Source organism: Carcharhinus amblyrhynchos, chromosome 10 (assembly GCF_965287045.1).
Source record: "Carcharhinus amblyrhynchos chromosome 10, sCarAmb.v2.hapA, whole genome shotgun sequence".
Lineage (NCBI taxonomy): Eukaryota > Metazoa > Chordata > Chondrichthyes > Carcharhiniformes > Carcharhinidae > Carcharhinus > Carcharhinus amblyrhynchos.
Window position 1 is genome coordinate 43,433,700 of NC_137333.1, and position 238,011 is coordinate 43,671,710.

General features: G+C 42.5%; 2 protein-coding genes across 8 annotated transcripts; both read left to right on the forward strand.

The window, feature by feature from the left end:
- The first annotated feature begins 12,760 nt into the window (after nucleotides 1-12,760).
- angptl5 (angiopoietin-like 5) lies at nucleotides 12,761-45,182 on the forward strand. 2 transcript variants are annotated; one of them, XM_080197877.1, is made up of 8 exons: nucleotides 12,761-12,866; nucleotides 13,591-13,798; nucleotides 28,578-28,681; nucleotides 29,226-29,319; nucleotides 32,246-32,346; nucleotides 37,667-37,787; nucleotides 39,981-40,166; nucleotides 44,391-45,182. In XM_080197877.1, the coding sequence occupies exons 1-8, from the start codon at nucleotides 12,768-12,770 to the stop codon at nucleotides 44,702-44,704; spliced, it is 1,227 nt and encodes a 408-aa protein (XP_080054003.1). In that variant the 5' UTR covers nucleotides 12,761-12,767; the 3' UTR covers nucleotides 44,705-45,182. The 2 variants fall into 2 exon arrangements, with proteins under 2 accessions (XP_080054003.1, XP_080054005.1); XM_080197879.1 differs by having other exon boundaries at nucleotides 13,609-13,798.
- A 45,405-nt stretch (nucleotides 45,183-90,587) lies between these two features.
- Nucleotides 90,588-216,315, forward strand: LOC145348896 (phospholipid scramblase 1-like). 6 transcript variants are annotated; one of them, XM_080196946.1, is made up of 11 exons: nucleotides 90,588-90,684; nucleotides 121,787-121,885; nucleotides 146,526-146,574; nucleotides 147,899-148,018; nucleotides 151,411-151,571; nucleotides 153,884-153,926; nucleotides 156,641-156,861; nucleotides 165,218-165,379; nucleotides 173,360-173,521; nucleotides 177,055-177,149; nucleotides 182,543-182,959. In XM_080196946.1, exons 3-10 carry the CDS (start codon nucleotides 146,562-146,564, stop codon nucleotides 177,112-177,114), a joined length of 942 nt encoding a protein of 313 aa, XP_080053072.1. In that variant the 5' UTR covers nucleotides 90,588-90,684; nucleotides 121,787-121,885; nucleotides 146,526-146,561; the 3' UTR covers nucleotides 177,115-177,149; nucleotides 182,543-182,959. The 6 variants fall into 6 exon arrangements, with proteins under 6 accessions (XP_080053072.1, XP_080053071.1, XP_080053070.1 ...); XM_080196947.1 differs by having other exon boundaries at nucleotides 90,606-90,652; XM_080196948.1 differs by having other exon boundaries at nucleotides 90,634-90,684; nucleotides 121,791-121,885.
- Nucleotides 216,316-238,011: the final 21,696 nt, after the last annotated feature.

The window sequence follows — 238,011 nt, forward strand, 5'->3', positions numbered from 1 at the left end:
GTGTCTAAAAATCTTTGGCAAATTACTATAGTGCATCTTGTAGACAGTACACACTGCTGCGACTGAGCATCGGTGGTGAAGATAGTGGATGTTTGTGGATGTGGTGTCAATCAAGCAGGCTGCTTTGTCTTGCATGGTGTCAAGCGTCTTGCGTGTTGTTAAAGCTGTGCCCATCCAGGCAAGTGGGGAGTATTCCATCACACTCTTGACTTGTGCCTTGTGAGTTATTCATCATAGTATTCCTAGCCTCTGACCTGCTGTTGTAGCCATTGTGTTTATGTGGCGAGTCTAGTTGAGTTTCTGGTCAGTGGTAACCCTAAGGATGTTGACAGTAGGGGATTCAATGATGGTAACAACGTTGAATGTCAAGGGGCGGTGGTTAGACTGTCTCTTATTGGTGATGGTCATTGCCTGGCATTTATGTGGCATGAATGTTATTTGCCACTAATCAGCCCAAACCACGATTTGTCCAGATCTTATTGCATTTGAACATGGACTGTTTCAATGTCTGAGGAGTCACGAATGGTGCTGAACATTGTGCAATCATCGGCAAGCATCCCCACTTCTGACCTCGTGATGGAGGGTAGATTGTTGATGAAGCAACTGAAGATTGTTGGGCCTACGACACTACTCTGAGGATCTCCTCCAGATATCCTGGAGCTGAGATGACTGACCCTCTACAACCACAACCATCTTCCTATGTATCAGGTATGACTCCAACCAGCGGAAAGTTAGCTTTCTGGTACCTATTGCTTCCAGTTTTGCTGTGGCTCCTTGATGGCATACTCGGTCGAATGTGGTCTTGATGTCAGGGGCTGTCACTTTGACCTCACCTCTGGAATTCAGCTCTTTTGTTTATGTTTGAACCAAAGCTGTAATGAAGTCAGGAGCTGAGTAACCCTGGTGAAACTCAAACAGGGCATTGCTGAGCAGGTGCTGCTTGATAGCACCGTTGATAACCCCGTCCATCACTTTACTGATGATCGAGAGTAGACTGGGTGGTAATTGGTCAGGTTAGATTTGTCCTGTTTTCATATACAGGGCATACCTGGGCAATTTTCCGCATTGTTTGGTAGATGCCAGTATTGTAACTATACTGGAAGAATTTGGCAAGGGAAGTGGCAAGTTCTGGAGCACAAGTCTTCAGTACTATTGCTGGAATATTATCAGGGCCCATTGCCTTTGGAGTATCAAGTACCTTCAACCATTTCTTGTTATCACGTGGAATGAATTGAATTGGATGGGCATTGGCACCTGAAATGCGGGAATCACTGGAGGAAGCTGAGTTGGATCATCCACTCATCACTTCTGGCTGAAGATTGCTGTGAATGCTCCAGCCTTATCTTTTGCATTGATGTGCTGGACTCCTCCAACATTGAGGGTGGGGATATTTGTGGAGCCTCCAGTGAGTTGTTTAACTGTCCACCACATTCACCACAGGATGTGGCAGGACTGCAGAGCTTAGATCTGATTCATTGGTTATTGGATTGATTGACTCTGTCTATCGCTTGCTGTGTTAGCCTGGAAAGAGACAAACTAGCTTTAGCAAAAATATATTTGGATCAGAAGACGCGAGAGTTAGAATTCCAGGATAAGGAAAGAGAGAAGAAAGAAAAACAGAGAGATAGAAAAGAAAAGAAGAGGTGGAGAGAGGAAAAAAAAAGAGAGGCAGGAACAAAAGGAAGAAGGATAATTTCAATTCAAACATCTTGAACTAAGAGGGACAATTTTCTCTGGACCAGGGAAGATACCAATAGGGAGGGACCTTCCCCAACACAGGATCGGATGCAGAGCTGTTTAAATTTACCCAATCAATCCCAAAGTTGAGGAGAGGGACATTCAGGCATTTTTCATTTCATTTGAGAAAATAATAAAGCAAATGAAATAATCTGCATAAAGCTGGAACTACTAATGCAAAGAAGGTTAACAGGCAAAGCGCTGAAGGTTAATGCCATATTTTCTGAGGAGACCTCAGATTTAATATGGCAAAGAAGATGATCCTCAGTGCTTTGCTTACAGACTGACATTCTGACATCTCAAAAAAAAACCCAAACAAACTTACATAGTGTTTAAGAGGGTCAAGCAATTTTCCTTTGACCGCTGAATGCAGCAATTTAAATCAGAAGCCATGTACAAAAGCCTCAGAGAGGTAATTCTTGAAGAATTTAAAAACACACTCCCTACATCTGTAAGAACACACATGGACAACCAAATGGTTTCAAAAATTAGACCAGTAGCCAAGGTGAATGATGATTATGGGCTTGCCCCAAGCCCTTATTCCAAATGAAATCCTTTTTCCATCACCACCACAAGCCCAAGAAGGATGGAAGGTGGGAGGATGAAAAGAAGTCAACCAGCCATGACTGAGAAGGGAAAACTGGGAACACAAGAGGTTTCTCTCAGGCCAAAAAAGAGTAAGAGTGATGCCCAGAAGTCTTTGTGCTCACATTGAAAGAAGATAGGACACTGATTGGAAGTGAAAAACAAGCGCATAGGATTTGTTGGGGTAAATCAAGAAGCCTCGCAACACTAGGTTAAAGTCCAACAGAATTACAATCTTTTGGAGCGCTACTCCATCATCAGGTGAGTGGCCACTCACCTGATGAAGGAGCAGTGCTCAGAAAGCTCATGATTCCATATAAACCTGTTGGTCTTTAACCTGGTGTTGTAAAATTTACTGTCCCACCCCAGTCCAATGCCAGCATCTCCACATCTGGGGTAAATCAAGTGAGTGCAGGAAAAGGGATTCTAACCGAGAGAACAGTAGACAAAGCTATGGTTCTGCCCATGGCAGTAAGTCCTACGAAATACACCGCTGTTGGTGAAGTGAACAAGATCCTTGGAGGTTACCAGGATTTCTTGTCTAAAAAAGCGAGACAGGTAAATCACAGACATACTTAGCAGTACAGGGACCAGCCTCTAAAGAAAGACATGACCTTGCTAAAGAGCATAGCTATATCAGTTAGACTTAGAGAATGAAAGGGTGTGCATCTTATTTTTAATATATTTTTGTGTAATCATAGAACACTTTGTATTCATAGAATCATACAGTGCAGAAGTCCATTTTGCTCATTGAGTCTGCACCAACCACAGTCCCACACCAACCCTTTCCCATAACCCCATATATTTGCCATAGTTTGTCTCCCTGACACTAAACGCAACTTAGCATGGACAATCAATTTAACTCGCATATCATTGGAGAGTGGTAGGAAACCAGAGTACCCAGCTGATATCCACGCAGACAGAGAATGTGCAAACTCCACACAGACAGTGATCTGAGGCTGGAATTGAACCCGGATCCCTGGTGTTGTGATGCAACAGTGCTAACCACTGTGCTACTGTGACCATTGTTTCATTCTCTGTGAGGTGGAGATGTTTTGAAGGTGTGATATGTAGAATATCAGTTTACAATGTCATCAGCAAAAGATATAGAACTTTTTTTCAAAACAGGCCCTATTGCTAAATAAAGGACACTAGTCTACGACAGCTATTGTTTCATTTGTGAAGGAAACAAGCTTTATGCAGACAGAGGCCGTAACCTTCCACTCTAGAGTCTAATTTTGGTGGCAGGTGTGGAAGTGAGAGTGTTTTCCACTGGTGGTGGTGGTAGTGGTGAGGTAAAGGCAGGCAGGAAGTTGCCATTCCCACTGTTATCTCATAGGGTTGAAGGTCTGGGTGCCATATTTAAAGAGTATCCGGACAGCCATTGACTCACAGCAAACCAGGAGCTTTGAATTTTACATTAAGCGCAATGTCACAAAGCAAATAATAGTTTGGCGAAGCTTCCCTGAAGATTTTTCTCCAGGCCATCCGGGGACGGCAGGTGGAGGCCTTCCTATTTGACCACCATGGCCTGAGTGGTACTTGCAGCAGAGTTTAATGTCCGTAGGGCTCACAAAAGAACTGGCCAGCAGTGCAGGAAGGGCTGAATACCAGGGTAAGTGGCACCATTTACTCACTGCAAAGTGATGCTCATAAGGTTATCAGGAAGTCTGAACAAATGAGTGCACAGGATTGTCAGATAGGAATTTGGGTTTTAGGAATCATTAGCAGATGGGACACGTGAAATGAATATGTGCCAGCTACTTTATGTTCTCCAATGTTCTATCAGTTGGAGGACAATCTGCTTGTTAATCACTGAGGAGGACTCAGAGCTGGCAAAGGCATGCATGCTCCTAAATGCTCATACACCCATTAGGATGACACTCAGTCCTTCTGCCTTTTTGCGGGACAAAAACTTGCACAACAGGAAGGAGCGGCCAGGACTGAAGGCAGGCCCTCAGAATCCTTACCTCTTTTGAAGAGGAGGCTGTCGGAGGAACAGCTCAGTGCCTGCTCTGAAGTTGGGACAGGGTTTCCCAGCAAGCCAATGAGAATGCTTCCATTCTGCAGTTATCAAGTGCAAAAGACTGAGTGAGACATTCACCCAGGAGCCTGCTTAGGTATCCATTAAATCTTTCTTTACTTTATTCTTGGGGATCAGGAAAAAAGACAAGAGTCCTATAGCAGAGATCAGCCACAGAACCAGCCCCAACGCCACCTCTGAGGATGTTGCCTCAGGCACCTCAGAGGATGCGCTATCACAGCATTCACCTGCACCCTCCACTAGTGCAGGTACTTCAACCTTGCTGGGTGCAGATTCTAGAATAGGCTTAGGGTCACAATTTGGTGAACACATCACGGACACAGGTCCACCACTGGCAGAGAAAGTAACAGCTGAGGTCTCTGACACTCAGAGGACTGCTGGAGACTTGGCCTCTGCTTAGCCCCATGCCCCAGATGATGAGCCTTGGTACTCAACCATGAGAGATGCAGAGATGGCAGGGGGACATCAGGCAGAAATGCCAGAGGTCATGCACATACAGGACTGAAGTTTAGAGGCATTAGTGTATGTTCTGTCTGCTGTTGTAGCTCCACCATGCAAGCACTTGGCTGCCTCCATGGAGAGGCTAACAGTCTCCTTGGAGACCCAGGTCCAGCACAGTTCACAATGGCTATGGATTTGCACTCAGATCTAGACTCCATCGCTATAGCCATGGGTGCAGTGCAGCATGGTTAGGCAAGAGAGGAATGGTTATCTCAACCTCCTTCCAGATGCCTCTTATCCTTAAGGAGTCAGAGTTGTCATTGGACAACCACAGGGAGGAGGAGTGCCAGCCAAACACCCTGTGGGCCTCAGCCCAGGATAGTACAATGGTCTCCTGCTGTTCCATCTCCTCTCTGCCAATGACTTTATCTCATCCAACAGGACAGAACAAACAAAGAACAAAGAAAATTACAGCACAGGAACAAGCCCTTTGGCTCTCCAAGCCTGCACCGACCATGCTGCCTGACTTAACTAAAACCCCCTATGCTTCCGGGGACCATATCCCTCTATTCTCATCTCATTCATGTACTTGTCAAGATGCCCCTTAAAAGTCACCACCTTCCACTACCTCGCCCAGCAACAGGTTCCAGGCACCCACCACTCTCTGTGTAAAAAATCTGCCTTGTATGTCTCTTTTAAAACTTGCCCCTTGCACCTTAAACCTGTGCCCCCTAGTAAATGACTCTTCCACCCTGGGAAAAAGCTTCTGACTATCCACTCTGTCCATGCCTGTCATAATCTTGTAGACTTCTATCAGGTCCCCCCTCAACCTCCGTCGCTCCAGTGATAACAACCAAGTTTCTCCAATTTCTCCTCATAGCTAATGCCCTCCATACCAGGCAACATCCTGGTAAATCTTTTTTGTACTGTCTCCAAAGCTTCCACATCCTTCTGGTAGTGTGGTGACCAGAATTGAACACTGTATTCTAAGTGCGACCTCACTAAGGTTTTATAAAGCGTCAACATAACTTGCCAATTTTTAAACTCAGTACCCCGGCCGATGAAGGCAAGCATGCCGTATGCCTTCTTGACTTCCTTCTCCACCTGCATTGCCTCTTTCAGTGACCTATGTACCTGTGCACCCAGATCGCTTTGCCTATCAATGCGCCTAAGGATTCTGTCATTTACTGTATATTTCCTATCTGTAATAGACCTTCCAAAATGCATTACCTCACATTTGTCTGAATTAAACTCCATCTGCCATTTCTCCACCCAAGCCTCCAACTGGTCTATATCCTGCTGTATCCTCTGATGGTCCTCATCGTTATCCGCAAATCCACCAACCTTTGTGTCGTCCGCAAACTTACTAATCAATCCAGTTACATTTTCCTCCAAATCATTTATATATATTACAAATAGCAAAGGTCCCAGCACTGATCCTGAGGAACACCACTTATCACAGCCCTCCATTCAGAAATGCACCCTTCCACTGCTGCCCTCTGTCTTCTTTGACCAAGCCAGTTTTGTATCCACCTTGCCAGCTCACCTCTGATCCCATGCGACTTCACCTTTTGCACCAGTCTACCATAAGGGGCCTTGTCAAGGGCCTTACTGAAGTCCATGTAGACAACTTTCACTGCCCTTCCCTCATCAATCATCTTTGCCACTTCCTCAAAAAACTCGATCAAGTTCGTGAGACACCACTTCCCCTTCACCATGTTGCCTGTCACTAATACGTCCACTTATTTCCAAGTGGGAATAAATCCTGTCTTGAAGAATCCTCTCCAATAATTTCCCTGATGTAAGGCTCACCGGCCTGTAATTACCTGGATTATTCTTGCTACCCTTCTTAAACAAAGGAACAACATTAGCTATTCTCCAATCCTCTGGGGCCTCCCCTGTAGTCACGATGTAGAGATGCTGGCGTTGGACTGGGGTGAACACAGTAAGAAGTCTCACAGAACCAGGTTAGAGTCCAACCAGTTTATTTGATAGTAATCTTACAAGCTTTTGGAAACGGTGTTCCTTCGTCAGGTGCGTGGAAGGTTCTGATCAGAGAAGGGCATATAAAGTCACACGCAGTTTACAGAATACTGATTAGAATGCAAGTCTTTACAGCTAACCTGCTATTCAAGTCTTAAAGGTGCAGACAATGACCACTTCAGCAGTCATGGGCATTCGGTCCCTGATCTTCGGGTAAGCATTCTCCAAGACGGCCTTCACGACACACGACAGCGCAGAGTTGCTGAGCAGAGACTGATAGCCAAGTTCTGCACATGAGCACGGCCTCAACCGGGATCTTGGGTTCATGTCGCACTATCTGTAACCCCCATGACTTGCCCGGGCTTGTAAAATCTCACTTACTGTCCTGTCTGGAGACAATACACATCTCTTTAACCTATGTTAATGCTATCTCCACTCACATTGTCTGCATCTTTGAGACTTGAATAGCAGGTTAGCTGTAAAGACTTGCATTCTAATCAGTATTCTGTAAACTGTGTGTGACTTTATATGCCCTTCTCTGATCAGAACCTTCCACACACCTGACGAAGGAACACCGTTTCTGAAAGCTTGTAAGATTACTATCAAATAGACCGGTTGGACTCTAACCTGGTGTTGTGAGACTTCTTACTGTGTTTACCTCCCCTGTAGCCAGTGAGAATACAAAGATTTCCCTCAAGGCCCCAGCATTTTCTTCTCTTGCCCCTCTCAATATTCTGGGGTATATCCCACCAGGCCCTGGAGACTTGTTTTCCTTGATGTTTCTCAAGAACCCCAATACCTCTTTTTTGATCTCAACATGACTCAAACTATCTACATATCCTTTCCCAGACTCATCATCCACCAAGTCGTTCTCTTTGGTGAATACTGAGGCAAAGTACTTGTTTAATACCTTGCCCATTTCCTCTGGCTCCACATATATATTCCCTCCCTTGTCCTTGAGTGGGCCAACCCTCTCCCTGGCTACTGTTTTGCTCTGGAAGTGTATCAACCTACACTTGAAAGCCTCCTACATGCCAGATGTTGATTTGCCCTCAAACATCTGTCCCCAGTCTGCATTCTTCAGTTCCTGCCTAATATTGTTGTAATTAGCTTTCCCCCAATTTAGCACCTTAAGTTGAGGACTTCACTTATTTTTATCCTTCAGTACCTTAAAGCTTACTGAATTGTGGTCACTGTTCCTGAACTACTCCCCTACTGAAACATCAACCACCTGGCTGGGCTCATTCCCCAATACCAGGTCCAGAATGGCCCCTTCCCTATTTGGACTATCTACATACTGTTTCAGGAAGCCCTCCTGGATGCTCCTTACAAACTCTGCCCCATCCACGCCCCTAGCACAAAGTGAGTCCCAGTCAATACAGGGGAAATTAAAATCTCCCACTACAACAACCCTGTTACTTTTTTACACCTTGCCAAAATCTGCCTACATATCTGTCAGCCTGAGGAAGGTCCGCCTGCATCTGAGCAGAATATTGGGGCCAATGGCCTGAACAGCTAGGCCAGATACAGAATTGGACAATCTAAATTAAATCTAAATTAAGCAACAACCAACAACTTGAGCAGCCAGGCCTGATGAGAATTTCGATAGGTCAAATTTAAACACAAACACAGGTCAGAGACGAACAAAGGTAGACCTGGACTTGTCCCGGAAGCTGCGACCTGAGATTCTTGACCCTGACCAAATAGGACATTATTTTGTATATTTACCAGTATCTGCTAGACTCACCAGCACCTCAGTTACCATATATGGAAAAGGCTGCGTGCACATTGTGCACCTGAGGATTCCTGACATCTTCCAGATATGGAATCGGCAACCCTGTTTAGTGCTATGACCCCAGGCCGGCAACCTCATTGGCTGGAAGCCAGAGAACCTTCCAGAAGGGCATGAAGAGGGGGATAAGAAGAGGTCCCTGAAGGCCATCCCAGCAAAGATTCTACCACTTGCAAAGATATGGCAATGATGGAAGAGGGCGTGTGAGACCAACCTTCATGAAGAAGACTGAGTTCAGAAGCAAGATCATTGGAATCAGCAGAGGTCAGTGAAAATGACGAGTCATACCTGACGGAGCAGCCTGGCCATGTTCAACTACATGCGTAGAATCCAATTCCCAGATAGATGGTACAGTGGGTGGGATTTTACAGCCTCACTTGTCCCAAAACCATAAAATCCTGTCTGGTCAACAGATCTTTCAATTGTCCGCCCCTCTTCTATTCTGATTCCTGTGGCAAGCGGGATGGCAAAGTTTTGGCCAGTGTGTTAAAATGTTCTGTTAAGGGTGGGGTTTTTTTTAAATAAAATTTTGATGATAAGATTCTTTAATGAAATTGGGTTCAACCCCGAATTGACTTTTGTCCTTTGTTTGTCTTTGGAGTAAAAGCACAATTGACTCTTGTCCTTTGTTTGTCTTTGGAGTAAGAGCACATGGGTAAATGAGTTTTAGTATAAACTGATCTTCTAACGTTACAGACAGCATTGGCATCCTTGAGTGGACTTTCAATATGTGACCAAAAGTTGCTCCAAAGTTGAACCCACCAGCCTTATATTCTCGGATATTCAGCCTGAGCCTGAATTAAGAGGGCAGTCGCCCCACATGACAGCCAGGATCCAAATAGATGAATGGGGATAGAGGCAACCAAACAGTAATTGCACCATAAACCAGGTGTCTGTAAAGTGAGATTAACAAAAAATAGGATTTGAAGCTAGGCTAGTCAAGGAGTAAGGATAAAATCTGCAAGTCAGCCCTGACAGGTGCTGGGCATACCTCTTGTCCATTGGCTTGGAAGGACTGGGACTGGGAGGGAATTTAGCACAAGCCGGACCCTTACCCCGATTACTTCCCGTAGTCCTTGGATGAACCTGTGAAGAGGATAAATCAGAGTCGAATCATAGCATGTTGCCAAGAATGGGAGGAAGCTCTGCGGAAATACTTGAGTAAGAAGTGATCCAAGTCAAGTACTGTACTAAGTGAATATCGGGTCAGGGATTCTAAGGACAGAAATGTTGGGAAGAGATGCACAAAGAGTTGGGTAAGCGCATTTCCAAATTGCATAAGACTATAGTGATAGCCAGTTGCGTGGAACAAATAAGAGGAAAAGAAGCAGAGAACTTATAGTTCAAGGAGAAATTAGAATAAGAGAAGATATAGAGAAAATGAAGACAGAAACGATAGAGCAGGAACAGAGGAGCCAAGCAAACTTGTTGCACATGGGACAATTCCTACCCCAGCGTGATAAAGCACACCAATAGGAACAGCATGTAATCTGGGATTGTGACGCAGCTCAGAAAATTGTGGCTGAGCTTGTGTAAAGTGTAGTAATCTTCAAGCGATGGTCAACATCCCGCACCAGGCAAGTAAAGAGAATAGGGCCTGTGCTGTAGATCACTTGAAGTGCCAACAAGAGATTGATTAACTCAAATCCCAACTTCCTATTCAAAAAGGGATAACTTATGCCTTGTAGAGACTTGTGCTGCCTGCTTCCTTCCTTTTCTTTCTCCCTCATTTTTTTTTTGGTCATCCTTTGCTGAGCCTTAAAAGTTGACCAATGTCCTGACCACTTGCACATTGTTTCTTTCAATTTGAAACTATGCTATACTTTATTCAGCTATGGATGGTGCATGTTGTGTGAATTAATTTAGCTATCATAATCAAGATACATTAGAACAAAGTATAATGTCAGTTACCAAAGAGTAACTGGAGCTTGTCAGTAGGTAGAGGATAGAAAATCAAATAGAAAAGGAAATGTCTCCGCAATTTATTCTGCTTAGACTCCATTTGGTCTCAAATTGTCCCTGCTGCTTCATACTTGTGCTGGCCTCTACATATGCCTTCATGACATCCTTGCCCTCATCATCACCATCCTCATTATCAGAGGACACATCTCAGTCCTTAGTCCCAGCCAAGACATTTGCACTTTGTACAGTGAGGTTTTGTAGGCCCAGCAGACAACAATGATCCCAGACACACTCTGAGGAATCATTAAAGATTCCTGCTTGAGCGGTCCAAACATCTGAAGCTTGGGTGGGATTCTTTGGCTGTGCTCACCTTAAAACTGGAGAATCCGCCCGAGATTAATGGACCATTGCATGGTACCCCCCCCCACCCCCAGTCTGCTACAATTCCTGTGGCAGGTGGGACAGGAGATTCCGGCCCTTATCTTTCAGTGGGCTATCATCTGCTCAATTGTAGACCTTGTGAGACATGTGTGACCTTGTACCAGTCCTCAGCAGCACTCTGCAGATGGGGAAGTGGCATTATCATCCAAGTCTTCTGGGGGTTTTCCTTGTCCCAATCGCCAAGGAACTTCAAATATTTGTGGCACCTGGGAGTGACTCAGAATATCAGCATAACAGCTCCCTGGGAACCAAGCACAAACAGGAGTTTCCTTCTGTGATCACATTTGAATATCTGCCATTGATGAAAATGACCATCTGTTGTCAGGGAGTGCCAAGGACCCAGGTTCAATACCAGCCTTGGATGACTGTGTGGCGTTTACACTTCTCCCCGTGCCTGTGTGGGTTACCTCTGGGTGCTCCAGTTTGCTCTCACAGTCCAGAGATGTGAAGGTTAGGTGGATTGATCATGCTAAATTGCTCCTTGGCATCCCGAGATATGTAACAGGGATAGAATGAAGTGAGTAGCTGTTGATTTGAGCTTTTGGGTATAACACAAAAATGTCAGCCTCTTGATTGAGATCTGGTGCTGATAGGTCAAGCTGTGTGAAAGCTGGACACGGGAGACTAGGCCAGCAGGAAAGGGACAATTTTCGATGTTCAAATGGAAAGAACAGGAAAGAATAAGTTTAAATAAACACCCTAAGAGTGATTTTACCATTTTTTATCAAAGTGCTGGATGAACTTGAAACTGAGAAAGTTTCAGATCTTTCTTTTGGACGTGTTTTCAGGCCGCCCCCCACCCCGCCCACCCCATACGCACTCTGCCTGCAGAATTCTGAGCGCACCTGATGCTCACTGCAAAGTCTGTGGGCGGGGCTTAATGCATCCGAAACGACGCAGAGGGAGATAGTACACATGTGTAGGCCTCTGATGCTGCACATGTGGGCATGACTGGTGGGCATTGCCCAAGTGCCTAACTAGCACTGTCCAAGGGGCACCGCCCTTCTTGCCCTCGGCCTTCCTTGGGGGGACTCAATGGCCTCTGGTTCCACTGACGAGGCCAAGTCGACTGCTCCCCATTCTTAGGGAGTGTGTTTTTTCCTCGCTGGCAAGAACCTTTCCCAGCAAGGTCATTAAGTTGGGGGGGGGGGGGGGGGGGGGGCGGTGTCGTGCAAACCTGAACAATTGAACACGGGCTTGCTAAGCAGATGTTAAGCAGCATTTAAATAAATCTAAATGCATTAACCTGCCTCTCGCCTATTTCTGGCGAGAGGCTGACTGCGCTGTAAAATGGCACCAGTCGCAAAACCCGGTGTCAATTCTTCCAATCACTTTACGCCCCACTGTATCACCGTGCAGTGCCCATTCTGCAATCGCCCCACCCCACCCCACCCCCCCCACCTGGTTGATTCATTCTAACTCTAATAAGGTCCAGTCACCATCTGTGTGCGATACCTTTTCACCAAAAAATTATAATCTTTTTTGTATTTCAAGGTTTTGAATTAATCTGTGTTTTGTATTGCTCATTTTCAAGTTTGAAAACAGATGATCGCGATGGGTGTGATTAAAATTAAGTAAACTCTTGGCTAATATTTAATTAATTAATAATATTTAATTAATAATAATTAATAATAATATTAATAATAATATTTAATTAATTAATTTTTTACCTAGTTTGAAAGTAATGCAATTCAAATACTTCCCTTATTACAACCAGATGCATATCTACTATTGGCCACATTCCCTCCTTCTCAGATGCCAAAAGACTATTTCATCAGAAAAAATGTGCGTCAACAAAAATCTCTACTGTTGTAGGAAGTTAATCGTTGTGTTAAAATCAAAATGAGGCCATCGGGCATAACAGTGAGTGTACATGTCCTTATTTGTTTCATCTCAGAAGTATCATCGATGGGAAACAACGCACTATCAGCTAATTCCATGGTAACAAGTACTTTAATCTGTTATTTGCCATTTCTTGAATTTTATATTCTTTAGTCCTTGGCTTTTTACCAGATGTTATGAAATGTAACTTTCACAATGCATATTTCAGATTAAGTAGAGACATATATGTAAGTTTTTAACATTTGTTTTGGAGTGCACCCTTACACTTGTTAATAAAAATGTCAGACTAGCCTACTTTTAGAAATCTCTTATCAAAAGCAGACATTCTTTCCTTTATATCGTTCTGTTTCTGATGATCTTCTGCACTTCAGATAAATCATAATTTCTACTAATCTCAGTTTTTTCTTTCATTCTTTTACTGGATGATACTGCTTTTGTCTTTGATTTAGAGTTAATCTCTTTTTAGTTAAATGTCTTGGCTCAACTGTTAGTACTCTTGCTCCTGACGCAGAAGTTTGGGAGTTTAAGCAGCAGTCTGAGAGTTAGTCCGCAAATCTATGCTGCAATAATGGCTGAATGCTGTTTCGTTTAAGAAACTGCTTGCAAACACCCACAATCTTTAGGGTGCTTCTGCGATGCCAATAAGGTGACTGCTACAACAATATTGTACTATAAATGTATGTATTAAAATTTAATATTTGCCATCTAATATAACACAATAGTTTAAGTTAACTGTGTTTACTTTTATAATTTCAAATTTGCTAGAAAAATTATTATTAAGGTAGCAAATCAAATATTGTGCAGATACCAGTAAGAATTTAAGTATTTCTTTACTAAACAGGACACTGGAGAAGAAATGCCATGTTCAAATAGTTCTGTAGCAAACTTCAGTCAACCAAGTAGAAATGAAGCTGATTTTAAAGCCGGCAGCCACCAAATTACTTCAAGTATTCAAAAGAAAAACATGGATTGCAGCATGCTATGTGAGATACGAAAAAGAACATCAAAAAAAGAAAAGAATTATATGTGCAGTATGTAATATTCTATATACAATGTGTGGATATACAGTAATAGTAAAAATAAATGCAAAATACTGTAGATGCTGGACTCTGAAACAAAAACAGAAAATGCTGGAAAATTTCAGCAGGTCTGACAGCATTTGTGGGGAGAGAATAGAGCCAACATTTCAAGTCTAGCTGACCCTTCGTCAGAGCTGAGAGCAAAGAGAATCAGAGATTTGCGCTATGAGAGTGGGAGGTGGGGGGGGGGGAGCGGCGGGGGTTGGTGTGGAATGGGACAAAGGAAATGTAAGTGAGGATGCAGAAGGCTGAGAAGGTGCTAAAATTGTCCATTCAGTGATCAGAATGTGTGAACGGCAGAACAGAGATACAGATTATTAAAGGACTGCCTGAGGAATATGGCAGTTGCCCTGAAAGGGGTGGGGGGGGGGGGGCGCAAGAAGGAGAGCTGGAATGGAGAAGTGGAAAAATAGAAGGAAAAAGAAGGATGATAAAATGGATGAGTGAGATGAAACGAAATGAAATAAAATAAATGGAAGTGGGGTGAAAGTGGAGAAGCGAGTTCAAGCTCTGAAGTTGTTGAACTCGATGTTCAATCCAGAAGGCTATAAAGTGCCCAATCAAAAGATGAGGTGCTGTTCCTCCAGTTTGCATTGGGGTTCGCTAGAACATTGCAAAAGGCCAAGGATGGACACATGGGCAGGAGAGCAGGATAGTATGTTGAAGTCACAAACGACAGGAAGGTCTGGGTTACCCAGTCTGCATTTCGTCTCTCCGATATAAAGTGGACTGAGTAAAGTAATAGCTAACTCCTTTATTTTTGGTGAGTGCAAACTGTTTATATTCATTAAACTACAATGAGCAACTGTAGTACACAAGAAAATTAAAGCAATGTGATGTGAACATTGCTAACAGATTGAACTAACAGAGGTTAGGTTGGTAAGACCTCATTGAGTGTATTTAGAGATGTTTTCAGTTCTTCTTCAACAACAATGAAGTGACCTTGGGTTGGATTTTTATCTGTCTATCCACATTGGAATGGAGGATGGTAAGCAAATAATATGGTGGGCAGATCATGATTCTGGGATTCCCACTTCCATTCCCACTGTCAGCAATGTTTACTGGTGTATTAAAAAGGGTGTGGATAGTGAGTCCACATGCAGCAGTCCTGACGTTACTGGCTCCAATGGGACAGCGGGCAGTTCACACTCATCGTAATTGTGATGTAGTCACTCCAGCTCCCGAAGGCCTTGTAGCTCGTACCAGCTCAGAGCCTCATAAACTATTCAGGAAGCCTAGTGTGGAGTTGGGAATCTTTTGACAGGTTAAGTTCAAATGTTTCTCCATTTGCTCCTAAAAGGTAAGTGAACTTTCAATTGCCCAGCATTGTGAAAATGGAAGAGCCTTCATATATATGAGAGTACATTATGTCCATTGGATAAAGTGCCCTTTTGCATTGAACAATGTTAATATGCAGAGTTGATTGCATCGCTTGTTCCCTCTGAGTTAAGCTTTCTATTGATTGATAGCTCAGGCATCTGTTTCTCTATGTTAATGCTTGAACAGATAGTTGATCTCCTCCAATACCTTCAAAAGTTTTAATGTATTCAGCTCTGAAAGGTTATTGACCCAATTATGTCATGGAATCTTATTATGAATGCTTGGCTGAATTTTAAGTTATACCAATGGATTCAACTCAACAGAATTTTGATATGGCTGTCAAGGGGTCTATGAGTTTGTTTAACTTGACAGTGTTATGACTATTAAATAGGATTTTTTAAAAAATGGTTTTTGAAAGTCTGCTTACCTTAACTATTTTATGACCATTTGATAGGATTATGTTTTTTTAAAATAAATTTTGAATGACTGTTTAGCTTGACAGTTTTATTAGTATCTCAAAGACTTCGGAATGTTGCCGTAGGGTTCAGGATTTCTCATTAACTCCAGTTTTACTGGGGCTCCTTGTTACCACATTTGGTCAAATGTTGCTTTGATGTCAAGAACAGCCACCTTCACCTCACTCTTGAATTCAACCTTTTTGTCCATGTTTGAATCAAGGCTGTACTGAGGTCAGAGGCTGAATGATCCTAGCAGAAATAAAATTAAGCATCAGTGAACAGTTTATTGCTAAAGAAATACCATTTGATAACACTGTTGTTGACCCCTTCCACAACTTTACGACGATCGAGAATAGACTGATGGAGCGATAATTGGCCGGGTTGGATTTGTCATACTTTTTGCATAGAGGACATACCTGGGCAATTTTCCACATTGGCAAATGTATGCTAGTTTTGTAGCTGTACTAGAACAGCTTGGCTAGGGGTGTGACGAGTTCTGGAGCACAAGTCTTTTTTTGCCGGAATATTGTCAGGGCCCATATCTTTTGCACTATCCTGTGCCTTCAGCTATTCCTTGGCATCACATGGAGTGAACAGAATTGGCTGAAAACCTCTGGAGAAGGCTGAGATGGATCATCTACATGCCACTTCTGGCTAAGAATTGTGGCAAGTGCTTCAGCCGTATCTTTTACACTGATGTTCTGGGATCCCCCATCATTGAGGATGGGTATATTTGTAGCTCCTTTTCCTCCAGTGAGTTGTTTAATTGTCCACCGTCATTTACGACTGGAAGTGGCAGGATTAGAGTTTATATCTGATTGTGGATTCACTTAGCTTTGTCTATCACATGCTGCTGATATTGTTTGGTATGTAAGTAGTCCCGAGTTAGAACTTCACCAGGTTGAGACTTCAGTTTTTAGTATGCCAGCTGCTACTCCTGGCATGTCTGCCTGCATTCTTCATTGAACTGATGTTGATCCCCTGACTTAATCATAATTATAACATCTTTGATAATGGACTCTAGAATGGAAAGTCGATACTGAGGAAAGTTCTAGAGTCCATTATCGAAGATTTTATAGCAGAGCACTTGATAAATTTAGTAGAAGTGGTAGAATCAGGCAGAGTCAGCATTATGAAAGTGGCAATAAGTCACATTTTACAATTTTATAACTTTGCTTCGCTATTCTAACTACTTTTGGGAAAACATTTTTATAATATGTGGTAAACTGAGGTTGGAACTGGAGACAGCTATTATAGAGTCATAGAGGTTTACACCATGGAAACAGGCCCTTCGACCCAACTTGTCCATGCCGCCCTTTCTTTTAAATCCCTAAGAGCTAATTCCAATTGGCCGCATTTGGCCCATATCCCTCTATAACCATCTTACCCATGTAATTGTCTAAATGCTTTTTAAAAGACAAAATTGTACCTGCTTCTATTACTACCTCTGGCAGCTTATTCCAGACACTGTTTGGAAAAAATTGCCTCTCTGGACACTTTTGTGTCTCTCCCCTCTCACTTTAAACCTATGCCTTCTAGTTTTAGACTCCCTACCTTTAGAAAAGATATTGACTACCTAGCTGATTGTGCCTCCCATTATTTTGTAGACTTCTATGGGATCACCCCTCAGCCTCCTACGCTCCAGAGAGAAAAGTCCCAGTCTATCCAGCCTCTCCTTATAACTCAAACCATCCAGTCCTGGTAGCATCCTAATAAATCTTTTCTGCACTCTTTCTAATTTAATAATATCCTTTCTATAATAGGGTGACCAGAACTGTACTCAATATTCCTAGTGTGGCCTTACCAATGTCTTGTACAACTTCAGCAAAACGTCCCAACTCCTGTATTCAATGTTCTGACCAATGAAACCAAGCGTGTTGAATGCTTTCTTCACCACTCTGTCCACCTGTGACTCCACTTTCAAGGAGATTATAAAGGGCAGGTATGTCACAGAATGGACTCTGGTGGTTGCTCAGCACACAGAAACTTGGGGAAATTGCACCAGGATATCAGAATGCAGCATACAGATTTTGCATAATTTAACATGCCTTTCAAAAATCCTATGTTAGCAAATGACAGTTTAAATTTCTGCTTGTAGTAAAATACCAGGTAACAAAATTATCTGAAAAAGAATTGCAAAGATAGAATTGTCAAATGGATCCATTGTTATGACCACCTGAGGGAGGGTGAAATGACTCCACTGTATCACCATTCTAGGTTTGAGTGAAACAGTGATTTTCTTTGTGAATTTAGAGTAGATGTGTTTTGCTAATGCTGCAGGAATTTCATTATTTGTGCTTTCAGATTGTAAAGAATTAGCAAGGGTTTCTTAGGTTAAACAGAAATCAAGATACATTTATTGAAATTAGTTTTTGTTTTTAAAAGGAGGTAACACACATTCATCTGGATCCATACAAACACAAGCAAAGATGACAGAGATTAAGAATGTTTTTCAGTTTGTGAAGAAGACAGTTCATTTTATCAGTGTCACAAGTAGACTTACATTAAAACTGCAATGAAGTTACTGTGAAAATCCCCTAGTCGCTATACTCTGGTGCCTGTTCAAGTACACTGAATACAATTTAGCATGGCTAATGAACCTAACCAGTACATCTTTCTGACTGGAAGGAAACCAGAGCACCCAGAGGAAACCCACACAGACACAGGGAAAATGTGCAGACTCCACATAAACAGTGACCAAAGCCAGGAATATGAACCTGGGTCCCTGGTGCTGTGAAGCAGAAGTGCTAACCACTGTGCCATCATGCTTCCCCAGATAAAGTACAGGACTAATGGTTAGCTGTTAGCTGTTCTTTGGCCGGCCTCAATGTGGGTATTACACGTTGCGGCCATTTTGTTCAGTTGTTTTCCTGGGTGTGGTTGTAAGGAGCAGATTTCCATTGTTTTCAAAAGATCTCAGTTTGCAGTAGCATCTTTTCAGGATGGTTACTTTGCAAAGAATATTGCAGACTGTCTCCAGTATTGCATTTTGATCACTCGTCTCTCTCCTGCTTGGTAATAGCCCCTTAAAGTACTCTGCTGATTGTATATTCCAGAGAAATTTTATTAGAACACGTCTGCTGCAGTCATTTTAGAACAAACAATTGAATTTTGATGTTCTTCTCAGGCACGATTTCTCTAACAGGAGAAGGTCTTTCACACTCCAGAGAAAGTTGAGTGTCTTTTATTTGAACATAAGAACATAAGAACATAAGAAATAGGAGCAGGAGTAGGCCATCTAGCCCCTTGAGCCTGCCCCGCCATTCAATAAGATCATGGCTGATCTGTCATGGCTCAGTTCCACATTCCCGCCCTCTCCCCATAACCCTTAATCCCCTCTCTTATCAAAAACCCATCAACCCGCGTCTTAAAAATATTTAGCGAGGTAGCCTCCACCACTTCAACGGGCAGAGAATTCCAGAGATTCACCACCCTTTGAGTGAAGAAATTCTTCCTCAACTCCGTTCTAAACCGCCCCCCCTTTATCTTGAGGCTGTGCCCCCTAGTCCTACTGTCCTTTCTGAGCGGGAAGAGTCTCTCCACCTCTATCCTATCCATCCCATTCATCATCTTATACGTCTCAATGAGATCTCCCCTCATTCTTCTAAACTCTAACGAGTACAAGCCTAATTTATTCAGCCTCTCCTCATAGCTCAACCCCCTCAACTCCGGCATCAGCCTAGTAAACCTCCTCTGCACTCCCTCCAAGGCCAAAATATCCTTGCCTAAGTACGGCGCCCAAAACTGCACACAGTACTCCAGCTGCGGCCTCACCAATGCCCTATGCAGCCGCAGCAAGACCTCCCTACTTTTATATTCAATCCCCCTCGCTATGAAGGCCAGCATCCCATTCGCCTTCCTGACCACCTGCTGCACCTGCAAGCTGGGTTTTTGCGACTCATGCACAAGGACCCCGAGGTCCCTCTGCACCGTCGCCTGCTGCAGTTTTTCGCCACGTAAGTAATAATCCTTCCTACCATTATTCCTACCAAAGTGGACGACCTCGCACTTGCCAACATTAAATTCCATTTGCCATTTCCTGGCCCATTCGCCCAGCCTATCTAGATCCTTCTGTAGACCCTCCACACCCTCCGCACAATTTGCCGTTCCACCAATCTTGGTGTCCACCAATTTGCATCTCATAAGGTTTATAGTTTTCTAAGAGTCTCCATTGTCTATTAGAGAGTTTCTTTTTTTTAATCAGCCAGAAAAGAGTAATTAGAAATTGTGGATGGAATTTTCCCAATATTTGGCAGAGTGTGGTAGTGCACGGGAATGGAGCGAGGTTGCGGGGGACGGGGATGGAAGCAGTTTTCGTGCCAATTTATTCACCACCCTTGAAAAAATAAATTCTCCTCTATCTGAATGCCCCTGCTGTGCATTAGTGAAATCTCCCTTCTCTTACAGGCGCATAATAGGAGCAAGTTGAGGGCCTCCACCAAGCAGGTCCAAGAGTCTACTTCCAAACTCAGCACAGATGACTTCTCGGAAATAGAGATGGAAGAGCTGCCATAGCTTTCACCCACACTCTCCACCAATGCAGAGTCACATACCTTGGTGGGACTTGGTATTAGAAAGTCTCAGGGTCACAAACTGCTAAGCATCTCACTTCTCTGATGAATAGCAGGCAGAGGCAGGGATGTCTCATGGTACCATTACTCAGAAGTTTGCTGGAGGCCAGGAATTTGCAGAGGCCCAATCAGATGATGTGCTTCTGGACTTGGTTATGCTTTAGCTGCTGGAGTTGCAAAGACAAAGCAAGAACATCATAAAGGGATGTCAGCTACATGCCTCAGATTGAAAGACAGAAGTGAAGAGTCTTATCATCTTCTGTCAGAGGAGATAGTACTGACAATTCAAGGCAACCAGGTCAACAAAGCGAGGGTGAGGACTGCAATAAAGAGCTTGGTGAAAGATTTCTGACCTGCACTGGTGCAGGCATTTATGGGCAACCATGAGTGCCAATGCCAGAAGATGGTAGGCTTCTTGAGCTTATTCCAGTTGTCCCCCTATTCTAAGGAGAAAGCCAAAGGTCCTTGGGTGCTCATAAGGAGGAGAAGAAGGTGGTGCAAAGCCTGAGGTCATCCACCTCAGTGACTCCAAGCATATCCAACCCATCCAAATCCCCTTTCTGTGAGCACTTAAATTCCAGCCCCACAAGCTGCGAAGGGTGTCACTGCAAGAGAGCAGCACTCCAAATGCAGGTCGAGGCCCTCCAGATCTCAGCTATCTAGAGAATGCCTACCAAGGCCATCACAGATAATAGAATGTGACAGACAGCAAGCAGGCTGTCTCCACTTTTGTGGATCCTGCGGATACACTAAGATGTAGCCGCATGGTTAGAAAGGTAAAGATCTAGTAACACAGGTTGGGCACAGGTGTCAGGCATTTGTAGATACCAGTCACCACTGTAAGTAAGCACTCAACTCTCATTGAGTCATAGAATCCTACAGTGCAGGAGGAGGGCATTCAGCCCATTGAGTCTACACTGACCACAATCCCATCCAGGCCCTTTTCACATAACCCCATACATCTACCCTAGCTAGTGCCCCTGACACTATCAAGCAATTTAGCATTGCCAATCCACTTAACCCGCACATCTTTGGACTGTGGGAGGAAACTGGAGCACCCGGAGGAAACCCACACAGACACGGGAAGAATGTGCAAACTCCACAAAGACAGTGACCCAAGCTGGGAATTGAACCTGGGTCCCTGGCACTATGAGGCAGCATGCTAACCACTGCATCACTGTGCTGCCCCATAAATTCTTACTTATTGCAACCTCTCTATAGCTCTTTATTCTAGTGAAATGTCTTCTTGTAATGCTTCTCAGACAACTGCATTCCTGTTCCACAGAAAGGCTGGATACTCAGTCCAGAAGTTCCTTCATCTGCTAAGTCCAGAGCCTCCTCCATCTGCTTGACTGCAAGGTTGACAACACATTGGTGGCATTTTCTCACAGTGGCAGAACACATGGTGTCTCACTGACAATGAGGATAATGCCTACAATGTTCAGGGCAACTGTCATTCAACCCATTCATTGTAATCTGTGCTCTGATATGTTGCCCAGCAGCTAGACTCAATTGGCTTGAGAGCCTCTCACTAAACTTCAAGGCCACAGATCACTATCACTATTCATCAGGAGAGATGAAACTGTCCATGTGACACTGACATGATATGCCCCTGGTTGTTGAGGGTAGCTAGCTGCCATCAGCCAAACAAGAGTCAGTCATTCGCAGACATTGGGGAACAGTGCATTGCAATGTCCCAATTGCAAGCTGTCCCGCAATATAGGGACTATAGGAAGCTGCTCCCTCCCTATGGCACAAGCCTTATTAGTCAGAGTGTGCGCTCCCAGCAGTCAGATGGGAGAGCAGTGTTCATGGAAGCAACTTCAGGATAATGGGATGTGATCATTATCCCTAGTCATCACGATCCATGAACTCGGTGGCTTCGAGCATGTCCTGAGCTCTTTTGCCCCTCCCAGCCATCGCCACTGCCTCGTAGCTAACATCCTCATCCTCCTCATCTGAAGAAATTTGCCGCTCCTCCATCTTCTCTTCAGGCAATTCCTTCCCCAGTTGAAGTACCAGGTTGTGAAGGGTGCAGCAATCACGATATGCGGCACACTCAGCAGGCTGCACTACAGTGCTTCTTCTCACTGGTTCAGGCACTGAAATCACATTTTCAGCATCCGTATGACCTACTCCATCAAAGTGCAAGTAGTGACATAAGCCTTGTTGTATCTGGTCTCAGCTGCAGTCTGTGTCTTCCGCAAATGTGACAACAACCATGTCCTCAGTGGATATCCTTTGTCCCAGGAGCCAGTCCTGTAGCCACTGTGGACCCTTGAAAAGATCAGTGAGTGGCTCAGGATGTAGCAGTCATGCATACTCCCCACAAGTCTAGCATGCACTTGGAGGATGCGATTTGTGTGGTTGAAGATCAGATGAACATTTAGGGAGTGAAAGATCTTGCAATTGATGAACTGCATGGAGATTGGATAGCCATGTGAGTGCAGTCAATGGCACTTTACACCTGCAAAAAACCAGAAATCTCAACAAATTCCCTGGTTATTGCAACCTGGCAATCCTGATCCAGTTGAAATGGATGTAGTTGTGAGCCGTTGTGAAGAGTTCATCCACGATCTCGTTGATGAACTTATGACTGGAGGCTTGTGAGATGCCACAAAGGTCACCTGTGGTACACTGGAAGGAGCCAGTCACGTAAAGGCGTGGGGCAGCTGTAACTTCCAAAGCCACAGAGAGTGGTGGCCCTCTAAGCTCCTGCATTGCCAACTCCTACAGAGGTTGTATAAGTGAGCCACCATGTCCCTGAGCAGGTGAAGTCTTCCCTGACAGTATTGTCACTCATCTGCATGAGGATCAGCAGCTGTCTTTAGATCCTGGGTCATGGAAGTCACCTCCGACAAGCCGCTTCCTGAGGCCCCTCCAGTGGCAGCATAACAGGCCTTGTCACCACTTCCTTCTGAAGGTTCTGCTCCTGCCTCTCGATGCTCCAGAAAATGATATCCTGTTTCACAAGCTGCATCTGTTACTCACACTAATCATTTTTAAGGAAAAGAGAGAGAGTTCACAATGAACTTTTGCCTCCAAGGGCTTACCTTTGGTAGTTGTGTCTTGATGGCCAGTGACTACTATGCTGAACACCACCTTGAGGACCGGTCCCTCAATGGCTCCCAGCATGTACAAGACTGCACATCACCCTTTTCTCACTCAGCTTGACCAAGTAGCCTTGGCTATGGTGACCCTACAGCCTCCTGAGCTCTCGTGTAAGGCACAGGCGTTTATCCTAAATTTCACTCAAAGTCCCTGCATATAACTCAGTCAATGGGGGCAGCTGTAACGACATTGCATTACACACACATCTGATGGATCTGGGTGATCTTGTTAGCCTGTGTGCCCTAGCTCACTGTCAAGGTGGACGTATGTGCTTGTACACTCGATCAGTGGTGCAGAGAGACCATAGCAGTGATAGAATGAGAAAGCCATTTGTGCCAAAGATTAACTGCTGAGCAGCAATCAGTGGCATTACTGACACGCCTCTCTATTAGAGTTGGCATTGTCAGTAATGAATTTGCAGGCAATGCCCCTCCCCCAACACAACCTATAAATGGATCACTCAGTATGTGGTTTCTGGCCACCCACTCAATACACTAGACCGGGTTTTCCTACCTAGTGCCATATTCCGCCAAGAAGGCAGAGGCTCAGCAGCTGAAGAATGAAGTGTCAAAATGGATTAGTTTAAAACTTGGCTATCTTCCCCTTTGGACGCTGAGTCCTCTCACTTCTGGGCCAACTCTTCCCCTTTTCTGTCACCGAGGCTCTTACCCCTTTGGCCAGTTCCATTGCCCCTGCTGATACCGTGCCTTCAGTCCCCTGAGCCTTCAGCATTCAGGCCCACGCTAATGGCTGTTTTTGTAGCTGGTGCCAATGCAGTAGCACTGTCTGTCTGTTGCTTCTCTCAGCCCTATTACCCCCTCCTCCTCTTGCTCTCTGTCTCTGTGCCCTCCTCTTCCAATTTCCTCCCTCCCCACCCCCCCTTAGTCTGCCATAAAAAGGTTTTACTTGAAACTGTAGTTTTGAAACATGTGAAGAGCTCATTGCAGTAAAACTTTAACTTAACTTTTTAAACAAAATTTGCATGCGACTATTGTTTCATATTAAAGGAGTAGGGGGCACGAGAGAGGTTAGTAGCGTTTCTACAAATAAGGTCCGGATAAAGGCTGGTATAAAGACACTTTACCTGAATGCACGAAGCATTCGGAACAAAGTGAATGAGCTGAAGGTACAAATCAGCACAAATGGGTATGATCTAGTGGCCATTATGGAAACATGGTTGCAGGATGACAGGGACTGGGAACTGAATATCCAGGGGTATCAGGCGTTTAGGAAGGATAGACAGGAGGAAAAAGGAGGTGGGGTAGCTCTGTTAATGAAGGATAATATGAGGGTGATAGTAAGAGAAGATATAGGCTCCAAAGAGCAAAATGTGGCATCGTTGTGGGTGGACATAAGGAATAGTAAGGGGAGAAAGACACTGGTGGGTGTGGTCTATAGGCCCCCAAATAATAACTTTGAGGTAGGGCAGGCTATAAGCAAACAAATAATTGATGCGTGCAGAAATGGAACGGCGATAATTATGGCGGATTTTAATCTGCAATTTGATTGGATGACCCAAGTCGGATGCGGTGGGCTTGAGGAAGAATTCTTGGAATGCTGTCGGGATAGTTTCCTTGAACAGTATGTAACAGAACCTACGAGGGAGTGAGCTATCTTAGATCTGATACTGTGTAACGAGGCAGGTACAGTAAGGGATCTTCTTGTGAGGGATCCTCTTGGGACGAGTGACCATAGCATGGTTGAATTTCTGATGCAGATGGAGGATGAGAAAGTAGGGTCCCGAACCTGTGTACTCTGTTTGAGCAGAGGGGAGTATGATAAGATGAGGGCGGAATTGGTGAATGTAGATTGGGGGCGCAGATTGGTTGGTAGGATGGCTGAGGAACAGTGGAGGATTTTTAAGATCTTTTCCGGTACTCAGAAATATATTCCGATGGTAAAGAAGGACTGTAGGAGAAGAGATAACCAGCCGTGGTTATTGAAGGAAATAAAGGAGAGTATTAAATTAAAAGCTGATGCGTTCAGAGTGGCTAAAAATAGTGGGGAATTAGAAGATTGGGAAAGATTTAAAAACAACAAAGAATGACTAAGAAAGCGATAAAGAAAGGAAAGATAAAGTATGAAGCTAAACTATCTCTAAATATAAAAAATGATAGTAAAAGTTTTTACAAATATATGAAGAAGAAGAGACAGGCTAGAGTGAATGTTGGACCCTTGGAGGACGAGAGGGGGGATTTAGCAGTGGGTGACGGGGAAACGGCTGAAGCTTTAAATAAGTTTTTTGCCTCTGTCTTCATGGGGGAGGACACAAATAGCTTGCCGAATATTAAAGATAGAAGGATGGTAGGAGATGAGGTCCTTAATGCAATTACTGTCACTAGAGAGGTAGTGCTTGATAGACTAACAGGACTGAAGGTAGACAAGTCCCCAGGACCGGAGGGAATGCATCCCAGGGTTCTGAAAGAAATGACAGAGGTGATAGCGGATGCCTTAGTAATTATTTGTCAAAATTCGCTGGACTCTGGGGAAGTGCCAGAAGATTGGAAAACAGCTAATGTTACGCCGCTGTTTAAAAAAAGTAGCAGACAAAAGGCAGGGAATTATAGGCCGGTTAGTTTAACGTCCGTAGTTGGAAAAATGCTAGAATCCGTCATCAAAGAAGAAATAGCGAAGCACCTAGAAAAGAATGGTTTGATCGAGCAGACGCAGCACGGATTCGTGAAGGGGAAGTTGTGTTTAACAAATTTATTGGATTTCTATGAGGATGTGACTAGTGCAGTAGTCAGAGGGGAACCAGTGGATGTGGTGTTTTTAGATTTCCAGAAGACGTATGATAAGGTGCCTCACAAGAGGTTGCTGCAAAAGGTTAGGGTGCACGGAGTTGGGGGTAAGGTGTTAGCGTGGATGGAGGATTGGTTGTCCAATAGGAAGCAGAGAGTTGGAATCAATGGGTGCTATTCTGATTGGCAGTTGGTGACTAGTGGAGTGCCGCAGGGATCAGTGCTGGAGCCTCAACTGTTTACCATTTACATAGATGATCTAGAGGAGGGGGCTGAGTGTAGGGTAACGAAATTTGCTGATGACACGAAGATGAGTGGAAAAGCAAATTGCGTGGAAGGCACGGAAAGTCTGCAGAGAGATCTGGATAGGCTGAGTGAGTGGGCAAGGTCCTGGCAGATGGAGTATAATGTTAGTAAATGTGAGGTTATCCACTTTGGTAGAAATAATAGTAGGACGGATTATTATTTAAAGGGTGAAAAGCTGCAGCATGCTATGGTGCAGAGGGACCTGGGGGTCCTTGTGCACAAATTGCAAAAACCTAGTCTGCAGGTGCAGCAGGTGATCAAGAAGGTGAATGGAATGTTCGCCTTTATAGCGAGGGGTATAGAGTATAAAAGCAAGGAGGTCTTGCTGCAACTGTACAGGGCACTGGTGAGGCTGCAACTGGATTACTGTGTGCAGTTTTGGTTGCCGCATTTGCGAAAGGATATATTGGCCTTGGAGGGAGGGCAGAGAAGGTTCACTAGGCTGATACCAGAGATGAGGGGGTTAGCCTATGAAGAGAGATTGAATAGACTGGGTCTGTACTCGTTAGAGTTTAGAAGGCTGAGGGGGGATCTTATAGAGGCATATAAGATAATGAAGGGGATAGATAGGGTAGAGGTAGAGAGATTCTTCCCACTTAGAAAGGATAGCAGGACTAGAGGGCACAGCCTCAAAATAAGGGCGGGGGGCAGTTTAGATTGGAGTTGAGGAGGAACTTCTTCACTCAAAGGGTGGTGAGTGTCTAGAATTCTCTGCCCGTTGAAGTGGTGGAGGCTGAATATATTTAAGTCATGGGTAGATAGGTTTCTGATAGACAAGGGAATTAAGGGTTATGGGGAGAAAGCGGGAAAGTGGAACTGATCCACTTCACATCAGCCATGATCTTGTTGAATGGTGGGGCAGGCTCGAAGGGCTAGATGGCCTACCCCTGCTCCTATTTCTTATGTTCTTATATACAAGAAATACCAAGGAACTGGAAGCCAGAGTGTGAACACTGAATAGGTTAAGTAGGTTGTTGAACAAGAGGAAATGTAGGATATAGGGTTATGGGAACAAAGCAATCGTGAGGTTGCTCATGGAGTTTAAATACCAATCCAGAACAGAAGGGTCAAACAGCTTTGAGCGAGATTATACTTTCTTTATATTTCCATCAAAATACACTGAAGCAAGGCCTATATTATGTCAGTGTCCAAACTTCAATTTAATGGGTGCGATTTTACCAGCTAGCTGCACTTCTCGATTAGTGCAGCGGACTGAGAAATTTAAGAGGGAGGGAGAAAACAGGATTCACAACCGGCTGTCCACATCTATTTTTTCTGGATGTAATCAGCCTTGTGCCGGGTAACAGCATGAGGCTGATTATAGTGTGCTAATAATGAGTAGCATCTATTTAGCGAGCCTTGAACTCAACTGTCCAGGTTCGCTAAAGTTTCTGCCTTCACTGGTGTGGATCACGCATGTTCTTTATCAACAGGCATCAGGCGTGATGGCCTCGCTGATGGGACCAGAGGCCATTGAGGCCCCATGGGAAATAGGGGGCAGGTGGGGTGCCCCTCTGGAAATACCAGTTTGGCATTGCCCACCAAGCACAGTGACACTGCCCAGCAGACACCAGGCAGTGGCAAAGGGTAGGGCCTGAGGGGGCAGGGGCAGGGCCAGACCGGGTTTGGGGGGAGATAGGAGGGGAGGGAATGGAGGTAACTCTGCACATGGAGGTGATGGGGGCTGCTAGTGGGACCAGGACTCGGAGGCCATCAGGGATTGGTGAGGGTAGGGGAATGGTTTGGAGGCTGGCCGTCGGGGGAGGGGGCAGTCAAGAACCAGAGGCCAGGGCCGGTGATCAAAGGTCGGGGCCAGCGATCAGGAGGCCGGTGACGTTGGAGGGGAGAGCCGTTTTCAACCAGTCTCCTCAGCGCATGCTCACTAGCCCCTAATGTAGGCCTTGCTTCAGTGTATTTTGATGGAAAGGTAAAGAAAGTATAATCTCGCTCAAAGCTGTTTGACCCTTCTGCTCTGTGTTGCTATTTAAACCCCATGAGCAACCTCACATGATTGCTTTGTTCCCGTAACCCCATATCCTACACTCCTTCTTTTGTTCAACAACCTACTTAACATATTCAGTGTTCACACTTTGGCAGTATATTTTGCAGCCTCACAATCTTTTGCATTAAAATTGGTCTTCCATAAAAAGGTTTTACTTGAAACAGTAGTTTTGAAACATGTGAAGAGATCATTGCAGTAAAACTTCAACTTAACTTTTTGAAGGAAATTTGCGTGCGACTATTGTTTCATATACAAGAAACACCAAGAAACTGATTCGAAATATGATAGAAAATCAGCAACAATCCTTGGATGACCTTGCAAACCAGGTAAAATCACTACCACTATTCAATTTAGAATGAAATAGTTCATTTTTTAGCTAGTAATACAGTCCCGCAGAAGAATTTCTGGGTACAGTAAAATTGTAGATGTGTTTAATAGAAGAATTGAAAAAATGTTGACACTTAACTCTCGCACCCAGGTAAATTGTGCAAGTTTTAAAAATAAATGGTCAATTCCCCCTCTCCTTACACCATTCTGAACACTGAAAATGTTGACTAAACTGTGATAATGTTTGAAATATGTTGGTCATGCCAAGATACCTGGCCCAGCTCCCATAAATTGAAGTCATCTGTTGAATAGAGGTCAGATTGGAGGCCTCTTTGCTTTGCATTGCTCAGTGCCTTTTAAGGATAGTTCTAGTCTAAATATTCTAAAGGATTGTTTAGCCTGTGAATATTAGAGTGTGCAGAATTACAGAATTTGAAATTGCAATAGCATTTTTTGTAAAAGTTCTTTAATTATTTCTGAGATGATATACAGGTAATACAATAGCTTTTAATGTTTGCAAAAAATGTATGAATCTTTTAACAGATGAGAGAACTGATGAGCAGAGTTCTTCTTTTAAATGCACACTTTCTGGCAACCAGTATTGAACAATTTCCTACCAGACCAGTGCAGTCACATGGTGAGTGACTGCTGTCAGTCAGTGCTAGAAATGCTTTGAAACAGTTACTGTACTCATGATGGAATATGAAAATTATTGTGTTATATGAGATTTCTTGTATTAGGGCCAACTCTTTGCTTGGTGAATTCCTGATTGTGGATGGATCTGTGTTCATGGGAGGGGGAGGCTGTCAATTTAATATTTAACTGAGTCTCCAGGATCTGCCCACTTCTAGAATATTCCATTGAGTATGAATACATCTGCTGAAATATGTGCATGTGTTCATGTGATACATCAATAATTGAAAATATCATATGATACAATAGCCAACATTGATGCCATATCAATGCTAAATGACCTGAAGTATCCCAACAGTTACTTGGTATTACAAAACTTGAATATTGCCAAAAAGAGAGACATGTTGTTGAAGCCTTTCATCTTGCATTCATCAGGACAAACGCAAGAATACCAAATTTCAAATTATTACAACAGTTTATGCTGATTGGTTGGCAAGTTGACTTTGATTGCCATGGAGAAATCAAGGCAATAACTATGGGCTTCTCAAGCTCCTGGGTAATTCAAGAAAGGCACGTAGCTTGAAAATGTTTCTTTTGTTTGCGGGGGGAGTCATCTCTATGTACGATTGTATATCACAAAGTATAGAAGAACCACGTTATGAGCTCAACTGATTACCTTGAATTAGTTGTTCATCTACCTATTAGCACACACAGGATTATTCAGAGAGTGTTGTGTAATCACAACTTGCACCTAATAGTAGATATTTTGTTTTGGGTTTTGCAAGCATGTTAAGTACAGGTGTGCATTCTATCTATTATGAACAACAGAAGGAGTATGCTGTTTGATCTGAACAGCTAATTGCTAGCCTATGTATCTGATAAAACACCAGGAATGAAATTCTCACAGCCGGGGGCGATTCTCCAATTGCAACCCCAAATTTTCTGGTGGGTTAGGTCAGGAGAATTGTACATCAACCATTTTGCTAGATTTGCTCATGCGTTCCTGACGCATGCACATCTCCCAGAGTCAGGGAACAGGCGCAGTCAAGACTGTGCTGGAAACTAGCAGCAAGAGAGGTAAGTGATTTAAATCTGTTTTAAATATATTTTAAATGTATTTTAAATGTCATTATCGGGCTTGGCAAGTTCCTACCCCGCCAGAAGTACTTCACTTTGGCAGGGTTTAGATTAGCTCCCCACATTCAAGGAGCTAGTGGGAGCCCATGCCGGAGTGAAGGGTGAGGCAATCAGGGGTCTCAGGGCATTGGGCGGCAGAGGAGTGGTGCCCCATGGGCATGGTACCCTGGCAGTGCCAGCCTGTGCTCGTGGCACTAGCCAAGCAGCAAAGTGTCTATGCCGAGAGGGCATCTTGGCACTGCCCAGAGGGCATGGAGCAGTGGCAAGGGGGTGGGGCCTATTGTGGGTGGGACCTAGAGGATGATTGGTCGGGGTAGGGGATCCCGCTGCCACTTTGCATGGAGATCACTCTGGGCTGGAGGATGGCCAGTGATTGGGGCGAGCTGTGGGGTCTGCCTCCCACCAGGGTGTCTGTTTGGGGGGGGTGGAGGTTAGTCTGTCGGGTGGGGTCTGCTGTGGTGGGGGAGGGGTGGGGGGGTTGCTACTGCTGTTGGGGATGGCCTGGACATTGGGGCGCTCTGGGACGGTAAGGGGAGGGGGAGGGCATGGGTCAGGGTTGGCTTAGGAATTGATTTAGCTGGCCAGCAAACGTGGAGACTGACAGACCGGGGCCACTGTGCATGCGCAGAATTCCGGAGCTGTCAGACTCTGGCACGAATAGGCCCCCCCCGCCCCCACCGAGTTTTTAATGATATTGATGACTGTGACTTCTGCAGTGCACAGAGTGGGGAGATCTGGGTCTGAAATTACACTGAAGAAACAGTCGTGATCTAGAACATTTTTATCGACAATATAGCGCTTTTGGGAGAATCGCCCTCAACATTGCTCAATTGCGTGGTAAACAGAACTTCTTCTTGGACTGACAGCATCCTGTTGGTGGGAAATATCACTTGCATAGCCACTGCATTGTAGCAGTGTTAACTGGCTGTTGTGAAATTGTAATAGTTTGAAGTTTTATATTCTTGAATTTATCCTGATGAGTACAAGATGAAAAGTCTTGGCAACATGTCTCTATTTTCAGCAATAGAAGGGTAGCCATGCATTTCTGATAGTCAGAATTACTACTATATATACGGGAGAATTTAAAATTCAAATTGATTCTGCTGGAAATTTTTAAAACTGAGAAAATGATTTTGTCTTTACATTGCTGGAGGATCTGAAATGCAGAGCAGCAATTTTCTGCTCCTTAATGTGTAAGCAAATAAGTTCCAGGCCTCGAAATGACTGGGCCTCATGGCAAGGACCTGTACTCCTCCTGCTATCCATCCAAAACTAAATAGTCCGCATATTAATGTGCACAAGTAGATAGTAACAGTAGCTGAATGTATTTTGCATTTTATTTTACATTAACAAACAGTGATTACGTATGTCTTAATTTTGATATATTGATATATCTCTGAAGAGCAATTAATATGCATTTTAATTATGCATATTATTTTTTCTTACTTTATCTGCCAGGGTGTACTCTTTAACATACTTTGTAGGGATAGGACATAAAACTTCAAAATCATTCAGTTGGATGCACCTTTTTCTGCAAAAAGATTATGAAGTTCAAAACCATATTATAAAAATTATAGAGCAATAATGACATAACTCAAGATTCTTTTAAAATTGTTATTACTGACCTAATAATTAATTTTGATTTGTGTGCCATTCTGTTTTGCAAAACCTAATATATTTAATAACAAAATAAATCGAGACTAAAAGAGAGATTATTTAGGAGTAACAAAACAGTTTTTGTCAGCTTTTTTACGTTAGCAACTGAAAATATTCTTTGTTAATAATTGTTGCAGGACTTGACTGCACTGATATTAAGGATACTATAGGCTCTTTATCTAGAACACCAAGTGGAATCTACATAATTCAACCAGAGGGAGCTGATTATCCATTTGAGGTACATATAAATCTCTGATACTATTACTTCTCGATTTCTTCATTTCTGGTTCTCTGCTTATGACGCTTTTAAAATCACTAAAGAAGCTAATGAACTACTTCAGCATTTTATTGTGCTCTCAATGTAAAAATAATACAAAAAACAATCAACATTGAATAGCACAGGTACATGTCACACAAATAAGAATCTGCTTACGAAGAACTTAACTTCAGAAATGTATAAGTAAGTTAAACAAAGGTACCATATATCAGGAATTAGATTTCTTCCTGAACAGCTTGTAATTAGAATGACAAAGATAATTTGAATCCCTTAACCCTTGAGTGAATGCAATGATGTACTATTGTTTTGGATAATTTTAGTTGATTTGATCCAGGTATACATTTGTGAAATTCAATGGCTATTTTCTTCTTTATTATTGGACATGATGGCATTAGATCATATTTCTGACTCCATCACCGGTGATCCAGATAATACGTCAGAAGACAGGCCTCAGACTTGGAAGTCCATCCGTGTTATTCAAATTTTACGAAATGGAGTAGCTAAACTTGTTAATTTCCCAATTGACTACAGAAATACATGAGGAGTGATCTTACCACCTATTCATGCCATAATTCTGCTGCAACAAGATTGGAGAATTTGGTGGCCAGTCAAATCTTCATTCAATGCAGCGGGATGGGAAAATCCTGCTGGGCATGAACAGTGGTAAGATTCTGGCTGTGGTGTGAGCAACAAATGCTTGCAGAGTGTTTATTTCCAGGTTTCTTGCCTTTCATTTTGATCAGCTTGTTAGGGCACTTTTGAATACTCCAGTCGAGCCCTAAGTTTAAATTAGCAGTTTAGGCTGTTGTGACTGCTGGCAGTGCTACATATAAGAAGTTGCATTTTAATTTCAAACTTCTCTTATTTAGAGGGCTTAATCATCCCGCAGAGTGGCCTGTTTTTGATCTCACCATCTCAGCCTTCTAGGCGAAACATGGGAATAATAATCTCTTGTGGGAGACACATCCTCCAATGAGGAAGAGAGAAGGTGGAGGAAAATGGGAAGAAGGGTCCAGAATGCTCATGAGGATGACAGAGATGTGCCAAGCCAAGAGTGTGATGATTCATGAATCCTCAATGGAAGCGAAGGAAGTACCTTTTAAACCCAATATGCAATGTCTCAGGTTCTCAAGAGCCACAGTCACATCACCCTGTGACATGCTGGCAGGGAAGATTTTGATCATCTGTGTTGGGGTCACTGTTTCACTTACTTTCTTTGCAACAGAATCCTTTTAAGCAGCATGTGCAGACCTCTGTTGTATTATGCACAGCCTGCTGCATGTCACTTTTTAAAAAATTAATTAAGGAATGTGAGTGTCACTGTGGGCCAGAATTCCTAATTGCCTAGTGTTTGGGCTGAGTCGCTTTTAGGCCATTTCAGAATCAGCTACATTGTTGTGGCTTTGAAGTCACTTGTAGGATAGGCCAGATCAGGTAAGGACGGCAGATAATGAACTAGATGGTTTTTTTTAATGACAATCGACAATAATGTCATATTCAGCATTAGACTTTTAATCCCAGATTTTCTTATGTTGACTTCAAATTTCACCATTTTTCATGGTAGGTTTTGAATGTAAGTCTCAGAGTATTATTGGTTTCAATGGTTTATCTGGCTTACAATACCACTGGTCCACCATCTTCCATTGCAGCAAGGTCTTCAGTGATGCTATGTCCAGAAAGGCAATCAATTATATTTCTTTCATAGTGGATCACCAGATTCAACTCAAAAAAGCGAGAGGGTTTGTGGCAGGGTTTCCCCATGGTCCAGGGAGTCACTGACTGCAATCACATCAGCACAAATGTGCCAGTTGGCTAGCCTTATACCTTTACTAAATGGAAGGGATTTCACATGTTGTAAATCCAGCTGGTCTGTAACCATACTCAACAGATAATGCAGGTATACACAAGGTACCCTGGCAGTAGCCTAGTACATTCTACTTAACTCTCAGATGCCAGACCTATCCAGCAGCCCTGATGCCTGGACAGTTGGCCTCTAGGTGACAAGGGTTATTCATTGAAGAGATTATTTATAACTCCAGTGAGGATCCTGGGATTAAATGCGGAGTGGAATGACAATGTCAGAAGCATCAGGACCATTGTAGACCAGAAAAGATGGTTGCTGAAATTGAGGTGTAGATGCCTTGACAGATCAGGAGATGCATTGCAGAATGCTCTATCACAAATGTCACTCATAGCTGTGGTATCTATACCATCCATAACCTCACCATTCAGAGGGGATGCCCTTGAAGAATAAGGATGCCAGATTGAAGTCAGCCATCTCAGGATGAGGGCAATGACAACGTTCAGGAAAACCCCAGTGTACAGGTACAAGGCCCTGGATATGATTGCGTAGATGGTTGTGACACAAGGGATGCCTTGATAATGCAGGGATTAAAATAGGTTGCGAAGTACCAGTTTGAGATGTGTGCACTGCATTTGTCCAAAAGTCATTTTTTGTGGAATGTGAGAATCATGCCACCATCTTGTCAACACATTTACCTTTTCTTTCGATGCACCCTGCCCAGCCATCAATTGTTAAAGCTCATGTTGAACCCTTAGATGGAATTCAACAGCTATGACATGAGTAACCTCTGCATGAGGGACTTTGAAGTTTGTTTACTTAGTAAGAAGTCTCACAACACCAGATTAAAGTCCAGTAGGTTTATTTGGAATCATGAACTTTTGGAATGCTGCTCCTTCATCAGGTGAGTGGAGGTGTCCACTGACCATGGAAGAAGCTTATCAGTCCGTAGAGTGGGTGATCACTGTGTACATTGTCTGATGGACACCTCCACAGCCTGGGCGAGAGCACGCAGCCCCTCTGTTTTATCTGCCAAATCGCCACGTGCTTCAAACTGGCAGCCAGCATCTTGCCCCTTATGGATGACTCCAGATGCTCATCATCTAACTCAGGATCAGTCTCTGGATCACTCCTGACAATCCTCTGACTTCCCAAGACCTGCTCCACCACACTCTCCAGCAGCTGCATATGAGACTGAAATGCCGTCACCAAATAATGCCTGCCCTTGTTGCAATGTGTTAATCCCTGCCATGGCGGCAGTATCTGCACTGGTGCTTGGGGCAGAGAGGGGATATGATGGAGCTTCCTCCAAGTGTTCTTCATCCTTGGAAGGAAATGATTAACACCTTGGTCCATGGAAGAGGCTTCACCTGCACAAGAGAGACAGGAAAGGCTGTTAATTGGCATTCCAAACCTTTCAACAGTTCTGCAAGATCACAATGTACAGTACAATTCCAGTCATGTGCAATATGAAATGTGACACTGTGAACACTGTACTCACGTGCAGCAACACTAGAAGCTCTCCTCTAGGAAGCATACATGGTTTTTAGTGAGAATTGAATCATGCCAAGCATCAATCCATCTCCCACTTGCCCTATCAACCTTTGTTCCAGTTTGAGCCATTTGCTCTCTCATCAGATCCATACCTTCCTTCAATCTCGATTTTGACTATCAGCCAAGAGGATTCAGATCAGGAGAGCAGTAAAACCTCCTTGTGTAGCATTAGAATCAGAAGCTCAGAGACAGTGCTTCAGTTCTGCCTCACTCCCTGGCAATGTGGCCATGCTTTTACTGAAAGTAAGTGTAAAATTGCATTGACTAACACTGTTAAGTTAATTGATGCAATTCATCTATGCCGGGATAACACAATGCTTGGTCGCTAAGACCTTCTTCAGCTGTACAGAATCCCCGCTCCTTCCTGATGAATGCTATTTTTACAATGGTGGTTACAGGATGTGAAAGTCCCACAATGCTCTCAGAAAACTAATTTAAATTTAAATACCACCCCAGGGCTGGAAAATAGCAGCTAATTGGAATTGGGAGCAATTGGCTCCAGTAGTACAGAGAATATAATTTGTAAGTAATTAGGGCTATCTCAGTGACATAGAAGGGATGAGGAGGGAAGAAAATTGATTGGAGAATTTCAAACAAGTACTTAGAGGAGTGAGGCACATGGCTTTAGGGGCTGACAGCACTTTCAAAAATCAAGAAAGGTAAGTGGGTAAAAAATGGCAAGACCAGAAGGGTATGAGGAGCAAAAGAAATAACTTACTAATGACTAATTGGACCTTTGGAATATGAAAACTGTTATTTCTAGTCTCTTACTTCTTGATTCTAAGTTCTTATTTTATCAATTGCATTCTTTTTTATCTTTCCATATTTTCTGAATTCCACTATGGTTAGCACTGCTCTAAACTTTCTTCTCCTTTTTCCCAAACTGTAGATATGCTGTCCTACAAGCTGTTACTACTCTTTTTATTGGCATGAAATCAAGATTCCTTGGCCCATAACTTCCTGGTTCTCCAGTATTGCATTTAGGGGGTAGCCCAATGATGTGTTGGTGAATCCCTCCAGGAAGTTCCCACGTAAGGGATTAGCCAGCAATTATCCAGAAGTGCTAACTTCCCATGGACAATCAGGCTTCGCTGGAAACCATCCAACAAAGGCAATGTAAACTGTTAACTTCAGATAGTTCTTCCAGTTTTACTCTGATAGTTACTCTGAATGAGTTAGAACAAAAAACTCCAGAGTAACAATGTAAACACCCACACTGAGCCTCGCGTTGGACACTCCGCTTATACATGACCTTACAATGGATCCCCCACACTACCCTGACCCAGCTCTCCTGCTCCCTGGTCCAACCTGAAACCACTTCCCCAAGACCTGACCCAACCCCCTCCCCCTACTTAGCTCTGAAATATACCTTTTTGTTTTAAATTATCCCTTCAAACATCTCCTTTATGGCAACTAGTGACATATAAATTGGAGGTCCTTTCTTCCCTGCGCCGCAGATACTCCCCACCGCTGCAGCTAGGGATGTGTTACGTTACTCTTATCTTACCCAGCCTGAATGAAGAAGGTTGGGTTGGACAGGGGTTTTAGAATTTCAGTGAGGATAAGTCCATCCAGAGTGGCAAATGGCCAGTAATGACCACTCTGAGGAAGTTAAGGGCCATTGTACAATCTCCCATTGTAATTTATTTTTTCAAAGCTTCATTGTGATGGAACTCCTTACCTAGCTTAGTCTTTACTCCAGGAGTTTAAAACTCAACTCATATTCAACTAATCACTACTTTCTAATTGACTATGATTTCTCTTTTGCTCTTTCCAATCTTCAGTCCTTCAAGCACAATGGCTTTTTGCAGTTCAACTGGATCTCTGAATCAAAACGTATTTGTGAGAACTTGCTTTGATGTTCTCCTTCTCAACGCAGATACCTTTAGTCCTAAAACCTAATTACAATGATATCTTATCTTATAGGTGTTCTGTGAGATGGACTACATGGGTGGTGGTTGGACTGTGTTTCAGAAACGGATTGATGGAATTATTGAATTTGAACGAACGTGGGCAGAGTACATGGATGGCTTTGGTGACCTTGGTGGTATATATTCAACAATATGATGAAGAAAAATGTTTTTATCCATTTCAAGTCTAATGCCACTAACTTGTAGCGTACAAAAATATTAGGAGTAACAGTCCAATGACTTACCAATTCATTCCAGTGGTAACCTTGATTGGAGTAGATTTGAAAAGTTGTAAATTAAGCTGGGACTTGGCTATGCTTAGACCCTGAACATTTTGTGTATTACCTGTGGGGATGAGAGTCTCTGTTGCCCCAAGTATTTCTATTGACAAAAGAACTAGAAGAAATGGGAATGCTTATAGGGAATGCCTAATAATACATCCATGTCTGCGAGCAACTGTTTTCTGCAGAAGTCTTGAAGTCAGAAAAATATTCTTCAGCACATCACTTTGTAGACTTTGGCAACTGGAAACATATAAAAAGCACCAAACACCTATTGAATCATAACCATAGCAAGAGTAAATCAACCTCATCTGGAAGTAATTGATGATCCCTTTAAATAGTTTGTGGGAGTCCTTCCTGTTGCTGTGCACATGTGTGCATCTGTATGAGGTTAACCGAAAGCATTGTTTGGATTTTTGAGTTCCAAAATGGCACCACTAGTGTCAAAGTACCATTAGCTTTTAATCAGTGTCATGATCTGCCTATTCCGCATACATTTGATAGATGTTCACTGTCCATTTGCTGATGTCTGTACCAGAACGGTTGGTCATGCATGTCTCATGCACCATTGACACCGACAGGTTGGGGGGGGGGGTGCGGGGTTCAATTCACCCAGCCTGCTTGCAGGCTGGGAGACATAGTGGAGACTGTTTAGAGGGCTCCCTACTGGGTACCATGGCCTCCATGTGTCTCTGAGCCCAGATTTCCGGTGGCGTCAGCTCTGCACCAGAAGTTGGTGCGAAGCTGATTTAAATATTTAAATGTTGATTCCAATTCCATTCGCCCAGGACTGAAATATCCCAGCCCACTAGCTTCTCCCCCCCATCACAAGTGCTGCACTGAGGCCGAATTTAGAACAGCTCTTCACCAAATGGGAGTTGGTGACCCAACCCCACTGGAGTGAAGGGTGGCTGTGGAGGCCTCTGAGGGGGTTGGGGATAATGGGGGGTGGTGGGGGGGGGGGGTGACCCCTTACCTTAGTTTTACAACTCAGGTGCTAAACTGCCTTTCCTTATTATAGATACTAGCAGACCCAGACTTTCTAGGGTGATTTTGAGCCCACACTCTCTGTCTGCTGGAAAGATAGTGTGTGCTTAAAATCCGGAGAGGTGATTCACTTTGGTGAGTTTCTGAGTTATGATCTCACTGACCGCTGACCAGTGGAGTTGCATAAGACATGCCACGGGACCGCAGAAATCCCTTTTTAATACATTAACATGTCATTAGCGAGCACGTTCTTTGGACTTGCCTCGTCAATGGATATTCAGCATGTGCCAACATTACATCATGGCGGCGCCATTTACAACAGCTTCATTTGGACATGGACCTCATATGGGGGTCTCCCCAGGATCATAAAAATAAGTATAGCCCCTGTGGGAAAGGCAACAATCCTGCCACTGCCCCTTAGTGCAGGTTGGCATCATGCCAACCTCACAGTGCCAACATGGCAGTGCCAACCTGTGCCAAGGGGTGGGATCCTCATTTGAGGGGGGGATTCATTTAGATATAGTGCTGGCCGAGAGTGGATGGAGGAACAGTGGATGCTGGCTCTGGTCATTTGCAGGGACATTGGTGGTGATAGATGCCAGCTCAGACTCTGGAACAGGAAGGAGAAGATGGGAATGTGCCGATGATTGGTTGGGTCGATCAGAGGTGAGGAGAGGAGGGCTGATGATCCAATTGGGAGTGGGCGGGGACCCCGAGATCTCTGTAGTGGGCTGTGGGAGAAGTTTACTCAGGTTCTGATTGGGCCGCCCTTTAAACATGGTGCCCTGATCTCTGTGCAGCTGAGTTTGCTGGCACGTTTAGGCCCCGCCCCCTACACGACGCCACGAAACATTCGCTGTGAATTTTTTTAGCCAGAGTATCGTAAGACCTTGAAAGAAAACTGATTGGTTTTGCTGGAGGAAAGTACATTGATTTTTTTCACCCAAAACAATACTCAGCCATATTTTGGTGAGATTTCACTTTCTGTTTTTATTTACAGTTTTAGGGTCAGGAGAAAAGTTTAGTATTTTATCACAAATTTACTTTCTAATTTTCAAACAGGTGAGTTCTGGCTGGGATTAAGAAATATCTTCCACATAGTGCATCAGAAGAACACCAAGTTCAGTCTTCGTGTTGCCTTGGAATCAGATGATGGAAATACAGCTTATGCATCTTATGAGGATTTTTATATTGATGATGAAAATGAACAATTCAAGATCCACATTGGACATTTTACTGGAACTGCTGGTATGATTAATTTGTAGATTCCTTTGCGGTTTCACCTAAACAACCTGTCAATTGATGCCATAAGTCATGAAATCAGATATTACAGCCTTCTTCTCTTTGACTTATATGTGGCGGTCTTACATAAGGATTGGTGAAACAATGTGGGTTCTTCATCTGAAGGTAAGACAATGCACAGATAATGTTCACTAGAAGGTTATGCACAGTACATCTGACTTCTATTACTGCTGCTTCAGACCAACTACGAGTTAAGGGACACGTGCATCATATCCTGTAGAAATAGGTGTGTTTGACAGTAGTTTAAAATATGGTCCTTTACAAGTGTGTGTCATCATATCACAAGAACTGAATCAGGAAATTTCTGGACTCAGCAGACCTGCCGCAACAAAAATGGTCCATTATGTTCAATTTTCACTTTAAAGGGATGTGAGGACATGATGAACAATAGCCTGCCTGAACCTGGAGGCAGATCAGAGGCAGAGTTGGGCTCTGATGATGAGGGCAGATCATGACTCAGGCCCAAAAAAGGCTACTTCTCACCAAAATATATGCAATTTTTGGCCAACTAGTTAATTGCACATTGTGGGCCTTCCATCAGAACTATAGATTTTAATGCTGCCTTGTTGACCTTGTTTGACGAAGGACCGTACAGCGGCAACTGAATGCCCACAGAGTTTCACAAGATCGAGCCATACAGATGATTGCATCTTGAGTGATTCAGCAGATCCTGATTCTTTGCAATAGCTGAGTTTATCATAATGCCTCAGGGGCTGAATTTTAGATGCTTCATGGAAAACATTTGCCCTTCCACTTACCCTTTCACTACTCATCCACCAGTGTGTGTGCACCCAAATACGCTTTGTCCATTATCCTCATAGTGGCCTAATTTCATCAAAGATGACTGACTTAAAGGGTGCAGGTCACTAGAAATATGTTTTGCTTGGAACCTACCAAGCCATGTAAATGTAAAAACAACAAATGCCAGGTCACCCAACTAGATAATTATGTTTCTACATGTTAACGGATGCAGGTTATGTGTTGCACTGCATAAAGCAAGAAACCTTACTTGTCTATGTGGTTTCTTCATTGTCATGCCTAAGTGATGCAGAGGACAGCTCCAGAAATGCGAGAGAGATGACACCCAGGTTCTGTGACCAGGACCTTAAGATTCTGGTCTGGAGGTCAATACAGGAGGAAAATCCTTTATTCTGTGGAAGGAAGAACGCTTCCAGAATTGCCAAGGGAATTAGACAGGATATAGTGCATCCACAATGAATGCAAAAGGGGCCATTAATCCAGTGCCAGGATTCCATGACCTCCTGCATTTTGCAAAGGTGAATTATTTGGCATAAGCTCACGTGTCCCTGTGATAGTTGATTGCTGAATGACACACCAGCTAGGGTACACTTGGCACATACACTTGGCATATTGTTGAATACTCATGTAGGTCCAAGCAGTCATTGGGTGACACAAGAATGCCCGTTTAGATCCTTCACCACACTGATGATCTTCATCTCTGGATGCAAGATAAAATGAGTATTTCAGCCTATCTGTCAGGATGTTTTCCACTGTAGCCCTCCACCTCAGTAGCATCTCCATCAGGTCGACAGGCTATTCCTTGCCCTCCTGTTTCTCCAACTCCTTGTCCAAGATTCAAGTCTTTTACCATCTCTGGCCCCTTGATATGAGTGGTCGTCCATATTGTAGTGCATACAGCAAATGACCACTATCCCAACCACACTTTCAGATGCCTACCCAAGTGATCAAGGCATCTGAACTGCATCTTTAACAGGCCAATAGCCAGCTCGACAGTTGTTCTTATCTGCAAATAGCTGTTACTATAGCAAATGGGGCCCTTTCCCCAGTTGTCTCAAGGAAGTGACATCTAGCTTCTTAATAGGTACCCTTTGTTCCCCAGAAGCCAACCTCAGACTTGAGATCTGGGCTGGAAAAGTTATGGTAGGCATGAATGATTCAGCATAAACAAGTCATGGCATGTGCCAGGGAAATGTGCTCGCATATGCAAGAAAGTTTTATTGTGGTGGAACACAACCTGCATAATGGTGGAGTGGGATGATATTCTGTTCGTAGATGTCTTAGGCCACTGTATTATACTGACGTAGATACACTATACCTCCACTGTTAACTTCCCACAAGTTCAAGGAGTGGTAGATTGTATCTATGTAACTTGAGGGAAGTTAACTGTGGAGGTATAGTCCATAGCTCTTTGCATTTGCGACACCACATCTGTGGGGAAGTTGATGCATTGTCTGATTAAGCAATGGCTGCATTTGTGATGGTGGTGATGTGCCAGTGGACAGCTAACCGAGAGATCAGAGATCTGTGGCGGTACCCTGGAAGAGGCAAGCCACATAGATATTGAAAGTCAGTCATCTTCAGTGTGAAATGCAGGACGAGGGGATTGGATTGTTTGTGTCACAAGAACTTCCTCCACCATGGCAGAGAAGTCTCTGACCATTTCTTTTAAAAGTTGGAGATTTAACCTACTATGCCTCTTGGTGATGTCAAGAAAACTGCTTCGGAAATGGTGCACCCTTCTCTGAGGGAGTATCTCCTCCTCCTCCTCGTACTTCTTCCTGCTGAGATCTGCGGTGGCCCTGTGAACTCCTGGATGGATTCTCTGACTCTGGCCACATGATTAGGTGCATTGACCCGAACAGGTGCCAGAGTGTGGCAACTAGGGGAATTTCACAGTAATTTCATTGCAATGTTAATGTAAACCTTACTTGTGACTAATAAATAAATTCTAATTTTACCTTAATATTGCTGCTGCTGCCCTTCCATTGCCCTTATATGGGAAGGTGCTGCACCAATTTTTTTCAACTTGCTTCCTTCACTACAGACTTCACCCAGTAGGCCTTGCAGTTCATCCCATCTCCCAGTTAGTTGCCTAAAACAAGGAATAATTTAAAGATGGTGGCAGGAATGCTGAGGTCCCGAGCATGCAGAGGTCTGTCGGAGGTAAGGAATCAGCTGGCCTCAAGCCATGTCCAGGGTCAGTGCAATTAGTTCTCCCTGTGCTACTGAAGAATCAGCAGCAGAATGAGGGAATGCAGGTGATGTTGTCAGGAATACTGCAATAACTGAGAGGCTGTTGGGAGGAGTCCCATAGACTGCAGGTAAAGGAGATATTGCCACATTTGTGTGTTATGCCCTGCCCAACATTGTAAATGTGGCATCCTCAGCAGAAAGTCTGGGGCAGGAAATGGTCGCCATGGATGACAGCGTCCAAAGCACAGCAGGTCATGGTCGAGACACAGCGCGTGATGCCTGAGGGGTTCAGAAGCATTCTCAAGACGCAGCGGATCATGGAATGCTGGCTTTGAGAGTATGCCCAGTCACAGCGGACTATCACTGAGGAGCTTCAAAGTTTGGCTCAGTCCCAGAGGGCTCTTGCTGTGGGCATTGAGAGCTTGGCCCAGAATCAGAGGACTGTCACCGAGAGCTTGCACGCCATGGGGTATACACAATTGGGTCTCCAATACTGGCAAGGCCAGTGACGCCAACGCTTCTGAAGCTCAGTTCAACTGCTCCGCCATTTTGTGGAATGACCTAGGGTCCATTGGCACCCCAAGGGAGGAGGATGAGCTGGAGCCCATACCGGGATCTTCCACCTGGAAGACTCTGCTGTTGCCAGGTCTTACAAATTTTCCTTATGTGAGATTTAAATTGTTCTTTGGGAATAGCTTTAGTTATTAGAAAGTTCTGTCATCAAACTTTTTATTGTGGTGTATTACTGATGGAATAGAAAATGAATGCATTTTAAAAGGATAGCGTTCTTTATCTGTTTTAAAATTTGTTTGGCACTGTGGTCTTGGTATATAATGTATCTACTTCAGAGAAATAATATCACAGAACGTAATAAAAGTGAAAAACTTGCATTTTATCTTTCTCTCTAAATTATTACCGGAATACATGTAGAATGATACCATGACAAAATGTTCCAAATCAACTCAGGATCATGTTGGCATTTTGACTGCATCTTTAAACAACTTCTTATTTTTAGTAATTAATGTGCAGTTGATGAATTTACTAAGTTAAAGTGAATAGTTGTAATTAGAATCCTATATAAGTGAGTCATTTAAAAAAAAAATTGAATTAGATTCTCTCTATGTTGCATTTGGATGATTACAATGTGAAGAGGCACGTTTTCACACAAAGTCTTCAGTTTCATAGGATTCTGATTGCATTTTTTTTTAATTCTAGGGGATGCTTTTCGAGGGTTTGGAACACAGGATGACCAGAATGGAATGCTGTTCAGTACTTTTGATCGTGATAATGATGGTTGCAAATCACAGTGTAATATACAAACAAGTTCTGTCGACAGCTGCAGTGTTTATCAGAATAAGACTGGCTGGTGGTACAATCAATGTGGCCTGGCCAACCTGAATGGAGCTTACCTCGTAACAAAAAATTCACCTACTTCCCATATTCGTTGGGAGACATGGAGAAAAAATGGGGTACCAATCACGATTAAGTCAGTTTCAATGAACCTCCTGCGATCCAATCCACATTTTTAGGACTCGCCATTGTCCAAGATTCTGAACTTTGAAGGTGATTATTGAATGTTGTTGTATTTGTATTAACACAAATTTAACAGCTCTAATTTTTCTTTTTGTTTTCATTTTACTTTTAGGAGTGGCTATTGTCCTATATATTTCACATTGTAAACCAATATACTGCTGACCAACAGCAATATTAATCACAATTATTCATCACACAATCAACTTTTTTATCCTTTCACATGTAGAAATTTTAAAAGCAATGTATTAACAACAATATGCTGCACAATAAATACATAATACTGATTAGGATTGCAAATCTATAAATTCTGCAACATTTATAAAACTTGAAAGGATTAAATATCTTGAGCTGTTTATGCCCATTGATGCAATGCAGTCCCCAGAATAGGTCACATTGATGTCTTATTTACAGTTGTGCATACTTAATGCATTATGGCACATATAAGATAAGTTTCCTGTCTGCAAATATTGGTGATGCCAGTGGAAATTGCTCATGGAGATTGGGAATTTTGTTAGTGGTTTTTGCATCCTGATATGTTTATAAACAATCCCATTTAACATTAACATTTTTTTAATGGTGTACGCCTATGTCATTACAACTCGTATCACACTCATGCTAAATGAATGATCAGGGCCCTTAGTAGTTCTGCTGAATCTCCCAATATTTGAGTGGAAGTATTATGAAAGGTAAGTTGCTTTGCTAAGTCAAACATGAAGGGGCACAAGTTTTTTTAGGGAAATTATTTGGATACATTTTCCCTATATGATTCTTGAAGTTATTTTGGATGCATTTTCTCACATGCTTCAGAATAAACTGCTATGTCTTGGGCCCCATACTTAAGGAAGGATGTGCTGGCCTCGGAGGGGATCCAGAAGGGAGTTACCAGAATACCAGGAATGAAAGATTTGTAATTTGAGGAGCGCTTCAGGAGCCTGGGTCTATACTCAATGGAGTTTAGGAGGATGAGGGGGGATCTAATCGAAACTTACAGAATACTGAGAGGCCTAGATAGAGTGGACATGGAGAGAATGTTTCAACTAGCAGGAGAGAATAGAACTCGAGGGCACAACCTCAGAATGAAGGGACGCTCCTTTAAAACTGAGATGAGGAGGAATTTCTTCAGCCAGAGAGTGGTTAATCTGTGGAACTGATTGCCACAGAAGACTGTGGAGGCCAGGTCATTAAATGTCTTTAAGACATAGATAGGTTCTTGATCAATAAGGAAATCAAGAGTTATACAGGGAGAAGGCGGGGCAATGGAGATGAGAATCATATCAACCATGCTTGAATAGGGGAGCAGACTCAATGGGCCGAATGGTTTGGTTTTGCTCCAATATCTTATGGTCTTATCTTCTACTCTTCATCTAAATTTGCTGGCTTCAATATCTTGAATAACTGTATGCCTTTGTGAATATCTTTTGCAACCTTAATATCAAAGTCAGCTTTTAACAATACTTCCAGGATAATTAACATTTAATTATTTTAACTATTGGAATTATGGCATGATGATAATTGCCTTTTCTGACTTCAGTTTTTCAGTGTAATGTAACTACAGGATATACTGATTGTTGTTGCACCTCATTTAAAACAAGCTAACAGCCTATGCACTCTCAACTTTTGCAAATTGTGGGTACAACCTCTGTCCCTGCCTCCTATGAAAGGGAGCTGGTTCAGTTATCAATGGTTATAGTGTAGGGCTTGGGGCCAAGACTAATGGGGCAGAATTGGTTGTGTGAGATCCACCTTGATTGGCTTAGCATCTTTCAGCTATAGAATGACCACCTTTGTGGAGTCCAGCTTAAATACCTTGAAGTTTTCCAGGAAAGTCTAGGAGACCTAGACTTATTAAAGGAGACAAGGAGACCTTAAATGTTGACAAAGAAGCAATTTCACAATTTTGCAAGGCCTGCCCAGTACCATTTGCCTTATGGGAGGAAGGTGAAGCAGGAATCCGAAGACTGGAATGTAAAGTGATCATCAAACCAATTCAATTTGTGGAATGGACATCACTGGTACCAATTTTGAAGCCAGATGGATCAGTCTACCTTTGTGGGAATTTTATACAAACGGCAAACCATATCCACGCAGCTGGATAAATAAACCGATTCCTTGGATTGAGGATTTATACCCAAAGTTGGCAGGTGGACATTTGTTTTTGAAACCTGATATGAGTCACGTTTACTTACAATTACAGCCAAACAAGAATTCCCAGAGATATCCAACAATTCATACTTATAAAAGCCTTTAACGATACACTAGGCTGCCCTCTGGGGTATTGACAGCCTGCTCAATATTCCAACGAACAATGGAGAACATTTTACAAGCTATACCTCAGGTTGCTATATATCTGGATGACATCCTTATAGCAGGAAAAACAAATAAGGAACACCTAGATAACATTGAGGAAGTTCTAAGTCAATTTTTCAAGGCAGACATATGCCTAAGAAGGGAAAAATGTATATTCCAGGATGCCAAGTGACCTATCTGGACTAGAGAGTAGACAAGTCTATACTGCACCCCTTGGAGGAAAGTTGCAGGCGATCAAAGGCACCCAGCTTTTATGTCCATCCAGAGTTAAGATTATTTCTAGGGTTGGTAACCTACTACGGGAAATTTATACCCAACCTTGCCTCCATCTTAGCTCCATTACACCAAGTCCTAAAAAAGAATCAGCGTTGTGAGTGGTCTTCCATTCAATCCTTGGCTTTTAATAAAGTAAAGCAACAGCTTTCCTCGTCAAACGATCTGCCGTATTGTGATCCCAGGAAAGGACAATTCCTGACCTGCGACACACCCCTGTATTAATTGAGGCGGCATTGGCACATAGGTGGCCAAACGGAAAGGAGCACCCAATTGCATACTCTTCCAGGACCTTGGCTATTGTGGAATGCAAATACACCCACATTGAAAAGGAAGGATTGGCAGTGATATTTGGTGTGAAAAATTCCACCACTACCATCATTATCATGGGCCATAAGCCACTACTGAGACTGCTAAGGGAAGGCAAGGTTATGCCACCCATAACATTGGCCCAAATCTAGTGGTGGGCTTCATTATTGGCTATCTACAATTATCAGTTGGAACAGTATCCTGGAACCTGAGATGCTAATGCAGATGCCTTGAGTCAGCCATTAGCAGACACCCCACAGACGGTACTGCCAATGGAAGAGACTGTAATGACAGTGAACTTTTTGGAGACTCTCCTGGTAGCAGCAAATAAAATTCGACTGTGGCCTCAAACAGACTCAGTTCTTGCTAAATTGAAACAGCTTGTGCTGACAGGGGAAACCAAAAGGCCATTACAGTCCGAATTCCACCCCTCTAGAAGTTGGAGAGAGCAACTGACCATAGAAGATGGCAAACCCTTATGGGGATCAAGAGTTGTTGTCACAAGCCAGGGCCACCATTCCAGCCTGGTTGAACTTGACCATAGCATCCAGGAGTGACCAAAATGAAGATGCTCAAAAGAAGTTATGTCTGGTGGGCAGCATGGATACAGATGTAGCCGCGCTTGTGGGTCAGTGTCAGCAATGTCAACAAGGGCTGAAATTACCACCATCAGTTCCTCTGTACCCTTTGGAATGGCCGACGTGGACTGGGCTACATGTCAATTATGCAGGTGCTTTCATGGGCTTGATGTTCCTCGTAATTATAGATGTCCACTCCAAATGGATGAACATACACAGGGCGCATTTGTTGAATAAGAAGACAATGGTAGAGAAACCGTGTGCATCCTTCATGGGATCCCAGTGGTGCTGATTTCTGACACTGGACCATTCTTTACCAGCTGGGAATTCATTTATTTTATGAAGTTGAATGGAATTCAACGCATTAAGACGGTGCTATGTTATTGATTGTCCAACAACCCTGCAGAAAGAGTGGTCCAGACCTTGAAAGCAGGCTTAAAGGAACAACCTGAAACCCCTTCGGACACCAACTTTTCAGATTACTGTTTGACTACAGAACAATCCACTCCCGCATGCAAATAGCAGAAAAGCCCCAGCCCAGTCGCTCATGGGCAGACAACTCTGCACCATGTTGAGGCTGGTCTTCTTGAACCTGTGGGGGAGGGTGGAAAGGCATCAAGAAGCCCAGTGCTGAGTTCACAACAACACCAGCTATGAGAGACACTTAAATGTGGGTGTTAAGGTACTGTTAAAGAATCATGGAAATGGTTCGGAGTGGTTGTAACAAGGTATGGTTGACTAAAGGTTAGGACCGTTTTCATACTAAGTCCATGTCAGGGATACCATCCTGAGAAAACACCTGGAGCATTTGAAAGCCTTAAATTCTCAGGAACAAACAATGCCCAGCATATCGGGAACCTCGGAAAGATTTCCAGGACCCATGAGCTCCCACTCTCCATCTCCAGTCGTTGCAACATCTGAGTTCGAAATGGTCACAGCAGACAGTGCCTGGAGGTTGAGAGGGTTCTGTATGGGGAGAAACTTTTTTTTTATCTTGGTATCCTTTAAAAAGAGTACTTCAATCTCTTAAAGGCCAACATCACAGGTGAAAGGCTCATTTAGAGCCCACTTTGCCATTGCAGCGCTGTGGGACCAGCTTCCAGGCTTTTTTTTTGACCAATTCTCAAAAGTATTGTGGGAAAAGTGAGCAGTGAAGGTAGTAGACCACTTTTTCCACTTGAGTTGATGCTTAGTCAAAAAAAACAGAAAAATTTGCCCTTTATCTTGTATACTTTGCTATCTACAATCTAATAGAGTCAAAGAGTCATAGAAGTTTACAGCATGGAAACAGGCCCAACTTGTCCATGCCGCCCTTTTTTTTGTAAACCCTTAAGATAATCCTAATTGCCTGCATTTGGCTCATATCTAATCTCTAGAGTATTATAAAAACAAAATATTGGCCCATAATCTCTGATCACCGGGGTGCTGTATCCTTGTGTTACCCCAGATATGTGCGAAGCAACCCTCATGGAAGTTCCCACGTAATGATTGCATGGCAATTGCCTGATATGTTTGAACTTTTGCTAGGCGATTACCCTACATTGGGAACCATTCTAATACTCCAATATGAATCGGAGACTTCGGATGGTATCGACTATCTTATCGGAATAGTTACCCAGAAAAAGTTAGAGGAGTTAAAACCACTTCTAACTTCTGAATAACTAGTACTGCACCACCCCCCCCCAGCTATTGACCACACAATGGACTGACATCTCTCCGACCACCCACGACTACCCTCCACTCCCCCAACTACTGCCAAGTCCCCTGACTGCCCTCTCAACCACCCGACACTCCTCAGCTCTCTGACTACACTCCCACCTCTCAATTACCCCACCACCTGACTACGTCCCTAACCTTCCTGCCCTCCTGACTATCTCCACCCCCCCAATTACACTCTTGTACACTCCCGATAACATTGTTACCCCCAGCCTCGCCCAAGCTCCCAACTGTCCTGCACTGGACTTGTAGTATAGGGTATTCAGCATTGTAAGCATTAATGTGAGATTAGGAATAGTACCACCTACATTACGATGAGAGTTACATGGTGGAACACCAAGCACAGTAGTAGTCTGGTAGAAGCCAGCTTGAGGATAGTGCCTAGTAAAGGTTGTACCTTGGAGATGTATATGGTTATGTATTAGTAATAAGCACTTAATGTTCAGTCACATAAACTTCTAGGCCTCTTAATGAGTCACTGAACAAACCTTTCAAATGTGCTGGCAGTGAATCAATAAACCATAATCTCAAAGAAGCTGAAGAATGATTGCAGAGAATGAAAAAGTAAGGAAACTGCGGTGTGCCTAAACCAAGAGCAATTGGAGATCACCTAAAAATGTTCCATTGCCAGACCTGATTGATAAAAACAAAGTCAGAGAAACTATCCATATCACAAAGGCTGAGCAAAATTAAAAAATAAAAAAAGAAGCGGAAAGGCAGAAAGGAAAAGATTTGTGGGTTTCAGCAGCAACCCTTTTATGGGTTTAAATGAGGATTGTTTACTTACTTAATGCTCTGGCACTCACAAGTCACACACACAAATCAAGGAAGTGCAGTTGAAGATAATAGTCCTTTCTTATAAGCAAAAATAATAGTTCACCATTCATGTGATTATTATTTCCTGGAAAGCACACTTGCGGGCCTGATGAAGTAGATGTCTGCATTCTTGAAGGATGTTTTAGGCAAATAGGATTCTCTCAACAGGACAGAATTTCTGTAGGTCACGCAATTATTTGCTTGTAGTCTGATTGCCAATAGAACATTTTCTGTTATGATGGACACAAAAGGAATAGGCTTGGAGATCCTGCAACGTTACAGTCTCCGGTTCTTTTACGACATAGACGTTATTGCCCTTTCTGCTGCTGCTGTGTCTTACTTTCTATAGCCAGCATTTAAAGTTTATAAGGGATTATATATGACTGTCTTATCATGTGACTCATACAGTCATAGAATCATCGATGTTTACAGTATGGAAACAGGCCCTTCTGCCCATCTTATCCTTGCCACCCTTTTTTTAAACACTTAAGCTAATCCCAATTGTCCGCATTTGCCCCATATCCCTCTATACCCATCTTATCCATGTAACTGTCTAAATCCTTTTTGAAAGACAAAATTGTATCTGTCTCTACTATTACCTCTGGGCAGCTTGTCCAAGACACTCAGCACCATCTGTGTGGAAAAATTGCCCCTTTGGACACTTCTGTATCCTTCCCCTCTCACCTTAAACTTTTGCCTTCCAGTTTTAGACTCCCCTGTTTTTGGGAAAAGAGATTGACTATCAAGTTGATCTGTGCCCCTTTTTATTTTATAGACCTCTTTAAGATCACCCCTCAGCCTTCTACACTCCAGAGGGAAAAGTCCCAGTCTATCCAGCCTCTTCTTATAACTTAAACCATCAAGTCCGGGTAGCATCCTACTAAATCTTTTCTGCACTCGTTCTAGTTTAATAATATCCTTTCTATAATAAGGTGACCAGAACTGTATTTCAAGTGTGGTCTTACCAGTGTCTTGTACAACTTCAACAAGATGTCCCAACTCCTGTATTTAGTGTTCTGACTAATGAAACCAAGCATGCTGAATGCCTTTTTCACCATTCTGTCCACCTGTGACTCTACTTTAAAGGGTCTGTGAATGTGTATGCCTAAATCCCTTTGTTCTGTAATTCTCTCCAACGCCCTACCATTAACTGAGTAAGTCCTGCCCTGGTTGAATCTACCAAAATGCAGCTTGAGGACATTCGTCTCATTAGAGAGAATGAGGAGATAATTGATAGGAACTATCGGCAAGTGGTCACACCAGGGCAACGGGAAGAAGGCACGTGGGTAACTATTAGGAAGGGGAAACCTCAGGTGATGGAGAGCACGCCGGTGGATGTCCCCCTTCAAAATAAGTACTCCTGCCTGAGTACCACTGGGGGGGACAGCTCATCTGGAGGAGGAAGCGGTGGCCAGCTCTCTGGAGCTGAGCCAGTACTTCAAAAAACTAAGAAAGAGAGCAGCAAGGCAGTACTAATAGGGGACTCCATAGTGAGGGGATCAGACAGGCGTTTTTGTGGACGCAGACTAGAGTCGCGGATGGTGGTTTGTCTCCCTGGAGCTGGGATCTGGGATGCCTCTGGACACGTCCCAGACATCCTGAAAGGGGAGGGTGAGGAACCGCAGGTTGTGGTTCATATAGGTACTGCTGACATAGGCAGGAAGAGGGAAGCAGTCATGAAAAGGGATTATAGGGAACTGGGTAGGCAGCTGAGAAAGAGGAATGCGAAGGTAGTAATCTCAGGATTGCTGCCTGCGCCGCGGGAGAATGAGAGCAGGAATGGAATGAGGTGGAGGGTGAATGCGTGGCTGAGGGATTGGAGCAAGGGGCAGGGATTCCAATTCCTGGATCATTGGGACCTCTTTAGGGGCAGGTGTGACCTGTACAGTAAAGACGGGTGGCACTTGAATCCCAGACGGACCAATATCTTGGTGGGAAGACTGGCTAGGGCTACTGGGGGGAGGGAACAGAGATGAGGAGACTGAGACCGAGGAGGTTAGCTCCCGGGTAGGGAAAGACTGTAGACAGTATGAGAGGGAGGTTAGACGGGTGGTGGAGAAGAGAAATGTCCAGACTGAGGGGCTGAGGTGTGTCTATTTTAACGCCAGGAGTGTAGTAAATAAGGTAGATGAGCTTAGGGCGTGGATTGCTGCTTGGGAATGTGATGTGGTGGCCATTACAGAGACTTGGATATCTCAGGGACAGGACTGGGTACTTCAGGTGCCAAGACTCATGCTTCAGGAAGGACAGAGTTGGGGGCAAAAGAGGTGGTGGAGTGGCACTGTTGATCAGGGACAGTGTCATCGCTGCAGAGAAGGAGGATGCCGTGGAGGGACTGTCTGCAGAGTCTCTATGGGTGGAAGTTAGGAATAGCAAAGGGTCGATAACTTTGCTGGGTGTTTTCTATAGGCCGCCCAATAGTGACAGGGAAGTTGAGGTGCAGATAGGGAAACAGATCCTAGAGAGATGTAGTAATAACAGAGTTGTCGTGATGGGAGACTTTAATTTCCCAAACATCGACTGGAATATCCCAAGGGTAAGGGGTTTGGATGGAGAGGAGTTTGTTAGGTGTGTTCAGGAGGGTTTCCTGACACAGTACGTGGATAAGCCTACAAGAGAAGAGGCTGTACTTGACCTGGTGCTGGCTAATGAACCAGCACAGGTGTCGGATCTCTCGGTAGGAGAGCATCTTGGGGATGGAGATCATAATTCTATCTCCTCCACGATAGCATTTGAAAGAGATAGGATCAGGCAGGCTGGGAAGGTGTTTGTCTGGAGTAAGGGGAAATATGAAGACATCAGGCAGATAATTGGACGAATAAACTGGAAGGAGGTGTTCTTGGGGAAAAGTACAGAAGGAAGGTGGCGGATATTCAAGGAATGTTTGACTGGAGCTCTGCACGATAACGTTCCGATGAGACAAGGAGATTTTGGTAGGGTGCAGGAAACGTGGTGCACGAAGGTTGTGGTGAACCTAGTCAGGAAGAAAAGAAAGGTGTATAAAAGGTTCAGAGAGCTAGGAGATGTTAAGGATCTAGAGGAGTATAAGGCTTGTAGAAAGGAGCTTAAAAAGGAAATTAGGAGAGCCAGAAGGGGTCATGAGAAGGCTTTGGCAGGTAAGATTAAGGACAATCCCAAGGCCTTCTACAAATATGTGAAAAGTAAAAGGATGAGAAGAAAAGGGATAGGACCTATAAAAGGTGAAGGGGGAAAAGTCTGTGTGGAACCGGAAGAAATGGCAGAAGTGCTTAATGAGTACTTTGCCTCGGTATTCACGGTGGAAAGTGGGAGGTTGTACTGCAGGTTTGCGGCAGACTGAAAAGATTGAGTATGTGGATGTTAAGGAAGAGGATGTGTTGAACTTTTAAACTCTATCAAGATAGACAAGTCGCCGGGACCGGATGGGATGTACCCCAGGTTACTGTGGGAGGTGAGGGAAGTGATTGCAGAGCCCCTGGCGATGATCTTTGTGGCGTCGATGGAGATGGGAGAGGATCCGGAGGATTGGAGGATTGCGGATGTGGTTCCTATTTTCAAGAAAGGGAACAGGGATAGCCCAGGAAATTACCGGCCGGTGAGTCTGGCCTCAGTGGTTGGTAAGCTGATGGAGAGGCTTCTGAGGGACAAGATGTATGAGCATTTGGAGAAGTTTATAATGATCAGAAATAGTCAACATGGTTTTGTCAAGGGCAGATCGTGCCTTACGAGCTTAGTTGAGTTCTTTGAGAATGTTCTGTCATTGACGAAGGAAGAGCGGTAGACGTGGTTTACATGGACTTCAGCAAGGCATTTGACAAGGTCCCCCATGCAAGACTTCTTGAGAAGGTGAGAGGGCATGGGATCCAAGGGGCTTTGGCCTTGTGGATCCGGAACTGGCTTGCCTGCAGAAGGCAGAGAGTGGTTGTGGATGGGTCTTTTTCTGCGTGGAGGCCGGTCACCGGAGGAGTGCCCCAGGGGTCTGTTCTAGGACCCTTGCTGTTTGTCATTTTCATAAATGACCTGGATGAGGAAGTGGAGGGATGGGTTAGTAAGTTCGCCGACGATACGAAGGTTGGTGGTGTTGTGGATGGTCTGGAGGGATGTCAGAAGTTGCAGCGTGAGATAGATAGGATGTAAGACTGGGCGGAGAAGTGGCAGATGGACTTCAACGCAGGTAAATGTGTAGTGGTCCATTTTGGCAGGACCAATGGGATGAAGGAATACAATATCGAGGATAGGAGTCTTAGCTGTGTTGAAGAGCAGAAGGATCTTGGGGTCCGGGTCCATAGGACTCTTAAATTGGCCTCGCAGGTGGAGGATGTGGTCAAGAAGGCGTATGGTGTACTGGCCTTCATTAATCGAGGGATTGAGTTTAGGAGTCGGGAGGTAATGCTGCAACTTTATAAGACCCTTGTCAGACCCCACTTGGAGTACAGTGTGCAGTTCTGGTCACCTCACTATAGGAAGGACGTGGAAGCTATTGAGAGGGTGCAGAGGAGATTTACAAGGATGTTGCCTGGATTGGGAGGCATGCCTTATGAAGATAGGTTGAGGGAGCTGGGACTCTTCTCTGTGGAGAGACGAAGGTTGAGAGGCGACCTGATAGAGGTTTATAAGATGTTGAGAGGAATAGATAGGGTGGATTCTCTGAGGCTATTTCCCCGGGCTGAAATGGTTGCTATGAGAGGACACAGATTTAAGGAGCAGGGAAACAAGTACAGAGGAGATGTTAGGGGTAAGTTTTTCACTCAGAGGGTGGTGAGTGAATGGAATCAGCTGCCGTCGGTGGTGGTGGAGGCAAACTCGCTGGGGTCTTTTAAAAGACTTCTGGATGAGTATATGGGATCTAATGGGATTGGGGGTTATAGATAGGTCTATGGCTTAGTAGGTATAGATGTGATCGGCGCAACTTGTGGGCCGAAGGGCCTGTTTGTGCTGTAGTGTTCTATGTTCTATTATCTCGCATTTAGCTAAATTAAACTCCATCTGCCATTCGTCAGCCCACTGGCCCAATTGATCAAGATTCCATTACAATCGGAGATAAGTTTTTCACTGCCCACTATGTCACCAATCTTGGTATCATTTGCAAAGTTACTAACCATGCCTCCTATATTCTCATCCAAATCATTAATATAAATGACAAATAACAATGGAACCAGCACTGATCCCTGAGGCATACCGCTGGTCGCAGGCTTCCTGGTTGAAAAAAATCCTTTACAATCCATTTAGATACCTCACTCTGAATCCTGTGAGATTTAACCTTATGCAACAATCTACCATGTGGTACCTTGTCAAAAGCCTTGCTAACGTCCATGTAGACAACATCAACTGCACTGCCCTCATCTACCTTCTTGGTTACCCTTTCAAAAACTCAAATCAAATTTGTGAGACATGATTTTCCACTCACAAAGCCATGCTGACTGTCCCTAATCAGTCCTTGCCTCTCTAAATGCCTCCAGATCCTGTTTCTCAAAATACCTTCCAACAACTTACCCATCACAGATGTGAGGCTCACTGGCCTTTGGTTTCCAGGCTTTTCCCTGCAGCCTTTTTAAACAAAGACACAACATTGCCACTCTCCAATCTTCAGGCACCTGTGACTATCTATGATTCAAATATCTCGGTTAGGGACCCCGCAATTTCCTCCCTAGCCTCCCACAATGTCCTTGGATACACTTCATCAGGTACCAGGGATTTATCTACCTTGATGCACTTGTGAGATTTCCAGGGCCTCTTTCTCTGTAAAATGTATACTCCTTAAGATATCACCATTTATTTCCCCAAGTTCCCTAACATCCATGCTTTACTCAACAGTAAATACGGATGAGAAATATTCATTTAGGATCTCACCCATCCCTTGTGGATCCACACATAGATGACCTTGTTGATCTTTAAGAGGCCCTACTCTCTCCCTTGTTATTCTTTAGCCCCTTATGTATTTGTAGAGGTTCTTTGGATTCTCCTTTGCCTTATCTGCCAAAACAAGCTCATTGTGCTCTTTTTTGCCCTCCTGATTTCTCTCTTAACTCTACTCCTACACCCCATATATTCTTCAAGGGATTCACTTGATCCCAGCTGCTTATGCATGTTATGTGCCTCTTTCTTCTTCTTGACCAGGGCTTCAATATCCCAAGTCATTCAGGGTTCCCTACTTCTGCCAACCTTACCCTTGTCACGAGACTCCTCGTGATTGCAGTTCCTTTTCGAAATATGGTGTCGGTCTTGGGCTGATTAGCCACACTGTGGTTTATTGCATGAAGATCTTTAGCCTGAGGGAGTTAAGACAATCATATTCTTGGTTTCAAGAAGACCCATTCAATGCAGAAATATTTTTGATGGCCTCAGGATGTGCCCTTTGTTCTCTGTTAGACAATGAGTCAGTTTTTGAAAACACAGAGCAGGTCGATTAATGTTCAGGAGACATCTTTGCAACAGCACCTTGTTCCTTTTAAATTGAAACGGTTAATTTCAGAGTCCACATTGAATAAAGTTTGTATCTTAAAAGTTAGGAATATAATATATCATTACTGGGCATAGCAATGCACATTGGACAGAATTTTACATTAAATGTGAGAGTATTTGCCCAAACCGGAATCAGTTGAAATTGTACAAAAAGACATTGGGTGTGTTTTCTAACATCATTGGGTTCATGCACAACATTACAGTTGATCGGCACATGTGGAAGTTGAAGTTGTGCCCATTGACAGTTAAGAGGGCACTTAAGCAAATTAAGGAGCCAATTGTTTATGAGTTGACATGGCCTGTCCACTATATGGTTGGCGGATGAGCCAATCAGTCTAACAGCCTTCATGTTTTCATTACAACTCTACTCATGTTGGCTTAAAATAATTGGTATTAAATAAAAATTCAAAAAGACTTTTGAGGGGTGAGGTACTATGTGACCCAAATGCTTGAATTTGTAGTATTGATACAGTTTGCAGCAGTTTATTGATTTTTTTTACGGTTACTGCAACTCCCGTAGGAAGCTCCATAGCAGCTGTCAGCCTTCAGAGAGTGCCCACCCACACTCTCATGCCAACTGGCACCTGCCCTTTTCTTGCAATCTCACATCCTGGCACTACCGAGGCTTTCTCAGCATGCATTTCACACTGGCTGCCTATTAATTAGCCAGCCAGTGTGAAATGAGGGTTGGGAGCTGATCATGGTCAGAAACACATATTGCATCCCTTTCCGGGCCGGCTGATCACACGTTCCACAAGCCCAAGATTCATGCCATTAAGATAGTTGGTCACTAGATTAAATTGTATTAAGTTGACAACAGACAAGAAATACATGCCTTCAGATTCATGACTGGTTAGAAATAATATGCAGCAGGTGCAAAATTTCAAGCTGCATTGAGTGTGAGTGGTGATTGTGCAGGGAAGATAGGGAGGGCATAGCTGACCACAGCAGGTTTAGGGTTGTGACGGCGCTATGAAGGATCATGGGGACTGAGGAAGATAGCTGGATGATAGAGGGAAGGTCAATCCAAAGGCGGTTTAAACATTATGGAGGGGATAGCAAGGGTGATTGAGGGCAAGTGAATGGTGTAGTTGAAAGTACCGAGGGTAACAGAGGACAAATCAAGCATAGTAGAGGAAGGGCCAAGGATAATGGTTGGCAGGTTGAGGGGTATAGAACATAGAACATTACAGCGCAGAACAGGCCCTTCGGCCCACGATGTTGCGCCGACCAGTTAAAAAGCAGTGACCCTCTAACCTAAACCAAACCCTTTCCATCCATAAACCTATCCACGGATTTCTTAAACACCCCCAAACTAGGTGCATTTACAACTGCAGCAGGCAGGGCATTCCAATCCCTCACCACCCTCTGGGTAAAGAACCTACCCGTGACATCCGTCCTATAACTACCACCCCTTAATTTAAAGCTATGCCCCCTCATGCTAGCTTTCTCCATCCGAGGAAAAAGGCTATCACTGTCCACCCTATCTAAACCTCTAATCATCTTATATGTTTCAATAAGGTCCCCTCTTAGCCGCCTTCTTTCTAACGAAAACAACCTCAAATCCCTCAGTCTCTCCTCATAGGACCTCCCCTCCATACCAGGCAACATCCTGGTAAACCTCCTCTGCACCCTCTCCAAAGCCTCCACATCCTTCCTATAATGTGGGGACCAGAACTGCACACAATACTCCAAGTGCGGCCGCACCAGAGTCTTGTACAGGGGCAGGTCCAGAATGCCAGGATGCAACCCGTTTGCAATGGGGGCAGCAGTTCTAATTTGACAGACAGTTGATAAAGGGTGATGACTCAAGGATCACAGAGGGCAGGGTTAGGGTGATGGAACGAGGGTCAAAAGGAATGCAGAGATGGTCAAAGACGCGTGAGAGAGGATGCAGGGTAATGGCTTGCAACTCCAGCGATCCAATTATGACAGGTGGAAAGGGGATGGCAGCAGTTCAAGTTCAAACTCTTCCTCTCAGATGGTGTGGTTGGCAACTTCCACAGTCTCACAAGTGGCTGGGCCCCTTGACTCTCCATAGCCGATTAGCTGGCCATTGTATGATTGAATCTCTGAGTTGAAATCCTGTGTACTTCTGGTTCTGCTGTCAGGACACTAGTTGCTGCAACAAGATTTCATCCACAGTTTCCATTACTAATCCTGCCTTTTTATTCTCGATTGATTTAATTAACTAAATTTAAATCCCCAGCTGTCATGGTGGAATTTGTACTTGATTCTCCAGGTTAGTCACGTCTCTGGAATAATAGTCCAGTGACATAATCGTAAGACTATGGTCACTTTCGGAGAAGTGAAGAATGGTTGGGCTATTAGAGGGATGAAGGTGAAAGGGATCATGGAATTAGGGACTCCACTGAAGCACTTCCACTGCTCATCTATTGAAACTCTGTCAAATCCCTCCCTCACCCCCAGCCAGTGTCCCAGTGGCAACTGTGCCACTGCTCTAGTACAGGTGGAGGCTTTTTGTTGAGCTTTCATGGAGTGGAATTTAATCCAGGCAGTCACGACCTTGCCAGCTGGCTGGAGAGCCAGCAGGAAATCCACATCACCTACTTTTGGAGGAAGTCCACCAAGTTAACTGCCAGTCAGGCATTTAAGTGGAGAATCTGAGGTCAGCAGCTCTTCATTGCAGGCAGTGCCATTAGAGTCAATGGTGCTGCTGACAATGAACTTACCAGAGGACTGGGATTAACAACTGTTGAGTAAGGGCAGGATAGGAGTCATGGGGTGAATGTTGTGGGATGGGGGAGGGTGGTTGGAGGCAAGGACAGGAGTGTCATCCCCTGCCCCCCCCTCCCCAATGCCTGGCCCCTTGGTCAGGCACTATACTTGACACTGAGCCCCTTTCTACTGGAGCCCTCAAGCAAACCAAAAGGCTTCCCATGTGCTGACTGCCTTTCCTGCCTCTGAGAGGAGGTGCTTAAATGGGTATTTATTACATACTTAAGGGCTTCAATTTGTGATAGGCTGGAAAGGCCTTTTAATTGGAGCAGACATGGGAAGGTGACAGGATTCCCACATGACACCTTCCCACCTGACTAATTGTACCTCATTTTCAAATGCACTTCAGGGATGGGCATTAAATTCTGCATTGTGCTCTGAAATCCAGAGGGCATTAGACAAGAGCCCCTGGGTGACTGATAGGTACTCAAAATTGCCTTGCTCGTGTGGGAGACCAGCAAATGCCATAAAGTTGAGCGTCCATCCATTTTAATTGGCATTATCACAACACAGTTGCCACAACCAATGGTCTTCAAACAAGTCATGGCTTATTCATTTCTGTATCACTGATTGGGAGTTGCTGGAGTTGTCTTCAGTGGCATCCCAAAAGGATCTAGTAACAAAAATGTTGAGAATGACGGTAAAGAGTGGTCAGTTGCCACATTTACAGCAGGCTGCAAATGTTGCAGCTACTTGGAATAACAAACTGGTGCCTCCTGGCACACAGCTGTCCAGACAAGTCAAAGAAGTTTATTCTCTGCGCCTGGACTCGATGGGCAGGCATGACCTCGTTTGAACTGTACATCCCTACTCTGGCCTCCCTGTTGCTTCTCCTTCTGTTGTTCTCTCCCTGTGGAGCTACAAGTCTGTGACACATGAACTCAATTTTAAGCACAAAATTCTAGGTCGATATCACTAACTGAGTGATTTACATATGTTGATTGGCACCCACCTCTCCTAAGGAGCAACATAAAGCACTCCAGTGAAATAGAGAAGTTGGTAGATTGGAGCTAGCTTCCTGATGCATTGACATTTTTAACAATTATGTACATCTTTCACCCAAAACCACCAACCCTTCTGGTTAAATGTTAGGGCAAGAACTGAGAAATGGATTGACCTTTAAAGTGAAGGTTTATCATTCATTTCATTATTTGAAATTCTGTACACTGGATAACTAAAGAATTGGAATTCAGTCAACCAATGCTGCCAAGGTCTTAATTAAATAGTAGACATTTGCAGTGTGGCAGTTTGAGCTAAATATGTTGGCCATCTGTCAGTGCTAAAAGCATCTGAGTCAAAATAGATTGTCCCACATTAACAAATTTAATTCAAACTGGGGAAAACCCATTTAAAAACTTTTTAAAAATCTTCTGTTCTATTTTTAAAGAAAGGTTTATTGCCTAAACCTATAAAATTATCAGAAACAGTCATTATATAAGTTCAAAAAATAAGTTCAGAGGAAAATAATCACTTTCAATGGAAATTTTTTTTTAAACCAAGCATATTTTGTGCTTGTATTCCAACATGACACAAACTAATTAACAGATATGCCTAATTAGGCTGATGGTAGGATCACAGCAGATTGATCTGCCAGCCTTGATTATTTATTACTGATGCAGGCTGCTTACTTGTGCAGCGTGCTATGAGATTGTTCAACTTGGATATTCACGAAGATAGTAGGGTTTGGAAGGGGGAAGACACTGAGAAAGGGGTTAGTAGTGGTCAGCAGCAGCCCACACTTTAAACTACAGCCAGAAGGAGTACTCCTGCTCCTTGTAATTCCACAATGAGGTTAAAATGTCAAATAGATTTTTCTACTGGCAGCCTTCAGTGGTCATAAAATCATAAGAAATAGGAGCAAGAGTGGGCAATTTGACCTCTCAAATGTGCTCTACCATTCAATTATATCATGGCTGATCTATAGTGGCCTTAATTCCACTTTCCTGCCTGCCCTCCCATTACCTTTGACTTCTTTATTGATAAAAATTAAAACTCAATCTTAAATATATTCAATGACCAAGCCTCTACTGTTCTCAGGGGAAGAGAATTCTAAAGTCTTATGACCTTCTGAGAAGAAATTCCACCTGGTCTCTGTCTTAAATAAGAGACCCCTTATTTTGAAACTATGCCTCCTAGAATCATCGAACAAGGGAAATATTCTTTCCAAGTATCCACCTTGTCAATTCCCCTTGGCATTTTATATGTTTCAATAAGATCACCTCACATTCTTCGAAATTCCAATGAGTATAGGCCTAATCTGCTTAACCTTTCCTCATGAGACAGATCCTTCATCCCAGGAATCAGCTAAGTGAATGGCATGGTGGCATAGTTATTAGCATTGCTGCCTTAAAGCTCCAGGGACCTGCATTCAATTCCTGGCTCCACACTGTCTGTGTGGAGTGTGCACATTCTTCCGTGTCTGCGTGGGTTTCCTTCGGGTGCTCTGGTTTTCTCCAACAGTCCAAAGATGTGCGGATTAGGTTGATTGGCCATGCCAAATTGCCCCATGGTGTCCCAGGATGCATAGGTTAGAGGGATTAGCAGGGTAAATATGTGGGATTATGGGGATTGGGCCTGTGTGGGATTATTATCAGTGCAGACTGGATGGGCTGAATGACCTACTTCTGCACTGTAGGGATTCTATGATTCTCTGAACTCCAAAGCAATTATATCCCTCCTTAAGTGAAGAGACCAAAAGTGAACATTGTTCTTCAGATACAATCTCACCAAGGCCCTGTACAGCTCTGGGAACACTTCCTAACTTTTATACTCAATTCACCTTGCAATCAATGCCAACATTCCACTGCCCTTCCCAACCATATACTGCACCTGTATGCTAACTTTTTGAAATTCATGTACGAGGGCACTAAAGTCCCTTTAGCTTGTGAGGAGAGATTGAGTAGATTGGGCCTGTAGTTGTTGGAGTTTAGAAGGCTGAGGGGTCATCTTATAGAAACACGTAAGATAATGAAGGGGCTAGACAGGGTAGAGGTAGAGAGATTCTTTCCACTTAAAAAGGAAACCAGAACTAGAGGGCACAGCCTCAAAATAAAGGGGCGGGGGTGGGGTCAGTTTAGACCAGAGTTGAGGAGGAACTTCTTTAGAACATAGAACATTACAGCGCAGAACAGGCCCTTCGGCCCACGATGTTGCGCCGACCAGTTAAAAAACAATGACCCTCTAACCTAAACCAATCCCTTTTCATCCATAAACCTATCCACGGATCTCTTAAACACCCCCAAACTAGGCGCATTTACAACTGCAGCAGGCAGGGCATTCCAATCCCTCACCACCCTCTGGGTAAAGAACCTACCCCTGACATCCGTCCTATAACTACCCCCCCTTAATTTAAAGCCATGCCCCCTCATGCCAGCTTTCTCCATCCGAGGAAAAAGGCTATCACTATCCACCCTATCTAAACCTCTAATCATCTTATATGTTTCAATAAGATCCCCTCTTAGCCGCCTTCTTTCTAGCGAAAACAACCACAAATCCCTCAGTCTCTCCTCATAGGACCTCCCCTCCATACCAGGCAACATCCTGGTAAACCTCCTCTGCACCCTCTCCAAAGCCTCCACATCCTTCCTATAATGTGGGGACCAGAACTGCACACAATACTCCAAGTGCGGCCGCACCAGAGTTGTGTACAGTTGCAACATGACGCTGCGACTCCTAAATTCAACCCCCCTACCAATAAACGCCAAGACACCGTATGCCTTCTTAACAACCTTATCTACTTGATTCCCAACTTTCAGGGATCTATGTACACATACACCTAGATCCCTCTGTTCATCCACACTATTCAGAGTCCTCCCGTTAGCCCTATACTCGACACATCTGTTATTCCTACCAAAGTGAATTACCTCACACTTCTCCGCATTAAACTCCATCTGCCACCTCTCGGCCCAGCTCTGCAACCTGTTTAAGTCTCCCTGCAAACTATGACACCCTTCCTCACAATCTACCACACCTCCGACTTTGGTGTCATCAGCAAATTTACTAATCCACCCAACTATACCCTCATCCAGATCATTAATAAAAATTACAAACAGCAGTGGCCCCAAAAACAGATCCCTGAGGCACACCACTCATAACTGAACTCCATGACGAATATTTACCATCAACCACCACCCTCTGTCTCCTATCTGCTAGCCAATTCCTGATCTAATTTCCTAGATTACCCTCAATCCCATACATCTGCATTTTCTGCAGAAGCCTACCATGGTGAACCTTATCAAACGCCTTACTAAAATCCATATATACCACGTCAACTGCCTTACCCCCATCCACCTCTTTGGTCACTTTCTCAAAAAACTCAATAAGGTTAGTAAGGCACGACCTACCCGCTACAAAACCATGCTGACTATCTCCAATCAATTCATTACTCTCCAAATAACTATAAATCCTATCCCTAATAATTTTTTCTAAAACCTTGCCCACAACAGAAGTAAGACTCACCGGTCTATAATTCCCGGGGAAGTCTCTTCCCCTTCTTAAACAATGGGACAACATTCGCTATCCTCCAATCTTCCGGTACTATACCTGAGATCAACGACGACCTGAAGATCAGAGCCAGAGGCTCTGCAATCACCTCTCTTGCCTCCCAGAGAATCCTAGGGTAAATCCCATCCGGACCAGGGGACTTATCTATTTTCAAACCCTCAAGAATATCCAGCACATCCCCCTTATCAACTGCAATACTGTCTAGTTTACACCCCTGCAACCCAGTGTTCTCCTCAGCTACATTCATGTCCCCCTGCGTGAACACCGAAGAGAAATATTGGTTCAATAACTCTCCAATCTCTTCCGGTTCCACACACAACTTCCCTCTGCTGTCTGTAACTGGCCCTAATCTTGCCCTAACCAACCTTCTGTTCTTAACATACCTATAGAACGCCTTAGGATTCTTCTTAATCCTATCAGCCAAAGTCTTCTCATGTCCTCTTTTAGCCCTTCTTAACTCACTCTTCAACTCCCTCCTAGCCAATCTAAAGCTTTCTAGTGCACTACCTGAGCCCTCAAGCCTCATCCGAACATAAGCCTCCTTTTTCTTTTTAACCAACGAATCAACTTTTTTAGTGCACCACGGTTCCCTAGCTCTACCAATTCCTCCTTGCCTGACAGGGACATACCCATCAATCCATAGATTGTGAGGAAGGGTGTCGAAGTTTGCAGGGTGACTTGGACAGGTTGCAGAGCTGGGCCGCGAGGTGGCGGATGGAGTTTAATGCGGAGAAGTGTGAGGTAATCCATTTCGGTAGGAATAACAGATGTGTTGAGTATAGGGCTAACGGGAGGACTTTGAATAGAGTGGAGGAGCAGAGGGATCTAGGTGTATGTGTACATAGATCCCTGAAAGTTGGGAATCAAGTAGATAAGGTTGTTAAGAAGGCGTACGGTGTCTTGGCGTTTATTGGTAGGGGGATTGAATTTAGGAGTCGCAGCGTCATGTTGCAACTGTACACAACTCTGGTGCGGCCGCACTTGGAGTACTGTGTGCAGTTCTGGTCCCCACATTACAGGAAGGATGTGGAGGCTTTGGAGAGGGTGCAGAGGAGGTTTACCAGGATGTTGCCTGGTATGCAGGGGAGGTCCTATGAGGAGAGACTGAGGGATTTGGGGTTGTTTTCACTGGAAAGAAGGCGGCTAAGAGGGGATCTTATAGAAACATATAAGATGATTAGAGGTTTTGATAGGGTGGATGGTGATAGCCTGTTTCCTCGGATGGAGAAATCTAGCACGAGGGGGCATGGCTTTAAATTAAGGGGGGGTAGTTATAGGATGGATGTCAGGGGCAGGTTCTTTACCCAGAGGGTGGTGAGGGACTGGAATGCCCTGCCTGCTGCAGTTGTAAATGCGCCTAGTTTGGGGGCGTTTAAGAGATTGGTGGATAGGTTTATGGACGAAAAGAGATTGGTTTAGATTAGTGGGTCAATGTTTTTTTTAAAAAATAAGACTGGTCGGCGCAACATTGTGGGCCGAAGGGCCTGTTCCGCGCTGTAATGTTCTATGTTCTATGTTCTATCAAGGACTCGCAGTAGCTGCTCCTTGAAAAAACTCCACATTTCGGACGTTCCCAGTCCCTGTAGTCTCCTAGTCCAACCTATGCTTCCTAATTCTCTCCTAATAGCCTCATAATTACCCTTCCCCCAGCTAAAACTACTGACCCGAGGTTCATGCCTATCCCTTTCCATCACTAAGGTGAACGTAACCGAATTGTGGTCACTATCACCAAAATGCACACCAACTTCCAAGTCTAGCACCTGGTCTGGCTCATTTCCCAGCACCAAATCCAATATAGCCTCACCTCTAGTTGGCCTATCTACATACTGAGTCAAAAAACCTTCCTGCACGCTTTGTACAAAAACTGACCCCTCTAACGAGCTAGAGCTATAGCAATTCCAATCAATATTAGTAAAGTTAAAGTCCCCCATAACAATTACCCTATTACTTTCACTCCTAACCAGGATCGTCTCCGCAATCCTTTCCTCAACCTCTCTAGAACTTTTAAGAGGTCTATAAAAGACTCCCAACAGGGTGACCTCTCCTCTCCTATTTCTAATCTCCGCCCATACTACCTCAACAGACAAGTCCTCATCAAACTTCCTCTCTGACACTGTGATACAGTCCTTGACCAATAATGCTACCCCTCCCCCCCTTCTACCTCCTTCTCTACTCCGACTAAAGCATTTGAACCCCGGAACCTGCAACAACCATTCCTGACCCTGCTCTATCCATGCAACCATTCCTGACCCTGCTCTATCCATGCTCTATCTAACTTCTTCTCTCAGAGGGTAGTGAATCTCTGGAATTTTCTGCCTATTGCAGTGGTGGACGCTACCTTGTTGAATATGTTTAAGTCACGGGTAGATATATCTCTGATCGACAAGGGAATTAAGGGTTATGGGGAGCAAGCGGGTAAGTGGAATTGATCCACTTCAAATCAGCCATGATCTTATTGAATGGTGGGCCAGGCTTGAGGGGCTAGATGGCCTACTCCTGCTCCTATTTCTTATGTTCTCTGTACTACAAATTTCTGCAACCTTTCTCCATTTAAATAATATTCTGCTTTTTCACTGTTCCTGCCAAATTGGACATCCTCACATTTTCCCACATTTTACTCCATCTGCCAAATTTTGTCCAGTTGCTTAACTTGCCTATATCCCTTTGCAGATGATTTAGGCTCCATTTTAGGTGCCCCTAGCAAATATGTTTTTCAGTTGGTGGTTGGGAAGGTGATGTATGTAAAATAGGATGCATCAAAGGCATCCTGTAGGATAATGGCTACCCTGATCGGATCTTTTTGCATTGTTTATAATGCAAACTCATGATTGATTCCAAGACCATCACGTTTGGCCCTGAAAAGTGCCCAACCTATCCCAAGTTACCCTGGAAGTAAAAGGTATCTTATGCCCAACTAGTTTCTTCCAATCTATTTAATTGTCCCTTTTATTATCTTGGAAACTTCAATCAAATCCCCCACTAATTTCTGATTTCCAGGGAAGACTATTCTAGATTATTTTATCTCTCCCTTTAGCTTTTCTCGTGGAGTCCAGGTTAAATATCTAATGGATTTATAATGTATATTGTGTGTGCACATTTTTGAGAATTTAATTAAAAAGCAAAATAAAGTGCCTGTGGTAATGAAATTACATCACTTATGCATTCTGAATGACTATTGTGTTTCTGTGAATGCAGGAGTGCATTTCTTTGAATAGTAATCTTGTGCTTAAATTGAAAGAGGCATATAAATAACAAGGCAACAATGAACGAAAAATGTCTGCATCATGGTTTATTTTTAACTAAGATAATGCTTGTTTCTGCTTGAGGCAAAATTGTGATCAATTAGTACTTTGAGATAAAAATATGTATGACATGTTTAACATACTTGTTAATAATTTACTAACTAATAAACAGACTTTAAATGTGAAAACTGTAATCGTATTAGCTTTGAGCACTGTTAAATGGGTTACAGTTATTGCCCATTTGTAATCAACAGATGGAAATTCTAGCTATTATTAATGTGTCCATAGTGCAGAGAAGATTGCAGCTATCAATCATATAAATATTATGAATTTCACTGAGATTCAATAAGAGAATCATACTGTTCTGAAGCAAACAAAATGTCAAAATTTTACGAAATGTTTTCGGGGCATCCCAGCAGCTATTTAAGGGCAGCAACAGGGTGACAAATGAGTTCAATACTGACCTTAGTAGCCATGGGCTACTGCAGTGTGTTTTGAAAAGGAGGCTGGTACAGCATGGTCAGAGTGATTTGTATTGAAGAGAGGGAGTTAATGGGAGGAATTGGGACCAAATTTCTACTCTAGCTCCTATCTTAAGCGTGAATTGAGAGGGTTGGAAGTGCACAGGAAGCAGCTGGCAGAGTAGCCCTATGGACTGACTCAAGTGCCACTCAGGAGGCAGATGCAATACGCGAAGAAGAGAATCCACAAGTGAGGGAGGTGCAATGCATCAATCTGGATGACCTCATGGCACCTGAATGGGTGATCTTGGAATGGGGAAGCAACTGGAAGCTGAAGAGAGGACTATGAGCAGTCATAAGTCAGAGAGAGCCACAGGATTTGGCACCATGTCTAGATTTCTCAAGGTGTGATAGACTGTGCCCATTTGATCTCCAAAGCTCCCGCAGGCCAACCAGTGACCTTCATTAACAGAAGAAGGAAGTACTCTGTAGTAAGGGTATACAGACAGAAGATGAGGTACCTGCAAATGTCAGAGTGGGAGTGTCACCGAAGATTGTGCCTCTCCCAAGAGGGCATCACAAATCTGCCATATTGACGGATGAGCTGAGCATCAGTGGCATTGGTACCTGATGACCGTGGCAATTAAGATCACTGTGGCCCTAATGTTTATGCATCAACTTCGTTTCAGAGTCCAGTAGAGACATGTATGCATATCATTGCATCAAGTTCTAATCAAATTATATTTTGATATTTTAATTACCCAAGCTTGCAAAGAAATTATGTTTAACCCTTTAATTACTCTAATATTGGGTAATTGATAAAACCATATAGATATTTATTTTTTATGCATTCATGTCAATTCTTTTGAATAGAACTTCAGGTCCCATAGGATATTCTTTTGTGTGGAACTTTAGGCCCAAAGGTCATTGTGGTTACCTACTATATGTAATCTAAACTGTTTGTACAAACCAAACAGATATGAATGGAAGAGAAGAAGGCTCCACTAAGAAATTAGACCTTGAAGGCTTGAAATTAGAGAGTTAAGCAATGATGGATGGGAAAAATAAATTATGTGTTGTTGTGATGCTTACATGGTTGATCAAAAACAGCCTGTTCAGTGCATGATCAGCCTCAAATCTGACAATGTTTGAGCAGAGGAAGGGGTTAATTGGATAAAAGTTAGCATAAAAGGTTCTCAAGATGAGGTTTGCTCAGCGGAGAAGATAAACACCGCTGAAGACAGTCCCCTGGATGCACAAGAACTATGAGAAGACAAATTTTGATCCGAATCTGTGTGCTCTGTTGCCACCGTTGAAACAGGAGATTTAAACTTGTTTAAACCTGACAATTACTGTCTAGACTGCAAAGTATTATACTTAACAAATTTTTCCAACTTGTTACAATCCAATGGCTTACAAGGTTGTGACCAATGCTCTCTTTAGGAAGGCCAACCAATTCTTGCACAATCAAACCGATCTGGATGCCAAAGGATTTGGTAGGATTCCCTCAGTTGCAATGTGCAATAGGCTGCACTCATGTGACCATTCCCATTACCAGATCCCATTGTTGTCACCAATTTTGTCTTTTACTATCATATACTAAAGTGTCAGCTCATTTTAATGGCAAAAGAATAAAAAGGTTGCCACACTGTAGATTGTTTAACCAGTTTCTGGAGCTGTATTAGATAGCTATTGTTTGCTTGTAGTCCAGAATGAAATTGGGAAAATCTCTCAAATACCTCCAATAATGTCAGCACATGATTATGTGACAAACTACACACAGATGCATTGGTTTACAATGCCTAATACTTTCATATGTGTTCCTATGTGATGCTCCCTCTTCACTGCAAGCAGTGGTGGAGCTTTACTTCCTTGTGACCTGTAATGACCTTGGCAGCTGTTCCCTGGCTTCCAGAGGTGCAGTGGGCCCTGGCATGCTGAGGGGCTGCTGCAAAGGTGCAAGAAAATCCTCTTCATTGCAGTAAATTGAGATTCTGATATCACTGGCAGAGGGGACAAGGAACCAGTGTTCACATTTGGAGTGCCCTGGTGCAGAAGGAGCATCTGCTCCTCCTTATAGGATGCACTTCCCAGCAGCTGCTTCCTCACACTTCTCAAGTTACTGACCCTCAAGGGAATCAAGGTGTGGCACTTACACTTGAGAAATGGAGAAAGTTGTTGAGTCAACCAGGTTCTTTATGTGACCCCTTGACTGTTGACCTCCTCCATAAGTAAATGTATTTGTATCATGTATATTGTGAGGTGTACATTTAAAATTCAGCACAGTTTAACACAATGTCAAATTGTCTACACCAGGCAGCTTGCATGCTGAGAATGCAGACTAATCATTAATTTTAGCTGGGTATATGTTTGTTTTAATCTGAGCTAATGTATTTTTGTTTGTTTGGTTTTTCCTCAGGGCTTTCAGATTAAGGTTTTGATTAGGTGATTCACACAGTCATGCTTAAGGGGTGGAATTAAGATGACAGCAAAACGCAGGCCTGGTTTTGAAAGAAGATAGAGGTGTCTCTGTCTCTGTCTCTCTCTCTGGAGGCTGCGGTTTGGGATCTGCTTGGAGAAATAGGTCTCTGTGGCTCTCTCCAGAGATGTTGTAGAGGTTCATAAGCCTGTGTGTTGCTAACTGATTTTGAAGAGTTTAAGTCTATAAGAGGAATATTGCTTGAATTGAAACTGATGGAAATAGGTCAGCAGTTAAGAATTGTATCTTGTCATGTTTAAGTATTGCAACTATAAAAGTTAAATTAATTCATTTGTTATAGTTAAACTGTGCTGTTAAATGACATTTGTTTTGATAAAAGTTTCCTATTGTGTAAATAGAATCACATCTAGAGTGAAACACGGTATCCTCACATTAATGCCAGAATAGAAAAACTGTCAGAGTGCAGTCAGGCTTCATAACATACTTTGGGGTTTCTGCTCCATACCCTAACACTACCTCACTGACCTCTTGGCCTTTTCCCGGTCATAATTCTGCATTGTTGCTTGGAGGTTTTGAAGGGGAAGGTCTGAGGTAGCTGAGGTGTTGGTCAGAAGCCGGTGGACAGGAAGGCTCGCTGCTTCATTCTAGTGCTGACAGGCTCTTAAAGATGGCACTCAACATTCAACAACATGACTGCTGCCTCAGTCTTTACACGTATCTGGTGAATGGTCGGCCATCCTACCTGCCAACTATTAAATGACCTGCTGGCAAAAGGTTTCACTGAAAAAAACAATTTAGAGTGGGAGTACCATCCACTTCCAGTTCTACCTTCCCCTCCTCCACTTTTGAGTCACAGGAAATTCTTCCCAAATCATGGAGTGGATGGTTAGTTGAGTTGTTTATTTTAGTCTGATGGTATTTGTTATTGGTTTTTCATCTTATATACAGAAACCATGAAATAATTGATTCACATTTGCTTGAGTCCAGATTGCCTCCATCAACTCCCTGGAAAAGAATCCCATGGCTAGTTGGTCTACAGTGCTACATCAGTTCACAAAGAATGAGTTAAAAATCAATTAACAAATTATTCTAGTGAGTGATATGACGATGTATTTTTTTTTCTGAAGGGAATTAATGTTGACTTCTGAGTAACTGCATCTATGCAAATTTTATTTTAGCATTGTGCTTTGTATTACCCAAAATATAAACCATAAACTCTCATAAAATTTTCATTTTCAATATATTTCTATTAGACCTATGTCACTGATGTTGAACAAATTGATGCTATTCATTGTTGAACCTTATAGCACTTCTGGCTTCTCATGTTGTCAACCTCTTCATTCCAGTCCTGCTTAGTTTGGGGAGGTGATCTTCTGGAAAGAGGATATCCTTCCTCTCCCTCACTGCCTCATGGAGGACCATAAGAAGTCTCACAACACCAGTTAAAGTCCAACAGATTTATTTGGCAGCACTAACTTTCAGAGTCAGGTGAGTGAGGACTTGTGTTCACAAACAGGGCGTATAAAGCATAAACTCAATTTACAAGATAATGGTTGGAATGCGAGTCTTTACAGGTAATCAAATTTTAAATGTGAGTGGAGAGAGGGCCAAGCACAGGTTAAAGAGGTATGTATTGTCTCCAGTCAGGACAATCAGTGAGATTTTGCAAGCCCAGGCAAGTCGTGGGCGTTACAGATAGTGTGACATGAACCAAAATCTAGCTCTTGTGGGGTCCAGCCATCTTTAAATTTCTTTATTAGTTCTGGAATAGAATATAAAAGCAGGGAGGATATGCTAGAACTATATATAACCCTAGTTAAACCATAACTGGAATACTGTATACAGCTTCTAGTCACCACATTGCGGAAATAATATGGTTGCACAGATGGGGGTACAAAAGAAATTTACATGTATTTGCCAATACTGGGAAATTTTAGCTATGAGAAAAAATGGATAGGGAGTGTTTAATTTTGAACAGAGGTGGGTGGGGAGGAACTTTAGTTGAGGTGTATAAAACAATGAGGGACCTAGTTAAAGTGGATGGGTAATGAACCTTGACCCAGAAGCAGTGCAGTAAGGAAAATTTGTAATTTGTTTAAAAAGTCTATGGAATTTATAATGATTTTAAGAACATTTGAAAATGATTTTTAAGAATTTGCATCAGTTGTAAAGAGATCGGTTGTATTTCCTTGAATAATAAGAAATTCTGGTGTGTGTAACTTGGTAACTCTTGACCTGGAAGAAGTACCAACAATACTACTGCTCTACAAGCAGAGGACCTGGAGGGTGAATAGTGCACAGATGTAGAAGCAAAAATAATGCAGACAGAGACACAATGAGGAACACAGAGTTATTTGTGAGGAGAAGAAGCAAATCTCACTAAAAAGAGGTCAGTTTTTCTGTTTGAAATGGTGTCTCCTGGGATTCTTAGGCTTGACAAAATTGCTGATGCAAGATTTAAAAGTGCTTGCAATAGAAAGGATGACAAGAGTAGGTGTGGTAAGGAATGTGACCTTAAGTCAGGCTAGGATAAGTGGATGACTGATCGGGAGTTGTTACATGACTCATGTTTAGAAGGATGAGGGGGGATCTTATAGAGAATTATAAGATAATGAAGGGGATGGATAGGGTAGAGGTAGAGAGATTCTTCCTGCTTAGAAAGAGTAGCAGAACTAGAGGGCACAGCCTCAAGATAAGGGGAGGGGGCAGTTTAGCTCGGAGTTGAGGAGGAACTTCTTCACTCAGAGGGTGGTGAATCTCTGGAATTCTCTGCCCGTTGAAGTGGTGGAGGCTACCTCGCTGAATATATTTAAGTCATGGGTAGATAGGTTTCTGATAGACAAGGGAATGAAGGGTTATGGGGAGAGAGCAGGAAAGTGGAACTGATCCACTTCAGATCAGCCGTGATCTTATTGAATGGCGGGGCAGGCTCAAAGGGCTAGATGGCCTACTCCTGCTCCTATTTCTTATGTTCTTATGTTTGGCTAAGATAGGTGGATGACTGGACAATGTATAAATTAGATTAGATGAGGTAAGTTCATGTTTTTGAATAAACTGCTGGCATTATTTGTGTTAAAGGCCAGGCCAGTCTGAATTTTTGTGACTTCATTTGTAATTGTGGGTAAACAGAACTAGATGAGTGAGATAAGAATAATGTGAGTCAATGTTGAAGTACCATGAGTATGGTATAAGTATATGGAAGAAATTATGTAACTTTGAGTAGTCTCTTTAGAGCAATCTGTTAATACTATCCCTTGCATGCATACTTGTATTGAATAAACTGTTGCTTGATTTATCTACAGCTGGCTCTGTCTCAAGTGTCTTTAAGTACACCACAACAATTGGTGCAGCAAACAGGTTCTTCATCAATGACTCAAGAACCAGTTGATTTGACATACTAGGTGGGTGAGTAACTTTATTTTGTTGCCTATAGTTAGGGTGTAGGCTTGTGATCATGTGATCCAGTTTGCCGAGAAGCTAGAGCTGCACAGTTAGCTACCAATAGGCAGGTCAGTACCCTTGCGAGGCAACAAGCTAGGTAGAACCACACCAGGAGGCAGGCAGGTCAGGACATCCCGAAGTGACAGTTCGGGTGGAACTACATCAGGAGACAGATAGACTAGAACTGCTGGGATTCAGGTTAGAGGTTGGGTACCATGTAACCATGTCTGGACCAGATGAGAATGAATAGGGATGGGGAGAGTTGATAAGCAAATTTATAAGAGATAACCATAAGAAAATAATAGAAAAGATGAAAAAGAGAGGTTGAAAACCAGAAGATCCTTTGCCATTGGTGAACAGCTTTATATGTTTTTCCAGCAGATGGCCATTTTGGATGCCTTTTTGCAACCCCTGCCTTTAGGTACAAGTTTTGAAAAGAGTGACTGTTGAGCTTGAAATATTCCCTTTAACTCCCCAATTTTCTTTGTCCAAATGACACTGTTTAAAGAGAAATTTTCTTGAAATTTTGCATGCATTGTCTTGTGATGCCATTCCAAATTACCTTCTGCTCAAGACTACACTCTGTTTACAAATGAGCCAGGATTCTCCCAAAATAAACCTAAGTGCCCCATGGGTGGGAAACTTGCTTTTTGGGCATACTTACCAGAATGAATCTCTGACACTGTGAGCATTGTAGACTGCCTCAGTGTGATTCACTCTAGAAAGTGGTGCGTGGGGCATATCCCCGCCTGAGAGGCCAGCAACATAGTGCTGAGTGGGCCACTGCACATGCACTGATCTGGCGGAGATCAGTACATGCACAATGGTCCCCTGTTGCAGGCTTCCTGATTACTGGCTTTTGACTGCTGATCAACCCCACAATCTCTCTGATCGCCAGTCTTCCAGAGTCCGAATTGCTGGCCAATGGGACCTCTCTGGGCCAGCCCTGACACCCCCCCAACCAAATGGCCAGCCCTGATCTCCCCACCCTGATGACCAGGCCCAATCATCCTCCTCCCTTCCTCTTCCAATGCTCTAAGTGTAGGTTGGCAGCCAGTGCCCCCCCCCCACCCCCGCCATTGCCAATTCTGCCCCCAATAGGTCTTGGCCCCTTGGCATGCCTGCTAAAGAGGCATTGCTAGTTTGACCCTGGACAGTGCCAGGGTGTCAGGCTGGCACTGCCAGGCTGGCACTGTCCAAAAGGCACCCATCCTGCCTCTACCCTCCCAGGGGAGTTCTCAATGGCCTCTGTCCCCACTACTGAAGGCAGGACCTGTGTTCCCCATTAGTGAGGAGTAGTCCTAAACCCCATTGGAGGGAACCACTCCCAGTGGGATGGGGGAGATGCTAGTGGGCCCAGAGGATACTGTCCTGGCCCTCTAATCATTTAGAAATGGTGATTTCCATTCTGGCATGGAGCTGATAATGCTCAAGAAAAATGCTTTGAACACTCATGACCGACAACCTCGCTAAAGGCCCACTGCTAATGTCTCCGGGCCCGCTGCGCTGCTCAAGCAGGAGAATCCCGACCATGGTCTTGCCTTTGACATTCTTAAAAAGGAATTCACTTTCCCATTCCTGGTGGAAATGGTACATTTTTCTCCTCTTGGAGTTTCCTGGTTCCTTGCTCATCATTTTATCTTCACCCAGCTTAGTTTATGTTTTGCTGCCTGCCTTTTGGCAGTGAATGAGCCAATTTGCTCATCATCATGAGTAGCCCGAGTAGCCCTGAATTCAGGAACAGAGGAGCCTCAGCTCTTGACCTTGTCCAGCAGGTATGAGGCATTTGCTCCCTATGTGGATGAGGAAAAGGACTGTAGGGATGAAGAGTTGGCTGACCACTGCACCATGGCACAGGCCATTCAAGAGGGGGGAGCAAAAAGACAAGTGGTAGTTGTAGGGGATTCTAATAATTAAGGGGATCGATAGCATCCTTTGTAAACAGGATTGAGAGTCCCACATGGTATGTTACCTGCCGAGTGCCAAGGTGAGGGATCTCTCTTTCTGGCTTGAAAGGATATTGGAGTGGGAGGGAGGATCCAATTGTTGTGATCCAAGTTGGGAAAAACAAAATAGGCAAAATTAGGGAAGAGGACCTATTTAGGGATTATCAGGCACGAGGAGCTAAATTAAAGAACAGGTCCTCACAAGCCCTATTCTCAGGATTAATACCTGAGCCACATGCAAATTGGCATACTGATGAGAAAATTAGGGAAGTAAACATGTAGCTAAAGGAGGGGTATGGGAAGGAGGGATTCCATTTCATGGGGCATTGGTAGCAGTATTGGAACAGAAGGGATCTGTACCATTGGGATGGTCTCCACTTGAACTGACTTTGGATCAGTGTTTTAGAGAAAAGGATAAATAGGGTGGTCACAAGGTCGTTAACTAGCAAGTTGGGGGAAGGAAAGGATAAAACCACGTGAAGTATAATGGTTAATGGGAAGCCAAGCTGCAGGTTAGCATGTGGGGAGAAGGTTTCAACTACATGGAAAATTACAATAGAAGTTAAAAGGAAAGTGAACACAGGAGTCTTTAGTAATGGAGGTGTTAGGATTCAAAAGGAAGGTATAAAAACTAGCAAAAGGGCACTTTACCTAAATGCTCGTAACATTCGAAACAGGTCAATGAATTGATGGCGCAAATCGTCATGAATGAGTATGACTTAGTGGCCATTTAGAGACATGGTTTCAGAGTGGTCACAACTGGGAGTTAAATATCTGGGATTATCAGACTATATGGAAGGATGGACAGGAAGTTAAGGGAGGTTGTGTAGCTCTGATGTTTAAGGATGACACCAGGGCGGTAGTGAGAGATGACATAGGTTATGTGGAGAAAAAGGTTGAATCCATTTGGGTGGAAATTAGAAATAGTAAGGAGAAAAGGTCCCTGATAGGTGTAGTCCATAGGTTGCCAAATAATAACATCATGGTGGGTGAAAAGTAAACAAAGAAATAACTGATGCATGTAAAAATGGTACCGCAATTATCATGTGGGATTTTGATCTACATGTCGATTGGTCAAACCAGGTCAGTGAAGGCAGCCTTGAGGAGGAGTTCATTGAATGTATCCGTGATAGGTTCATTTGAGGATACTATGAGGGAACAAGCTAACCTAGATCTAGTCCTGTGTAATGAGACAGGAATAATTAATGATCTCACAGTTAGGCATCCTCTTGGAAAGAGCAATCATAGTATGGTTGAATTTAAAATACAGATAGAATGTGCAAAGGTAAAATCCAATACCAGTGTCATGTACTTAAACAAAGGAGACTCCAATGGGATGAGGGAGGAATTGGCTTATGTAGAATGGGAGCAAAAACTTTATGGTGGGACAATTGAGGAATAATAGAAAACTTTCAAAGCAATTTCCCACAGTGCTGAGCAGAAGTATATACCAGTGATAAGGAAGGACTGTAGAAAAAGGGATAACCAGCCACGGATATCTAAGGAAATAAAGGAGAGTATCAAATTGAAAGAAAATGCATATAAAATGGCAAAAATTAGTGGGAAACTAGAAGATTGGGAAATCTTTAAAGGGCAACAGAAAGCCACGAGAAAAGCTATAAAGAAAAATAAGATGGATTATGAGAGTAAACCAGCTCAGAATATAAAAACGGATAGCAAATGTTTCTACAAATACATAAAATGAGAAAGAGTGGCCAAGGTAAACATTGGTCCTTTTGAGGATGAGAAGGGGAATTTAATAGAGGGAAATGAGGAAGTGGCCGAGGCATTGAACAGGTATTTTGTCGGTCTTCACAGTGGAAGTTACAAATAACATGCCAAAAGTTGAAGGTATGAACGCTATGGCAGGTGAGGACTTAGAAATGATCATTATTGCTAAGAGAAGTAGTGTTGTGAAAGCTAATGGGGCTAAAGGTAGACAAGTCTCCTGGCCCTGATGGAATGCATCCCAGGGTACTAAAAGAGATGGCAGGGAAAATAGCAAATACACTTGTGGTAATTTACCAAAATTCGTTGAAATTTGGGGCGATTCCGGCAGATTGGAAAATGTGAAAAAGCAAATGTGACGCCTGTTTAAAAAATAAGGTAAACAAAAGGTGGGTAACTATAGACTGGTTAGCTTAACTTCTGTGGTGGGAAGCTTGAATCTATCATCAAGGAACAAATAACGAGACATCTGGATGGAAGTTGTTCCACTGGGGACATGGAGCATGGGTTCATGAAAGGCAGGTCAGTTTAGCCAATTTACTGGAAATCTTTGAGGACACCACATGTGCACTGGACAATGGGGAACAGGTCGATGTGGTGTATCTGGATTTCCAGAAGGCATTCGACAAGTTGCACAAAAGGCTGCTGCATAAGATAAAGGTACACAGCGTTATGGGTAATGTATTAGCATGCATAGAGCCTAGTTGGTTAGCTAACAGAGAACAAAGAGTGGAGGTAAATGGATGTTTTTCTGGTTGGCAATCAGTGATTAGTGGTGGTACCTCAGGGATCAGTATTGGGACTTGTGATGACTTCAACCATGCTAATGGGGTTGGCTTGCTAGAGTACGACCCTAAGTTAATTTGAGTTGGTTTTTACTTGTTTAGCTCGCAACAAGAACTACCTGATGAATCCTAATTGATGGTCCAATCAGGGAGCCTCATGCTTCCTATTTAAAGCAGGTGTGTCAGTCTCTCAACCTGTAGGTGTAGGTACAGCTATCAAAGTAAATGGAATTTTGTCTTTCATTGCTAGAGGGATGGGGTTTAAAAACAGGGAGATTGTGCTCTGCTAAGACCATACCTGGATATTGAGTGCAGTTTTGGCTCCTCTTATTTGAGAAAGAATCTACTGGCACTGGAGGGGGTGCAGAAGACATTCATGAGGTTGATTTTTGGAATTGAAAAGTTGGCTTATGAGAAAAGACTGAGTAGAGTGGGACTATACTCATTGGAATTTAGAAATATTGGGGGGATCTTATAGAAACACATAAAATTGTGAAGGGAATAGATAAGATAGAAATAGGGAGGTTGTTTCCATGGGCATGTGAAACTAGGAATAGGGAGTATAGCCTTAAAATAAGGGGGAGCAGATTCAGCTTTGACAAAGGTTCATCTGGTCATGAAACGTCAGCTATTTTCTCTTTTACTGATGCTGCCAGACCTGAGATTTTCTAGTATTTTCCCTTTTGGTTTCAGATTTTAGCATCTGCAGTAATTTGCTTTTATGGAGCAGATTTAGGACTGAGTTGAGGAGGAACTTCTTCACTCAAAGAAACGTGAATCTTGAATTCCCTGCCCAATGAAGCAGTTGAGGTTACCTCACTGGTCTTAAGGCTAAGACAGATTTTTGAACAATAAAGGAATTAAGGGTTATGGTAAGTAAATGGAACTGAGTCAATGAGAAAATCAGCCATGATCTTATTAAATGGCTGAGCAGGCTCAAGGACCCAGATGGCCTATGCCTACTCCTTATGAGTCCTGCATATTTTCAGCAGCGAATGATAATTGACTTTTCAATACTCCAGGATTGATCTGTCAATTGTGACTGACTCATTGGAAATGACTGATGTAAATTAACCTTTTTATAAATTTGAAACTTGTCATCTCTGCTTTGCCCTTGGATAATTCAAACATCTAGGCTATACAACAAACTAACAAATACATAACAAGGGGAGTCATTAGGTAATTTGAGGATGAATTAAGATGAGCAAATCACCTTATTGATCCATAAATGCAAGATCACAGGATTCTTATGGCATTTAGCACTATCTCAAATTAATAAGTTGAATACAAGCATCGAGTTGTCTGAGGGTCACATGTTATGTTTTAATGAGTCTCATAGCAGGAACACCTGCTATATCATAATGTGCTGCACAGTTTGAATCATATGTTAAGGATGTTTCTGCCCTCTGGTGGATGCATATATCCATATAAATAAGTGCATTTTAGCAAGAGGTTACTTTTTTTTGGGAACTGTAATTGAAATTTCTCTCACACTTTATGACATTGTTAAACTCATCAGGCACAAAAGTCATTTGTAGAAGATTGAGCACAGTATAAAAGACTGGAAAAAGTCATACTGGCTTGGAACATCTTGGCTTGTTGGATTTGGAGTTGTCCTAGAGACGCTCTGGTGAATCATTCTCACTTTTCCCAGGAAAGGATTTATGCAGCAATTGTACAGAAGTGCTGTAACATTGTTCTGTGCTGAGAACAATAAAGTGATTTAAATCATTAACTTTGGTTCTGCCAGGGATACTTTCCCCTCAGGATGTCTGATGTCAAACCTCACCTCCCATCATGTCTAAGCCCTCCACCTTCCCAACATTTGTATACCCTCATCTCTCTGATGTCCACCCAGATGTTTGACCCCTTGATGTCCACCCCCCCACCCCCAAACATCTTATCTCATCTTCAACGTCCATCAAACACATCCCCAGATTGTCACACAAACATCTGACCACCCCAACCCACATGTACTTGACATCTGACCCCTCCATCGCCTATCATGATGTTGCTCTTCCCTACGCTGGTGTCTGACCACCCCAATGTCCAACCCCACTCCCTCCCCCTCAAGGACTGTCACTCTCACCTCACTTCTGGCATTCAGCTCTTCTGTCTATATATGAACCGAGGCTGTAATGAGGACAGGAGCTGTGACCCTGGTGGAACATAAACTGTGCATCCATAAACAGGTATTGCTGAGTAAGTGTCACTTGATAGTGCTGTTGATGACCCCTTCCATTGCTTTGCTGATGATTGAAAGTAGACTGATGGGGTGGTAAGCTTCTTGGAAATCAGGACAAAATTCATGGGATATATTTTCTTAATTAAATTTGAGTGTCATGTTAAAAGATATTGGTGCACTTAATGGATTCTTCCATTTCTCTGCTGGATGAGCGTTTAGCAAGGAGGCCAATTGTTCACTGTCTAGCTTGATCTTGCCTCATATGTGACGTTAAAGCACGTCTTAATTTGCAGACCCAATTGCAAACAGTACACATAAATTGTACAGATAATTTGCAGTATGCTCACGTCCTGTTGAGGCCTGACTCTGTTCTCCTCAAATGTTGTGACTGCTCAACGATAGGCCTGTATGTTTGCTTCTGAGCGAAAATGCCAGGACAATCCTGGTTCTGTGAGCCCAACCTGGAAGAAAGTGTCCTGGAGGTTTAACTTTTTTGTTTTAGATGGGTATGGGGGAGCGAGTGATGGGGGAAGTAGGCACAAATGAGAGTCATGTCTGCCACTTCAGGAAAGAGTTTGGGGCTGCTGGATGTGGAGGTAGGCTGGATGACAGGTCATACTTGGTGGTCCAGCATTTTGTCAAAGCTATAAAGAGAGAAATAAAATGTAAAATAAAGCCCTTCATCTCTCTCACATCCTCATTCCCCATGCCTCATCAATGCCACCTAAGGTCTCCTATACTTGCCTTCCTATGGCAGCTCCATGCCAACCTATGCCACTCAACTCACCAAATTAGTGCCAACTCATGTCAGCCAATGACCCCAACCCACCAGCCTTTGTCCTTACACCCTCCATACCAATTTAGTATCCACCAGGTAGACATCAGAATCCATGCTGAGATTAAATAAAGTTCTTCAGTGTCTATTGACGAACTAGATATTTCAACAAATACCATTCTTAGATAAACTATATTCACTACATTTAACATAAGAACATAAGAAATAGGAGCAGGAGTAGGCCATCCAGCCCTTCGAGCCTGCCCCGCCATTCAATAAGATCATGGCTGATCTGTCGCTGCTCAGTTCCACTTTCCCGCCCTCTCCCCATAACCCTTAATCCCCTCTCCTATCAAAAACCCATCAACCTGCGTCTTAAAAATATTTAGCGAGGCAGCCTCCACCACTTCAACGGGCAGAGAATTCCAGAGATTCACCACCCTTTGAGTGAAGAAGTTCCTCCTCAAATCCGTTCTAAACTGCCCCCCTTTTATCTTGAGGCTGTGCCCCCTAGTCCTACTGTCTTTTTTGAGCGGGAAGAGTCTTTCCACTTCTATCCTATCCATCCCATTCATCATTTTATACGTCTCAATGAGATCTCCCCTCATTCTTCTAAACTCCAATGAGTACAAGCCCAGTTTATTCAGCCTCTCCTCATAGCTCAACCCCCTCAACTCCGGAATCAGCCTAGTAAACCTCCTCTGCGCTCCCTCCAAGGCCAAAATATCTTTGTGCAGATGCGGCGCCCAAAACTGCACACAGTACTCCAGCTGCGGCCTCACCAATGCCCTATACAGCTGCAGCAAGACCTCCCTACTTTTATATTCAATCTCCTTCGCTATGAAGGCCAGCATCCCATTCGCCTTCCTGACCACCTGCTGCACCTGCAAGCTGGGTTTTTGCGACTCATGCACAAGGACTCCGAGGTCCCTCTGCACCGTCGCCTGCTGCAGTTTTTCGCCCCGTAAGTAATAGTCCTTCCTACCATTCTTCCTACCAAAGTGGACCACCTCACACTTGCCAACATTAAATTCCATTTGCCATTTCCTGGCCCATTCGCTCAGCCTATCTAGATCCTTCTGTAGACTCTCCGCACCCTCCGCACAATTTGCCGTTCCCCCAATCTTGGTGTCATCAGCAAATTTCGACACTCTACACTCGGTTCCCTCCTCCAGATCATCTATATAAATGGTAAAAAGCTGAGGCCCCAGCATCGACCCCTGGGGCACTCCACTAGTCACCATCCGCCAATCCGAATAGCACCCGTTGACCCCAATTCTCTGCCTCCTATTTGACAACCAATCCTCTATCCACGCTAACACCCTACCCCCAACTCCATAATCCCTTAAAAGCATTTGTATCTAGTGTCCCACTTCAAAGACTTTATAAGCACTCAGGTCTGTTAAATCAAATTGAATTCACAGGTGTCTGCTGTGATAATAGTTTGGTCCAATGAGCTGGATGTTTCCAATGCGTTTGTGCACTCTTTATACACATTTGTGTCTAATTTTAGGAATCCAAAGGGCACGTGACCTCTCAAAGTTCTTGGGGCCAAGTCCAAAAAGATACCTTACCCCTCAAAGAATACCCCACTGCTCCAAAGCTGCCAGAGACCTTCTCATTCAGAAAACATATCTAACAGAGTAAAGATTCTTTTCTTCCCCAGAGGAAAAGAAATTTAAAGGTTGTGCTAACTCATGGTATTCTTTCGTGCTGAGTATTTGGTGTGGTTTAATTATGAATTGGGGGGATCTCAGAGCAGGATCAGTTGCATGAATGCACACTGAGGTCAGTTCTTACAGGAGTAGAATAATACTTTAAAATACAATTTTATAAGAATAAAGAAAATAGAATACACTTTTTTATTTTAACTTCTAGTTTTCTCTTTATTGCTTTTTGCAAAATGATATTTGTTTTATTTTGACTGCATTTTTCTGCTACTCTCCTTTTCTAAGTTGTTACGTTTCTTATTTCACTTTGTTATTTTCATATCTGTTTAAGTTTTTTCTGAATAATTCATTTGATTTTGTTTGCTTTATCCAGCTGCTCCAAGGCACACATGAAATTAGCAACACATCAAAGAGGGTGGCTGTCTTTGGGAGTTGTCAATGTTCGAACGTAAACACAAAAAAGATGGAGTAAAAATTAGTAGCTGGAGTACTATGTGAGAAAATATGAATTTGTTGATTTTGGCAAGAAGAAAAGAAAAGCAATGTACAGTTTAAATGGAGGGAGACTGCAGAAAATGATGGGATTTGGGTGCTCTGGTTCATGAACCAAAGTTAATATGCAGGTGTAGCATGTGATCAGGAAAGCAAATCGAATGCTGATATTTATTGCAAGTTGAATGGAATATAAAAAAGTTTTATACAGCTTTATGGGCCTTAGTGATGCTGCTTCTGGGGTATTGTGTACACTTTTGGTCTTCCTATTTAACAAAGGATATAATTGCATTAGGACTGTAATAACTCTAGGTAACTAGATCTAGTCTAGTAACTAGGTAAATTAATAATTATGGACTTCTTGAATAGAAAAACTTGAAGGGGTTAACAGCACAACAATACAAGTCTACTTCTAACAATGGCCTGACTCCAACTGAAACCCCCTAGCCACAGGAATGCTTGTCCTAGCTCCCAATTAACCCAGGTTTGTGTGTTCATGCTCTGGCCCAGTCGTGTGATCTGTGCAGGTTTGCCCCTCAAAGGGGCTACGCTACCATGCTCCTTCTCCCCTAATGTCTTGGACTACCTATGATAAAACAAAAAGAAACACAGCAAACATATAGAGAGACAACAATTTTACAAGAGGAACACCAAGGAAAACAGTTCACCATGTCAGCTGGTCCAGAGACTTCCGGACACTTGCGGAACCCTGCAACTCTGTCAGAGCTCTTCTGCAGCTGATGACCCAGGATCCATCGATGGAGTCTTAAGTGCTAACCACTCTGGAGCTAAGCCCTTGCCTGTACCTTCCCCTACCTCAGCCACTAAAGCCAGGGGTTGCCTTGGCCCCATCATGGAGATGGAAATGTCTTGTTTAGAGGTTGGTGCATAACTTGATGTGGGGCACGCATGTTCATCATCTGGAGCTGGCTGTACTCTGTTGTGTAAGTGATCGACATCCTTCTTTACTCGACCACCCAGTGCCTCTACCACACAAGAGATGGGTTCTGTTCTGTCCACAGCTCTCCCCAGCACCCAAGTAGGTCTGCCACGGAAATTCTGTCAACATGAGATTGTTCACATGAAATGATCTGTCCCCTTTCTAAGATGTGGAGATGCCAGCATTGGACTGGGGTAAACATAGTAAGAAGTCTCAAAATATCAGGTTAAAGTCCAACAAGTTTATTTGGTAACAAACGCCACTAGCTTTTGGAGCACTGCTTCTTCGTCAGGGCCCACTCACCTGACGAAGGAGCAGTGGTGTTTGTTACCAAATAAACCTGTTGGACTTTAACCTGGTGTTGTGAGACTCCTTACTACCCTTTGAGAGTCATGATACTCCTAGATGCTTGCCTCGTCTCCATCCTCCTTGACAAATTTGGGAACACTAAATCTAAACAGGTCTGCAGGTGCTGAAGCATTTACAGACGTAACCCTGGTGGTGGCTTGCAGTGTAGTGTTGGAGGACAGCAAAAAAGTTGCCAGTTGCATTGGGCCTATGAGCCTGCTTCTTTGTGGAAGCCTTGATCATCTGCATGGCTCACTCCACAAAACCATTTGCGACAGGATAGTAGGGAGTTGACCTAACATGATAAATGCTATTGGACTTGTAAAAGTATGAAATTAATCAGTTGTGAATGCTGTACCATTGTCCAATACTAACACTTCGGAAAGACCATGAATTGTTTGGATTGCCTCAGTTTATCAATAGTAGATGTGGCTCTGGTGGATCTCATGAGCTGGTTGTCCAACCACTTGGAATGGGCATCTATTAAGATCAGGAACATGTAGCCCAAAAAAAGTCCAGCAAAATCTATATGAAGCTGTAACCACAGGTGGCCCAGCTGTGCCCAAGGGTGCATGTTCACTGGTGGAAGTAATGCTTGTTGAGTCTACAATTTTCACACTGCCTGACCATTTGTTTAATCTCTCTGTGACAGACTACCAGACATAACTTCTGGCCAATGTTTTCATTCTTCTCTGACCTGGATAGGCATCACGTAACTCTTGGAGCAGGGGTTGTTGCCATGGGAGTGGTACTATGACATGGGTCTCATAGTAGCACTTCATCTTTGCAGTTTATCTCATCCCTGAATTGCAAATACAGCTTCATTTGCTCTGCCTTGTTGAGATGCTACCCTGCCAGTACCATTTTCTTGACCTACAACAGCAACGGTTCCCTGTCGGTCCATGACTTAATGTGGGCTACTGAAACAGGCAGGGTGTCCAAAAAATCCAGAGCCAATACTATCTCCTGTAAAACAGGCAGTGATGGTATGGTCTGTGGTAGCGGGAGGCCACACAAAGTTTCAGCATTTGAAATCTGTTCCCGGCCTGTGCTGGAAGGTATAGCTGTAAGCTGCCACAGCAAGGCCCAACTCTGCACCTTTTGATGAGGCAATAGGTGGCACTGGCTTAACCTCCTGGAAAAGCCCCAATCATGGTTTATGGAAACACAATAGTGAAATAATATATTGGTGAATTTTTTTTTGCTGCATTGATAATTATTAGGCTTTCTTTGTTGATTTGTTAGTACTTTTTCTTGGTGTCTGACAAAGTCCTTGAAGCAAATGCAATTGGCTTCTCCACCCCATCTGCCATTCCATGCAATAGAACTACTCCAATTCTGTATGGTGAGGTGTCACAAGTGATTACTGATTTGTTTGGGTCGAATCGCACAAGCGATGACGATGACTGTAAAGTTTGTTTGACTTTTACGAAAGCTTCTTTCTGCATGTCTCCCCATTTCCAATGCTGATGCTTTGTTAAACCCTTAGTGTAAGGGGACCAGAATTGTTGGCAGGAACCTTTCATCATAATTGACCATTCCTAGAAAAGACTTCAGTTCTGTCACATTCCTAGGCAGAGGTGCTTCCTTAAGTTTCAACTTATTTGAGGGGATACAACCCCACCACTTTGATCCCAAAGTACACAACCTCCTCAGCTTGGAAAACACGTTTCTCCCATTTCAACTATATGCCAGCTCCTTAAATCTTTTAAGGACCTTGTCTAGGTTTGCACTGTATTCTTCAGGAGATGCTCCTCTGATTAGGACATCATCCAAATATACCACCATTTTGAGGATTCCTTATAACAGGCTCTCTATAGTGTGCTGAAAAATGGTGCACGCTGTCGAGGCATAAATGGCAGTCTGGTTTACTAATATTTGCCTTTGTGGGTAGCTATTGTTACTAACTTTCTAGAGTCCTCTTCCAGTTCCAGTTGTTCACAACCATGACTTAGGTCTAGCTTGTGTATTTGAGGCCCTCTGTCCTGGGAGTGGGATAATGATCCAGCTGGGTTCCCCTGTTTACCATCAGTTTATTGGCCCCGCAGATCCTCACAGTGTGATCCAGTTGCAGGATGGGGTCAATGGGCATGGCACATTCTGAAAACTGCATAGGCTTGATGATGCCCAGACCTTGCAGCCTTTTCAGTTTGACCTCTACTTTCTGATGTAATGCATTTGGGACTGGGTAAGATCAGAAAAACCTAGGTATAGTTTTTGGGGTTCAAGGAAATTTTAGCTTTAATCCCCTTTATCTGAACAAGTTTCCTCTGGAATGCCTCCTAACGTTTACATAGGAGTTGCTAGAATCCTCCATTTTGGACCTTAAATGGTAACAGGAAAGTGAAATTGAGACCACCCTCAATCAGATCAACCATGGTTATATCGAATGGTGGAATAGGCTTGAAGGGCCAAATGGCCTAGTCCTGTTCCAAAATCATGTTTTAGCTATCTTTCTAATTGCAATTCATTCCCAAAGAGCTTTATTTTTTTAACCCACAAAACAAAATGAAAAAGCAACACAAATTGTTCTAAAAGGGGAGTGGAGGAAAATTTAGAAATGGGTAACAGGGAGAAGTTGAACAAAAATTTGAATATGTGAGATAAAGAAAAGTTCTTAAGATACCGAAGAAAATTGAAATTAAAAGGAAATAACCAAATGAAATGAAGTTAAAAGAACAGTGCTCATTCGGCTGTAATTTCTGATTACTGTCAGAACAAGTTCAGCCAATGCGATTGGAGTAAATAAATATACATTTACCTGCATTGCAAATTTGCCCTCATTTTTTCCAATCCTGGCCTGTCCCTGGGGCCTGTATCAAAGCAGTACACGCAGGCCCCAGCAAAGTGCAGGATTGTCAAAACCATGACCCGAGTGATCGAAATGGACCTGGGAATGTCCCATGAAGGCTGTCACAGACAATGTAGGTATTTAAAGAGCAAGTTTAAGTTCTGAAGAATCGCCACAAATTCACAGGTGTTTCACAGCTTTTTAAAAATTATGCTCTGTGCTTTCTTTTAAACAATTAATGTGATTTTTATTGATTAATTCTAAATGTATTTTTATTTATTTCTCAATGATTGAGTATAATTATTAGCCAATATTAAGGGATCTTAATTTTTGTTTTCAAGAGGAAAGCAGAAAAAGATACATTTTGTTGAATATAAATCCAAGGGAGACAACACAGAAAAATACAGCACAGTATGAGACCTTTGGCCGTTGTTGTTGTGCCGAGCTATGTCCAAACCCAAGATCAAGCTATCCCGCTCCCTATCATTCTGATGTGCTCCACGTGCCTATCCAATAACCATTTGAAAGTACCTAAAGTGTCCGACTCCATTATCACAGCAGGCAGTGCATTCCACACCCCAACCATTCTCTGAATAAAGAATCTACCTCAGACATCCCTCCTATATTTCCCACTGTGAACTTAAGTTATGCCCCCAGTAACAGTTACATCCACCCTCGGAAATAGTCTCTGCATGTCCACTCTATCTATCCCCCTCATCAACAAATTATACTATATGAGAAAAGAATGCTTCTTACTTGACACACGAATTGTGGTCAGCATTGCCATGGAAATTGCACTAGTTAATGGTGTCAGACTGTTAACTGCCAAGCATTGTTTGAAATTTAAACCAGGCAGCTCGACTCTTACTGATCAAGGCATCGCCCTGAGAAATGAACCAGTAAAAGCTGTTACTTATTCTTTTAGCTGAAACTTGCACAATGTGTGTATGTGTTCTTTTTGTTCTGCAAAGAACAGGGCTCTGTGTATTAATATATAAAGCTCGTAGTACATGCAAATGCACCACACAAACAATCTTAAATAGTATCAGTGTAATTCTCAGCATACTGAAGATTATTTAGCAAATATTGTCCAAAAGTGGAATCATATCTAATGTTGGACACTGTGCTTGTAATTTTTGCAAACTTCTGATCAGAACTTTCCACACACCTGACGATGGAATAGCGTTTCTGAAAGCTATCAAATTTACTATCAAATAAACTGGTTGGACTTTAACCTGGTGTTGTGAGACTTCTTAATGAAGTTCTAGGACAGTTCTGAATTGGGAACAGTGGAGTGAACATATTCAGCTCTATTGTTGCTGCTGAGCTCAGCATTGGGAACTCAGTAGCAGCAGATAAACAAGTCATTTTATTATAAGGAATAAATTGTCCCTAAATCAGTTTCCCTCAATCTGGTGCTGGGGCCTCAGCTATTTACAATTTATATAGATGATCTGGAGGAGGGAACCGAGTGTATGGTGTCGAAATTTGCTGATGACACCAAGATTGGTGGAACGGCAAATTGCGCAGAGGGTGTGGAGAGTCTGCAGAAGGATCTAGATAGGCTGGGCGAATGGGCCAGGAACTGGCAAGTGGAATTTAATGTTGGCAAGTGCGAGGTGGTCCACTTTGGTAGGATTAATGGTAGGAAGGACTATTACTTATGTGGCGAAAAACTGCAGCAGGCGACGGTGCAGAGGGACCTCAGGGTCCTTGTGCATAAGTCGCAAAAACCCAGTCTGCAGGTGCAGCAGGTGGTCAGGAAGGCGAATGGGATGATAGGATAGAGGTGGAGAGACTCTTCCCGCTCAGAAAGGACAGTAGGACTAGGGAGCACAGCCTCAAGATAAAGGGGGGGGGGGGGGGGGGGCGGTTTAGAACAGAGTTGAGGAGGAACTTCTTCACTCAAAGGGTGGTGAATCTCTGGAATTCTCTGCCCGTTGAAGTGGTGGAGGCTGCCTCGCTAAATATTTTTAAGACGCGGGTTGATGGGTTTTTGATAAGCGAGGGGATTAAGGGTTATGGGGAGAGGGCGGGAATGTGGAACTGAGCCACGACAGATCAGCCATGATCTTATTGAATGGCGGGGCAGGCTAGATGGCCTACTCCTGCTCCTATTTCTTATGTTCTTATGGATGGCCATAAAACATTAGACAGGGGTCGTGGGTAGAGAGGTGGACTGGTGGTGTTGAGATGGTGGCACGGGCTCGTTGGGCCGAAGGGCCTATTTCCCGGGCTGATTTTTGTTCTTTGTATAACAAAATCTACTCAAAATATATAAATGCGAAGTACTGTAATAGGTAATAAGTCAAAAGGTCACTTTGATAATAGCTCAAAATGCATTTATGGCACAAATTACTAGTTATGCACAACAAAGCAAAATCATCTCTTTTGTTTTGGTCATAAACTAAGAACACAACCTCCAATAACTTATCCTTGGAATTAAGATTAAAGCAAAATCCTTTCAATTTCCCAGTAAATTCTGAAGCGTATCTTGTGTGATTGGCTACTTTCCCCAACATTGGTACTTGTTAATTGGATGGCAGGTCTGTCAATCATTTAAACAGAAGGCGCTCAAAATCTCCCCCTCTTTATTGTTCCGTTTTGTTTTACTATTGCGAGAGTTCTGCCCCGGATTTTACACTACAGCAGTGAATACATAAATCTAATAGCTACAAAGTGAGCGTCCAGAGCTGGCACATTTCCTGGTTGATCATCTTTTCAATGGCCACACCGATAGACACACGGCACACGATTTGAGATTTAAAATGCTTTTCATTGTGTTCATTACCAACATATTTATCTTCTAACAATGTGGCCCCATTGGCAGTGTACATGATAGATATAGCAGTGAAAATACAGATCATATGTTAATATTTAAGCTTTGAAAGATAGGCACATTAAAGTCTCCTCCTTGTTGTCAGAAGCCAAAGATAGCTGCAGCTGACGTCAGGGAGTTAGAAGCTGTTGTTTTTGCCGGTCAGTGGATGCGTGCGTCTTTCCAGTATCTGCCGAGGGGTAAATACAGACAGTGCTGCATGTCCTTCCCTGTGAGTTTTTAAATTTGCTCTTATGCGGAAGTCTATCCTGGTCTGGCTGCTGTTGGCTTTGTTCAGCTTGTTTGTGACCAAGCCCCTGCATAGTGGATACTTGCTTTTATAACATGTAGCTGCTGCTGCAATGGTGTGGATTTCTTCCAGTGGTTCTCTCCTTGGTGTTTTTGCTGAGCTGAAGTGTTCTTGCGTTGCTGTTCGTGTTTTTTTTGTATAGGCGACGCTTTTCATATTAACCTGCATGAAGCAGCCCTTAACACGGCCTTTTTTAAAACAAGGAATGAAGGCTTGTGGTTTAAACAATGTCAAGTTGGATCTTAAAATCATACATGAAAAGTAGTATTTAAAAGTAACGTAGTTTGTTTATTTATGACATTTAATAGGTCTTGTGGAAAACGTTTTATGGTGATTGTAGCGTTTCTTCATGTCAGTTTTCCTGACTGTAGGTTCACATAGTTGCTGTAGTATTTTTTCACGTCCGGTAGTTTGCCAGCCGGTGCAGGTTCACATTTCCTGGAATTTTGTTTCAGGGTCAGAAATTGAGGGTCATACTGGTATCATAGTTTATATTAATTGGCTTTCTGACTGATTAAGTAAGAAGTGTATTTCATTTTAACAATCCAGTGACTGACAGCTCTGGCCTCTGTTTGACTGTATAATCACACAAATGGAAACTAACTACAGGAGCAGTAGAAATGAAATAGTGCGTACAGTGCATTTAACAATGTGTATAAAACTAAAAAAGAATTATGATGCAAACTGCAGTTGTCTATTTCTATCTTCAGCTTTTAAATTGGCATTCTTTGAGAATGCATACTGTCTGATTTTTGTCAACCTGCATTAGATCTTTGTTTTGGGGTGAGAATTTGCTGACAAAACAACATTGAGTTGCTGATGATGATGCCACTAGTTTATAATTGGTACTTAATAAGATTTCTCTCTGTCGTCTTCCAGAAAGGAATTTTCACAGGAGATGTAACAATGAGTGCACTTGATTGAATTTTAATGGCCTATTCCTGCTCCTATTTCTTATGTTCTTAAAGTTCAACAGATTTTTCTTGAATGCATCTTTCGGGGGTGGGAGGTGGGGGTTGGCTATGGAGGTTAAGGTTTTGGCGGATTGTTCCAGTCCTTAATTGTCCTTGGGGAGAGGGGAGGGACTGCAAAGGAAGTCCATTAGGGCGGAGGTAGACATACTGGAGGCCCTGCTGTCTCCCTTTGTGCTGGACCTCGCCTCATCTCCAGGACATTAATGCCTGTGTTAAATTGTAAGTCCACTTCTGGGGTGTATATAGGTGTAACTTTTAGTTATGAAACCTTTGATGCTGGTCTGCTCAGAAATATTTAATTGTTCATCCAAGGTTTTGTAGAGGCATGTCAACCTCTGGGCCTTTGGTTCCTGAGACTTCCAGCACTGAGCGATGTGACCAGCTGGGAGACACTAGTATCTTATGAGAACAAGCAGCCCAGCATTGAACTTTCCCAGGGAAGATAATGTCCCAAGCAACTATGTTGTAATGGAGGTTTAGACTAAGTAGTACTACGGTATTTCCTTTACCATGGTTGAAGAGTGATGGAAATTCAGTTTCACAGACCCAGGCTTTCTGGATGCACTGGAGGCTGCTTGTTGACTTGTAAGTTCCATTTATTTTGGATCTGGATTCTTGAGTAATGGTGTTCTTTAATATCTTCACAGGGAAGGTCATGCATTGTACAGTTGGGTAGTGATGCAGATCAGCATTGCTGATTCATAATTGTGTTGCATTCCTCCATTAATATTGGCCTAATTGATGAGATTATTTAGATCCTCATGAAAGCTAACCTCATCTGTGCTTCAGTAATGGCTCTGTAGAGTAGGCCATCATTTGCGGAGTCCAGTCTGGCTTGATATTCCACCCCGGATGCTATTTTATAAAGAGGTGGTACATGTAGGACTGTACCTTTTGGGGTGCAACACTTAAGACAGGTTTTCAGTTTGAGGCTTCCCCATTCATTGTGACAGTTTGTCATCTAGTAAGAAATGTTCTTATCCGTTGTTTAATATTTCCCTGGATTCCATAATGATCTAGTTTCTTCAATAACTTTGCATTGAATGCTTTGGGAAAATCAAAAATGGCTAGATTTATCATTATGTGACAAAATGAAAGGTCAGATTGTGGATAGTAAGGATGAGTATGATACTGTTGATCTGGCTTTACAAAAGGCATACTGCTCATTGATAAAGATATTCTGCCATTCAAGATGTCTTTTAATACAACAATCTATGGTGAGGAAATCAGAATTCCTATAGTGCAGAAGGAGGCCATTTGGCCCATCGAGCCTGCACTCAACAATCCCACCCAAACCCTATCCCCATAACCCCGCGTATTTACCCTGTTAATCCCCCCTTGACACTAGTGGGCAATTTACCATGGCCAATCAACCTAACTTGCGTATCTTTGGACTGAGGGAGGAAACCCATGCATACAGTCACCCAAGGTCAGAATTGAACCCACGTCCCAGTGCGCTGTGAGGTAGTGGTGCTACTACTCTGCCATCCCAAGTGAGCTGAGAACTGCCACAAGCTGTTGGACAATTTGCCTCATTCTGCTGTTAGTTTAGCAAAAATGAGGGCTCATAATCAACATCCCTGTGAGATTCAAGCAATTGTTGAGGTACATTGACAAAATGTATTAAATTAATAAAGTTCCTTTTAAATGGGATTTGTGTTCTTGCAACCACTCTGGTGCAGAAAGAAAGCAAATATTTTGGAAAAGCAAAACTTTTTGTGTGTGTCTCTCTCTCTCGTAATCCAGTCTTTCTTTCCTACTTATAATTTTCCTTTCTGTATTTAATTTTACTCTGATTTACTCTGTCCTCCCTCTTTTTTTCTTCAGCTTTATATAATATTGATCTGGAGATAAACTGTTTAAAACCAGAAAAGGCTGGAAAGACTCAGCAGGTCTGGGAGCACCTGTGGAATGAGAAACAGAGTCTGTAGAGTCATATGGACTGAACGTTAAGTCTGAGTGGGGTTTTCTGGTTTTCCTGCAGCATATTTTCTGGCAGCAGAGATAGCTTGCCATTTACTGATGGCAGGACCTTCCTGTCCTGCTGATCTCGATGGCATTTTGCTTTACTCACCTGTCCTGCTGTGGGGGTGAATCTTCAGTAGGACCGGAAGATCCCACTGATGGGAAGAGCTATAAAATCCCACCCTGTGTTTCTTTCTTCACAGATGCTGCCAGACATGCTGGGTTTTTCAAGCATTCTCATTTTACTTCCAGTGTCTGCAATATTTTGCCTTTGTTTTAGATAAACTGTTTAGTCTGATTCACCAGCCATTCTCTGCTCACACTTCAACATTTGCAGCACAAAAGCTGCAGGGTGAAGAGGAAAATCTTAACGGGAGACTGCTGTGTGATCCGTCAAATATTGAGCCAATGTTTCTGCTCATTTACTGCCTTGTTATATAGTGCTTTTAACAATGAAAAACTTTCCAAGGCACTTCATAAAGGAATAAGTGTACAGGTAATCCTTGACTTCATGATGTTTGAGTATAATGAATGGGACTTATGGTATTTATAAATTTAGACCTGGTTATGGCTTTACTACACTGGTTTTAGATCTTGCACCATAACGGTGAACGCTTGGTCTTTACCGACTGTTATGTTCCTTTACATTTCGCCTTCAACAACCTCAGGAAGGACCATTTGCTTCTCAGATATAGAAAATCTTATAAACTTTAACGTGACAGAAGCCCCAGTTTAAAATTGACTCAGCAGAAAGTCAGATGCCTGTTGTACAAAATGTTTCAGTTTACTTAACGCTCATTGTTATCTGGTTTTCTCTTCAAAACTGCAAAACATTAAATAAGGGGTGATTCTGTACCTCTGTTCACAACGTCATAATCACAAGTTAATGGAAAAGGTAATATTGCATATCAGTGAAATTAGGGTTCAGGAATCAGTACCTTTATTATAATATTGTTCCAATGGGGAAAATCAATTCCAACTTACAACATATTGACTTAAGACATGATTTTCCGGATCCAATTGTCATAAGCCCAAGGACTGCCTGTACAAAAAATATATGTTTTCATAGAGAGAGCTTGGAGGAGGAGAACCTCAATCAGTTGCAATAAGGGAGGAGCTAAGGTATTTAGTTCCATACAAAGATTGAAAAGAGGAAGGCCAGGAAGGGAAATTTTAAATGGGAAAACAGAAAGTAATGTAAATTGAAAAGAACAGGAGTGATGGGATTTGTTGCAGCAGAGTGATGAATGAATTAGGTGGCTATGAGAGTATTGGAATAGCACTATGTAAATAGCTGAATATGGTATTGACTAAAGCATGGACAACTGTTTCAATGGCAGATGGGCTGGGTTAGGGAAACCTGGGTAAGGGAGGTAGGCAAAGCTGCAGAGATGCAAATTGATGGTCTTACAAAAATTGTAAGAAATTTCAAAATTTCTATATATAGCATGTGTGTGTGGTGTGTGTGTTTTGCAAGGTGGCTACAAACATCAGTCTGGGTGAAATGACATAAATAACAAGGGCAAAGCTCACATTGTTTAGTAATGATATTATCTCAACCCCTCATTTGTGCTGCTGCCTTGTAATACAGTTCTGAGACCACGTTAAATATAATTACAAAAAAATCAAGTCACCCAGAATTAACGTAGTTGCTAAATTAAGCGCATCATGTGATTAAGTTTTTTCCCTACTGTGCCCAGCATGTTACAATTATTGAAAACAGTGCAAACCATAATTACTGGATGCTTGTAATTAATTAACTGTTGCTTATAATCAAAAAAAATCAGTGATTATATAGTACCTTTTTAAACTGCACATTCTTGTACAAATGTTACTCCAGATTGGTAAGGACCAGTAGTTTGATTTATAATTCAATCTACTCTCTAATACATGTGCTTGGTCATCAAGATGTATACAAAAGTGAATGTCACTAAAAGATACTTCCTCTAGAACTTTTATGAAACTACTTCAGACTGGGAAAATGTAAATGTTGAAGAAGCTTGAAATCTGTATAGGTCAGGTTTGGATACAATATGATGGTAGACTGTAATCCTCTTACAGCAGATGTATAAGAAAGTTTATTAGTTGCAAGTAAGCCTTACATTAACGATGCAATGAAGTTCTCGTGAAATTCCCCTAGTTGCCACTGTCCAGCACCTGTTCTGGTCAATACACCTAACTAGCATGTCTTTCAGAATGTGGGAGGAAATTTGAACATCTGGAGGAAACCCATGGAGACACGGGGAGAATGTGCAAAATCCACAAAGACAAGCTGGGAATTGAACCCGAGTCCTGGTGCTGTGAGGCAGCAGTGCTAACCACTGTGCCACCGTGTTGCTCATATATATGTATATATAAGTGGGATATATGGTGCGCATATTCTCTTTGATCAGGTAAAGAACAGCATCTAAAAGCCTTTTAAAATTGAAAAACAGTAAGGGGGATCTCTGAAAAAGAACAATATTCAAATTTTTTTTAAATTGAAAAACAATTAGCAGAACTACTATGGAAATTAGAGTCTGCTACTTTGCTTTATCCATCATATATTTCTTTAGTCCGTTATGATATATTTACTAAGATTTAGGGAAAAAATGTGAGGCAGGATTGTAAAATAAAGTCTCTTCCCTCACTACCTAATCCTGATCCAGAAAATGTTGGTAAGTAAGCTAGAACTTTTATTTTTGACAAGTTAGATCCAACTTGCCACTTTCAATAATCTTGTAGGGATGTTCTCTTTATAAGAACCAATTTCTAAAAAACTCAAGATCTTTCCTTTCGTTATTTTGACTCTGCTGCTCTGAGACATAATCTGCTGATTCAAAAATGATCTAAATACTTCTGTGAACTACTTTTCCCCTCCAGAATCCCAACAATATCTTTGAAAGGCCAGAAAATCTTTGGTGACATGTCTTTAATTTGATGTCCATTGGAGGCTGGGATATACAGTGTTGTATTAAATACAATTATTTGTATATTTAAAGCTTTCTGTATACAATTTTGCATTTGTTCTGAATGGAATAATGTGTTGGCATTGCTATTTCAGAGCTTCAATCTACATGGTGGGAAACAAAGATTAGTTTTGTATTGAACCACTTTGGGCTGGGCAAAGGACAGTTTTGTTTAAGAAAGACTGAAGCTATTGAATGATAGCCTGGCAATGATGCCAATGAATATTGAGCCCTGTTTCTGTGGAAGCCTAAAACATATTGAGAGAAGAGCAGTTAGGAGACAACAAGCTTCCAGAAAAGAACAAAATGAAAGGCCCTGGTTCCCCGGGGGATTAGGCAAAGTTATTGAATTTATTTTTAAAGATATTTTGGTAATTACTTGAGTCTTTGTGTTTATAATTTATTTGGTATAGTAGAGTTAGTTGCTCCAATAACAGTGTTTTTATAAGAACTAACGTACAATCATGTTGTTCAGCGTGTAACAGTAAATTTCCCAAGAGCCTTGAACTTGATGTTTGAGATTTTTCTATGACTACTACGATCTCTCTGAAGATGAGCCAACATGAGAATATAAACAGGGGCAGGAGTAGATCATAGTGCCCTTCAAAACTGCTCCACTTTACAATAAGATTATGGCTGATCTTCTTCAACTATATTTTCCTATCTGTTTCTCTTCCCCCGTTCCCCACCCCATATTCCTTGGTTCCCTGAGAGACCATAAGTCTGTCTATCTCAGCCTTAAACATACTTAACAATGAAGCACCCAACCTTCTGGAATAGAGAATCCCACTCATCTCTGTCCTAAATGATCAACTCCTTACCCTTAAACCGTGTCTCTGTCTTCTACATTCCCCAGCGAGGGAAAACAATATCTTTGTGTCTACCATGCTAAGTCCCTTCAGAATCTTGTATATTAAATGAGATCAGCTACACTCCAGGGAATATAGGTCCAACTTACTCTTATAGGATAACTTACTCATCCAAAATATTTATCTAATGAACTTTTGATGTATGAGGCAAGTATATCATTCATTAGATATGGAGATCAAAGCTACATACAGTATGCCAGATATGGTTTTACCAAAGCCCTAAACAATTGTAACAAGATTTACATACTCTTGTACTCAAGTACCCTTGCCATTTCATATCCTATTTAGATCATCACAGAATCCTACAGTGCAGAAGGGGGCCATTCGGCCCATCATCACTGCGCCTACCACAATCCCACCCAGGTCCTATGCCCATAACCCCATGCATTTAGCCTAGCTAGCCTTCCTGGCACTAAGAGACAATTTAGCATGGCCAATCCACCTAACCCAGACATCTTTGGACTGTGGGAGGAAACCGGAGCACCCAGACGAAATCCACACAGACAGAGGGAGAATGTGCAAATTTCACACGGACAGTGACCCAAGCTGTGAAGCGAACCCGAGTCTCTGGCGCTCTGAGGTAGCAGTGCTAAGCACTGTGTCATTGTGCCGCTCATTTGCAAGTTGAATCTGTACACTAACTTTATGCTCCATTACACTCTTGTATGAACATCAACATTTAGAAGCTTTTTGCCTTTTTCCAAAAGAAAAATTTGCTTTTTCGTTCTTGCTACCCAAAGGAACAACTTCTTGTTCAATAACATTGTCTGTCAACTTGTTGCTACTCAACTAGTTATTATATTTTTGCATCCTCTTAGAACTGGGTATCAGTAGTTGGGAATTTTCCTGGCTCTGTGATCTCATCTCAGTTTTGGCGGCCTACCCAATCTATTTTCATGTTGGTGGGGGAGGAGGGGGGACATGGGCTGGAGACAGTTGCACACCTCTGGAAGCAGATGCAAGGTGACAACAAAGATAGGCAAATGGTGAGGCCAACAGTAAGAGGGCCACCCTCCATTTATTGGGACATCAGCCCAGTTGTATTTATGATTGCTAAGCCCTCTAGCCTTCACACCCCCTCCCCCTCCCACACATACAATCTACATGCTCCTACATACGTTTCTTGACACCTTTGCATCCTCCATGTTCCCTCGCCTAGTGTCCACCAGGTACAAAACTTCTAAAACATAAATGTGCTGGCAAGTCTTGAAATGCTGAAAGCAATCTGCCATTAAATATTCCCTTTGGAGGAAAAGTCCTCTTCTTACCTTCTCGTAAAGCTGCCAATCAATCACAGCCCATAAAAGCCCCATTGAAGAAATGTTTAATCCTGTCCAAATAAATACACTGGCATTGAAAAAACACTCTAAAGAAAATCGGTAATATAACTGAATTATACAAAGCTAACAATCCCCTTTGCAACTGTGTAAACAACCCCCACAGGGCTGTTTGTAAAGTGCAAATCATTTTTGGAACTTAGGCAATCACAATGAGGTCATTTGACATAACTGATGTTTGGCTATCTGTTCAGCCTGCTTTTGTTGACACGGTTGCCAGACTAGGGCCCCCCCAGTGTTTAAATGTCCTCTCCTGAGCCATGAATCATATCTCCTACAAAGGCTGGCCCAACTTCCATCAAAGTTCTGGGGGGGTCTGAATTGCCCACACCTATAATGGAGTGCTGTGTTTCGGCTCACTACCTTGCCCTTATCCATTACCAGAAGACATTGCCAGAGATGAGGTTGAGGATCACAGAATGGCATCCCACCTACCATTTTTAAAGCCCTTCGGGTTCCATTCTGACATGAGCAGAGGTGTGTAAATCTAAAGGTTTATTATTAGTGTCACAAGAAGGCATACATTAACACTGCAGTGAAGTTATTGTGAAAATCCCCTAGTCCCCACATTCCGGCGCCTGTTTGGATACACTGAGGGAGAATTTATCATGGCTAATACACTAACCAGCAAATCTTTCAGAAACTTGGAGGAAACCATGCAGACACAGGGAGAATGTGCAACTCCACACAAATAGTGACCCAAGCCGGGAATTGAATTTGGGTCCCTGGCGCTGTAAGAAATCTGGACCTTTGTGTTCACCTTGCAGCTTACCTCCCCAACTATCTTTTGTATTTTCAGAAAACTTGACTTTGCCTATGTTATTAATATAGATTGTAAGTATCTGAGGCCTTGCTGGACTTCTTTAATTATAATCTGGTGACTTGAAAATGCCCTATTTATCCTTGCTTTCTACTAACTGTTCAATCTTCCAGCCATACATTGTGCTCTTAATCTTGTGTGTGGCATCTCATCAAAATTGTGAAATCAAGTATACTGTAATTACTGGTCTCTCTTTATCGACTTGAATAGTTGCATCCTTAAAAAATTCAAATTTGTCAAATGTGACTTCCCATTTATAAAACCGCGCTGACTCTGTGACGACACTATGATTTTCTAAGTGCATCATTAAGTTTTGCTTAAGTTAACTGCTGGCTAACTTATGTATTATTCCCTGTTCTCTTGCATCTTTCTTGAACAGAGATTTTGTATATGCTCACTTCTAAGCTGCTGGTCTGTTCTAGAATCTAGGAAATCAAGGAAATACCTGAGTTGAACTCAGATATGAATTGCTGTGGTACTTTATTTCACAATGAGAACATGTAGAAAGAATATTATGGCCAGAGTACAATTTGTACAACTTATCTTCATTGAATAATAGAAATTTAGGGAGCACATCATGCTGACTGGCGCGATAGGATTGTCTTGACTTATGTTGGCTTCCAACTATCTTCCTTTTATTCCCAACCTCTTTTGTTTCAATGTTTTGTTTTGAATAAACTTGACTTCCCTTATCCCATTGCTACAGCACCTTCCCTTGCAATTGCAGAACCTGCCCCTTGACCACCTTCCTACTCACCATTCAAGACCTCGAGCATTCCTTTCAGGTAAAGCAACATCTCACTTGCATCTCCTTCAATTTGAGGTACTGAATTCATTGCTCCAATATGGTTTTTTTCTAAATTGGGGTGATTAAATGTAGACTGGGTGATGGCTTTGTGGAGCAGTCCGCTGAGCTTACAAACATGACCACAAGCTTCCTGTAGCTTGTCATTTCAACTCTAAGTTGTTCTCATGCTCGCATGCCTGTCCCTGGCTTATTGCAACCCAACTCAAACTGGAGCAGCAGCATCTCATCATATAGTTCCTGTCGTGTAGAAGGAGACCATTCAACCCATCAAATCTGCACTGACCACAATCCCACCCTGGCCCTATTCCAGTAACTCCATATATTTACCCTGCTAACCACCCTTACACTAGGGACAATTTAGCATGGTCTTGGTCAATCAACCTAACTCGCACATCTTTGGACTGTGGGAGGAAACTGGAGCACTCAGAGGGAACCCATGCAGACACTGAGAGAATGTGCAAACTGCACACAGACAGGGACCAGGGTCCCTGACACTGAGGCAGCAATGCTAAACACTGTGCCACTCTTACGACAAGGTACATTACAGCCTTCTGGATTCAACATTGAATTTGACAAGGGTTCTCCTAGAGTTTACATTTCCTCTCCTGAATGGTGAATCACATCTTTTACAAAAGCTGGCCCAACGTCCATCAATGTTCTGGAGGATGTGAGATGCTCATGCCTACAACGAAGCTGGCAAGGCTGGGAGTGTTGTGTCACTACTTTGCCCTTATTTATTACTGCAAAAAATTCCTGGAAATGAGGTTGAGAATCTCAATGGTGTTCCACCCACCATTTTTAAAGCCTTTTGTCCTCCGTTCTGACATGAAATGTAGAGTGGATTTCCTGGTTGTGCTTGCCTCAAAACCAAAAAAATCACACCTAATGTCAGTAGCCCCAATATAGAAGAAACAGACATTGCATAGCTCATGTCCCGCCTGCTACAATTCCTGTGGCGGGTGGGATGGGAAAATTCCACCCATAAACCCTGGGGGAACCCTAATTTTATTCAATGTTGAGTCCAGAAGGCTGTAACATGCCTCATTGTAGGATGAGATTCTGCTCCTCCAATTTGCATTGGGTTGCACTGGAGCATTGCAACAGGCCGAGGACGGACATTTGAGCATGAGAGCAACTTAAAATGTGACCTTTCTTCTCCATTTCACCTTTTTTAAAGTCCCAAACATTTTCTTTGTTCCTAAGTAAAAACCCTTCCTCCGTCTCTCCACCAGGCCATCCGTCTCTTTGTTCTTTTTTGCTATATATCTTTGTGGCAATCTCTCCCAGCTCCCACTGATCGCTCTTCTACAGTGTATAATCCAACACGTTTTCCCCTCTTAGTTCTGAAGAAGCGTCATTTAGAAGTGTTACTCTATTTTCTCTCACCATGGATGTTGCTTGATCATCTTAAGGTTTTACAGCTTTCTCTATTTTTGTTCCTTTAGATGCTTCAGAAACATGTCTAGCTCTAACAATTTAGGTCTTTTTGAGTTTTTTGACATTTTGCTGTCCTATCCACGAAGAAACAGAGGATTTTCCAACAAATAGCACAGTGGATTTCATGAATGCTTTGACACTTTAAAAATTGCTATCATCTATATTCTGGGGAAACAAATTATGATTAGTTTGTTACCCCAGAGACTCTGTCACCACCTGACTGAGTCTAGCTCTGATGTGCAAGGTCAAAGTGCTTTGTAAACATTCAAAAATCTCAAGCTGTAGCATTGCTGAAAGTACCACTGTTGTTTGTGCCTCTCAATTGTTGCAAATGTTCTAGCTGGTTGTCATTGTGTACTCTGGATATTGTACTTCCAAAAGCCTGAATTGTAAAGCACAAAACTGATGATGCATATCTCCCTCACACATTATCAACAGGAGCTGAATTCTTCTAAATACCCGTAGGTCCCAATGAAATTTCTAATTCTGGAACTAAACCAAGCTTTTGCCCCCACAGATAGAAAGGTAAACCGAGCAGCTTGTTGATGTTTTAAGATTGAATTACTAATTTGACTGGATAAAACTTGATTTGTTTCCCCCAGAATTATATATGTTTCCATGTATTTGTCATGGCCAGTTGAATGTGGCTGAATGCAGTTTAACAATTATTTGAGCATTTCATTCATTTTATGGTAGTGCCTGATTCAAACCTGGGGTGTTGAATTTGAAAAACCTGGGGTTCTTCAATAGCATGGTTGCTTAGTGTTAATTAGTATCTGGTCTTGTTGGTCCAGTAAATTGAGTATTTGTTTTGAATTAATTTGTACATTACATGATGCAAACCTGTGTTAAGATGTTGGTTTTTGCACAAAAAGAAGAGATATGTAGGGTGATTCTCCCATCCTGCTGCATTGCTGTTTTAGCACAGCGGGCTGGGAGATTCTAGTGGGGCCCATTTCGCAGGCACCCGGGCCTGAACACATCTCCCACTGCTGGATATACGGCGCTGTCAGCTCTATGCCAGAAAAAGGCATGGAGCTGAATAAATTATGAACCACCAAATTTTACTATAATTTAAAAGTCATTAGTGGGTCTGGGGCTAAAATCTCCAGGCCCGTTAGCATCTCCCAACCACGCTGGAATGAGGAGGGGCGGGTGGCATTCGAGGCCCCACAGAAATCAGGTGCCAAGGGGTAACCCTTTGGCATTGGAACCTACGCAGTGCCAGCCTGGGCCCCCTGGCAATACCCAGGGGCACCATGGTACTGCCCATCTGGGGGCAGATTGGTGGGGGGGGTCCCACTGCCATCCTTCGCCTGCTAATGGTTGGTTCCAACTTTCACACCACTCTGCAGGTGGGACCAGTGGGAGAGGGAGGCCAGTGATTAGATCTGGCCATTGAGTTACGGGTGGGGGGAGTGGGGGGTAAGTGTTGAGACTGGCTTGGACTATCCCGGAAGACCAGGGATCAGACTTTGGGTTGGGGGGTATTGCGGGGGGTATTGCCAGTGATTGGGCTGGCCAGCAATTGAGAAGGCCAGCAGTGCAGGAACACTGCGCAAATGCTGATCTCAGCTATGCTGTCGGCCTCTCCAGTGAGAATAGGCCCTGCCCATGGATTTTCATCAGGATTTATACTAGTGCACTGGACTGTGGGAGATTCATTTTTAAATTCCCACTCAAAAAAAAGTGTGATTATACTCCAGTTTTCAGGTAGATTTGACACTTCAAATTTTTATGAGCGAATCGCTCTGGTTTGCGCATGTAAATTCAAATTTACAACAACAAATGTATTCTAGAAGCTTCTTCCTGCACAGACTATAAACTGAAAATAAAACAATGGCCTGTGTCAAAACATGAATGACGTGACCATTAAATCCTGTGATCAGCTCTTAAAAGAAACCTGCAACTCTTAAATATATAGCATCCCTCTCCATTTGCTTCTATGGTCATGACAACAATTTACTATGATGCTATACATAGGATTGATAATACTCAACATAGTACTATCCACTAATCATTACAGACAGGCAATAAAAAAGTCCATCAGAAGGAGATCTATTCCTCTTTGGTTGTATATGATATTCTGAAATTTGGCTGCCCTTGCCCAGCAGTATCATTTGGAACTTCTCTTGGATCTAAGTCTTTGTCATTCTTACTTTGTATAGTAGCATAGGAAAATCATCAAGCAACTCAGATTCAATTGTTTTCCATAGTAATTTTCACAACACTATGGACTAAAGAAGTTGGTACTTCGGAGAAATGATTCTGAGAAATCATTTTGAGATGATAACAATTGGTCAGCCATACTAGTTCATCTTCATTTTGAACCATGTAAGAAATTGAACTTGTTTTTGCTAAACTACGGCTGGCACCCATTTCTCACTTGTGGCATAATTATATGCTAATACTCGAATTCATTGTTGAAATTAGTATTGTTTTGCCCTCACTTTTAGTCTAGCAACTTGACATTGTTGTTGAGCCTCTACTATCTCTGAAATTTCTGGAGGTAATAAATCAAATGTAACTCTCAAGTTTTTCTCTGAGAGTAGTAATGTAAGTGAACCTTGGATAATTGAATGAGTAGTGTTTCTCTAAGATGCCAAAAAGCTATTCATGTGATGTGATAATGAACCTTGCTCTTTTGAAGCTTTTAAAGAATGTTTCAAAGTAAGAACATAAGAAATAGGAGCAGGAGTAGGCCATCTAGCCATTTGAGCCTGCCCCGCCATTCAGTAAGATCATGGTTGATCTGAAGTGGATCAGTTCCACTTTCCCGGTCTCTCCCCACAACCCTTAATTCCCTTGTCTGTCAAAAACCTATCTACCCGTGACTTAAATAAATTTAGTGAGGTAGCCTCCACCACTTCAATGGGCAGAGAATTCCAGAGAATCACCACCCTTTGAGTGAAGAAGTTCCTCCTCAACTCCGATCTAAACTGCATCCTCTCCCGCTTATCTTGAGGCTGTGCCCTCTAGTCCTGCTATCCTTTCTAAGCGGGAAGAATCTCTCTACCTCTACCCTATCCATCCCTTTCATTTATCTTATACGTACCTATAAGATCCCCCCTCATCCTTCTAAACTCCAATGAGTACAGACCCAGTCTATTTAGTCTGTCTTCATAGTCCAACCGCCTCATCTCCGGTATCAGCCTAGTGAACCTCCAAGGCCAATATATCCTTCCACAAGTGCGGAGACCAAAACTGCACACAGTCCTCCAGCTGCGGCCTCACCAGTGCCCTGTACAGTTGCAGCAAGACCTCTCTGCTTTTATATTCTATCCCCCTCGCTAATAAAGGCCAGCATTCCATTTGCCTTATTGATCACCTGCAGACTGGGTTTTTGCGACTCATGCACAAGGACCCCCAGGTCCCTCTGCACCGTAACATGCTGCAGCTTTTCGCCCTTTAAATAGTAATGCCTCCTCCTATTATTTCTGCCGAAGTGGATAACCTCACACTTGCTAACATCGTACTCCATCTGCCAGGTCCTCGCCCACTCGCTCAGCCTATCCAGATCCCTCTGCAGACTTTCCACACCCTCCGCGCAATTAGCTTTTCCACTCATCTTCGTGTCATCAGCAAATTTCGTCACCCTACACTCAACCCCCTCCTCCAGATCATCTATATAAATGGTAAATAGCTGAGGCCCCGGCACCGATCCCTGCAGCACTCCATTAGTCACCAACCGCCAATCAGAATAGCACCCATTGATACCAACTCTCTGCCTCCTATTAGACAAGCAGTCCTCTATCCACGCTAACACCTTACTCCCAACTCCATGCCCCCTAACCTTCTGAAGCAAGCTTTTGTGAAGCACCTTATCAAATGCCTTTTGAAAATCTAGAAACACCACATCCACTGGTTCCCCTCTGTCTACCACACTAGTCACATCCTCATAGAAATCGAATAAATTTGTCAAACACGACTTCCCCTTAATGAATCCGTGCTGCGTCTGCTCTATCAAACCATTCCTTTCTAGGTGCCTTGCTATTTCTTCATTGATGACAGATTCAAGCATTTTTCCAACTACAGACGTTAAACTAACCGGCCTATAATTCCCTGCCTTTTGCCTGCTACCTTTTTTAAACAGCAGCGTAACATTAGCCGTTTTCCAATCTTCCGGCACTTCCCTGGAATCCAGCGAATTTTGGTAAATAATCACTGAGGCATCCACTATCACTTCTGCCATTTCCTTCAGAACCCTGGGATGCATTCCATCTGGTCCTGGGGACTTGTCCACCATCAGTCCCATTCGTCTATCAAGCAGTACCTCTCTAGTGATGGTAATCACATTCAGGCCCTCAACTCCTACCATCCTTCTATCTTTAATATCCGGCAAACTATTCGCGTCCTCCTCCGTGAAGACTGAGGCAAAAACTTATTTAAGGCCTCAGCCATTTTCTCATCTCCCACCACTAAATCCCCCTCTCATCCTCTAAGGGTCCAATATTCACTCTAGCCAGCCTCCTCCTCTTTATATATTTGTAAAAACTCTTACTGTCCTTTTTTATATTTAGTGCTAGTTTAGCTTCATAGTCTATCCTGCCTTTCTTTATCAACTTCTTAGTCATTCTTTGTTGATTTTTAAACCTTTCCCAATCTTCTAATCACCCACTACTTTTAGCCACTCTGAACGCATCAGCTTTTAATTTAATACGCTCCTTTATTTCCTTCGATAAACACAGCTGGTTATCCCTTCTCCTACATTCCTTCTTTACCATCGGAATATATTTCTGCTGAGCACCGAAAAAGATCCCCTTAAAGATCCTCCATTGTTCCTCAGCTGTCCTACCAACCAATCTGCGCCCCCTATCTACAGTTGCCAATTCCCCTCTCATCCTATTGTACTCCCCTCTGTTCAAACAGAGGACACAGGTTCGGGACCCTACTTTCTCATCCTCCATCTGCGTCAAAAACTCAACCATACCATGATCGCTCGTCCCAAAAGGATCCCTCACAATAAGATCCCTAATTCTTCCTGCCTCGTTACACAACACCAGATCTAAGAAAGCTTGCTCCCTCGTTGGTTCTATCACACACTGTTCAAGAAAACTATCCCAACAGCATTCCAAGAACTCTTCCTCAAGCCCACCGTGTCCGACTTGGGTCAACCAATCAAAATGCAGATTGAAATCCCCCATAATTGTCGCTGCTCCATTTCTGCACGTATCATTTATTTGCTTGTTTATAACCTGCGCCACCTCTAAGTTATTAGTTGGGGGCCTATAGACTACACCCACCAGCGTCTTCCTCCCCTTACTGTTCCTTATCTCCACCCACAACAATTCCACGTTTTGCTCTTTGGAGCCTATATCTTCCCTCACTACTGTCCTGATATTATCCTTAATCAGTAGAGCTACCCCACCCCCTTTTTCCTCCCGTCTGTCATTCCTAAACACTTGATACCCCTGGACATTCAGCTCCCAATCCCTGTCACCCTGCAACCAGATCTGGTTTCTGGCCACCAGATCATATCCATTTGTGCTGATCTGCACCACCAGCTCATTCACTTTGTTCCGAATGCTTCGTGCATTCAGGTAAAGTGTCTTTATACCAGCCTTTATCTGAACCTTATTTGAAGGAACACTACCAACCTTTCTCATGCCCCCTACTCCCTTTATTATTGGGACATCCTCAACATTTTCCCGTGCCTGTACCCTCTCTTTTATTTTAGATATTGTAATTTCTCCCACCCCCATTTTGTATGAATCTTTCAGCAAATCCAGTGGTCAATGGATAAGGTCTGGATTTTATATGATGATTATCATTTGCTTTGAGATAATCCTCAAACTCTAGTGAAATAAACTATGAACCATTATCTCTAACAATTTGCTCTAGTTTACCAAATCTTGTCAGGTTTTTCAATGGTTTGTTCAGATATTTTAGATCAATTATGACTAGGAACATGTAACCCTCAAATGGACCACCAAAATCTACATGTAATTGTTGCCATGGCACTTCATGCCATTCCCAGGCATGTAAAGGAGACAATGGTAGTGTATTTTTTATTCATACATAGGATTGACAATGTCCCACTTTTTCTTCACCTTAGCATCCAGACCCAGCCAGTAAAAATAACTGCATGCTAGTTCCTTCATCAGGACTTTTCCAGGCTGTCCTTCATAGGTTAGAGGGATTAGTGGGTAAATATGTAGGGGTATGGGGATAAGGCCTGGGTGGGATTGTGGTTGGTGCAGATTCGATGGGCCGAATGGCCTCTTTCTGCACCGTAGGATTCTATGAATTCTGTGAATCTAGTTGTTAAAAAACATTTCCATGCAGACTAGGAGGAATGATCACTTGGATTCCTAACAATGGACATCCACCTTGCATGGTCAAATCAAGTTTTCTTGACGCACGTGGTTTCAAATCTGGATGTGGACGATGCATTCCAGCTATCGTTCCTTTTAATACCATATCCATCATGTTCCCCCTCACAGGATTATTTCTAATATGTCCTTGAAGTTAAGAAGCTGTTACAGGCAAATGATCTCCTAGCAAAAATAAAGAATATAAACAAAACTAGTTGGTGGTATCTGCTCAATAGGAAAAAGTAAGTGCAACAATTATTAGCATAGCACTCTGATTTGTAATACTTTGTCATAATATGCTGAGATCATCTTTGCAATTGACTAGCAACTAATGACAGTATTCCTTTATATAGCCCAAAAATAGTAAAAGATTGATGATCGGTTAATAATGTGAAACAATAACCATATAAATAATGATGAGTCATTCAGATGCCAAAAATATACTCAATGCTTTTTCTAGTTCACCTTCGTTAGATTCACCACTAGTCAGAGTACGTGAAGCAAAAGCTATGGTTGTTCTCCTGAAGGCATAATAATGTGAAACTACTGGCCCACTTCCATGAAGGTTTCATGGAAGTGGGCCAGCAGTAATAGTAGTTTCCAAGCAGTAATAGTAGTTTCAGATTAAAATGAACCATCATCCAGGTAACATTGTACATCAGAGAGAAGACTTAAAATCTGATCCATCAATCTTTGGAATAGGGCTAGTATGAATGTTATTACAAAAGGCAATCTTTTATAATGAAAAATACCTTGAGAAGTAACAATGGTAAGGAATGGTTGAGATTCAGTGGCTACATTCATCTGTAAAAGTGCTTGTGGAAGATCAATCTTGATGAATTTCTGCACACCTGATAACCCAACAGATAAATTTTCAATTAAAGGAAGCAAATATAGACTAGCATGCAACAGTTGATTTATGGCTGTAAAAAGAGCACAGCAAAGTGTCTCAGTGGTTAGCATTGCTGCCTCAGTGCTCAATTCCAACCTTGGGTGGCTGTCTGTGTGGAGTTTGCAAGTTCTCCCTTACCTGTATGAGTTTTCTCCTGGTGTTCCAATTTCCTCCCAGAGTCTGAAGATATGCAGGTTAGGTGGATTGGCCATGCTAAATGAAACAAAGAACAAAGAAAATTACAGCACAGGAACAGGCCTTTTGGCCCTCCAAACCTGCACCAACCATGCTGCCCGACTGAACTAAAACCCCCTACCCTTAAGGGGACTGTATCCCTCTATTCTCATCATTTATTTGTCCAGATGCCCCTTAAAACACACTATCATATTTGCTTCCACTACCACCCTCAGCAGTGAGTTCCAGGCACCCACCACCCTGTGTGTAAAAAAAAAACTTGCATCGTACATCTCCTTTAAACCTTGCCCCTCGCACCTTAAACCTATGCCCTCGAGTAATTGACTCTTCCACCCTGGGATAAAGCTTCTGATTATCCATTCTGTCCATGCCCTTCATAATCTTGTAGACTTTTATTAGGTCGCTCCTCAACATTCCAGTGAGAACAAACCAAGTTTCTCCAACCCCTCCTCATAGATAATGCCCTCCATACCAGGCAACATCCTGGTAAATCTTCTCTAGATCCTCTCCAAAGCCTCCATATCCTTCTGGTAGTGTGATGACCAGAATTGAATGCTGTATTCCAAGTGCAGCCTAATTAAGGTTCTATAAAGCTGCAACATGACTTGCCAATTTTTAAACTCCATACCCCTGCCAAAGAAGGCAAGCATGCCATATGCCTTCTTGGCTACCTTCTCCATCTGCGTTTCCAGTTTCAATCACCTATGTACTTGTACACCCAGATCCCTCTGCCTATCAATACTCTTAAGGCTTCTGCCATTTATTGTACATTTCTTATCTGTATTAGACATTCCAAAATGCATTACCTCACATTTGTCTGGATTGAACTCCATCTGCCACCTCTCTGCCCAAGTCTCCAACTGATCTATATCTTGCTATATCCTCTGATGGTCCTCATTGCTATCTGCAAATCCACCAATCTTTGTGTCGTCCACAAACTTACTAATCAAACCAGTTACATTTTCCTCATATCATATATTACAAACAGCAAAGGTCCCAGCACTGCTCCCTGAGGAACGCCACTTGTCACAGCCCTCCATTCAGAAACACACCCTTCCATTGCTATTTTCTGTCTTCTATAACTGAGCCAGTTTTGTATCTACCTTGCCAGCTTACCTCTGATCCCATGTGATTTCACCTTCTGCACCAGTCTACCAATAATGGACCTTGTCAAAGGCCTTACTGAAGTCCATGTAGATGGCATCCACTGCCCTAACCTCATTAATCATCTTCATCACTTTCTCAAAAAACTCGATCAAATTAGTGAGACATGACCTCCCCTTCAAAACCATGTTTCCTCTCGCTAATACATCCAATTATTCCCAGTGGGATAAATCCTATCTCGAAGAATCCTCTCCAATAATTTCCCTACCACTGTTGAAAGGCTCACGGCCTGTAATTACCTGGATTATTCTTGCTACCCTTCTTAAACAAAGGGACAACATTGGCTATTCTCCAATCCCCTGGGACTCCCCTGTAGCCAGTGAGGATACAAAGATGTCTATCAAGGCAATTTCCTCCCGTGCCCCTTTGTGTTTTGGGATATATACCATCAGGTCCTGGGGATTTGTCTATCTTAATGTTTCTCCGAACACCAGTACCACCACCTTTTTGATCTCAACATCTTGGTGTCCAAAGATGTGTAGGTTAGGGCGATTAGCAGGTTAAATACTTGGGGTTGCAGGGATGGAGTGTGCTTGGGTAAAATGCTCTGTCAGAGTAGGTGCAGGCCTTTTAGGTCACATGGCCTTTTTCTGCACTGTACAGATTCTATGAGAATCACCATGAATGCAAACTGAATCATCTGCTTTCATGACAGGTATGAGGGGCTGGCCCTGTCATTCATTTGTAACCAGTTCTAACACGCCAGTGTTGACAAATCACATTAATGCTGCTTTGACCTTAGGATGAATTGTATATAGCTGTATCTGATGTTTCACTTGAACTCATTGAGTCGAGTGTCTCTTTGAAAACACTCTTGTCTGAAACGCGCGTAGGTCTGTTTTGACAGCGACCAGTCTGTTGACAGCACTCCAATTAAACTTAATCTCTGACAATGATCTTCCAAACAGAGCTGAAAAATTACCATGGACCACATGGAGAGGCACCTCTGCTGTTTATCCACTCACTCTACGTTATCCACGATGTAACATTTTTACAGCATGATCTCTTCAGTGTATGCCCTTTAAAATCAGCTGGTTTTAAAGGAAGATGCTTCAGCTTTTGCTGGCGTGTAGTCTCTGGAATTTAAGATACAGTAGCAACAATATTACCCTCTATCGTAACAAGTTGTCCACTTAGATTCTGGGTCATTCTGAAGTTCTGTGATCTACACTGTATGGATGGGGCGTTCAGTCAGAGGTCCTCCTTCTTCACAATTGTAATTCTTTTCTTACATATTGTAAATTCTTTTTGAAGAAGGCAATTTATTGTTCTTCATGAAGGTATCCAGATTTTTCTACTGACTATTCTTATCCAGGAACCTGGTCTAGTCCAACGAGCTTTTGCAATGTGACCCATTTTGCCACAATTCTTGCAGTGACTATCCTCGCTTCAACATTCACTTGCTGAATGGTCAATTTCAACACATCTGTGACATGCTGTTTTGACTTCTTATGGGCAGTTCCCAACTTCTGGATCTTCATTCCTGCATCAAATTGTGAAGCCCCTTTATAGCCAGCTCCATTGAATTGGGATTTCTTCAATGTTAAAGCATGTTCAGTAAGTACACTTCTTTGGATAGCCTCATTTTGGAGACCACAAACTAGACAATCACAAAGGGAACCTTCTAATGAGTCAAACTCAATGTTGTGCCAGCCATTTTAAGGTTGTCATAAAGTGAACAATGTTTTTGTCTTCAGTGGAATCTGAACCATTCTGTTATGATCAGTAGTTTTGGAAAGTAATACTCTTTAAGGATCTTTGTCAAGTCATAATTTGCTTTAGTTTCTGGCTTTGTTGGATGAAACAAGTTCCAGAGCAAATTTTTATTTCTTACTGTACTGAGAAAAGCTGGTATTTACTTATAAAAACATTCTGCATAGGAACTTAATGATTAATTTTCTTCATTGAAAGGGCCCATGGATGCTAATTAACCCATCATTTCTCTTTCAAGCACGAGTGACTCAAGAAGTATATATCTATTATATATACACACTGTCTTCCAGTACTTCCCTTTTCATCCTGGAGACCACTGACTACATTCCGAGCGGTGCAGCAAAGCATCAGATACAGCCAGGAATCTTTCCCTTCTCTGATCAGAAAACCTGCTCTTTTAAAACCATAGAGTTTTTTCTTGATTTTTCCTTCACTGGAATTTCAGTCTTTAATCCTGTTATTGCTCCTCCCCAGCCTTCTAATATTCAAAGTGGGAGGATGCACAATTTTTTTTCCTTCTACTTGGTATCTCTTTTTTGAAGTTCTCCATGCAACAAAATCCCATCTTGTTGCCACTTTTCTTTCTGTAATGTCCTAACTGTGTTAGGGGTGTGGGTTTTTGCAAAAAAGAAAAGATTTATTCCAGGAAGTTTTTTCCCCCAAACTGAAAGTAAAAAACAGCCTGTGGCAACGGCCTAATAACATTAACATCAAATCATATGATCGGCTCTTAAGCAACCTGCAACACTTCTAAATATATAACACTTTGGGATATTTTCACCAATACAATTAGAATAGATAAATTAGCAGATAATGAATTATTTATACAATGTCATGTTTTTCTATGTCTATGAATGTCACCCCTTTTAGTTATGGCCTGGTAGATATGCACAGGTTGTATGGTTGTTGTGGCATAGAATTAAGTAGTATTGATAGATAAGAAAATAAATCATTCCTTTTGATTATTCCAAAAAGGATGACGAGACCTAAATTGGGAAAGCATATTTGGAATGCTGTTTTCCAAAAGTTTATTCCCTGCCTCCATTTGGCGGCACAGTGGTTATCACTGCTGCCTCACAGCGCCAGGGACCTGGGTTCAATTCCAGGCTTGGGTCAGTCTCTATGGAATCTGCATGTTCCCTGTGTCTCTGTGTGGGTTTCCTCCCACAGGCTGAAAGATGTACTGATTAAGTGCAGTGGCTATGCTAAATTGCCCCTCTGTATACCCGAACAGACACTGCAGTGTGGCGACCAGGGGATTTTCACAGTAATTTCATTACAGTGTTAATATAAGCCTATTTGTGACACTAATAAAAAAAAACCTGCCAGTCTTTGCTGGAAATTTGTTGTCAATGTGGAAGTTTAGTCTTGTTCTTGCTTTAGTTCCAAATCGTCCAGTAACGCAGCCACAATACAGCCCCTAATGGCATTCTGCTTTCATGTCATGTCAATACCATTCCATTCACAGCACTATCTGTTTTCTTGAAATTATATTTGTCCTGACGCTTGGATCCTATCCATGGGGGTGAATCTGTTTCTGGTCTCTGTGCTGTGTTGAGATCATGCGGAATTGACTTTTGAATAAAAAACCTCAGGAGGAAGTGATTTAAGTTTTTTGAGGAATTGTAGCCTTTTGGGGCCCATCTAAAATCTGCCGTTGAGCCTCTACTGAACGTATTTGCAAACTAGTGTCTCTAAGCCAGCAAGGGATAGAAGCCTAAATTATTCTATTTTGCAGCCATATTACATAAATTTCAAGTAGAATTGTGGAATTTGAGAGTTTTGAATGAGTCCCCAAACTTTGTTTACTGAATCCTAGTTTCTGAAATGCTTTTTCTTTGATGTTCCGTATTTCATGTGCTTTCCACATACTTTATTTTGAGATTTTAGGATCCCAAATCTGAACCATGCAGTCAGTGTTAAAGTTAAATTGATGCCAGAATGTCAGAAAGCGTGCCTTATTAACAAAGTATAATTACAGACTTGCTGCAGAATGTGTAATCCAGACACCTCAAAACCTGCTGAATTTATGGTGGATTGGAATATGCTCTTAACTATAGTGATTGGGGCTGTGCATTTCAAATTCTTCCAAGTGATATGATGCAGATTTACATTGGCCAGGCTTGGATATAGTTTCTGCATGAAAGAAATATATTGAAAATGAACTAGCAGAGATGTATTGGTCCAGATCTTAAATTTCCAATAGTGGCAGATACTGAGATATTTGCCTTTAGTGAGGACTACTCCTGCTGAAAGTCAGAATGTATGGTTTGTCACAAATGGCTGCATGGGATTAGGGTTCAAAAGATAGTGGCAAATTTATTTTTTAAACTCATTTTCCTGAAAACTTCACAAACAACTGCCAAAACTCCATGATAGGGCAGGAAAAATGTGAAAAACTCAAGCAGGGGCACCATCACCATTACCGCGGTGTATTTTGATTGTAGAAACAGTGAGCGTGGCAGACAGCCTGTGAGGAGTCACTGCTCCAGTCGCAGATTCTGTATCCCCCATGTTGCTGCTGCCAATCACAGCTGTCCCTTCTGCTCTTTAAAGATCTTTTACCTTGCTGGGGTGTCTGACTTTTAGACAGCAGCATGGCCTGGTTGGTGGGCAGGACCCCACCGTGGGCCATGAAGAGCCCTCCTGTAGTTAGTTGAGTTCTTTGTCATTTGTGAATAGCGAGCTAGAGGTGGTGGGGGATGACGCAGGTTTGGTCTTGTCCAAGGCCATGTTGCTGGCCAACTCCAGGATCTCTGGTGGTCAGGTAGGTGAAGGCTCTGGTCTTGATATGCATGGCATAGTGACTCTTGGCACATTGTGCAGTAGTCAATAGACGTGGCTGATGGAGAACTAAGACTAATTCTGGTCTCAGCTTTGGCCTGAGCAGGTACTAGCTGCTGGGATCACTACCTACAAGGAAGGAGCAGCTCTCTGTGCGCTTGTTGCCTCACCATGGACTATTCTCCGGAATCGGTTACATTCTTGGACAGACGCATCTCCATTAAGAATGGTCACCTCAGCACCTCACTGTACCGCAAGCCCACGGATAACCTCACAATGCTACACTTCTCCAGCTTCCACCCTAAACATGTTAAATAAGCCATCCCCTACGGACAAGCCCTCTGTATACACAGGATCTGCTCAGATGAGGAGGATCGCAACAGACACCTCCAGACGCTGAAAGATGCCCTCATAAGAATAGGATATGGTGCTCAACTCATCGATCGACAGTTCTGATGCGCCACAGCCAAGAATTGCACCGATCTCCTCAGAAGACGAACATGGGACATGGTGGACAGAGTACCCTTTGTCGTCCAGTACTTCCCTGGAGCGGAGAGGCTACGACACCTTCTCCGGAGTCTTCAACATCTCATTGAAGATGAACATCTTGCCAAGGCCATCCCCACACCCCCACTTCTTGCCTTCAAACAACCGTGCAACCTCAAACGGACCATTGTTTGCAGCAAACTACCCAGCCTTCAGGAGAACAATGACCACGACACCACACAACCCTGCCACAGCAACCTCCAAGACGTGCCAGATCATCAATAAGGATGCCATCATCTCACGTGAGAACACCATCCACCAGTTACATGGTACATACTCTTGCAACTTGGCCAACGTTGTCTACCGGATACGCTGCAGGAAAGGACGTCCCGAGGCTTGGTACATTGAGGAGACCATGCAGACGTTACGACAATGGATGAATGAACACCGCTCGACAATCACCAGGCAAGACTGTTCTCTTCCTGTTGGGGAACACCTCAGCGGTCATGGGCATTCGGCCTCTATCTTCAGGTAAGTGTTTTCCAAGGCCGTCTTCAGGACACACGACAGTGCAGAGTCGCTGAGCAGAAACTGATAGCCAAGTTCCGCACACATGAGAACGGCCTCAACTGGGATCTTGGGTTCATGTCACACGATCTGTAACCCCCACAGCTTGCCTGGACTTGCAAAATCTCACTAACTGCCCTGTCTGGAAACAATACACATCTCTTTAACCTGTGCTTAAAGCTCTTTCCACTCATATTGTCTGTACCTTTAAGAATTGATTAGCTGTAAAGACTCACATTCCAATCATTATGCATGTAAATTGAGTTTGTGTCTTTATGTCATATTTACAACCAGAACTCTCAGCCACCTGATGAAGGGACAGGCTGTCCTGAAAGCTTGCGGCGTTTGCTACAAATAAACCTGTTTGGACTTTAAACCGGTATTGTGGGATTTCTTTGTGGACAGGGCGCCAGTCAAGCAGGCAACTTTGTTGGCTGGTATTCAGCTGCTTGAAATGAATCTGACGGTAGTTCATTATTGTAAACCAGAATTTTGATTAGAATCCAAATTTGAGCGAAAATACTAAGGAAGAATGGTATCCTGAATACTCATGTGAAAATACAAAAGGAATCCCCCAAATTCAAAAAATAGCTGTCTAGTTGAGGGAGTGCTACTGGGTGGGGACAAATTATTTTGACCTTTGAATGGGAGTCTATTCTAATGGTTCCACTGCGGCCTATCAGTGTGTAAATGTGGACCAAATTGTGTACTGTTACTTGTACTGATTTATATTTAGGGCTGCTCTTAGCAAATGTAGAGCCTGTTCAGTGAGGAGTGTCAAAACACTCTGGCAACATCTAGCACATCCCTGGCTCTACTCACAACACTGGCCCCCTTCCTCTGATCCAGCCTCCCCTCCCCTCATCTCCAATCACTTGCCTCCCTGCCTATTCCACTGACTCCTCAGTACAGCTCACCTCCATTTCTTTCTCCCTGCAGCTCTGTTCAACTCCCTCTCCATACCCCACACCTCCTGCATTGTTGATTTCCAATCTTCACTATCACGTTATTAGATAAATCTTGGAATGTACCAGCGCTCAATACCTAAGTATTTCAACCTATGCAACATACAGCCTACCTTGCTCTTTCCCATAAATGTACACTTTTTGAATATGATTTGATTTATTATTGTCACATGTATTGGGAGACAGTAAAAAGTATTGTTCCTTGCATGCTACAGACAAAGCATACCGTGAAGGAAAGGAGAGGGTGCGGAATATAGATTCTAGTCATAGCTAGGGTGTAGAGAAGATCAATTTCATATAAGATAGGTCTATTGGGAAACCTGTTGTGTAGAAATTAGACTGAAAAATTATACTCAATTTTAAAATATAATTAATTGTACCTAAGTTATCTCACCACCACCACCACATTCTCCCCCCCTCCGCCAAATCTTTCTATCCCCGGGTCCCTAGAATAGTAAGTTAATAAATTGTCCTGTCCTAACCGCCATGGAAATCATAGCAGGTGGGGGCAGACCATACAAAGGTCCTTTGACCTCAGGCGGAATTCTCTGGTTTTGGGGCAAACAGGGCTGGAGAATCCCACCCAACATGTTTGCAAATGATCTTTAACTTTTAATACTTAAATTGTGCATTTTCCCTTAAATTAAGAACTCTTTAAACTGAAAAGGACTTTCTTCCTACCTAGTTCCAAAGAAAAACCACAAAATATAGATATAAAAATGTTTCTATGGAAACACAAGCAATGATTAACAACAACAGTGGGGTAGATGAGGCAGCAATTACAGGTCCTGCACTCTACCTCGGAAGCTCAGGGCCAGATATGTGCCAGTTTTGGGGATTTCCAGAGTTTGGGAGGGTTGGGGTGAGGGATAAGATATTTAAAACTTAAAGCTGAGCTGATTTATCTGCCAAGCTGTACCCTATCAGGGTGGGGAAGACATGAGGGGCAGTCCAGGCTGGTTTCTGTACAGTTAATCCTGACATGAAATAAGGCTGAATGCAAGGAGCTGGGGATCAATGTACCACGTTAGATACACATTGTACCGGGAGTACCTCTTCACTTCCAATGCTTAACAACAATAAATCTAAGAATAACTAATAGGGGAAAAATAATCATGTTTGGAGTCAGTGGAATCCTGTAAATCAACCCCTTGTTGATAAAAGATGTGATGGACAGCAATGCCTGATGCTGGTTTCGGTCCGTTTGGATTTTGGGATGGTAGACAGGAAGTCCAGTACCAGACTTCACAACAATGAAAAAATAGCTTATGGTAAATGGTACTTCATAATTATATTTAAAAAAAGGATAGTTTCATAGAGCTAATAGCAGCCAAGTGACACCAATCTTGGAAAAAGGTGCTCACAAAGATCTAGCGATCACTATAGTGTGGACTTTCTCTTTGCCAGTATGAGAGCATACAAATCACACTGATGTACGTCCTAAAAGCAAGTTGAAAAGCAAAATTCAGTTTCACTTTTAATTAAATGTTATAGGTTGCAAAACCAGTGATTGGAGCATACATATACACATGGGCTGAAATCTCAAAGAAACCTATACAAAATATTCACTTTTTTCTTACTAGAGAAATGTGACATTGTACAAATATAAAATTAGCTTTCTTTAGCCAATGAGGTTGTTCAGCACATAATGAACTTACTACATTCTGAGGGGGGTGGGAAGCAAAAAAAAGCTCAGTTGCAATCTTTATCAGAAGTTTGTTTTAAAGCTAGACCAAGAATAAAACAATTTAATCAGTGCACTGATTTTTACCTGTTTGCAATCTAAGGGTCTTTAACGGTGTACCCTATGGGAAGCATAAAATCACTGAAACAACTTATAGATTTCATAGAATCATACAGTGCAGAAGAGGCCCTTTGGCCCATCAAGTCTTCACTAAGACTTGAGAAATACCTGATCTCCCACCTAATCCCATTTACCAGCATTTGGCCCATAACCTTGAATGATATGACGTGCCAAGTGCTCATCCAGGTACTTATTAACATTTAATATTCAACGGTGCCTTTGTGGCTTCCAGAAATTGCTGTTGGTTTCAGAGGAGTAATGACAGTGGACACTGACAATTTTACCATCATTACTTTTGCAAATGCCAGATCAGTAGCTCCATAAGAGACTTTCATTATCCTTCCCCATCCCCCCAAATCACCCTTCTCCTGATCCCTGAAAAAGCAAGCTAACATTTTAGCAAATTATAACATAAGAACATAAGAAATAGGAGCAGGAGTAGGCCATCTAGCCCCTCGAGCCTGCCCCACCATTCAATAAGATCATGGCTGATCTGTCGTGTCTCAGTTCCACATTCCCACCATCTCCCCATAACCCTTAATCCCCTTGCCTATCAAAAACCTATCAACCTGCGTCTTAAATATTTTAAATTAAATTATTTTACCTTAATCTGTAGTACTTAACAGAACATAAATTATGCATTTCCTTAAATTAGGTTTTTTTCCCTATGTCGTTCCAAATAGGGAAAACATAATTCTGTTCCAATTTCTGTTCCAGCTGGACATGCAAAAGGTTTGGAACAAATCTATTGCATCAAGCCCACTTAATTTAGTATGGTGCTGTCACACCCATCATTGATCTCATTTACCAACACCCTTGCCTGCCCACCTCTCCCCATCATGGAAAAATTCCAGGAATGGTATTTATGGCTAATTTGGGACCAATACTAGGAAATTCCTCTACAGTTGCCTCAGGCAATTAAGTTAAACCTCAGGAGATGACAGTAACTATTAATCTTTTTCAACCCAACAAACCCAAAAATTTCCTTCTATAAATGGAAACATTTTTTTAAGATTCTGGTTCTCAGAAATTTAGCTTCAGTCTTAAATTTGGTTGGGACAGCTGTAAATCCTCTTCTTGGAGCAAACAGATTGAAGGGAGATTTGATAAAGGTGTATAAGATTATAACAGAAAAGGCTTAGGTGAAATAAACAAGTAATAGCTCTTCCATCAGCTGAAGCTATAAGGACTGGGGAACAGATTTAAGGTTTTCAGTAAGGGATATGTGGGAGATAGGAGGAAGAACTTTTTTTTAATGCAGTGAGTGGAACTTGCCACCTACAAGAGTGATAGAAACAGATAATCAGTGATTTCAAAGGAAATTAGATGGGCACCTGAGGGAACTAAACTCGCAGGGCAACTGCGATAGAAGTGATTGTTCTTGAAATTAAGGCTGCATTTGACAGAGTCTGGCATCAAGGAGCCAGAGGAAATCTGAAGTCAGTGGAAATCAGGGGAGAAAAGTCTGTTGGTTGGAGCCATACCTGGCACAAAAGAAGATGGTTGTGGTGGTTGGAGGTCAGTTATATCAGCTGCAGAATATCATTGCAGAAGAGCCATAGGGTAGTGTCCTAGGCCCAGCCATCTGCAGCTGCTTCATCAATGACCTTCCCTTCATCATAACAGCAGAAGTGGGAATGTTCAGCACCATTCATGACTTCTCAGATTCTGAAGTAATCCATGTCCAAACGTAACAAGACCTGGACAATATCCAGGTTTGGGCTAACAAGTGGCAAGTAACATTCATGTCATACAAAGTGCCAGGTAATAGCTATCTTCAACAAGAGAGAATCTAACCATTGCCTCATTGACATTCAATAGCATTAATATCACTAAATCTCCCACTATCAACATTCTGGGGCTACCATTGAGCAGAAGCTCAACCTGGACTAGCCATGTAAATACTGTGGCTATAAGAACAGGCCATATTCTAGGAACTCTGTCCACAATCTTCAGGTCAGGCATGTGACGGAATACTCTCTCCTTGTTGGGGTGAATGCGATTCCAACAACCCTTGAGCTTGACAACATCCAGGACTTAGTGGCCCACTTGATTGGCACTCCATCCACAAACATTCACTTCCTCCACCACTAATGCACAGTAGCAGCAGTGTGTAGCATCTACAGGATGCATTGCAGGAGCTCACCAAGGACCTTTAGGCAATATCTTCCAAACTCACAGCTACTATCATCTAGGACAGCAGGCACATGGGGACACCACCACCTGGAACTTTCTCTTCAAGTCACTCACCACCCTATCTTGAAACTATATCACTGTTCCTTCACTGTCACTAGATCAAAATCCTGGAATTCCCTTCATAACAACAGTTGTGGGAGTACCTACACCTTGCAGCAGTTCAAGAAGGCAGTTCATCACTACTTTCTCGAGGGCAATTAGAGATGGGCAATAAATCATTGCTTAGTCAGCGATGATTTTAAAGGATATAGACAATCATAAGAGAAATGGAATGAGCCTGATTTAATAGCTGCACAAAACACCAGCTTGAATTTGATGTGCTAAATGGTGTCACAAGAGCATAGATAAACATTGCTGAGGTACAGTTCCACTGATCAATCACTCTGGTATCTGTTACTTTTTAGTTGGCTATTCAGATGAGAGACTTTGCCTTTGTTTTCTATTATTGCACCTCACTCTCTGCAGTCAATGGTGGGTGAAGATCAGAAATAGCAACACTGACTGATTTTCTTCCTTGTTAAGGAGGAATACTGAGTCTGTTTATATCTTCTGTGTTAGTTTTTAGAGAGATGTTGTTTTCCATTTTAAGTGTGGACTTTTGAGGAGATTAGTTTAAGGTCTTTAAAGTAATGACCACATTACAATTGGTGTATGATAACAAAGATTATACAGCAGCAGAGAATAGGAGTATGAAAGGAGCCAAAGACGTCATTAACTACAAAGTGCTTTGCATCACCCTTCAGTTGTGAAAGGCACTCTTAAGTTAATGTTCTTTACTTTCTGCAGACAGACGTGAATCTCTGGAGTAAGTTGCCAGTACACATGGTAATGCGACTTCACTTGAAGCTTTTACAGTTGAACTCCTGAGAGTGGTCAACATAAAAGGTAAGAGGGGAATTGGGGAATTTGTGTCTCAACCACTGTGGTCCATTGAAACTTGCCTGATTGCCTTGTGGGGGAACAAAGGAATCTGAGTATTTTCCCATAAAAGCAATGGTTTTTCTCTATTCTCACTAGTGGCGAGTTGGGCAGAAAGCCTAAATCACATCCTGACCAAATACGGCAAGTGTGATGGGCCAATATTTTTCTGTCCTTTATTTGTGTATGTTCCCTATTGGCAGAGAATAGCTGTCTTGACTCAGGTTGAAGGTAAAATTTGTTAACTCCTTGGCGTGTTAGGCTCAGCCTAACTCAATAAGAAACTAGTGAACAGTTGATGTTTTAGATCTCATGATATTTTTCTAATATTTATTCCATGTGGCTGAGTGAAATTAATTGAAATCATCTTACTTGAAAGGCAGTAAAATACTGTGGATTCTGGAAATCTAAAATAAAAGCAGAAAATACTGGAATCCCTTAATACATTAGATAGCCTCTGTGGAGGGGGAAAAATTAGCATTGCCAGTCAATGACCTTTCCATTGACTGGGAGATGTCCGTATACAAAAATATGGGTGAAGGTGATGAAGGAACAAAATAATTTCTGTGATAGGGTGATTAAATGAGAAAAGGGTTTGTGCTATAAGGTTGAGGACAATAATAAGCACAAGATAAATGCAGAGAACGGGTAAATGATAGCAGCAGAGCCATTGCCAACATCTGCTTTCTGAGGAAATGGGATTAGTGGTTATGATCTAAAGTTTCTGAACTCCAAGTGATTCTGGAAAACTGTGAGTGCCATATTGACAGAGGAGTTGCTGCTTCTTGACTTGTCATTGAGTTTTATTGGAACAGAGGAAGAGGCTGAGGACAGTGGTTGGCTTTTGATTGGAATGGAGAATTAAAATGGCAATTTCAGGGGCGCCGTTGTACACTGAATGAACATGTGTTGGCGCTACCCCACCTTCCATTTCCTGGGAACAGTGACTAGGAGTTTATTTAGTTAAGAGAAATGCAAATAAATCACCATTTCACATGGAAGGAATGTTTGAGGCTGTAGCCAGTGGGAAAGGAAACAGAAAAGACAAATGTTGCATTTCTCAAGAATGTGGAAGGGGTGGAAGTGGGAATGGTGTTTAAAGAGTGGACAAGTTTGTCGCAGAGAACATTGTTTCAAATGAAAGGGGAGGGAAAGATGTATGGACATTGCATAGTTCTGGAAGTAGTGTAAATGGTACAGAGTGACCTATTTAAATGTGAAAGCTGCTGAGGTGGAAGGCTAGAACAAAGGAAATCCAATAGTGCTTCATAGAAGTAGTGTGGGAAATGGAATGGACACAGTCACAGTGAAGGGAACTCCTCAGCTGCGGAAAATGGAAGACATAGTGTTGGCTTCATCAGGACAGTTGAGACAGAATCATAGAAGCTGTGAGAATGTGAAGATGTAATAGAATCCTTTGCAAGAAATGAAATTGTAGTCAAGGTAGCTATGGGAGTGGTGGGCTTGTGATGTGTATTAGCACTGTGGATGTATCTATACTCCATGCACTGCAGTGGTTCAAGAAGTCTGTTAACTGCCACCTTCTCAAGAGCAATTAGGGGTGGCAATGAATGCTGGTCTAGCCAACAAAACCCACATCCCTTGAAACTTTAACAGTCAATCTATTTCCAAAATGGAGAAAAGGAAGATTCAGACATAGAACATGAAGGGGAGAGAATGGTGGAAATTGGAAGCAAAATAGATGCTTCGTTCCAGTCAGGGTAAGAATAAAAATTACAGTAAAATTCAGCAACGTAAAGAAATAATGGACAAAAAGGGATGGAATTCTATGGGTGGAAACAATCCTGTAGAACAAGGAGGACACTATGAAAGGGCAGGCATAGCTAGGATCCATATGGGCTCTAATAGCGACATTTTATTTGGAGCAAATGGGTGGAGCTAAAGGAGAAGTTACCCAATATAACAAACATGATTGAATAGACAAATTTTAGTGTTGTTGGATAGGAACTAGTTGCGTCTGTATTCAGGGAGGAAACAGGCTGTCCTGATGATGACTGAAGGATGGTGGCGTGGAGACTGATGAGGCTATGAAACTTGAAATAGTTAATGTGGCAGAGATGGCGGGTATTGGAGATGTTATAGATGCAAGAGAAAGTCAAGGGAGAAAATTGAGAAAGGCAGCTGTCAATTCCTTGTGTCAGGGTCAGGCTGAAATATCTCTCAGGACAGTCCTCTTGTGGATCTTTGGAAGGAGGTACAAATGAGTTTGGTGGTCCTGGAGTGAAGATCTCTAGAGAAGATGAGGTCAATTTTGGTCTCTGAAACAATGGCTTGATGTTAGGTGATGACATTAAGATCCAGGAGGGGTAGGGGTAAAGTTGGGAGTCAACCTCCATAAGCTGGACGTCTGGTCACTAAAAAACAAAAGTGCTGTCCTAGTCGGCAGCTTTAACAATAAAATTAAGGTTGAACCTGAGAGAGCAGTGCACTGCAAGTACAGAGGAAGGTAGATTAAAATATGAGAGGTGTGGAGAAATTATGGTGGCTGATGTCACGCTGGCTGCTCATAATAAAGAGTTGGAGAGGGTAAGGTGGAGGGCTCCAAATCAAACAAGAATTCAGGAGATGAGAAAGGTCTGCTGTGCATGCACAAGATTCTTGTACAAAGAGGCGGGCCTGAAAGTGATAGTCTAGCAAGCTCAACATCATGTTGAGCTTGAAATTCATTGGGGTAGAAGCTGAGACCTTTACTGAGGATTGATCTTTGTGGTACAAAGGAGGAAAGACATGGGATAGTGAGATTAGCAGGAGGGCTGGAAGAAAGTAAAGGGGAAGAAGGATTGCACTTTAGTACTGATGTCTAAGAGTTGTTGATGCTTGTGGTCCAAAACACTTGACTGGAAGAAAAAAATATTTTGTTCAAGTCACAAGACGCAAATGACCAGGAGAGTCCTGAAATAGTGAAGATTGAACTGTCTCCACACTACCTTCTTGAACCTGCATAGAATTGATGACTGAAACATGTTTCGTTGCTTGCAGAGGCACTTGATAAGAAATTGCTAAAATGACAATTGGAAAACATCGGTTCTCATGAGCTTATAGGACTTTTTAAATGTATTAAATAGATAGCTGATCGAAATCTTGTGAACACTTATTAATGGGAGTGCATCCACTGAGGCTTTATTACAATTGATTCAACAACACTGTACTGGGATCACTACATTTTATGTTTCATGAATCTAGAGTTCAATGTAACCAGTCTTAATAAAAAAAAGTGTGGAAGTTTGTAATTCAGATAAAAGCATTGTATTGCAGACTGATTTTGAACATTTAAATGAATTGGCCTGGATGTGAAAGATAACATTAGTGTATACAATTATGTCTGAATTGTCTTAACTGCCTGTATATTGTACTGTGTAGGAATAAATGTTTAAGATAAAAAGAATAAAAAATGTACCTGGCAATAATAATTCATCACTTTTGAAAGCAATGCAAGGTGGCTAATTTGAAAGAAGATATTAAGAGGTTTTTGGATTATATTATGAGGATAATTGAGTCCATAATAAACAATACTACACTTAAATTATATATACACATCTTCAATATCTCTGTTCATGGACTATTTTCCACTGTTGATCCCTGCACAAGGTGGAGAATATCGAACTGTAAAACTGGATTGAGATGAAAAGGGAGGAGGTATTGGAGGTTTTGAAAAACATTGAGGTGAACAAGTCCCCAGGGCCAGATAAGATCTATCCCAAAATACAGAGAGGTGAGGGAAGAAATTGCTAAGGCCTCAGCCAAAATCTTTGTATCCCCTTTAGCCGTAGGCAAGGTACTAGAGGATTGGAAAGTAGCTAATGTTGTTCCTCTGCTTAAGATGGAATGAAGAGACAACCTGGGAAATTACAGACCTGTGAGCCTTACATTTGTGGTGGGGAAATTTTTGGAGAAGATTCTTAAGGGACAGCGTGTACTCACAGAGAATAGGCTTATTAGCGATAGGCAACATGGTTTTGTGAAGGGAAATCACGTCTCACAAACTTGATTGAATTCTTTGAGGAAATGACCAGCGCAGGGCAGTGGATGGTGTATACATCGACTTTAGTAAAGCCTTCAATAAGGTTCCTCATAGCAGGCTGATACAGAAGGAGAAGTCATATGGGATCTGATGCGAGCTGGTAAGATGGATACAAAACTAGCTTGGATGTAGAAGGCAGAGAGTAGCAGTGGAAGGGTAGTTTTCTAACTGGAGATCTGTGACAAGCGGTGTTCCACAAGAAACAATGCTGGGGACCTCAGTATATATAAATAATTTGGAAGAAGAGGTGGTCTGATTAAGTTTGCAGATGATACAAAAATTAGAGGAGTAGTGAATTGTGAAGAGGACTGTCAGAGGATGCAGCAGGATATAAATTGGTTGGAGACTTGGGCCAAAAGATGGCAGATGGAATTTAACCCAGTCAAATGTGAGGTGATGTGATTTGGAAGGTTTACTGCAGAAAAGAAGTATGCAGTAAATGCTACAGCCCTTAGAAATATTAGCATACAGCAGGATCTAGGTGGGCGTATCCACAGTTCCCTGAAGGTGGCAACTCAGGTGGTCAAGAAGGGATATGATATGCTGGCTTTCATCGGTTGGAGCGTTGATTATAGGAATTGGAAAGTTATGTTGCAGCTGCATTAGACTTTGGTTAGGTCGCATTTGGAATATTGTGTACAATTGTGGTCATGATGTAGAGATGCTGGCATTGGACTGGGGTAAACACAGTAAGAAGTTTCACAACATCAGGTTAAAGTCCAACCAGTTTATTTGATAGTAATCCCACAAGCTTTCGGAAACGGTGTTCCTTCGTCAGGTGTGTGGAAGGTTCTGATCAGAGAATGGCATATAAAGTCTCACACAGTTTACAGAATACTGTAAATACTGTACCACTGCAGGGAAGTCTATAGTCGATTTGTCGGACGCTCCTCGTCACAATGGATGTCTCGGTGCTCTATACCAACGTCCCTCACAATGATGGCATTGCTGCAACTGCCTCAGTACTCAATGCCGACAGTTTCCAGATGCAATTTTACAACTCATCCGCTTCATCCTGGACCATGATGTCTTCACCTTCAACAACCAGTTTTTCATCCAGACACACGGAACAGCCATGGGGACCAAATTTGCACCTCAATATGCCAACATTTTCATGCATAGGTTCGAACAAGACTTCTTCATCACACAGGACCTTCAACCGATGCTATACACTAGATACATTGATGACATTTTGTTCCCCATGAGTCCAAAGGAAGAATCACTGAAACAACTATATATGACATTAACAAGTTCCATCCCACCATCAGACTCACCATGGACTATTTTCTAGAATCGGTGGCATTCTTGGACACACACATCTCCATCAAGGATGGTCACTTCAGCACCTCACTGTACCGCAAGCCCACAGATAACCTCATGATGCTCCACTTCTTCAGCTTCCACCCTAAACACGTTAAAGAAGCCATCCGCTATGGACAAGCCGTCTGTATGCACAAGATCTGCTCAGATGAGGAGGATCGCGACAGATACCTCCAGACGCTGAAAGATGCCCTCATGAGAACTGGATATGGCGCTCAACTCATTGATCGACAGTTCCGATGCGCCACAGCAAAAAACCGCACTGACCTCCTCAGAAGACAAACATGGGACACATGGACAGAATACCCTTCTTCGTCCAGTACTTCCCCAGAGTGGGGAAGCTACAACATCTTCTCGAGTCTTCAACTTATCATTGATGAAGACGAACATCTCGCCAGAGCCATCCCCACTTCTTGCCTTCAAACAACCGCACAACCTCAAACAGACTGTTGTTCGCAGCAAACTACCCAGCCTTCAGGAGAACAGTGACCACAACACCATACAACCCTGCCACAGCAACCTCTGCAAGACATGCCGGATCATCGACATGGACGACATCATCTCACGTGAGAACACCATCCACCAGGTACACGGCACATACTCTTGAAACTCGGCCAACGTTGTCTACCTAATATGCTGCAGGAAAGGATGTTCTGAAGCATGGTACATTGGGGAGACCATGCATACGCTACAAAAATGGATGAATGAACATTACTGGACAATCGCCAGGCAAGACTGTTCCCTTCCTGTTGGCGAACACTTAAGCGGTCACGGGCATTCGGTCTCTGATCTTCGGGTAAGCGTTCTCCAAGGCGGCCTTCACAACACACGACAAAGCGCAGAGTCGCTGAGCAGAGACTGATAGCCAAGTTCCGCACACATGAGGATGGCCTCACCCGGGATCTTGGGTTCATGTCGCACTATTTGTAACCCCCATGACTTGCCCGGGCTTGTAAAATCTCACTCACTGTCCTGTCTGGAGACAATACACATCTCTTTAACCTATGCTAATGCTATCTCCACTCACATTGTCTACATCTTTAAGACTTGAATAGCAGGTTAGCTGTCAAGACTTGCATTCTAATCAGTATTCTGTAAACTGTGTGTGACTTTATATACCCTTCTCTGATCAGAACCTTCCACACACCTGATGAAGGAACACTGTTTCCAAAAGCTTGTGGGATTACTATCAAATAAACTGGTTGGACCTGATGTTGTGAGACTTCTTACTACAATTCTGGTCGCCACACTACCGGAAGGATGTTGACTCATTGGAAAGGATGCAGAAGAGATTTACCAGGACTTTGCCTGGTTTGGAGGATGTGGACTTGGAGGAAAGTTTGAACATATTTGGATTATTTTCATTGGAGCATTGGAGGGTGAAGGAGGACCTGATAGAGGTTTACAAGATTATGAAAGGCTTGGAATAGAGTGGATAGTCAGAGTCTTTCTCCCCATGGTCGAAGGGTCGACTACTTGGGGCATAGGTTGAAAGTGAGAGGGGAAGGTTTTCACACAGAGGGTGGTAAATACTTGGAATATGGGGATGAGGTGGTGAAAGCAGATGCTGTAACAACGTTCAGGAGACATCTGGATAGACACATGAATAGGCAGGGAATAGAGGGACCACGTGGAGGCAAGAAAATATTGGATTAGAGAGATCGGTTGGGCTGAAGGCCTGTTCCTGTGCTGTACAGTTCTCTATTCTTTGGGCAGGGATGGATGACAGCAAAATTTAGAGTTCTTAAATCAATGTTTCCCAAACAATGTCCCAATGTGATCCCATTTTAACACTTGAAAGTTAATATAACCCAAAATGCCAATAAAAATGAAGCAGCAAGTAACATTCAATATATAATTATTAGCATTAGTATATTGTAGGTCAATATAGTACATCATATTAAGAGGAAAATCTGTTTAAGCAGTTTATAAAAATGTTATTAATTTGTGAACTCGTGTAGAGTTCAGCCAGGCTCTCCAATTTCCCTGATGACGGAAGACTTAGTGAATTCCCTCGCCATCCCCCTGCAACTCAGGCCCTGGGACTGAACCAGAACTGTACTGATGACTGACCTGGCAGAGGCATGATTTTGCACCAAGCTTGAAGTCAAAAATTATGACCTCTAGGCCTGTATTGTGGGCTGGGGAAATGTCCCTCCCTCCACAAGACGACATTCCCCCATCCCGATAAGAACTCTTGAATTTATAGGATTTCCCTTTCCAACTTATCTTTTACACTTTCCTTCTCCCTTAGCCTGTTAAGGACCTTTAAACTTCACTTGGCCTTTAACTTACCTGTGGGACCATGGCCACTTTGCACCTGAATGCTAGGCCCAGAGATGCAGAGCACTGCCTAGATCTTGTTCAGCCTGTCTCAGAAGGTTGGGAAAGATAGGATAGAAAAACAAGCAAGGTGTGATAACCCTCATGATCTGCATGGAGAATCACTAATTGACCTCCCAACTGGGCTCACTGAATATGAGCTCCCTGAGTATAAGTAATTAGCTGATCAGGTGGAGCTCATATACCTGTATAAAGCAAGTCATGTATAAAGCAAGACCCTAAGTGGGTCCATTACCTTTTTAGTTCTGGTTGGGATCAGTCATGTTCACCACAGGCTTATGGATATTGTTTATTTTCATTTTGTGCGACAGAAGCATGTCTCCTTCACAGCTGACTCCTGGAATTATTATACAAGGTAAATCCCACTCTGCCACTTTAAGGAGGTTCAGGCCCTATATTTTGGACATTTGGTAGCAACCTCAATTATTTTAGGGACACGGAACCACACCTTATATCATGAGCTTGCCATAGGGCAAGTCGAGGAAGCTAGTCCCAAGTCTATATCAGTTGGAATAGATGTCAAACTCCATGTGTTAGCATTATTTTGAACCACACACTAGATGGCTAGCCAATTGCTAACCACCAACCCTCCACCCTTCTTTCAGACTAGATGATCATTATGTTGCTTGTTGAATTAAACAAGTTTCGAAAGCCATTTAACATTTGCATCAGTTCACTGATTTCTCGTCCCATAAATGACAGCACAAGATATTTTCACAATGTTGCATAAATCCAAACATATTTGGAATTCTTATTGATAAATATATTTAATTACACATCAATGAGCTATAACATCAGTAAATATTTGGCTGAGGGACTAAATGGTATAGAGTGGCATATTTACCAATCCCTTGATTTAATTTGATTCATTATTGTCACATGTATTAGTATACAGTGAAAAGCATTGTTTCTTGCACGCTATACAGACAAAGTATACCCTACACAGAGAAGGAAAGGAGAGACTACAGAATGTAGTGTTAGCCATAGATAGGGTGTAGGGAAAGATCAACTGAATGCAAGGGAAGTCCATTCAAAAGCCTGATGGCAGCAGGGAAGAAGCTGTTCGTGAGCCAGTTGGTATATGTCCTCAGACTTTTGTATCTTTTTTTCTGTTGGAAGAAGGTGGAAGAGAGTATGCCTGAGATGCGTGGGGACCTTAATTATGCTGGCTGCTTTTCCGAGGCAGCGGGAAGTGTAGACAGTATCATTGGGTGGGAGGCTAGTTTGATTTATGGGCTGAGCTTTCTTCATGACCATTTGTAGTTTCTTGCAGTCATGGACAGTGAAGGAGCCATACCAAATTATGATATAACCAGAAAGCATGCTTTCTATGGTGCATCTGTAAAAGTTGTTGTGAGTCGTAGCAGACGTGCCAAATTTCCTTAATATCCTGAGAAAGTAGAGACGTTGGTGGGCTTTCTTAACTATACCATCAGCATGGGAGACGAGGACAGGTTATTGGTGATCTGGACACCTAAAAACTTGAAGCTCATGACCATTTTTACATCGTCCCATTTATGTAGATGGGGTATACCCTCCTGAATTTGATGACTTTCTTTTTCATTGAGTTGCCATTGAGGGAAAGATTATTGTCATTGCACCAGTTCACCAGATTCTCTATCTCATTCTTGTACCCTGTCTCATCATTGTTTGAGATTCGACGCACTGTGGTAGCATCTTCAGCAAACTTGAAAATCGAGTTGGAGGGGAATTTAGCCACACAGTCGTAGGTGTACAAGGAATATAACAAGGGGCATATCTTTGCGGGGCACCAGTGTTGAGGATGGTCATGGAGGAGATGGTGTTGCCTATTTTTACTGAATGTGTGCAGTCTGTGGGTTAGGAAGTTCAGGATTCAGTAGCAGAAAGAGGAGCCGAGGCCAGGCCATGGAGTATGGAGATGAGTTTTGTGGGAATAACGGTGTTGAAGGCTGAGCTGTAGTCGATACATAGGTGTCTTTGTTGTCTAGGTGTTCCAGGGTTGAGTGCAGGGCCAGGGAGATGATGTGGATCTGCTGCGGCGGTAGGCAAACTGTAGTGGATCCAGGCGTCTGCTGTGGATCTGGGAGGCCAGAATTGATTTGTGTTTATAACTGAGCTTGGTTTTGGTGTGATCTAATTTTATATTAATAACTCCACAGCAAACTCAAGATAGGATAAATTCAAAAGTTTTGTTTATTTTCATACTCAAAATGAAAAAGTGGGTTTGCAACATCCCTTGTATTTGAAGAGAGGGATAAAGATAAGAAAGATTTATAGTGCTGAGGCCAGGGAGGAAAGAAATATTGTTTTTCATGGGTTCCAGAGTCCAGAATCAGAATCCAATGAGGTTGGCGGTAGAAAACAAATGCTGTATATTTCACTTTCCAGAGAACTTCACAAAATGAGGTAGGCTTGCTGAGTTGAAACAGTCTTGTCATGATGATACAGAATTTCCAGCAGAAACAGTGCAGAAGGGACCATGTCTTTCATCTGGGCAGAGCTCCTTAAGTTCTGTGAAGCTACTAGAAGGATGGTAAAACAGCATAATAGGGCTTTGCAGTCCAGAAATGCAATATTACTGAGTCCACAAACTAGAGACACATGCTGCAGGACTCCCACCTCTCCACATTGACTTTGACAAAGGATGTGTATTCCTCTTTTGCGTCCCTAACATTATTAAGTCACTCGATCACTCAGAATTCAAAGGAAGATAGTGGGGCTTTGGTCTTGGCAGACGAGCACACGCTTGTTGGCTAGCCTAGGTTATGAAATGCAGATAGCTTTTGTATAGCTATATTTGAATTTGGTCAGTGCAGTCCAAAATGTGGGACTCGGGGCTCTTCAGAGATAACAATTTGCGAGTCTCCCTGATAGCGTCAGGTAGCCCTTTTGTGTACAGGTTTTTTAGATTCAGCCATTTTAGGTCAATGTCCAGTTCTAAATTTTTAGAGATATCAATGCGCATGTTTGTTTTATTTAAAAAAACAGGTGAGGGACATGTAATGGTAATGTCACTGCACTAGTAATCCACAGACCCAGGCTCTGGCGCATGGGTTCAGTTCTCATCACAAGAGCTTTTAAGTACAGTCAACAAATCTGAAATATAAAGCTAGTCTCAGTAATGGTAACCATGAATTGTCATACAAACCTATTTGGTTCACTAATGTCCTACGGGGAAGGAATTCTGCCATTTCACTTGGTCTGTTCTACACGTGACTTCAGGCCCATAGCAATATGGTTTACTCTTAACTGTCCTCTGAAATGACCTTTTCAAGGTCAATTAGGGATAGTAAACGAATGTTGATCTTGCAGTCATGAAAGAGTAAATTTAAAAAATATGAAAATCTGTTTTTTAAAGTACTTTGCAAAAATATTATTTTTCAATAAAGCTCTCTGCATTCCTTGATGACAGAAGACTCAGTGAAGCCCCTCTTCCCACCACCTGTACAGGCCCAATATAATCAGAACCTCTCCCTACCACATGCACATGTGTGTGTGCGCAAATACACATGCCCTTTCCAAACCCCCATTCCACTCATCCAGCAGTCCCTCTTGCCAATCCCCCTTCCTCATGCACTCACTCCTCTGGCCTTTTCCCCTTTTGGTCTAGTTGCTGGTACCTGTGTAATAGAGTCACTATCCTGGGGTAAGGAACCTTTACACAAGCAGAAGGGAGCAGAAACACAAGAAGGTTTGAAACCACCACTTAGAGTACTGCACAACCTGATGGATTTTCCCACACTCAGGCAGTGACTGAATTGTGCTGATGGACTTCCAGCTGCACCACTTTGGCGTGGAAACATCTCAGGACCACTTGAACTTGTTGCTAGAAATATTTCCTGAAGGTAAACAGGGTTTAGAGCAGTGATGGGCAACCTATGACTTGGGGACTGCATGTGGCTGATCTAGGTTCTGAGTACGACTCGTGAGACATTTTGGTAATCGTTGCCCACATGCAGGATTGCCATATTCTGTTAATTTCTGTCCGAATAGTTTTTCTCTAACCTGTATGACTGAAGTGATACACACATAAAGCAAGGGCAACGGAAGTGAGGGACATGCTGACTGCATACAACGTTGACTGTGAGAGCTGTGCACTCCCTCTGCATCTAATGTGTAAATATTTCTTTTGTTCTTGCTGTTTGAAGTTGATAGTTCTATTAATATAGAAAATGCTTAAATCATTTATGTAACTTGCTGTGAAGTATTCAGCTTGTATTTAATCTTGTTCATAGTTAATGAATAAATCTGATTTCAATCTTGCAGCCTACTGAGTTGAAGGAGCCCCACTTGCTAGCCTAGGTTACCCATCTTTGGTTTAGAGTTCATTGCCTGTTCTGTGCTGTTTTGGTGGAATTGATCCAATGGATCCATGACTATCCCAGCACTGCCTCCAATCTGGGATATCACCTTTCTGGAGTTGCCCATGCTGTTCGGAGCAGAAGTTTATGACCCCAAGTGTGACTCTGTGACTCCATTGGAGGCCATGATCCACAATTTGGGAACTTCTATATCACTTCTTCCAGCAGATTTCATTACGCCCAAGGAATCTTGTGACTTTATTCCCCTAAGCAAATGTCTTGTATTCCCAAACTGGCCAGAATGTTTCAGCATCCCCACCAGGGGTTTCCCCTGCAATGGGGTCAGTGAGCCACTGAAATCCCTGTTCACGTTAGCGAGGCCGGAAAATCTAGCCAGATTTTCCAGAAGGACAGGTGAAGGACTGGAAAATTTCAGCCTTAATCTACCTCAAACAAAACGTATAGAACCCTGACTGGATCTGATCCAAGCATGGTTTAGGATCATAGCACTTTCAAAAGTAACTGTAGTACATTTACTATGTATTTTTAACCTAAATAATTTACTTTTTTGTTGTTTTATTGAAGCTTTGCCTTGTATGCAAGTACTATGTTAATTAAAGAGCTGGAGTAAGAAGGGTTTATTATAAATCTTGATTAAAATTGTGCAGGAATAGGACGATAACTACAGAGTACTGGTTTGAGTACTCGCCACGTGTATGAACGTGTCATTGTAACATTACGCAGATCTAACAGACTGTGCAGTGTGCTTTTTAAATATCAAACATTTGAAGTAGTGAAGGTCTATATTTAGACACATTGCCTTTCAGATTAGATACCTCCACCCAACTAAAACTGTAGAGTTGATATGATGTGAAGTTTGCTTTCTTTCCCTGTGCATTGGGAGGATGGAATGACCAAGCAAATTAAAGGAGATATGTCTCTGTCTTGGTCAGTCGCATTAACATTACAGCAGTGGTTCTCCCATATAGACTATGATCACTAATTTAGTTGGAGAGGGGAGGTGTTGCCTTCAGGGTGTTGCTTATATTTCTTCTTGCAGTCTAAAAATTAGTACCAATCAGCATCTTGTTCGCTGGACCACATGATGGATAGGATTCTACCAGAAAAGATGGATTTGGCTTATGGGCACATCAGTTTTGATTTGGGTACGTCACCATTTTATTACATTAGAGAATTAGGGAATTAAAAATAAAAATTCACAGGATGTTGGCATTGCTGGGAAGGCAAGCATTATTTTCCCTTGAGAAGGTGGTGGTAAGCTTGCTTGCTTGATTGCAACTTACTGCCTTGCTAGACCTTTCAGAGAGCCATTAGGAGTCAGCCGCATTATTATAGATCTGGAGTCACGTATAGACCAACCCATGCTGGGAGAACATATTTCTTTCTCTGAAGGAAATGAACCAGAGGGTTTTTTTGGTAATCCATTAGTTTCATGGCCACCATTCTGGTACTTGCATTTTAATTTAAGATTTATTTAATGAATTTAATTAAATTCCCCGGGCTATGGTGAATTTGAATTTGTGTTTCTGGGCCATTCTAGTCCAATAACATAATCACGAGACCATTGCATTACTTAGTATGTTCAGGCACTTTCAGGACAGGTAAAATATCAGTATTTGTGTTAAATTTTCAGTGTTTGGGTTAAACTTTCAGCACTTGCCTCAGCTATATGTTGCATAATCTTAAAATTTATTTGTATAAAATACAGCCTATTTAATAATGCTTATTAATTGATAGCCATGATGTGGAGATGCTGGCGTTGGACCGGGGTGGGCATGGTAAGTCTCACAATGCCAGGTTAAAGTCCAACAGGTATATTTGTAATCATGAGCTTTAGGAACACTGCCCCTTCATCAGGTTATTATATTAGGCAATGTGACCCTGTGTGAGAACCTCTCTGGCTATGTCAAGAGCATCCTGAAACCTATCGTACAAGGAACCCCCAGTTTTTGTCACAGTACAACAGATTTCTTATAGAAACTCAGCACCCATGAACCAGTTGAACCAGGAATATTCCTTGTCACAATGAATGTCTTGGCACTTTACGCCAGCAATTCACATGACAACGGCATTGCTGCAACAGCTTCAGTACTCAGCTGCCAATCTCCAGACACAATTCTACATCTGCTTCATCCTGGACCACAATATCTTCACCTTCAACAACCAGTTCTTTGTCCAGACCCAAGGAACAGCCATGGGGACCAAATTCGCACCTCAATATGTCAACATCAGACTCATCTGATGAAGGAGCAGCATTTGAAAAGCTCATGATTCCAAATATACCTGTTAGACTTTAACCTGGTGTTATGGGATTTCTTACCGTATTAGTTAGTACCCATTAAAATACTAATCTTAAATTCCATTTCTGTGGTCCTATTTTAATTAATTTTGTCAATTTATTCTTGCTTTCTTTTGAAAAGTTATCTTCATGAAAAGCATCATCATGTTGATTTCTGTAATCCAACAAGTTTAGGCACTTATGTACACAAGTCACTAAATGCCAGTGCAGAGGTATAAATATAAAAAAAACTGGTAGGATGTATTCTATCTTGAGAGGTTTAGAAAACAAAATTGAGGAAGTAATGTTTCAGTTGTACCAAGTCTTGGTCAGACTGCATCCCTGTTCAATTCTGGACAAGCATCTTAAAGGATATATTGGCCTTTGAGGGGTATGGCAAAGCAAGTGCAGAGGGACCTCGGGGTCCTTATGCATGAATTGCAAAAACCCAGCCTGCAGGTGCAGCGGGTGGTCAGGAAGGCTAATGGGATGCTGGCCTTTATAGTGAGGGGGATTGAATATAAAAGTAGGGAGGTCTTGCTGAGCTGTATAGGGCATTGGTGAGGCCGCAGCTGGAGTACTGTGTGCAGTTTTGGTCGCCGTACTTACGCAAGGATATTTTGGCCTTGGAGGGAGTGCAGAGGAGGTTTACTAGGCTGATACCGGAGTTGAGGGGGTTGAGCTATGAGGAGAGGCTGAATAAACTAGGCTTGTACTCGTTAGAGTTTAGAAGAATGAGGGGAGATCTCATTGAGATGTATAAGATGATGAATGGGATGGATAGGATAGAAGTGGAGAGGCTCTTCCCGCTCAGAAAGGATAGTAGGACTAGGGGGCACAGCCTCAAGATAAAGGGGGGGGGGGGGCGGTTTAGAACGGAGTTGAGGAGGAACTTCTTCACTCAAAGGGTGGTGAATCTCTGGAATTCTCTGCCCGTTGAGGTGGTGGAGGCTGCCTCGCTATATATTTTTAAGACGCGGGTTGATGGGTTTTTGATAAGAGAGGGGATTAAGGGTTATGGGGAGAGGGCGGGAATGTGGAACTGAGCCACGACAGATCAGCCATGATCTTATTGAATGGCGGGGCAGGCTCGAAGGGCTGGATGGCCTACTCCTGCTCCTATTTCTTATGTTCTTATGTTCTAAGTTCAGTAGAATGATACTAAAGCTTAAAGGGGTTAATTGGGGATAGTTTGCAATCCTTTCAATTTTGATGATTGGTAGGGGGAGCGTCTAATCAAGGCCTTTGAATGATTTGTTTCCAAAAGTGTTAATAATAAACTTCGCCAGTAACACTTATATATTCTAACCATTATATTAATTTAAGAATGCACTCAGTCACACAATGAAATTAAAGATTTGTTTGCCAACTGAAAATAGTTCACTTTGTAACATGAGAATGGTGGACGTCTTCTCTCATGAGTAAGATATTGTCTGTCATCAGGTGTGGTTTCATTTAACTCATGTTTTCGGCTGAGGTGTCAATTTTGAAATTGGATTAAATTATTAAGAAGATGTTTTCAATGCTTTGAAGAATGATGTGTTTGTTTAAGGAATTAAAATACAGTAGTAGCTTTTATTTGGAAATGCATTTTTCATGCATTATAATGCAGGGAATAAACTTGTTTCTAATTTTATCCTGCATGAAGCTTAATAATTTTAGAATCACTCCTCACGCTTGAAATTTGAATTATGTAACCTGTTTTCAGTGAAATTGTCAATCACTCGCAGTGGTTACTTTGCATCATGTTTCCTTTCTGTCTTCTTGAAAATGACTCAGTCACTATTTACAGAATACTTTGTGGAGACACTGAACTTGTATTCGATACACAATATAATCAGAATTTTAAGGAGTTTTTCTGGGTTGTGTGCTGAAAGTGCAAAAGTTTTTGGACTTACAAATAATAGCATGTTTTTCTAACTTGGAATCCTGGTTTCATATCTCTCAAATGTGGCACTGTACTTTCTTGTAGGTCAGTGATTTTCTTTGTGCTCATACCTGAACTTGATGTCTCTGTGCAAGTCACCTTTATACAGTGATCAAATGTCATTCTTACAGTCAGATTGCATTCCAACCACAAGTTGCAGCAGACAGGGAATCACTGTACGTTACTGTTTCAATTTGCCATTACAAGGGAAGTTTTGAAACTTCCTGTTATAGTGCTCTTCACCAAGAATTTTGCTGTTTAGGAAAACACAAACAGTCTGTCCTGATCAAAATGAATACAAGATTTGATATCTGATGTCCTTTTAGGCATCTTTGTGCCTTTTAATACCTGTTACTGCACTGCTACTTCTGTATTGTTGCACACCTTCTTTTGCCTCTTTGTCCAGATGGTTCCGGCTTTTGCCGTCTGGAACCGCTCTGATTGATGAATGACAGGAAAGAATTGTGCATCTTCTGACTGCAAATGCACAAGGTCTGCATTTACAGCCTTTGCAAATGAGATTATCCTGGAGCTCCACCCTCCCCACCCAATGTTCCACCATCAAAGGGCATGTCAGGTGCAATCCATTAATTGAGTGCTTAAGGTCGTTTAGGAAAATCACCCTATAATCTTAACAGGACATGGTGGTTTTCATTTATGGGCAGCATGGTGGCACAGGGGTTAGCACTGCTGCCTCATGGAGCTAGGGACGTGGGTTCAATTCCCAGCTTGGGTCACTGTGCAGAGTCTGCATGTTCTCCCTGTGTCTGCGTGTATTTACTCTGGTTGCTGTGGTTTCCTCCCGCAGTCCGAAAGACGTGCTGGTTAGGTGCATTGGCGATATTAAATTCTCTGTCAGTGTACCTGAGCAAGCGCCAGAGTGCGCTGACTAGGGGATTTTCAGAGTAACTTCATCGCAATGTTAATGCAAACCTACTAGTGACACTAATAAATTGACTTTAAAACTCTTCTCTCAGCCATTGAACAGGCTATAATGCCAATGCCTCTTTCATGTTCATGACCATCTTTATGCTAGATGATGGATAGCTAGCTCTATAGTGGAGCAATTTGTGCATCTCTACAATCCACAATACTGAATGGGCTACCAGATGCAGCGGCATGGCGGCACAGTGTTTAGCACTGCTGCCTCACAGTGCTTAGCACTGCTGCCTCACAGTGCCAGGGACCTGGGTTCAACTCTGACCTTGCATGACTGTCTGTATGGAATGTGCACATTCATGCATGTTTGCATGAGTTTTGTCCGGGTACTCCAGTTTCTCCCACAATCCAAAGATATGCAGGTTAGATTGATTAATCATGATAAATTGCCCTTTAGTGTCAGGGGGATAAGTATGTGTGGTTATGGGGGAAGGACAGTACCTGGGTGGGGATATTGTAGGTGCAGGCTTGATGAGCCAAATGGCCGCTTTCTGCACTGTAAAATCTATGATTCAGTGGATGTCAATATCTCCCTTACCAACAACCCAGACCAAAGCTTTGGTCTCTGCTGTTTGGGACTATCTGCAGCAGATACAAGTGCTACATTTTCTACTTCAGAGATAGGAATAATACCAATTAACCCCAAGGCTTACTCACAGCAGGGTGAGGTACCTAATGAAAACTGGTTACTGGGTATATTTTGTTTTGCAAAAGTAGAATTAAGTTTTAGACAATAAAGATCACTTGAACTGCAGATAATTAATAGACAGAAAATAAGTATAATATTTTATATTTAGAATGTCCTTCTTTGGGATTGGACACAATGGAAATTCCTACATTTTTGTTTTAATCTTTTAATGGAGTAGAAGGAGTTCATGTTTGCCCAAGTTCTATTAATAGTGCATGTGTAGCCGAATGTTAATGTCAGCAATCGTATCACGTTCGGTATGTTACTATTTGTGATGTCTCAGCGCTCTACACCAACATCCCCTACAACGATGGCATTGCTGCGACTGCCTCAGTACTCAATGCTGACAACTGCCAGTTTCCAGATGCAATTTTACAACTCATCCGCTTTATCCTGGACCACAATGTCTTCACCTTCAACAACCAGTTTTTCATCCATACACATGGAACAGCCATGGGGACCAAATTTGCACCTCTATATGCCAACATCTTCATGCACAGGTTCGAACAAGACTTCTTCACTGCACAGAATCTTCAACCGATGCTGTACACTAGATACATCGATGACATTTTCTTCCTTTAGCATCATGGTGAACAATCACTGAAACAACTATATGATGATATCAACGAATTCCACCCCACCATCAGACTCACCATGGACTATTCCCCAGAATCAGTTGCATTCTTGGACACACGCATCTCCATTAAGGACGGTCACCTCAGCATCTCACTGTACCGCAAGCCCACAGACAATCTCACAATGCTCCACTTCTCCAATTTCCACCCTAAACATGTTAAAGAAGCCATTCCCTATGGACAAGCCCTCCGTATACACAGGATTTGCTCAGATGAGGAGGATCGTGACAGACACCTCCAGACCCTGAAAGATGCCCTCATAAGAACAGGATATGGTGCTCGACTCATAGATCGGCAGTTCCGATGCGCCACAGCGAAAAACCGCACCGATCTCCTCAGAAGGCAAACACAGGACACAGTGGACAGAGTACCCTTCGTCGTCCAGTACTTCCCCGGAGCGGAGAAGCTACGACATCTTCTCCGGAGTCTTCAACATATCATTGATGAAGACGAACATCTCGCCAGGGCTATCCCCACACCCCCACTTCTTGCTTTCAGACAACCACACAACCTCAAACAGACCATTGTTCGCAGCAAACTACCCAGCCTTCAGGAGAACAGTGACCACAATACCACACAACCCTGCCACAGCAACCTCTGCAAGACATGCCGGATCATCGACATGGATACCATCATCACACGTGAGAATACCGTCCACCAGGTACATGGTAAGTACTCTTGCAACTCGGCCAACATTGTCTACCTGATACGTTGCAAGAAAGGATGTCCCGAAGCATGGTACATTGGGGAGACCATGCAGACGCTACGACAACGGATGAATGAACATCGCTCGACAGTCACCAGGCAAGACTGTTCCTTTCCTGTTGGCGAACACTTCAGTGGTCACGGGCATTCAGCCTCTGACCTTCGGGTAAGCATTCTCCAAGGCGGCCTTCACGACACACGACAGCGCAGAGTCGCTGAACAGAGACTGATAGCCAAGTTCCGCACACATGAGGACGGTCTCAACAGGGATCTTGGGTTCATGTCGCACTATCTGTAACCCCCGTGACTTGCCAGGGTTTGCAAAACCTCACTTACTGTACTGTCTGGAGACAATACACATCTCTTTAAACTGTGATCAGTGCTCCTTCCACTCACATTATCAGCCACTTCAGGTCTTGAACAGCAGGTTAGGTGTAAGGATTCACATTCTAATCAGTAATCTCTAAACTGTCTGTGCTTTATATGCTCTGTCTGAGGCCAGAACTCTCCATTCACCTGACGAAGGGGCTAACCCGAAAGCTTGCGAGTATATTATCAAATAAATAGGTTGAACTAAAACCTGGTGTTGTCAGACTTTTTACTGTGTTGACAGCAGCAGGACCAGAAGATTCCACTACTAGCCAATGGCAAGCCACCTCTTGCCGCAAAACACGTGGCAGAACATAATAAGAACATAATAAGAAATAGGAGCAGGAGTAGGCCATCCAGCCCTTCGAGCCTGCCCCGCCATTCAGTAAGATCATGGCTGATCTGTCGTGGCTCAGTTCCACATTCCCGCCCTCTCCCCATAACCCTTAATCCCCTCTCTTATCAAAAACCCATCAACCCGTGTCTTAAAAATATTTAGCGAGGTAGCCTCCACCACTTCAACGGGCAGAGAATTCCAGAGATTCACCACCCTTTGAGTGAAGAAGTTCCTCCTCAACTCCGTTCTAAACCGCCCCCCCTTTATCTTGAGGCTGTGCGCCCTAGTCCTACTATCCTTTGAGCGGGAAGAATCTCTCTACCTCTATCCTATCCATCCCATTCATCATCTTATACGTCTCAATGAGATCTCCCCTCATTCTTCTAAACTCTAACGAGTACAAGCCTAATTTATTCAGCCTCTCCTCATAGCTCAACCCCCTCAACTCCGGCATCAGCCTAGTAAACCTCCTCTGCACTCCCTCCAAGGCCAAAATATCCTTGCGTAAGTGCGGCGACCAAAACTGCACACAGTGCTCCAGCTGCGGCCTCACCAACGCCCTATGCAGCTGCAGCAAAACCTCCCTATTTTTATATTCAATCCCCCTCGCTATGAAGGCCAGCATCCCATTCGCCTTCCTGACCACCTGCTGCACCTGCAAGCTGGGTTTTTGCGACTCATGCACAAGGACCCCGAGGTCCCTCTGCACCATCGCCTGCTGCAGTTTTTCGCCCCGTAAGTAATAATCCTTCCTACCATTATTCCGACCAAAGTGGACCACCTCACACTTGCCAACATTAAATTCCATTCGCCAGTTCCTGGCCCATTCGCCCAGCCTATCTAGATCCTTCTGTAGACTCTCCACACCCTCTGCACAATTTGCCGTTCCACCAATCTTGGTGTCATCAACAAATTTCGACACCCTACACTCGGTTCCCTCCTCCAGATCATCTACATAAATGGTAAATAGCTGAGGCCCCAGCACCGACCCCTGGGACACTCCATTAGTCACCATCCGCCAATCCGAATAGCACCCATTGACCCCCACTCTCTGCCTCCTATTTGACAACCAATCCTCTATCCACGCTAACACCCTACCCCCAACTCCATGTCCCCTGACCTTCTGCAATAACCTCTTGTGAGGTACCTGTCAAACGCCTTCTGAAAATCAAGAAAGACCACATCCACCGGCTCTCCTGTATTCACCGCCCTAGACACATCCTCATAGAACTCCAGTAAATTTGTCAGACACGACTTCCCTTTAACGAAACTGTGCTGCGTCTGCTCTATCAAGCAATTCCTCTCAAGATGCCTCGCTATTTCCTCCTTGATGACAGATTCTAACATTTTACCTACAACAGACGTTAAACTAACCGGCCTATAATTCCCTGCCTTTTGCCTGCCACCCTTCTTAAACAACGGCGTAACATTAGCCGTTTTCCAATCTTCCGGCACTTCCCCGGAATCCAGCGACGTCTGGAAAATAACCACCAAGGCATCCACTATCACCTCCGCCATTTCTTTCAGAACGCTCGGATGCATTCCATCCGGTCCTGGCGACTTGTCCACAATCAGCCCCTCCAGTCTGTCGAGCACCGCCTCTCTAGTAACAGTAATGTCATTAAGACCCTCCAGTCCTACCACCTTTCCATCTCTAACACCCGGCAAATTATTCACGTCCTCCTCCATGAAGACAGAAACAAAAAAGTTATTCAAGACCTCAGCCATATCCCCATCTCCTACCACTAAGTCCCCCTTCTCATCCTCTAAGGGACCAACGTTCACCCTAGCCAGCCTCTTCCTTTTTATATATTTATAAAAACTCTTGCTATCCTTTTTTATATTAAGCGCTAGCCCAGCTTCATAGTTTCTCCTACCCTTCTTTATCAACTTCTTTGTCAATCTTTGTTGACATTTAAACCTCTCCCAATCCTCTTCTCGCCCACTACTCTTAGCTACTCTAAACGCGTCCGCTTTCAATTTAACACTTTCCTTCACCTCCTTCGTTATCCACAGCTTATTACCTCTCCTCTTACTGTCCTTTTTGACCATCGGAATAAATTGCTGCTGAGCACCAAGAAAGATCTCCTTAAAGATCCTCCACTGCTCCTCACAGACCTACCTTCCAACGCGCTCCCCCAGTCCACATTCACCAATTCTTCTCTCATCCTACCGTACTCCCCTCTGTTCAAACAAAGGACGCGCGTCCGGGAACCCACTTTCTCCTCCTCCATCTGCACCAGAAACTCCACCATACAACGATCACTCTCCCCAAGAGGATCCTTCACCGCAAGGTCCCTAATTCTACCCGCCTCATTACATAACACCAGATCCAAGATAGCTCGCTCCCTCGTCGGCTCCAACACACACTGTTCCAGGAAACTATCCCGGCAGCATTCCAAGAGCTCCTCCTCGAGCCCACCGCGTCCAACATGGTTCGACCAATCTATATGTAGATTGAAATCCCCCATAACTACGGCCTTCCCATTCCTGCACGCCGCACTTATTTGCGCGTTAACAGCCCGCCCCACCTCCAGATCATTATTCGGGGGCCTATAGACGACACCCACCAGCGTCTTCCTCCCTTTGCTGTTCCTAATCTCTACCCACAACGATTCCACTTTCTGCTCCTTGGCTCCAATATCATCCCTTACTACCACCCTGATGCTATCCTTAATCAGCAGAGCTACTTTTTCCTCCCGCCTATCCTTCCTAAACACTTGATACCCCTGGACATTCAGCTCCCAGTCCCTGTCACCTTGCAGCCACGTCTCTGTAATGGCCACCAGATCATATCCATTTGTGCCGATCTGCGCCACCAGCTCATCCATTTATTCCGAATGCTTCGTGCATTCAGATAAAGTGCCTTCATCCCAGCCTTCACCTGGACCCTTTTTGCCGTAACACCACCAACCATACTCGCGCCCCCTACTCCCTCTATTATTGGGATATCCTCGGCCTCTTCCCTTACCTGTACCCTCTCCTTAACTTTAGACCCTGTAATGTTACCTACCCTCGCACCCTCCCCCCCACTAATTAGTTTAAAGCCCTGTCTACAGTCCTCTTTACTCTATTCGCCAGCACTCTGGTCCCAGCACGGTTCAGACCAACCCCATCCCGCCCGAACAGGTCCCACCTATTCCAATACTGGTGCCAATGCCCCATAAATTCAAACCCATTCCTCCCACACCAATACCTGAGCCACCCATTCACTTCCTTAATCCTATCAACCCTACGCCCATCTGCACTCGGTTCAGGCAGTAGCCCAGAGATAACCACCTTGTCGGTTCTACTTTTTAATTCCATTCCCAGCTTCTCATACTCCCTCCCCAGATCCTCAGTTCGCATTTTGCCTACGTCGTTGGCACCCACATGTACCACAATGACCGGATTCTCACCCTCCCACTCCAGGTTCCTCTGCAGCCCAGATGCGACATCCCGGACCCGAGCACCAGGCAGACAACACACCCTTCTGTGCACTTTGTCATTGTGACAAAGGACAGTGTCAATACCCTTCACCCCACTATCCCCAATCACTACTACGTTCCTTTTCACCTTCTCCTTGCCTATGTCCTGCTGCATCACTGTACCGTGTGCAGTTTGCTCACTGACCTCACCTCCCTCGTCCTCGTCCAGACTGGAAGCAAGAACCTCAAACCTGTTATGCAGATTGAGAGGCTGAGGCCTCCTCTCCCCACCCCCCCTGCCTCCTCTCCCCACCCCCCCTGCCTCCTCTCCCCACCCCCCTCTTGTTCCTGACCCTTAGAGTTAGCCAGTCTGGGGGGGTGGATGTCACTTGCACCCCATTGACAATGGCACCCTGTCTCCCCCTGATGAACCTCAGCGTCTGTAGCTCAGAGGGCAGCTCATCTACCTTGAGCTGGAGCTCCTCCAGCAACCTGCACTTACTGCAGACATGGTCACTGGGAAGGACCCTGGGGTCCACCAGCTCCCACATCATACAGAAACAACACATCACATGCCCCTCCATTATTCACTGTAGTAGTATTGAAAATTTCCACACAAACTTACCTGGCCATTTTTCTCTCAAGCCCTTTTAATATTAAGCCCTAATAGCTCACTCTGCTTCCCTATACCAGGCCTCCTTTTAAACCTGGTGCTGATTTAAAGCTTACTGGCCCACAACTCCCTTCTAACCACTCCCTCAGAATTCTTAAAGCGGTATATACAAAAAGCCCCCAAAAATGCTTTTAAATGATTTAAACAGTTCTACAAGGAACAAAGTGCTTTAAACTTATTTAAACAGGTTTTTAACAGGTAAATTCTTATCTCTCTCTCTGCTCCTTCACTCGTCTGCTCCAGCAAACAATGGAAGGCTTCACCGTGTGACCACTTGATAATTAAAGCTTGCTGGCCCACAACTTCCTTCTAACCACTCCCTCAGAATTCTTAAAGCGGTAAATACAAAAAGCCCGCAAAAATGCTTTAAAATGATTTAAACAGTTCTACAAGGAACAAAGTGCTTTAAACTTATTTAAACAGGTTTTTAACAGGTAAATTCTTATCTCTCTCTCTGCTCCTTCACTCGTCTGCTCCAGCAAACAATGGAAGGCTTTACCGTGAAGGCGCGGAAAATTTAGTCCATAGGTTTTAATTCTTAAATTGTGAAATAGAAAATCAAGTAACAGAAATATATAACTTAGTTTAGTTCATGAAATTATAGTTTGCCATTCTAATTTTTTTTTCCTTCTTCCTAAAGTCCTTTTCAGTCAAACTAAGAGACAACGGAGACAAAATGGCAGCTCAGGGTGAGTATAGCTTATATTTATGTGCAAAATATGTACTAAAGGAGATGATCAAAATTATTATTATTGGTCAGAAACTTGACATTAATAGTAATTAGACACAAAGATTCCTTGCCTTGAAATGTTTTTCATTAGAGTACGTTTTTTAAATTTACCATCTTCTTACTCAGTCGTGGCGACAAGTAAGTGGTGTGAACCCTGGAGAAACTGGATTGGTAGGTATGGATGATTGCCCTATGAAAACTTATCGGTACGTGGAACAAAGTGACACAAAGTTTCTAGTGGAGGAAAAGAGAGGGGAAATTAAGGCTGGAGTTCTCCCAAAAAATTTAAAGTGTCGAATTTGTATGAAACCTGGAGTAATTCATGCTTTTTTTTTCAGTGGGAGTTCAGAGAAGAACCTCCCACACTCTGTGCACTGCAGAGGTCACTAACATGTATATCACTAAAAGTCAATGGGCAGGATTGCTGTCCCCTTCCCCCCTGACCATTCCCGGGCCAGGCCCAAACCCCACCCCTATAGCCCGTCCTGACCACTGGCCTCCATCCCTAAAGAATTAGCACAGTGGGGTGGAAGAATCGCCCCTTAAATTCCTTACATCTTTTCAGAAAATCTGTGTACAAACGTTCCACATTGACTGGTGTGTCCACACAATTTTGGGCTCCTGAACTCCAAACTCCAGCTAGTTGTCAAAGGGAAATAGAAAAAAGAAAAGCTGTAATTGCATGAATGGATTGAGAAGCAGAAATTTAAAAGGAAGAACCAGTAAGTTCTAAATACAAGCTTAGTTCCATTTAGCAACATATTTCAATGAGAAGGGACGAAATCTAATTTTGAGCCAAATTTAATTTATTCCATACTTAGTGTATTTGCGCTATGGTGTGTGTTTGTGTGTGAAGTGTTCTCAAGATAGAGTGTAATTGAAATAGTGTGATTGTGACACTGGACATTGAAAGCTGACACTTTGTGGGAGATTAATTGGACACCCGGACAGTTAAACCCAGGTGAACATGGCTTTCTAATGAAATAAAGATAATAATAAGAAAATCAAGGAACGCTAGGGACGCATTCAGGCAAGTTTTTAAAACTTCCTTGTCTGGGTAGGAGTATGACTGTTCCTCTGAGCACTTTAAGGAAAGATTGGGCCTCTCCTGCACTTGAAAGATAGAAATAGACACACATGTTTTTAATATATTTATCTTCTATAGTCAGTTCAACCTATAAAAATTGTAAACTGTTCTTGTGTTGTGTGAAGATAGATCTTAAAATTAGGTTTGTATTCAATAGATTTGAGTATTTAAAATGTCAGATACTATTTCCCTCCAGGTCCTTATTCGTACCCTGCCTATGGGAACACTGCACCTCCATATCCTCCAGTCCAGCATGCTCCGGATCCATATCCGCCACCTCTGAATCCTTATGGTGTTCCTCCTGCTGGCTACGCTGGTAACACATTTTTATCAACTTGTGCATCTTAAACTGCAATTTTCAAATTGTGTTTTGAGCAGAACAATTTTAAGAAACTTTAAAAAACTGAGGAGGCAGTGGCCTAATAGTTTTAATTGCTAGACTATTAATCCAGAAACTCAGCTAATGTTCTGGGTACCCATGTTCGAATCCTGCCATGGCCGATGATGAATTTGAATTTAACAAAAATACCTGGAATTAAGAATCTACTGATGACCATGAAACCATTGTCGATTGCCAGAAAAACCCATCTGATTCATTAATGTCCTTTAGGGAAGGAAATCTACCATCCTTACCCAGTCTGGCCTACATGCAATGTGGTTGACTTTAAACTGCCCTCTGAAATGGCCTAGCAAACCCCACTCAACTAGGGCAACTAGGGATGGGCAATTATTGCTGACCCAGCCAGTGACGCCCATGTCCCAAGAATGAATGATAATAATCGAACAATAACTATATTGTTTCAATCCTTCTAGAAACTGATGACTTTTTTAAAAAAAAGGAATTCTCATTGACCAAGTTATAGGAATCACACAAATTTTTATGTTCTAAGATACAGTAACAAACAAACTAAAATCAGCAGTGATTAAATATTATTTAATGTGCAATTCTAAATTACAGAAAAGTTAATTCTTATTAGTGGTTTCACGCTCCTGATGATCCCATGCCTCATGTATACATTACAACATGCTCTCTGCAGAATTACAGGTTTTGAAGGAAATAGCTCAATTTCTTGCAGCTTCCAATGGGCTCAATTTTCCCCACTTGACTGAGTTGTGTCCTTCAGTGACCTTCGAAAATTGATTCTATCAGCCTTCTGAGAATCCCCAAACTGACTTCCAACAGCAAAGCTCACTCTTGTGATTCCCTCTCCCAAAATATCCAGAGCGAATGTTTCAGTGGCCTTAAATCTCTGCAGGTTCAGCCAGAGGACAAACTGTTAGTAGCATTTCGCCTGGTGGTGATTGGAGAACAGCCTTTTCCCTATTGCTCAGAAGGGCTGCTGCTTTCTTTATCTCTCTCTAACTCCCTGTTCAAAGTCTTTGAGACAGCAAGTCTGCAATACCAAAGGCCATTTATCCCTCCCTTTATGTTACAGTGTTAAACCTGCAGCAGCAATTCAATAGCATTCGACTTGGGCACCCGGTCCTATAGTAACCAAGCCATAACTTTATCATCGGACAGAACTTTTAGCAGATCAATGTGATGCTCTTCATCACCCCATTTTATCTTGAATTAATGTGAAAGTATAAAGCAATCATATAAAACCGTGCAATTGTAACATCCCTCCCTGAAAATGAAAAATTATTCTTGTGGTAATTTTCTACAATACTACTGAAATGTAACATTTTATATGTCTTATCAATTAATTTTCAATACACAGTACAAGTAATATTCTCTCCCTTGCCACATTTTACCATTAATCAGTCTGTTTTGGCAGATTTATAAGGCTTAACCTGTTATACCCAATCTCATGTAACATTTAGGATTTGAAGTTCAGTTTATTTTTTCTAGAATTCCAACTTTCGTCCAAACGAGTTTATTTTGCCACCGATAGCTTCACTTTCCATTGTTTGTCCTAGCAAGTCTCCTTTCTCATTTTGAGTAGATTACGGCTTTTCCATGTCCTGGGTTAGAAAATTGTATATGTGTTTGGGCTGGTTAACATTACCAAGAGCAACATTGCTGATTTCTGATAATCCCTCTACAAACGTATTGTCAAACCATTCATTTTTCCTACAAAATTAGGATGGAGACAGCTGAAGAGAAAGATAAAACCTCCTAAATCGGAATGAATTGATACATAAACCTGAGTAAGGTTTAAATTAGTAAGTAGTGGGGTGTGACTCAGGAATAGTATTGGTTATTTGAAAACAAATGAAAGGGGAGAGAGTAGAATGAGTCAGGAATTGAGCAGATGGTGGCTTTCAGCAGACCACCCCTCCTTCACAATATAGGCACATAAGGAAGGGTGATGATAATGAGGAATCACCCCAGGAGGCTGTTGCAAATTTGATTGAGCATTAAAAAGCCTTGTGGCACCTATTAAATTCCTGAGGCCCTATTAAACTGCAAGGGCGTCAGTGATAATAGATATCAGAGCCTGATTGACATCCCATAGGTGGGGGCTGGGAATCCCATATCATTCTCTTCCTAGAACCACCCCACCCCCTGCCCTGGCTTGATCAGGCGCAGTTCTCCCATGACTGGGAGATTGAAGCAGGGACTCTCCTGTGATTTACATGGCCTGGTTACAATGATTCTGGTCTGATAGGCTTTGTTAAATCCTACCCTATGACTCTGAATCAATTACTTTATGCAAATTGGCATTGTATGTTATAATCCAGAAAGCCAGGATAGAAGGATAGAACTAAAGCCAGTTGTGCCAGAGTTGTATGTTACAAACGTACCCTAACCCCAAAACCAGTTTGTCTGTTCCTCTTTATAAGGGCACAAATGAATTCCCAGTTTATGTCAACCACCTGCATACAATTAAACACAATTAATGTACATTTCACATTGCATTCCCTGGAATTTAGTTGATCTTCATCAAACAATTTTAACAAGTTGTTAAATTTTCCAATGTGCAATAGACAGAAGTAATTTGGTATTGTGTATCTCCTAGACTATGGTGGAAGAAATCTCCACTTGCTTAATGTGTATAACTGCTGTGACTAAATTATTTGTATCAGTATCAGAAATTTCCATGGTGGACTTATCATCAGAAATGTTCCCCTCAATTGCTTTCTAGAAGATTCTAAAAATTATTAATAAAAATAGCAGCTGAAGAGTGCTACAACATCTTTGCTCAGCCTGTCCTTGTGCATTCTGGGTGGTTTTAAATTGCCCATTTCATGATCCTAAACTCCTATCCAACAATTGCTAGCTCACCACCTTTATATTTATAAAAATGTTAGGTTTATGCATTATGATACCTAATCTAGACATTAATAATCATATGGGTCATATATACTGTGCATCAAGAGCCTACACATTGGCACTGTCATTATGTCATATGGCTTTACTGGCTGATTTGGTACTTTATTTATAAACTGGGACCATGCAGGTCTATTCAACTAATTTGCTTGTCGCTCACCAAAGAACATACATTCAACTACAAGAGGAGCCTGGCAGTAACGTAAGGGCCAAGTGCTCAATTCGCAAATAAAATCACTTAGAATTACTCAATTGCAAAGTCTCTGGAAATAGTTTTTTTTGAGACATTATGTGGAGTTTTTGGATTTAGCAGGACATGTTGCTGCATTTTTACAGAGAGGACTGCAACAGGGGGTGATTGGAAATTATATTGATCCTTTCTTTCTTTCTCTCTCTCCCTCTTTGTGTGTGTGGATGCATGCATTTGTGAACAGGTCCTTATGCACCACAGCCAGGATATGCTGTCTACCCTCCATCTAGTGCTCCTATGCTAGCTCATCAAGCAGGTGGGCCATCATCTCAGCCCCAAGTTCAGTGGATGCAATCACCAGCTCCTATTCCAAACTGTCCACCTGGACTAGAGTACCTCACAATGGTAAGCAAGTGATAATTATATTCTCAATTCATGGTAAGGTTTAGGAACATTATCTTCCATTACTTCTAATATATATTTCAGTGAAGCACAATATATGCTCAAAATAAATTGCTGCATGTTAGATACATCGCTCATAAAAGGACAGGGGGGTCTTGGAGGACACTGAGTTCTTTTGTCTGGATTCTTGATTTAAATGCAGCCATAAATGAATGATTGGACTTTCTTGTGTGTTCTAATGAGAAGGCCCTCTGGGAAGTGAATTTGAATAGCTTCAGTCCCTTTGTTTCAGATTGGCATTTGTTTAAAATAATATTCTCCAATTCAACATTAATTAGCAATTTCGATCAGAGGGGCCATTCGGGAGTTAGTGTTGTCAGGACGTGGCTGCCTGAAATCAAGAATTTTATTCCCAGTATTTACATCTGTTACTTTACTTGGAACTAATGTTTTAAAACCAATCTAATTCAAGTGCAAGGTAAATTAATTTGCATGCCTGATCCATCAGTGGTATATTTTTCAGTAATATGGTCCCTTGTTTTATTACATAAATTGCCTGCCTTTTGGAGCTTGTTTTTAAATGCTGAGACAATTCGATGGTTTTAATCTGTGGAGGCTGCTGAGTGATCTTTGGCAGGAGAGATATACTGTGACGTACTTGTAGGTGATTAGTTCAGTTTGGGCTGATAGGCCATTTGCTGAACGCCTCAGAGTAAAAGCAAAGAATAGTTGGAGTTTTCATATATATTTTCTAATCTGAAATTTCAAGGAAACAGTACTGCAGAGATTAAAATGTTGGAAAGGGGAACAATTTAAAAGACTTTTTCTTTAGCTCTGCATTGTGCATCATTTAACATGATTCTATTCTATAATCCCTTGTTGCCATTTTCTCAAACGTAATGGACTGGAACATATTTTTTGCTGCTGAACAGCCTCCAGTATTGAAGGCAGGAAGCTCACACTCATTGTGATTCAGTAAGAAGTCTCACAACACAGGTTAAAGTCCAACAGATTTATTTGGTAGCATGAGCTTTCAGAGTGCTGCTTCTTCATCGGGTGAGTGACTGCTCCTTCATCACTCACCTGATGAAGGAGCAGCGCTCCGAAAGCTCATGCTACCAATAAACCTGTTAGACTTTAACTTGGTGTTGTGAGACTACTTATTGTGCCTACCCCAGTCCAACGCTGGCATCTCCACATCATCATTATGATTCCGAAGTGTACCACCAACTTTTTAGTTAAATGCCAAAACATAGGCATGTGGAGACCACATTGGAAACAGGTATTGGGCACTTCATTTCTATGTGCAAAGAACATTAGGCATGTTTACTTTGACCTAAGGAATCAATCACATTGCCTGCTGCACTTCTAGGAAAGCCTTAAGGCGATTAGTCTTTTAAAAAAAAGGTTGCAGCAGCGATAATATGCAAGGGGGATGCCTTAATGAAGTGAGTGTATGACCTCTGTCCCTCAGGGAAAGGAGGTTCTGCCCTCGATAGCTGCCACCAAGTAAGTTTAGTGCGTAGTCCCAGCAGAAGCAAGTAGTGCTGTAGCTAGCACTATATGGGAGTCCCTGAGAATAGGTGATTCTGGATGCTGATCTGAGAATAGTTGGGACTTTTATGACAGAGCAGTTTTGAGGGGAGGGGGTCTTGTTTTGGGGGGAATGGGTTTTCTGCAACCTAAACTGTAAAGATTTTAAAATATGGCTATCTAAGTATGGAGCTGGGAGGAGCAGGAGCCTCATAGTAAAGTAACATGGTCCACTCCTGATTTTGCCATACCTTAGGCCCAGCCACCATTTTCCCAACCCAGTCAACAATCTCCCAGACCAGAACACCCAACTGTTCCCCCTCAGCCAGTCTCCTTTTTACAAAGGCCTCAGGAATGGCATTCTATGCAAGATTTTCCAAATATTATGCTTTAGATAGAGGAAAGAGAATTCATTACTGCAGTAGATTCTAACAAAACTTTTGTTATGATTTTACATTCATTTTTTAGAGCATACTGCAATTTGGTTACGCAATGACAGGCATTTGATCTGTATTCCTTGATTTATGGACAGAGGATTATGCAAGTCCTTGTCTATAAAAACAAGGCTACGTTACTTTGTGTTAAAATAATTTGGATCCGTTGCATGACAATTGACATTAAAATGACATGGAAGCTTTATTTAAAGGAGGGATTATCTACATGTCAGCAGTTAACTCTGTACACTGACTGCACTTATATACTGCATGGGGCCATTGACTTTCTGTGAAAAAAATTCTTTGGAGAACTGTCAAATACTGAAAGAATCATGCTTTCCTCCATAGGTCGACCAAGTACTCGTTCACCAAGTTGTTGAACTTGTTGAAGGTGAGTGTAATTTTGACAATAGCTTGTTACTTCAGCCAAAGACTAGCTTTTGCTGAGTGAGTAGAAATGGGAGTGCAACCCTACCCCCAGTAAAACATCAGTTACAAACTAATTGACTTAAAAAAGGCCTCCCCACAAAGATAATGTGCTGGGGACAGCTGGGGGAGACCTTAATGAGGTGAGTGTGGGACTTCAGCCCCTCAGAAAAAAGGAAGTACTGCCCTTGAGAAGTGCCAGCTACTCAGATTGATGCGTAATCCCAGCAGTGATAGAAGCAAGTACCTGTAGAGACTACCCAGGAGTCCCCCAGGAAAGAAGTGTCAGGGAGGTCAGGTGAAGGTATGTCAGGGATTCTTTTGGTGGGGAGGAATTGGGGACTGAAAGGAGATGGGGCAGGAGTGGTGAGGGATCGGCTTATAGAGGCTGGAAAAGATGGGGCGTGGAGATCTATTTTGGGGATGGGGAGAGGGGCAGGATCTGCCCCCAATGTGCACTCCCAAGTTAATTTAAAAGTTGAACTGAACAGTGTTTGGCACTAATAAATAGGAGTAATGCGAAGATTGAAAAGGTATTAATCACCCATGAATTTGCTGACTTAATTGTTTGAAAATACTCAAATAGCAAAATCCTGTGGCTTTGAAAACAGTGTCTGCTATCCCAGAGTTTTAGCTTACTCCATTCTCTTCCCACCCCCCCATCCCCCTCTTTTTATGCCACGTAGGGACAAAGTTTAGATCAGTAGCACCCTTTTGGGGGCAATAGGAGGCCCTTTTAAGTTTCCAAAATGCCATCCATATTGCAAGGGCAGTTTTGTGACAAAAAGTATGCTGGATGTCACTTGGTAAAGTGGCCGATGTGAAACTGATTTGCATCCCCTCTAACGAGATGCAATGGGAGGCCCGACTACCCAAGCCTGTTTCTCCACACCTGGGGTCACAGCATGTGTGCACTCCACTTCTGTACGATCCTCTGTATTACACAGTGTCAGTGTCTGAGCTTATGGCTGCAACTGTGAGGGCAGTATGTCTTCACTGTCCACTTGCTCCATTGCCTGGAAATGTTGCAATTGTTGAATATGTCTGAATGGAAGCAGGGATGAGGCGAGTTGAAGGGATAAAAGTAGAAGCACATGCTTTACATCAACGGCGAATTGTATTTTAGAACAGATTGTGGGATAAGAAAAAAGTGAAATAAGAAAGAATGATTATTTTGCTAACACTATTATTTTCAATGACCATGGGGACGACTCTCCCATCTCGCTGCACTAATTTTTTAGCGCAACGGGCCAGGAGATTCAAGCGACGCCCAATTCACGCGATCCGTGCTGGGCATCCAGCCTGACTGCATCTGCCAGTGTTGGATAGCTGATGTAGTCAACTCCATGCGAGAAATCAGCGCAGAGCTGCATAATATATGTTAATTGGCTGTTAATTTACACATCATCTCCATGCTATTAGCAGACGCAGGACACACCAATGGGGTTTAATATAGCCCCCATTTGCAGGGACTTGGTTGCCCGACCCCGCTGGAGTGAAGTGGGGGACAATCAAGGACCCCCCAGCAGGTCCCCTGCTAAGGGTGTGCTCCCTTGGCATTGCCACCTTGGCAGTGCCAGCCTGGGCCCAGAGGGCATCTTGTGGGGCATCTCATGGGGGTGAGGCCTCTGGTGAGGTGATTTCTGGGGATGGGAGGGGTCCCACTGCCGCTCTGCAATCAGGATCTGTGGGGGAGGGAGGGAGGTCAGCAATCAGGGCTGGCCATTTTTCAGATTTCTTCCATAACTGACAACCACCCCATGACTAGATAGCAATCAAGGTAGCCAGTGTTGCAATTCTTGCATGCAGCTGTTAAGAACTTAACATTTTTTAAAAAGTTGTCTTTTTATTATCTAAATTCTCTCTGATCCAATTTTGGAGTCATGTTGAACGTGCTGAATAAATAAGAATAATTTTAGGAAATATGCGTACACGCAATGACACCTGAGAATTTAATACTCTCAGCGCAGGGTGGCACAATAGTTAGGACTGCTGCCTCACAGCAGCAGGGACCCGGATTCGATTCCTGGCTTGGGTCATTGTCTGTCTGTGTGGAGTTTGCACATTCTCCCTGTGTCTGCATGGGTTTCTTCCGGGTGCTCTGGTTTCTTCTCGCAGTCCAAAGATGTGCAGGTTAGGTGAATTAGCCAAGCTAAATTAACTCCGTGTACCCGAACAGGCACCAGAGTGTGGCAACCAGATTTTCACAGTAATTTCATTACTTGTAAGTCTACTTGTAACTAATAAATAACCTTTAACTTTTTTCTCTTTTTCCTGTCTGAAGTTTATGCTGGTCACGCCCTTCTAGGAGAGGATACTTCAGAGGATACCTCTGATCTCCTGCAACCTGAAGGAATGGCTAGGCTATTTTTCTAGGGTTTCAGTGATGATCCGATAATATTAGAGCATGTAACTGGAAAAGCAGGTGTGGATTTTTCAGATATACATATTCAATGTCAGAGGAAGCTGACTGCATTTAAATTAAAATTGGATGTTTATCTAGACTGTAGCACACTCTCAGTTTTCAGAAGTTTATGACCTCTTCCAGTCTCTTAACTGTATTATTAATTCATTTACAGATATTTATTATGTTTTCATATTTTCTTCACACTTGTAGTATGATGCTTCATTATACACCAAGGTTATGCTGCGTATTAAAGTCTGGTATTTTCTTTTCAGCCTTAACAGGATTTGAGACCAAAAACAAGTATGAACTAAAGAATGGTTTGGGGCAAAGAGTTTATTATGCAGTTGAAGAAAGTGAATTCTGTAACCGAATATGCTGTGGGTCGAATCGAGCATTTATCATAAAGATTTTGGATAACTTAGGACACACTATTATGCACTTTGTGCGTCCTCTGGGATGTGGATCATGTTGCTGTCCTTGTTGTCTACATCAGGTAGGTGCATAAAACATTGAATTGGTGTGTGTCTGAAACTTTCTGTTCAGAGACCTTTCTTTCACTTTGCAACTTTTTTTTAAGTTATTAGCTATTTTTGTGATCATCTACTGATACAAAAATGATCCCACCTTTTAAAGCTATAAAAGGCCTGTGTTCTTATATTATGTCCCAAATTTAGATTTTGAACCTCATAATCCCAAGGAATGTCCGTAGCTTTCAATGTCATTCAGTAATAGTTGTACATTCTTAAATGTACTGCAATAACTTTTTTTTTATTTTTTCTGCCATCATGTAAACCACAATCCTGAACAATCTAAAGAAAAAGCTTCTCCTGCATTTTGTTGCAAATAGGAACCTGATGCTTGAAATTGTTTTAATTGCTTTATGTTGGCTCTGGGACCATAACAAATTAGAGCGCAAGTATTCAGAAGATTTATTAATACAAATGTATCTGAGCTATTTGTCCAAAAGACAAAAAAGGGAATGGCAGTTGATGGAAATCTAAAACAAAAAATAGGAAATACTGGGAATATTTCTCAGACTAGAAGAGAATATTTTGGGCGTGGACTCCTCCCTCTGCGACTGAATCTTGAACTTCTTAACTCTCAGACCACAAACAGTAAGAATAGACAGCAATGCCTCCTCCACAATCATCATCAACACCAGTGCTCCACAAGGCTGTGTTCCCAGCCCCTAATTATACTCTTTATGCATCTATGACTGTGTGAACAAATTCCCCTCCAACCCGATTTTCAAGTTTGCTGATGATACCACCATAGTGGGTTGGATCTCAAACAATTACGAGACAGAGTTCAGGGAAGAGATGGAGAATCTGCTGAACTGGTGCGGAGACAGTAATCTCTCCTTTTAATGTCAACAAAACGAAGGAGATTGTCATTGACTTCAGGAAGCCTGGAGGAGAACATGACCTTGTCTACGTCAACAGGGACGAAGTAGAAAGGGTTGAGATCTTCAAGTTTTTAGGTGTCCAGATCACCAACAACCTGTCTGGTCCCCCCATGCCAACATTATAATTAAGAAAGCCCCCCATTTTTTACTTTCTGAGAAGACTAAGGAAATTTGGCATGCAGCTATGACTCTCACTCACTAACTTTTACAGATGCACCATAGAAAACATTCTTTCTGGATGTATCACAGGTTGGTATGGCTCATACTCTGCCCAAGACCGCAAGAAACTACAGAAGTTTGAGGGTTTAGCCCAATCCATCACGCAAACCAGCCTCCCATCCATTGACCCTGTCTACACTTCTCACTGCCTCAGCAAAGTAGTCAGTGTAGTTAAGGACCCCACACACCCTGGACATTGTCTCTCCCACCTTCTTCCATTGGGAAAAAGATACAAAAGTCTGAGGTAACATACCAACCAACTCAAGGACAGCTTCTTCTCTGCTGTCATCAGACTTTTAAATGGACCTACCTCACATTAAGTTGATCTTTCTCTATACCCTAGCTATGACTGTAACACTATACTCTGTGTTCTGTCCTTTCCACCTTTATGGACGGCATACTTTGTCAATGTAGTGCGCAAGAAACAATACTTTTCTCTGTATACTAATACATGTGACAATAATAAATCAAATCAAAGCATTGGTTTTCTATCCCTGATTCATGCAATGGAAATGAGCTCCATTACTGAGGTGCTCTTTAAGATTGATTTGCAAAACCTGCCAGTTTTTACTGATTTTTGTGTTGCACTTAGTGATATAGAAACATGTGGCTGTGGTGTATTTTGAAAGGAGGTTAATTGATACTGATTCAACTCTTTTCTATTACTGTATTACTACAGTCTGAATGCTACCCTGACATCCAGGTTCCAGAACCAATGTTCCCTGTCCTCAACAATGGGGGAGCCCAGCACATTAGTGCAAAAGTGAAGCAAAATCTTTGCAATCATTTACATCCAGAAGTGTTGAGTGGATGATCCATCTCCGCTTCTTCTTGATCTTCCTCGCATCACAGATGACAGTCTTCAGCCAGTTTGCTACTCTTGATGTGATATCAAGAAATGTCTGAAGGCACTGGATACCACAAATGCCTATGGATTAGGGCAACATTCTAATTGTAGGAGTGAAGACATGGGTGCCAAAGTTAGCCTAGCCCTTAGCCAAGCCAGTTTGTTCCAGAACAGCCACAACACTGACTTCTACCTAACAATGTGGAAGATTGCCCAGGAATATTCAGTCCACAAAAGGCAGGACAAACCAATCTGGCCAATTGTCAGGTAAATGATAGAAGGCTTTGTTTACATTGCTCAATAAGCATGACTTGCACAGCAATAATCTGCTCAATGATAAGCCTGGGGTTCTGCTAGAGTAATTCAGCTCTTAACCTTATTAGTCTTACTCCAAACATGTTCAAAAAGGGCTCAATTCATGAGGTAAGTTGAGAGCGAAAACCCTTGCTTTAGTCTTCACGTGTCAAAAATCTCAGGATTTTATTTATGGTCTATCTGAAACTGTTGAAACAGATTGTCAGCCACTCATATCTATCCTCTTCATAATGCAAAGGCACATGTGAAACACATGATGCTAAAATTGCAATGCTACAACCTTGCCTAAGCATCGTCTACAAATGTGGCAGGGAGCTGTACTTGGCTGGTGCCCTCTCTAGCACCACCTAATTAAAACTCTCAATATATCTACATGTTTCTCATGATCTCTAAAGGTGTTGTCCCCTCTCTGAATTCAGGAACCCAAAGATAACTTTCAGGCAGACATCACATGAAGAGCTGCCAGAGTCTTCAAGGGAGCTTCCTCGCAAGCTCCACACATTCTTCACCATCAGAGATTAACTGACTGTACAGGATAGACTAATACCGTGGTCAGTGATTCATCACCCCTACTGCTCTTCACAACTATACCCAACAACTTTACCAGGGGCCTTCTAGTTTGAAAGCAACCAGCTAACAGGAAGCAGACATTCAGGATATTGGATCCTTTTCAGGTTGGCAAACTGAAACTTTCGGAATGCCACAGAGATTAGTGATGTGTCCTTGACTACTTACAATACAGCAATGACTTTGATGAATTTAGCATTGCTGCTTCACAGCGCCAAGGACCTGGGTCCAGCTTTTGATGACTGACTGTGTGGAGTTTGATCGTTTCCCCATGTCCACGTGAGTTTACTGCAGGTGTTCCAGTTTCCTACCATAGTTTTAAGATGTGCAGGTTAGGTGGATTGGCCATGTTAAATTGAACAAGTTGGGCCTTTACCCATTGATATTTAGAAGAATGAGAGGTGATTTATTGATCCTGAGGAAATCAATAGGGTGGATTATGTTGTTGGGGAGACCAGAACTAGGTGAAGGACTCGAACGAGATAGCGCAGTTTAAGAAGGAGATAAGTCCCAAAACCTTGCTGCCATTCACACCAGTGGGATCTTGCAATCTTGTCGATGGCAGATCTCTGTCACGGGTTTCCCAACGATGAAGGATAAATTCAGCAAGAAACCCCGTTGACAACAGCAGGACCATAAGATCCCACTGTCAGCAGTGGCACACCACCTCCCGCCACAGCAAAATGGGAGAAAATTTCCTGCCCATTGAGAATTTTCTTCTTCCTAGATGGCCACAAAGCTATGGAATTCTGTTCCCCAGAAAGCAGTGGAGGCTGGGTTATTTGCATTTATTCAAGGCTCAGTTAGATAGATCTTTGATAGAAAAGTGAATCAAGGGTTATGGGTAGACAGACAGGAAAGTGGAGTTGAAACCACAGTCAGACAAGCCATGATTTTATTGAAAGGTGAAATAGGCTTAGAGGCACAAATGGCGTCCTCCTGTTCCATTAGTCATGGCTCAGCTGATTTGCAAGGCACCAATCATTTTGAAGCTTTTTTTAAAGAAGTCGTAAAATTGATCTTCAAAATCAAATGATCATGTGTTGAGTAAATCTATGTGGATGTTTAAAATGATTAGTAGGAACAAATCCCTTTGCCATCTTCTGAATCATGAGCAGCAAAACAAAGCGAGGTAGGAGTAGGACTCAGGGTAGATTCAGGGCATTGAGAAAACAGATGGAAGGCCAGGGAGCAGGTGAAAGGCAAGTGTGCTGAGGGCGTGAAAGGCAAGTGTGCTGAGGGCATGAAAGGCACAAATCAATATGTGGGAATAGGATCAGATTGCCAAGGGTGTGAAGGAATTAGAAAGGGTGTAGAAAAGATTTACAAGATTGGTTCCAGGGATGAGGAACTTTAGTAACTAGTTGCAACTGTTTTTCTCGAAGGAGGGGAGGTTAAGAGAAATTTAGTAGAGGTACACAGAATCATGAAGAGACTGGAGAGAGTAAATTGGGAGAAACTGTTCCCATTGGTGCAAGGATGGGCACAGGTTTAAGGTAATTGGCAAAAGAAACAATGGCAACAGTAGGAAAAACTTTTTCATGCAGCAAACAGTTAGGATCTGGAATACAGTGCCTGAATGTTGGAGGCAGGTTCAAATGAGGCTGTCATCAGGAAATTGGATCATTATTCAAAGAGGAACAATTTGTAGGGTTTTTTAGAGTTTAAATGTTTATCATTAGTGTCAAAAGTAGGCTTACATAACAGTGTAATGAAGTTACTGTGAAAAACTCCTAGTCACTACACTCTGGTGCCTGTTTGGGTACGCTGAGGGAGAATTTAGCATGGCCAATGCACCTAACTAGCACATCTTTCGGATTGTGGGAGGAAACCGGAGCACCTGGAGAAAACCCATGCAGACACGGGGAGAACTTGCTGACTCCGCACAGGTAGTGATGCATGTCAGGAATCGAACCCGGATCCTTGCAATGTAAGGCAGTAGTGCAAACCACTGTGCCACCAAATTACGGGGTACTGGGAAAAAGCAGATGAGTGGCACTGGATGAATTATACCTTTGGAAAGCCAGCATGGGCAACAGGCTGAATGGCCTCCTTTCATACAGTAGGCATTCAGTGATTAATATATTTTATAGCACATCATATATTATATTTCTAGGTTGATTATACAGACTAAAATTGGTGGACATGTTTCATGTGACTGAGGCCAATGCTGGTGAACCAATCAGTGCTGGAGCAGCTCTAAATCTGTACACATTTTCTCTCCACCAGTTGTATTGACAATCAGTGGAATGTTCTGTTTCTCTGCTGCTTCGCCCACAATTTTCTACCCATTCATTTAAAGGATGGGAAATCATGCACTGGAAACTGCAGAGCAAAATTGGTCCACCAACACTACCTAAATATTTAATCTTGATCTCAGTTCTTGAAATTGAGTTCAGCAGATTGAAGTTTTCCAAAGGGCTGGTAGGTAAGTGGATGGAAATAAAGATTTCAGAGCTCAATAACTTTTTAAATATCTGCTGCATAAAGAGGAAGTGAAATTGTCAATAAATGTTAAGCGTTGGGTATGAAAATTTAACCTGCTTCATATTGACAATGTATAATCTTTATAAATGGAATAATTTTCTAAAGTTCTATTAATTTTTCTAACCCCCATCAAACTGTGATTCTCACCATTCCATCTCTGCAATAACAATATAACTAAAAACTCTCTCTGAAATAATCTACAATTTTTAAGACTGCAAAGGTACAGAAGCAATCCGATGTCATTGTCAAAAACGCTTCTTTTCAAGAATTGCTAACTCACATATTAGCTTAAATTTAGTGTGTCGTAATGTTCCACAGGAATCAGTCCAGTGGTTGTCTTTTTGATAGTCATGGAAAAAGTGAACTATTTTTCCAGACGCTTGCATGCTGTTTTTACTGCAGTTAAATATGTAAACTGTAACTAAGTAATGTTTCAAAGTTTAGTAATTGTTTGAAGATTGCCTCAAAACTCTTTTCGTGAGAATCTGTTGGATTTTATAGGTTTATTATCACATATTTATCTTGTGTTAAAAATCACTACAATAAATGAGACCTTGCTCCCAATGAATTGGTGTATGTCCAATATCTGCTGATGTAGCCAGCTGGTTATGATATATTGTAGACAAAGGCATCAGATTACAGACTGACATTGTTAGTGAATGAGCAGAATTGTGGACGATGAATTTCAACACAAGTGGAATGCCATCCCACTTTGCACAAAAAAGGATATATCTGAGAATTGTTTAAGTGGTAAAATGCTGAAAATAGTGGGGGTCTAAAGAGATTTACAGCTCACTAAAGGTGAGTAATCAGGTACAACGAAAAATCAAAATGCTGATGGAATGTTAGCCTATATGATAGGAGAGTTAGAATGTAACGGGAAAGAAGTTTAATACGGTTGAGATTTTGAGGATTTTGGAAGAAAATTGACATTAAGCAAAGACTTTATAATTTGCATTCTTTGGGCAACATAGCAAAACTAGCTTCCAAGTACATTGGTAGTTTTTTTTATTCTTTACTGACATGTGAGCATCACCAAGAAAGCCAGCATTTTGACTCATTTTGTTGGGAAGGAAGTCAGGATTTTCAGGACCCCACCGCAGGGGATGTGGCAGGCCAGCCAAAAATTCTTTGACTTCTGGCGGGACCAGAAGAGCCCGGGCAATGTCTTAAGGATCTTGAACCAGCAATAGTGAATAAATGGTGGTGAAGTTTCGTGTCAGGATGGTGTGTGGCTTGGAAGAAAACTTGGAAGTATTCCCATGTAGTTGTTTTTGCTATCCTTGGTGGAAAAGAGTGTAATATCAAATCATAGTAAAAGGATCAGGAGTAGGCCAATAGGCCCATCTAACCTCATCCAATGTTCAGTAAAATCAATTGACTTTGGGTTTAGCCCAATTTCCTGCCTGCACCCCCATAACTCTTACTTGATTTTAGATCAAAAATTTGCCTAACTCAGCCTTGAATGCATTCAATGGCCCAACCTTCCCTGCTTTCTGGGGAAGAGAATTTCAAAAACTACCAAACTTCTCTGAGAGAAGGGATGCCTCCTCATCTCTGACTTAAATTGAATTATTTTGAAACTGTGCCCCCTAGTTGTAGATTGCCAACAGGGGGAACATCCTGAGTAGCTGCAGATCATTTTGTATACTGTTGCCACTGTTCATTGGTGATGGAGGGAATGAACATTTAAGCTGGTGGCTGGGGTACTGATCAAGTCGGCTACTTTGTTCTGAGTGCGAGTAAACATCTTGAATGTTGATGAAGCTGCAGGCAATTAGAGGGTATTTCATTGCACTTCTGACTTGTGCCTTCATGAAATTATGAAATATCTTTTATGAAATTACCTGAAAACTAATAATTATTAATCCAGTAATTAACAGAATGAAGAACCTTGTGTACTTTCTGTGTTTGTTCGCATGAAGGTATGGAGTGTTTGCACTTAATGCAATGTTATGCATTGAACACAATGAAGTTACCTACACAGATTGCATGGAACTTATTATTTAGAGGATTTTCATAAAGTTATGACTAACAATGGTTCAACTAAAGGGAATGCTCAACATTTGATAGAATTCTTCTTCCTAAGAGATTAATTACCATTCTGTGGAACCTTTGATAACCTTGATCAGATCTTCATTACTTTCATATCAATCATGGAATATGTGATGAAGAAGTGTTTTTCAACAATAAGATTTGTGATTAGAGCATATTGTAATCTCATTTGTTATAGATGAATGCAAAAATTGTACCACATAAAAATAAATAAAAACATTATTCAGGATGTACGGGGTAATGCATGCATTTTTCAGATACATCTTTAATTTATTTCCCATTTCTTAGAAAATATGTGGGCCTACGTGTCCCTTGTTGAGCATTAAATTCTGTTTTCTTTATGTTGAAAATCCAGAATAAAGAGATAAGGTCTATTTTAGGACACTATGAAAATTAGGGAAACAAATAGAGATTTGGAATAAATCAAAAGAGAATGGTTAGCTGCTGACAGTCTTGGCTTAAAAGACTGTACATTGCATGAAGAAAAAAAGATTGAGGGGGAAAGTAAGAATTCCTTTGGTTGGTGGTTTCTGGCAAAGAATGAATTAGAGTAAGAGATTGTGTGTGACATCAGCATCATGAGCACAGCGGAGGAAGGATTGTGTAGGAGGGCATGCTTGAAATTTTGAAAAACAGAAGGTCACAGAAATGATAAATTATTATTATGTTAGAATAGAGAGATGAGTAAAATTGTGACTGGGGCAAAGTACATTAGCAGCTTGAGGTGTGAGAAGAATTGTGCATTTGTATTGAAACCTTGTTTAACTATTATGTGATAGTAACATATACTTAAAGACCGGTAAAAACTTAATGGTTTTTACATTGAATTGATTTTGTTTTATTTTCCAATTTATTTTGTAATCTTGAAAAATAGTGTCTCATTATTCTTTAAATGCCTTTTAATATTCAAAAATATGTTAGCAGTTTAATCTAGTTATTATACTTGTTTTGCAGATGGAAATTCAGGCACCACCAGGAAAGACTATTGGCTATGTTACCCAGGAATGGCATCCCTTTATACCTAAATTCAGCATCCAGAATGAAAAACATGAAACTGTGTTGAAAGTCAAAGGTCCTTGCTTGGCATTCAGTTGTCTTGGTGATGTAAACTTTGATGTAAGTAAAATAAGGACATATTTTAGTGACTTTCAATGACAACTAGCACAAAAGCAGATACAATGCAGTCAAAGTTTCATTCCAACATGTTATTTCCTTCTCTTGTTTTTATGTCTGCTAATATAAGTGACAAGAAGAATTTTAAATCCCTCAATGGGCAGGTATGATTTGGGCAGAGTGAGGGATCAGGGTTAACTTTATTTTGATGTAAAATTCATACCATACTGTTATAGATATACCTATTTCCAGTTTAATTCAGGTGGGATTGAGAATGTCTGAGTTACTCACTCTGGAGCAGTCAGCCAGTAATTACACCTTATTGAGGCTCAGTTCCTCAGATTTGTGGAATCATTTGAATTTAACAGCTGTGGGTCAGTTTCTCAGGGCAAGAGGAACCCAGTAGCTGAAAGGCAGTAGGAGCTGCCACATCCAGCAGGTAAGTGCTTTTACAGCACTGCTTGTGGGCCAGGAGGAGCAGGAGGGCTCCCACTCCTGCCCCCAGTTCCTCGAGCAAAACTTGTGGCATGATTTCTCACTTCCTCCCTTCTTCCTTGCTGCTACCCACCAAGCATTCCTGCCCTCTGCAGCTCCTGATTTCCTTAATTGCCAGGGACTGTTTCAGAAATTCCTGACTATGGCCATCTGTTGTTGGCTTTCCTGCCTTGCAGATGGCCAGTTTCTCAATCTGATTGGGTGAGTGGGAAACAATACAGGAAATTCCATCACTGGCATTCTGCATTTCCTGGCAGCAAACATACACTGGCCCTCCTCCCCACCACCTCTTCCTTTCTACTTCCCATAGATATGGAGGACAAGTATCACTTATTTAATTGGATAACATGTAAGGTTATCTCTTTACCACTAACAGTTTGTTGATGTCCACGTAAGTGAATAAATGTCAACACTCCTGGATGTCCTTCAATTGTCTTGTGTTTTAGTCGAAGCATGTATGCAACATGTATGCAACATGTATGCAAAGCCAGATTAACTTCTGCATTAAAAGTATAGACAAAGTTCGTGAAATATTTCAGTTAATACAACCTCTAAATTGAATATCAGAGATTTCTAGGTTTATATCTTAAAGATGGCTGATATTTCATAAAATTTTGCCTAGAGATAATCTTTGAATGTTTAAGTTAAATGGGAAGGAAGAGTTTTCATTTATACATCTCCTTCTTTACCTCAGGGTGTCTTATAGTGATGAACAGCCAATTATATACTTCTGATATGTAACTGCTGTCGTAACATGATCGGTCAGCTCAGAGGCAATGGTTGGGATTCTCCCAGCCTCCTGTGCTGTTCGAATAATGCAGTGGGAGACATTAGCAGCAGCCATTTTGTGGGATTCACACTGGGCACCCGGACCCCTCATAGGTTACATTTTTGAGCGTCATCGGTTTCGCGCCAGAAATTGGTGTGGAGCTGATGTATCATATTAAAATCAGCAGTATTCTACAGGCCCACTAGCATCCCCTCTGCACCGTTGGGCATGGTTTTTACAAATATATAAAGAAGAGAAGGCTGGCTAGAGTGAATGTTGGACCCTTAGAGGATGAGAGGGGGGATTTAGCGGTGGGAGATGAGGGAATGGCTGAGGCTTTAAAAACGTTTTTTGTCTTGGTCTTCACGGAGGAGGACACGAATAGTTTGCTGGATCTTAAAATAGAAGGATGGTAGGAGTGGAGGACCTGAATGCGATTACTGTCACTAGAGAGGTCGTGCTTGATAGACTAATGGGACTGAAGGTGGACAAGTCCCCAGGACCAGATGGAATGTATCCCAAGGTTCTGAAAGAAATGGCAGAGGTGATAGTGGATGCCTTAGTAATTATTTACCAAAATTTGCTGGATTCCGGGGAAGTGCCGGAAGATTGGAAAACGGCTAATGTTACGCCGCTGTTTAAAAAAGGCAGCAGAAAAAAGGCAGGGAATTATAGGCCGGTTAGTTTAACGTCTGTAGTTGGTAAAATGCTAGAATCCGTCATCAAAGAAGAAATAGCAAGGCACCCAGAAAAGAATGGTTTGATCGAGCAGACGCAGCACGGATTCATTAGGGGGAAGTCGTGTTTGACAAATTTATTGGATTTCTATGAGGATGTGACTAATGCAGTAGACAGAAGGGAACAGGTGGATGTGGTGCTTTTAGATTTCCAAAAGGCGTTTGATAAGGTGCCTCATGAAAGGTTGCTACAGAAGGTTAGGGTGCACGGAGTTGGGGGTAAGATGTTAGCATGGATAGAGGATTGGCTGTCTAATAGGAAGCAGAGAGTTGGTATCAATGGGTGCCATTCTGATTGGTGGTTGGTGACTAGTGGAGTGCCGCAGGGATTGGTGCTGGAGCCTCAACTATTTACCATTTATATAGATGGTCTGGAGGAGGAGGTTGAGTGTAGGGTGACGAAATTTGCTGATGACACCAAGATGAGTGGAAAAGCAAATTGCGTGGAGGGTGTGGAAAGTCTGCAGAGGGATCTGGATAGGCTGAGCGAGTGGGCGAGGACCTGGCAGATGGAGTGTAATGTTAGCAAGTGAGGTTATCCACTTTGGCAGAAATAATAGTAGGATGGATTATTATTTAAAAGGTGAAAAGCTGCAGCATGCTACGGTGCAGAGGGACCTGGGGGTCCTTGTGCACGAGTCCCAAAAACCCAGTCTGCAGGAGCAGCAGGTGATCAAGAAGGCGAATGGAATGTTGGCCTTTATAGTGAGGGGGATAGAATATAAAAGTAGGGAAGTCATGCTGCAAGTGTACAGGGTACTGGTGAGGCCGCAGCTGGAGTACTGTGTGCAGTTTTGGTCGCTGCACTTGCGAAAGGATATATTGGCCTTGGAGGGAGTGCAGAGGAGGTTCACTAGGCTGATACCGGAGATGAGGGGGTTGGACTATGAAGACAGACTAAATAGACTGGGTCTGTACTCATTGGAGTTTAGAAGGATGAGGGTGGATCTTATAGAGTCGTATAAAATAATGGAGGGGATGGATAGGGTAGAGGTAGAGAGATTTTTCCCGCTTAGAAAGGATAGCAGGACTAGAAGACACAGTCTCAAGATAAGGAGGGGAGGGCAGTTTAGATCAGAGTTGAGGACGAACTTCTTCACTCAAAGGGTGGTGAATCTCTGGAATTCTCTGCCTGTTGAAGTGGTGGAGGCTACCTCGCTGAATATATTTAAGTCGCAGGTAGATAGGTTTTTGACAGACAAGGGAATTAAGGGTTATCGGGAGAAAGCAGGAAAGTGGAACTGATCCACTTCAGATCAGGCATGATCTTATTGAATGGCGGGGCAGGCTTGAAGGACTAGATGGCCTACTCCTGCTCCTATTTCTTATGTTCTTATGGTTCCCTCCAGTGCCACTTACAATTGCTCCCACTAATGGGGAACACTAATGACCCTACTGGAGGGAACAGATGCCATTGAACCACCCCCCCCAACCCGCCAGGGAGGTTGGGGTTAAGGAGGCACTGTCCCTTGGGCATTGCCAATCTGGCACTGCCAAAGGGCAAACTGCCACCAGGCACCTTGACACTACCCACTGGGTACTTGGAGGACCCATTGGGGGTGATTGGGGCGTGGGAGGGGATCCTGCCACTACTCTGCCAGAGGATCAGTGAGGGAGGGAGTGACAGCTATTGGGGCTGGCCATCAGGGTGGGGGGGGAGGCGTTGGTACTACTGGCGAGGTGTCAGGGCTGATTATTGGGTGGAGGTGGGGTGCGGGACCTTCGAGGGATAGGGAGTATGAGTTGGCTGGAGGTGGGGGGATGGGGCCAACATCAGGACTGAGTCCGGAAGGTTCAGGAGACCAGTGATTTGAGGGGTTGCGGGGGGTGTGCGGGGCTGTTCAGTGATTGGGTGGCCAACAATGGGGGGCCGCTGCAGTTGTGCTGATCTTTGCTCTGATAGATTGGTGCATGCGCAGTGGACCGCTCAAGCCTATGCTGCCAGCCTCTTGGGTGGGGATAGGTCCTGTCTCCCACTTTTCAGAGTGAATTCCACTGAGGCACTGTGCAGTGTTCAGTGTGTCTGAGATTCGCTCCCGCAAGTACGCTTAAAAAAAACCCAGAAAGAATGACTCTAGTTTTCCTGCATGTTGGGCGCTTCGATTTCCTTTTTCAGGAGAATTCTGGCAGAATCTGTCAGGTGATTTTGCACGCGTGTTCATCATGATCATATGGCAAAGTGGACATAAGATCTTGCGAGAGTTTAACAAAGAAGTGGCGACCTAATTTCAGTACATTTTAATAAATTGTAAGTGATTGGCAGGCTTCCCCACGATATGGTTACATGCATGAAGATATCCCCCACCTTCGAGGTTTACAAGTTATTTTAAAGTGTGAAGCAGTCGAAGTGAAACCACTGGGGGTGAATGGCATGGCCCCTGGCCCTTCTCCCTTATGTGGCTCTGCCAGGGTGCAGTGCCAAGCGGGCTGCTCTAGGGAGCTCCATGGACAAGAGTGGGGTTTCCCCTTATACGTGGAGAGGGCAGTTGCCCCAGTGCTTCTGAGTGGTGGGAGGAAGAGGGGTGACATGGTAGCACAGTGATTAGCACTGTTGCCTCACAGCAGCAGGGACCCAAGTTTGATTCCGGTCTTGGGTGGCTGTGTGAAATTTGCACATTCTCCCTGTGTCCCAATGGGTTTTCTCCCACAGTCCAGAGATGTGCAGGTTAGGTGGGTTAGCTATGGTAAATGTACGAGGTTACAGAGGTGGAGTGGAGGGGAAGGCCTGGGTGGGATGCTCTTTTGGAGAGTCGGCACAGACTCAGTGGGTTGAATGGCCACTTTATGTTCTATAGGGATTCTATTTTTCTGTTCCCTGATGCTTGAAAGGAGAGTGGTTGCCCTGGTGTGTATGTGGGGGACTGTTCCTTGGTGCTTGTGTAGAGCAAAGAGGTGGGTGGGAAGGGGGATGGAGGTTTCCCTTATTGGTGGGAAGGGGGGAATTTCCCCGTTTAAGTGTTGGGGGTGTGAGGCTGGGGCGGAAGGTCAGCAATGGGTGGAGTGGGGGGGTGGAAGGTCAACAATGTGCCAGATCTATTAAGCCCTGCCCTGTGAGTGTTACAGCATTAGAGACACCGACAGCATTCTTCTACTCTAGGCTGCATTACCTGGCAAGAAAAAGCAGCTGTACAGCTGGGGAACTGCATGCTGGTTTTCTTGGCAGAGCCAACACAGCGTAAATATTTTAAAAAAATTGCTCAGTATATATGAATGCAGTCAATATATTTGCAGAATTGGATGTCATGTCTTCTGATGATTTTGTTAAATGGCAGTATTTAAATAAAGGAATGAATCTATCCTTGGGGAAATCCAGACGTCACAGTGCAGTAACAGAAGTCATTTCTTCTGGGGCTTTGACTATGTCCAGAAAAGTCATGGTGGAACTAAGTGACGACAGTGCACTGAACTGGACAAGAGGGGTGTGGCAGTGGCCGGGAATGTTGTGTTTGACTGTGTCAAAGGCTGCAGAAGGGTTGAGAAGAAAGGGATGATGCACCACTGACACAGACGATGCCATTTGTGACTGATTCAGACATATTGTTGCAGGAATAGAACTTAATTGGAGAGAACCAAATGAAGTTGTGGGAAATAGGGGCACAAACTTGAGAGGCAACCTCATACTCAAGGGCTTTGAAGTGGGAGGCTTTTGGTCAATAGAATAGCAATTTGCAAGGACAGAAGAGTTAACATAACTCAGTGAGGACAGGACTTGATTTGGAAATGATGAGGAGATCTTGTGGTAGCAGTGTTTTGCGTTGGCTAAAGTTAATGGGGGGAACAGTGGGACGTCAGTCAAAGGACTATTAGAATAGCTATTTACTATTAGAACAGCTATTTGGAGTTGACTGAAATATATAAAATCACTGTGGAGGCACAATAATGGACTTTGGAGAGAGGTAGCAGTAATACAGGAGTGGAAATAGATGCATTTGATTCAGCAATAATTTTTGATACCTTAACAATGCTGTTAGGAAGGGAGTACCAGTGTTTTGATTTAGCAGCAATGAAGGAAACAACAATATATTTCCAAGTCAGAATGGTGTGAGACTTGGAGAGAAATTGCAAGCACTGGTGTTAGCTTATGCCTGCTGCTTTGTTCTAGGCAGTAGAATTTTGGATTTGACAGGTACTCTTCAAGAAACCTTGGCGAGCTGTTGCAATGCATCTTGTAGATGGTGGACAGGCTTTGATGACTCAGAAGATGAGTTACTCACTGCATAATATGCCGCATCTGACCCGCTCTTGTAACCACAGTGTTTATATGGCTAGTTCATTTAAGTTTCTGGCGATATTGATCACCAGAGTGTTGTTGCTGGGAGAGTCAGTGATGGGAATTTGAATGTCAAGGTGAGATGATAGAATCTCTTGCTTTGGAAATGGTTATTGCCTGGCTCATAGGTGGCATAAATGTTACTGACCACTTGTCCAGGTAGTTGAGAATGTAACTGTTGTACAATCATCCTTTAACATCGTGCATTTGACTTTATGTTGGAGGGAAGGTCATTGATGAAGCAGTTGAAGGTGGTTGGGCTTAGGACACTATCCTGAGGAACTCCTGCAGAGATGTCCTGGGACTGTGATGATTGACTTCCAACAACCACAACTACCTTCCTTTGTGCCAGGTATGACTCCAACCAGTGTACAGTTTTTTGCCTAATGCCCAATGATTTCAATTGTACTCTGGCTTCTTGATGTCAAGTGTAATCACTCTCATCTCATCTCCAGAATTCAGCTCTTGGACAAAAGCTGTACTGGGGTTGGGGCCAAGTGGTTCATTGATAAACAGATTGAGAGTAGGCTGGTTGGGCAGTACTTGACCAGATTGAATGTATCCTGCTTTTTGTGGGTGGGATATATATTTGGAAATTTTTCAGGTATGTGCCCATGCTGTAGCTGCGCTAGAACAGTTTGGCTTGGACCACAGCTGATTCCACAGCACAAATCATCAGCAGTACAGCCAGGATGTCGTCAGGCCCAAAACCCTTTCTGGATACTCAACTCTTCGTATAAATATATATTTTAGACAGCTACTCTACGTTTACATAGCCATGTGCATTAGCTACAAGCACTTCAAAGTGTCTTAGCCTATGTTTGCTTGGGTTAAAGCAATTCCATTCTTTATGATCTCTGGGATTCATTGTATTATTAGAAATTAGGAGATTGTTATCCATCGTTTAATTGTAGTTGTTGCATTTGCCTGTCTGGGTTATGGTTCTTGGTAATTTTTCCTTTCAATGCTGTTCTGTTCATTTTTGGGATAATTTGAGTATGGTGGAAAGGAGAAGGGTAGGTTGTGCCTCAAGAGTGTGTCAAAGACCATGTTGTACTTGGTTGAGGTGAGACTGATTTTTTTACATTAGCATGTGCCCCACAAGTACATTAAAGTGGAGCAGGCTTGAAGGGTGGAATGACTCACTCCTGTTCCTGGTTTCTGTTTACTTCAGCCACATGATTCATATTGGATGGTCTTCTATCCAGGCTGATTGGGAAGGAGGAAAAGGTTGTATTGTTGCATACCTAGTGTTAAGAACTACGCTGACCCATGTGCTAAATGAAAATCATGATATCAGCTGTCATGAACAACCACCCCAGCCCCTCACTTGCCCACTCACTCACTCCATCCCTTCTGGTCCCACTGCTGTTAACGGAATTTTCTGTTGTTCGCGACAACACTGCCATGGAACCCGTTTGGGGGGGGTTGGTTAACCATTGATGGGCCCAGAAGGTCCTGCCCATGGAAACAGCCAGAAAATCCTGCCCATTGAGTGAAAATGGTAGAACATTATTAGATTAGCGACCTTGATTTCTAAGTGACTTGTCCTGAACTGGGAAAAGGAATCACGTGTGGGATTACTAGCAATCTGTTCATCCTTTTTACTTAAATTGACGAGTTGAAAGTCAGCTGAAGAAAAAAGATAATGTAACCTAATTTACTTAGCTTTGATCAAAATAGTGTTTTCTACTCTGATCTATTTTTAATAGGTTGTAAGTCTGGATGAAAGCAGCATTGTTGGAAAGATATCAAAGCAGTGGGGAGGGCTTATTCGAGAATACCTCACAGATACTGATAACTTTGGAATACAGTTTCCAATGGATTTGGATGTGAAAATAAAGGCTGTACTTCTTGGAGCATGTTTACTGGTGGTAAGTAATAAAAAAAAAATTATTGGGAGGGAGGGACACAGGGATCAAAAGCAATGTCAAATTTTTCCACTGTTCAAAGATTAGGGCTCGAAAATTCCTTGGACTGGACACAGCAGGAATTGGAGTTTTCACTTGTGTGGTGGCAGGAATTTGTAGATCCTCTGGGTTTCAATTCCAAAGCCGCTACTTTATATTTCAGAGGAAGTTTCAGGATGGCGTAAAGAAGGGTGAATCTTTGGTCACAGTCATATGTGTGACATTATGCCGCCAGGTCTCACTTAATTTCTTCAAACTTTGCATGATATCTTCTGATTGTAAACAACAATAACTTTTTACAGGATCCTTTCTTTAAAGGCAAGGTAATTGTTTAAAGGGAAGCTGTTTTAGAAGTCATTTTCGCTTTTGACCACTTCTCGTGATTAACTACAGGAATCAGGAAAGCATCGTCCTCCTGTCCTCAGGAAGCCTTTGCCCACACCATCCTTGAGGAGCACCATGTCCAGCTTTTTCTGATTTAACTGAAGTCAAACTATCTAGTAGCTATCTAACAACCACATCAACACAAACATCTTGCTCTTTAGACAAAATGAACATGCCTGATTTAGAATAAAAAGATAAGATCTGAGAGCAAGAATAGGCCATATGGCTCCTTGAGTTTGCTCCACCATTTAATAAGGCGATGGCTGATCTGATTGTGAACTTAATTCCATTCTTTTTGTCTACTCCTGTAACCTTTGACTCTATCATAGGTCAAAAATGTTGTTAACTCAATGTCAAATATATTCAATGACTCAGCTTTCATTGCTCTCTGGCTAGTGAATTAAAAGATTCTTCTCTGAGAGAAGAAAACCCCCCTCATCCCAATGTTAAATGGGAGATCCTTCATTCTGAGACTGTGCCATCTCTGGTTCTAGATATCCCCCACGACTGGAAGCCTCATTCAATATTTACCCTGTCAAGCCTCCTCAAAATCTTGTATGATTTAATTAAGTTCAATCTCACATTCTTTTAAATTCCCAATGAATATAGGCCCAACCTGCTCAACCTTTCTTCACGAGAATACACCTACATCACAGGAATCAACCTAGTGAGCCTTCTCTAAACTGCCTCCAAGGCAAGTATTTCCTTCCTAAATCATGAAATCCATGTGTAGTCTTAGCAATTCTCTGTTGTGATGTAACAAGACTTCTCTACTTTTACGCTACATTCCGTTGCAATAAAGGCCAACATTCCATTTGCCTTCCTAATTATTTGCAGTAACTGCATGCTAACGTTCTGTGATTGATGTACCAGGCTACCCAGATCTCTGTACTGCTGAATTCTGCAGTTTCTCTCCATTTAAATAATATTCTGTTTTGCTATTCTTCCCACTAAGGTGGATAACCTCCCATTTTCTCTCATGCTTCATTTGCCAAATGTTGCCCAGCACTTCACATCTATATTTGCAAAATCACTGTGTTCTCCTCACAACCTGCTTTCCTCCCTAACTTTGAATTATCAGGAAATTTAGTTAAATTTGGTCCCCTCACCTAATTATTAATATGGATTGTAAATAGGTGAGGCCCCAGCCTGAATTCTTGTGGCACTAATTACAATTTGCCAACCTGCAAATGACTCAATATATTGTGACTGTTTCCTGTTTGTTTCCTATCCATGCTATATATTAGCCCCCATCTAGTGTGGTAACCTTTTGTGTGGCATTTTATCAAATGACTTTTGGAAAGCCAAATACACGATATCTATTGTTCCCCTTTATCTGCCTTGATTGTTACATTCTCAATAATAGACATCAAACAATCCCTGGAAATTAACCAGCAGCCAACAATGGCAAACTAACATGGACCCTTGTCATAGTTCTGAACAGAGGTCTTTCCTCCTAGGTTGTGCTGTGTTTTGAAGGCAATTTAAGCAGCTGCTGAGTCGTTCACTGGTGCATAGTAAAATTGGAAGCACTTCTGCAAAAATACAAAATCGTATTTGAACAACTAGTATGGCTTTTAGCATAATTCTAATGGGTATTCTTGATGTCAGTGAAGTTGCTTACACTAATGGACAGAATTCTCTCAAGCCCCCACCCTTAGGTTTGATGGTGGTCATGGTGGGAGAACATTGCGGGAGGCCCAGAAATCAGTTTCATGCTGGTGTAAATTTACAGCAGGGTCTTCTGGTGCCTGCCAAGGCCAGGTTGGAAAATCCACTGGAGGCTGGTGTGAACCTCATTTGCATCTCATTAATGGAATGCAGTGAATGTCCAACCTGCCCATGCCAGATTCTCTGGAACGCTGGCGGGAAATCACGCCTGCGAGAAACATGTTTGGGATAATGTGGTGTGGAGATATTGGACTCATCTGAACAATACCTGGGACTACCTCCAGTGGGTCAGAGGGAGCACCCACAGGTGGACCATTTAGATTTGGTGTCCTGAGAAGGGCCCATCTTCCAGCTTCAGAATATTCCTGGAGATCCATCTTTGTTTGCAGGAGGTCCCTCTTCTGTTCAAAGAGTGCTCCCTATGATCCATTTTCTTTACAGATGGTCCACCTTCTTTCTTCAATAGTGTCAGTGATGTTGGGTGCCTTTTCAATATCCTACCCAGATACGATGATGAACTATGTGCCAGTCAACCTACCCTGTCACTGAATATGGTGTGAAACACCTGGCTCCATAATTAATAAGGTTGAGGCAGGAAGAGAAAAAGAGATCTCACACACAGAGGCACGTTCTATCACTAGCTGCCACAGCAGGAAACACTCTACATTTCCACCCCCGCCACGGTACATGTCTCAAAACAAGAGAATTCCACCCTATTTGGCAGCTAACTCACTTTTGGCTCGTAATAAATGTGCACTTCATAACTGCGATATTGAAAGCACCAAAATATGCAGATGTTCATGCAACAATTGCCACTTCGTCTTGACTACATTCCAACGATTTGAAATCCCCTCAGTTGTAGACAGTTAGCAAAGCAGTGACTCCACAGCTGATCCCAACAGGAGTTACATAGAACATAATAGAATCAAGGAATTATACAATGCAAGGAGAACATTCGGCCCATTGTCTCTTTGTTAGCTGTTTGAAAGTGCTATTCAATTAGCCTTACTTGCTCATTCTCCATAGCTCTACAAATCTTTTCCCTTAATATATTTTGGTTACTGACTCTAATACCACTGGAAACAAAATGGGGAAAAATTATCAATGCCATTACACTGTTGAAAATTCTGGTAAATATTTTCTCTATCTCCTCCAAAGTATCAAGGACTTCTATGCCATTCAGAATTGGCCACAATAGTCCATCTGGGGTCTGATTCACATTTCATAAAGGTTTAGCTAAACTCACATGCCATATACCTCTGTTTTTAGAACCAAGGTTCCCATGTACCCTGTATATCCAAGTCCAAATCTTCTGAGAATTTCGACCACAAATTTGGTGACTAAGATCCTTATAATACATAGGAAACATTTTTGATGTTTACCAGCAACAGATTGATGAATGTATTGCCAACATGGCTGTGAAACATTTTTTTTTCCCTCAGGACTTCATGTATTTTGAGCAAAATTCTGGAGGACGTGGTGGAGCTTGGCGGATGTTGTAGTTCCAAAATTACAGAGCTTGATCAGAAATGTTACGGTAAGATTTATAGCTGCCTATTAGAAGAAACAGATGGTAAATAAATCCTACCCGTTTTCCGTATGATTAAAGATAAAACTAATTCAATTGAGTAACATAATTACTGACATTACAGATGCCTTTTAAAGTTGTTCCTGATAGTTTACAAGCTTAAAAAGATTTGAAGAAACCCACGGGGCCATTTATGGAACTAAAAAAAAATCCTGTGCACGCAGAGAGCATGGCTGAGGTACTTTAATGAGTACTTTGCATTTGTTATCACTAAACTCCAGGATGCTGCCAATGTTATTAGTAAGGGAGGAAGTAATAATGAGATTAGGTAGGATAAAAGGAAATAAAGAGAACGTGATAAAATGTTTGGCAGTACTGAAACTGGAAAAACACCCACTCTAGATTGTTGAGGGAAGAAAAATAGTGCGAGTTCTGGTCTTAATCTTCCAATCTTCCTTAGAAAAGAAGTGGGGTTTGAAGGCACGAGGATATAAATACACTGGGTGGAATTTTACGAGATTGACTCTAAGTGTCCAGCCAGTGTGAAAATGAGAGAGTCCCTGGTCTGTTTTTTGGGTGAGTTTTCACACCCAATCTTACGAACTTAGTCACTGAAAAAATGGTGTAGCCCGTTTCGCACTGCTGCAGGCAGTGAGTGGGCTTCATTTGCCAGCCAGCCTGCAGAGGGAATGACTGCGCATGTGCAGATCCCCCCCACCACCTCCCTGCGCCCAGACCGATCAGGCCCTCCCTTCCCTGATTCTATCGCAACTACAATGCCAAATGTCTGCTGGGCAGATGCCAGGCTGGCACTGCCCAGGGTGCACCCCCTCCCTAGGGGCCTCAATGGCCTCCGGTCCCACTGGCGAGGCCAATAAGGCTGTTCCCCATTCATGAGGAGCAGGTGTTTTCCTCACTGGAGAGAACCTCTCCTAGTGAGGCCATAAGGGCAAGTAAGCCTGGACGATTGAATGCCAGGCTCACTAAACACATGTAAGTCCTCATTTAAATACATTTGAATAAACTACTCAGTCTCGCGCTCATTATCGGTGAGAGGCTGACCTTGCCGGAAATCAGGCTCTTGTAAAATCGCAATAGCCGAAAAATTGGCATGATGTTGATTTCTTGGCTCTTGTGCGATTTTACAGGCTCGCTCAGCCTATTGATGGGTGGGGTGAGCTATAAAATTTTGCCCACTGTCTCTTCTGCCAGTGCAGTATAGCCATGCAAGATGGCCACTGATATATGCGCACTGGTCTCTGAATGCTCAGAAATCCAATGATGTGCACACATCAGTTTACCCAGCGCACCACTAACTCATTTTGTTTTCTAACTCCATTATTGCAGTTTGCTCTTAGCATGGATCCCACGCATCACTTAGCTGGTAGGCTGCTCAGAATATCTAGTTCACAAGCGTTTTATTGACACACAGAGAAAATGTTAGTGTTTTACCAGGGGTGAGAGAGACAATCCAGAATCATTATTGAATGCCTATACTTCAACTTAGTTTAATGATGCTTGTTTCACTATTCATAAGCACCCTGAAAACATGATGCTCAACGGTCTGTGCAACCATGTACTGAGCTCATTAATTCACATGGTTTAGTGAAGGGGCAGGATTTTGCCTTAAAATATTTGCATATTCTGTCACATTCTCAAACCCCTTCAGTTTAAGAAGGATCAATAAATTAATGATGTTGCAGAGCTAAACAATCTAGAATTAAAAGTCTAGCGATGACCATTGTCGATCTGGTTCACTAATGTCCTTTAGGGAAGGAAATCTGCCACCCTTACCCAGTCTGGCCGAAAATGACTTCAGATCCACAGCAATGTGGTTGACTCTCAAAAGCCCTCTGAAATGGAGGACAGTTAGGGATAGAATCATAGAATCCCTATAGTGCAGAAGGAGGCCATTCAGCCCATCGAGCCTGCACCAACCCCAATCCCACCCAGACCCAATCCTCTCACCCCACGCATTTGCCCTGCTAGTCCCCCTGACACAATGGGCAATTTACCATGGCCAATCAACCTAACCTGCACATCTTTGGACTGTGGAAGGAAACCAGTGCACCCAGAGGAAACCCATGCAGACACAGGGAGAACAGGATGGGCAATAAGTGCTGGCCCAGCCAGCTATGCTCATAAGAATGAATAGAAAAAATGTATACTTTTGCAATGTACTGACAATTGTGTTATGTTGGTGCATGCTGCATAGTTCTGGAAAGTAAATAATTTGGATTCATGTCACACATTGCCCCCTGTGTAGATGGCATCTGGACATGTGCCACCTATAAAGTTGGCAGCCACAGTACAAACGTACATGCACAGCATTGGCAGTAAATATTACAACCCTGGTCTAAAAGAGAAACTGTAAGTCAAGCAACCTAATGGCAGGGATAGGTAAACCTTTAGGGAGAATAATCCAGTACAAAATTGTCACTTGAAAGAACATAGCAGCCAACATCAATTTGTTCTAGCTAATGAGAGTTAGCTGATTTCTGTTCCACTCTGCGGACCGGGGATACAAACAAATCATCCCCACCATTCAGAATTGTTTAATTCAGCCCGTTTAGTATAGATTATAGATACAACTTTACTGGCCAATTAAATATGGTGCCACATTATAGAGTTGTAGGCTGGAATCTTCCCAAAAATGCACAAGAGCATTGGTTCACGTGAAACTCGCAGGCTGCACAATTGGCTTTCTCGCAGCATTGAACAGCACTCACAAAGGTGAAGTGAGATTCATGCAGTCAGCTGGAGGGGCTGGGCTTAAGCCAGCAGCATGGAGAATCCTGAGATCAGGGCACCATTATTTTAAGGGTACTCCAATTTAATTAAAAGACATCCTCCTCACAGACATCGAGATCCCCACGGAGGACAACCTTTCCCAACTGCTACTGATAAAGGGAAATCCTGCAATAGAGCTTCCCAGAGGGTGTCCTGGAAGTACGAGAGTGCCAGGGAAATACCCAGGCATGTCCCTCGCCACCCGGGACCTATACTTATCTGTGCTAGTGTGATCATCTCAACTGGTTTTCATTTTTTTGAAAACGTAGGGGAAGGGGAGATTTAGCAGAAATTTTGGGATTTTCATCTACAGTCAACATGGCCACTAAATCACGCCAGGTTGCATTTTGCTGGCAGGTTTGAAAATGGGGTTGGCAAGTAAAACCCAGTGAGTGGCCTTCCCAGCACTGACTCACCTACCCCCAATCTCTCCAAGTTTTAGCGGAAGTGCAGAAGAGCGTAAAGTGGCGCTGCATCTCTTGCCCCAAGCCATAAATCTCTGTCCTTTTAATTTTTGTGCAGTTGGCTAATGGGAATAGATTTTCTCTGTCTAAATTATCTAAACCTGTCAAATTTTGTACATCTTTATTAAATCTTCCCTTCGCTCCAAGGTGAACAATTCTGCTGCTCCAGCCTAACCTTTTGGCTAAAGTCCCTCATTCTGGAACCATTCTAGGAAATCTCCTCTGCATCCTCTCAAGGACTCTCACATCCCTTCTAAAGTGGGGTGACCAAAACTGGCTACAGTATTATAGTTGTGGCCTGACCTTTATAAAGATTCATCAGAACTCCCTTTCTTTTGTCTATTGATGAAACCCAAGTTCTTAAATCTTTGCTAATCACTCTTTCAATTGGCTGAATTTTGTCAGAGCAGTGGTGGGCCTAATGTAAGGTTGAGAAGCCAGGACAACCTCATGTTGACCATTTGTGGGATCCTCGGCCAGATTTCAGGCCTGACATGCAGCTAATGAACCAGGTCTCCATTCCTTTTCAGGAATGAGATCCCACATCCAAGAGCTGCAAATCAATTGGAGGGTTTTGCAGTACTTTAGCCCCAGCAGCACAATAGACACAGTGGCCAGTGTTGGGCCTGTAGCCAAATGAGAGGATGCATCAATGGATACTGTCCTCACCATGTGTGGAGTGGAGGGTTGCCAGGCAGGCACTGGTGAAGTCGGGGTGGGGTATGATTCTACTGATGGGATCAGACTCTGCAAACCACAAATCCCATCACAATTCTGCCATCCAAGTCATTTATATGTATGAAAAAGTCAGTAATCTTAACACTAACCCTTCAGGAACACCACAAAATAGCAAAGTTTTATTTAGCTTTTATTGACAAAGTCTATTTGTAATCACAAGTAGACTTACATTAACACTGCAATGAAGTTGCTGTGAAAATCTCTTAGTTGCCATACTCTAGTGCCTGTTCAGGTACACTAAGGGAAAATTTAGCATAGCCAATGCACCTAACCAGCACGTCTTTGGACTGTGGGAGGAAATCGAAACACCCAGAGGAAACCCATGCAAACTCCACTGAGACAGTGACCCAGGTGGAAATCTAATCTGAATCCCTGGCGCTTTGAGACAACAGTGCCACCATGCCATCCTACAGTCTGAAAAATAACAATTTATCACTCACTGTATTTTGTACTTAAGCCAATTTATTTTGCCCAAGCTGACACCAACCTCCCTATTCCATGAACCTTAGTTTTGTTCACTAACCTTCTTACATGGTATTTTATCAAACTATTTTTAGAATTCATGCAGACAACATATATTACAGATCCTTCATCAACCTTCTCTTCATGAAATAATTGAATTTGATTATTCAAGCATGGCGTGCCTTTTACCAATCTATGATGGATCTCCTCAATTAACTCAAATCTCTGCAAGTGTCTGTAGATTTTTTTCTCCTGATTATTGTTTTAGAGCCTTATCACCGATGTTAAACTAGACGAGAGTCTATTGCTGTAGATTCTGGAAATCTTCTTGCATTCTTTCTTGAATAAGAATTTCACATTTGCCACTTTCCCAGGCCTTTGGCACCTCCTAAGTATCTGGATTGGAAGATTTTGGAAACATTTCCACATTCTCTAACCCCAACTTCCTTTCACAGGCCCTTCTGCTCCTATCCACTACACTCCCTGTATTCCTCTTTTCTACTTCTCTATGATTCCTATATTTTGGTGTCACCTTCTTGTCGAGTTAGTTTAAACTCTCCCCAACAGCACCAGTGAATCCCACTGCAAAGTCCCAGTTGCATTGAGGTGCAACATGTCCCTTGTAAAGAAATGCTTCCTGCCGCAGGATTGGTTCCAAAACTCAAGAATCTGAAGCTCTTCCACCTATGCAATGAGTCAAGCTACACATTTATCCTCCCTATCTATTTCTGCTCTTCTAGGCCAATAAGCCATTGAGGGAACCAAGTTGATTCTTCAGCGAGTACTTTCATGTAATTAAGTTTATTACTTTACTTGAGATTTTTAAAAATGTATCTAAATGGATCTAAATGTGCACAATGTTTGATAAAATGTCAATGGCATGTATTAAACAGATACTCTTCCTGAAAGATGGATCCTTTAATGTCTCTTGTCTGTTTTTTCATCCAGATATTTTAAGAAAGATAAAGCAATGAGCTGTACAAACCTGACCGATGTCCAATAATGTGCCTAACTTAATTTCAGCTTGGAATCAATTGAAACAAAAATCGCTGTTATTCTTAATGAATGTTTTTATTGTTCTACCATGGTCTTTCATTTACTATTCCATAGAACAATAAAATGTGTTCAGTGTCACCTTGTTACTTAAATGTGCTTTTATTTTGTGGCATCTATTTCACATCACTGAAATTGTATCTGTTGAGATATCATGTATTTATATTGTTCTCATAATAAACTGGAATAATAAGCTGAGAATTTCCTCGGAACTGTTCTCACTCTTGCTATAACTTCACCAAAAGTGCCATGGAAAATACATGTACACTGGCCAGTAGGGTTCCTGCAACATTTCTGTCAAGAGACCTGGGGGTCTGGGGAGGGTGGGAGTTGGGTTGGGGAGGGGGTGTTGTTGGGTAATGGTGTGAGAAAAAGTTTTTTTAGACGGTACATGTTAATGACCTGGAAGTCATTGCTTACAAGGGTAGTGGAAGTAAAGATGATAAATACTTTCAAAAGGAATTGGATGGGCATTTGAGTGCAATTAACTTGCAGTATAATGGGGATAATAGAATGGGAGAATGGGACTGCCTGCGTTGTTCTTCAGAGTGCTTTGATGGGCTGAATGGCTTCATTTTGTGCCGCAATGCTTTTATGACTTTAAAGTTATGGCAATGAAATAGGACTACCTGCACAGTAATATTAGGTCAAAGTTTCCTGTTTGTACTGTCCCATATACTTTTACTCACTTGTAGCCCAGTGTGGAATCAAAGTTAGAAAATAATGACCATGTCATTCAGACCTGACTAACAGTTTTTATCATCAAAGTCTTGATTTTAGTGATAAACTATGTCATAAGGTTTGAAACATGCAACCATATGTAACAAATGTTGTTGATAAATAAATGATTACAATTTATATGTCCCAGAGCTTTGCCATGCATTTGATACATGCTCTAACATCTGGAGAAATCCACCTGATAAATAAATATGCAGTTTCTCATTGTTACAAACCTAAGGACTGTTCAATAAATAGGTTATAATTTTCAAAGGAGGAGTTGTTTTAAGCTGTTTTGTGCTTATTCATGGTCGGCATATTAGGGCAAAAAAAAATTGGGTGGAATTGTCTGGCCTCCCTATGGTGTCATTCTTGGTGGTGGGAGGCAGCCTGCCATTGGCCGGTGGTGGGATCTGGCCCCACCACTGCCAATGGGATTTCCCATTGAATCCACCCGATTCTGGCAGGGGTGTGTGTTCGGTTGAAACTGAAGATCACACCAGCATGAATGGCTGATAAGTCCCACCCAGTATCGAAAAAAAACCCCTCAATTTTTTAAAAAACGTTTAGCCATTTTCAATCCTAGCAAGAAAGCAGATGTAGGAAAAATGTAAAAATTTTCAGAATGATTGTAATATGGATATGATCTATTAATTTGCAATTCTCAAATGCACAAAGTTTGTATTAACATGTGGCAAACAATGAAGCTTCTTCCCTTCCAAAGATGTATGCGGGTGATCTTCTCTCAAGGTTTCAAATCCTGCACCAAAGAGAAATTTTGCTTGCATTGACCTGGAATGTGTTTGTATTTTGTGCTTTCAGTGGCATTGAGTAAAAATGGCTAATGCTGCATTAAACAAACAAAAGATATACACTTTATGAAAATGGTTGTTCTAGTTTCAGTTTATTCTCCCTGAATGGGGAAATGAGTTTGAAGAGCCAGTTATGTAGCCATTAGCTATTTGGTGTAGAATCTTCTGAAGCTGCTTACCACCAATGGGCCTTGCATGTATAAGAAAATGTGGTGGGTATTATGTATAGTTTTTATTGTGACTGGGGCAAAAGTACCAGGCAGTGTAGTTTTTTGGGCAACAGGTGACGTCTCAAAAAACATGCTCATAATTTGTTGAAAGAAACTCATAATTTAATGTGGCTGTGTTGGATGTTATAACCCAATTATGAAGTAACTTTTTAAACTAAGTTAACATCTGCCAATACCAAATGTGATATTTGCTTACACCTCTATTCTACCACTGTCTTGTCAATAGCACTTAGCTAGTTGGCAGTTCCTGAAATGCAGTAAAAGTATGTTTATGTTTTATTTAAGTACTAACAATTTTTAAGATTTTTTCATGGGGAATGGGTGTCACTGGTTACATCAGTAGTTTTATTACTTCCCTAATTGTCCTTGAGAAGGTGGTGGTGGGCTGTAGTCCATGCGGTACTGGGACACCCACAGTATTTTTAAGGAGGGGATTTTGACCCAGTGACCATGAAGGGATTGGTTATCATAGTTCCAAAGTCAGGATGGTGTGAGATTTGGAGAACAACTTTCAGATGATGTTCATTTACATGTGCTTACCCTTCTCCAAGGTGATAGAGGTCATGTGTTTAGAAGATACTGTCAAAGAAACCTTGATGAGTTGCTGCAAGGTACCTTGTAGATGGTATACTGCTGTCACTGTGCGTGGTGTGTTGGAGGTAGTGAATGGGATGCCAATAAGTGGGCTGGTTTCTCCTGGATGATGTCAAACTTCTTGAGTGCTGTTAGAGCTGTCGTCGCCCAGGCAAGTGGGCAGTATTCCATCACAGTCGGGGGAGCGCGGGGGTGGAAAGTGGGGGAATGGTGACTGCCTGTGTGCTCATTCGGAGAGTCAGTGCCGACTCAAATGGCCTCGAATGAGCACACAGGCAGTCACCCAAGGTTGGAATTGAACCCGGGCCCCTGACACTGTGAGGCAGCAGTGCTAGCTACTGTGCACCACTACCACCACCATTCCACCGCACCCCCCAGCCCCCAGCATCCTCCTACCCTTCATGGACCTTTTTGTCACGGTGAAAAAAGTCCTGGCATTGAAATAAAATATTGCTCACCTTTTGACGTTTATGTCAAAGCAGTATTAAGAAAATTAAAAAGCAATGAACCATATGATATGCATTTCTGTAATGCTCATGTACAAAAAGAGTCCCAAAATACTTTTACTGGTTTCCAATATCCTGTAATGTTTACAAGGAAGGAAACGAGGAAACAAGTTACAGCAGAGGGCTTGGACCTCAAAGTCTGGAGTGGAACAGGACCTCTGCTTACCCAATACTCTGAATACTGATCCAATCAGAAATTGCAGGGTCAGCTAATATTATTGTATTTACCAACTTAAGAATCAACAGCAATTAGGACAATTTGTTCGGGATAGATGGTAGTGAAGGAAACACCTCGATAACAACAACTTGGATTTATAGTATCCCTTTTACGTAGTAAAATATTGCAAGTGTTTCACGGAAGTGTTAGCAACATGGTTGGACACTGGCAGGTAAAGGGACATTGGGATAGATAACAAAAGATTGACCAAAGAGACAGGTTTTAAGTATCCTATTGAACAGGAGAGAAAGGTGGAGGGAATTAGGATGGACTCCAGAGCAAAGTGTCTCAGCAACTGAGGCCATGGCTGCCAATGCAAAGAATTATGGAAATGCATTTTATCTCAAAGGGTGATAGGGCAGGATGTGATAACTGAGACGGGAAAGAGCGAAGCCAGAAAGAAATGAAGGTCATTTTGGAGTTAAATAATGATACCAAATTTGCAAACCATTTGGAATTAAAAACAGAAAATCCTGGAAATAGCATATTTGGCAGCATTGTGAGGGAAGAGAGAGATTGGAAGACCAGGCTTTTACCAGCTCTGATCAGATGAGCTGGCTGGGTGGGAGGGAGCTGGTTCTGTGCTGCAGTTCCCCTGTCGGGATATCTCACCAGCTAGTATTACTTGGGAGGCAGCAGCATGTTCAAGGACTTTGGAAAGGAAAGAGAAGTTGGAGATGAGGCTATTAGTTTGAACAGAAGGTTGATTATAGCAGATTTGAAGGCAAGGGGCAGTAAGTTAAGTGAGAAAACTTAACAAAATAACAAATTGGGGTCAAGGAGGAAGTTGGATGCTCAGTAGTTTGGTGGGAGTAGGTTTGACGGAACCTCACGGTGGCACAGTGGTTAGCACTGCTGCCTCAAAATGCCAGGGAACTGGGTTCGATTCCTGGTTTGGGTCACTGTCTGTGTGGAGTTTGCACTTTCTCCCCGTGTTTGTGTGGGTTTCCTCCGAGTGCTCCGGTTTCCTCCCACAGTCCAAAGATGTGTGGGTTAGATGGATTAGAACATTTCAGCACAGTACAGGCCCTTCGGCCTTCAATGTTGCGCCAACCTGTGAAACCAATCTAAAGCCCATCTAACCTACACTATTTCAACATTATCCATATGCTTATCCAATGACCATTTAAATGCCCTTAATGATGGCGAATCCACTAGTGTTGCAGGCAGGGCATACCATGCTCTTACTACTCTGAGTAAAGAACCTACCTCTGACATCTGCCGTATATCTATTACCCCTCAATTTAAAGCCATCTCCATCCAAGGATAAAGGTTCACACTGTCCATCCTATCTAATCATCTTATATGCCTCTATTAAGTCACCTCTTAACCACCTTCTCTCTAATGAAAACAGCCTCAAGTCCCTCAGCCTTTCCTCATAAGACCTTCCCACCATACCAGGCAACATCCTGGTAAATCTCCTCTGCACCCTTTCCAATGCTTCCACATCCTTCCTATAATGCAGCGACCAGAACTGTACGCAATACTCCAAGTGTGGCCACACCAGAGTTTTGTGCAGCTGCAACATGATCAGATGGCTCCTAAACTCAATCCCTCTACCAATAAGAGCTAACACACCATTCGCCTTCTTAACAATCCTATCAACTGGGTGCCAAGTTTCAGGGATCTGTGCACATGGATACCAAAATCTCTCTGTTCAACCACACTACCAAATATCTTACCATTATTCCAGTACTCTGTATTCCTTTTACTCCTTCCAAAGTGATTCACTTCACCCTTTTCCGCATTAAACTCCATTTGCCACCTCTTAGCCCAGCTCTCTGCAGCTTATCTATGTCCCACTGTAACCTGCAACATCCTTCCACACTGTCCACAACTCCACCGACTTTAGTGCCATCCACAAATTTATCCTGCTATGCCCTCATCCAGGTCATTTATAAAAATGACAAACAGCAGTGGCCCCAAAACAGATCCTTGTGGTACACCACTAGTAACTGGACTCCAGGATGAACATTTCCCATCAACCATTACAATCTGTCTTCTTGCAGCTAACCAATTTCTGATCCAAACTGCTAAATCACTCTCAATCCCATGCCTCTGTATTTTCTACAATACCTTACTGTAGGGAACCTTATCAAACACTTTACTGAAATCCATGTACACCACATCAACTGCTTTATCCTCATCCACCTCTTTGGTCACCTTCTCAAAGAACTCATAAGGTTTGTGAGGCATGACCTACCCTTCACAAAACCGTGCTGACTATCCCTAATCAAATTATTTCTTTCTAGATGATTATAAACTCTATCTCTTACAATCCTTTCCAAAACTTTGCCCACAACAGAAGGCTCACTGGTCTATAATTACCAGGGTTGTCTCTACTCCCCTTCATTGGCCATGTTGAATTGCCCTTTAGTATCAGCGGGGCTAGCAGGGTAAATACATGGGGTTATGGGGATAGGGCCTGGATGTGAGTGTGGCTGGTGCAGACTCAATGGGCCGAGTGGCCTCCTTCTTCACTGTAGAGATTCTATGAGAACACAAGATGGGTCTTCTGGACAACATGAGATAACAGAGGACATGAGAAGAGATAGGAGAAAAACTAAAGAATCATAGAATTCCTACAGTATAGAAGGAGGCCATTCAGCCCATTGACTCTGTATCAACCAAATCCCACCTAGGCCCTATTTCCATAACCCTCTGATACTATGGTCAAATTATCATAGCCAATCAACCTAACCCACACTTCTTTGGACTGTGGGAGGAAACTGGAGCACTTGGAGGAAACCCCACACAGAAAGGGGAGAACATGCAAACTCCACCAGACAGTGTCCCGAGGCTGGAATTGAACCCGTGTCCCTGGCACTGTGAGACAGCAGTGCTAACCACTGAGCCACCCAAATAGGAGGAGGCCATTTGGCCCTTTGAGCCTGCTCTGCCATTCATTCTGATCATTACTGATTACCCAATTCGGTAATCTGTTCTCACCTCCCCCCCATATTCTTTGATTCCCTTTTCCTTAGAATCCCTACAGTGCAGAAGAAGCCATTTGGCCCATTGAGTCTTCACTGACCACAATTCCATCCAGGCCCTATTCCTGTAACCTCACATATTCACCCTGCTAATCCCTGACACTAGGCCAATCAACCTAACTTGCATATCTTTGGGCTGTGGTAGGAAACCCACACAGACATGGGGAGAACATGCAAACTCCACACAGACAGCTACCCAAACCGGGAATTGAACCCAGGCCCCTAGAGTACTGTGTACAGTTTTGGTCTTATTTGAGAAAGGATATACTGGCACTGGAGGGGGTGCAGAGGAGATTCATTAAGTTGATTCCAAAGTAGAGAAGTTTGGCTTATGAGGAGAGACTGAGTATATTGAGGCTATACTCGTTTGAATTCAGAAGAATGAGGGGAGATCTTATTGAAACATATAAGCTTATGAAGGGAATAGATAAGATCGAAGCAGGAAGTTGTTTCCACTGGCAGGTGAAACTAGAACTAAGGGGCATGGCCTCAAAATAAGGGGGGGGCCAGATTTAGGACTAAGTTGAGGAGGAACTTTGTCACACAAAGGGTTGTGAATCCGTGGAATTTCCTGCCCAGTGAAGCAATTGAGGCTACCTCATTAAATGTTTTTAAGGCAAGGATAGATACATTTTTGAACAGTAAAGGAGTAGAGGGCTGTGGTTAGCGGGCAGGTAAGTGGAGCTGAGTCCACGAAAAGATCAGTCATGGTCTTATTGAATGGCGGAGCAGTCTCGAGTTCTTATGTTCTTATTATGTGCCCTGGTGTTGTGAGGCAGCAGTGCTAACCACTGTGAATTAGGGCAGGAGCAAGATATCAAGGATATTTGGTCTGGCGGCTGGTGGAAGTGAGGATTATAGCGGAGGAAACTGAGCAAGTGGTCTTAACCTTAGTGATGAAAAAATTCGTGAGCCCTTTGAACTTGTTGAAGTTGACTTCAGGCTGATCTTGGAATAGTGGGAAGTTCATCGTTGTGACTTTATCATTGGTGAGACGGAATGGATACCGATTCTGACACTCTGAAGGTTTACTGTGACTTTGGAAAATTGATAAAACTGCATCAGTTCTGTCAAATATTGGAAGGAACAGTCTCTGAGTCTCGAGTTCTGTAGCTGAAGCACATTTCTAGGTGAAGTAAATGAACATTTCTCATTGAAAATGCCTGATGTAATTTTCAACACGAAGAATTCACGGATGTTGACAAAGGACTAATGTAGGAATCTGGTTACTATACTGAATAAATGAATTTCAGCACTTGATCATAAATTGTGAACTTGACTGCCCCCTACTGGCATTCTGATATTAATGTTATCTATTTATTTCAACTTGGCTGAGATCTAAATTGTAAATTATTATTGCTGGGCACAAAATAGTTGGCCATTCCAGTCAATAGAAAAGAGTAATGGATAAGAAGTATAATAGACAGCTGTTGTGATGGCTCCAGTCTGGCAATCGAGGTGAAGCTAAATTCTATTCCATGGGGCGATTTTAACATGTGGGTGGGTAACTGGCAGAGTGCCTGCCTATTCGATTTAATGGTCTCAATTTAATTGGTGAGCTGTGTGACAATCTGGCATCTTGATACAGTTTGCTGAACTCAGCCAAAACTTTTAAAGTTTATTTATCAGTGTCATAAGTCTGCTTACATTAACACTGTAAAAATCCCCTAGTCGTCACACTCCAGCACTTGTTCGGGTACACTGAAGGAGAATTTAGCATGGCCAATGCACCTAGCCAGCACGTCTTTCAGACTGTAGGAGGAAACTGGAGCATCTGGAGGAAATCCATGCATGCAGAGAATGTGCAAACTCCACACAGACAGTGATCCAAGCTGGGAATCAAACCCAGGTCCCTGGCGCTGTGAGACACCAGGGCTAACCACTGTGCCACCGTGCCATCCCAATGATAGTGGACAACAGACAGGTGCTGAGTGGATAACAAGATAGGTTCAGTGGTTGTCATGGTCATGGAGGCAGGGGGGAAGTTAGTGTGGACACAGATTATTTTGATGTGGCCCAGCGAAGAGCACCTGCTCCTTGTGGATTTACAACTTACCACTCTGAGCCTTGTTAACTGTTTTGTTAAAGACTCCACAGTGTGTGCTCCAAACAGCTAAGTCAAGGCAAGAAGAGGAACAGGCTTCCAGATTCAGTGATACTCTGAACATACTCTGCCAGGAAGGAAAGCGTGTTTCCGCTGGGGTCAAGAAGCCCACCAGGATGGCCTTGTGCAGAAAGGAATGTTAGGAAAACTTTGAAAATGACTGGTACGGGGCTGATCTGGTTTTTTTATACCTTCAAATAGAACTCCATTTTGCCAATGCCAGTCATTTTCATGTTTTGATGGTTTTTCCTTCAGTGTGAGGAGGAGGCAAGAGTATCTGGATCACGGCACCAGGAGCCTGACAGCAGCACTGCTGGAAGTTTGATAGCTGCACGTGGGTGGTGAAGCTGAGCAAACACATCTGCATATCACATCTCACAGCACACTCCTCCTTATACTGCCCCACACACCACACCTCCAGCACTCACCTCACCCAGTGCTCACTCCTATCACCCTGACACTAACTACTGAAGCATACCAGCACTGTGCATGCTTCTGCAAACATAAAGCTATTCAGGCTTTAGGCTGCATTTAATGGAGGTCCCGCCCACTGGCTGGTAAACTGACCAAAATAAATGACAGACATCACTAAATCAGAGCCGATGGATTTCCCAGCAATCTGCACAAACATTTGTCATATGGTGAGCCAATCATTTCACTGAAGCTCTAACTTTCTCACAAGGGTTTGTAATCTCCACATTTGAAGAACTTGCCTTGGGGCAGCACAGTGGTTAGCACCGCTGCCTCATCACGCCAGAGACCTGGGTTCAGTTCTGACCTCAACACTGCCCGATTACACAGGTAACTCTCCTTTGTCTGCATGGGTTTCCTCCGGGTGCTCTGGTTTCCTCCCGTAGTCCAAAGATGTATGGATTAGGTTGATTGGCCATGCTTAATTGCACCTTCGTGTCAGAGGAATGGCAGGGTAAATATGTGGGGTTACAGGGATAGGACCTGGGTGGGATTGTGGATAGTGCAGACTCGATGAACCAAATGGCCTCCGGCTGCACTGTAATGATTATATGATTCTATGAATTCTCTTCAAATGTCCTTCCTCCTCAGACACCTTCATCAAAGACCCACCTCGCAAGGGTTTTAATCTCCTTTCCCCTCGATCACCATGTATACTCAAGCTTTACTTTCCAAGCACAGTTTCAGATGTTCGGCTATGGCAAGCAGAACATCAGTGCTCCAAAGGGTTACCTTTGACCCTATGGTCTGCAGCAAAGACTTGCCCTCTTGGATCCTCAGGTCTTCTCTTGAGTTCACTTAGCTTCAGATTTGCTCCTTGCAGCTTTTTCTTTAACTTGGAGCCTTTTTCTCTGGTCCTGTCATTTATCTTGACTCAATGGATTCTACCTCTGATCTTGTCTTTTCCATGCCTGGGACTTTCTTTTGTGACCTCTTCCTGTCCCACTGCCTGGTTTGGGAGCTTCCCCTTGTCCTGCTCTCTGGCACACAATCTCTTGAATGGTACAAGGTCACCTGATCTTCCTTTTTGCACCATTTCATTCTTCTTTTCCTTCTGTGTGTGTGTTGGGCTAATTCCCAGCATGAAAACAAGCAGATTGCATATGTGTGGCCATGTCCCAGCCGGTGAATTTGCAGGAGATCTGGGTTCCTGGCCGAGAGATGGCAAAAGTCTCCAGCTGCCCACCTGAGACCATGTCCCAGCCAGCGTATGCACAGAAAACCCAAAGCCTGCTGAGAACTGAAGTTTCCAGCCTCCGGCTACCAATCTAAAGTGACAGTAAGCTTTTGGGTTTCCGAAGAGTTGCAGCACTAGGCCGGACAAGGACATCCACAAGACAGGAACTAAAGAGATGTACGTAAGTGAATATTCTGGATTTCATGTATAATTGACATGTTGTTGGGTATTGCCTGTGGCCTGTATTGAGTGATACAGGCCAAGGGCCTTTCTTGTGGAGATTCTAAAATGGATGTGTTATAAGGGGATGGTGGGTCCATGTTGTGGGATGGGGCAGGTCCATATAACTGAAGTAAAGTCTCATTGTGCGAATCCACCTGCTCCATCTAGTTGCAGCTTGTTCACGAGGTCCCCTCCATTCTTCATGCCCACCCAAGGCAACCTCTTGATTCAGAGAGACTGGGCCCTCATTATAGTGTGCTCGCGGAGAATAGCACGCCACCACAAACATGGCGATCCTTCCAAGTTTTACTGTTAGTGAACCTCCCTCTCCCTACCGCCCTCTGCCCTACCAGCTCAGTATCCTGGTGAGCTCCTGTGCCCTTATATCCTGACTCTGGGACAAGTGGAAGAAGTCCTCTCCTCTCCAATAGAATGTCTTTGTCACATCTCAGATACTTTGTGGATGGTGAACTATGTGACATTGCTGACGAAGCCAGTTGCTGCCTGGAATGAACTGGTTGCAAAGAAGGCAAGAATGCCATTGATTTTCACTGGCACTGGAAGGGCTGTTCTTGCCCTGCTTTGAAGCTCCAAGTCTCTGTGAAGGAGATGACACTACTCCACCACCACCTCTTTAATGAAGCAAAGCTTTCTCAACCTCTTAGCTCATCCCAACATAGGACTGGTGGTCCCAGAAGACCCCGTCAGGATAGGGATCTCTGAAGACATCCACTTTTTCTCTCAGGCCTCTACATCATGATCCCATTCAAGCTCTTCAGGGAGCTCTGAGTTAGAATCAGAGATTTTCGACAGTTCTGATTTACTTACCTAGATAGTTGCCCAGGAGATAATTGACAGACTAAAACCTAGCCTAACACATGGGAAATTAAACAACTGACACCTTTATTCCTCACACTGACTCTTCCTGACTAACCCCTGACCCCCTTCAACCACACCCCTGACTACGCCATAGTCTCACTCCCACCAACCGAACCTGACCAGCGGTTACCACTTGATTCCCTCTTAATCCATTGGTTACCACTTGACTCCCTCTTAATCCACCAACTTCCCCCAACTCTACTCTAGTGGACCCCAACGTAACCTGACACTCCCTGACCTGACCCAATTACCCACCAACCCACCTACAACTCCACCCACCTGTGACTTTACCCCTTACCCACCCTACCCCCTTTACCTATTTGCCTTACACACTTATCTTCTTTCTATAGTTGTTTTCAAAGCAGCTTTGGGACATTTGAACTCTTTTTAAACCAGAATACAGCAGGCAGTGCTGTAAGAATGGGGCACGGCTCCCGCATGGGTTCTCTGTGCTGCTTCCCAGGAGCTTTGCTGCTCTGTGAAGGATTCTCCATTAGAGAATAGCTGAGAAAAATTAGAGCAAGGTAGGTGTATTTTTTATGTGATCAGAGTCAGAAATTGAGTTTAATGATCCCGATCGGAAGACCTTGGCCATTCATTTCTTGTTGGGCTACTGTTCCCTGGATGCTTCTTGTCCAAGTGAATAGAATTAATGAGTGAGCCCCCAAAATAATTTTGGCAGCTTCTTGAACCAGGGAGGGGATTATAACCAAATCTGGTTATCTGATGCCACACATATCCCCCTTTCTGGGAAGAGATATTTGCTCGTGATCAGGAATAGCAACCTGTTTAATTTTTTCTCCCAGATGTATGAATTCTGAGGCTAATCCATAATCCAGACCTTCAGTACCAACGAAGATTAACTATACTAACATCTACATTGCTTAACCACACACAACCTTTGCCAACTAAACCAAAAGGGAGGCAGCAAGAAACAGAAATTGCTTGTCATCTCTGTCAGGTTTTGTGTGTGTGTGTGTGTGTGTTGTGTGCATACATGCCTGCGTATGTGTATGTGTGTGTGTGTCTCTGTGTGAATGTGAGTGCACCTGTGTGTATTTAACTGCATTTGGTCACTTAGATCAGGATTGTTTACTCATCTTGTTACATGGCAAATTTCCCCAGGGCATCTCCCATTCTATTGGTACAATTTACAGGGGAGACTGTGGTTTACTGGCAATGTCACTAGACTAGTCAGGGGCACAGGCTCAAATCCCCCCACAACAGGAGGAATTTAAATTCAATTAATAAATCTGGAATTGAAATCTACTTTCAGTAATGGTGATGAGAAGCCACGTCAACTGTTGTGACAAACCCATTGGAATCACTAATGTCCTTTAAAGAAGGAAATCTGTCATTAGCTTACATGTCACTCCAGATGCACAGTGATTAACTCTTAACTGTCCACTGAAAATGGCCTAGCAAGCTGCTGAGTTCAAGCGAAAGTAGACCAGTGACATCCACAGCTCATAAAAGAATAAATAAAAGAAAATTCTACCAGTGGAAACCTTATTTGTGTACATCAATGGAGTTTCCACCAAACATATATTGAAGTTGGGGTGATGTAAAAGAAATCCTGAGGAAAGTCATCCACACATGTTAATAAATTAAACTGAAAATGTTTAAAGAAATATTTAGTTGATATTGCTCTTAATTTGTTTTTTACAATAAAATGTCTTAAAACTTGTGTGATTTCTTTAAGTCAGATACTGAATTTAAATGTTTTCAGTCTCTATGGAGAGTTTAAGAAATTGGGAGCTCTTTTGAGAAATGAATCAGAAGCTGGTATGAGTATGGAATATGCTAGAGTTTAAACAAACAAGATTCCACAGTTACCTTTGCTGTGTTCATTGAACAGCCAGCATGGCATTGTCTGTTGCTCAGGTGTTTTATAGAAAGATTGAGTGCTTTGCAGCAGTGAGCACAGGTTAATCTAAAGGCTGCAGCAGAGAAATTGGAAAAGATCAAAAAATAGAAGATAAAAAGCAGAAATTTTGAAGTGCTGGCTCAATACCTGAACTTGGAGGAAGGGAAACAGAATCCTGACAGCACATGGACTGAAACAACTGGAATTCGAAAAGAAATGAACAAAATTGCACTTCAGAAAGAAAATGAGGAAGAGACATGAAAAATGTGAAAACATGAACTTGAATTTTAAAGAACAAATGAAAAATAAACATCGCATCTCAATGGGAAGGATCAGGAGACAAAGGGAAACTGGAATGAGACAAATTAGAAACTGAACTTGACAGACAAAAACTTAGATGATGTAAATTGGGTGGCAGGAAATGTTGACCATGATTCAGATTTCACTCCTGCTTTTGATTTGATAAGAAATATCCATTTAGTGTCCCAATTCAGTGAGGAAGAAGTTGCATGTATTTGGTGTTGTTTGAAATCACTGTTAGACAGCTACAATGACCACAGGAAAGTAAAAGAAAATATTGCAAGACATGTTTGGGGGGAAAGTGTCAGAGGTGTACCCATCTTTTTTGGATATAATTTAAAGTTTAGTTATTAGTGTCACCAAGTAGGCTTATTTAACACTACAATGAAGTTACACTCCAGCGCATGTTCAGGTTAGAATTCAGGGAGAATTTAACATGGCTAATGCACCTAACCAGCACATCTTTCGGACTGTGGGAGGAAACCAGATGAAACCATGCAGACATGGGGAGAACATACAGACTTCACACAGACAGTGACCCAAGCCAGGAATCGAACCCGGGTCCCTGTCGCTGTGAGGCAGGGTGATTGTGATATGGCGAAGATTGCTTTTCTCCATTTACCTGACTTAGCACCAGACGAAGAAAAGAGTACCAGGATTTTTTAATCTCATCAACCTTTAACTGAGCTCTTAAAGTAGCTCAGAAGGATTTTACTTGATGGGGAATGAGTCCCACTAAAGGACTCCTGCACATCCTGGAGAAGAAACCTGGAAATTTATACACAGGAATGAACTGATCACAACAGTGATCCTACGTTTGAACAGGAGGAGAACAATTAAGCTGAATGGCCCTCTGAGACTTTCATTACAGACCTGGACATTAAAAAGCTACAAACATTAAAGAGAATGAAAATACAGAGTTAAACGTGAATAAGGTGGATGATAGACAGCAGTGAAAGATCAGCATTCTGATGACAATGTAACTAAAGGCGTTAAAGAAGAATAAAGGGAGTTGCAGAATCCAGAGGAAGGGCTGGATATTCATATTAGAAATGGATAGTGGGAGTTGGGAAATTTCCTGGCTCAGCATGCCTGCGTCTGGAGACAATGTCTCGATGGGTGTGATATTCATTCCGGCACAGGGCTGTGTGATGAAGCCGGGTTTGGCGCACTCTGAACAGTTTGGAGGTAACTGCAGGGTCTGTTGAGGGTCAAGGCATGCTGTTTAAAAGGCCTGTCTGAGATCTCTGGGAACTTGTGCCAATTGTTTTGGAAGGATCCCAAGACAATGCATAGAATTGAGGTAGCAGTCCGGGAAGAGACCCAACCATGCTTCTTGGATACAGTTAGAGCTTCTGGATTCTCTTTTTGGAACGCAAACCTCACAGTAAAAGGTTATCTCACCAACTTCAAGTTGGACATGGGAGCGAGTGTTATGGTCCTCTCTGGCAAGAAACCATTGCTGAGAGGCCTCTGGCTACAAACCACAGACACATGACTGTAATGAAAAGACACATATGAATTCTAAATCCTAAATATCATATGAGATTGGGTAATTTGGGTTATGCCGTAAAATGCTCATAGTGCCAGGGACCCGGGTTCAATTCCAGCTTTGGGTGACTGTATGGAGTTTGCACATTCTCCATATGTCCTTCAGGTGCTCTGGCTTCCTCCCATATTGCAAAGATGTGTTGGTTAGGGTTGATTGGCCATGCCAAATTGTCCCTTACTGTCAAGGGGATTAGCTGGGTAAATATGTGAGGATGTGGGAATAGGGCCTGGGTGGGATTGCTGTCATTGCAGGCTCAATGGCCTCCATTAGCCAATGCACTGTAGGCATTTTATGATTTTACTTCTAGAAATGTTTCTGGTTTCAGGCAGAATGCACCTCCCCTTTAAAAGGTACAGGTTGGCTTTAACTTTAAGCAGGCTAACTTGAAATGGTGTTTGACATAGGAGTTGGTTCCTCTGTGGAGGTGCGCAGCCATTCAGCAGATTGCATGCAGCAATTGTACAAATTTGCAAGCTGCCTGCAGTGAAAACAAAGTGAGTGGGCTAGTCATTATGTATCATGAGCCATGTGCCCAGTTTCCCCCCACAGAGTCTAAACCAGGAATAATAAAGAAGGAAATATAAATTAGATTTAAATAATGTACCAAAAAGGAATTGAAGATTGGGAAATAAGCGTGGGAGTAACAGAGAGAGTGGTATACAAGAGATGAAAAAAAATCCCAAAACTAATTGTCTTCTGAGACTCTTCCCTTGTAAAATTATTTTTCAGGGCCAGAAAGGTTATTTGTCAATAATTTCACTCATCATACCAATGATCACTCCTGAATGTACCAGCCCTAATATTTTTAGTGCCTTTAATGGGGAACTAGTGGGCGAGTATCCCAAGTCCATGGCATTGCAGATCTTTTAGTCTGTGTCCAATGGTAAGGATTGTTTCTGAACACTTTGTGGATGAATGGGGAATCTCAGAAAGTAGCTTCCATGTTTCCACATTTAACTTGCATGTACAAACACCAGGTGAGGGGCATGGACAGAGTGAATAAGGAGCAATTGCTCCCCTTAGTTGAAGGGTCAGTCACGAGAAGACATAAATTCAAGGTGAGGGACAGGAGGTTTCGGGGGATATAAGGAATAACTTTTTTACCCAGTGGGGTGATGGTGTGGAATGTGCTGTCTGCGAGTGTGATAGAGGTGGGTTGCCTCACACTCTTTAAAAAGTATCTGGTTGAGCACTTGGCACATCATAACATTCAATGCTATGGGCCAAGTGCTGGTAAATAGGATTAAGTGGGAGGTCAGCAGGTGTTTCTCACATGCCAGCGTAGACTGGATGGGCTGAAGGGCCTCTTCTGCACCGTATGATTCTATAATTGCTTTTTGATTTACCCCTGTTAGCTTCTATGTTACTCTTATCACAATATCCTTAGCTAGAATTTCAGGAGGTGGCACATTACAATAGGGAGAAGGAGTATATTCAATGGATAAGCCAACTGGATGAATCTTGTATGTAGTTTGCAAGCTGAAATGGAATAAGAGAGCCTGCATATCAGCCAGAATATTTTTTTATGACGTGCATAGACAAAAAAGGAAGGGAACTTAAGGTATATATTTTAAAATGAAATGCAAATGCAATTAGCAATTCTGTGATTCGTATTGAGAAAAGATTTACTAGATAACAGCTTTTCCTTAAGCAAGGAAGGTTGCAAACTCCCTTGAATCAAGCCAGTTCCAACTAAAGAAATTTTACTCAGTTACATTAACTAAATTGTCAAAAATAGTGCATCAATTATATTAACTGATTTCTTGCAAAGAGCAGGGTGTTTAACATTTTCACATGAACTGCAAGTTAAAATTTACATTCATAAATATTTAATTTGTATTTGGATCCTATGGTGATTCTTGAAGACACATTATATCCTAGTGCAGTCATGTGCATTTTACCATCAGCTGTAATACACTTATCACAGTGCTGTCATTGTCTTACAGGTACATGATGTGGTATAACTTAGTGACAGATTTCAGAATCTCAAGCAGCTGAGTGAATACATTGCTTCTAAATGCTAAAGAAACAGCAATATACCTCGCGTATTTTTGCTGAATACATCAAAGATTCTGCAGTTGGATTTTGTTCTTATATACATTTGATTTTCCCATATGGAAATTACTGCAATCAATCACAAAATTGTTACAATGCAGGAGACCATTTGGCCCATCATGTCTGCACTGGCTGTCCAAATGAGTATCACCTGTCTTGTTCCGGTACCCCTGCATATTATTAGTTTTCAAGTAATCATCTAATGCCCTCTTGAATGCCTCAACTGATCCTGCTTCTCCCACAGTTCCAGACCCAAATCATGCGTTATGTGAAAAGCTTTTTCTCACATTGCATTTGCATATCACATATAACAACTTTTGGGAAGCAAGAACAAATTGATCCCAGTCAGACTGGATGGTCACATCTTCTAACACACACAATACAAGCTTTGAAGAACAAGAACACTCCATTTTGTGATACTAGTAGAAACATGAATATTCATTAATGATTTGGAGTTTTTTTTTACTATTATGGCATTTGTTGATTATGTCAAGCTTAGTAGCTAGTTGAAAAATATAGCCAAATGTAAAAATGATCTGGATTGGGCAGATAGGTAAGAGAATGGAAGGTGTGTTAAGATGTAAATTACTGTAATGCATGCTGCAACATTAAACAGTAAATATGTAAAGTATCAATGGGATCCTGTGTAATGATAGCGATGACAGTAGTGAAGGACAATCGGCCCGTCACACCATTAGCTGCTGCTAGATCTTTGGCTGCAGTTATTTACTGGAATAATATTTATTTGCCTTTTCTCCATCAATGAGATCCTATTTTGTAAATACACGTATTTATGAAAGTATTATATCTTAAAGTGCCCCAGATAAGCGGGATTCAATGGGGATACAATTAAATGTTTCTTCACTTACCTTTTTCAGGGTCTGACTATTTAAAACAAAGTTTAATATACTAAATTATAACTGTGAGAGCTGGGGAAATGAAAATTAAAATTCCAAACAGTGTTCACAGAAGACTTTCGATGAACCAGCCGGTAACTAAAGAAAGTTTTTTGTTTGTCCAAAGATATGTGTGTTAGGTTAATTGGCCAGGCTAAATTACTCCTTAGTGTGAGGGGGGATGTCAGGGGGATTAGCAGAATAAATATGTGGGGTTATGGGGATAGGGACTGAGTGGGATTGTTGCCAGTGCAGACTCAGTGGGCCAAATGGCCTCCTTCTGCACTGTAGGTATTCTATGATTCTATCTCATACTGGCGTTCAGAAAAGTGGACAGGAATTTTAACTTGTGAATCATTTGCTGCAGCATATCCAGCCTCTGATCTGCTCCTATAACTGCAGGAATTACATGGTTAGTCCATTTAAATTGCTGGTGAATGGTGATCCTCAGGATGTTGATATGGAAGATTTGATACTTGCAATTCCATTGAATGTCAAGGGAATGTAGTTCTACTGTCTCCCCTTGGAGATGATCATTGCCTGGCTCTGATGATGATGATGATGATGCAAATGTTTTCCTACGTGATGAGTGGGTATGGGCTAATATTGTATTTGAACAGCTGCAAATGGAACTGAACTCATCATCAAACATCCCCATTTGAAATCTCATGTTGGAGGGAAGATCATTCATGAAGCAACAGAAAATGATCAGACTGGGGATACTATCCTGAAGAACTCTTACAGTGATGTATCGATATTAAGATGATTGCCTCCAACAACCATAACCGAGGCTCAGGTGAGAAACTCCAAAGTGTTTTAAGAAGCCTGCCTGGATCATAAGTTTTGCACCTTGAATTTGGCTTGGATAAGGAGAATAGGTTCACCTCAGGTATGATTCAACTGACCACTAGGGAGCTTTTAGCAAACAAAGTTTATTTAAGAATATCACTAACATGTATGGAAAGAAAACTAGTAATATCTTTTTATCAATTACAAACAAAAATGAAACAACCGCAATAATCTATAACCTTTAACAAATATATCTAAGATGTTCCAGTCAAACAAAAGATTTCCTTGAGACAAAACCTTTCCACAGGTTTAACGCAGCAAAGACTAAAGCTCATGTGATACTGGAACTGAGTCCTTTGGATGAATGCCACAGTTCTATTAATACACTTAGAATAGTTGGAAGTCAGAAAAGCTTCCGAAAACATCAGAGTCTCTGGTCAAGTCACCAACAACAGATTTTCTACTGTAGGAAGGCAAGAACTTTTGCTTTCAGGTAAGCAGCAGAATTTCCCAAAACTGGAGAGAGAGACAGAGAGAGTGAGAGACACTGCTTTCAGTCTGATGTCTACTCCCTTCTAAAGTTAAAGTCTGCAGCTCAGAACTGAAAAGGAAAAAGCTCTTATCACCTGACCTGCAAACATTCTTCCTCCTGACAATGCAGGGTCTTAAAACTAATTCCCAAAATAAAAATAAACAATCCCCACTTGAGCCACTTAAGGAGCAATAAAAATCTCTGAGTAGATAACCCGGTGCCACAGAGAGGTCAGCTAAGGCTGTGAGCTACAGAGAACATGATTTAAAAAAAACTCTTAAAGGTACACTAGCGTCACAATGCCCATTCATGTGGAATTGTATGTGTAATTTTGGCAGTCATTCTCAAGATGACGTTAATGAGCTGAAGATTGTATGAATAGGAATATTAATTCGGTCAGCTCAAATCCTAGCTCTTTCTATTGGATATGGATCCAGAGAATTGCAAATTAGCAATGTCACTCATTATAGCGACAAAGAAAGTGAATTAAAACAAACCCCCAGTGCCACACTTCCAAGATTAAGGTTAGGCAGTATGATTGAACTGACTTAGGGGAAGTTAAACCTATTCTGTTTATGAGCTCTGTGATGGTGACAGTGTGAAAAATATGGACACTGCCTGAATAATCTTTTTACATAAAATAGGTTACTGAGAGACTCAAGGGAGCGCTGCAGACAAAATACTGTTAACATGTAAAATAAATCTGTAGATCTTAACATGATGGCTGGGATTCTCCTAGTCCGCTGCATTCCTCGGGTAACACAGCAGGCCAGGAGACATCAGTGGAGGTCCTTTAGTGGGACTTGTGACCTCCGGGCCCACTACTGTCTCCCCCTTTCCCACTGGGAAAGTTTCCTACCAGCGGTGTTTACAACTGTTCCCTACCGATGGGCAGAACCTCCCCCCCCCCCCCCGCCCCAGTGGTCGGGAGCAAGGGGGTGCCCCTTGAGCAATGCCAGCCTGGCAGTGTAGCGTGATATCCTGGCACTGCCCACCAGGCACCCTGGCACTGCCTACTGTGCACCAGAAAGGACCAGAGGGGGCAGGATATACTAGGGGTGGGGCCTATGGGGAGGAGTGATCAGTTGTGGTGGGGTAAGGTCCACTACCACTCAGCATTGGATCAGTGGGAGAAGGAGTGAGGGGGTGATCGAGGCTGGCCATTAGTGGGGGTGGTTGGAGCTGGCCATTGCAAGGGTTGGGGCTGAATTGGGCTGGGTTCAGTAGGCTGGTAATTGGGAGGCCAGTGATCAGGACTGGGAAGCCAGTGTTCAGGATGAAGGAGGTCTGGAAAAATATTGCAAGGCCAGCGATTGAGAGGCCGGAGATGGGGGCCAATGGACATAAACAGATCTCTGCACGGATAGATCAGCGCATGTGCAGCTGCCATTCAGTGCTGTGCTGCCAGGCTCTCAGGTAGGATGATGTCCCACCCCACTAACCAGCATTAATCTTCCTAAGACACTCTGTGAAGCACAAAGTGCCAGAGATTTATTCAGGTAAGTGTGCCCAGAAAACGGGTAGGAAATTCTCTAGTTTTCTTATCCGTTCGGCATTTAGATTTTTTTTGGGAGAATTCTGGCCAACATTTGAATTATAGAAACAAGAATTGTATCGCTTTACCCTGTTCACAGATTTGTTTATTGAAGTTCCAAACAAAGAGCACTTTGATTTTTTCTATCTGTTTACTCCAGAGCAGCAACCAGGTAACATTTAAAGGTCATGGATAATGAAATATAGGTGCTGGCTCCTCAAGGCGGCAGCACTTCCAGCCCTCCATGTGGGCCGAGCAAAGGAAGAGTATTCTATTCTGCAATTCCAGGAAGTTTTTGGTCTCAGACTTGCTCTCCAGCTTCCCCTTCTCCAGCCTGGTTCATTGTCAACTCCTCTCTCCCAACAACCCCCATTTCTAACTGAAACTTTCTTACCAGTGCTAGTTTACCTTCAGCCCTCCCAACTGCTGACTTTCTCTTCCTCCTGAATGCTGATCTTCACCCCCCTACTGATTGGATTTGATTTGATCTGATTTATTATTGTCACATGTCCTAACATACAGTGAGAAGTATTGTTTCTTGCACGCCAAAACATACCATTCATAGAGAAGGAAACAAGAGAGGGCAGAATGTAGTGTCACAGTCATAGCTAGGGTGTACAGAAAGATCAACTTAATGCGAGGTAGGTCATTCAAAAGTCTGATGGCAGCAGGGAAGAAGCAGTTATTGAGTTGGTTGGTAGGTGACCTCAGACTTTTGTATCTTTTTCCCAATGGAAGAAGGTGGTGAAGAGAATGTCTGGGATGCATGGGGTCCTTAATTATGCTGGCTGCTTTTCCGAGGCAATGGGAAGTGTAGACAGAGTTAATGGATGGAAGGCTGGTTTGCGTGATGGATTGGGTTACATTCACAACCTTTTGTAATTTCTTGCGGTCTTGGGCAGAGCAGGAGCCATACCAAGCTGTGCTACAATCAGAAAGAATGCTTTCTATATAACATCTATAAAAGTTGGTGAGAGTCGTAGGTGACATGCCAAATTTCCTTAGTCTTCTGAGAAAGTAGAGACGTAGGTGGGCTTTCTTAACTATAGTGTCAGCATGAGGGACCAGGACAGGTTGTTGGTGATCTGGACACCTAAAAACTTGAACCTCTCGATTCTTTTTATTTTGTCCCCTGCTCCAACTGATCACTGCTCCAACACTGCTAATCTTCCCCAGCCTGCTGGTTGATGATTGCCATGTTATCCAATTGTCAATGCTCTACCTCCCGCTCAGTTGCCAAACCTTTCTTCACTGAACTGTAATTTTTAACCAGCTCTGGCTCAGTTGCGGGGAAACCACCTTCCAGGAGTCTCTCACTAACCTTTTAAATGTAAAAGGCTGACTCAGCCAGGAAGTGTCCACGTTTTTCACTCTTTCCATCGCAGAGTTCGAAAACAGGATAGGGTTAACTATCCTTAAACCTAACCACAGAGGCAGTCAAAAGCAGACATGTTTTCGCTTATCAAGATTTGAAGTCAATGGAAAATACAGTGGGACAGGGTGTAAATCAGGCAATGATTCATTATCAAGCATTCCAGAATACTGCCAAAGACCAAAGCCACTCCCACTGACTCAGGCAGCCTGGCTCGTGACAAAACTACAGAATGTGACTGGGATCCTGCCTTGGAGCTGAATTTACATCTGACCAGTTCTAATGGATTCAGCTGTATCTGCACCCTCCCTGCTTCCCAAAGACTGGGGGGGAATACGATTCAAATTGACCGGGTTTCACTTTCTGTGCCACATGAAAAGATTAATGAAAACCTAAAATCTGTGTCTGCAGAACATCAACATTACTGAATACAAGGATCAGTTCATTAGTCTGCTTGAAAGTGAATGATTAAAAGGGGATATAATTGAGTATTAAATGAATTGCATTATTTATTTATTGTAAATTATAATGTGTGCATAAAAATTGAGCCTTTGAAACATTTAGGGAGGCGTGCGCTGCTTAATGTTTTTCTTCAGGTGTTTAAAATTCACAGCTCTTGGTTTAGTCTCACTGAGTTGATGGAGGTGGCTTTGGTCTTTGGCAGTATTCTGGAATGCTTGATAATGAATCATTGCCTGATTTACACCCTGTCCCATTGTATTTTCCATTGACTTCAAATCTTGATAAGCGAAAAACATGTCTGCTTTTGACTGTCTCTGTGGTATCATGAAGACTATTTTCACCCCCATCACCGAAATTTAGCACAAAGGTAGATGAGGCCCGCAAATTATGAGGCCAGCTGACATGTTGACATTTCAACCCCACTCTTGGCATTGGCCAGAAGGGGTCAGAGCTCAGGAAGGCGGCCCGCCCCCTTGAGATAGGCAGGTAGGTAGACAGGCAAGTAGGCTCAATAAGTGTCTTGTTAAGCCTGGGTTATGGAGGCTCACTGAGATTTTAGAATCATAGAAACCCTACAGTGCAGAAGGCCATTTGGCCCATCGAGTCTACACCGACCACAATCCTAACCAGGCCCTACCCCCAAATCCCTACATATTCCACCTGCTAATCCTTCTAACCTACACATCTCAGGACACTACGGGGCAATTTTTTTAGCATGGCCAATCAACCTAACCTGCACATCTTTGGACTGTGGGAGGAAACGGGAGCACCCGGAGGAAATCCATGCAGATGTCTGAAAAACTGACGATGGGAATTGGACCCAGTGTCCAGTTGATAAACTCCAAGGAGGACAGCCAGGACAGCATGGAAACCCCCTGAGTCTGGAAAGCCCTGAGGTGATGAAGATATCCTTTATGTTCCGTATGCGAGGTAGTCTGTCTAACATGGTTGAGAGATATTAGCAATAGGAGTGTCGAAAGTGCATTTGCTTCCAATCTCATCTCTTTAATGTGATAACAAAATGTCGCTCTCCCTGCCTCACTGTCCTAAATCAGCAGCTTGCTACCCAGCTGGTCTGAGATCAGGAGTTGAGCACTTGATAGATTTCTTGTGTGAATGCAGGCCAATGTCGTCCATTGTAAAATACTCATTTTTTAAGTTAAGCTTTTTCATGAACCTACTGATAGGATTGATGCCAATGGGATAAAGGATCACTGTGCTGGAATTTTTCTGCTTTCCCTGTGCTTTAATCCAACATGGGTTGGAAACCTTGTCTACAGTGACAAAGCAACATTGGAAATATTTGTCTTGCTTGTATTTTAACTGAGTGAGGTGCAGATATTTAAATATTCTTCTCAGAATGTTAAAAAGCACAGCAGGAGACCAGTACAGGATCCATTAGTTATTTATTCAACTGTAATTTATTCAAATGATTCAGCAGCCTTTAAATAGACAACAAGCACGGACTTATGGTCAAGTCTGAAAGAAAATCAAAGTTTAACAGCTGTCAGTTGATGATATGTTAATACTGAGTGTAATCACAGCAAACCACGCACTTCAACTTATTCCTGATAAGAAGCAACAGTGGGAAATCTAAACCGGTAAATACTCAAAGCATATTTAGGTAAATATGCCTTTTCACAACTAATGATGGGTTAGTGTCAATGGCAAAGCACCTAACTCGTACACTGGAGTCGCACAGTTGGGCTTAGTAGTGGTTATTGTTTGGGTGCTATGGGTATTATTCTGAATCAAAATCACATTGGATAGTCATGCATGTGCCTCTGTTGTCAATCACAATAGACACCACCTTAGTGAGAGCATTAGCACTCATTAATACCCCTTGCATGTATGCAGAACAGGCAAATCATGGTGTTATCCTGTGTATAATGCTGATTGGATGCCAGCGGTGCCATTGTGGGCATCAATGCTCCAGCTGATGCCTTCTCTTACAGCTGCACAAGTTAAGCTGTTAGTGGCTCTACTATCATTACCGAGCCAACAAGGTAAACCCATTCCTTTGAACTTGTTGCTAACTTTAAGGTCTGCTTGATCAGCTATAGACTGAGTCCTGAAATAAAAAGTCCTGTCTCGCAAGAGTCTCTAACCTAACCAAGTTATCTTAGGAAAGGACATATATAGAGGTATATTACAGCAGACTTAACTAGTGTCAATTTTCCTAATATCAGCTCTTAGTCTTCCAACTTAGAATCCTAGAATATTGTTATTAAATATGTGGATTCGTGAGGAGATAGATGTGTGACTACAGCTTTTGTATATTTATTTGATGTTGTTGTTAGCATATCTCCACACCCATACTGTTTTTCATTCTTTGGGGAATAGTGGGGGAAGGATTTCCAAGCTGATTTTCAGCCTGTTGAATTGTATTGAATGTTCCTTCCATGACCAAAAAGCCCTGGCGTCGGATTCAAACCCAGAACTTCAGTTTCAGTGGTGCTACCACTGCGCCACAGGTCCTCCTACTTATTTGGTACACGTTTATTATTAAAAGCAATTATAGATTACAGTTCATACACAAGGATTATGGATGGTAACTAAAGCTAATCATAACTTGACAATTCTACTTAAAATGGATACAATTTTTGAATCCACTATAACAGTTTAGATAAACAAAAAATACTGTTTAAAGATACTCACAATCCAGTATAATTTCTCCTTAATTGGAAGTGTCTTTGCCTCAAGAAGATGGGAAATCCTGGATTAGGCCAGAAGTCAACCTCTGTCCAAAGGCGACAGAATAAAGTGTCAGAGCTAATAGTCACTAATTAAACTTCAGCAGAAATCAAACAAGCTGACATTTTTCAAAAAGACAATTTCTTAACAAATTTTACAAATTTTACAACTATCTTGTTTGGGTGTCTGAGTGTCTGAAGAAAGCAGCTGTCTGGCATCTTCCCAACATCAAAGTGATTCAAGGTCATGTTCTTACACTCGGCATAAGTTCATAAGTTCATAAGATATAGGAGCAGAATTAGGCCATTTCAGCCCATCGAGTCTGCTCTGCCATTCAGTCATGACTGATATGCTCCTCATCCCCATTTTCCTGTCTTAACTCTTCAACCCATCACCAATTAAACATCTGCCTAATTCCTCCTTAAATTTACTCACTGTCCCAGCATCCACCTCACTTTGGGATAGCGGCTTCCACAGATTCACAACTCTTTGGGAGAAGTAGTTTCTCCTCAACTCCGTTTTAAATTTGCTAGCCGTTATCCTAAGACAATGACCTCTCATCCTAGACTACCCCACAAGAGGAAGCATCTGCTCCAAGATGATCTTTTATCATCTTGTATACAACAATTTGATCTTCCCTCATTCTTCTAAATTCCAGAGTGTATAGGCCTAAACTATTTAATCTCTCTTGAAATGACAAACCCCTCATCTCTGGAATCAATCTAGTGAACGTCCTCTGAGCTACTTCTACTGCCACTACACCTTCCCTCATCCTAGCAACATTTCCAATTCTGCAGACATGTTTTTAACTTTTGTCTGTATTCCTAATTATATTTGCCTATTAATGCCAGTTATCAATTAATATCTTCAGTTGATTATAAAATTTGTTAATTCTGCCCCAAAGCAGCAGTAATAAACACACCTCCAACACCTCCAAACAATGTTATTTAAAGGGATTGGCAACCATTTGGAGCTGAGCTGCTGGTCGATTTCGTTTGGCTGTTGCTTTGATTTTACAAGTATCTGACACTTTCCCCAGTGTGGCTGAAGAATTTTGTGACTTCAGGGCTTCTGCACAAATTGATTTCTCTCAGAATGTATGGATTCCCTTTGAAATACAGCATAACAGGGAAAATAAGTAGGTGCCACATGGGGCACGGTGAAGAAAGGGAGGAGCCAGGAGAAGGACATTGAGAAACATACAGCTTGAGGTGTTCGGACAGCAGTTCTCCTACCTGAACCCTAATGAAGAACACTGGGTGAAATTTTATAAAATATTTTTTAAGTGTCAAGCTGGCATGAAAATGGGAGAATTCCTCCTCCGTTTTTTGGGTGAGTTTTCACTCCCAATCATATGCACACAGTCTTTAAAAATATGGGCTAGACTGTTTCTAGCTGCTAGAGGAAGTGGGCTAATTCCCAGACAGCCAGCAGCTCAGATCGGAGCCACAAACTGCACATGTGCAGGAAATGTGGGAGAAAAAACAGCTCTGCTGACAGAACACCCCCAGCCTGCTCCTTCTCCCCATGGATATCAGAGACCGCCCCCAACATTATCAACCCCTTATCTTTCTCCCACCCCCATCCCCAGATCCACATCCTCAGACCCCTGGCACTGTTAGCGTTCTCTTGGATAACTACAATCCAAAGGCACACTCAGTCAATTCTTAACACAAACAGTGCTTCACACCATGCATCTAATGCAAGATCTTTAATTACTTGTGCACAAGGAGAACCTGCAAATGGCCAATGCTGAATGACAGGAGTGGTTCTGAGGTTACAGAGAAACTGCTCAGCAGTTATAGTCAATTACAGCAAATTAGGAACAAGAGATTTTTTACATCTTTTATTGACATACATATTTGGCAATTAAATCCCAGCCTTCTGCCCTTTCTCATTCGATGAAAAATTGACTTCTGCTAATCCTTCATTTACATACCATAGCGTCATATCTCGCCCTTTGTATTTGTTATAGAAAAACTCTGGTCTTGTTCCTCCTCTGGTGAAGGCCGTAAAAGGAAAATGTTATAGGGCTTGTGAAGAAATAGCAGAAACTGAGTCCTTTTGAAAGTCAGTAAGCTGATAAACATTTTCCACTACTGTACAGAGAGGCATGATTTTTTAATTTAATTTTAACTTCTGCACAATTTAACTTCCAAACTATGAAACTTCAATCTGAACTTTTTGATTTCCACAGCATGTGGTACCCCATCACCCCCCTGGCCTCGCGCACCAGCAAGAGCTTCCCCTCCCATGGTAACAAGGCAAACTACTTTAAGCTCACAGGAATGCTTTAAAGGACATATTACCCACCCAAAATACCTGCAACTTAACAAGGAGATTCCATAAAAATCCCAAAGATGGACAGACACGCTGGCAGTGCAGGAAGAAATGGTCTCCAGGAAGACAGCTCCCTGGTTTCAGATGCTGACCTGGCCAGGTTGCTGGAGATGGTAGAGGCAAGGCAGGACACCCTCTCAGAGGAAGGGACGGAAACACAGCCTGGGAGGCAGTGGCAGCATGTGTTAGTGCCAGGAAACTGGCCAGGAGAACCAGGAATTAGTGCCACAAAAAACAGAATGAAGTCATCCAGGCAGCAAGGGTAAATGTTTAACCTCATCCAGCATCTTCCCCCCGAATGACTCCAGATCCCCCCAACCCCAGCACCCAGCACGCTTTCAGCCTCTGACCCCCAAGCACCTCCCTTCTCCCCTTTGAGAACATCACAACCCTGCCCTCTGAGAGCCACCCCCTGAAATCCTGCAGGACTCATGCTGTCAGATTTTACATGGCTCCTTCTGTCCCCACAGGAGAAGAATGCCCATAATCATCGGGGGAGGGTGAAGACAGGAGGTGGTGTAATTGGGATCCAGGTCCTCACCCCCTTTTTGAGGAGTGGGCACTGGAGCTTGCGGGAGACAAGGAGATGAGGACCATTAGTGACGGTGTGGTCGGGCTGGAGCACAGATGTGAGCATCTACCAACCCTCCACTTGTTGGAGAAATCTCAAGTAGGTTGCAAGCAGCCCAGATTCCTCTCCCTCCCTTGTGCTTATCCTTGTATCCTGTGTTGTAAGAAAGGACCTTGACTCACCTGGGCCATCTGACATCACGGCTCCCACTGCTGCTCCCACCTATCCTGCCGGAGTTAACTGATGAAGGGACCTCCGAGGTCAGCATCAGTTTTGCGTCAGCTCCCCCTCAACCCACCATCCAGAGACTCTTACATTGATGGGTCTAGTTAGTGACAAGGTATCTAGGTCACTCTCTTGTGAGCATGATACATCTGCTGATATACATCGGGTGGAGGAGGGAACATCCGAGGCCACTGGCATGTGAGGGTCTGCCAGAAGTGAGGACTCAGCTGGCCCCAGGCTACATGCTGGGCCTCTGAGATCAGCTGCTGGAGATACAACAACAGAGTCAGGGAATGCAGGAGGGGCTGATGGTCACACTGTACCAACTGTGAGGCTGTTGGGAGGAGTCCCAAAGTTTTCAGGTGGACTAGCTATTGCCTGTCTTGCAGGTTCCCAGGCCAAAGCAGTCCAGGCAGGACTGAGGAGACCTACGCACTGCTCCATCATAGAACGGGTAGAAACGTGGGCCTTATTATGTTGGGTCTCCGCATCAGTCTCAGGTCTCCACACAGGCATCTTCAGCCATGTCGGCAGCAGGTACTCCATGTCCCCCACCAGCCATCCCTGCACCCTGGGACTCAAATACCTCTGGGACATCAGAACTCTTCAATATAAAACTGTCCTGCACACTGCTGGGGTGTCTGGTGCAGATGTGTATAATATTTAGCTGATGGTCACACACCAATTGAACATTTATTGAATGGAAACTGTTTCTGTTCATGAATCTTCCTGGATTTTTCACTTGGGCCTTGAGGGCGACGTAGGTGCTGTCTATAACCCCCTGCACATTTGGCATCCCCGCAATGGCTGCAAATCCTGCAGTTCAGGCTTCCTGCTGGGCCTGGTCCTGGTCAAATTTGATATACTGGCCAGCCTGGGCATACAGGACATCCTTGACCTCCCTCACACACGGATGATTGGGAAATGCCACAAAGTTATCAACCGGCATCTGCAAGGACCTGGTGGCATAGAAGTTTAAGTTGGCCGTCACTTTCACAGCCACTGGGAGTGGGTGCCCCCCTGTGCCTCAAGGTGCTAGGTCCTGCAACAATGGCACAGGTGTCGCACTGTCTCCTCTCAGAGCCAGAGCTATTGAGGGAAGTGATATCCAACAGTTGCTCAAAGAATACTCACATGTGGTACTGCTGGGATCTCCGTTCCCACCTTCTCTTACCCACCCCCTTGGGGCAAATGGCGGCCACGTCCTACTTCCAGCAGCCGTCTCCATGCACCAGTGAACAAAACTGGTGCCATATTCCTGTGAATATTCCTTTGGCAACAAGGTTTGCGGTGATTTTAAACATTCCCCCAACTTGCTGTAACATAGCAAAGTATTTTTACTGTATAAAAATTAGTTGTGCAATTAAACATATCTTTCTACCACTTTTGTTTTATTTCCTTAATGTGAAACTTGTTGGTAGTGAGCAATAATTCTGCCAAGATGCAGAGGTGCCTTTAAGAGGCACACTCACATGTCATGCTCAATGTTGATCCAGGCTCAGTTAAGCTTGGATAAGTTAGTAAATGTATGGTGAAATTAATAGTTTGTCACTGAATGGTTGGACTGTCATTGAGTTAGCTTGACTGCTGCTCTAATGTTCAGAGACTCTCACTGGGAGGTTGATAGAATGTCACTGTGAAGACAGTTTGCTAGATTACACTGACACTCTAGAAGCCCCTTTGAATACTATAATCCATAAACATGTTGGCAGTGATCTTAGCCTGTATGACAGTAAACTGATTTATGATGACAGCTGTCCGAACTTTCACTGCAGCACTCATCTGTCGGTCGGTTGCTGGCAGCATTGTTAGAGGTTGTGATGTTGGCCATTAGATGCTCCCTTCAGCATTCTCTCCAATCCTTGTTCCTTACACTGCTCCCCCTTACTCTTCACTCCCCCTACTCACCGTTCCCTTTACTGCTTCCTTCACTATCTGCTTTCCCCAGTTCCTCATTTCTCCACTGCTCTCTCCCTCCGACTGTCAGGTGCAGCCACTGGGTCTTTACCCTGTGAAAACTCCTTGTGGTAATTTATTATGTTAAAGGTGCTATATAAATATGAGTTGCTGTGCTATTTCTCCCATTCACATTGTTGGAGTTGTGCCCTCAGCTGGTTTGAATCCACATGTACTTTATTACTGTTGCACACTATGAATACATGGAACTGAGGCACGACAGATCAGCCATGATCTTATTGAATGGCGGGGCAGGCTCGAGGGGCTAGATGGCCTATTCCTGCTCCTATTTCTTATGTTCTTATGTTCTTATGGTCTCACACAACAACCTAACTTCAATGGAAGAAATTTTTGCATGAATACAAATCATGACATGGAACTTGTCCACATTCTGACATTTTACTTGGGCTAATGGGGGTACGCCTGTCTACTGCTCTGGAAGATCACTCACATCTGTCTTTATTTCCATATTGTTTCATGTCATTTTATATTTCAAAATGACAACCCCATGGTCTACCGTAACTATTTCCTAATGCAATGTTATCCTGTTTCCTCTGCTTAATTATCTGGCGATGTGACTTTGATACTCTTGAAAGTAGAGCTGGAAATAGATGTTTAATTAAATTTGAATTCCAAGAACACTACACATTGAGCAACACTGACAAGGAACTAAGATTTGTCAAGATAAAAGCAATGGAAGAATATACTGTTCAATTCAATCTAACAATTGGATCAAAGTGCATTGTCCAAACTCTGCAGAAAGATTGCTTCTGCGTAATATCTGTAATGAAATGGTAATTTTTTATAAAGGATATTTTCCCAATCATATTAGATCGAGGCTTTCTTCCCCTCCCCCCCCACCTTATAACTTATGTAAATGATCTGATTAAACTAATTTTTGAAAGTTCATATAAGGCACATGAGCTTCCTGACATGAATTTGGTTGCAAATATATTTCGGTTTGATCTGAAAAGAATTGTGCTGTACAAAGTAATTTAGCTTCATTAAAGGAAAGCAAAGTAAGATGAAGGAGGATATGAAGAAAAGGTGAAGTCACATTAATGAAGAATTTTAAAATCAGTTTTTTGCATTCACTTTAATCTCAATATATCAAAATTCAGAGTTATTCCCTGTTCCTTGATGGTCACAGCTTCAATATTTAACCCAATGCATATATATCTATATCTGGTATTATCAGCAACGGCTGAGTTGTTGAGTCCTGTGAAATTAAGCAGTACTTCACTGAGGTAGAGAAGGATCACAAATAACCCCGGGTTTATATTATGAGTACCATTTTGTAAAAGGAAACTCAAAATCATAATCCAAAAATCTGCAACTTTCTGATCAATGGGATGATCAAAACAACAGTGGTTCTGTGCTCAATTCAGAAAATAAGTGACCACAAGAGAGAATGTGAAGAGACTGGCAGCTAGCAGGAAAAGAGAATCTCAAAGTATTCCATTGGCATATTAAGAAGTAAAGGCATGGTAAAAGGAACAGTAAAATTGATTAAGTATCTAGAAGGGAGTTTGAAAAATATTTTTATTTATTCAGGGGGCATGGGTATCGCTGGCTAGACAAGTATTTATTGCCACCTGCCTTCTTGAACTGCTAGTGATCTGGATACATCCACTGTACTGTCAGATGGTTGCAAATACTTCAGACTTATTTTTTGCACTGATGTGCTGGACACCCCTGTTATTGAGGATGGGGGTATTTGTGGACCATCGTGAAAATTCAAGTCATTTTTAGAATTGGAAAGGTGCTATTGCTGACATAGTCATCAAACAGTACAAACCAATAACTCAACATTTTTCTCAGCAATTATCACCCCACTGCTGATCTCCCTACTAATTGGACCCAATTCCATAGTCGTCACCCACTCTCTGTCATTCTCCAAATGGGGGTAGCACAGTGGCACGGTGGTTAGCACTGCTGCCTCACAGTGCCAGGGACCTGGGCTCAATTTCTGGCTTGAGTCACTGTCTGTGCAGAGTCTGCACATTCTCTCCGTGTCTGCATGAGTTTCTTCCAGGTGCTCCACTTTCCTCCCACCATGCAAAGATGTGTGGGTTAGGTGGACTGGTCATGTTAAATTGCCCCTTAGTGTCAGGGGGATTAGCTAGGGTAAATACATGGTGTTATGGGATTGGGCCTGGGCGGGGTTGTGGTAGGTGCAGACTTGATGGGCTGATTGGCCTCCATCTGCACTGTAGGATTATATGATTTTAGTCTTGATTGTTGGTGGACTATTTGACTACAGAAATAATTGTAGCCAGACCTAACCTTGACCTCACCTGACCTTTGCATGAGCACAATGTCAACAGGCATAACCAGGTATCAGGTAGTAGTGGATACTGTGATTAATTTCACCCGTAACTAAATGAAGAGCACTGAGGCCAAATGTAACATTGTAACAATGCCCTCAAAGAAATCAGATAATTCAACAAAGATCTGAATCAAAGCTGGGATTTTTCCGCTCTTTAGCTCATCTTCTGTGTTGATCTGCTGATGTAGCTGCGTGGTACTGATAAATAAAATATCTGGATGAACAAATTCATCATTCTTTGTTATTATTATATTAAAAATTATGTATTTCTAATTATCACAGTGCCACTTTTCAAGGGTAAAGAGATGAAATCTTAATGGCCCTGCTATGTGAAGTCTGTTCTCGAGACTTTGGTTTATGAAAATACTTTGTTTGCTCAAGTGACGAATACACAGTTGTGTCTCTGGTTTTCTCACCACCCTGTCTGTACTCGTAAAATCAAGTGCCAGTTCTTTTTTGCCCACTTAACACTGATTTTACAACTTGTCTGATATTACAGAGGGCATAATTTATAGTGACCCGAGCTCCTGTCTGAAATATATACTATACAGACAGAAATAGGGGAATGTACAATAGAGGACAAAGGAATGGTTGAGGAGCTGAATACATACTTTAGTTCTGTCTTCACAAAAGAGGATGCAAACCAGATACCAGAAATGTTGGACAATGCAAGATTTAGTCAGAGGAAGAACTAAGGGAGAGCAATATTAGTAGAGAAATGCTGGGAAATTTGATGGAATTGAAGGTGGATAAATCTCCAGGGCCTGATAATCTATATCCCAGATGTAGATGCTCGATATAGCACTTTGGCAAATGGAATCAAAGGTTATGGGGAGAAAGCAGGATTAGATTATTGAATTGGGCAATCGACCATGATCGTGTTGAATGGCAAAGCAGCATCGAAGGGCCAAATGGCCTCCTTCTGCTCCTATCTTCTATGTTTCTGTGTTTCCACTATAGCCACTGTATGCTAATAATTAAGATTAATACTTTGCCTCAACTACTTGATATATTTTTCTTTTGTCTTCCAAGGCTTTCATGTGTGCAGCAAGTATTTCAAGACATTGATGAGGATGATTCCATTTCTATTGAGGACACATTCACCAAATGTAAAACACAAGCTCATGTTGAGAAGGACAATGATCAAGAGTCAGCAGTAACTTTGCGAGGTACTGACAGATATGCCATGCATAGTGTCCACAGCCGAAAGGATGAAGGAGCCTAACTTGAGCATGAATGGATTTTTGTTGTGGGCAGTTGTGAGAATGTTGGGCATTGAGCATGTAGCCACCTTGCTGGATCTCCAAGGCGGAGACTCACATCAATCCATGCAGGCCATGATGATGGCTGTGTAGACTTTCAATGTCAATATGTCTGTTAGCATAAACAGGATGACTGATGCAATATTGATTTGTCTTTTGTCAAGTTGGTTTTCAGCAGAGGCCTGAATAGGAGATGGACAATGTTGAAAGGGGATATGGCACATCATTCAAAACACTCCCATATCTCATTGGCTCTCCAAACTCCTACTTCAGCCAATCCTGAGCATGCTGCCATGTCAGCCTGCACAGGTGCTGGTGAAGCAGTCTTTGGTGGAGTCCTCAGAAACTCCATATCTGTCAGAAGTATTTCAACTGTCAGGGCAGGGATCTGAGGCTCCCAACAATCTCCATCAGTCAGGTTAATATTCTCATTAATAACTCATTGTTAATATATGCTTCACCTCACCCCCACACACTTGGCCTTGCTACAAATCTGACACATTTCAAAGTTTGTACAGACTGCTGGCTATTCAACGATGGCAACCACATCATTCGCATATTGCACACACTCACAGATACATTTCTCTCTCATGGAGGAGAAGGTGAAGCACTGCTAAAGGCAGCAGGAACAAACTGGAGGGGACATCTGAAACTCTCATGGAATGGAGAAGATGGTACTCATCATTATGGAAGAACGATTGCTGAAGCCTTAGCTGTGGCAGGGCTGAAGGCATTGAAAATGATGGTATCCTCATCACAGCTCCTCCTTTTCACATTCTACCTCACCCCAATGCTACCATCTTCTCTGATTAACAAACTGCAGATGGCCCAGACACTGAAAGGACAGCAGAAAAGCAGTGAAGATAGTGAAGATGCACTATCACTTGATCACGCTCACAGCCACCAGCTGACATACTGACAATGCATATCATACAGGATAGAAAGCAGTGGGATCTTCATGTGTTCTGTAGCCAGAGCAAAGAGCAAGGACTGTGCAGAATGGACCAGGCTACACAAACAAGGTGGATATACTCACAGCAAAATTTTTCATGCATTGGGAAGCTTGCCAGAAAGCAACTGTTCAATGTTAAGGAGCATGGTGAAGTCTGACACTAGCTTGGCACACAGCTTTGCAAAGAGTGTAGTGCACATCCTTTCCAGCATGAAACTAGTGGCCAATACCATGAACACACTTGTGACTCCCCCTGGTGGCTGCTATCTCAGGTTTCACTGAGGCAGTGGACTCGATCCAACCATTTCCAGCTGCTTCATTAATCGCCATCCTTCCAATAAAACGTCAGAAGTGAAGATATTTGCTGATGAATGCACAGAGTTCAGTTCTATTTGCAGCAATTCAGGTATGAAAGCAATCCCTGGCTGCATGAGGCAAAACCTAGACAATGTTTAGGCTTGGGCTGATTCATGACAAATAGCATTCATGCCACATAGATGTCTGGAAATCACCGTCTCAAATTAGAGAGAGTCTATCCATCTCTTCTTGATATTCAACAGCATTACCATCATTGAAACCATTGACATTATATGGATCATTATTGACTAGAAAGTTAAATGGGCCAACTATATAAAAACCTTGAATGTAAATGCAGGCCAGAAACTGGGAATTCTGTGCAGGTGTCTCATCTCCCAACTACCTAAGGTTACCATCAAGACACAAGTCGGAAGTGTTTTGGAATGCCCCCTACTTGCTTGGCTCACCTGGGGCGGCACAGTGACACAGTGGTTAGCACTGCAGCCTCACAGTGCCAGGGACCTGGGTTCGATTCCTGGCTTGGGTCACTGTCTATGTGGAGTTTGCACATTCTCCCCATGTCTGCGTGGCTTTCTTCTGGGTGCTCCATTTCTTCCCACAGTCTGAAAGATGTGCTGGTTAGGTGCATTGACCAAAACAAGTGCCGGAGTGTGGAATTTCACAGTAACTTCATTGCAGTGTTAATGTAAACTTTACTTGTGACTAATAAATAAATTTACTTTACTCACCTCAGTTCCAAAAACACGAGATTCAACACCGTCCAGGACAATGCTTGATTAACACCCCATAGATCCACCAAATATTCACTCCCTCCACCACCAACCCAAAGTTGTGGCAGTGTGTACAGCACAAAAGATGCACTGCAGCAACTTATCGACCTCTTTCAACAGCACCTAACCTCATGAGCTCTATCACTAAAAAAGAGCATGGGCTGCCAGCTCATAGAAACACCAACATCTGATCATTCTCCTCTGGCTCACACCCCATTCTGACTCGGTACTACATCACCTGTCCTTCACTGTCACTGGGTCAACTTCCAGGAACTCCTTCCTTCACAGTATTGTTGATGTACCAACACTACATGAAATGCAATTGTTCAGTTAGGAGTGGGCAATAAATGCTGGCCTGCGAAGGATGCCCATACCTCATAAATGAATAAAAAAATTATTAAAATAATGTAACAATCCTGGAAAATCAGGATGTTGTGTGGGGAAGCTAGAATGCTTATCACAGAATCCCTACAGTGCAGAAGGAGGCCATTCGGTCCATCAAGTCCTACAGAGGACTTACCCAAGCCCTATTCCTGTAACCCCATGTATTTACTACGTTAATCTGCTTAACCTACATACCTTGGAACACCTAAGGAGCAATTTACTATGGCCAATCCATCTAACCTGCACATCTTTGGACTTTGGGAGGAAAACGGGGCACCCGGAGGAAACCCACACAGACACAGGGAGAACGTGCAAATTCCACACAGACTGGCTGGAATTGAAGCAGGGTCGCTGGTACTGTGAGGCAGCAGTGCTAACCACTGTGCCACCGTGCTGACCCTTATAGGTCATATCAGATGCTTATCCATGTAATAGATGATGGAAGTGCTGTTTATGTATAATCGTAACAACTGATTAACAAATTTTTGTGGGAAAAAGTTAAAGCAGTTATATTGGGCGGGATTCCCTGGCCCGTGCTCACCCCAAAAGCAGAGAATCCTGCCCGAGGTCAACGAACCTTTGCATGGTTCCACCCCCCCCGCCCGCCTGCTACGATTCCTGTGGAGGCGGGACAGGAGAATTCCACTCATAAATTGATTCCTTTTGACAACATAGACATGTGTCTACTTTTCACAAGGTGACCAGTTCCAAATGGTTTCTCTGCAATCATAGATTTTCCTCAATGAGTAATCTTTGAATATTTCACATACCTTGTGGTAAAGTTATTACTTATCAGTGTACAAACCTCCTAATGATGCTCTTTTTTCACTGGGTTTATACATGCCGCTGGTCACACTCTGCCCTTCATTTCCTCTCCTGATGGTTATCCATCATTCTGATGCTTTACGGTGTGCAATAGAAATTAAAATTGCTTTTCGACAGTATGATACTTTCAAAGGAGATTGTTGACTGTGCTGTTGTGGCTAAAGGTGAGATCTGTGAAAATCCACAGTGTAAACAAAAGCATTTTGATAAATAGTGCTTTAGCAAATAAAAATCTGGGAAAAAAATGCAACTGTAAGGTTTGAATTAACGTTTTCCAAAAGCATGGCTGTTTCTTTCAACGGTGGTTCTTGGGATTTTACAGCCTCGCTCGAGCGAAACCGGAAATTCCCGCCTGAGGTCAATGGACATTTCCATTGTCCACCCCTCACCCGCTCTGATTCTGTGGTGGACGAGGCAGTTGAATTAACCATCCTGTATCCTTAGAGTCAATGAGAAGTGAATGGAGCATGCAGATTAACTGCTTGACACATAACCCTTTCATTTAAATGAGACTACATGATGAGTTAAGTTAATGCACTGTGCAGATTGCCATTTATTCCATGATATCCATCTTAGATCTATGTCGGCTGTAGAAACAGATATTTGAGGAAGATTTTAACCTTTAAACAAAACACTCAGCAGTTAATAAGTCACAGGTTACTTAGTCACTGGATAGATGTCCAGACGTGATCATTTCTGATTGTAATGGATGTCTCAGGATAGGGGACTGAGCTGCTCAGCCAGAGATGACAGGGTCTCACTCACTTCTCCAATTCTAACCAGAGTTTGATGATATTATCAAGCAGCAACAACAATCTTAACTTTGATCTGAGTGGAAAAGCCGAACCGGCTGAAGGATACCATAGGGAGGCTCAGGAAGATGAAGATGCTTCCAGGAAAGATTTTTAAGACTTTTCTTTAAGCCATTTGGAGCTGATGTTCTCCACTGGATGCTGCAAGGACAATTTAGCCATCCCTTATCATGGGAACATCTCTTTCTGATTGTTAGACTCTCCTAATGAAACTTCTCCACACTGGTGGGCAGGTAATATGGGCCACATAATTTTTACAGAGGCAAACGACCATTTCAGACTCACTTCCTTCCCTTTCCAGTTGGGGGGAAGGATTGGGCATCTGATTAAAAATCAGCATGTTTTCTTGTTGCCACATCATGGCAACTAATTGAGCCAGAGGTTTCTCACCAGAAATCAACTTGCAATGGAAGAATTGAAATTCAGCTCCTCTGCTCCCTGCTATCCTCCCACCCCCCCTGCAAAAAATGCCACTAATCAAATCACCCTCTCCTACTTAAGTGTCGTAAAAAGTAAATTAATAAAGCTTAGGACCTGCAATATTGTGCCTCTCCTTCTCAAAAAGTAATCGTCGCTCTATGACTTCCTCACTTTAATAATTTCAGTGTAGAACACTGGCCTCTTTGTCAGACTGTAATTGAAGGCAAGAAGCTCTTAAAAAGTTACGATGATTCATTTCTCAAAGAATAATAAACATGCTGTTCTAAAATTACACTGCTTGGGAAAAAAAATCCTGAAATTTTCTCATTAGTCTAAGACCGGCTGAGAGACAATTTTCCTCCAAGGGAACATTTTTGTCTTGTAGGGTAATGACCTCCAGGGAGAATTCATACCTCTACTGAATTAGACAGGAATGAGCTCGGCCTTCTGGTTAATCCAGGGACTTACTGCATCTTGTTACAGAACGACAAGCTCTCATACTACAAGGAAAAGTTAATTTCTTTAAGATGAAAAGTTTATGGGGAATTATAAAACCTGATTTATATCCCCACTGCTAAAAGTGGCCCATAATTCATGAACTAATTTGATGAGTTACATGTTATTATTGTGAATGTGATTCTAAATGCTGTTTCACAAATCCCAGTAAAATTTTATTCTCCAACCATATGTACAATGTATATAAAGTTGCATTGCTGGATAGTTTTCACATGCCTTGACAATGAATCCAAGTTAGATGTTAAAATACTCAGGCTTAAATATCAAGATAACTACAGTGGACTGTTAAAAGGGTCAACGCTGCCTATATATTGTCAAAATGAACTTTATTTTTCTGCATTTCAGCACAGAAAAAAAGTTAGAAGTAAAACATGAATTAGAATTAAATGTAGCCAGAGGTTAAAAGATATTTTTCTCTCCAAAATTTGTGGAACAGAAAATCCAGAGTGGGAAAGACATGAACACTCTCTTCCATGCAGCCTTCTTGTTACCTGATGGTTACTAAACATGTATTATGCCCAAATATCATGAAGGGAATTGTCTAGTTAGAAACACGATTGGAAGTTATACAATTAGACATGGACAGAGAGGTTCATACAGGATATTTTCTGATAGCTCTATTGTCCGTGTTTTAGTTCTAGGAAATATCAAAACTTTGATCTTAACTCTTTATTAAATCAGTAAAATACAAAAACTAAACGCTTTGGGGGGAATTTTCATGTCCCGCCCACCACAGGAATTGCAGTGGATGGGGGCTGGGGTGGGGTGCAGACTATGCAAAGGTTTGTTAACCTTGGGCGGGATTTTGGGGTGAACACAGTCAGAAAATCCTGCCCTTTATGTGCAATGTACATGAGATGTAGGGATAATTTATAACATTACAATTCACATACCAGGGATAGCCTTTGGGACATCGATGGTATATCTCAATTAGCCTCTTAAACTAGTCTGATCAAGACAAGAAATCCAGGGTTTCCCATCCTTGAAATAATGTTGGTGAATCTACAATGTTATGCTCTCTATAATTTCTATGCCCTTTCTCTGGGTACGAGAACCACACTTGGTACTTGGGTTCTAACTAATGTTTTGGATAGATTTATCATTTACTTGATTACTCTCCTTCTCCATGTCTCACAGGGTAGTGACACTTTAGCCTGGAATTTAGTCAGGTGGCAGGTTCTGGTGGTGGTTAGGGGAGCGGGAGTGTGTGCAGGGGGGGGATGTTGCTTGAAGGTGAGAGACGTGGAAAAGTGGGTTCCCCAGGGGTCCTGCAGAATTTAACTGGAGGCTGTGTTAATTTTTTTTTCTGTGGGTCTCCCATCCACAAGCGGCCTGATTGGCAAGCTGAAGGCCAAAGCCTTATGAGAGCAGGTTGCTGGATTAGACAATTGCATAAGAACATAAGAACATAAGAAATAGGAGCAGGAGTAGGCCAGCCCAGCCTATCTAGATCCTTCTGCAGACTCTCCACACCCTCCGCACAATTTGCCGTTCCCCCAATCTTGGTGTCATCAGCAAATTTCGACACTCTACACTCGGTTCCCTGTTAACAAGCCCCTGTGAATGAGTCCAGATCAGATGATAGTGAGGATGAGCTGGTGGGACATGGAGTGGGGGACCATGGAGCGGGCCGAGATTAGGGGTGGGGGGGGCACTTTGCAGTGTGGTCTGATTTGCAAAGAGGATTCAATGGTGAGACAGGGTAAGGTTTGATTGCAGTGAGCATCTGATGATGGTTAGAATTGAGGGAGCAGGCAGATCACAAGGTATGGGAGGTGGCTTGCTGCGTAGTTTGTTGAGCCTGGAGCAAGCATTCTTGCTCCTCCTATCCCACAAGCAGTGATGTAAATGCTGACCTCGTGGATCCAGCCCCATTCACTTCCTTTAAGTTGCTGCCTTTCCCGAGACTCAGGAAGACTATCTGTCTGTAGTTAAAATAGAATAACTGTTCAAATGGAAGCAGGAAGATTCATTTGAATATTTAATTGACCAAGCAGCTACCTGTGTGCATATTGGTTATCTGCCTCATTCTGCATTAATATTAAAATATTTTGAACTTTAGCCTTTAATACCTGTTTTTAGAAGTTAAAATTCAGCCCTTTCAATAATGCAAAAAAAAGATAGTCATGGAGTAAATGATTTCCACCATTATTGCTTTTAATGCTTTCCTGGAACTATTGTATTATTCCTCCCTTCCCTTGCCAAACCCAGTTGAAAAATAGTTATCATAACTAAACCCATAATGAAATCAATGAAAATCACAGATTTTCTGCATATAAAACAGTCTCTTGTAAGGTTCTAAGTTATCTGGCATTGTATGACATAAATTTTATACTGTATTGATTAAATTAGACTTTAAATACACAGAAGATAATTTTGAGGTTCCAAAGAATTTGCTTTATTTGGAGTATAAATAAAAATGACCTGTGTGCTAAGATATAGCAAGGAACTGTCAAGCAATGTGATTCCTTCTATTTGGTTAAAGTAAACATCCATAAAGAAGCAGATTTACAAGCTGTGTGTGTTTCCCAGCTCTTGGAGCATTCAAACTAACATTATCATTGGAAAGCATATTTTAATAGCTGTTCCATATTATCTGGCATTTTTTAAAAACATGAGAGTTTAATAGATCTTACAACTCATGATATGTGCAACTGCTCAAGAAAAACAAAATCCAACCGAAGGAATGCAGCCCTCACAAGTCTCAACCTTAGAGTCTCATTGAAATTATTTAGAAGAATGCAATTTAACCTTATTGAGATATATAAGATTCTCAGGGAGCTTGACAGGGTAGAAGCTGAGAGATTTTTTTCCCCCTTATGGGAGGGTCTAGGACCAGAGGGCAAAACACCAGAGGAAGAGATCATCCATTTAAGACAGAGATAAGGAAAAATTTCTTCTCTCAAAGGTTAGTGAATGTGTGGAATTTTTTACCTCAGAATGGCTGGGTCATTCAGTATGTTCAAGGCTGAAATAAACAGATTTTTAATCAGTAAAGGAATCAAGGTTTATGGGGATAAGATGGGAAAGTGGAGGTTGGTCATACTGTGGGCATAAAATACATTCATGTAGTTTCTACTGTCACTAGACTCCTTACTTCTGTAATGATCCCAGCTGATGTTGCTTATGGATAGATAGGTCCCAGAGCATGCCTCTGGCTCATTGGGTTACAACTTTTTTTTAAGAGATGTGGCTGAACAGAGTCACAGGATTACCAATTAACTTCCAAAAAAAGAATAAAACATTTATTAAACTTGCCTTTGCCAACGATCCAGTTCAATATCTCCTTTCAGTATTTCTCCTTCTTGGATTGCTGTATGCGTTCAAATTGACTGCATCCTGCTCCTCACACAGCACAACCAGTTCCAAACTTGGAAATCAAACAACCCAGAAACACTTACATAGTCCACATTTGAGATAGGATCACAAAGCAGCAAGATGGGCATTAGCGGAGTTATTTAAAGAGCCAGGCACCCAGTCAGGAAGGTTAAATATATGGAATGTTTTTCATCGGAAGGTGCCTGAAAGTATTCATGAGTATTTAGAGGTTTTAGTGTACTTGTCAGAGTGTTGCTGCATCTTATCACCCTTTGATTTTCAATAACACTACAGTCATTGAATGCCCCACTGTCAATATCCTGGAGATCAGCATTGATCTGAAATTTGACTGGATCAGCCATATAAATATAGGAGGCTGGGCATTATGCAGTGAGTAACTCATCACCTGACTGCCCAAAGTGTTTCCATCATTCACAAGACCAAGTCAGGAGCATGATGAAACACTCTCATTTGCAACTTTAAGAATATTCAAGAAGCCTGGCAGCATCCAAGACCAGCCCACTTGATCGACACGCCATCGACCATGTTAAACATTCACTCCTTCCACCACCGGTGCACAGTGATAGCAGTGTGCACCATCTACAAGATGCACTGCAGCAACTTGCTAAGCATCCTTCGACAGCACCTTTCAAACCTGAAACCTCTGCCACCTGGGCAGATGCATAGAAAAATCAGCACCTGCAGGTTTCACTCTTAGTCATACATTTGGCATTCTATCATCGTTCTTTTACTGTTCCTGAGTTGAAACCCAGAAACTCTCTCCTTAACAGCACTATGGGTATATCGATACAACACGGACAGCTACAGTCCAAGAAGGTGTCTCACCACTACTTTCTAAAGAGCAATTCAGACTGGGCAATAAATGCTGACCTCACCAGGGAAGTTCAAATTCCAAGAATGATATTTTTAAAAAGAACTGAAGAAGGACTGAAGGTGACGGCCAATTCCCTATCTCATAATAAAAACAGAAAGTGCTGGAAACACTCAGCTGGCGGAATTCTACGGCCTCACTCGAGCGACACTGGAAATTCCAGCCCGACATCCACGGATATTTCCATTGTCCACCCCTCGCCTGCTCCGATTCCATGGCAGGCGGGGCGGTAGAATTCCAGCGAACAGGCCTGGCAGCACCTGTGGCAAGGGAAACAGAGTCAATGGCCTGGACTTTCTCTCCTGTGCTGGGTACCTATCTATCTCCAAAGAATTTACCCTGAATGGCAGGAAGTTCCTTCTGGGAAGGCAGGTATAAGATGGAGTTTGGCCCTCTGCTCCTGGAGACCAGAAGTTGTCAAGTTTCAAGGCAGGTAGTTTAAAAGATCAACTTTGATTCTCTGGGGCTTTTCTTAAGCATTGAGTCATCTATTCCTCACATACCTCAATCCCCACTATACCCCCATGCCTATACATGTCAACTCATGCTAACCCATTTCCCCCACTCACCTCCAATGGCTTGTCATACCCTCTATGCTCAGTCATAATATTCACCCATCCCATGACCTTGTAGCTCCTTTATCATCTTAGTGTCAACTCCTGCCATCTCATGAAATCCACCCACCTCCATGGGTCCTTACAGCACCTACAATAACTTTGTGCAAACCCATGCCAACCACCAATCCACTAAAAGGATACCTTTTAGCCCCATGCCAATTTGAAGCCAACACATGCCTTCTAGCCATCCCATGGTCCCTTATAGCCTCTGTGCCAATTTACCCAGTATCCACCTTAGGCAGACAACAGACCTCAGGAGCCATGTTGAGATGATATAAGATTGTGATAATGAGAAGTTGTGGAAAGCAGTTGAACATTAATAATACTATAATATTAGCATTTGCTGTTATGTCAACAAACAGCTATTGAAATTACTAAATTTAAAAAAACTGACTGACAAAGATGGACAGTTTATTTTTCAATTTTTAACAACTGGGATTTAAGAAACTGAACAGCTTGAGAGTTATACGTACCTTACGTTCGACAGGAACACTATGCCTATCCTAAAAAAATGTAACTCATGCAGTGCAGGATGCCTTGCAATCAGCAAAATATGAATTTTGTTTGAACTCAGTGCTGAGTTCAAATGGTCCAGTTGGTTCCATACATGGAAGTCACCTCCCATTGCACCACCTTCTGCCCACTGCTGATTTCCCCACTGGCAAAAGTGATTTCTGTTGGATATGGGGCTGGGACCTCCAGATCCGGGGTTCCATCTCCTGTTTTGTATATGCCACACAGTCTCTGCAACTCCACAGAAATCCAGGCCTAACATTCTTATCAAAATGGCATCTGCGACAACCAGCATCAAAAGTGAAGGCCTGTCGCAGTTGGTATTTTGGCACAAAACTGCACCATGAACTAAAAATATGAATTTTATGCAACCAAAATTTGCAATTGCAATGTCAGTTCAACTAAGTTCTTGCAGCAAAAGGCTAAATTGCCCAAGGAAATTCTTATTTTAACTATAATCTAGATTTTTTTTTCATCCACTGCACTAAATATCAGCTTTTGCAGTATCCTGGTGAAATTGCAAGAAGTAAGTTCTTATGAGCACTGAAGTGTTAACATCATACTTACGTTTAGATCACTCAACTTATTGGCAGGAGAGAAAAAAATGAAATCCCTACTAAAAGAAAAAATGAAAAATATTTAGAAATCTACAATATAATGAAAATGAATAATCAACGTGGATTTTAAAAGGGAAATTCTTGCTTGTACAATTCATTGAACAGTAGCAGAGAGAATTGACATGAGTAGTGTAGTAAATGTAATGTATCTAGAGTTCCAAAAGGCTTTCAGCAGCATACCAAATAATAGATTAATGAGGCATAAGTCATAGACTGGATACTTCGCTGCCTGCCAGACAGAAAGCAGAGAGGAAGGATAGAGGGTGATATGCAGAGTGGCAGATGCTAAGAAATGGGCTCAGTGTACTTTTTGTGCACATTCCCATCACTTAGACTGACACCCTTATCAAAATGGCAACTGCCACAACCTGCATTAAAAGTGAAGGCCTACCACAGTTGGTATTTTGGCACCAAAACAGCACCATGAACTAAAAATATGAATATTATGCAACTAAAATGTGCAATCTCAATGTCAGTTCAACTAAATTCTTGCAGATTTTCACTAAATTGAAGGTGCTGGACTTGGGTAATTCTATACTCAGCACAAATGTTGGGTGACTTTATTGCTGGTTGATTTCCGAGCAAAATAAAATCCATGTCACTTTTCTTGTTTACATGAGAGAGTTTGCAGTAGTGAATTATGAACTATTGGATTTTGCACTATAATAACAGGTATTCAGTCTTTTCAACTGCTCTACTGTTTAACAATGGTTGAGACTTTGATTTACTTATATCTCTTGTCAAGTTAGATCATTGCCAAGCCCCTATCTATTATTTCAATTGTAACAACCACATGTTGTTTGCCTGCATAAATAGCTTGTGGTGATATCCAGTAGCAGAGACCAGCTATAAAAGATCTCAAAAAATGATAATTTGTTGTTACGAGATTCTACCATACTGATTTGAACATTTGAACAAAGGTAGAACATTCAGCCTTTTGAGTCCATTGCACCATTCAGTAGGACCATACTCCAACCACTCTTTATTGGATCCATATTCATTAATATTAATCAAAAATTAATGGCTCAGGGGGCTCGGGCTAATGGTTCTGCTGAGAACTTTCAACATAAAAACATGGGCTGACTACCTTTCACTTACCCCAGGTTCGGTGCTAATTATTTAGAGCTTCTCCCAGAAGGTTCAACAGGTGGCACAGTGGCATGGTGGTTAACACTGCTGCCTCACAGCACTAGGGACCTGGGTTCAAGACCAGCCTCGAGTGACTGTCTATGTGGAGTATACACATTCTCCCCATATTTGTATGGCTTTCCTCTGGGTTCTCCAGTTTATTCCCACAGTCCAAAGATGTGTGGGTAGGTTGATTATCTATAATAATAAATTGCCCTTTAGTGTCTAGAGGTGTAGCAGGGTATATAATTGGGATAGGTTAGATGAGATTGTGGCTGTGCATACTCAATGGGCCAAATGGCCTCCTTCTACACTGTAATGATGTTATGATTCTATGATGATCTGTTCTGCCTGCATCAAAGGTTTCAAAGTATTTCATTTCACAGTCTTTAATGACACAGTTAAGTAATGGAAATCTATTATGAATGCCTGGCTGATCCCCAAACCCACTACAGCCTCAGCACTATAGGAGAATATTTACACAGCTATGAAGTGAACAGTTGTCTATGTTTGATTGCTAGTTTTATGAGCTTGGAATAACATTATCTTTCTCTGAAATATTTTATAATGTCTGTGTGTTAATTTTGACAAGATCGAGAGGTTATGAGGATTACAGCTTTTTTTTAATAGAAGGCTGAATGATTGTGCTTTATTAACAGTTTTATGAGCTATCAGAGGAATTCTGTATCTTTAAAATGGTTTTTGAATTGATATTTGTTTACTTTGACTGTTTTATGAGCATTTCCAAGACTTACCAGTATTATTATAGAACTTGTTTGTTCTACATCTAGTTGATGCTGGGAGAAAGGGTAGAGAAAATGCATGGGACATTTGGAATGGCGTGGGTGGTATGTTGCTGGACTCTCAAACACACATGAAACAATATTACTTTTCTCTGTTGTCTCCGTATTGTACAGCTTTTCTCTACCCTTCTTTTACTTATGAATGCTAAGGAGGCAACTTTGAGTCTCTCTTCCTATATTTTGAGTGTGTGCAAAAGAACTAACCTTTTAAGTTCATGCTATCTCAAGTTTGCTGTGGGGTTATTAATAAAAATTGGGTTGGGAAATATACCACTACTTACGAAGGGGGGAAGCAAATCCAAAACATCTTTCTGTTTACCGATAGGTATCAAGAAGAGAAATTAGTGCTGTCCAAATTAACTCTTTTCATGTCCATAACATGTTGCAAACTAGATTGAAGGCCCAGCAAACAGGCTCAACAGCCTTCTAACCTGTCCACCTCAGCATTCACCCAATTTACAACTCCTGATTCCTGCCTCAAAGACAAAAGACCAGTCCAAAGTAACTTTTCAATAAATCGGGTGTTTATCTGTCTGTATTTGTAATATTATCTAAATCCCTTTCTTCAAGTGCCTTTATAACTGTTAACAACTCATTTTCCTTCAAATAAAATGAAGAAGACTGTGCATGTTAAAGTCTTGATATTCCTCACAAGTTTCATTCTGTGTACCTTTTCTGCAGTTCTCACCATCTTTTGTTTCTCCTTTTACTGTTCTTTATAGTCTTTCTCTGTCCCATAAAAAAGAGGCAAAGTAATAATCATTTAATAAAACCTCCAATCAAATCTATCCAGGATGATGAATGAATGGAGAAATCAACCACAAATTACTAACTCTCGTTGCTCAGCTGAAGGGATAGAGTATCTGAGTTATTGGCCTAATCCTTATTGTTGATGGTAAGGCTGTGGCTTTTAGCTGTGATTACAGTTGAAATAAGGATCACAACGGACACTTCCAGATGCTGAAAGATGCCCTCATAAGAACAGGATATGGTGCTCGACTCATTGATCGACAGTTCTGATGTGCCACAGTGAAAAACTGCACTGATCTCCTCAGAAAACAAACATGGGACATGGTGGACAGAGTACCCTCCGTCGCCCAGCACTTCCCCGGAGCAGAGAAGCTATGACATCTTCTCCGGAGCCTTCAACATGTCATTGATGAAGACAAACATCTCGCTAAGGCCATCCCCACACTTCCACTTCTTGCCTTCAAACAACCACACAACTTCAAACAGACTGCTGTCCGCAGCAAACTACCCAGTCTTCAGGAGAACAGTGACCACAACACCAGACAACCCTGCCACAGCAACCTCTGCAAGACATGCCGGATCATTGACACGGATGCCATCATCTCACGTGAGAACACCGGCCACAAGGTACATGGTACATACTCTTGCAACTCAGCCAACGTTGTCTACCTGATACACTGCAGGAAAGGATGTCCTGAGGCATGGTACACTGGGGAGACCATGCAGATGCCACGACAACAGCTGAATGAACATAGCTCGACAATCACCAGGCAAGAGTGTTTTCTTCCTGTTGGGGAACACTTCAGCGGCGGTCACATTCGGCCTCTGATCTTCAGGTAAACGTTCTCCAAGGTGGCCTTCACGACACACGACAACGCTAAGTTGCTGAGCAGAGATTGATAGCCAAGTTCCGCACACGTGAGAATGGCCTCAACCGGGATCTTGGGTTCATGTCACACTATCTGTAACCCCCACAATTTGCCTGGGCTTGCAAAATCTCACTAACTGTCCTGTCTGAAGACAATACACATCTCTTTAACCTGTGCTTAACCCTCTCTCCACTCACATTGTCTGTACCTTTAAGACTTGATTACTTGTAAAGACTCGCATTCCAATCATTATTTTGTAAATTGAGTTTGTGTCTTTATATGCCCTGTTTGTGAATAGAACTCCCACTCACCTGATGAAGGAGCAGCGCTCTGAAAGTTAGTGGCTTTTGCTACCAAGTAAACCTGTTGGACTTTAACCTTGTGTTGTGAGACTTCTTACTTGTTTACACTTGAAACTACGGCTGGATTCTATGATCTTGACTGCGGCTGGGATTCTCTGGTTCTGCTGCAGTGAATGGAGTTTAGGCTGTGCATCAAATTCTCTGTTCTTGCTGGTAACAGTGGCGGGGCAACAAAATTGGACAATGCTACTCACACGTAGCTTTTCTGTCAGAGCTTTAGGGACTCACTTCCTTGGTTGAGGGATGCAATTTCCAATGAAGGGAGCAACAAGGGGCAAGGTGCAAAAGCATACAGGTCATGCCCCTTTTGATATCATCAGTATAAGAAACAGCAAGATTCAGCAGTCTGCAGGATAATGATGAGGTTTTTAAAGAACTATTTTTAATCTTTCAAAACCTTTTAATTGCTTTGATGAGTTGTATAACCTTTTATTTGTGTTGGGTTAATATGGCGATGTCTTGAAATGAATTGAAAAAGTGCTTCAAATAAAATAGTTACTAGAAGTATATTAGGTCACTGATTTTTTTAGAATTACTTGTTTATCCGATGGATTATATATAGATACAACTGTTCCCAAATGCATTAGGGCTCAGCATGCATTGCTTTTTACGAGTAAATCAATTGGTTGCCTATCACAATTTAATGATCTTTTTATCAATAGCAACTCATATGATATGTTTAATTTGTTTAAAGAAACAAATTTAAATTCTTAAACCAGCGTTACATGAATGCATAGAACTCAATATTCAAATATGTAGCATCTATTTTGGGGCATTATGATGGGTGATCTTAGAAACCAAAATGTCAGGAGCAGCCTGTGTGCACACTTCTGATGTGAATCCCGCTGGATATCATTTTGGTGAACTTACTAGCGTCCATGCAGTGAATAATTGCTAGTAGTAAGCAGCGTAGGCACATCATGATGTCAATTAACTTGTAATCAATAAGGAGAGGAAGGTGCTCCACCAGATTGTAGCACCCCCAGAATATTATAAGGAAGTCTGGACTTGTGTTCGATGTGTTGCTGCCATTGAGGATTACAGTGTTCTAGCTAACACCCAGTCTCGATCACACACATGTGAAAGAGGCGAATGGACATTGGGCAACAGAAAGAGTGATTTGAAGGGATCATCAACTACATACAGGTTAGTGTTTGTTCTTTCTAGAGATGCTTAAAGCCACTAAAGTCCACAGGAAATGATGTGGCATGTTCTGAAGGTCTTGGTTCTGACTTTAAAGATTTTGCACAAACTAATTGCAGACAGAGACTAAGGAGAAGGAATTCATCTAGGAATATAGCACAACTGGAAGATATTGACATTTCCATATGATCAGCAGGCTCAGGACAGTATTCTCTGGGCCCGCTAGTGTCTCCCCACTGCCCCCCACCCCTCCCAACCCCAGCCCTGCCAGGGATGGTTCCATCCAGCAATGTTTATGACTGTTCCCCATGAATGGGAAAAAAGTGCCTGACCCCACTGGATGAAACAGAGTCTCTTGAGGCCTTCCAGGAGGTTGGGTGTAAGGGGTTGCCCCTTGGGCATGCCAGCTGATCAGTGCCAGCCTGGCACCCTGGCACTCCCCAAAGGAAAAACTGACGCTGCCCACTGAACACTGGGCAGTGCCAATGGGGCAGGACAGAGGGAGGCCAGCCTTCTGGGGAGGTGGGGACTGTTGGACGGGTGAGGGGGGGAGGGTGGCCTGCTATCAAACTGCAAGAAGGTCGTGGGTGGGAGTGTCAGGGCTACATAGGGCCTGGCCCAGGAGGTCCAGAAGACCAGGAATCAGGGGGTGGGGAGGGTTGGGGGCCAGTGCTGGGAGAATTGCGTGGAAGGCCAGCGATGGGGAAAAGCACTTATTGGGAGGCCGGCAATGGGGGACAACTGTGCATGCGGCGATCTCCACTCTGACAAATCAGTGCATGTGCAGAAGCCCGCTCAGTGCTATGTTGCTGGCCTCTTGGGTGGGAATAGGTCCTGCCCCCTACTTCCCAGAGTGAATCCTACTCAGGTACTCTGCATTGCTCAGAGTGTCGGAAACTTACTCTGGTAAATACACTAAAAAAAAGGGAATTATTCCCATTTTCTCACACGTTGAGAACTTAGATTTCTTTGGGAGAATCCCAGCCAAAGTATCCATTTTTAGATGCCATGCCAACAAGTAGGACGCAAAAATGGTGTTTGAGATGTGCACACACACAGAGCCAAAGAGGAGCATGCAGGAATTTGTAAAGGAGTTTGTGCTCACACCTCATACCTGCCAACAGTATGCAAAGCAGAGTAGTGATGATGGGAATGAGAGTGCATTGCCGAATTGAAGACACTGCTGCTATTTTGTACAACCACGGTTCAGCAATCATTCTGTAAAAACCTTGCTCAACTGAACTTGACTTCAAACAGAATGAAGGAACCTCCATCACTGCTATTTAAAGGGATCATGGGATATTTACATTTTGCATATTGGGAATATTTCATTTGGTGGTCGTGGTAATTTTACGCATTTCCGATACTTGCTTTCTTCTATATTGAGCAAATCTTCAATATATATCTATTTTGTAGCACCACAGTTCAGCAATCATTCTGCATGAACCTTGCTCAACTGAATTTGTAAATGGATTTATAAACTTATTAATAATTTATAATTTAATTAATAAACTTATTAAATTTATAAATGGATTTACTTAAAAACAAGCACTCCCAATACTTTTTGGAGCAGCAATGCACCTCCCCCAAAAGAGGCACAAGTTACGTTTAGGTAGTGCTCACCACCCATGATATTAGGTTCACTGCTGTTGCGTTCACCATTGTAATGAAGGATGTGAGCAGTACAGGCTACTTGTAGCACCCCTTAGGACAGCGGACAGCACATATTTAATGAGCTGCCTGCAACACAATGAACAGTGTGTGGTTATCTGCACACCACAATCCTTATCCTCATTTTTGAGGGTTATCCAATTTAAGCCACCTTGACTTCTAATGATCCAAATATCTGTTTAGTTCAGGAAAGTGATTCTGGGTTGGGCAAATATCTCATAATCGCTTTTTCCTCCATTTTCTTCCATATTGTTATTAGAATGGGAATATTAACAGAAATATACAGTATTGTGTTTTCTGATTACTTCTGGATTCAATCATTGGAACTATAGTTGTCCAAAACCAATTTGCCTCTCAGAGTTTTCAATATTGTGCATGTATAAAACTGTTCTGATATTGTTTTCCGATTAATGTAATCTTTTAATTTCCTTAAGGAAACTGCAGCTCCAGAGATTTGTTTCCTTAAATCACATTTGACGTAATGCACCTACAGGGTATTGCATGAATGAAAATTGTACCTTTCAAATTGAATGATTTAATTGTACCTTGTAAATATTTATTTTATTTTCTAATGGGCTCATATACTACTGGAGATCCATTTTGAAAAGAGATTTTGACACTTTTTCAAGGAGTACGAAAAGCAAGATTTATGATTAAGTGGTAGCACAGGAATAGCTCATTTTCAGCTGGTAGATTCATTAAAATACATACAATCATTACTTTCCCATGCCTGTATTCTTGGTTTGTTTTAAGGCTCACAGTTCACTTAATCTCATAAAACATGTTTTCCATTAACCAAAATAACTCACTCCTTACAAACTGTAAATCTAGTTCCCTCAGACTCATGCTTTATAACTCAAACTCACTTAAAATCAGAATCAAAAATGGAAATGCCATTTACTGAAAATGTATACATGTGATAAAATAATGAGAGGAAGTTTTTGGTTGTTCCTGCCCTGAGACTGGAAATCTCTGCTCAAGATCAATGGACCTGTCAATAGTCCACCAAATTTTCCATCCAACCTGTGACAACTTCCCAGCAGGCAGGATCAGAAAATCTACCCCATCATTTGTAATTCATCACTTTATTTTTCCATGTTCTTGTTGAAATAGAACATCAGTAACCAACTGACGTGACTGAGGTAAATATTTTCTTGAATATATTTACACTTCAACAGAACATTCAAATGAATGTAGAAGCACAGAGTTCCTGTTCTTAACAGTGTTGCAATTAGGAGAATAGTGGATAGAGGTAGTACTGGATAACTGTTATGTACATTTGAGTGGACAACAGAAAGGAGAAAGGGTTTTTGGTGTTCAGCCTTTTAATTTATTACAACTTTGTTCCCTTCAAGTAGCCAGATCAGGTCATGGTGTTTTCACAGTGACTATTTAATTGAGTTATATAGCTAGGACCCTGGAGCCTGGAGAGTCAGCTAGTGTCCAGCCAGAGTACAGAATTCAGGATTATACAAGCAGATACAGATCCAGATTTGATTACAAGTAATTAACATATACCATAGAACATAGAACACTACAGCACAAACAGGCCCTTCGGCCCACAAGTTCCGCCAATCATATCCCTACCTACCAGGCCTATCTATACCCTCAATCCCATTAAATCCCATGTACTCATCCAGAAGTCTGTTAAAAGACCCCAGCGAGTTCGCCTCCACCACCACCGACGGCAACCAATTCCACTCACTCACCACCCTCTGAGTGAAAAACTTACCCCTGACATCTCCTCTGTACCTACTCCCCAGCACCTTAAACCTGTATCCTCTCGTAGCGACCATTTCAGCCCTGGGAAATAGCCTCTGAGAATCCACCCTATCTATACCTCTCAACATTTTATAAACCTCTATCAGGTCACCTCTCATCCTTCATCTCTCCAGGGAGAAAAGACCTAGCTCCCTCAACCTATCCTCACAAGGCATCAAGATATAGGAGTTATCTCTTTCACAACTATTGATTAGAGTTACATCTTGCATAAGATGTAAATGTTAAAACCAATCACCACCTTTGCATGTCTGCTTAAATATAATATCCAATCAGTGTAAATGTTTGATCACATTAGCTGACCATTGTTACAAGTTATCCTTGGCATCACAAACTATATCTGGTTTTGCAGATTTTAGACATCTCTCCCCATGTTTAGATGTCTGATTTAATGAATTCCTTCAGACTAAGGGCCTTCGTTAGATAAACAAAGCTGAATACTACAGTTTCCTCCCTTGTATCATAGAATCATAGAATTCCTACAGAGCAGGAGGAGGCCATTTGACCCATCGAGCCTGCATCAACAACAAGCCCACCTAGGCCCCATCCCTGTAACTCCACACATTTAGCTCACTAATCCTCATGACACAAAGGAGAAATTTAGCAATTTGGCCAATCCGCCTAACCTTTGGAGCATGGGTGGAAACTGGAGCTCCTGGAGGAAACCCATGTAGACGGGGGAGAATGTACAAATTCCACATACAGTTACCCAAGGCCGGAATTGAACTCAGGTCCTGGCGCTGTGATGCAGCAATGCTAACCACTGTGCCATCTTGTAATTAGGCTTATGTTTATTTGGATCAACACTAATAAAGACCTATGCTTTCTCTCACAGCAGCTTATGTAATTTTTAAACTTGTATGATTATTAATTGTGATTATGAGGGATATGGACAGAGTGGATAGTCAGAAGCTTTTTCCCAGGGTGGAAGAATTAATTACTAGGGGGCATAGGTTTAAGGTGTGAGGGGGGCAAGCTTTAAAGGAGATGTACGAGTTAAGTTTTTACACAGAGGATGTGGGTGCCTGGAACTCACTGCCATGGAAGATAGTGGAAGCAGATATGATAGTGACTTTTAATGTGCATCTTGCCAAATACATGAATAGGATGGGAGTGAAGGGATATGGTCCCTGGAGGGGTAGGGGATTTTAGTTCAGTTGGGCAACATTGTCGGTGCAGGTTTGGAGGGCTGAATAACCTGTTCCTATGCTGTAATTTTCTTTGTTCTTAACACTTTCAAACAAAAATATAATTATATTTGCATATATTTTCCTTATATTTCCTTTGTATAAATCTGCAATGTAACCACCACAGCCCTTTAAACACTGTACAACTATTTCTACATTAAAGTGATTGACATTTCTTGCATTCTTTAAATTATTTTGAGCAATGGATGCTTTGCAGCAATTTTATTTGTTTCCAGATATTTTTAAAGGCTAATTATAGTTTTGACTGCTCTGAGATATTTCAGATCCAAACAAGTAAGTATTTGAGCTCTCAATCATTCTGAAGCATAAATTTGGAAATTTGTTTGTCTTGTGTAGTATGTTCTCAGTAGGGTATCGAGTCTCCAACTTCCTTTCAACCCTGATCCTCAGAATATATAAATATTTTGCAGACTGGTGGATAACTCCTTACTCTCCAGACCCACTCGGATTGTTGATAGATATCGGATTCAAAAGTCACAGCGAACTCAGATGTTGGTGTTTTCCAGCTGGAGGCAGAATTTTTACTTCACATCCAGTCTGACAGTCTGAGAGATGGTGGTATATTTGAGCAGAAGGAGAGATTATAAAGATGAAAGTGAAAGGTTAGACTTTTATGGAAGGGAGCAATGACACAAGTTCTGAACAATGCTTATGGAAAACAATAGTGAATAATACCAACAAGTATTCAGTCACTTCAGTGATCAAAAATAAGTAACAAACATAAAAACAAAAATAAAATACTGCTCATTGAGCAATTTCACAATCTTCAAGAAGAATTAACAGGCGATAGTTCTCGTATCTATCATCATATGGTGAAGTAGCATTATTCCTGTCAAATGGAAATAGTATTCCATGTTGATATATCTTCGACACCTCCACCCTCACCAGTGGCAATCAACTGTTTAATCTCTGGACAGTTGTTCCTAAAGCTGGCTTCAATAAACTAACCAAAATGGTGCCCTTCGCTAAATGAATGTTTAATCATCTTTTCCATATTGAGTGAAATCACCGCCAGATTTTTGATCAGGCATACTTTGCC

Excerpts from the sequence above, each read along its gene's own strand:
- LOC145348896 (XM_080196945.1), top strand. The coding sequence starts at position 90,622 with ATGCGTGCGTCTTTCCAGTATCTGCCGAGGGGTAAATACAGACAGTGC. Across the intron at positions 146,575-147,898 it reads AGACAAAATGGCAGCTCAGG|GTCCTTATTCGTACCCTGCC; the intron begins GTGAGTATAGCT and ends ATTTCCCTCCAG. Across the intron at positions 148,019-151,410 it reads TCCTCCTGCTGGCTACGCTG|GTCCTTATGCACCACAGCCA; the intron begins GTAACACATTTT and ends ATTTGTGAACAG.
- angptl5 (XM_080197877.1), top strand. The coding sequence starts at position 12,768 with ATGAGGCCATCGGGCATAACAGTGAGTGTACATGTCCTTATTTGTTTC. Across the intron at positions 12,867-13,590 it reads CACTATCAGCTAATTCCATG|TATTTCTTTACTAAACAGGA; the intron begins GTAACAAGTACT and ends TAAGAATTTAAG. Across the intron at positions 40,167-44,390 it reads ACATTTTACTGGAACTGCTG|GGGATGCTTTTCGAGGGTTT; the intron begins GTATGATTAATT and ends TTTTAATTCTAG.